The sequence below is a fragment of the Pelecanus crispus genome, chromosome 1 (genome assembly GCF_030463565.1).
Source record: "Pelecanus crispus isolate bPelCri1 chromosome 1, bPelCri1.pri, whole genome shotgun sequence".
NCBI lineage: Eukaryota > Metazoa > Chordata > Aves > Pelecaniformes > Pelecanidae > Pelecanus > Pelecanus crispus.
In genome coordinates, this window is record NC_134643.1 from 208,602,329 (window position 1) to 208,869,209 (window position 266,881).

A 266,881-nucleotide genomic window follows, 5' to 3' on the forward strand; every position below is an offset into this window, starting at 1 on the left:
AGTCACTGGGGGACATCCTAGAAACAGTGAGGTGGAATTTTAAATTAGGTTTTTGGTTTTTTTTTTTTGTTGTTTTACCGCAATCTCTGTCTCTACATAAGCTGATACAGGCAGTAACAATTAATAAGCTTTAGAGAAATATGATTTTTTTCCTCTTTAAATTCCAGACCAGCTGTTCAGCTGCCGGCTGAATTCTACCCTAAAACCCAGGTAACCTGTTGGGTGGGTGAGGGGGGGAAGCGCACAGATCATCTGCTCTTCAGTTCGGCCTGCACAGTGCCCGCGGAGAAGGGAAGGAAAACCTCTTAGGACACGAAAACGCTGGGCTCGGCGCAGCCTGCCCGCAGGCAAGCGGCTCTGCGGCTCATTCCCCAGCTGTACCGTGTTTTTCCCCGACCCTCGTAAGCGCACGGCCTCCGAACCGGGCACCGCGCTCGGCGCCCGCGGATGGCTGCAGCCTCCCCTCCCCTCCGCCGCCTCCGCTCCACGGCCCCGGCCCAGCGGGGAGGCCGGGGCCGGGGCCGGGCCCGTTACGCTGCAGCACAGCCGAGGGGCCGAAGGGCCGCCGGGCCCCCACAGCCGGCCGCTCGCCTTCCCTGCGGCGTCTGGGAGCTCCGCGGCGCTTCCGTGCGCGGCCCCCGCTCCGGCACGGTCAGGCGCCCACGGGTGGTGCAGGGCAGGTTCCCGCCCCCCGGCCCCCCCGGCCCCCAGGCGGGACGGCCCCTGCCCGCCTCCTGCGGCGCGGCTCGGCCCGGGCCGAGGGGGGAGGCGGCGAGGGGGGGAGGCAGCGCCGGACTCAGGCGCCCGGGGCCAGCCCGGCCCTTCCGCGCCTCCCTCCGGCACTGCCCGGCCCCGGCCCCGGCGGGCCGCCCCGCGGGGCGGGGAGCAGGCGGCGGCCGGACGCGGGGAGCGGGCGCGGAGCCGCGCAGGCCCGGAGGCGGCCCCGGGCCCCCCGCTCCGAGCGGGCGCGGCGGGGCGATGGGGAGCGGCGGGGCGATGGGGAGCGGCGGGCTGCTGCCGCTGCTGCTGCTGCTGGGCGCCGCGGGGCCGCCGCTGCTGCGGGCAGCGGAGCCGGCGGAGCCCCTTAGCGCCGAGCGGAGCCTGGCGTGGGGCCCCGGGCTGGCGGCGGGGCTCGCCCTGCCCGTGCGGTACTTCTACATCCAGGCGGTCAGCGCGGCCGGACGCAACTTCTCCCGCTCCCCGCCAGGTACCGTGCATGTGCCCCTGGGCGGGCAGGGGCGCGGGGTGGAGGCCCTGCCCGGGGCTGCGGCTTCCTCGCAGGAGCTGGTCGGAGCTCCCACCCCTTCCCCTCTTCCTTCCTGCCCCCCTCCCGAGCGCTTGCCGCGCCGTCCCGCTGCCTGCCTGACCCCCGGCCCGGGCCGGCGGCGAGCGGAGCGCACGGGCAAACCCGTGTTCTGGTCCGGCCCGGGGCCTCCTTCCGCGGAGCTCGGCCTCTCACCCGGAGCCTCCTCTGAACAGTGTGTGATTTACGGCAACGAACCGGCAACCTCCAAATAAACCGGTGCTCCTGGATGTAGAGCGGTCCCGGTACCCTGCTCAGAAGTGCTAATGTAATTATCCTCAGTGCTGCACACGCACCAGTTGCTTGAAATTCCCGGCTCGGTAAGCGCGGCTCGGTTGCCGCTACCCTGCTGCTGCTCCGTTAAGGAGTGATTTTCATCTCCTGTGTACTCGGCGCAAGCACAGACCGGCCCGTGACACTTCTCCTGGGGCTGGGAATTGGGGTTTGGTCGCACAGGTCAGCAGAATGCTGCCAGTCAGCTCTTTTCTGCTGCAGGTTAATTCTCCGCGCTCTGTATTAAAGGTTTTAATTTAGAATAAAAATAACTTTTGCATCACAGATTTCATAAATGAAGATAACCCTGCGATAGCCACCCAGTGGAAATCCTGTGTTGCTAGTTTATATAGGGTAGAGCTAGTTATTTTGCTCTGTATTATTTACTATTTGTGTAGACAGCACTGAGAGGATATCTACCAAGTATGCACGGCCTCTTCGTGTCTTGTAGTTAGAAGGCTGCTGCTTGTGAAATTAAAGAACAGACATCTATTATACAGGTTATGTCTTCACTCTGACAGAACCCCAGATACTTCAGGTCTGGACTTTCTCCAGCTGCTGTTGCAACGTGGTGCTGGATTGCAGCGCAGTTTTGTAATTGCGCTGAAGAATGCAACTGCGCGCTCGCTGCCAGTGAAGTGGAGGCTGATTTCAGCCGTGCAGGGAGAGCCCTGGGTTCAAACAACAGGTTGCTAAAGGTAAAAAGGTGTGAAGTTCAATTGGATTCTCATGCTCATTTAAGTTCTCCAAGATAAACTGGTAGGACATGGAACTGTTGGAGCGGGTCCAGAGGAGGATCACAAAGATGATCCAAGGGCTGGAGCACCTCTCCTGCGAGGCCAGGCTGAGAGAGTTGGGGTTGTTCAGCCTGGAGAAGAGAAGGCTGCGAGGAGACCTTATTGCGGCCTTTCAGTACTTAGAGGGGGGCCTACAGGAAGGATGGGGGCAATCTTTTTAGCAAGGCCTGTTGTGACAGGACAAGGAGTAATGGTTTTAAACTAAAGGAGGGTAGGTTTAGACTGGATATAAGAAAGAAATTTTTTGCACTGAGGGTGGTGAAGCCCTGGAACAGGTTGCCCAGAGAGGCAGTGGAGGCCCCATCCCTGGAAACATTCAAGGTGAGGTTGGATGGGGCTCTGAGCAACCTGATCTGGTTAAAGCTGTCCCTGCTCACTGCAGGGGGGTTGGGCTAGATGACCTCTAAAGGTCCTTTCCATCCCAAAGCATTCTGTGATTCTATGGTTCTATGACATGGGCACTGAGAACCTAGTGTGGACCTCAGCGTGTTCATGTATGTTAGTATTTATATTAATAAATTCAGTGTCTTGGGAATGTTTCCAGGTCCTGATGCCGTCTGGCATGGAGTGGTCTCCATTCACACCATGACATTCTGTAGCCTCCAAACCAAGGCCATGCATGTGTGCTGCCGCCAGGGAAGAGCTGTTGGCTCGGCCTGTGCTAACTGCTGAGCCGTGCCAAGAATTATTTAGGGGAGTGCCAAGGATCCTTTAACAATTTAGCGGTACAGTTGATCATATTCCAGTGCATGAGCATGGTTTAATGTACTCATATAGACATGGGCTATAACTTTCAGTTCTCAAATGATTTTAAATGTTCAAATTCTATTTGTAAAATGTCAGTAAGAATTGCAATTAATAGTATTTATTAAGGCATTGCTTTCCAATAAAAAATAAATACATCTCAAAATATCCCTGCAGGGATAGCTAAATAAATTTGCATTGCACAAACAAGAATACTGTGATCAGAGCAGGAGAGCTGCAGTTAAGGCTCTCCATTTGTAAAATTTGTCCAAATCTATTAAATGGTGTTTTGTGTGGATTAGAATTTCAGTCAAGTAGGTCAGTACTTACTGGTATCCAATATGAAACTTACATAGGATAATTAGTAGATTTTAAATCCAGATGAGTTTTCTGAGTGTCAAGTCTAATCACCAGAATTGATGTGCACCATTGCACATCACACAGTAATTTCGACCTACAGGCTCTAACTCTTTGACCCGTCTTTTTAGGAAGATGTCAAATGATGCAGAATTCACTCTTTCCCTCACTGCTGAAAATACAGAACTTAGGTTTAACAGAAAATGCATAGATCTTTCCTTTGGATACTTGGATCACCTTACCCTTCTTTTCTGCTAGGTTTTCCCCTAGGTTTAACAACTGCCCGCCATGTCTTTATGTACGATTGACTATGACAAAGTCAGCTGTTAACTATTCTTCAGATGATCTACGTACTCTGCTAACAAATATTTTCAAGGCCTCCCAAGTATTCTTGCAGGTTTTACCAAATACTTTCAAAGAGAAGTGGCACACTTCTTCCAGCACTCATTTCAGTGTAGCTAAATAGAGTCCATCTCGGTTACGCTCACCTGCCTGCAGCACTGCAGGAGCTCCCTTCAGGTCTTCTGTTGACCACGATGCCTGGGCTGTTGTGATGGTCACGCACAACTTCCTACCATGACCTGTATTTCTTCGTTCTTGGATATAGGCCCTCACGTCCGACTCTTGTTAAAATATATGCTATTCAGAGGAGTCCATTTTGCTAAGTGAACCTGGTTTGGTCAGCAGCTTCTTTATTGACTCTGTTGATTTTGCAATTTCCATCTGCAAAAGTAGCCAGCAATTATTTCAGGAAAACAGTTGAGGAAAAAGCCCTTCTTTTTGGGTCTTTTAATTTCTCTTCTGCATACATGTCAGAAATAGGGTGACTGGGTTTTTTGCTCTTCTCTAATAATTTGCATAAATCAATACGCTGTTACCTTTTCTCTCTGACAACCCCTGCATTTCTTCACTTGTTCATCCATGCATGGAATATCACTTTTGCAAGCTACACAAGAGAAAAAAAATGCATAGAGTAGGTTTCGTCATCTGGATTTCTTAAAGTATCCCATTTTGACTGTGTCTCTATTTTAGTCTCTCTTCAGGACTGGAAAATTATTTTGTACTTAAAATGCTGTCCCAGACAGGTTTTCAGGGTAACACAGAAGTACTACTGCTGACAATTCAACAAGGACACATTTTTCTTTTGTAATTTCTTTGGACTGAGAGAAACAGAAAAACGTGAGTGAAAGTACCATGGTAACCTTCCTCCAATTTTAAAAAAAAAAATCAGCAAAAAGCTGTTATAATTAAATACTGCAGTAGTACTTACAGGCCTTGGCCCCATTATGCAATGAATGTTGTAAATCATAAACAAAAATCCTGTTGCCTCCAGTGAATAATTTGTACTTACTTTAAATATTCAATCTCCCTTTTCTTCCCCTTCCCTTTCAGTGGGGCTAGCTTTTTTCCCAGAGGGCTTTGTTATCAGGTCACTCTTCCCTTATCAAATGCTTCCTGCATTTGACCACCAAACCGCCACCAACTAAAACTAAGGTATCCTTTGGGTAGATCCGGAGCTCCTCTTATCTCTAGAGCGGTGAGTACATAACTAGCTGGGAACAAAGACCCACTTAGTTATTTCCTGTAGGATGAGGACAAGGAGATCAAATTCAGTAGTATTTGACTTGTGATTTCTCAATATTCACTCATTTTTATCATAACCGAAACCTTTGTTTTGTCTGGTGGGAAACCTCTATACCCGGTTAAAATACTGTTTTATAACACAGCTAGAAAGAGACAAAGGCATAATACCAACAGAAAACTATTTTCTCTGTGATCCTACCTCATGACATGCTCTGGATTTGAAGGCTTCTTCATCCAAATAATGCTAGGTGATAGTCATAGGGAGAGGATACTTGGCTTGTCAGCTGCTTTTAAGCAAGTTGAAAAAGGTGGTTGTGACTGGCAGTGACATTTATCATAGAATCTCAGAATGGTTTGGGTTGGAAGGGACCTTAAAGATCAGCTAGTTCCAATCCCTCTGCCATGGGCAGGGACACCTTGCACTAGACCAGGCTGCTCAAAGCCCATCCAACCTGGCCTTGAAAACTTCCACGGGTGGGGCATCCACAACTTCTCTGGGCAACCTGTTCCTCACCACCATCATAGTGAAGAATTTCTTCCTTATAGCTAATCTACCCTCTTTCAGTTTAAAGCCATTACCCCTTGTCCTATCACTACATGCCCTTGTAAAAAGTTCCTCTCCAGCTTTCTTGTAGGCCCCCTTCAGGTACTGGAAGGCTGCTATAAAGTCTCCCTGCAGCCTTCTCTTCTCCAGGCTGAACAACCCCAACTCTCTCAGCCTGTCCTCGTAGGAGAGGTGCTCCAGCCCTCGGATCATCTTCATGGCCCTCTTCTAGACCCGCTCCAACAGGTCCACATCCTTCTTATGTTGGGGGCCCCAGAGCTGAACACAGTACTGCAGGTGGGATCTCACAAGAGCGGAGTAGAGGGGCAGAATCACCTCCTTCGACCTGCTGGCCACAATTCTTTTGATGCAGCCCAGGATACGGCTGGCTTTCTGGGCTGCAAGCACACATTGCCAGGTCACGTTGAGCTTCTCGTCAACCAACATCCCCAAGTCCTTCTCCTCAGGGCTGCTCTCAGTCCATTCTCTGCCCAGCCTGTATCTGCGCTTGGGATTGCCCCGACCCAGGTGCAGGACCTTGCACTTGGCCTTGTTGAACTTCATGAAGTTTGCACGGGCCCAACTCTCAAGCCTGTCAAGGACCCTCTGGATGACATCCCTTCCCTCCAGCGTGTTGACTGCACCACACAGGTCGGTGTCATCGGCAAACTTGCTGAGGGTGTGCTCAATCCCAGTGTCCATGTCACCAACAAAGGTGTTGAGCAGCAGCGGTCCCAATACCGACCCCTGGGGAAAGCCAGTTGTCACTGGTCTCCACTTGGACATTGAGCTGTTGACCACAACTCTTTGAGTGTAACCATCCAGCCAATTTCTTATCCACTGAGTGGTCCATGCAACAAGTCCATGTCTCCACTTTAGAAACAAGGATGTCGTGTGGGACAGTGTCAAATGCTTTGCACAAGTCCAGGTAGATGACATCAGTTGTTCTTCCCTTATCCACCAATGCTGTAACCCCATTGTAGAAGGCCACCAAATTTGTCAGGCACAATTTACCCTTAGTGAAGCCATGTTGGCTGTCACCAATCATCTCGGTATTTTCCATGTACCTTAGCATAGTTTCCAGGAGGATCTGCTCCAGGATCTTGCTGTGCAAAGACTGACTGGCCTGTAGTTCCCTGGGTCTTCCTTTTTTCCCTTTTTAAAAATGGGATTATGTTTTCCCCTTTCCACTCAGTGGGAACTTCACTGGACTGCCACAATTTCTCAAATATGACGGATAGTGGCTTAGCAACTTCATCTGCCAGTGCCCTCAGGATGCATCTCATCAGGTCCCATGGATTTGTGCACCTTCAGGTTCCTTAGATGGTCTTGAATGTGATTCTCCTACAGTGGGCGGTTCCTCATTCTCCCAGTCCCTGCCTTTGCCTTCTGTGACTTGGATGGTGTGGCTTGAGCACTTTCTGGTGAAGACTGAGGCAAAAAAGTCATTGAGTACGTCAGCCTTCTCCACATCCCGGGTAACCACATCTCCCATTTCCTTCTGGAGAGGGCCCACATTTTCCCCAGTCTTCCTTTTATCACCAAAGTACCAATAGAAGCTTTTCTTGTTGCCCTTGATGTGCCTGGCCAGATTTAATTCTATCACGGCTTTAGCTTTCCTAAGCTGATCCCTGGCTGCTTGGACATATTCTCTGTATTCCTCCCAGGCTATCTGTCCTTGCTTCCACTCTCTGTAAGCTTCCTTTTTGTGTTTGAGTTTGTCCAGGAGCTCCTTGTTCATCCATGCAGGCCTCCTGGCATTTTTGCCTGACTTCCTCTTTGTTGGGATGCATTGCTCCTGAGCTTGGAGGAGGCAATTCTTGAATATTAACCAGCTTTCTTGGGCCCCTCTTCCCTCCAGGGCTTTATCCCATGGTACTCTACTAAGCAGATCCCTTAAGAGGCCAGAATCTGCTCTCCTGAAGTCCAGGGTCATGAGCTTGCTGTGCACCCTCCTCGGTGCCCTAAGGATCTTGAACTCCACCATTTCATGGTCACTGCAGCCAATGCTGCCCTTGAGCTTCACATTCCCCACCAGCTCCTCCTTGTTGGTGAGAAAAAGGTCCAGCATAGCACCTCTCCTTGTTGGCTGCTCTATCACTTGGAGAAGGAAGTTATCAACCGTGCATCTGAGGAACCTCCCGGATTGCTTATGCCCTGCTGTGTTGTCCCTCCAACAGATATCAGGGTGGCTGAAGTCCCCCATGAGGACCAAGCCTTGTGAAGGTGAGGCAGCTCCTATCTGTCTATAGAGGGCCTCATCTGCTGGTCGGGTGGCCTTTAGCAGACCCCGACTATAATGTCACCTGTCCCTGCCCTCACTTTAATCCTGACCCATGAGCTCTCGGTCAGCTCCTCATCCATCCCCATGCAGAGCTCCATGCACTCCATCTGATCATTGACATTGAGGGCAACACCCCCTCCTCATCGCCCCTGCCTGTCCTTCCTAAAGAGCCTGTGTCCTTCCATTCCAACACTCCAGTCATAGGAGCCATCCCACCACATCTCCATGATGCCATTAAGATCATAGCCCTTGCAGGTGTGCGCACGTCTGTAATTCCTCTTGTTTGTTCCCCATGCTATGTGTATTTGCATAGAGGCATTTAAGTTGGGCCCTCGATGAAGCTGACGTACTGGCTGGAGTGGCTGGAATTCCTCTGGGCTGCTTTTCAGGTGCTCTCCTGCTGCCCTGTAATCCTTCTCCAGGCTCTGGGCATCTATTGCTGGCACTGGCATCAAACTGGTAGGAGTGGGATGTATTGAGGTTCCCTTCCCCCCACAACTTTAGAGGCAGAGATGTCCATTCCTCTGGGAGAGTCATTCATGGAATCTGTTGCCAAATTCAAAATGGGGTGGGGAGGACTCTTGCATTAAGACCTCTGGCAGTATTTAGCTGAATGAGGAACAGAAATTGTTACTCATCTTTGGAGAAATGTGTCTTTCCTCTTATTTGGACTACAGCTCCACGCTGTCCTCATGCATAATACCATTCATGAGGAAACCATGTCCCTGATACTTTCTTCTCAAGCCTTTCAAAAGACTTACTATAGTCTTAGTGTTTGTGCTGGCACTAGAGTCAGAGTCTTCAGAGTCTCTGAAGTCTCTGAAGCCTCTTCACTCTGGTGGAGTGAAAAGCAGATACTTTGGTCATAAAAATATGGATCACACAAGAGTAAATTAATAAAATTCTGTCCCAGCTGGTTTAGACCTGGGCATGTTGTCCTTCTCATTTAATAAAACTGTTCCCAAGTCTTAACCACAGGGGCTCAAGCATTTGCAGTGTCATCCTAGTTGGCATTTATTTATTCTCTCTGTAGTCCAGATCCAAGAGAAGTCTCATTCCATCAGAATCATTGCGAAGAACGAAAATTAAAATAGTCTTTCCCTGTTGCCTTCTCAGCTGCCTGATACTCAAGTGTTGCCTCTCCTAGCTCAAGAATAGTCCATCCCTACCAGCAGGAAATCGAACGAAGATGGCAGGAGGCCGGTAGAGATGAACAGGGAGCTTCTGACTAAATACAGACAGAAGAAGGAAGCATACAGGAAGTGGAAGCAGGGGCAGATGACCCTGGAGGAATATAGACATGCTGTCTGATTGTGCAGGGATAGAGTTAGGAAAGCCAAAGCTGATTGGAGTTGAATCTGGTGAGGGATGTGAAGGGCAACAAGAAAGGATTCTACAAGTACATCAACAGCAACAGGAGTCTAGGGAAAATGTGAGCCTGCTGCTGAATGGGGCAGGGAACCTGGTGACAAATGACACAGAAAATGTCAAGGTACTGAAATGCCTTCTTTGCCTTAGTCTTTACTGGTAAGACCAGCCTTCAGGAATCCCAGGCCCCTGAGACCACAGGGAAAGACTGGCACAAGGAAGACAAGTAAGTACTCTTGGTGGAGGAGGATTGGGTTAGGGAACACTTAAAGATCTGGACATACCTAAGTCTCTGGTGCCTGATGGCATGTACCCATGAGCACTCAGGGAGCTGGCTGACATCATTGCAAGGCCACTTTTGATCATCTTTGAAAGATCACGGCAAATGGGACAGGTTCCTGAAGACTGGAAGAAGTCACATGAAATTCAGTCTGAACACAAGAAAACTTTTTTTTTACTGTGAAGGTGGTCAAACACTGGAGCGGATTACCCAGAGAGATTGTGGAGTCTCCATTTGTGGAGGTTTTCAAAACTCAACAGGACACAGTCCTGGACAGCCTGCTCTGGCTGGCCTGAGCAATGGGGGTTGGAGTAGATGATCTCGAGGTCACTTCCAAACACAACAGTTCTGTGATTCTTGTTATTCTGTGTTTCTCCATTACGTTTCTATTATCAGGTGTTGCATGGTACAACATAATCTTGCACAGAGCAAAGAAGAGCTGAAGGATATATTTAGAAAAGACCTTACTACTCTCTGAATAGTTCTGGGTATCTGACTCGTGGTCAGTTTTGAAACTGGCTACAGAATTCATGCTAGCGCAAGGAGAAAATGTGGGGAACTAAAATTCATTGTTTTTCAGAACTTCCTTTGATGCCTATAATTCTTGTGTTACCAGACAGAAGTTTTTTAAACAAACATCTCTGTAATATGTAATCACATTTTGGAAAAAGAACTGCCTTAGGATGCTTTTGATGCAACAAATACCAGAATGTTTGTGTCGTGGTTTAGCCCCAGCCAGCAACTAAGCACCACGCAGCCGCTCGCTCACTCCCCCTGCCCCAGTGGGATGGGGGAGAGAATCAGAGGAGTAAGAGTGAGAAACACTCCTGGGTTGAGATAAGAACAGTTTAATAATAGAAATAAAGTAAAATGGTAATGATGATGATGATACTACTACTACTACTAATAATAATAATAATAATATACAAAGCAAGTGATGCACAATGCAATTGCTCACCACCCGCCGACCGATACCCAGACAGTTCCCGAGCAGCAATTGCTGCTCCCCGGCCAACCCCCCCCCCCAGTTTATATACTGAGCATGACGTCATATGGTATGGAATAGCCCTTTGGTCAGTTTGGATCAACTATTCTGGCTGTGCCCCCTCCCAGCTTCTTGTGCACCTGGCAGAGCATGGGAAGCTGAAAAGTCCTTGAGTAGCATAAGCAGTACTCAGCAACAACTAAAAACATCAGTGTGTTATCAACATTCTTCTCCTACTAAATCCAAAACACAGCACTATGCCTGCTACTAGGAAGAAAATTAACTCTATCCCAGCCGAAACCAGGACAATGCTTAAATGAGGATTAAGCAGTCATGGAAAACCTTCACTGAAGGCTATTGAAATTATGTGTATACAAGTTGTGATTTTTCAAGTCCTTTTGTTGGAGATTTCTAGAAGGGGAAGACAGTAATTTGAAAATTATTCCTCTGTAATTTCTTTGTTCTTACTATCTTGCACATCTTTGCCAGTGATAGTGAGGTGCAAGATACTGAGCGGACCTTTGGTTTAAAGGTCAATTTATGGCCTATGATAATACAACCATTCTTACATTATCATTTTATTTCTACTTAGAATCATAGAATCATTTAGGTTGGAAAAGACCTTGAAGATCAAGTCCAACCATAAACCTAATACTGCCAAGTCCACCACTAAACACTTTAAGGGTAGAGTAATAATTAATTTCATGTTTCCTGGCTTGGTGGCTAGGTTATTTTTTAATGAAGGTAAGACTAGGAATCACTAAGGTTGGAAAGGACCTCTGAGATCATCAGTCCAACCATCAACCCAACACCACCATGCCTACTAAACCATGTCCCAAAGCGCCACATCTACCCATTTTTTGAACACCTCCAGGGATGGCAACTCCACCACCTCTCTGGGCAACCTGTTCCAATGAATACTTTATGCTATCTTGAAAGGTAATCAGTAGCTAGATGTCAAAAATATATGAAGGGGGCAAAACTATACTTCTGCCTCTTCTCTGATGATGACTCAGCTTGCATATACACCAAAACAAGTTGAGGAGCTCCCAAATTGCAAGCCAATCTGAATTGATTCTACTCACATAGATCCAAGCTGTAGAGATCCCAAGCTGTGACAGTCTTAGATCTAAACCAATATACCATCCATAGAAATTGTTCTGGAGTTTAGGTCTGTTAGCATTGCTTGAGCTACACTTGTACTTGCCCAAGAAAATGTCACACTGCATAACTGTACTGCTAATGTGTCTTCAGCCTACCACCTAAGCAAGCAGGGAGGTGTCCACTCATTGTTCCTCTGAAAAGGAAGTACCATGTATCTGGAGCAACCTCAACATTCCTCTGCTTCTCAGGAGTCAGAAGTGCACGTCTGGAAATCATTCTGGGCTGATACTTAATAAAATGAGGGCTTCTTGTGATAGATCTGCTAGCTATTGACAACAATATTCTGCATTCCTTAGTTGGTGGGAGTGCTGCTTGCCACACTGGCATTCCAAGAAGGAAGGAATGCTTGCTTCATTTTATTTCTTCAATATGTTGTCCAATGAAGATATTCTGACTTGCTTCTTGGTATTTTTAGCTAGCATGGACTTTGAATAGTAAGAAAACTGAGGGATGATTACATATAAAGACGTTTTATATTCTTACATTGGAACACAAAGCAGAAGAGGGGGTGTGTTCAGCCATGAGAGATTCTTCTGCTCACAGACACTGACCATATGCTTATTGAGGGATTGATGCTGACAACAGTATCTGGAAGAACCTGAGTTACTCAGGGTAACTGTTCTCTCTGTGAAGAGGCCTGACATATCAGGAAATACACGTCTGAAATCATAAGGATTCTGCCTTATTTAATCTGGAGGCTCTTGCAGAGCAGTTGACTTGAATCCAATTTCAAGATCCAGTGCTCTAAGGAAGACATGATTGATCGTGAAATGACTGTTGTACTTAACCACATCAGTGTATTTATTTGTGATGCAAAGTATGTTAAAATATGGATTGTATAGACTTAACTGTAACAGCTCAATTATTTAGTGCTGTTGGGACACATTTGAATTTTAGTAACATCTTGATTTTACCTGGATTTTTTCAGTTTCATTTCTTTCTGTGTACTACTTTGTGGTAACATTCATTACATTTGTTTGGTTTGCAATGCTTAGACTGTAACATTTTGTGAATAATCTGTCCCCCTCTTTTTTGAAGAGTAAAGTTGACGATGGCCATTAGTGACAGAAATAAGGGAATATAACAGATTTATGTTTATGCATACTCGTGCTCTCCACAAAATATTCTGTGCCCAGTTAAAAAGTCACAGTGCATTAATGATGAAATATGGGTGATCTTTAAGCACAGGACAGACAGATGTCCAGGAAACATCTCTACTATCATTCTCTTTTTCCTGCTTTTGAGTAGCTGGGACTTTAAATTTGCAAGACAGTGAGCTGCAGCCCAAAGGTGAACAATTTGTTTCTGACTCCTGCATGCTGCAACTACCTTTCCACAAGCTGGCAAGTATTCTTTTCTCCTGTTATTTTAACTTGGTTTCCTATCTTTCTTACTCTAGAGGCAATGATTGTTCCTCAGAGCACTAACTTGAAAACTTAGTATTAAACCTATCCTTTGCTTCAAAATACTGTTAGCCTTTCCTTCTATCTTGTAATCATTATTTAAGTTTTTATCTCCATCTACAGGTTTTCCATTTATTAGGTATGTGATGATCAAGAAAATGTGGTAGGATGATATTCCATCACTGGAAATTAATTTTACCAACTTGGTATAATAAAAAAATTTCTAGTGCAAAGTTAAATTAAATTCTGTGGACTTAATCCAGTAGAGTTTGCTCTCACCTTTATTTCATATATGTGATTCTAATAGCTTTAAGTGCTTTTATCTGTTTTTTATTTTCCTCTTTTCAGGAAGAACACAGTTTAAAGTGGTAATTAAAGCACTTTCTCCAAAAGAAGTCACCAGAATTTACACCCCTCGCCCTTTGGACAGAAATGATGGCACATTTCTTATGCGGTATCGGATGTATGGGAGTGTCAGAAAAGGGTTAAAAATTGAGATACTTTATGGTGATCAGCATGTAGCTCAATCTCCTTATATTTTGAAAGGTAAGGGTTTTTCTTTGATTTAATGTAATGTATGATGGTAGGTACAGAAATGCTATGGACTAATTTACTGCTAGAGGAAGAGGTGGGCAATTAGAGGTTTGTTTGCCCTTGTTCATGTAGTCTCCTCACAAACGTTCTCCTTATACAGAGAAATAAGCAGTGACAATCTCTATACATTGCCAAGTTACAGGACCTAGATGCATAAGCGTGTAGATTATGGCCTCTGATGTTAAGGTGATGTGTCTGGACATCTCTTCCCTCTTGCGTAAGGAAATGGCTCTCTTCAGATTTGGTAGGGAATAAGAGAGCAATGCTTGTATTTTTACTGTTTTCAAGCAGGTATTCACTTAAATATTGTTTATTTTTATCTAAAGTAGAAAATATTACCTGCAAAAGCAAGGAGTTTGTGTTGTTCCCAACACTTCATAATTCAAATGTCTGTGATTTCTAAAATGTGTGATCCTTCATAACAACAAAGACAATATTTCTTTAACCAGACAATATTTAACTTTCTTTCCATTAGCCCAGTTTAATTCAGTGCAGGTCTATACTGTGGAAGAACTATTTAAAAGCAGGGAAAACAAAGCAAATTATTCTTTCATTCCAGATCTGCTTCAACTTCCTTCTCTTGCTCTCAAATGGACAGCTGTTTAGCAAAGAAAAAGATAAGATAAAGTTACTTCTCTGGAGAGTCTTGTTCCAGTTCACAACTACTTCTTCTAACCAGAATTTGGTCATGGTTTTTTTTTAATAACATTTCCTAAATACAAACTTAGAAATGTCTTCAAACTGAAATGAAACTGTCCTGAGTCCTCAAGGTAGTAGTACGCCTTGTTTTTGCTGGTGCACATTTGGCAGCAGCCATGAAACTATGACACAGGACAGAACCTGTTTTGATTAGAATTCCATGAAATAAGGGCTTTTTTCTCATACTCTGCGAGGCTTTTGCTTATACCTAAGCTCTCTGCTTCAAAAGGACAGAAAGAATAGTTGATTATACCTTATGCCAGAGGTAAAGACTGCTGTATCAAAGTTCTGAATTAGGCTAAAACTGAAACTGTAGTACCTGAGCTTTGGTAGTTATGGACAGTTAGAACAATTCTGAATACCCTATGTGGTTGGCAGGTAGCACGATAATGGAGCTTCATTTTGCAGATGAATTTTACCCTGATAACAAAAAATCTAGTATTTTGATTTCTGAAAGGAGAAGAATGTTGCTGTTGTCTCAGTTACACTGCTAAAACCCAGAAATGTTATAGGGAGGATGATTTCCCAGGAAAACTTTAAAAAACTTGGAATAAAAAATGTCAAGCCACTGTAACGTCTACATTTATATGCCCGTGTGTTTGGGGAATTATGATTAACGTAGAATCACAAATAGAGACTCTCAGTGCTTTCTTTTCTGCAGGACCAGTTTATCATGAATATTGTGACTGTCCTGAAGAAGACCCCGAGATCTGGCAGAACGTTATGTCTTGTCCATCCGAAGAACCTCAGATTACAAAGGACTTCATTTCTTTTCCCACCATTGACCTTCAGCGAATGCTTAAGGAAATCCCGACAAAGTTCAGTCAAACAAGAGGTGCTATTGTTCATTACACTATTCTCAATAATCACATCTACCGTCGCTCCTTAGGGAAGTATACAGACTTCAAAATGTTCTCCGATGAAATGTTCCTGTCACTGGCAAGAAAGGTATCAGTTTCGATCATTTAAGACTATTAAGTCATGTTCTAATTTGGGAATGCTGCATTTGTTGTTGTATCTTCAGATTTAGAATTCCTGAAGTAAGATTTGACTTTTTTCAAGATGACAGTGTATCTTAGGGATAATGTGTGGGGGCTGAGCTTTGACAGTAATGAAATTGCTAGGAAAGCTGCAGGGGCTAAGGCCTGACTCTGCTAGCCTTTTCCTGGCCTCTGTGAGTGTTCCTTTCACGCTTGCTTGCGGGGCAGAAACTTGAAATTCATACCTTAAGCTCAGCTAAATCTATTAACTATCTAGTAGGTTTATTGATTCTGAGGAATTGAGTTTATTGAACTGAGGAATATACGTAAGGGTGACAAACAGCTTCCATCTTTGTGTTCTTATCCTTTCTTGGGTATACATTTAGGTTCGTCTTCCTGATGTGGAGTTTTATCTTAATGTTGGAGATTGGCCAGTTGAGTATCGGAAAGCTAATGATACACCTGGTCCTATACCTGTCATTTCATGGTGTGGCTCTGTGGATTCAAGAGATATAGTCCTTCCAACGTATGATGTAACTCACTCGACTCTTGAAACCCTGCGTGGAGTCACAAATGATCTCCTTTCTATTCAAGGAAATACAGGTAAATTAGAGATCATGGATTTAAAAAAAGAATTTGTAAATTCCATCAAAGCAGCAAGTTGCATTCAAATAATGTGTTAAAGTCTTCAGTTCACAAGTGCCTTAGGAGGTCTGTTAATACAAGTAGGTTAGTCTTTACAGATTGTAAACACTTTCAACAGTGCTACTAAGCAGGTGTTTAATATGGATTTAGAGCCAAAATTTAAGAAGTCCAGTTCACAATAATGGTGAATTTTAACTTAAAGGTATCCAGAAGATAGCTACTGTGACCTGTCAGAAGAAAAGCAGGTATCATTAAATGGCCTTTCTCCTCAGTGAAGGACTTTAATGTGTTCCTTCTAATCAAATAGTAATCCTTTTCCTGACAGTGATGTGGCCCAGGATTCTGTTTATATAAAAATGAATTTGAATCCTGAGAGAAGTAAACTAGTACTATGCTGCAGCCTCTTTCAAAAAAGAAAATATTGTCTGTATTAAAAAAATACCTCAGAGTGGGATCTTCTGAATTGTTTTTCTAGCTTTGAAGGGTCAGTTTTACTGATAGCTGTCTTCCTCCCCGCCAGGAAATTCATGAATACTTAGGGATCAGACAAATGGCATGAACAATACCTAAGGAGTAAAACTTGAATGAGGAGGTATTTCTTTTTATTTGATTAGTTCACAGTTTCCCTTTTATTAGTTTTTAAATTAAATATTTTAATTAAATTATCAGTTTGAAGCACTCTGTGTTTACTGATTTAGTACAGCTGCTTTCCCAATTAGGAGGTGATAAGAGCCTACTCCACTTTAGTAGGTCCTTTAAGGAAATTTCCAGCAGAAGGATGAGGAAGGGTGTATTTAATGTTTTTAAAAGAAGGCAGTAAGCAGAGATGAAGTCTTTCACGCTCTTGCTAAGTATCTTGAGGACACACTGTAGCCATTTTTTTTTTTCATTTTTAAGTCATCATTAAGTGATTCCTCAAAGACCTACCTAAATTGCTGGGTAACAGAAGTGGATTTTACTAAAGAAATTTTGGTTATTGTGGCAGGCTTTATGGATGGAGAATTTCTTTAATTATGAGTATTTTACTTACATAATTTGATTATAATCCCTTACGTAGCTTTCAAGACATTTCAGGTTATTTCAATATAAAAGTGTTGAGTGGAAAAACAATTCTCTGATTTTCTTTTTATAAGTGGCTGTTTCTCATCTGAAAATTCAAGCCAGAACTGGGAGTCTAAAACCTGTGATTAGTAAGTGATTATGGATTCACTATGAGAAATCATGCCTGTTTTACCATGTCTCTGAGTGTAATGCCACTGTCATAGCAAGTTCTTTATTTGCACTAAACATATCATGAACATTTCATTACTGTTTGCTTTTACCTCATCACTCAATGCTTGTAGGCCCGTTCTGGGAAAACAAAACTGAGCGAGCTTTATTTAGAGGTCGAGACAGCCGAGAAGAACGTCTCCATCTTGTCAAGTTATCCAAGGAAAATCCAGAACTACTAGATGCTGGAATAACAGGATATTTCTTCTTCAGAGAAAAAGAAAAAGAGCTGGGAAAGGTTCAGCTGATGGGCTTCTTTGACTTCTTTAAGGTAGCAAGCAAATTACAGTCTTGGATTAATTTTGCTGACAAGTTCTTACGAACTGAAAAGACAAGGCTTACTTTTGCTAATTCCATTCTGTAAACAAAACAATTATGCTACACTGGGAACAGTGGTCCATGGGGTGCTAGACAGACCACCTGTAATCAAAGTCATAGTGCGACACACTTCTAAAGAAAGCCACTATACTTTTTTTGTGGAGTCCCTTAGAGTTCTTGGAGATTTGGGGTTTTTTTAAATTTGATTTCTCACCATCAGGGTTTCTTTTATTTGGGGTAAATATGAAAACAATGGACACAACTTGCGTCCATTGCAAGTACATTATGGATGTCAGAAAGAGTCCTTGTAGTAACAAGTTAGAAAAATAGATGGGTGTTTTTGTTGCACTTTAACACACAAATTACACTGCAACAGCAGTATAAAAAGTAAAGGGGACAGAGTCCTCTAAAAAGCAATTATAATATATGGCAATTGAAGTTCTTTTCCAGAGATTAATATATCAGAAATGCTGTAACAGCCAAGAGCATCTGCCAGAGCAGTACATTCATGGTTACTTTTAGGATAATGTTTCAGATCGTTCTCAATAATAATACAATTTTAAGTCAGAATAAATTTACTTTTTTTCAATTTAAGTATAGATTAGTTTTATTTCCTTCCCAGCTCTACCCCTTGCTCTATCCCAGGACACTTTAATAGAATACTCATCAGGCAGTTCATGTGACACAAAGGTTCTTGACTGTCAGTCTTTGGTTGAAAACAAATCCTTTTTCCATTATGTTATCCAGAACACCATGAAACTACACCTGCTTAACACGAAAACAGGTTTGAAGATGAGAATAAATAAACACAATTACATCTTGCCTGTGAAAATACTCTTTTATACAGTCAGTGTTCCTATTCCAATTCAAAACGTTTCACTTTTTTTTTCCTCTATCTGCATATTGTAGTACAAATACCAAGTGAACGTAGACGGGACCGTAGCAGCTTACAGGTTTCCATACCTCTTGCTGGGTGACAGCCTAGTATTGAAGCAAGATTCGCAGTACTATGAACACTTTTATACTGGATTAAAACCTTGGAAACATTATGTTCCAGTTAAGAGAAACTTAGAGGACTTGCTAGAGAAAATAAAATGGGCTAAGGTAAGTTCCATTACTAATTCAAGGTCAAAGTGATAAACAAACGTGAACAATTTAATACTCTCTTATTGTTTTTATTTCCACATACATATTTTGCATGAACTCTATTGAGATCCTGGGATAAAGGAAGTACATTTTGTTGTTAGTATAAAATGGGAAGTCCTTAATTCAAGTAACCATCTCTATTCAGGCAAATACTTAAGAATTCGTTTTAGGTATGTGCTGAAGTGTTTCATGAGTCAGAGCCTTAGTATACTGACTAATGCTGGTAATTTTCAAATAAACAAAAAAAATACTACTTAATTAATTCTATCGGGTTTTTTAGGTCCTGACTAGAACAGAAGTCATTGCACATTCTGTTTGAATGTACAAAAAATTGCTGCTCTGTAATATGCTCAGAATGAGGGGATGGCATTCTGTAACCAAACAAACTGATATAATCATGTGATTGAAAACACCATTTGTGCTTTAAGTTTAGCTATTAGGTTAAAAAGCATAGGAAAAGTTTCTGTTCTGAGAGTACTGCAGTTCTTCATAAAGAATCAGATGAGAATACTAAAAGCTTTGAAATATAGACCTAACAAACTTGAGAGTAAGTACATGAATTCAAGCAGAGTTATTTTAAAAAGGAAGACATTAAATTGCATTGCATAGGAGAGGACAACAGCTGTGGCTTTGTCTTCTGTAAAACTAAGTATGTCTGGGAGATGTCAGGCTTGATTTCTGAAGAGGCTTTTGGCTTGGAGAAAACTGTACAGCAGTAATCAACTGAGTTTTCAAAATTGTACAATTATCCATGAAAGTTGTTATTGATAGCCCTAAGGTACCAGTTGTGACTATAAAAGCAATCCAGTATTTTTAAAAAATCTGCAATTCAAAGTGTGCCTTTGCAGTCTACCAGTAATTGCTGGTAAAGCTACAGATTTGAATAGCCCTTTTAATAAAAGTTCTAATGCCAGCCAGGCTTTGAGTAACTCACTGATTGCTCTATTATTCATTTGTTTCGTCTCAATTTTCCAGGAAAATGATGAAGAAGCAAGAAAAATTGCTAAAGAAGGACAATTAATGGCACGAGAATTACTTCAGCCTCGCAGGCTTTACTGCTACTATTATAAAGTGCTCCAGGTTAGTACAATAGATCACTTTATTACTTTCCCCCAGCTGCTACTGCTACCGATGCTACAAATTTCATATTCAGTCCTTACTTATATCAATAGCAGACATGGTTCATATTATTCACAGGAGATCAGTGTGAAGAGCTTTGCTAAAACTTGCTTCATCATTAAAGAGGCAACCTGACTTAATAATTGTTTTACAGAATCAGGGATATTTTTTTTTTTTTGCCCCCCTCCCCAGTCAGACCCATTTTCAGTGTCGCTTGGTATGTGGTTTCTAATAGAAGAAGATAGGATAGGAGATAATCTGTACACAACTTACTTCCTTTTTCCTTTCATACTTACCCCTCATGAGCTACTCTGCTGTATTACAAAACAATGAATACACAGAAAAGAAATTCCAGAAGTATGGCTGGTAGAGTGGTAAGGGGTGAAGCAGGCCAAATAGTCATTGCTTCCCTAGGAAATGCAAATCTCTGGTGAAAGAAGTTTCTGTCCCCCAAAAGTACTAATTTCTTTTTCCTGTTTTGCTGTGCAGTTAGATCTCAGCTTCAGCAGCCAGAGGCTGACACAAAGTTTGGAACTGTTCAGTGTAAAAAAATGACAAGTGTTATCTGCATAAAGTGGTTAGAGGCACAAATAATGACAATATTCAAATTGCCATTAATAATAGGACAGGGGAAAACATTAAAGGAGGCTTTCAGAGGCAATGTAGCCTATTAGTAGGTGTACTACCTGTAAACAGGTTGTAAACAATGACATAAGGAGCCTGGATAAAGGCAAGCTTCTGAGTGGAAGGGAGGAGGAAAATTCTGTTTCATGCATTATACGTCGGTGCTTATAGCATTCTTAAATGTTGTTTACATATTTCAGAAATATGCCAAACGCCAAGCCAGCAAACCTGAAATACGGGATGGAATGGAACTTGTACCTCAGCCTGATGACAGAGACTCAGTATGCAGTTGCCACAGGAAAAAACCTCCAAGGGAAGATCTATAACTGTACCGGATGGAGAAAATCACCCACTTACAATGCAAGAATTTAAATAGGAATTAAGCTGTGAAATCTAAAACACTTATGCACTAGCAAACATTCTTAGTTATGTATTCTTCTTGTATTTACATATCCTTTTTCACACTGACTCTGATCTACAACGTTGGTTCCCACAAGTTTTGTCTCCATGACCACCACCAGACAGATACTGAGCCTGTAATGGGGAGCGTCTAGGGGATTTGTTTGATGTACTGCATCATCAGGAAGAAGAGTGCAGTGCTGCTCGTGTTCCAGCTGGGACCTAGTTACCAAAGTTTTATGAGGAACCAGTCATCCACAAAAGATACTCCATGAGTCAGTGCAAGTTATTCTAAAGGAGCATTTGCAACATACTAAAACAGTGTTATGATTTCTTCATAAAGTTTACCTCAGTGTTAAGATTGTTTCTTGTATACAAAACAGTTTTCTAACTAGACAAAGAAAATGAGTATTTGAGATTTACAGATACCAAATCTGGTGTTGCTTTGGGATTATTTTGTGGTCTATGACAGATAACAGAATAGAGTACATGATACAATATTTATCAATTTCAGAGGAAAATGGAGAGGAGGGGGAGAGATCAGAATAATATTTTTATAAGCACCATGGCTGTGAATCACCAAAATTAAATGCTGTTTTAAAGCAGACTGTGTAGCTATCACAATCACAGTGCTTTGAGTGCCAAGACACCACTCTGAAGACCTGTTTCCTGCCAGTGACCATGTCTGTGAATGTAGGCACAGATCCACAAAAGGACTTAGGAACTTAAGGTGAGGCCAGGTGAAATACTGGTGTCTTAGTTCAACAATACAGTCTACAGTATTCTAGACTACTTGAGTATTCACACATCTGAAATTTGTTAGTAGAGTTTTAGACCACCTAGGTTTAACTTCTGTGTAGAGCTAAGGTGCAACCATCTTCTTCACTTGGGTTCATGAACTCCTTTTTCCTGTCCCCAAAGGGATCTTAGCCATTTTCTGAATTTAGATACCTAACCTTATACTGAGGTAAGACAGCAGATCACACTTCATTGTTTTCGTTCAAATATATCACAGAAAAACCTATGCTGCTCTTTCTATGTAATAGCCTAGGGGTTAGAGACCATACTAAACAATTGGGCAGCCAATTGTTCTCCTTGGTTTGATTCAAAGCCATTTTTTTCAGAGTGCCTTAGCTCCAGACTGGAGAAGAGGTCCTCAGGTCTTCCACTGAAGTTGCGCAGCCATGAAGCTAACAATACAAAATTCACAGGGCCAGAAGGAGCTGGTCATACCATTGCAATAAAGTGTGCCATTGGGTGGGGTGGAGGAAAAATCCTAGTACTGGATGTGGCTCCCAATACCTCTGTTGATTTTTACCCAAGTCTGTCTACTTCAAAATGCATAAACAGTCCCAGAAGGAGACATCAATGCCAAGACCAATGCCCACAAGCACCCGTTTCTGTCCTCTGCATTTTTGTCTTGGCTAATGTACCCTGCCTGAGCAGCTTCCTACTCAGCTACACTCCGATAATGTCTTTCATGGATACCAAATCTCCCTACGCAAAAAGGAATGAAAACATCTTAACATTGTGGACTTGTCTAATTGCTTAAGTGTCCAAAGTTTAGTGCTCTACACCTCATGCAGGCTTCGTTCTTGGTTCTACACTGCAAGTTATTCTCATAAAATACTAAAACAAAATTTCTGCCCTAAAACAGGAAGAAAGACTAGATTTTTCAGTATGCTAAATATGGAAAGAACTTCAGGTTTGTGAAGAGGTTAATGCAACTGTCCCTCGGTCATTACATTACGCCAGTTAAGAAAAAACCTGGAACATGTTGCTCTACCCATCATTGTCTTTGTTCTGGTTCTAACACTAGTATATATAGTGGTTGTATTTTTATTTAGCACGACAGTCAGTCCTAGAACTTCAGACTGTATGTTCAGGTCATCTGACAAAATTTCCTACATCAAAATTCAGGAACAGGGTTCCATTGCTGAAGCTGACACTTAAAACTGAGCATGTGCTCCTCTTTCCTTCTCTGCGTAGTCATTTTTACTGTATGATATGATCTTATTTTGTGATATTATCCATTATACCATGTACATTTTGTGTTCACCAGTATTTATGGAAGTGGTCTACTCAGCAAAGGCAATTAAGCAACAAAATTGAAGCAACAAAGTTTTCCACTTCTTACACACATATTTCAAACCAAAAGTCCAAAAATGATCTGTTTCTATTGTAAAAAAATGGGAGAGAACAGGGGGAGTCATGACGCATACTTTAGGGTTCTCTGGAAATATCTGCGTAGGAAAACTTGCCTGCCTTGAAACAGAAGTCTTTCAAACTAGAAGAATCAGATAAAATTTAAATGGTCATGAATATAAATAAATGTGCGTATTTCATCCCTCCTTTCTTCCCTCATAAAAAGTGAAAAAAACTATTCTAAATTCTTCTCTGCCAAGAAAAACCTCCTTGCTTTTGTAATAAGCATCCCTTCAAAGCAAAGACTAGTTTGTCACAGAATGCTTTACAGATGCTTTTCTAGCTTAGAGGCAAGAAATATCCTGAAAAATACGAATACATTCATCTTCCTGCCAAAAATAAAAAACAGTAGAGACATGGTAGAACTTTCATTAAAAGTGCTTAGTCATTTGAGAAAATCTGGTTCCATTTATAACTACAGATCTTCCAAAGATAAAAGAAGGTAAGGCAAAGCCTCTCTTCTCTCCATTGGTGGTACCATATGCAATTTAAATTGTAATGAAGAACAATCGTAACAATTGCCCCTCCAGGCCAGAAAATATGTCAGATCTATTTTAGTTTGATGACAGGATGATACTCATTCGCCTGGTGTTACAGGAATTGCTAAATATTCAGAAAAACCTGTTTGTACAAGTAAAGTGTAATATATACATTACACAGTATTTTTAAGCGACACACATACACTAGAGTTTCTATTACTCTAGTAGTTCTTGAACAGCATCTGAGTAAATCTCTTGTACACCTAACAGTTGGTGGCAACTTTAAAAAAATAGTTACCATACCACCGTACTGAATTTTGCTACAGTAATTTCAGCTTTTAATGCACAACTTGGGATTTAATACAGAGAGTAAAATCTGTCCTGTTTTCATCAATGGTAGTAATTTTTAACACACTATAGAACTTATCACTGATGACGGAGACAGGTTTATTTGTTTGAAATAGTATGTCCTAAAGTCCAGGGTCAGTATTTTCAAACATAGGAATCTATGTAGAAGTGGTCTTGCTTCCAAAAATGTTGGTCATGCAGAGCTTTTACTTAAGGTTCCTTATTTTCAGATCCCTTTAACCTTAACAGTAGTTTCATACAGTGAACAGTCCAGAAAATTAGTCCTTTTATGTTATGTCATATATATGTCCTAATTTATTTAGGCACCCACATTTGGAAATAGTCACCCAACCTCAATTTCATCTTGAAATGAGAACTAGTAAATCATGATCTGTTGAACATAAAGGAGATATAAATTCAGTACATTTTTAGACTGTATATTTTGAGATTTACCTCAAGATAACTAATACACTAGTTTCATGACAGTATTGTGCCAGGTCCGCCTTGTAGATTCCTAATTAAAAAAAACCCTATAATCAAAGCTTGCCTGATGGAATGTTAGATTCAAGCATCCATCCTGGGAAGCATACGCCCAACATTTATTACATTAGAAAGTAAATTATTTAGTTAGGGAGGAGAGCTGACAGGGAAAACATACATCACCTGTTTGAGCACGTTTGAGAAGTTTGCAAGAAATGATAATAAGGAAAAGCATTACATAAACCTAGGATATTATCAGCTCCTTTACCGCTTCAGTTTTTCAAGTGTTCTCTATAAGGGCAGTGATGACGTGCAAGATTTTATATAAATACATTTTTGTTTAAGTTCACAGGATTTAACCACTAGAATCTTCTTGTCTGTGAATACTTTTACAGCATTTTAATGAGGCTATGTGAGTACTAATGCTTGGCTTTTGTTCCAAGTTGTTAATAATGTAAGCAAATCTATACTGTGGAGGCTTGTGGCACTAATTTTATATTTTGCTGTAAGAATAAGGGGAAAGGGATTATTTTGCTTGTCTGTTTGAAGATATTTGAGACACCTGTAGCACATACCTTAATCAAGTCCCATCATGTGAATGGTGATAAGCAAGAGGTGTATTAGCAAGAGTGTGGCCAGCAGGTCAAAGGATATGTTTCTTCCCTTCTGTTTGGCAGTTGTGAGACTGCAGCTGGAGTACTGTATTCAATTTTGGACTGCCCTATACAAGAAATGCATTGACATAGCAGACCAGATCCAGCCAAGGACCACCAAGGTGATAAAGGGGTTGGGGCACGTGAAGTACAAGGAGAAGCTGGGTGAGCAGGGTTAGGTCAGCCTTAAAAAGAGAAGTCAGGGGAAAGACTACCTTGCTGAACTCTAAAGGGAGGGTGTAGAAAAGATGAAGCCAAACTTCTCAGAGGTACACAGCAGAAGGCCTACAAACAACAGACACAAGCTGCAACATGGGAAATTCCAATTACATACAGGAAAAAAAATGTTTACACTGGTATCCCCAAGGAGATGAAGCTTGGCCTACATGACCTCCAGATGTTCATTATTCTACGAACTACATTTCGGTCATACAACAAGCATTTATCTAGTCATATAGGAGGAGGATAAAAACGTCCAGCTCTTGAGTGTCTCCAAGAGGCAACGTAGCCTTTCTGTGCTGACACTTTTGACACTATTCATGTTTATGTCTCCCTTGATAACATTGACTAAGTTCTGCAGATATTTTAATGTTGTCTTACAAGGCTATAAAATTATATATTAATATTTTATATTATTAATATATATTATCACAATATACCATAGTCATGCAGTACACAGAGGATTTGACAGAAATAGGATACATTGATTTGGCATTACATGCTTGGACTGATTGAAAGTGCAAGACCTGCTCTTTCAAGAAGCCGAATATACACTTTACATGTATAAGACAATTACGAAAGATTTTGAGTGCAGTTATGAACCATCAAAGTAAAAAATGTTAAGCAGTCAATGGGAATATTAATGTACTTTATAAGTTATACATATACTTAAATGCCAGCATACTCTGTTAGGCCACTGGTGAGTGAGCATGACATATTCCCATCCCACTCTCAATGCTAAAAAAATCAGTCAGGATCCATCTGTACCACAGATTTGCAATGTAGCATAGAGAAACTCAGACAGCTCAGCAGAATACCAGAAGGGCCTACCTGAAATAGGACAGAACTTCTCATGGTTACCTTCCTGCTGAAAACCCATGGAACACATTAATCCGGATGGAACCTGTCTAAAAGCCGATCAATTCAAGCTATACTTGTGAGACTGCAATTTCCAGTATAGTTTATGCGACTCAGAGAGGTTGTTTAGCATTAGCAGATGTTGTTGCTTACCTTTGGGTCAACCGTAACCACACTTCCAGCTACTCTTTTTCTCCCAAAATGTTCAGCCAAGGTGTTATACCACTCCAACTGTAGAGATATGCCACCTTATGACTGATAGCCAGGATAAACCAAAATGGGCGCTACCAAGTTAGCATCATGCAGGTCCGACACCTGATTTCATCTTGCATGTTACTCTCTCCAAATTTTTCACTGTTGCAACAGAAAGAGATTTGACTATTTTATTAATTTTAACATGGAAATCTGCTGACAGAGTGAAAATGGTTTAGAGCGAAAATTGGGTTTGCTTCCAAGTGATGATGGTTTTGCTCCTATGCTCAAAACCATCAGCTGTTACCTCAGGAAGAAGGTAATTTTGTCAGTACAGTTCATTTCATTTAATGAATTTTAAAAAAATGCAAACAATAATATCCCAAACCAAACCAAAAAACATTGCTGGTAAAAGTTGTTACTCTTTTAAAGAAAGATGGCTGTTACAGATACTTTGGTATATTCTTTGTACTGAAGGCAAAGGATGAAGTGAACTTTATAAGCAAAATAAATTTAAAGGGATACTTCAGGAATAGTTTATACTATATTACTGTACACTAATAGTGAACTCCAAGATTAGATAATTCACAACAGTGACATTAAGAGTCAGCGTTATACAATAAGATTTTATCTGCTAAAATGTAAGATACAGAAGAATCAAGAAAACATCATATCTCTGACATAACCACTCAAGCAAAATCCTATACAGAGGTTCAACTCATTCTGGCAGGTGTCCTTAAGATAGTTTACTTGTGCTGTTTGGCAAGGTGAGTTATTTAAAAAACATCAGGAATGTATGTTGCTGATAGAAGCTGCCTCTGCCAATAAATTCTGCTTTCTTCTGCCCTATAAACAAAACTACTTTAATGTGGACGAACCCCTGCTGACCAACTCCAGCATGCCTTTTCACACTACAACCATTCCACCTTATTGACAGACTTTGGCACTTACTCTATTCCGTGAAAGATTCACTTGTGTCTGTAAGGTCATCAACAGTCACACTGATCCAAAACTTCCTGTAACTGAACCTGAAAAGTAGGTATAAATTTGAAATACCTGATTTGTACTTAATGATAATTATCTTTTCACTCTTTTAAAAAATCAGGCATTTAAAGGTGGTACAGATCATGTAGATATGACTTCATAACATAGTGTAAATATTTGGCAGTAGTTAAATGCAAGTAGTACATATATAAGATGTAGAATAATTCTGAGCATTTCTTATGAAATAGTTTCTAAATTCTGATTAGAATCATAGAATCATAGAATCATTTAGGTTGGAAAAGACCTTTAAGATCATCCAGTCCAACCATTAACCCACACTACCAAGTCTACTCTAAGCCAATCAAGGGTAGACTAGACTAAACCATGTCCCAAAGTGCCACATCCACCCGTTTTTTGAACACTTCCAGGGATGGGCACTCCACCACCTCTCTGGGCAGCCTGTTCCAATGCTTAATAACCCTTTCTGTGAAGAAATTTTTCCTAATATCCAATCTAAACCTCCCCTGGCGCAGCTTGAGCCCATTTCCTCTTGTCCTATCGCTAACTACGTGGGAGAACAGACCAACACCCACCTCACTTCAACCTCCTTTCAGGTAGTTGTAGAGAGCGATAAGGTCTCCCCTCAGCCTCCTCTTCTCCAGGCTAAACAACCCCAGTTCCCTCAGCCACTCCTCATAAGGCCTGTGCTCCAGACCCTTCACCAGCTTCGTTGCCCTTCTCTGGACACGCTCCAGCACCTCAATGTCTTTCTTGTAGTGAGGGGCCCAAAACTGGACACAGTATTCCAGGTGCGGCCTCACCAGTGCCGAGTACAGGGGCACAATCACCTCCCTGCTCCTGCTGGCCACACTATTCCTGATACAGGCCAGGATGCTGTTGGCCTTCTTGGCCACCTGGGCACACTGCTGGCTCATGTTCAGCCAGCTGTCAACCAACACCCCCGGGTCCTTTTCAGCCAGGCAGCTTTCCAGCCACTCTTCCCCAAGCCTGTAGCATTGCATGGGGTTGTTGTGACCCAAGTGCAGGACCCGGCACTTGGCCTTGTTGAACCTCGGCCCATCAGTCCAGCCTGTCCAGGTCCCTCTGCAGGGCCATCCTACCCTCCAGCAGATCAACACTCCCACCCAGTTTGGTGTCATCTGCAAACTTACTGAGGGCGCACTCAATCCCCTCATCCAGATCATCGATAAAGATATTAAACAAGGCTGGCCCCAAAACGGAGCCCTGGGGAACACCGCTCATGACCAGCTGCCAACTGGACTTAACTCCATTCACCACAACTCTGGGCTCGGCCAGCCAGCCAGTTTTTTACCCAGCAAAGAGTACGCCCATCCAAGCCATGAGCTGCCAGCTTCCCTAAGGAGAATGCTATGGGAGACTGTGTCAAAGGCTTTGCTAAAGTCTAGGTAAATGACATCCACAGCCTTTCCTTCATCCACCAGGCGGGTCACCAGGTCATAAAAGGAGATCAGGTTGGTCAAGCAGGACCTGCTTTCATGAACCCATGCTGGCTGGGCCTGATCCCCTGGTTGATCTGCACTTGCCTGTTGAGTTCACTCAATATGAACCGCTCCATAATCTTTCCCGGCACCGAGGTCAGGCTGACAGGCCTGTAGTTCCCCAGGTCCTCCTTCCGGCCCTTCTTGTAGATGGGCGTCACACTGATGTAGATGGGCGCCTCCAGTCATCAGGGACCTCCCCTGTTAACCAGGACTGCTGATTACCTTCAGGAAAAGAAATTTTTCTGTGATAAAATGTTGTATCAAATAAAAATTATTCCCCAGGATCCAGAAAAACTGCAACTTTTTCCTGACTATTAATAATGCTATATGTATAGTGAATCATTCACTGGAATTAAGACCATGACTATTACTATTTACTCTTTTGCAAGATAATACATATCACTCATCACAGTTCCATTCCAATCACAGAAACACACACTAGCAGTTGGATCTTTTATTTCAAAATGAACAGAAACATAGGAAAATTGGCTATTCCCTGTAAAACTTGAACTGATAAACTTGAAACAGTGCACTCTGTGCACTGGAAGATGCCAATTTGAATGAGGTCTCCTCTAGGAACAGTTACTATCATATGCCTGTTCATGAACCAAATGAAACGAAATCTTGGGGAAGTCCTTCATGAACACACAGCTCTAAGTACCATTAGCAAACAAATTCAAGCATTTACTTGAATCTGATGATCAAACTACCCTCATAAGCAGTAGGTGTTTTCTCCATTCCAGTCACAAGACAGTATTACTCCAAAGCCAAAATAATTCTTCTGCTCGTAAGTTATCACCTTCAACCTTCTCAAGCAACTATGGTCCACTATCAAATGTGTTTGCTATATTAATTTAATATAAGTTACACCCTGCTTTGATGACATGCACTAATGAGTAATAGTTGTCAAACTGGATCTGTTAAGTAGGTTACTAGGTGCAGTTGTCATCAGTTCCTTGATGGATTATCTTGTTAAGGAAGCCATTATAAAGTTACTTCTGATGAGGAATACAAATGATGTTCACCCAGAAAGGCCAGATTCTGGTCCCATTAGAGTAAATGGCATAGGATTTCTGCTGTGTGCATTCATATTTGTAATAAAAAATAAGGTCTAGAAGTTACCTGATCCAATGAAAAAAATTGTGAGGGAAAAGCACCTACTGTTCATAGGCAAATGAAAAATTAGCTTGAATATCTTTGGATTTGAGACACAGGACATCTTCTGAGACTAGCTAAGCAGTTTCCTATTTCCAAGGATTTAACACCTTGACAAGTTGTCCCCTAAATCAGTTCCCTTGAATAACTCCATCGTTTGTCAAGACTAGCCAAAAACCTACAGCAAGTAAGAAATGATATGCAAAACTGGTGAAGTTATGGAGAAGAAACTTTTATTGCTTGCCAATTAGGTTGATTACTTATTGTTATACCATCAAGTACAATTTTTACACTCTATGCCCAGATATGAAGAGCCTAATGAATGTGGCTGATAAACTATGTAATTTTCAGGGCAATAGGAGCAACATTAACTCTCACGGAAGTCATAAAATTGGCCCTTGAAAATTACATCATATCAGATTGTAGTCTCCTACATGTTTCTGAGAACAAAATGGTCTGTTCTTAAGGAATTCTCAATTTTATAGAAAAAGAGAAAATTTGTAACGATACTAGTCACTTAAGTAACCCAATCTAATAAGTAAGCGAATGAATTCAGACATTTTCTGGGGCTTCTCACTTAAAATGGTTTGGCTTTTACGGCAAAACTATGTTAAATAACCATTTTATTGATTTTGGACTTTTTGAAGTGGATGACTGTGCTACATTGTCCCATGTTAATAAATGGTTAAAATCCCTTTCCAATAACTCAGCAATTTCCTAGGAAATAAATATTTTCTGATTAAATAAATAGATTCTGATAGTGCCCAAAGACTTAAAGTGGGTTGCCTGAAAAAGAAGACAGAAAGAACTAAGCTAAGGCTCTCTCTCACACAAGAGTATTGTATATTGGATTGAATCAAAACCTATGAAGTTTCTCCTCTTTCCCTTCTTGAAAAATCATCAATTCATGAAGCATCAATTGTTCATTGACTGCCGAGACAGACTTTCCTTTGGGAAAGAAAATAAGCAAAGAAAACAAATCCTGAGTGGCAAAATTAGCGCTCTGACTTCACAGGAACACCTGCTCCTGGCATGGAGCTGGCAGATACTCCCTTGGTTAATGTCTCAAGATCTGAGAGCCATGACACCTCTCCTGGTCTCCCTGTTACCAAACAGAATTTGCTCACAGAAGAGACACTAGCCCCTGTATTTTCAGTTAGGTTAGCGCTTATTACAGGGTCCTCTCCCTTCTTCCAATAAACAATGTCATGTATTTATCTTTATAGCTACCTATTTATATAATAATGTACATACATTTGTATTCTTCCTATATTGTCAAACTAATACTTGTCTGGATTTAGCTTTGCATTTTAATTTAGTATGAAATTACATGTAATTACTTTCTGTAATAAATTTTAATTTGGAGTACTACTGATGAAGATGAAGGCCTCCAGCAAGATCCAGCTCTTAAAACTGGCCTGAGCACCTTTCGAAAGCTATCTCATGAGTTAGCACAGTTGGGCCTACTTTTAAACAGAATTCATATTACTTACACAGCTTTTTGAGTGCTGTTTCAAAGTCTTTGTCTTTGAAACCAAGTTGATTACAGAGTAATCAAAAGCCCTAAATACTGTCATCTCACTTTGGTACATCCTTAAAAAATAGCAAGGGAGAGGGAATTGTCTGGTTTGCCCCCTGTAGTACCTAGTCGTGTTCAGCAGTACATTTATTTCTTTGTAGTCTGTCTTTTCAAGGGCTATAAACACACAGCAGTTGCATTTCACAGTGATTCGTTTTCAGAAATAGCTGTCTTCACGCCCTCATAGCTCTCTTGGGCGAAGAAATTTCTCGAGTCTGTGTTCATTTTCCTCCTCTCCTGGAGTCCGCCGCGGCCTTGATCCCAGGTTGGGGCAGCTTGGGAGGGCCGAGCTCCCCCCAGCCACTCTGGCATCCCCCGTCAGGGAGCGTGCTGCTGCAGGACGCTGCCCACTGCGCCCACCCACTTGGGTCACAACAACCCCATGCAGCGCTACAGGCTTGGGGAAGAGTGGCTGGAAAGCTGCCTGGCCGAAAAGGACCTGGGGGTGTTGGTAGACAGCCGGCTGAACATGAGCCAGCAGTGTGCCCAGGTGGCCAAGAAGGCCAACAGCATCCTGGCTTGTGTCAGGAATGCTGTGGCCAGCAGGAGCAGGGAGGTGATAGTCCCCCTGTACTCAGCACTGGTGAGGCCGCACCTGGAATACTGTGTCCAGTTTTGGGCCCCTCACTACAAGAAGGACATTGAGGTGCTGGAGCATGTCCAGAGAAGGGCAACAAAGCTGGTGAAGGGTCTGGAGCACAGGTCTTATGAGGAGCGGCTGAGGGAACTGGGGTTGTTTAGCCTGGAGAAGAGGAGGCTGAGGGGAGACCTTATCGCTCTCTACAACTACCTGAAAGGAGGTTGTAGTGAGGTGGGTGTTGGTCTCTTCTCCCAAGTAGTTAGCGATAGGACAAGAGGAAATGGGCTCAAGCTGCGCCAGGGGAGGCTTAGGTTGGAAATTAGGAAAAATTTCTTTATGGAAAGGGTGGTCAAGAATTGGAACAGGCTGCCCAGAGAGGTGGTGGAGTCACCATCCCTGGAAGTGTTCAAAAAACGGGTAGATGTGGCACTTTGGGACATGGTTTAGTCTAGTCTACCCTTGATTGGCTTAGAGTAGACTTGGTAGTGTGGGTTAATGGTTGGACTGGATGATCTTAAAGGTCTTTTCCAACCTAAATGATTCCATGATTCTCCCCGAGAAGCTCCCACTCCGGCAGCCATTAAACCCTTCCCTGCCTGCAGCAGGCCGGGTTTGCTGTGGGAGTGCCAGCTCCCAGTGAGTCACCCCCTCCTCCTTTCTTGCACCTCAAGGAAAAAGGCAGATGGCTCCTCTCATTCCCTCCATGTTGCTGCTGGGACACCGCTCTTAGCGGTGCTTCCTTACCACAAGCTCGACCTTAACTTTGGAGCAGACTAACAACGCTCTTACCTCCCCTGCGGGAAACCGCTGCTCCCACAGCTGCCCGTCAGGGGCGGGAGCAGCGACACGGGCATGCCGTGTTGCCCGTGCGTTTGAACACTTATTTAAACCACCCCTTCCCCGGAGAGGCTGCCAGCGTTCCTCTCACCAGCGGAGCCCCGCCGCCCCTGCCCAGCCGGCTCCCGGGCACCGCGGCGGGCCCTCAGGGAGCGCTTCCCCGCCGCAGGAGAAGGCCCGGCCCGCCGTGCTTGGCGGCGGCTGCAGGCCCCTCCGCCCGCGGGGAGCCCTCGCCCTCTCCCCCGCTCTCCCGCTGCCGCCCGGCCCTGCCCCGCCGGCCGTGTTGCCGTGAGGGGAGGGCGGCGGGCCCGGCCCGGCCTGCCCGCCCCGCCGAGGCGCCCGAGGCGGGCAGAGGCCGCCGAGCCCCTAGCCGAGCCGGCCTGGCGGGAAGCGCGCCTGACACCCAGCGACAGGGGCTTCAGCTGGTCTGCCCGGGTGAGGCGGGCGAGTAAGCGCCGTGGAAAGATAAATCCATCCAGAAATGTAAAATGGAGGTGGTTTCCTCGTTGAGGCATTGGGATAGCTCTCTGGGGTCTTCATGAAAGCTGTTAAGGTTTTTGAAGGTTTATGTTTGATAAACAAGGGTGAGTGGATAACCCTGGCATTTTTCAGTAACTTTTGAGCTTTTAACACAGTACAAACATTTTGAAAAGCACCATCGTTTGTAGGAGCTGTGGATCTTAAATAATCAGTTTTCCCCTCAGGGTATTCTTCAACCAATATACTCAGGAAAGTAAGCTGTTTTATAGATGAACTGGTTTTATTTTTGTGTATGGTAGAGTTCCAATCACATTTGTCCTGGTTTCAGCTGGGATAGAGTTAATTTTCTTCCTAGTAGCAGGCATAGTGCTGTGTTTTGGATTTAGTAGGAGAAGAATGTTGATAACATGCTGATGTTTTTAGTTGTTGCTGAGTACAGCTTATGCTAGTCAAGGACTTTTCAGCTTCCCACGCTCTGCCAGGTGCACAAGAAACTGGGAGGGGGCACAGCCAGAATAGTTGATCCAAACTGACCAAAGGGCTATTCCATACCATATGGTGTCATGCTCAGTATATGAACTGGGGGGAGTTGGCTGGGGGACAGTGACCACTGCTCAGGAACTGGCCCACTACTCAGGAACTGGCTGGGCATTGTTTGGTGGGTGGTGAGCAATTGCATTGTGCATCGCTTACTTTGTATATTCTTTTATCATCATTATTATTATTACTTTCTCTTCCTCTGCTGTCCTGTTAAACTGCCTTTACCTCAACCCTTTTTTCCCTATTCTCTCCCCTATCCCACCAGGGAGGGGGGAGGGTGAGTGAGTGGCTCTGTGTTGCCGACTGGGGTTAAACCATGACAACATTTTAACAAAGAAAGAAGAAAAGTGAGTATGAAGATAAAATAAATTTGTTAGCTAGAAATATTCCCCGAAGCTGGATACTTGGATGGATGGTAACAGGCAATGTCTTTAGCCAGAAGGTCTCAGCATAGGTAATTAGCAACAAGAAACACTGACTCAGCGTGCGTGCCGTCTCGTTAGCATTTGGCATAATTTTCTACATTTAATTTTCTGATGTTTTGTTGCAGAGATGTTTACACATAGTAGGAAATCTTGTGTCTTCCCTCACATAAACCCTTGTTCTCTCTTTCTCCCTCTAATAATGAGGTTTGTGTAGGTATCATCAGACAAGACTGTTCTCTGCTCGCTGAAAATGTGTAATCTCATTAGCAATAATGGAAATTCAGTTTATGCATCAAAAAGAAAAGATCATTAGTAGTTTAATCACTGCCTGTGATTAATCCTGCTGAAGCAGGAACCATTGATAGCTTTTTATTTTAACCAGAGGGTGTATCTTTTGTATTGCTCCAGAGATAATAGAACATACTTTCTATTTTATGAGGATCAGAATCATAGTATTTAGACATCTAAATGACCCTTTAGCTCATGCTTTTTATACCGCTGATAATGCAGATTTGTTCATTACTAGATACTTTTCCCAGTCTAGTGCTTAAGTCTTCCAGGAACTATTCTTGATTTTCAGTTTAAGCAGGTTTTGGTTTTGGTTCTTAGCTTTATTTCTGGTTTTAGCAATATTTTTTTTATTTCTTTTAAGTAGTCCTTTTCCTCCCTGTACAAAGAAATGTGTGTCCCATTTATCTTTTCATGAATTCAAGATTTTATTCTGTAAATCTTTCTGTCATTTTGAATCCTTTCTGCTGCTTTTGGGGAAAGATGCACTCCTGCTCTGATTAGGTTCTGTGATACAAGCCTCGGTCACCAAACGCGGCTGTAGGTAGGAAGAGCACTATGTCCAGCTCTGTTATTCCCAAGTCAGATTTGGTGAAAACTTGTGATAGGATTTTGTATTCCTTTAGTCATGTTATTTTCCTTGGTTTTTATTTGTAGGATTCTTCAATGCCGGCTTGATCCCTGAAAAAGGTTCATAAGAGTGGTTTGTAAAGACACTTAAAACTGCAAGTCATGTGCACGGCCAAACTAGTTTAATTGGACATGTAGTCATGGTGAGTGACTGTGGGAATGATCTGCTTGCAGTTACAAATGACCTTTGAAAATTAGGTCTTTTATCTCACCTTGTATCACCTTCTAACAGTTACAAGTATAGGAGGCACTAGAACAACATAGGTATATGCTACATTTATAGATGACGAGGGGTTTGTGCAGAAATTAAAAAAAAAAAAGGTCTGTAAAATGTAATTAAAGACCATGTCATTGTATTCAGGATAAAATAGGTTGAATTAACATTGGATAAGAAATCATGTGTATTCTAACCTTAAGGATGATCACAGAATTATTCCCAACTCCCACTTGTATCCTATTCAGCCTCAGGTCCACCTCTTGTCTCCTTTCTGCTGTCTAATGATACCTGAGTCTGTGTTCTGGATCAGCTCTAGTGAGAGGCCGCTCACAGACCTGCTCCCTCCTGCTTTGCCTTCCATTATCCCTGCTTGTTTCCTTCCACGCGCTTCTGTGCATATCCTGTTTTTTTTCTTCAGGGTCAGGTGCTTACAGGGGTCATTCTTCCACAAGTAAGGACCTGTCCTACATGCTTGCTTGTCCAACAGATGACTGTAATGCATCAGTTATACATGTATCCTCTGTTCTTACTTAGAAAGCTGCATTCTCTGTCCACTGTGTCAGTCTCACTTTGTTGTCTTTCGATTATTGGTTGTTATGAGACAGAATACATGGAGCAGATGTCCTATTGAAAACTGTCTGGAATCATCTACCTTTTACTTAGCGTCTTTGAGTGTGATGTCAGTTTTTAATCTACTTTCCCTCCCATGGCAGATCTCAAAGTCCTTACAGAATTGCAAAATACTGTTGTTTTTTTTGCATTATATCCATTGCTAAGAACTCACTGACAAGCATCAAGGAGGAGAATAAAATAATGTGGAAGCTCAGGTCAGTTACCCTAACATGCTCACTGCAGTGTTTCAGAACATCCCTGCTCTTCTAGCAGTAGACACAGATCAACCCATGGATCAGTGGAGTTTATGGTGTTACATACCCTCCTTTTTGTCATGGTCCATAGCATGTGGTAAAGGACCCATTATGGGGACTTCAGGTACAGAGGGACAGCCCTCATCAGGAGGACAGCTCTGTATTGCTGGAGGAAAGTGTTCAGAGTCAGGAGTAGTTACTGATGGCTAGAAAAGAATTCAAGGAAGGTTCTGGATACGATAACCTGATTTATAAAAAAAAAAAATATTGGGTAGGATTAAAACATTATTTTTAGGAGTAGCTCTGTAAATCTAAGCTGGAGAAGAACAACTGAGTTTTACTCAGTGATTTTTTTCAGGACAAATAAATTGAGGGATCTAGATGCTCTGTTGCAACATCCTTTCCAAGTAATGAATGTGGGGCCGTACTTTATACCAATATGTATTTCCCTCTAAAAACTCTTTCACTATTAGCTTATTCTAACATCAAAATCAACTATTTCTTCTAAGAATATGTTCAATTCCTCTTACATGAATACAATGCAGTAGGCCATTTCAAAGACTGATTCTTAAATTCTGTAAGGTTGAACATGGGAAAATCTGTTCGCAGCTTTTTTTTTCCAAAACTGTAAAATACAAAGACTATGGCTTTTTTGGTGTATTTGCACTTCTCTACAGGATGTGCATATATTTCAATACAACAACGAACTCAGAAGTTTTAGAGGAACAGATCCTCCTCTTCTGGTGAAGAGCATTTACCCTCAGGAGATAAGGGCTGTACAAGTTACACGGCACAGTGCAAAGTCAGATATTTACATTCTACTAGTGGCTTGTCTCACTGTTTTCTATTTGTGGTGTAGTGTTGTAAAACAAGGCTCATTACAGTAATATAAATCAAAGAGGATTTTTGGTTGCCCCCAGTCTTTTCTGGGTCCCACAGTTATGGATGCACTGTGAGGTTGAAAGCAACTGAAACTATGATCCAAGGGAAAACAAAGCTGAACATCAAAGTAAAGACAAACAAAACAACCATGAAGAAAGAAAGGAACTAAGCACACAGAAGGCAGCTGTCTCTTAGAATTAATTATAATGGACTGAAACTCATTTCTTACAAGCCACTTGAAAGCTGTTTGATAATTATAAAAATATTTATAGGCCAAGTTGACTTCCTTTGCTTATTCCTGGGAGACTGTAGAGGGTGTATTCTTTAAGCAGCTTTGTCTGCTTGCTAGAAACCTCATTATGTTACGCGTGTTTTCTAGTTTCTCTAGTAAAGGACCTAAACCTGATCAAGAGCCTGTTTCTGCAAGTAGTACCAAGTAATTGAAGTAGAATAGTCACAGTAATACACTGTTTCTGACTTAATTTCTCAGTAGGATGGAAGCATTGTAGTTTATTTTTTCTTCTTGCAGGCGGAGTTGCTTGGTGTTGCAGCAGGTGCTTTCATCAGATTCAGACTACATGCTGAAAGTATCATTTTACAGGATGTGATATTCACTGTGGTATTCATTCTAGATGCACAGAATAGCTGCTGCATCAAAGTATAAAGTATATTTGCATACATTAAATGTATTCAACTAAGCAAGTCAAGGTGGATAAAACTAGATTCCTAAATCCACAATCTCTGCAGTCCTAAGAACTTGTCAGTCTTACTGACCTGGAGATTTGTGGGTGGTCTGCTCCTACTAAGAGCACAGCTTTTTTTTATCTCAATCATAGTTTTTCTGTTGATTTCAGTTGAACCTGCTTTTTGTGGCAGATTTTAATGGCCAGATTTATTCCACCTGTCTTTGGTCACTTAGCAGAGATACATCAGCAAGGAGCATAGTTGTTCAAGGTCCCTGTGTAGTCAACAGGAAGAAATTACCTCTGTATGGCAATTAATATCTTAGCTGTTGTAAAATTGCTCTGGAGAAGTGCTTTTCTAGCGCTGGTAGGTCCAGAGTGAGCCTATGGTGCATAGGCTTCTGGCTTAGATACTACAGCGAGATTTGAAACATAGTGTGAAATGCTTAAATATTCTTTTACTGGAAATGTCTTGGTACATGCATCTGCTTCAATTTAGGCATAAAATACTTCCCTCTTGATTTTTGATATTTAAATAACTTGACATATCATAGTCCTATGTAAATGTCTCATGCTTTTAAGGTATTTACTTAAGAACTAAGAATTATGGCTACAACACATGAAATTGCTGGAAGGAAGCTAATTTATTGCCAAAATTATTGCCCAGCTGTCTGGCATTTTTACCAAATTTCTGCTTTTCTTCCATAATTATTTGGTTTCTGTTCCAAACCACCTCCTCCTCCTTACTTAATTTTGCCTTATGAACAAAACATCATTAGTGTACCTCACATCAATTATACATGAGGCTAACGAAGCATTAGACGCTACTGTTCTGTTCAAGTTAACTAGTTTCATTGTCTTTTATTGTTGGCATATGTTTTTGTTCATCAAGGTTGTAATACAACTGCATGTGTACTTAATGTATTTTAGAATTAAGTTTATTTTGTTCTATTTTGTTTTATTTCTGTCTGTATTTAGGACTTCCAGTATTAGGAAATGTGTATCTTCTTGCATGTAACAAAAAATGTCAGAAAAGCCAGATGTCAATATGTGGGAGTGATCTCATTAATCTTTCAGGAAAAAAAGCTGGTTCATATTATTCCACAAGGATAAATCACTCTCGGACCATAAAAAAAATCGAGCGCTCTACAAACGGAAGCCCTAATTTTCTTCTTAGTGGACAATAAAGCATTTTCCAGTAAATTCTAATTAGTTCATAGAGAGACTTGGAAGACCAATAAAATAATGAGTTATCATAAATTGGTTATGTTAAATGCATTGTGACAGCCAGCATTTAAAGTAAATGACTCACTGCAGGGGGGTTGGGCTAGATGACCTCTAAAGGTCCATTCCAACCCAAAGCATTCTATGATTCTATGATTCTATGATTCTATGAGACACCCCTCAGCTACATCTTTAATGCGGATCCTGTAATGAAAACAGGAAACAATAAGTGAAGTATTGGAGAGACAGGCTGAAAACCGTATGCAGAAAGGGCTTTTGGAATAAAAAAAAAAAGGATACTTCAAGCCCATTAGAACCAAGACTCAAAAAATAGTGTAGGAATGAGAAGGAAAGCAATTGAGAAGGGCAGTGCAAAGAGGAAGACCAGAAGCTTACTTCTGTGTTTCACATAAAATAAAGCTGGTAATTTGGAACTAAATGATGACAGAACACTTTTGCTTTAAGTATTCATCATATATCCTAAGGAGAACCACAGTCGCAAAGGTCTGTGTTTATCTTTCCGTATGTAATGTCTACCTTAACACAATACCTCATGTATTGTCATTGCTTCATGAGACCTTGTGGATAAATGACAGAATTAAGATAAACAGATAAGAGATAATTATAAACAGATGCGTGTCACATGGGGGTTTGTACCCACAGTGGTTTTCACAGACCTAAATAAATTGATTTAAAACTGGTTTTAATTACACTGGTAGGACTGCTGTGTGCTGATAGGGCATCAGTCAGGCCTCAGTTTCTGTGTTTTGACATAGCCAAGGGGCGCTTAGTGTGTATGATCTACTAACATATTATGCAATGTATAGGTGTGTTAACACACATTATCGACTAATTAAGGTAGTGAGGCAAGTCAAAAAACCAAACCAAAATCAAATAAGGAGCCAGATTCTCTTCTCATTTAGGGAGTTCGAGAGACAGACAGACTACTGGAATCGCACCCTACGTTCCCTGAGACAGGCCCAACAGGCAGACAGGACACGTGACACGGAGGAGTCCCTATCCTTCTCTGCCTGGCTGAACACGGTGACTTAAGGGACAGGGGGCAAAGGTGACAAGTTCCTGCCCGGCACAGCAGGCACATCTCTTCTGTGACTACCCCACCTTCCCAGGTGTCTTTGTGTAATAGGTATGAGGCTCTGCAAGTGGAACCAAATAACGACGAGGCCAATGGTTCATCTAGTTTGGAGGTGTTGCTGAGGTTAGGTTGGCCTATGCCCTGCGTCAAGACTGCCTCCATAAAGAAAAAAAGTCAGGTCACTGTCATAGGAGACTCCCTTCTGAGGGGAACAGAAGGCCCAGTCTGCAGACCGGACCCACTTCTTAGGGAAGTCTGCTGCCTCCCTGGGGATCAGGTTAAAGATGTGAAGGGAAAGCTTCCTACCTGGTACGGCCCTCAGACTATTATCTGTTATTGATTTTTCAGGTAGGTAGCAATAAAGTTGCAACTAGAAGTCTGAGGGCAATCAAGAGAGACTTCAGGGCCTTGAGACAACTGGGTAAGGCATCAGGAGCACAAGTAGCGTTCTCCTCTATCCTTCCAGTTGCAGGGAATGATGAGGGAAGAAACAGGAAGAGCCAGCAGATAAATACCTGGCTCTGAGCCTGGTGCCACCAGCAGAATTTTGGGTTTTTTGATCATGGGTTGGTCTACATGACACCAGACCTGCTGGTGACAGACAGGGTACACCTGTCTCAAAGGGAGAAAAGGATCTTTGCACAGGAGTTAGCAGGGCTCACTTTAAAGAAGATTTGAAGGGGGAAGGGCATAAAATCAGGGTCACTAGAGATAAGCCTGAGGGCGGCAAGCCAATGTTTGAGGGACGGTGTGCTGGCGAGGTCCTTCGTCTGCTGTCTCAGTGGAGGTAGGGGATGGAGATCATGTGGCAGCAAAGATTCAAGGATTACTGATGTATTAAAAACCATAGAGGCGCCTGAGAATGGTCATATAAGAATTAGGGCTTCTTCCCCCAAAAAGGTGGCAGCATCAATAGCCCAACTGAGGTACACCTATACCAGTGCACGCAGCATGGACAACAAACTGGAGGGGCTGGAAGCCCTTGTGCAGCAGGAAAACTATAACATAGTTGCCATCACATAAACATGGTGGGATGGCTCGTACAACTGGAGTGCTGCAATGGATGGCTATGAACTCTTCAGAAGGGATAGGCAAGGAAGGAGAGGCTGTGGGGAGCCCTGTATATTAGGGAGTGTTTTGACTGTCTAGAGCTTAATGATGGTGACGATGGGGTTGAGTGTTTATGGGTAAGAATCAGGGGGACAGCCAACAAGGCAGATACCATGGTGGGGGTCTGTTACAGTCCACCCAACCAGGATGAAGAGGCAGATGAAATATTCTATAAGCAGTTGAGAGAAGTCTCACAATTGCTAGCCCTTGTTCTCATGGGGGACTTCGACTTACCAGATGTCAGATGGAAATACAATACAGCAGAGAGAAAACAGCCTAGGAGGTTCCTGGAGTGTGTGGAAGATAACTTCCTGACACAGCTGGTCAGTGAGCCAACTAGGGCAGGTGCCCTGCTGGACCTGTTGTTTGTGAACAGAGAAGGACTTGTGGGTGATGTGAGGGTTGGAGGCCATCTTGGGCATAGTGATCACGAAATGATAAGAGTTTTCGATTCTTGGAGAAGTAAGGAGTGGAGTCAGCAGAACTGCCACCTTGGACTTCCAGAGACTTTGGCCTATGTAGGAGCCTGGTTGACAGAGTCCCCTGGGAGGCGGTCCTGAAGGGCAAAGGAGTCCAGGAAGGCTGGACATTCTTCAAGAAGGAAATCTTAAAGGCACAGGAGCAGGTCTTCCCCATGTGCCGAAAGATGAGCTGGTGGGGGAGAAGACCATCCTGGCTGAACAGAGAGCTTTGGCTGGAACTCAGGAAAAAGAAGAGAGTTTGTGATCTTTGGGAGAAGGGGCAGGCAACTCAGGAGGACTGCAAGGATGTTGTGAAGTTATGCAGGGAGAAAATTAGAAGTGCCAATTCCCAACTAGAACTTAATCTGGCTACTGCCATAAAAGAATATATAAAAAGGTTCTGGAAATACATTAGCAATGAAAGGAGGGCTGAGGGAGGGAAACATAGTGACAAAGGATGAGGAAAAGGCTGAGGTACTCAATGCTTTCTTTGTCTCAGTCTTTAATGGTAAGACCAGCTGTTCTCCGGGTACCCAGCCCCCTGAGCTGGAAGACAGGGATGGGGAGCAGAATGAAGCCCCCCTAATCCAAGGGGAAATGGTTAGTGACCTGCTACACCACTTAGGCACACACAAGCCTATGGGGCTGGATGGGATCCCCCCAAGGGTACTGAGGGAGCTGGCAGGAGTGCTCACCAGGCCACTCTCCATCAGCAGTCCTGGCTAACCAGGGAGGTCCCAGCTGACTGGAGGTTAGCAAATGTGATGGCCATCTACAAGAAGGGCTGGAAGGAGGACCCAGGGAACTACAGGCCTGTCAGCCTGACCTTGGTGCTGGGGAAAGTTATGGAGCAGATCATCTTGCGTGTCATCACATGGCACGTACAGGACAACCAGGTGATTGGGCCCAGCCAGCATGGGTTCATGAAAGGCCGGTCCTGCTTAACTAACCTGATCTCCTTCTATGACAAGGTGACCCGCTTAGTGCATGAGTGAAAGGCTGTGGATGTTTACCTAGAATTCAGTAAAGCCTTTGACACCGTTTCCCACAGCATTCTCCTGGAGAAACTGGCTGCTCATGGCTTGGATGGGCGTAGTCTTCGCTGGGTAAAAAACTGGCTGGCTGGCTGGGCCCAAAGAGTTGTGGTGAATGGAGTTAAATCCAGTTGGTGGTGGGTCACAAGTGGTGTTCCCCAGGGCTCAGTGTTGGGGCCAGTTCTGTTTAATATCTTTATCAACAATCTGGATGAGGGGATTGAGTGCGCCCTCAGTAAGTTTGCAGATGACACCAAACTGGGTGGGAGTGTCGATCTGCTGGAGGGTAGGATGGCCCTGCAGAGGGACCTGGACAGGCTGGATCAATGGGCGGAGGAGGCCAACTGTATGAGGTTCAACAAGGCCAAGTGCTGGGTCCTGCACTTGGGTCACAATAACCCCATGCAACGCTACAGGCTTGGGGAAGAGTGGCTGGAAAGCTGCCTGGCCGAAAAGGACCTGGGGGTATTGGTAGACAGCCGGCTGAACATGAGCCAGCAGTGTGCCCAGGTGGCCAAGAAGGCCAACAGCATCCTGGCTTGTATCAGGAATAGTGTGGCCAGCAGGGCAGGGATCATCCCACTGTACTTGGCACTGGTGAGGCCGCACCTGGAATACTGTGTCCAGTTCTGGGCCCCTCACTACAAGAAAGACATTGAGGTGCTGGAGCGTGTTCAGAGAAGGGCAACGAAGCTGGTGAAGGGTCTGGAGCACAGGCCTTATGAGGAGCGGCTGAGGGAACTGGGGTTGTTTAGCCTGGAGAAGAGGAGGCTGAGGGGAGACCTTATCGCTCTCTACAACTACCTGAAAGGAGGTTGTAGTGAGGTGGGTGTTGGTCTCTTTTTCCAAGTAACAAGTGATAGGACAAGAGGAAACGGCCTCAAGTTGTGCCCGGGGTTTAGATTAGATATTAGGAAAAATTTCTTCACCGAAAGGGTTATTAAGCATTGGAACAGGCTGCCCAGAGATGTGGTTGAGTCCCCATCCCTGGAGGTATTCAAAGACGTGTAGATGTGGTGCTTAGGGACATGATTTAGTGATGGACTTGGTAGTGTTAGGTTAACGGTTGGACTGGATGATCTTAAAGGTCTTTTCCAACATAGATGATTCTATGATTCCATGATTTCCACTTACATAATTGAAATTGTTTGATGTAATGTAGGATTTACACTGCTGTCTGGAAAAAAATTGGCCAACAAACTGATTTGGTGAGAAATACTTAACAATACAGTAATATTCAGTAGAAATTATTAAGTAAAAAAACGCAGAGCATTGATCTCAGATTATGTCTCATAATTACCGAAACTAGCTTGTTAGATGTGCAGTCGTAGTGAAAGTTAATTCTCTTCTATCTCCATTTCTGTAAGGCAAATAGAACTGTCTCTAGCTTTGATTTTTTTTTTTTTTCCTAGTTTTAAGTTAGTGTTATAAGGATTTGTAGCAGGTATAAGTAAAGATAGTGTAATTTTAAAGATCTGAATTGTATCTTAACTTTTATTTCCACTCTTTTGTTTAGGCTTCCAGTTTCTTAAGGCACACCATGATCCATATGAATTATCTCAGATTCTACACCATAACTTAGAAAGAACAGAAACTTTTCCTCCCTTTCATGTAAGAGAAGCAGACTTCATATCAGGACTGGGTGTAACACCAGCCAGTTCACCTTTTCTCTGAGGAAGGTATTTTTCCAGTGGATACAAATCCTAAATGATAATTTTGCTAATATTTGTTTATATTTTGCTCTGCTCCATTGTGATGTGAAGTAGAGTTGTAATTTCAGCAATAGAAGTTGACTAAACAAGCACTGCCTGACTGAAAGAGCAGATGCCAGCTGCTTTAGAGTGGACTCTGCTGTTCATAAACACAAATGGTGATGTAATCCAGTTCTGCTTTAAATCACATTTGCAATGATTTCCCTTTTCAGAATGCATTTCTTCAGAGCACAGCATAAGGCTTCTGCACAGTAGATGGCTGAATTAATGCACAAACTTTATACTGAAAGCTGAAAATGTTATTACAAATTGATACTTAGTTTTAGCACTTATCGCCAGGAATTTTAATCTTTATCCTTTAATCCTCCTTTAATCTTTATTCAAAAACATTTACTTAAAGACCTTTTGCAGTCCACCTGTAAACTGTGATTATTCTCTCTCTCTGTCCAAGGCCATTTGCTTTACTTCTGGCAGTTGGCTGAACACAGAAGCACTCCTCAGGAAAGGATATTAAGGTGTTATTTTGTTGCAGTCAGTATTGGTTTTAGGGAAGATGAAGCCTCACCACACAGGGCCTGTCTGAAGCATTAGCTCTAAGCCCTAAAGAACCATCTAATTCATCTTGGATTTTGCTTAACTGAAATCTTTGGCTATACTTCTAAATAATAAAGGGGCTAGGCAGCATGCTTGAGGGCTGTGGGTCAAGCAAGCTGGATCCCTGATTCTCCCCACCGCTTAATAATTATCTCATTTCTGGGCTCTGTTTTGGACAGCACCAGTTGGCTCTTTTCGTGCAATACTTGGCTTTCGTTTGGGAGACAGTTCATTCCAGGAACAGGGTCCAGAAGGGACGGTAGATAGCACTGCATGAGCTTTGGCTGCTCCCAACTACACACTGTCCCAACAGGCTTTATATCCTCGAACACTCCCAGATAACCTCAGTTACACCCCATTCACAGAACACAGGATTCAGCGTCATCCGAAACCAACTGCAGATCGGTCTGAAACAGAGAGGTATTACAGAAACTGACCAAAAACCTCCTACAAAGCAACTGTGACCTCAGGTGAAAAATGTACATGGTACCCAGAAGAACCCCAGACATGGATCCGTCCTTGGACTTGATCTGTAAGCATAGTCAGATAGTCTGCTAGACAAAAAGGAAATACAAAGCAATGTGAAGACAAATGGAATGACAGATACTAATGAAGTTGGTGAGATATTGCTTCATTTTTTATGTCTGATTAGAGTAACTGACATATTTTAAATATTAATTGGATAAGCTGATGTTATTTTCATATTAAAGATTTGCATAATGCAAGAGTTATTTCAGCTATCTTGGCAAACTTAATGGAATGAAAATGTTAAAAAAGGACTACTGTTTTAGTCCTGAAGTGTCAAACACTTGAACACAGGTCAGAAGCACTCCCAAGAGTCTCTCCTCCACAAAAGCATTTGGTTTGGAAATTGCCCACAGGAAGTACTCATTTGAGCAAAGACTCTCCTGTTGAGAAGTGTTATCTACAACTTCATGGCATGTTAGGGGGCTGGAAGCAGGGCTGGAGACTTGAGGACTAAAATGGTAACTCTATCGAACAGTAAGTTTGTTGATAGAATTTATTGAACTACCTTGCTGGTAAGAAGGTAAATTCCCCCAAAGAACAGGACAGTGAGGGTGGAAGATACATTGTGGAACGTGCATACCGCAACCTTCAGCTCTTGTACAACTATGTAATTTCAGACTGTCCTTTGGCTGACTGACTGTATGCACATTGAATTATTGATGGGCCAAAATCCAACAGTAGTGTTCAGTCAAAGGTAAGCTCAGGGGTACAATGAGTGCAAGGTTTCTGGAAATTCCAGGTAAGTCATGAGAGATGAAGTACAACTACCGTATTAACTGTTTCTTTTAATATAGTCTGAACTCTGTATGGAGCACTTCTGGGTAGGGTTTCCGAAGCCATCATTCCCTCTGGAGGGGCCACAGAGACCTGAGAAACACCTACAGCTAAATGTTTTGTCTCCTAGAAATAAAGATCTATCTATATGAGAAATGTGAAGAACTCTCTATCACAGATATAGGTTGTTTGGGGAAAGTATATGTAGAGGCAAAGCTGTTTTTCATGTAGAAGTCTTAACATCTTTGGTGACAATCTAACAGATCCTTATCTAGATGGAAAAAAAAATCACATAAAAGCAGGTATCTACTCTCCCTTTATTGAGGTTATATACTGTACAAAAATACTATAATAATTAATAAAAATTGGGAAGCATAATGCTATGGGTTCATATGGGGGACCAGTGAGAACTGAAAAGATTAGTTTCTTGGTGGAATTAGATCTTTTTTTTTCCAGATGGAAATATTTTAAGTAGATACTTCAATAGTATATATATGCTTATATAATGGGTGTAGATAAACTACTTAACCATCCCTTGTTAAATGGTGCACCAAAATCACAACTGTATGGACTTCACTCAGCTTAAGGAACTGTGATTTTGGCACTTCAGGTGCTGACATCTCACATGGCATAAAGGAATTTTTCCAAATACTAAGAAATTAATCCTGCCCACCAGAAAGAAAATATTCCATAATGCTGATCAAGTCATCACAGGCTGAAGAACTTTCTATGTGTGATAGCTGTCTAACTTCCTATAAATCAAGTTCTAGCTGTGGTGCAGAACTACATCTTAGGAAATGGCTTCATTCCTACTACACCACTTGTTTAATTTCCAGAACACAAAACTGCCAATCCATAAGAGTTCTTCCCCACAGAAAAGCCAGGATGCGCTTTTGGTTCCAAGGAGCAACAGAAATTTATGTCACCTTCATGAAAACATAATACAAAAGACTCGTCATGTTGACATTAACGTATAAAACAAAGATACAGCATAAAAATAGCAGCAACACTGTACATATAAAAATCAGTGAAATGTCAGTTAGAACAGAAATTCTCTACTTACACTGCTGTAAAAATGCATAAAGAGTAAATTAAGATAATGTGAGAGTACACCAAATTTTATTAATATTTTTAAATGTAAAGATGATTCAGGAAGATTTATTAAATATACCAGTGAGTGTTATTTGAGTGGATTCTCCTATTATCCATATTCATTGACTATCCAATTACAGTAGGTCTTTATTTAAGAAGGAGCAATGTCTTCTGTAAAACTGTGTGCTATCAGCATGAGATTTTTGTGTTCAAAATACAACTTCAGTGTTTCCAACAGATGTTTATTCCAGATACAGAATGACTGCTTGCTTTAGAGGCATAGCTGGTATGCTAAGCTTCATTGTATAGTCAGTTTATTGTATCAAGGAAATCTGACCTACAAAAGCTAAATTTTTTTTTTGTTTTATACTATTAAAGTAATGTTATAAAAATAAAGTACCAACATAATTTCATTTACAACAGGAAAAAAAGCAGCCATACTATACTTGGCTCAAAGTCCATATCTATAAAAAAAAATGCCCACTTAACTAAGCAAAATAATAAAACCCACCCAAAGAAACCTCAGCTCATTAAACATGAGGTTCTCTGGTTTTCTTTTATATTCACTGTAGCACTATCTTTAAAGTATAAGCCCTCCTTTTGAAATGCGCTTTATCTGGTTATTTCATGACTTCTGGTTTTTAGATCATCCATTCTACACAGTCATGTTACCATACAGAATTATTACATACAAGACTCCAGCTATTTAACATACACAAAAAAGTGATAAATCTCAGGCTTTAAGAATATAACACATTCAGTATGCCCAAGCAAAGTCATTGCAGGTCACAAGGAACATCAAAGCACTGGCTGGTGTTTTATACTCTATGGTGAACATAAGTGGACAAAAAATGTTTCCTTGGTAACAGGTTATTGGACAAAAACCCCAAAACATGTACTGAATACTGATATGTATAATGCTTCATGGTTGCACCTGATGTAAGTTTTAATTGTGAAATACCAATTTGAAATGTTAAGACACTTGCAGCATAAAAATAGGTTTCTTCTAAAAACATGCTGGATCCTTCCAAGTCACACCCAGGGTTTCCATCCAGGAAAGAGTTGGCTCAGATTTTTAGGGTCCATGGCCCGCTGTATGAGGAGGTTCACCTGCCCTCCCACACTGAGCACTGTTCCATCCTCGACACCTTTCAGCTTCTCCTGAAGTCTCATCAGGACACGCTCAGCCACTTTGTTAAAACTCTGGTCATCACTGCTGGAAGAATAAAAAAAGAAAACCAGGTGCACTAGGTATGGATCCTGAACGACATGAGCAACATTCAGTAAGAAAACCGTAAAGCAAGGCAACAGTGCAGTAGGCAGACAGTAAGAAAAAAATCTTGCACCTGGCTTTTCTTTTACGTTCTTGTGGATCGCTACTGAGTGTAGAGTTCATGTCAGCCTCATCCTCCGGTCTCTGCTGCAAATACAAAGCTTTCAAGGGGTTCATGGTCCAGTCGAAAAGAGGATCATAGAGCAGCACCTACACAGTAAGTAAAGCTCTATTTAATTTAAACTGTTAATCACAGCTAGTCCAGTGCCCTAGCAAGAAGAGAAACACTCAGCTGCTAATGCTCATGCTAACCACAATAGTAGGACACCCCCCTCCCCTTTTTTTTAATCCAATAGAATTGGTTTTTAATGCATAGTATAAGCTGCTTTTAAAAGTCAGTTTAAGTCTCATCTTTGTGATTTACGCAAAGAGGATTTAATTCAATTGGCACTACTCATGCTAGAATGTTGCACTACGGCTAGAAGCTTTTAGATACTAAAGAGAGAAAACTGCATACACCTGAAACGAATAGTTCCCGTACAAAATGCAAACTGGTCTTGATTTTATTGAAGATTACATGAATTGACAAATCTGATCAATACTACTAAATTAAAATTGAACAAAAACCCACTACATGAGTATTTGGTATAGTAATGCATATGAAGACAAAGACAAGAAACTGAAGGTATTCTGGCAGGTTACTATCAGAAAGAATGCAAAAATGCTTACCTCTACAATAGTCAGCAAAGCTTCTTGAGAATTTCTCATAACAGTCATTGTTTTCTCACAGCATCTAGAAAATATTTTACTGTATTTTTACGTTCTTTTCAGTAAAATGGAATGGTATTTTCATCATTTAAATAATGGATATTTGTACCCTTCTTAAAGGTTAATTGCTAAAAAAATAAGTAACCTCTCTGATGTTTCCATTTTGGAAAAAAAAAAAGGGAGAAATTTAGAAATGTAAGGAGACTGGGTAGTTCACTGATTATATTCCCTATGGGAAAGAGATTACCTGTTTCACTGTCTGAAATGTTTCTATACATAGAATTAACCACTGAGTTAGCACTGGTTGTTGAGCTTTGCCATGATGGCAGAACTGCTTCGCTAGATGGAAACGTGTGCCAGACGTGCTCGGCAGCATGTCAGAGAGTCTTGGTAGGGTTCCTGAACATGAAATAAGCAGATCCAGTAGCCAGAGACACTAAACTATTTCTGAAATCTCTCCAATGAGTTTAGATGCAGAAATGGCTACCTACATTCATTCCCAAGTAAACTACGCTTGTGGAAGGAATACAAAACTGTCCTTATGGAACAGGTACTCCAGCAAGCGAGGGATTAGGCCTCCTGTCTACTTCAGGATGAGAACATGCACAACAAAGTTAACGGACTATGTTCACACCCAATCCTAAAATGACTTGTTTATGCACTCACACCTATACTGTTAATTACAAGTCAGCCTGAGGCAGAAACAGTATCTGCACCAGTGCCTTTTATACTGTATTTACTTCAGCTGGAGCCAAACAATTCATGTTTTTCTGTATCACAGAATCATAGAATCATCTAGGTTGGAAAAGACCTTTAAGATCATCGAGTCCAACTGTTAACCCAGCACTCCCACGTCCACCACTAAACCATGTCCCTAAGCGCCACATCTACATGTCTTTTGAATACCTCCGGGGATGGGGACTCAGCCACTTCCCTGGGCAGCCTGTTCCAATGCTTGACAACACTTTCAGTGAAGAAATTTTTCCTAATATCCAATCTAAACCTCCCCTGGTGCAACTACGAAATATTATAACATAGAAGATCCAATTGTGAGTACCAATGCAAACAGAGATCTTCCTTTGCTGTTTGCCCCTCTGTTTCAGAGCTTGAAGAGATACACATATCAGTTCCTTTCCCTCATAAATCAGAGATACCAAATTCACGGGATAAAAGTTTCAGAAGTAACATGAAACTGTGAATTTGACAGCATCATGTTTAGAATAGAAGTGGCAGTGACTGTTCCTTCACAGGACCAAGGTATATTAGGAACTACTTATTAACATTAATTGCTATTTTACAGAGACAACACTTATGCTATGGGGTTTGCAAGCACTACATTCATGAACGTCACAAAATTTCTGAATTAGAGAAATGTCCTACTTTTTAGGGCTCTCTTGGGTCATTCACAGGAAATAGGATCGAGGTTGACAGAAACTCAGCCCTTTTGGGATTTTTCTGTTTTGCAGCTCAAATCTATTGTGGGATTTATATTTTGCACTTGCAAAGTGATATGAAGTATATGATCCAAAAGAGGAAAAAGACTGCAAATTACTTGCATAAAACTGAAGAGAAATAAGAGACAGAACAAAATGGTTCAAAGAAACTCAATAGCTCTGAATATATAGTATAGCTCTGAAAGAAATACATAGTTCTGAAGGAAAAAAATCCAGCAGTCTAAATCAAGGGATGAAATTCAGCTGTGGAGCCTTTGGAAGTACTGAGCCATCCCTGAATTCCACAAGAGGGTGACAATAACCCATTAGTTAATGAAGAATACAAAAAGCTGAGCAACAGTAACAAACTTGTAACTGGTTATATAAATAAGAGCATCTGAGTTAGAGGACAGCATTTAGGTTTGGATATTATCAGCAGAAAACTGAGTCTCCTCTCAAGCATCGGAACTATTTAACATGTAACAATCACAATGCCAAAAGTACTCTGCTGCCTCCTTACCCCTATGCAATATAGGAGCGCTTACCTTCTGAAGACTCCTTCCACACCAGTAATACCCATTCCGTCCACAATGTCCCTGGTTAATCTAAATGGAACAGTCTCTGGTGTGGGAAGGATTTTGCCTTGCTCAAAAGCAACCCCTAAATGAAAGGATAATAAATGTTTTAAAGAATGTTAAAGTAAAGAAAAACGAAGGTTCTCTTGCCTGTTCCACTTACCCAGATCTATATGCACTAGTTCTGCCGTTTGTTGATCTATCAAGATATTCTGAACATGTCTGTCTCCAAGTCCAAGAATGTAGCCAACTAAAAGAAAAAGTAACTGCTGAAACCATATTTACATGCCATAAAAACCAGGGAAATTTTAACAAAGAGAAGTTTATTAGAATCGGCTAACATGTGCAAACGAGTTAATAGTGAGAATATTTCTTCCCCCATGTATACATCTTACTCCAGTAAAGAGCAAATGCCATTCCACAAATCCAAAAAGAAAAGGTTAACTGAATACAATTGCAAAAGGTTATACTCATACAGATACGTATTGTTTTATCTACTCCACAGACTTCTTGCCCGTTTCTCTCTGTAGGTAGGTTACCCAAACAATTTCACAGCTTTCAAAAAAAAAAAAAAGATAAAAAGCAAGAGCACAATGAAATTAGGGTTTGTTATTATTACTATTTTTAAGAAGATCTTTTACCTCACAGTATCATATAATCCAGAAAACAGGACTGGGCATAATTCAGTCCATAATTCAGCTGGGGCAGCTCAACTATACCTAAATAGTTCCTGAGTGATTCTTGTCTAAGTCAGTTTTAAAAATCTCCAGCAATACAAATTATAAGATCTTTCATGAAAGCCTATTTCAGTGCTTTACTGTCCTTAAATGTAGAAATCCTCCAAACAAAATCTTCCTTGCTGCAATTTACACCTGTTACTGTTCTTTTATTAGCTGATGGACACGAATAGCAGTACTATTTCCTACAAAAATCTTTCATCTGAATTCGGCTAAACTGTAGAGTTACTTCATTTTTTTTCAGCAAAAAAGGGGGTGTATAAACAATATGCTAACATCTAAAATAGGATCTACTGCAATGTATACATTACTATCAAATATCTTCCAGAGACTCAATACAGAACTGAGTCATCCAAAGGAAATCCACAATCCAAGTACATATGTTTCCTTATTAAGACAGAAAGATCAAAGGCAAAATGCCAAAGCTTAAAAAATCATTTCAGCCATGGCTAATGATGCCAGTACAAAGAAAGTAAAAGATTAAGCTTTTCAACTCAGTTAAAACATTTGAGGCTACAGATGAAATGAATAAATGTTAAATCGAAACAACAGAATTAGTCAGGTAGAAACTTTAAAAAAACTAGCAGAACCTGAAGATACAAACAACTATATAAAACAAAGAAACACAGAACTTATCTTTCTACTGCACAAAGGGGCAGGGAGGGGATGAATCAGAAATCTTAATTACAAGAATAATGCTGGTGTTCTTGCTGGCATTTTTTGCCCCCTGCTCCCCCTTTTCTGACATGTAACAAAACCAGAATAGCCATTACCTCTGAAATGGTATAAACTCTTTGTTTACATAATCTAAAAAGTCAATGTTAATAATCCAATATAATACCTATAGAAGATGTAGCCACGCTGCGAGTGTACGCCAATCGTTTTTCAAACCACACAGCTGGATCCAGGAACTTTTCCATGCAGAAATAACGAAACACAGGCTGAAAGTTCTCGCAGACTTTCATGAAGATGTTGTATTTGTCTTCGGGAATTTTCTTTTGTGCATCCTTTAAACAAGAAATGTTTTCCCCATGACTGACTACTTTGAAAGGAAATTACCTTCTCCTTTGAAAGAAATACATTCCTCCTTTCTACCCCCCTTCCCTCCATCAAATGCTGTTCTCACTCCTTTCTCTCTCTGAGCTATGAATTAATGTCTTTTTTACAGCAATCATTAAAGCACCTACCTATCTGTTTTACTAAACAATTATATTTTCATACACAACTAATGGGCTACATGTAAAAAACACACTCCCATTTCTTTGGCTCAGCAAGTGTATTTATTTTATATGCATGTACAGGTAAATGCATCTTGTTGGGAGATAATTCCCCTTGCACTCTGGTATCTTTGCTTATCTGATGGCTCATGTCACTGTGAGAAAGTCATTCTCACCGATTCACATGCAAAAGCTGCACAAAGCCAAAATTAGATATAACTTCATCCTGATAGTACTATACAGATTTAAAAGGAAATAATTTCTTCCATAGTCATGGTGGTACAAATTAAATTTTTAATTTTCTAAACATATGGTGATGTGGTTTGTGGAACTAAACTAAACCAGCTGAATCCATCTAGCAGCTAGCTACTATCAGAAGAACGAACGTTCCCCTACTTGTATCTATCGAACCAGGTATTTTTCTGTCAGTTTACGTAAGGTTAGTCGTCTTCTGGCTTAGCTCCCTGAACTGACTCACTGCGGGGCAGAGGGTACGTGGCTGTCAGTGGAGGAGAAGCCAGACCCCTTCACACTGTCTAACAGCTGCATTCAGAGTCTGAAGAACTGTTAATTCCATGCCACTGGTCATATCCATTATTACATACTAAAAGCATAGTATATAATTCTCCACAAATACGTAAAAAACCCCAACCCTCTGTGTAAAAGAATGTAAGCCAGGTATTTTTCTTTAATTATTTTGACTCACCATCATTATTTTCTGACACTGGTAATTGGAGTAATCTTTTGGCCTGTATCTCTTGTGAGCTCCCTCTTCGGTATTCACAAGAAATTCCCCAATGGGAGTTGTTCCCGAGCACCACTCAAGAACACCACTTCTCTGAGAAAGGGGAACCACCTGTAAAAACAAAACCACTGCTGCACGGGGGACTGTTATACACACACAACTATGAATGTGCATGCTGCAGAGCATGGGTGCGTACTTGTGTCTGTTTAAAAAGAAAAAAGAACAAACCATACAGCTGACTGCAATATATGTTCTAAATACACATGCATACTTATATAAAATACACTCAAGTTTTTTCTATCAAATACTTGCAAATTTCTTCCTAGCCCAGAGAATCTTCCTCTAGGTACTTCAGTACAACTTAATGATTATACTCAATCTGCAGGTTTGTGTCGGTATTCTGGATGACCTGTGATTGCCAACAGCTTGCTATGCTTGAATGGAATAAGATAAGCATTGTGCAAATTGCACATAAAAAGTAAAATCTGGAACAAACACATGGTAGCTGCGTGAACATATTAGGCTTGCTTCCCTAGGTGCAAATGAAACATAAAAAGTAAAATCTGGAACAAACACATGGTAGCTGCGTGAACATATTAGGCTTGCTTCCCATCCTAGGGAATAGTTTCTCACTTCACAACTGGCTGTAATAGTTACCTCAATTGCTGTAGCAGACAGAACTGGCCAGAATGAACGCTCTCCTGTCCTCAGACAAATAGCTACTGCCTGTTTCCTTCAATTTTCTTTTCTTATGAAAGTCTCTTTATCTCATAATGCACCCCCCACTCTCTTCTTCCCTGCTCTCATTCATTTTTACACACAAAAAAACCTGAGTCTTCACTGAAAATTATTCAAAAAATGTGACTCTAATTCCACCTGTGAACTCTTAAAACTATGCTAACAATTCAGATATGGTCCTTTAGAGATTCTGGAGTACACATTTCTCATTTGTCAGACAAGAACTTTTACTTAGAAAGTACTTATTCAGAGGTCACCTTCATAGCTATTATTATAAACCCAAGCACATAAAAAGGAACGAGTAGGGGAAAGTTCCTGTTCAAATACATTTTCGGCATTCACAGTAAGAATTTATTCCTGCATTCCCAATTCCAACAAAACCAGTTCTGCAATTTGAATTCTGCATGAACAGACCCTAGATGGGACTTCTGCATTCAATTGTAAGGAATACTGCAAGACTAAAATTAATTATTAATTAATTAAGGAATATTGCAAGACTAAAATTAATGAGAATTCATAAACTCGTATGCTGAAGTTTAATGACTAGCAACTTACAATTCAAGGACAGCGTGTGACTTAATTTCTATTAAATTGTAAGTTCACATAAAGAAAGTTTTGAAGAGTATTTAAATATATATTTGACATCAGAATCTTTAAGGATTTGGAAAAAAAAATTGTAATAATTGTTGTAATTGTAATAATTAAATTGTATTAATTGTTTATTCCATACCTTAAGGAGCAGCAACTATTTTAATAACACATAAATAAATACACTTTTATATTGTCTTTGAGTTAAGAAGAGAAGAGTGGGGAAATATGCTTTATTGGTAGCATTTATTCCTCTGCTACAGCAGCTGTTCAGGGTTACCTTGTATCTTCGGATAGTTAATTTTCTCTTTCTTGTTTCAGTGTTTTGCTGGAGCAATGTATTGCACATCTGGAAAACCTGTTGCATAACAGCATCTTGTCTCAGGTCATCACGCCCCTTTAGCATAAACAGAAAAAGCAGTTAACACTTTTCACCATCTGACTTCTTGTTCAGCAACTTTAAAAAATTATTTTAAAAAATTCCACAAAACACAAGTTACTTTTCCACAATAATCACCTGTAATAAAATGTAATTAACAATTGTTTTTTCTCTATATTTGGTTTTCTAATAGTGCTCAGCTATTATTAACCATCATTAACTTAAATCATCACCTTTTCCTTCTTTTTTTTAGCAAATGTTACTTGATTAAGGTTTCAATCAACCTACATGCCTTAGGTACCCTTTTAAAAAAATTGCAGCATCAGTTGGCACTGCAGTTCTGATTATTGGATGCAGACCTAGTGATTCATGCTTCTCTAAAACTTTCAAAACTACCCCATACTTAACAGCAAAAATGAATTCTCCCAGCAGCTGCTGAATGTTTACATTCAAAGACAGACAGAATGAAAGAAATTTAAAGAGACACATTTTTTTAGAGATATGTGTTTCTATGTGCATGGTTTTGATTGTTTCTGAATTACAATTCTTTTTATACTGAGCAGAAAGAAAAAAGGAGGTATTTAACACAAAATGTTGATGGCTTTTATTTGCAGTACGCTCCAGGTCACTAGCTGAGACATGACCACGCAAGTCACAGGTCTGGTTTTGTCAGGTAAGCTACTGTAGATTACATGCATTGTTGAAAAATAATTACAAAAATATTTAATATTATTACTTATTATTATATTATTAATCATATTATTTTATATTATTATTATTATTATTATTATTATTATTAGACTATTACTTTGTAATTTCCTTTACGAAAGCATTCCTAAACTGAGAAAACTGACACTGAACTGTGAAAAGTCTGCTCATGGTACAGAAGTGATGAAAAAACTAACATGAGAACTTAAAAAAATTCCAACATGCCAAGACTCTGAGGTGTCAATACAACTGACAGAACCTACCTTAACCAGCTGCCTCCTTTCTTTACCATCTGATCCTACACAATCTATTATTTTAGGCAGATTCATGCCTCCTGCTAACCGAAATTCTGGCTTAAAAGACCTTATTGTCACCAAATTTTCATATTGTCCTGTGGGATCCACCTGAAATTATAAATTAGTTTAAAATTAATATAAATATTACCTCCATTTCGCTCAGAGAAAATGGTAATGAGTTGTTTGCAAACCTTAACAGACTATATGCTAAATATTAATACGAGCATTCAATCATCTACAAGGATAAAACCCACACAAAGGCTACAAAAACATGCTGAGTAAAGGAGTGAGCCTGATTCCTTCTTGTTCACCTCATGGGTAGAAGGGACCTGGTGCTGCAGACTTCCACTAAACAAGCTCTGACACAATTTTAGCCTGTCCCAACTAGCATTCTCTCAAGAAAATGTTCATGCACATGTTGGGGGGCATAAGGCTGCAAATGGACCCAATCTACAATGTTAAAACTGTTGCAATCTACAGGATGTGTATCTTCAGCCATCCTCCATATCCTCATGCCACAAAGCAACCCTACTCAGTTAGCTGTAAGGAAATATTGCTCCATCTGTTTACATCACAGACCTCCAACTGTTTCAGATAGTTTGTACTGGAGAAGAAGGGCCTTGAAGGAGGATCTGGGGAACAACAGGCCTGTCAGCCGGATCTCAGTGCCGGGGAAGATTATGGAGCGGATCATCTTGAGTGCACTCAACACACATATGCAGATCAACCAGGGGATTGGGCCCAGCCAGCATGGGTTCATGAAAGGCAGGTCCTGCTTGACCAACCTGATCTCCTTCTACGACAAGGTGACCTGCCTAGTGGATGAAGGAAAGGCTGCAGATGTCATCTACCTGGACTTCAGTAAAGCCTTTGACACAGTCTCCCACAGGATTCTCCTTAGGAAGCTGGCAGCTCATGGCTTGGACGGGTGTACTCTTCGCTGCATAAAAAACTGGTTGGGTGGCCGAGCCCAGAGAGTAGTGGTAAATGGAGTTAAGTCCAGTTGGCAGCCGGTCACGAGTGGTGTTCCCCAGGGCTCTGTTTTGGGGCCAGTCTTGTTTAGTATCTTTATCAACGATCTGGATGAGGGGATTGAGTGCACCCTCAGTAAGTTTGCAGATGACACCAAACTGGGTGGGAGTGTCGATCTGCTGGAGGGTAGGATGGCCCTGCAGAGGGACCTGGACAGGCTGGATCAATGGGCGGAGGAGGCCAACTGTATGAGGTTCAACAAGGCCAAGTGCTGGGTCCTGCACTTGGGTCACAATAACCCCATGCAATGCTACAGGCTTGGGGAAGAGTGGCTGGAAAGCTGCCTGGCCGAAAAGGACCTGGGGGTATTGGTCGACAGCCGGCTGAACATGAGCCAGCAGTGTGCCCAGGTGGCCAAGAAGACCAACAGCATCCTGGCTTGTATCAGGAATAGTGTGGCCAGCAGGAGCAGGGGAGTGATCGTCCCCCTGTACTCGGCGCTGGTGAGGCCACACCTGGAATACTGTGTCCAGTTTTGGGCCCCTCAATACAAGAAGGACATTGAGTTGTGGGAGCATGTCCAGAGAAGGGCAACGAAGCTGGTGAAGGATCTGGAGCACAGGCCTTATGAGGAGCGGCTGAGGGAAGTGGGGTTGTTTAGCCTGGAGAAGAGGAGGCTGAGGGGCGACCTTATTGCTCTCTACAACTACCTGAAAGGAGGTTGTAGTGAGGTGGGTGTTGGTCTCTTTTTCCAAGTAACAAGTGATAGGACAAGAGGAAATGGCCTCAGGCTGCGCCAGGGGAGGTTTAGATTGGATATTAGGAGAAGCTTCTTCATGGAAAGAGTGGTCAAGCATTGGAACAGACTGCCCAGAGAGGTGGTGGAGTCACCATCCCTGGAGGTGTTCGAAAAACGGGTAGATGTGGCACTTCGGGACATGGTTTAGTAGGCATGGTGGTGTTGGGTTGATGGTTGGACTGATGATCTTAGAGATCCTTTCCAACCTTAATGATTCCTAGTTTTTACTTTCATTAAAAAAGAATCCAGCCACCAAGCCAGGAAACATGAAATTGCTACTCTCCCCTTAATTGGTTTAGTGGTGGACTTGGTAGTGTTAGGTTAATGGTTGGACTGGATGATCTTAAAGGTCTTTTCCAACCTGAATGATTCTATAATTCTACGATAAGAAAGGCAAAGAAATGGACAATTGAGTCATACAAAGGAGCAACACCTGGGGCCAACAGGAGCCCTACAAACAAATGCTATTTAGCATGGCTGGCAATTTCTGGCCTCTGAAGTCAAACGGCATAGTGTCCCTTGGCTTGTTTTATTTAGCTTTATAGACATAGCCTGAGGGACTTCAACATAGGGAAGTTTGGCTTCATAACATGTAAATTTTAGGTGGCTGGCCCAAAAAGCAACTCTACACTCCTGAAAACGGTCATTTTCCTAGGTAGAGCGTGAGGCATCTAAGAATGAGTGCCCACACACCCAACTAACCAATCACTTATGCTAATGGTAATGGATCATTCACCATTACCAAATGGTAAAAACATAGAAGCTGGTGGTTTAGGAACAGCCAAAGAGGCATGTCTATTAATTCTCACAACTTTCTGGACATTAAATGCCCTTCTGAAACTCTGAGCTAGCACCTACAAAATAAGATCCTCTCTGTGATTTAGGTAGCTCATCACCCTTTCGATAATGAAAGACTAGTCAGTGGTAACAGTGGCAGTGGCAAAGGCATCTTCATACCATACGCCACTATTCAGGAAACGTAAGACTTGGGGCCAAGGTCTTCTAAAGACTAAGGAAAGCATGTCATGCTGCATCTCCCACCTGACAGGAAAGTACCCTTGGCAGGCTGACCTGTAAAGCACATGGGAATTTGATGAAGAGAGATATGCCCTGACTGCCATTATAAAAACTTGAAGCTGATTCTAAGATTTGATATTATAGTGTATACTTATTTCCACTTCAGTCACCTTAATTTCCATGGTAGGAACAACAACATCCTCCAAGTTCTTCAGTTTAATAATTGGCTGGTCAGCTGGAATGCTTATTCCTTCTGTAACTGCTAATTCTGTAAAAGGAATTCACATTTTTAAATTAAGAACTATAAAAATACATCAAAGGTCACAAAAAACAGCTTACATTGCTTTTGGGACCCAAAACCTCACTGCATGCTTCTGTCAAGCTGATGAAGATGACCACAGGACAACTGGAGTTTTCTGGAGTTTCATACTCTCCTGGTTTCAGCTGGGAGAGTTAATTTTCTTCCTAGTAGCAGGCATAGTGCTGTGTTTTGGATTTAGTAGGAGAACAACGTTGATAACACACTGATGGTTTAGTTGTTGCTAAGTACTGCTTATGCTAGTCAAGGACTTTTCAGCTTCCCATGCTCTGCCAGGTGCACAAGAAACTGGGAGGGGGCACAGCCAGGACAGCTGACCCCAACTGCCCAAAGGGCTATTCCATACCATATGGCATCATGCTCAGTATATAAACTGGGGGGGGTTGGCAGGGGGGCAGTGACCGCTACTTGGGAACTGGCTGGGCATTGTTTGGTGGGTGGTGAGCAATTGCATTGTGCATCACTTACTTTGTATATTATTCTTATTATTATTATTATAATATTGTTATTCTTATCATTACTATTTTACTTATTTCAATTATTAAACTGTTCTTATCTCAACCCAGGAGTTTTTCTCACTCTCACTCCTCTGATTCTCTCCCCATCCCATCGGGGTAGGGGGAGTGAGCAAGCGGCTGCGTGGTGCTTAGTTGCTGGCTGGGGCTAAACTATGACACATACTCAGAAAGTCTGAACCTTACAGTGCAAGTAATTACTACAACTTTTAATCCAGACTAAGTTCTACATTTATCAAAAATAGGACACAGCACTAGCACAGTATCTCCTTTAACTAAATATCAGTATTTAGAAACATACTTTTTAATCCAAGAAAATAAAATACACCCTCATATTAAAAATAAAATAATAATTAATACAATCCATTACCAATATAATTATTAATAATTAATAAAAATAATTTTTCCAAGACTTACTTCTTTGAGATTTCCATGCAGTAGCATCTACATTTGCTAATGTGATATAAGCATCACAAAGTGCTTCAACGCCTCTAACCATATGAGCTCTCCTTTGTCTTACAATATTGATTATATTGCTAGCAGCCTCCATTCTGTCCTAAAAAACCCCAATGGAATACAAATATCAGATCTTGCAAACTACACCTTGTAAGATTAAAGATCCATCATAACATGCAGTCAAGTAAGTACAACTGAGATACATCCTATGAAAACAGAGAAAACTGCAATAATGGACAGCCCTTTGTGATATGAACACAAATAATTTGAAGAAAAGTTCAGTGCTGTCTAATCTGAGATAATGAATAAAGTAAAATACTATTGGGGATGGAGAGGGAGCAAATCTGTCCAGGCAAAGTGCAAAAAACCTGCAAAAATTCTTCAGAAAAAGCAACAGACAGTTTTGGATGGTCTTCCACCACCTTCCTGCTTCCATTATTTCCTCCCAACTGAAGAAAAAGCCAGTATGCAAAAGGCAAAAATCTGACCATGCGTCCCTTCTGTGCCTAACTCTGAGAGACTTAGAGTTTAGCATAATCCTACTCCTAATGGTGGGACCACAAAAGAACTACAAATCTGAGAGAAAGGGGAAAAAAAGCCACATAAAAATGCGGTGAAAAATTGTGTCAGTGTTGGGGCTAAGAGGGTAATGACAAACAACCGTGCCCGGTCTGTAGTGATAGGGGAAAGAAGGGGCATTAATCGAAATATGAGATAATTCCAAAGACAGGTTCCAGCAAAACTTAAGCAATAACTACATTCACATGAAGCCACAGTTCAGTATTACCCATCATCATGGCTTCGAACATATAAAGGTCATATAAAAGAACAAAAGATATACTGCACAAGGCTAAATACTTAGAACAGATGTTATCACTCAAAGCAGAAAAATACTCAATTCAGTATGTACTTTTAACAATAAACCCACTCAAGTCTTTGTTGCATCTAAATGCCTTTTACAGAATCACACATCAAGGACATTTATAACAAAACTCGTTCCATAACTGGAGCTATTTCTTGCAGAAAATGTTAACCATGTTTTGTACAACCCCATAATTACTTCTTTCAATAATAATTACCAACGTATGCACAAAAGGAGGTTGTTTTATTATTAAAAGTACTTTTTTCCTCCTACTCTTTCTTAACAAAAGTCAGCTGATGAGCTCTACACTAAAATACCCTTTGACATACTTTTTTTTTTCATTTTTTAACAAAAGTAAAGGACTCAATGTGATTAATAGAATTTTTTGTAGTCACCACATCAAGCTGGGAGATTTCTTTCGGTGCATTTTTAATTAACTTATTTCTTCTTATTGCATCTGGTGATGCATTTCTGAGAAGTTCATCTTTGTCAGCATTTGCCAAAGCTAATATTACAAACAAAGAATGATGTGGATGATCCAGTGAAATTCTAGACATTAGCTGTCAAGAAAAACAAAAAGATCTCATTACTGAAAACTGTACAGAAGAAAAAAATTACTTCGTTAACATTATTAATTCTTTTGAACTTCTAAGGTTCCTAATAAGAAATAAAAAGGAATACTTAGGTGGTATTTCCACAACTAAAATACATTCAAAGTATATTCCTATACCTGCATAAGACTATTCTTATCCAACAAGAAAATCAATTAAGTAGCAAGGAAAAATGTCCCCAATCCTCTTCCCCTCTCCCCCCACTATATTGATTTTGCATCACTCATTTTTAATACACCTTTATCACCTACAAAACTCATTTAGCTACAACTGCACAAAGGAAGATACATATTGTTTAGAAGCATGCACTACTAAGCCAATCAAGATATCTTTAGACATGAAAAGCATAAATTACATTATTCAGAACTTCATGAAATCCTAAACCACCCATCATCTTGGTTCCCATCCGAGCAGCCAGCTGGTACATCAGAGGCAAAAACTTGTATGAAGGGATCTTCTCTGCATTTTTCTGTAGTAGAGAAAATTCAAGTAGAAAGCTGTACTAAACACCTCAAAAAATTGTAATCATAAAACACCAGGTAAGGCCTAGCATTTTGGTTTTGCATTTTTTTTTAAACTGAGAGTAATCATTGCTGTGTGATCAAATGGCAAACCAGTTGAGTATCACATCATCTTGGTCCACGCTTCCTGAACACTACAAGTGCTTCATAAGAAAACTACTATTTTCTATTCTACTAGAGCAGAGCTTAGATATATTGATTTAGAATTCATTTCTTGATTCTTTGTGGCAAGACACAATCCTAATTAAAAAAAAAAATCTAGTTTAAGACAAGAAACAATTGTGTGTTAAAAACATGAGTAAAGGAGCACTTTCTATTTTTCAAAGTTAATTATAACACAAAGCGAAGAATTAAATTATACAGATCTCTGTTATAAACAGATCATTCAGGTAAAAATTATCGGATTTCCCGCATGATCCTGGAAATGATAGAACCAGCCTGAGAATGAGAACTTTCACTAGCCCTTGGCTACTGTGTTATAGAGACAGTCTAAAAGCACATCCTTTCACCTAAAAGTATATATGATATAAACTAGAATAATGTACTTAAGGATGTTGAAGCTCTTAGTATCCAAGGTATATAAAGAACAAGGTCACAACAGTGAAAGATCATGAGATATGCTTAATCATATAGACTTGTCAAATTAAAATGCTAAATTAAATTAAATTAAAATGCATTGAGAATTACAGCTCTCACCAATGAAAAACTAACTGATGAGCAATGATGACTGAGAAAAGCGAGTTTTGAGGGAAAAGTTAAGGAGATACACAGGAAAGCATACTGCACAGCACTACAATTCATCTTCTAGAAACAAAGCAGGAGGAGAAGAAAGATGGATAATTTAATGTCAAAGCATAATAAGGAAAAGCAACAGCAGACATATACCTTCATCATTTCATTGACTCTATCAACTCCAGAATTTTCAAGCCACAGGGAACAGAGTCGGAAGATCCACATATCATGTTCTTCTCCACTTAGTAAACAGCTGATGTAGTTCTCCACTGCTTTACACAAGAAACGTTTACGATCCTCAGTTAGGTCATGTATGGCACATTCATCCAGTTCAAGTTCTCGCTGAACCTTCACTGTATACCTATGTGAAAAGACATTTTTTTTTAAAAAAGTATCTCTTAATGTAGAATCATAGAATGATTTGGGTTGGAAGGAGAGGTCATCTAGCCCAACCCCCCTGCAGTGAGCAGGGACAGCTTTAACCAGATCAGGTTGCTCAGAGCCCCATCCAACCTCACCATGAATCTTTCTAGGGCCTCCACTGCCTCTCTGGGCAACCCATTCCAGTGTTTCACCACCCTCATTGCAAAAAATGTCTTCCTCATATCCAGTCTAAATCTACCCTCCTTTAGTTTAAAACCATTACTCCTTGTCCTGTCACAACAGGCCCTGCTAAAAAGATTCTCCCCATCTTTCCTATAGGACCCCTTTAAGTACTGAAAGGCTGCAATAAGGTCTCTGCACAGCCTTCTCTTCTCCAGGCTGAACAACCCCAACTCTCTCAAACTTACAAGTAAGGCTGTCCCTACTTCTCTTGCTTACTAATTTAAACATTTTTTTACCTGTTTTGTATGTACAAGCACAGTAAAATAAACAACTGAGAAACGAAATTGTGGGAGCTATTTCTTTAGTGTATGTCCACACAGACCCACCACTCTTAGTAAATTTTCAGTCAGTGTCTTTTTTCTTATGATTTAATCTCAATACTGGTGTAAATATGAATACCCAGTACAGATCATTATGTAAGGAATTCAGTTTCCAACTGCTGAAGTTCAAAATTTTCTGCTCACTTGCAATTGCTCTTACTAAATCTTTAAGAGTTCTCTATTAAGATGAATTCTACACTTTCACCAAATGCGTGATGGAGAAAAATCTCGAACATTTAATTTTACCCTGTAACATTTTCTCTGTCAAATAAACTAAACAGATCCAGGGAATAAATGTGAAACCTGGCCCCTGATCATCCATACTGTTTAACTGTTGTAACACTCCTAGGCTTAGTTTTGGCCTATGCTATGTAGCACTCTCCTAGACCATGTTCAGGCACTGTTCAGAAACTATTTGCAACAAGCACTACAGATTTGGCCACTGTTTTGTGAAGAGGAGGAAAAATTCAGCTGCAGAGATGTGACCTATGCTGTACCACTTGCCCAGAGAGACAAAGAATTGGTAAAGATGGAGCTCTTGATGGCTCCATAGTAACCACCTCTCCATTTGAATGCTCACCTATTTGTCTGAACTCTGCGCTCCCTTAGGAGGCCAACCTCCTCCTTGGCCTTCTTCAGTAATGCCTGCTTATTTTCAAACTCTGAGGATTTCATGTAATTCTCAATTCGCTGGTACTGATTATCTGAGAAACGAGCCAAAGACAGGAAAGCCTTCATCTTTCCTTTCTTCAGCTCATCACTGCTGTCTCCACTGTGGCTTGCAGCAATTTCCACAGCCTGAAAGGGAAGTTACAATAATAAGATGACTGATAATCAGATTAACAGCGCTGCCTAATACTTGATTAAACTCTATTATCACAGAAAAACAGAATGGTTGAGGTTGGAAGGGACCTCTGCAGGTCATCTTGTCCAACCCCCCCTGCTCAAGCAGGGTCATCTGCTTGAACAAGTTATTTAATGTTGCCTATGACTGAATGTATATGCATACAAAATAAAACCTACCAGGCTGAGTATTTTTCTCCTAAATGAATTCAATCTTTGAGGAGTGTTTCAGTGCAAACAGTCAAAAAGATTATCCTGTATGAAACGGCTTTAATAACCATACAGGAGTCTCCTACAGCTATCTATCTCTTAGATTAACTAAGCATGAAGCCAAAAAGTGCCAAAAAGAAAGAAATTATATGTGAAAGTTTAATCATCAGAGTGAAGAAACCATGTAGAGAGTAACAGAGAAAAACAACTATGCAGAGTTTCACAGATCAGCATGAAATAAAGAAATGCAGAGTAGGCAAATATTAATAAAAACGTTTCTACTACTGACTAAGAGTTTAAAAAAAATTACAGTACTTTGAAATACTAGTACAAGACTTCCCAGCACTTGGAAAGAGACTGTTGCAAATACAATACCCATACTGAAAACATGTTAAGTGAATGATCTGTCCTGAAAAGGAGAGGATGGGACAGAATAGGAAAGGGAAACAGGACTAGCAGTCATTATCACTTAACTTCTAAGCCAATATTACACAGAAGTTTCACTATGAATTCCGTAAAACCATATTCTGAATATTTTAGAAGATTACAATGTTATACAATACTATGTGAAACTATACTATTTTTATAAAAATCCGTATTTTCAATCCAGAAAAATAAAGGTTGCACTGTAAAATTTACTTGATATTTTAACAACATATTTTAGCACAGCATTATCTCAAAGACTCCACATTTCAAAGACTGGATGCACCTTTTCTAAGTATTTCTGCATGATGACTGTAGGGTTTTCCAAGCATGTTTCTGCTAACCAGGTTCCGCACAGCCGCAGACACTCTGTATACATCAATTTCAGATGAGGATCATTCTCAACCTTGAAGAAACCAAGTTTTGGGAAAAAAAAGAAAAAAGAGGGAGGCATGAAATAAAAATAGGTTTTACATATGAGGTTGGAAATTTAAAAAGCTTTTAAACCCTGAATATAATTCAATCACTCGAGCCTATTACACGTAATGTATCTACAGAGTCATTTACCATCCACATCTACAGTAGTCAATAACCTTAAATCACATTCTCATTCCATGTTAGACTAAAGGAGAGCACGTATTTTTAAATACCTGACAGTTTGAACAATGAAAAACTTAATAAAACAATGACAAAATGTAATAAAAATTAAATAAATTCACAGCATGTTTCCAGAATTGTATTTTCTAATATCCCCATTTAGTCTGAAGTACCACAGTACACTCTGTAGCAAACATTCAGGAATTGTGATAACTTTGTGTGATCATTAAATTTTTTCAGACTTCTAGATAGAAACTTGGTTAAAAATGCTCTGAGAAGATGATGGAGCAGGTTTCCAAAGGACTTGCCTCCAGCTTGGAAGCTCACCTTTAACTGTATAGTAGGGCAAGTTTCCAAAATACTTTTAGTATAGGGTACATATTAAAGACCACCTGATCAAGATGGCAATGCTGACTGTGAAATACCAAAGGATATCATAGGCTGTGAAAACACAAAACCTCCTTATGTGGACGGGGTAAACATAACAATGGAAGGTGAGAGAAGGACTAAATTTTTGGAAGCCCTCATCAACTGATTCATGGAGCATTCATGAAAATCAAAAGAGGAGCAGCAACTCTTGATTTTGCCCTGATATATATGGAGAACTCAGCCCCAAATTCTCCAACTTTTCTGAAGTGTGATACTCCTTAACAATGTATATGGATTCAAAGCAAATGTTTACTACCCTCCAAAAAATACCCTAAGCAAGCCATCATAGCTAAACACAAAGGTAAGGATGATGAAGAAATTTTTACTACATCAGTACACAAAATGACATTTTGAACAAGTGAAAAATAAAAAAATACTAAAAAAATCATAAAATATCCTGTCAAATGAAAAAATAAAACCTCACTACCAGGCTGTCCAAAAACTCCAAACAACTTGAAGATAACTCAATAAATAATAACCCCCCTTTTCTTTAAAAACATATTAGGAGCAGCTAGCCACCAGACAGTCCACTTGATAAAAAGATAATAGAGTTATAAAACAAATAGCAGTCTGAGAAGGTAAAGCAGAAAAAAAATTAAATTATTTGCATTTGTGTTCACTGTGGAGGAGCTTAAAGAGTCCCACTGCAAAGCCTTTCTTTATGAGGGATTCAAAGGTCTGTCTCCTATTGAAGTGTCAACAGCAAAGGCTACTGAACAAATGGACAAAATGAAAACTATCAACTCACCAGGATGAGAATGTATTTTTCCAAAAGGTCTACAGCAATTCACAGATGAAATAACTGAATTATAAAAGAGGTATAAAAGCTTTTGCTTAAAACTGCCTTAATTAATATGAGTGGCAGGTGGCAGATGTGACATCAATATTTTAACAAGTTCCAGGGAAGCACAGGTCACTAAGACTCTTATCAGAAGTGGACAAATTAGCAAAAAAAATCCACAAAGAGAACAGATAGATTAATATGAAGAAAAAACAGAACAGCTTTTGTAAAAGGACATCACAGAATGATGGAAAAGTCAAGGCTAGAACCTCTGGAGACCACCTGGCCCAACCTTCTGTTGAAAGCAGTGCTTTAGATTAAGTTTTTCAGGACTCTCCTAAACTGAGTCTTGACTATTCATTTCCAGCAAGGGAGATTCCATCACTTCTCTGGGCACGCTGTTCACAGTGTTTAGTGGTGAAGAATTTTCTTCCTGTACCCAGATGGCATTTCCCTTGAAACAGCTTGTGCCATTGCCTCTTGCCCTTTCACTGTGCATCTCTGTGAGCAGAGTTACCTCCATCTTCACTACAACTACCTTTCAGGTATTGGAAGACCATGACTAGATCCCCCTAAGGCTTCACTTCTTAAGGCTGAAAAAACTCAACCCCTACAACCTTTATTCCTTTGCCAAGTTCTCCAGCGCTCATTGTGGTGGCCCTCTGCTGGACCCTCTCCAATTTTTCAATGTCTCTCCTGAATGGTGGACCAAAACCGGACACATTATTTCAGGTGTGGGCTAAGAAGTGCCAAATAAAGTAGAATAATCACACTTCTTAATCTACTGACTACACTCTTGGTGATGCAGCCCACCACATGGTTCACCTTCACTGCTATACGGGCACACTGTTGAATCATTTTAGCTTGCCTTTCACTGGGACCCCCAGATCCTTTTTGGCAAAGCTACACCCCAGCCAGTCAGTCCCCTCCCTGTAATGCTGCTTGAGATTATTCTATCTCAGGTGAAGGAATTCCCACTGATCTCATGGAATTCCTATTGGCACAATCTTCCAAACTACTGAGGTCTCTGTGACTGGTGGCTCTTCCTTCCCGAATATCTCTCTCTCTTTCCAGTTTTCTGTTATCTGCAAATTTCGTGAGGAAATTCAGTCCTGTCATACATATCTCAGTCATAAAAATAGTATCAGACCCCATAACAAACCCTAAGGAACTCTGCTTCTGACTGGCTACCAGGCTGCCTTTGAATCATCAACCAGCCCCCTCTGAGCTCAGCTGTTTAGCCAGTTTTCCACCTATCTTGTTGTCTTATCTATCCAGTCTGTATCTTACCAGCTTGTCAGTAGGATATTATGGGACACTGTGTCAAATGCCTTGCTAAAATCAAGGTAGATGACATCCACAGCTCATCCCATGTCTACTGGGCAAACTGTTTCATCACAGAAGACAATCAGGTTGGTCAAGCATGACCATATATTTCTGTTGGCTTTTCCCAGCCACCTTCTTTTCCTTCATGTGCATGGCAACAGCTTCCCTGAAGATCTGTTCTGTAATTTTCCCAAGGACTGAAATGAGTCTGACTGCTCTGTAGTTTCTGATCTTGCTTTCTGCCCTCTTTGTAAATGGGTGTGATTGTACTCCTCCAGTCATCAGGACTTCCTCTGATCTCCATGACCTTTCAGAGATGATATGAAAGTGGCTTTGATACGATGTCAGCCAACTCTCTCAACATCCTCAGATATATCCCATTTCCCAACTCAACTGAACTTCTTGAAGAACTCAACAAGCAAAGGGAAGATCTGTCTGATTCAGCCTACTCCAAAAGATTCCAACAGTCACGTGACATGGGTCTTCTACAGAAGGCTCTTGAAGAAACTACGTTGCAAGAAATAAAATGCATGATTCTTGGAGGGATAAAGAACTAAGGCAATAGAAAGAGAAATAAATGGGCCACTTTTTTACAGTGGAATTAGGTCACCAGTGAAAAACCTCCAAAGAACCAGTCATCTGCGCTGTTCAAAAGATACTAATCTTGAGAAAGCGATAAGCAGTGAACACAAAATCTGGTGATGATATTGAGTTATTCCAGGTGATAAAAACAAGGACAGACTGAAGAACTGCAGACAAACAATACAGGACAATAAACGGAATTAAAAAAATGTGATTAAATTACCAGCAAAATATAAATGTTAAGTGATGCAAGAATGGGGGAAAAAATACTTCTTGTATACAATGATGGACTGTGAAACAGTTACTCCTGTTTGGAAATGTAACTATAAAATGTTACCTCACTATGGAGAATGGAGACAGGGAACGTGTTCAGTGTTTTTTCCAAGATCAGAACTAACATCAAATGAAGATGAGGGGTTCAAAACGAACAAAAGGAAGTGGCTCTTAAAACAGTGGGAATTAAGCTGTGAACTGCTTGTTGCAGGGTTTTCTTGGATATTAAAAGTTTACACACGCTCACAAAGTGACTGCACAGATTTATGGTATAAAAAATATTGGAAGGAATTACCTACAAAGAAACTACCTCTCGTTCAGGAAGTTCTTGTGCTACAAATCAGTCTGGGGGAGTGCTCTGGCTATACAGCCCAACTATTCTTTACACTTTTTCTTAGGAACTTTGTATAGCCCATTACTGAGATAGAAGAGAGGGATTTTTGTTTCAGTTCTTGCATTCTGGAGATGGGAATATAGTATTTGCTTCACATCAAGTGACCTAATTTTTCAGAAAGCTTACAAAAAGATCTAAGATAACTAAGATTCAGAGGCACTTGCTGAAGTCAAATTTGATGAGAAAACGTTCCCGTTTGAGGTAAGATTCCATCTTCAGAAGTACAACATAAAACTCACACAGTTCAGTGTACTTGTAACTGGGGGAGGATTCAAAGACGTGAAACAGCACCTCAAGTCCTATCTGTGTTCATTGATAATGGCTTAGTTCAAGGGACAAAGAAGTCTGAGGTACAGCAGTGAATCTTTAGCAGTCAAAACCTTGCCTGGAATTTCTGTACACTTTGTGATACAGCTTCAGCCCCACTGAAATAGAAGCCTCAACTCATGCCCCCACCTTTGCACAAAGATTCCCTACTGACATCAGGGAAATGCCTACAACAGAGGTAAGTTGCCTTAGCATAAAATATATTATTAGTGCCTCCCTGTATTAGTCTTTTTTTACACAATAAGGACCAGAGATAAAATCTTTATTATTACACTTCTTCTGACAAGAACATGTACATTGTTACAGTTCCCAACATAATATGTATCAGAAATAGTGTGGCCAGCAGGACTAGAGATGTGATTGTCCCCCTGTACTCAGCACTGGTGAGGCCGCACCTGGAATACTGTGTCCAGTTTTGGGCCCCTCACTACAAGAAAGACATTGGGGTGCTGGAGCGTGTCCAGAGAAGGGCAACAAAGCTGGTGAAGGGTCTGGAGCACAGGCCTTATGAGGAGCGGCTGAGGGAACTGGGGTTGTTTAGCCTGGAGAAGAGGAGGCTGAGGGGAGACCTTATCGCTCTCTACAGCTACCTGAAAGGAGGTTGTAGTGAGGTGGGTGTTGGTCTCTTCTCCCAAGTAACCAGCAACAGGAGGAGAGGAAATGGCCTCAAGTTGTGCCAGGGGAGGTTTAGATTGGATATTAGGAAAAGTTTCTTCACCAAAAGGGTTATTAAGCATTGGAAGAGGCTGCCCAGGGAAGTGGCTGAGTCACCATCCCTGGAGATATTCAAAAGACATGCAGATGTGGCACTTAGGGACATGGTTTAGTGGCGGACTTGGCAGTGCTGGGTTGACGGTTGGACTCGATGATCTTAGAAGCCTTTTCCAACCTAAATAATTCTATGCCTAAACAATCCTGCTTGGCCATTAGTTTCTTTAACTATTGGTACAGAACAAGATGATACACCTCTATGCAACAGTTTTGTTTAAAATAAGTTAATTTTTTATCAAGGAAAATAGTCTCTGATTTAAAAAAAATATATATTTCACAGTGATGGCACTGGAGGCAAAATAATGAATAATGAATTCTAACATTTGCCACTCTTACAGGCTCGCTTTGAAAACCCCGATAAGATTTGCTAATACAGATTTTTTTTGCTTTCAGACATTCTGAGAGTAGAAAACAGATTTAGTAATACTGCAGCCAGCCTTTTAATTTTCTTCCAAGGGAAAACCTCGGAAAGTGGAAATAGCATCTTAAATAATTTAATTCACATAAGTTTATACATTATATAACACATACCTGAAACCAATCTGCATCTAATTTTTTTATCATCCTTTTAAGAATATTCAGTGCAAGACTCTCTTCCTTTTTAGCCCAGAAAACCTGAGCTTCTTCTAGCTGCCATTCAGAAACTCCATATCCCGTTGGATTGTATTGTTTGATCTGAAACATAGCTCTTTCTGGAAGCTGAAATTGAAAAACCATTATGAACAATTCTTCAAGTGAAATACATGTATCTCACAGCAAGTTTTGTTTTGAAACTCCATCTTCATTTGCTCTACTTGTGCAGCATAATCTGCCTATCCAATGCTAAGAATTTATCTGCAGCAAAGAGATGAAGTTATTTTTCTACATAGATGCAGAAAATCCTGATTTGCAACAAAAAAAAGACTATGGAATTAAACTTCACAAACCCCAAAATAAAGTATCAATGATTAACATTTTAAATTACTTGGAGGTATAAAGCATACAAATTCTACAATCAGTACCTACTGAAATAATGGATTTATAGTTTTAGCTTAGTGATTATCATTACATCCTAAGAGACCACAGAAAAATAGTAAGAAAAATGGCACCACCATACACTAATTCTTTTGTATGCCTACCTCTTCACTCGTATCACTGGTGAAGTAACATCCTCATTATTTAGTAATCTAATATCACTATGATAGCACAAAGAGCAAACTATCTTTTTAACAATGTCCAAGATCAAGACTGGAGTGTATTTTCAGAAGCTGTCCAACCAATAACCAAATCAATCAAACTTTTAAATAAGCAAGGTAAACACTTGAAATGTAAAAATGCCTGCAAATGACAATGTGCGTTTGGGTACTTCAGCTAGTGGTTAGTGTATGATTCTGTATGGAGCACTATTCCTTCTCCTGACAGATGGTAGTGGCACCAAAGAGGAAGAAAAGCCATTAGTTGCAAAGAGTGCTTCCTCAAAAAATTTCCTACATCCAGACACTTAGTATTGTCAACTACTAGTGTGCCAAAAGGAAAGGCTTATCATCCCATGGTCTGAAAGACTGATAAGGCCCAAAAGTATGACCCAAAGGTTGCACATGACCTACAACACTGAAGAGGCTGGAATGACAGTTTTCAGAAACACAGTATCTCAATCTTTCAGAATCTTCTAATCCTCCCAAAATATGGTGCCCCAATTTTAATCTTCTTCTGTAACTAAAAATCAAAGTGAAAAAAAATTTACTTCTGTTGAGGATCTTACAGGACACTTATCACCACAGTGTTAATGGCCGGGCAGGCATGAGACAAAAATATTTCTGTAGAAGTCATTTTCCCAAACAATTCCAGAGGCACTGAGTAAACCTTGCAAATTTATGAAATCGAAGACAGCTGTCCTACTGATTTCATCATTATTCACAAAAAGAGTTAGAAACTTCCTGAAATCAAAGTTTAATATAGTTTCACATATGTGAAGCGTAAAACATCTTTCCAGGTTATATATTTAGCTGGAACTACTTTCTGCAGAGGTTCTTGGAGGATATTGTTGCTCTATAAATTCTTGTTGAGCTATGCTTCCAGATGCACTACCTAGAACAAGCCAAGGCTGACTCTGGACCTTAACACATTAGCAGATGCAGAAACCACTGATACTGCAAATCCCATTAAGTCATTCAAAGAGAGAGATTTACCACAGTGCAATAGTGCTTTGAGAGCATAAAACCTTGAAGACAACACTAAATATACAGATGCAATGGAGTCCCTTCTGCAGCTGTACTCTGAAATACCACAACAATATGATGCAAGTGAAAGCTGGATATCTAAAACTGCACCAAAATAAAGTAACAGATCTATAAGAGAATTTTCCACTAAAAATTTCATTTTTACATTATCTACCTCATAGAGCAGCTTACTGTTATGAATAAAATTCAGAAAAAACGTGCCCATAAATACAATTTATTAATAAGTTCTACATAGGTTAAGTCTCCAACTAATTGATTCATTGAATAAACTCAGAATACAGTTACTCTTTAGTACTGTTAAAAAATGAAGTTCTTTTATAAACTAAAAAACTAAACATCCATCACTGATCTTTCCTGGAATTTGTTACCTGTGTATTTTTAGCAATTCTTGCCAATCTAGAGAGCTCCACTAGATGTTTGGTCAGGATGTCTTTAATACATTCTCTTTTGGTATTGTCATTCTCCTTTTCAAGCAAGATCTCCAAAATTACAGTGCGCAGAGCCATGATAGGTTCCTGGAAACGGAAGTCACTGTCCTTGAGAAGCTGGGACTGTCTCTGCCATTTCAAATAAATCTCATTCAGTTGTTGAGTGGTAACAGATCTGCAATTGTTACCAAAAGAAAAAAGACATGTTATTAATTCTCGCTAAACATTAGTGAAATGCAAGATGAGTAACAAAAGTAAATTACCGAGGTAGTTCACAATCTACAGTTCAAAACGAAGAAACAGTCCATAAACCCCTACAGTGATTAATATGCAGAATAAACTGGCAGGCTTCCAGTTTTAACAAACAGGAAGATCAAGAGATCAACATTAGTAAGGTGAACAACTCCACTGTAAACAATCTTGATAAAGCATCAAAACCTGTTGTGTTAAAGGTCCATCAGCAAAAGGAATCGCATTCAAATACAGGGCTACTTAAAAGATTAGAGACCAGGATTCCTACTTTATTATCTAGGTCGTATATGGATTAATATAAGAATAAATTCCAAACTGTGACATTGTAGCTGTGTAGGTTGTCGTTACATGTTATTATATGTCGTTACATTATTTTCTTAGACAATTCATTAAATGCAAATAGCAATGGTTCATAAGGTCCTGGACATGCTAAATGACTGTAGGATGACTGTAAGCTACCAAACTGATAAAACTGTAGCAGAAAAAATTCAATGTTAATAGTACTACAGAGATAAATACCTTCCTATGATTAAAAAGCAGTGTTGAGAATTCAGGTAGAATACTGATGGTAACAGTGGTCCATGAAGAAAGTAATTCAAACAGAAACAACATTCAATAGATTGACAGGTATCATCAAGGAAATGGAAAACATTTTTAGAAAGGAAACTAGAAGAGGATGACTCAGTTACTTTAGTAAACCAAAGGCTAGGAGATATGACTGCTACCTTGGAGTACACCAGGGAACTCAAAACAAATGACAGAAAACGATTATTTAAAATACAATATTGGCATAAAATCAAATAATTAAAACTAGACCACAAATAAATCCAGTCTGGAAATAAAGAGAATCTAGATTTGTCTTCACATAGTAAAGCTAAAATCCATGTTTTTTAGATGAAGTTTGAGATGTTCATGAATAAAATTTGTTGAGGTAATTTCATTTTTGTAGACTTGATTACCAAAAATCCTGAAAACTGAGAAAGGAATATGAAACAAGCTTAAAAAAATACCTGGAGAACAGCAGACCTATGTTTTCCAACTCTCCAATTAGTTGTAGTCTGCAAAGAGTTGGATATAATGAATAAACAGACTCAAGACTGCCTTTGCACAGCTCTTCTACTTCATTCACCCTATGGATTTAACAGAGAAATGGTAAATTCATTGTTTAAATATCCACAAGTAATTCCAAATATCCGTAACATAATTTCCATGCAGTGAACAGAACTTAAACAGCATTCAAATCCACTTGAGAGGACTGCAAAGTAAGGGATGTATACTACAGGAAATGTATCTTCAATTAGCACACAAATCGTATATGCACAAAAGAGAAATTTAAGTTAAAAAACATAGAAATGAAGTTGCAGTCCAGAAGTATTAATTTTATTCTATGCATGAGTCTTTATTTAAGCCCATAAAAACCCATAATAGTCTTTTATACATAACTTGTGACTACAAACTGCCCTGGTTTCGGCTGGGATGGAGTTAATTTTCTTCCTAGCAGCAGGCATAGTGCTGTGTTTTGGATTTAGTAGGAGAACAATGTTGATAACACACTGATGTTTTTAGTTGTTGCTCAGTACTGCTTATGCCAGTCAAGGACTTTTCAGCTTCCCATGCTCTGCCAGGTGCACAAGAAGCTGGGAGGGGGCACAGCCAGAATAGTTGATCCCAACTGACCAAAGGGCTATTCCATACCATATGATGTCATGCTCAGTATATAAACTGGGGGGAGTTGGCTGGGGAGCAGCGATCGCTGCTCGGGAACTGTCTGGGTATCGGTCGGCGGGTGGTGAGCAATTGCATTGTGCATCACTTGCTTCGTATATCATTATTATTATTATCATTATGTTATTATTATTATCATCATTTTACCTTATTTCAATTATTAAACTGTTCTTATCTCAACCCAGGAGCGGTTTTTTTCACTCTTACTCCTCCGATTCTCTCCCCCATCCGATGGGGGTAGGGGGAGTGAGCGAGCAGGTGCATGGTGCTTAGTTGCTGGCTGGGGTTAAACCACAACAGTCCTTTTTGGTGCCCAACGTGGGGCTCGAAGGGTTTGAGATAATAACAGATTAACCAGAGTGTATTAAGGAATCTGTTAACAGTTGCCAGTCATGATATTAGTTCATCTGATCTGTACCATGTTCTTTTCTTGGCTGTGCATGTTAAAGCTTGGTGTTGGTCTGTGCACTGCGCTATGCTCTGCAGTGATTAAGGATGTTTTGATTGGGAGGTTCCTTATCAAAATCCTGACCTTGAGCATTGTTTTGTATCTGGGTTTTATACACAAGTCATTACTGTACTTCGGGTACCACCTCATGGAGAGAGTTAGCAATTATACCTTTCCCTCAGAGACGTTTGTTGTGGAGGAAATACAGAATGGCACCTTCACTACCTTCTTCTATAATGCTTCCTCCCTCATTACAAAAAGTTTTCAGTATTTTGAACATCCCTGGGCAGTTAAGATACTTCTATTGATACTTCTTGGGAATATTGTTTCCGTTTTCACAAAGGTTAGTAAGCAATTTGAGAATATCATCCAGAGATCTGCCCCAAGGCTGGAGAGTTATGAGTGGCAGGGTGCGTGGGATTGTATGGGCAAGTACCTAGGGCAGTGGGCACCTCCAGTGTTTTGGAACTTCACCCCTGAACAAGTGCAGAATCCTGAAGAACTAGTAAAGTATTTGGAAAAAGTATGTTGTCACCCTGGCAACTCCAAAGAGATACAAATCATTGCAACATGCTGGGGACTGGCCCATGCTTATAGAGCCCTGTTCAACACTATTCAGAACCCTCAAGGGAAAGAGAGGGTCTCTGGATCGGATGATAAAACAACAGGCACTGTGGCTACTCCAACCACAGCCATGAGCACTGTGGCTACTCCAACCACAGCCACGGGCACTGCGGCTACTCAAACCACAGCTACAGGCACTGCGGCTACTCCAACACCCACCACAGGTACTGCAGCCACTCCAACCCCAGTGACAGGCACCGTGGCTAAAACAGAGAATCAGCCCACGCTGGTATCAGTTCCCCCTATACAGAAGAAAAAATACATAAGAAAATCAGCTCGTTTAGTAAGGGATGAAGATGAACCAGGGCCATCACGAGAACCAGAGGAGGAAGAACCCATAAATGAGATGGTAACCACCCGATCCCTATCCCTGAGTGAGCTGCGAGATATGCAAAAAGATTTCAGTCGTCATCCAGGCGAGCACATCATCACTTGGTTGCTCCGATGCTGGGATAACGGGGCCAGTAGCCTGGATTTAGAGGGTAAGGAAGCCAAGCAGCTGGGATCCCTTTCCAGGGAAGGGGGCATTGACAAAGCAATTGGAAAAGGGGCAAAAACGCTCAGCCTCTGGAGGCGACTTCTGTCAAGCGTGAAGGAAAGGTATCCCTTCAAGGAGGATGTTTTATACCGCCCAAGCAAATGGACCAGCGTAGAGAAGGGTGTCCAGTACTTGAGGGAATTAGGCATGCTGGAGGTGATTTATAGTGACCTGAATGATGAGCAGTTACCCAAAGACCCAGATGAAGTCAGGTGCACACAACCCATGTGGCGGAAGGTGGTACGGAGCGCACCAGCATCGTATTCCAACTCGTTGGCAATACTAGCCTGGAAAGATGACGAGGCACCAACGGTGGATGAAGTGGCTAGACGACTCCGGGAATATCAAGAAAGTCTCTCTTCCTCCCTGCGGGCCTGTGTCTCGGCTGTGGAAAAACTGTCTGAAAACACAGGCCGAGAGTTCCAACAACTCAGAGAGGATCTGTCCTACTCCCCACCTGCACGGACCAGTGTCTCAGCCATTAGGAGTCAACGTCCTTATGCTCAAGAGAGAGGATATAGAGGATACACACCACGGGGCACCCTGTGGTTTTACCTGCGTGACCACGGAGAGGGCATGAGGAAGTGGGATGGAAAACCCACCTCGACCCTAGAGGCACGGGTGCATGAGTTGCAAGGAAAAACTTTTACAAAAGGCGGTTCTCCCAGGAAAATTGCAGCTCCAATTTCCAGTGAGCAGTTCCCCAGACAGAGGAAGAGGGCTAATTCTACTCCCGATCTTAATCAAGGGACTTTTGATTCACATTTACAAGGAGTGAACAACGAATACTATGACCAGTGTTAGAGGGGCCCTGCCTCCAGCCAGGTGGAGGAAAGGGACAATCGGGTTTACTGGACTGTGTGGATTCGATGGCCTGGAACGTCAGACCCACAGGAGTATGAGGCTCTAGTGGACACTGGTGCACAGTGCACGCTAATGCCATCAAACTATAGAGGGGCAGAACCCATTTGTATTTCTGGAGTGACAGAGGGATCCCAACAGCTAACTGTACTGGAAGCTGAAGTGAGCCTAACCAGGAATGAGTGGCAAAAGCACCCCATTGTGACTGGCCCAGATGCTCCGTGCATCCTTGGCATAGACTACCTCAGGAGACGGGTATTTCAAGGACCCAAAAGGGTACCGGTGGGCTTTTGGTATGGCTGCTTTGGAGACAGAGGAAATTAAACAGTTGTCCACCTTGGCCAGTCTCTTGGAGGACCCTTCGATTGTAGGGTTGCTGAAGGTTGAGGAACAACAGGTGCCGATCGCTACCACAACTGTGCACAGGCGGCAATATCGCACCAACTGAGACTCCCTGATTCCCATCCATAACCTGATTCGTCGACTGGAGAGCCAGGGAGTGATCAGCAAGACTCGCTCACCCTTTAACAGTCCCATATGGCCAGTGCGAAAGACTAACGGGGAGTGGAGACTAACAGTGGACTATCGTGGCCTGAACGAAGTTACGCCGCCGCTGAGTGCTGCCGTGCCAGACATGCTAGAACTTCAATACGAACTGGAGTCAAAGACAGCCAAGTGGTATGCCACAATTCACATCACTAATGCATTTTTCTCCATCCCTTTGGCAGCAGAGTGCAGGCCCCAGTTTGCTTTTACCTGGAGGGGTGTTCAGTACACCTGGAACCGACTGCCCCAGGGGTGGAAGCACAGCCCCACCATTTGCCATGGACTGATCCAGACGGCACTGGAACAGGGTGAAGCTCCAGAACATCTGCAGTACAGTGATGACATCATCGTGTGGGGCAACACAGCAGAAGAAGTTTTTGAGAAGGGAAAGAAAATAGTCCAAATCCTTCTGAAGGCTGGTTTTGCCATAAAACAAAGTAAGGTCAAGGGACCTGCACAGGAGATCCAATTTTTAGGAATAAAATGGCAAGATATTGCTGCCCGGGTAGAGAACCTGGTTGTAAAAGTACATCATGTAGATGCTCATGTACCCAAGAGCTGGGCTACTGAAGAACATCAAAACAACCAGCAGGTGGATCAGGCTGCTAAGACTGAAGTGGCTCAGGTGGATCTGGACTGGCAACATAAGGGTGAATTATTTATAGCTCAGTGGGCCCATGACACCTCAGGCCATCAAGGAAGGGATGCAACATATAGATGGGCTCGTGATCGAGGGGTGGACTTAACTATGGACAGTATTGCACAGGTTATTCATGAGTGTGAAACATGCGCTGTAATCAAGCAAGCCAAGCAGTTCAAGCCCCTTGGGTATAGTGAACGATGGCTAAAATATAAATATGGGGAGGCCTGGCAGATTGATTACATCACACTCCCACAAACCCGCCAAGGCAAGCGCTATGTGCTCACCATGGTGGAAGCAACCACTGGATGGCTGGAAACATATCCTGTGCCCCATGCCACCGCCCGGAACACCATCCTGGGCCTTGAAAAGCAAGTCCTATGGCGACATGGCACCCCAGAAAGAATTGAGTCAGACAACGGGACTCATTTCCGAAACAACCTCATAGACACCTGGGCCAAAGAGCACCGCATTGAGTGGGTGTATCACATCCCTTACCATGCACCAGCCTCTGGGAAAATCGAGCAATACAATGGATTGTTAAAGACTACCCTGAGAGCAATGGATGCTGGGACATTCAAACATTGGGATACACATTTAGCAAAAGCCACCTGGTTAGTCAACACCAGGGGATCTGCCAATCGAGCTGGCCCTGCCCAATCAAAACTTTTACGTACTGTAGAAGGAGATAAAGTTCCTGTAGTGCACATAAAAAATATGCTGGGGAAGACAGTCTGGGTGACCTCCCCCTCTGGCAAAGGCAAACCCATTCGTGGGATTGCTTTTTCTCAAGGACCTGGGTGCACTTGGTGGGTGATGCGAAAGGATCGGCAAGTCCAATGTGTACCTCAAAGGAATTTGATTTTGGGTGAAAATAGTCAATGAACTAAATTGTATGATATTAATTGCTATATAATACTGTATGTTATCTCTTATTGTATGTTATCTCTTAACTGTATGTTAATGTAATAATATAGTATGTTAATGTTATAATATAGTATGTTAATGTTAAGTATATAGTACTGTATGTTATAGTTGCTATATGCCACATCAATGGTATTACAGTGACAATTGCCCAGTTTAATGAAAATGAACTTTGATGAAACCGTGTTGGAACGAGAACTGGCTTCAGCATGCAACAATCCAACACTGCACACCACCTCTCCTGCTCTGAAAGACAGATGAAACCCAAAGTCATGGGCTAAATGAACTCAACGGACATTTTAGAGGGATGGGCCATAGACGAAGGGAATGATATCTGTGTGTATATATCAAGACAGGATAGGGAAAGCGGTGGTGATTAATTAGAACACATTGGAGAGGGGAGGGCCTGTGCATGACGTAGATGGTATAGAATAAGGGGTGGATACTGTCCTGGTTTTGGCTGGGATAGAGTTAATTTTCTTCCTAGTAGCAGGCATAGTACTCTGTTTTGGATTTAGTAGGAGAAGAATGTTGATAACACACTGATGTTTTTAGTTGTTGCTAAGTACTGCTTACGCTACTCAAGGACTTTTCAGCTTCCCATGCTCTGCCAGGTACACAAGAAACTGGGAGTGGGCACAGCCAGAATAGTTGATCCAAACTGACCAAAGGGCTATTCCATACCATATGACGTCATGCTCAGTATATAAACTGGGGGGGTTGGCTGGGGAGCAGCGATCGCTGCTCGGGAACTGTCTGGGTATCGGTCGGCGGGTGGTGAGCAATTGCATTGTGCATCACTTGCTTTGTATATTGTTATTATTATTATCATTATTATACTATTATTATTATTATTATCATTTTACCTTATTTCAATTATTAAACTGTTCTTATCTCAACCCAGGAGCGGTTTTTTTCACTCTTACTCCTCCGATTCTCTCCCCCATCCGATGGGGGTAGGGGGAGTGAGCGAGCGGCTGCGTGGTGCTGAGTTGCTGTCTGAGGCTAAACCACGACACAAACACACACACACACTCTCCATCTCTCTCTCTCTAACAGCAGAATATTTGCATATAGTTACCTGGCATCTTTGAGACTCTCATAGAAAGCAGGGAACTCCTTATCTCGTAAAGACTGAAGAGCATCATACAATGACTCATGGTACCCTGGTCTTCCTGTCTCATCTCTTAAGAATAAAACAAAAGTAACATAAAATAAAAGGAAAATTATATTTCTCTACAAAGAAGTCAATTTTACCTTTATAACAAATATTTTTACATTTTCTGCAGTTGGATGGATTGCTGTTTTGCATGATAAAAAATAATAATACAAGCCTTTACATTTTAAATTAATTTAGTATTTTATAAATTCAAGCTGTTCTTTTAAAACAAAGAAAAGCTGTAATTGTCAAAATGTTTGGAATACAGATAATATGTTTAAGGTTGTATCAAAAATACAACACAAAACCATATTTAATCATAACACAATTCTCACAGAATTATGCTGAAAAGATATATATCATGGTATGTGTGCAACTTCAGTTCAGAATCAACGATTTTTTACATTTAACTTCAGAAATATATTTTAAAAGGAAAAAATAAAGAAAATTGGAAGGCTGAAAAACCCCAGTGTTCAATTTAATTTTCTCTTCTTCACCCTTTTCACTTTTGTTTCTTCTCCTCCTTGACCCTTCTCTTTCCTGCCATCTCATTCTCTCTCTTTTCATCTTACATGTTGTTTTTCTGCTCCCATATTAAAGTTGAAGATTCAATTTGTCTAAGAGGTTTATAACCAAAGAGGTTTATACAGACCCTAAAGCAGGGACAAAGAGAGCCCACCTATATGAAGTTTGTTCTGATTGTGGCATGACACATGCCCTTCAACAGCATATATCTGTCAAGACCCCCAGGTGCTTCTAAACAATAATCTTAAGACAGTGCAGGAGAAGAGAATGAGCACACCAAGAGTATGCTCCCCAGACCTATCTCTCTGTAAGTCTTAGGAGAAAAAAATCCTCTGTTTTCCTGACTACTAAAAGTTAATGTAGAAGGAATTACTGAACACCCCATCATGTAACTTCTGCTTTTGTCAAAATCTAGTCAATGTATTCTGTATTCCTCCCACAATGTGAGATGATGTATTTGTACTAGGAAGGGACAGAGTTCACACTATATCCTAGCCAGTCATATGAGATAACTAATGCCAGGCATCCAACACAATACAAGGGAGGAGATTACTCCTTATGAGGGAGTAGCCATGAATCAACACTGGTGTTTGTTTATCCTCTTGTGGCTCTTGTGTCTTAGCAAGTAATATTTTCCCCATTTGCTTGTAAATTAAACATTACAAACTATCTATCCCTCATATGTACTTAAGACATATCTAGTACGTGAGTGAAAAATGGACAATTTCAGTTTATATTTATGAACAATCAAAAAGAAGAATCAACTGCATACAGTTTCCCAGGAAAATGGAAAGTGATGTGCATACACAACAGACAGGTCTAAGTGAAAAAGACTGCTTTTCAATTCAATAATTAAGATAAATTAGGTGACCTGCTTCATAGATATTACATTCTAATGTCTTTTTTCTTGGAACTGAAACCATTGTCTTTCACTTAAAGAACTAGCAAAAAAGTAAGTTGGTTTACTTGACAGAAGAGATGTGGCCCCACTGCATATTCCTCCATGCTGCCTGGTAACGTATTTCCTGTAGTTCCACACACCAGTCAGTGTTTTCATGTTCCAGTCCTTTTAAATACATGGAAAGAGTGTGGCAAAGCCCAAAATTCTGCAAAGCCTGGAATTCACAAAATTGCTGAAAGTTAGTTTTCCTTCTTTAATAAACTGAACTGGTTTTTTAAAGGCTTTGTTTTACCTTTGGAAGCAAAGACCTCTGCAGGTAAGGCAGAACTGTAAGTATTTCCCAACTCTGTAAGATGAAACGATTCTATGATTCTATGAAAACTTTTTAATAAGACTACTAATCACACTATTGATACCTGCGACCCTGGGAAAACCACTTCATTACTACTGTGGCTGGCATTCTTTGAAATAAATTTCTGTGTTGTGTTTCAAATGAGCTATTTGCTCACATTTCTCCATTCCATCATTCCTGGGTATGTTGTGTTTCAAATGAACTATCTGCTCACATTTCTCCATTCCATCATTCCTGGGTAGTAAGCCCAAACTGGTTTTACTTCTTAATGAACTGTTTCTCCTCATGGGAATTTGAAAAAGTTTCCTACAATTCCTAAACTCCTATCTATTTGAAGACCATAATGACTTTATAATTGTGACCACTTATCCAGGTTATGTGTGCAGCTATTATGAAGGAGAAACATGATGGAATTTTAACAATACTAAATACTATGTAATTTGTGGTAGAAAAAGAAAAGTACCATAGGAAAATGAAATGAGGGGAAACACAGATATACTTGCGCTATGTTATTACAGAACTGGTGTAAATATTTTTAGGCTAAAAAAGCAACATATTTTTAAGGGATCAAAATAAGACAGCATCAAATCTATTTATTTATTTTATCAGAAATACCACAGTTTCAGTAGGATAGTTGCTGTAATGGAGAGGCTTAAAGAATGAGATGGCAAAAACAACCAATTACATTACTTTTTATATCCTGTCATTTTAGGAGCTGGCCAAATTCTGTATAAAATTAAATATATTTATTTTGAAATATTTCACAAAATTCATTACCCAAGATAGGGATTACAGGTGAGTGACAAGAGGACTAGAAGCCTTAATGTTTTCAGGACAAATGCTGAGTTGCCTTATATTATACAGTTTGGATGCCTATGACAGTGGCTGGACTTGATGACCAAAGAGATCTCTTCTAGTCCTAAAACAATTTTGCTTTACTACAAATGACTCTCAGTATGATGGATATCACTTCCTACATTAATTTCCTATTATAAAATAAAATTACCTCTATTATTCCTGCCTGGCGAGTAGATGGAGAGAGACTTGTCTCAAGGTCATATGTTACAAGGGCTTTCTCCCATACTGCTTCATGCTCATATGTTCTTATCCTGTTGTAAGTTAACAAGAAGTTTTCAATTTAAGTTCCTTACTAACAAATGAAAGCAATGACTTTAAAGAACATAAAAACATTAATAAATTATACCGTGCTAATGGCTGTAACATTCTTCCTCCACCGCAGCCATAGAGACTGTCAGGTTCGCCAATGCTTCTATATATGTCCATGAGAAGGTCCTAGAACATGTGCCATAAAACGAAGAATTACATCTTTTGGAACCAGTTCCAGTGAGTTTTATACATATCATGCAAGTTTATAAATACAAGTCCCTCCATGTAGCATGTTGTTATCATTGCTTAATTTTCCTTTATGCAGTATCTGAGCCTGCTGTTGTCACAGGAAGAAGAGTTTTGTAGTCTAGCAAAAGTCTTCAGGACTACCTAACTTCTCTGCTAAGTTACTAAAAAAACAGTGCTGGGCCTTAGGTGGGCTGGCTGAAAAGCAGAAGGCAGTAGTACTGAATGAGCATCAGACCTACCAGCTAAGCAATGCATTTTAAAGATACGCAAGCGCAGTTCTGGAATTATGAACTATGGAAAGAAGTAACTTAGACAAAGTTACTGAATCAGACTTTATGTACCAAATAAACTTGCAGGAGATACTACTACTTTGGTTTGATTATTACAACTTGCTACACCACTTGCTGATTTTTAATGAACATATCTCTCTGACAAAACAAACTGAAAAATACTTGGCTGGTAACCACCATAATGTCAGTTTTTTCAGGGAACAAAGTCTGCTTTGCTGCAATTTAAAATTTGCCAGTTAATTAGTGTTTCAGGTGAACGAATACTCTATTTAACTTGTCCAGCAAGGCCACTGAGTTCACTTTGAATTAGAGCATGAGGAGAACTTTCAAATACAGTTTTTGAAGTTCAACTAGATCTGCCTTCAGCTCAGATGAAACTGTTAATTGTAATTATATGAGAACGTTTGCTTTCAGATTATGAAGCACACATTATGTACCTGTAAACTTATGCCAGTTTCTTCTTTACTTTTTTCATTCAAAATAGTAATAGTTGTTCTTTGACTTTCTTCTTCAAATGACAAACTCTTAGCTGCTTTAAAAGATGACCTAAAAGAAATGTTTCAACTGGTAAAGTTAAATGAAATTTCACGCAAAGAATGAAAGAAATTCTGAAACAACACTTATGAAGTAAGAGGCACAAACACCAAATGCAAGATCGGCCTGTAATATCCCCACGTTATTCAAACTGGCTCTCCACCAGAATGACAAAGTGATCAGCTGAACTGACAATATCAACATCAAGGGATTTCAACATCAAGGTGGTTTTTCAGAGGAAAAAAACCCCACCTTGTAATGTCTAATCTTTTATTAAATCAAATTGCTTTTGTGAATGCCTGAAGCATGAATGCTCTCTTCTAGGAAAGAATAAAACCAACTACATCATATATATGCTTACAACCATACTTTTGTTATACATTCACTGTCTTACAGTTATTTGCTGCCAAAATGAAGCTAGTAAACTAGCTCCATATTTTGATCTTGCTAGACCAGAAGACAAAGATAATTGTCCATCACAGAAGGAAACTCTTCTACAAGGATCATTCAGCTCTATCCACAGAATTCTGGTCATTCTGGTCATGTTTCGGGGGTTTCTTTCTCCCCTTGATTCACTTCTGGCCATAATTTAACCACTAGGACACTATTAATAATGAGGAATAGAATCTGAAAAGCATTCAATTTAGAAAGCGAGATTAAATACATTTTAGTATTCAGAAGCATTAGCTTTATTGGATTTTCTCCGGAACACACACTACTAAGAAAACTTTCTGGTTAGAAGTCAGAATGACAGTATTTTGAGTGCGTCACAGCTAGCAAACTATCAAGGTTGGGATCCCATTCAAGGACCGGTAGAAATATTTTCCAGGTTAATACACACACCTAAGGAGTTTTTTTTAAAGTTTCCTTGACTTTTCACGTAACAAAACACTACTGTGACACATTAAAATATGATCCGTTTTACCAGAAATGTCAAGAAACTGCATTAGTCAAGCCTTGTACCTTTCTTGCTGTTTGTCTCTATTTATCTTGTCTGCGTAGATTTCTGTGTAGAGCAAGGCTGTGAAGTGAGCAGCACAAGACTGTGCTGCTATAGCAACCTCAAGATAATTCAGATCTAGCCAGAAGCTGTCATCAAAAACTGTACCTGAAACAGATCTGATTAAATAAAGACTTTAATATTGCTGTAACAGACCTTCTCTCTAACATTAAACAAAATAAATTCAGTCTAACTATAAAGCCTTCCAAAGGCTAATTTTATCTTAGCCCCATCCCCAAACCCATACCACCAAAAGTTTATCAGACAAAAAGTTTTTAGAAAACTCCTTCAGCATAGTTAGAACCCTTTAAGGCTAGCCATATCACTTCTGTAGCAAATGCAAGGTCACTACTATATCTTTGTTCTTTTAACTGACGTGTTCTCTACCACATCCTTCTTCCTTAATCTAGAGTGTCAACAGATCTTAGGACAGTCATCGTTAAATTAAAGCAACATTTTGGAAAGCTATAATTCACCTCTTTTGTCTTCTTAAGTAATCAACAACAGCAAGCATGGCTCGTCGAGATACTTTATCCAAACTTCTAAAACCATGGGTTTCTTGCTCTGGGATGTATATTTCAAACGAAAGAATATAATGAACTTTTGTCATAACATATCCATTTACAAAATAAAAAGATGCACTCAAGAACACCTCAAGAAGAAAAAGTTCTTTTGTACTCAAGAAAGTAACTAAAAACTTCCTTGGATGGCATTTCCAAAATTAAATTAATAGTTTGTCACAAAATGTATATCCCCTCCTTATATGGTATTAGTGACATTACAGTAGTTTACACCACAATTTTCTTTATGAAATTATCTTTGCATTAATAATTTGTGCGTTCCGTTTCTTCTTATAGAATTCAGAGATGATCATACACCACTGCACAAAGCTCCATAACAGACCTCTTCCCTTAGGCTTGAGACATAGTTATTCCAAAGCCACAGAAATACTTATTAGTAGCTTTACTGTAGGTTTTATACAGTGTGTATGCTTATACAAAAAAACACTATCTCCCCCACACAGACACATACTTTTAAAGAATTTGTATTTCCATGCCTTGCTTCTGGATTAAAAAAAAAAAATCAGATGGCTACAGGTTGTGTGCTGGTCATTGGGTTAATAATTTTTTTCATTTTTCTGGACATTTTTAATTTATAAATTACAAGAAGCAAGAAACAGGGAAAGCATAAGCAAGGGTTTGATTACTACTACACTACAGTAAGATGCAGAACTAGAAATTTCCCCTAAAGAAAGCAAAAGCCACATAAAAAAAGAAGTATCTGGGCATTTTGTGTGTTCCAACAAACAGAAATGAACAAAGCTTACTTTCCACCTCTACCAAAGACCTTACAGAAGGAACACCAACTTCTTCTTTATAAGTCATCTCCCACATGCTTAACTTTCAAAAGACATACAGTGGTGACATCTGATTCTCAGTTTCTAATGCACCATGACATTTTGCTGTCCAGATCCATTCCCATATGCTGCACTACTTGCAAATGTAGACATATCATCTCACAGGCAGGGTCCATTCTGTTAGCATTGTACAGTCAACGCCCCAAAGAGATTGCTACTTCCTCTTTCATAATTTGATCAGATAAATAACTGAAAATTTCTGAATGAATTATATTTGGGTACCAGAAAGTATTAACGAGTTAGGGCAAGGAAAAGGCACTGGCCAAGAAAACCGGAAGAAAAAAGTTATTCTTCAGCATTTGTTGCACAACAGACCAAATGAATATAATGGTAACTATAACCTGTCAGCATGGTGTTCACACTCACTTGCTAACATGATGCCTACAGACCGAAAATGAAAATCATGTCTTTTCTTTCATGTCATCAGACAGAAATCGTAAATTCTAAGGAGAAATAACTGAACAAGTAGTTTGAAAGATTCATTGAACAAAAAAAATACATAGATTCAACTGACATATGATTCTGGCCAGACTGACATGCACTAAGTCCAAAATATTCTTAATTTTTAGTTTGGTGGGTCTGACTCTTGTCAAGCAATTGGCAATTTACGATTAGGTTTGGTTTCTCAGGCAGAGCAGTGATTGGCATGATGTTCACACTATTTATGCTTTAAATTGCCAAGATTAACAGCCAATTCCTAGAACTTGCACGTCAAAATGGATCAACAGGAAGACTCTTGTTCAGAAGCACTCAACTCTCTCATGTCTAATTGCTTGTCTTTGCTACAGGTTGGATCCTGATGGATTGGAATGAAATTTATCTAGGTTTTCTAGGAAGATTTTTCTCCTTGTTTTGATAGGGTAACAGTTTCCCCTCGAAGAAACTGGTAGTCACCAAATGTTTAAAAATTTTGTTTTCAGTACTGCTGGTGTTCTATTACTCCAACTTTGGAATCAACATACCTTTGCTCTGTTGGCTAGTGCACCTCCAGTTTATCTGTAAACAACTACATAGACAATGAGCTGTCTGCTACTTCATGTATTTTTTTTGGTACCAGAACAGTTTTTCATCTGAAGAACCCCATTTAAAGCCTTTACATGTCCTTTATTTTGCTCTTATTGCCTTCGTAGGATCCCTTGCATAGAATCACAATGTTTGAAGAGGCCTCTATCATTTGCTCATTGGTATCACTCAAGTAACTGCAAGTTTATAAAACTTAGAAAAATACCTTCTTATTTTTCATAGAACATTTTGGGTTATTCTGTACATCTGAGATAAATTTATGCAGTAGTTTCCCTGGCTGCTTACAGGAAAGAAATAGGAAATTGTTAATCCTTTTCTATCTTACAAAGTGGGACAATAATAAAAATATCTGGATTGTGGGAAAAGCTTGTTACCTGACTTCAAAAATGTGAAAGAATACTGCTCTAGTCTTTCCGGCCATGCAAGCATCTATAAAAAGTACATTAAAGTACATCTTGCATCATTAGGCTTATTTACAGCACTCTTAGCAAAAACTGCAATACTAAGGGTTCCTCTACCTCTCTGGCAACCTGAAGCTTGCATGGCTTGCCTGTAAAGAGACTGCAAGACATTGTACAGACTCATTCCTTTGGTGATTTGTCACTGAAGAGGGAAGTTGGAAGATACAGCAGAGTAGCTACTGCACAAAAAAGTATTAACCTGAAGATACTGTATTTGTGTTAAGCAAGGGACATGCACAAATAAAAGAAATACATTATTTCAGCTCCTGAAAATAAGCGCATGTACCATTCCCATATCCTAATAACAATGATCTTATTTTTTACACAGATTTCTACTAACTTCAACCACAATCTAATTGGAAAGGACACCAGCCAGCTTGATTAGAAGGTGCTTTGTTTTTAATGGAACTTACTGCATTGCTCATACTCAGCTGCAGTTCTTTTGGTTACAACTTCCTTTCATTCTGCTGCAATGGAACAGGTCTTTTGAATGTGTAGGGAGACCATTATCAACATTAGGCAGAAGCTAACGCAAGAGTTAGTCTTTTTTCCGAGGGGAAAATCCAGGTGAAAACTGCCTTTAATTGTTCTTGTTTGAGTAACATAGAAATTTAACTGCCAATTAGTCATTTTAAGAGACAGTCCAAGACTCCACCTTGCAGCACACAACATTGGATCACATTTAAATTCAGCAAGTAATAAACATTATGCAGTTGTGAATAAGGAAAGAAGCTATACAGAAGAAACTACTTGGGTGCTGCCAACAAACAGCTTCAAAATTACTGGTACCCCCACTGAAAAAGATCAAACAGTTGGACAGAAGCTTCTAAAAGTCTCCCTGCCTACAAGGGCACATCATACATTTGATATCAGACGATAATTTTTTCACAGCCAGAATCCCTCTTTCAGCTGAAACAAAAATATTATGCCATTACCTGAATCAGAATTTGGAGGTGTAGTAGATCTACTAGATGAGGCAAATCTGCAACAGGCTGTAAAAAACTTCTGGATATGAACTGACAAAAGATTTCTCCAAGATTCATCTGAGTCATGAAGAAGGATATCATGAATCAGGTATGGAAGCAAAGTTTGACACAAGTCTGTTTTCACCTAGAAGATAATCATGCACAGCAGCTGCTAAGAAAACAACCAAAAGCCTTTCTTTCTCAGACTATAACCAAACTGACAACTACTCAAACACGTAATGCTTGAGAAAGAATATGTAATATCAAAAATGTAAACCACTCAACAGGACTACCCTGGCATTTAGTTAAAGTAGTCATATAAAGTTCATCTTTGTTTACAATTATCTCTTAAATCTTGTATTTCAAGAGTGTATTTTACAGGTATCTGCAATATCTGACTACGAAGGTCTGATTCACTGTTAAGAAAAAGTAGTAACTTAACAGCAGAAATTACTATTTGCTATCAAGATGAGTAATTGTATTTTTTGTGCATCATAGCGCACACACACACACATATATACACATGCATATAATTTAACCCACCTCACATAGCGGCTTCATTAACTGGAGAACTTCATTTTGCACACCTCCACTGTCCAGTATTGAACTAGTTAGGTGCTTAATCCAGGTCTCATGACTTTCTCCCAGAGGAATCCAGAGGTTTGCGTTATCCAAAGTTTCTAAAGGAGCCTCCGTAACATTAGCAGGTACTACAAAAAACTGGAAGGAAAATATATATATTGCAAATATAAACAAATTCTATTGCATTTAAAAAAACATACTGCAATCTGAACAGATCAAAACATATTAAATATTAACTGTGCTTTAATTGATTGACAATATCAATTTTGTTCAGGTAAATGTAAAGTTTTCCGAGGACATCTGAAAGTATTAAAAATAAAATTTTACTGGTAACATCAACAAGGCCACATTAGACATGACATTTAGGTTGCAAATCAAAAGTTTGAAAATTAGGAAATATCCGATTTATGGTTAATTATGCACCCTTTTTTCAGGCCTATTTTCCACTAAGCTTTTGCATCAAATGATACTGAGAAAGAATGTATTACATTACCGCGTAGGTAATCAAAAATTGTCTGTCTAATAATGAAAGTACACAGCTTTCTAATGTCAAATTGGTAATTTCCTATGTGAAGAAGCCACAAATGCTGAAACAGAAAGGAGAAACAGATGTACAAAAGCAATCACATTTGCAATCAGGCTGATAAAAAGTCCAAATTTTGCATTCATCAAAGCCTACCTCAAACATATTTTCAAATTTACTTTTTTTAAAAAATATATATTTTTATGTTTTCTCTACCCCATATGCCATATAAATAAGGTATATCAGAAGAAGTACCTTTTTCCTAGACATTCTGAAAGGCGTTAGATAGATTAACATGGGATCAGCTTTATTTTTATAAACTTCCCAAAATTCACTGCCAGACTCGGTGGCTAATATGTTTTTCAAACAGGAAACAGCAGCAGCTCTAACATCAATACTGAAAGAATAACATACACGGCATCATCTTTATTAATTTCATTCAGATATTTTATTTTCAAAATCACCTTTATAAACACACAAGACAAATAATTCTACAATCTGACGTGCATCAAATCAGAAAATTCTGGGCTAGGATATGCCATTGTATATTTTGCTACAAAGCAAAGCCTCAGTATTTACTCCACAGCACTGTTATCCTCTACAGCACAGAAGACACCCTCTGGCTCAAGTCCAACTGGAGAGTTTCCAGGACTGGGTAAGTAATCTGAGCCTTGAAGAAGCACACAGTTAGACATTAAAAGGTGTTAACAACACTTTCAGAGTGTTACTCTGAGGTGATTTGAACAACGTGCAACTTAATGTCTCCTATTAAGCTCTGAACTAAATAAATTACATAAGTATACTCACCATTTATCTGTTAAAGCAATATTTATTTGTGTTAACATTATGAAGACCCACTGAAGTTTTCTATCTTCAAGTAAGTCCACTGATTTAGAATCCAGTGCATTTTCAGCACGCTGAAGAGCTATGGTGGAGAAATCCATGGGACCTATTTCTCCCAAGCAACTTCCAACAGCCTCTGCAAATGCAGGTAATTTTATAGTCTTATGCACACTATAACAAGATCTCACCCTAAAAAATTGCAATTAGTATAAACGACTTTTAGAACTGAGATTATTAAGGGGTAAAAAGCTGCAAACATTTATAAATAATCACTTGAGGAGCTTTATGATTAAAATTACATGTATACAAATTTTGCAGCTTAAGACTTGTAAATAATAGAGTTATACCTTCTAACTCAATTTTCTAGGAGTGCTTATGGCTCTGGATTTTGCAGTTTAAATCAGATACAGATTTTATTTTTGCTTGTGTCAGAAACAGGTAAGTGCAAAAGGTCAGAATCACAGCCACTATAAGACACTCAATTTTCATTCCCTAAGGGTATGATAAATACAAAGAGTAGCCTGTGAACACAAACAGTAGCCTGTAAACTCAGTAAGAATTAACCTGCATTTTACATAAAATGATGTATTAATGTGATACATCATTTGCTTTCCAGACAAAATATTTTATAAAAACACATGACTACATATAAGAAAAAATAAAACAAAATTGACCTTGAAAATAGTTTTAAAAAAGGGATGTTAATGTTCATCAGGAAGAAACCAAAATCTATTTCCCTGCTCTTTCCTTCACACGTGGCATGTGTCTTGAAAATGTTTCCATTTTCTACAACATTGTTTTAACCACCAGAGCAAATAAAGAACAGACTGAAGGTACACAGGTTGTGTTTTGAACTAAATTTAACAAATCATCTAAGAAAACACAATGCAGAAAAGGCTGAACCCTACAACTTGCAGAGGTGCTGAAGAATGTATCATACTGAAGTCAATGTGAGCTTCAATTGCTCAGCATTTTTAATTATCAGTTATTTTGTCTTTTAGACAAAAAATATATTAAGGCAAATGTTCTCATTACTTGTGTTTCTGTCTAGTTTAGACATCTAATTTCAGTAAATATCACCTTCATGGAGGTACTCCCCACTTGGGGAAGAGGGGATTTGGATTTTAGCTTTGGTGGTTTGGGTCAAACATTAATCAGGTGCTCAATGTAAACAGTGAGAATAATTTTAATAACACAGAAGAGGCTTTAAGATGGAAAACAACTATTTTAATTTCCACTAAGACATGCCTTTTAAATTTTAAGATCAGTTCTCTCCAATTTTTCTTACTATTTTTCAACCTAAAGTGACCAATTTAACAGCGGTTGACTCTTTATTGAGTATAGAAGAGACCAGGGTCTAAACTGATGACAAGTTGTTAGTCAAAGCTGTAAAATACAGTGACTGAAAAGAAGACACATCGCCCATTTTAACATTTCTGATGGCTACCTCTGGCAGCAAATGCAAAATAGCAGTGGGAAGTACCATTGAGAACGGCCACAGTTTCAACCTGGGGTTTCCAGTGACAGCCCTAGGATGCCTGTGGGACTAATTAACTTACCCAGCACTGCTTTTTCACCTGTATGGTTAACTGCCATCTTGGACAGCTGCAGTAAGCTCACCACCAATTTGACTACTACAGAATCTTCTGGCTTTTCTATCATTCAGAAAGAAAAATAAACCCCAAAAATGTCATTGTATATTTGTAATGTGAACATATGAGAAGAAAACACTGCTTTAGTATCTTTTATCTATAAATGTCAATGTGCATTATTAATGTTGAAGCAAGCTGGTATTAAACAGTACATTAAAAAAATATTAATTTCTCTTAATCATCATGTCTTCAAAACACTTCTATGGATTTGACTATGCCAAAGAATCCCCAAAACTAGAATACACAAATGCTAGTATTTTCAGTGTTTTGATGTAGAAATGATAATACATGAAATATTAGCATAAGTTAGTGTAAGAATGCTATTTGAAACAGTGAAGTCATACTATGTAACTCCACTGACAGCACTTAAGCTAGTATCATCATTCTGTTCTAAATCTGAATCTAAGGAATATCCCCAAATAGGGCTTTCTGCCAGGATTTTCACAGAATTTGACTAGCTTTCAGCTGCCTAATTAACTTTGCCAAATTATAAACTCTTGAGATGGATATTTCCTTACATATTTGCTGCCTGCCTGAGGTCTTTTTTTTTTTTTAAATAAACATTCCAGACAAAATGGTTTTCCTGTTTCCCAGAACAAGGTCTAGAAAAAAATATGATGATTTGCCAATATAAAAAAAATAAAAGCAGTATTTTCTTTTAAAAAACTCCTGCTGCCCTGGGGATTGGAATGGAAACCTGGAATCAGGCTTTATGCTTGTTGACGTTTTTATAAAAATGAATACATATGTGGCCAAGCTGCATTTCTTAAATGTTATCTTTCAGCATACAGTTTTATAGCCTTTATCAATAACTGGGTTTTTTACTTCTTTTTAGTGCTAATAATAAAAACAATAATAATGTTATTTGTAAGTGCTTACTAGACTTCTAGTATAAGGCAAAATCAAGGCAACAGGCCCATCAAGCCTGCTAGCCTGCCTCCCAACAGAGCGCGAGTATTTCTTGCCAGATTTTGCCAGTCAGCAGATTGGGTATTTCTGAGCAGATCTTCATACCTAATCACCTCTACAAGACATGTCTATCTCCTTTTAAGGTCCATTATGCTTCTGATCTCCACAATAAGTGGCAGTAAGTTCCATGCTGTATATATTTTGTTTGAAAAAAACTATGTGGTTTCTCTTGTGTAACTGTTGCCAGATAATTTAACCTGTTCTTGTACTGTGATAAAAGTGGTAACTGCTCCCTACTCAGCTTCATCATATCATTCACCAGTTTATACACCTCTCTATATTCCTATTCCTTTTCCAAGCTCACAAGGCTCTCCTCTGATGGAAGTTGTTCCACGCAAGCTAGCTGCCCTTTTACTAACTCTCTTTTCAAGCAGAATTTTGAGACTAAAATTGTAAACAATATTCAAGATGTGGGGACATAATGCACTTACACCATAGCCTTATGACAGACTACTATTCTTTCCCAAATTTTACTCTGCACTCATTTACAATGAATTACATCAGCTCTTTTTATCTTTCTGTCACACACACAAGGTGAGGAAGACTTGATGTAGAGGAGAAAAGTGAAATGGTGTGGCACAAGCATCTGAAAACCAAAATAGGAAGGAACTGGGTCTGGACTGAGGGCTGAAACAGAATACTGAGATGTGGCAAGGTTCAATTGAACTAAATCCTACCATTTTAAAACTTCTGTGAGCTTTACTTTCTAACACACTACGCCTTTAATAAAATCTAGCTTCATTACGTTTAGAAGAGTAGTGAGATTCATATACAAGAAAACTCACTAAGCAGCCCTAAAGCAATATACTCATACGTTATCCTGGTCGTTCACAATCACAAGTGCCCCATGCCAAAAGCTGGAAGGGCATATTATTCTCTCTGCCATATAACACCTCATATAATATTTATAATACACTCTACTAAAGATACTTCAGATTTTGCATGAATAATAAATGCCATTCTATTCTGCATGTGAAATTGTAAGGTTACATTGTTAAACATGCAAAAACCAAGACACAAAATAAAACATTCAATGTCAAATTAGAATAGGTTACATTGGTACACACCTAAAACCAGAAACAAAAGAAATAAAATACATAATCAGATGTCAGTACCCTGGAAATGTTTCAGGAGATCCTTCATCTGATCTTTATATTGTTCCAATTGTTTGCGTAAATCATACAGTCCTTCAAGTCGTGTTAAGGGCAGTGAATCACAAACACCAACTGAGAGAAAGTGATTAATTTCCTGCAAAACAACATTTTGTATTAAGCACATATAGCATACAAATAAAGGCTTCAAGCAAAGAAGTGGCTCTCAGCAGTCCACAATGTGGGTATTAATAGATGCAAAATAAGAATGGAGACCTACAAATACCTCAAGTGTCTGAAACTGGCAATAAAAAGAACCCACATGTCTAATTTAAATCTTTCTCAGCTACACCTATAGCTAGAAAATTGTTTTTCTTTTGAAAGTTTTCATTACAAAAAACACTATGCCATGAGATGTATTTTTAAATGTAATTACCTCCAAAAGAGAATATGGTCCTTTACTGTATTTTATCATCTGTTGAGTTGCTCTCAAATCTTTAAAAGCAGGATATTCAGGAAAAGGATCTAAGCATTTGATTGCTTGGTACAGACTTTCATTATCCTTATTTTCCATCACCAGATACTTCAACAAGCCTAGGACCTGAACATAAACAGCAAATGAAAAACAAAAAAGACAGAGAAACATTTTTGAGCTGTATTTCTTATTCAGGTTATAAAGTTTGTATTTCTCCAAGTTCCATTAAACTGAGAACTCTAAAAATGCTAAGATAATTTATTTACACTGTTAAAAATTATGAAATGTTTAGAGGCTTGGGGAAATCACAGATATATTCTAAAACGATGAGATGTTTTTGCTACTCCGCCTCCCAAACAGACATCAAAGCTTTTATTATCACAGCCTGCAGTTTTATCCTGCCTTTTGATGAAGCTGATTTCAAATACTGGCCAATACAATCATTACAATATTGGCAATGATTTAGCAACACACTGCACCCAAGCAGTCCTTCTGATGTTATTAGGACTTCATTATTCTTATTAACTGAAGTGCTTGTAATTTGAAATCTGGACAAATGCCTAAATCACTGAACTCTGGCAGAATTTTTGTAACTGATCTACAACTTGAATAAATGCTTGCTAAAGGGGCATCATACTTTCTTTGCAAAAATGCTGCTTTTATGCTTTACTTAGAAATCAATGCAATTGAATATTCAATCCAGACAGCTTTGAGGAATCTACGATCTAAATGATGAGGTTTTTATTTGGAGACTTGTATTTACCTGAAAATGATTAACTAGCCTCCATTCAATGCTAAAAGAAAAATAAAGAGAAGAAACTGAAAAGTGATCACTAGAGGAAGGACTTCCCTGCAGGAGTATGATATGAGAAGGTTTCATATTTGATAGAAGGTTTCATATTTGATATCAGTTCCAATTCAGAGAAACTTCTGCCCTCCCCACTTTGTTTCTGCCCAGAGATGGCCTGATACGTTGTCTTTGCAGCTGTGCATGTACAGCTGTTTGCCATAGACATATTATAAATCCGACCCTGATCATTAAGCTGGGAAAAAGATTGCCAGGTTATTTTCAGCTGGATCAGCATAGCTCTCCAGCTGAACTGGAAGTACAAGGAGGAGAACAATGCAGGGCTACACTGCAGCCACGAAGGTGCATATGGTACCATGGGATCAGATTAAGCCAGAAGGCAACCATGAGGACTTAAGTGCAATAGGCTTACTCTTCTCACCTTCAGCTACTAATTACAAGTCTCTAAATCTATTTCCACCCCCAGCAGAATGCACATACAGATCATCACCAGAAGGAAAACAAGGCTTGTCACACAACAGAAACTGCTTCATTTCCCTTTTAAGGTCCATGTGCTACATTCATTTTTAATGATAATTTGTTAAATAAACAGCTGAACTACAGAAATCTGTTCTTTGCACATAATTCCTCTTTGTTTTCTAGACACCTTCCCCTTCCAAAGGTTTTCATCATACTTCCCGTGAAATCATCCACAGATCTTTGCAGGTAACTGCTTGGCTACTCGATGTGCTTGTACTGATTAGCTTGCCATCACCAGCAGTTCATCAATGCCTATGTTTGCTCTGTCTTTTCCTTAGTGGTACCACTGATTTGGTGTCTCTACTCAACTAAGCTAACAATTTTTCTGAAACTTACCCTGAAGGTTTTAGATCTCTCTCAGATTTGGCAGGAAAAGGCGCACAGATTCAAAGCAGACATAAAAGACATTACAACACCATTAAAGCTCTTTTAAGAAATCTTATTTTTTATAGACTAAGTAAATAGAGAATTAGACAGTGATACAGTAATCTCAGCAATTATGATACAAATACTTCTCAATCACTGTTTAAAGCCATAGGAATTAAATATGGAACACAATATTTGTCAAAATAAACGTACCAAATGTAAAGACACTTTTATTTAAAAAATTAAAAGGTCTAGCGTTACATACCAAATAGTATTTTTTATATAAATCTACAAAGCATAGAAAAAATGAATTAAAATTGAACATGAGTATAGATATAGCTTTTACAACGGTGAACATGAACTAAAAAGCTAACAGATAAGGAACAAGCAGCAACTCAAAACTACCTGTTCCTGAATCTCAGGCTGGTCCATGGCAAGACGTATTAGGGTTCCTACAATAACATGAAGGTGGCTCTCTAGAGCATCATTGCAACACGTAACCGCTGTGTGGCAAACATGATAAAGAAGATCACAACAGAGTGAAAAGCTGCGCATGGATATATCTCTGATAACAACAGGTCTGTCACAGGAAACAAAAAAGTGAAATTAAAGAAATAGAAATTGTCATCATCTCAAGTGTTAACCTATTATACAACAAGAATAGGGGAAAAATAAATCATCTTTATAGGAGGAACTGATTCTAAACTTTAAAATTACCAACTCAATCAGCTCTAAGGATTTAGCTCAGGAGACATGGGAGAAATGAAACACACAGAATTTGACTGATCACTATAAAAAATGGAGTAAAAAACTTAAAGAAAATATATTCCAAAGAGGAAAAAAACCCAACCCAAAAAGGCTTTTAAATTATTATTTGCCAGAACAATGTTGACAGAAACAGAGCAAAGTGGAAAACATGCTCTCTGAACTCTCCTCTCGCTCACATAACCATTAGTTTAAAAAAAAAAAAAAAATTAGGTTACAAAGGACAGCTGGGGACTATCTAGTCCAGCCTCCTGCCTGAAGCAGGGTCAGCTTCAAAGTCAGATCAGGTTCTCAGGGTTTTGTTGAGCTGAATTCTGACACATTCCTTGGATGGAAAACAATAGCCTCCCTGAGCAACCTGCTCCAGTATTTGACTATTCTCACTGTGAAAATCTCTTCCCTTGTGTCCAACCAGAATTTCCCATATTGCAACTTGGTGGGTGCTACCTCTCATTCTTTCACTGTGCACCTCTAGGAAAAGTCCAGCTCTACTTTCTCTACAAGATACCTTCCCCTCCAGAAACTGGAGAACAGAAATTAGATCAACTCCACCTACCCTCTTGGGGGTCGTCTTCTATCTACTATCTATCCCAGTTTGTCATTATATCTGATGTCCTGGCCGGAGCAGCCCCACACTGGACACAGTAGTCCTATTGCAGCTTCCTAAGACTCAGAAGGGAATGACTACTTCCCTCAAATTGCCGGCTACCCTCTCGCCAGCACAGTCCAGTACACAGTCAGCCTTCAGTGATGACAGGTACTCTGTTCACTCATCCAGCTTGCCCTCCAATACTCCTGGGTCCTCTTCTGCAAAGCTACTTTCTAGACAGTCAGCTCCCAAGCCTGCACTCACGCATGGGGTTATTCCATCCCAGGTGAAAGACTTAGGGGTTGCCTTTGTTCAACTTCACAGTGTACCTGTTGTCCCACTCCTACAGCTAGATGAGGTCCTTCCGAATGGCAGCCTTGCCCTCCAGTGCATCAACTGCCCCTGCCCCAGTTTGGTGGTGATTGCAATAGTAAGTCTTATAATAATGGCATTTACCATAAAATCCACACGTCTCTTCAATATTTCAGGGTACGAAATGTACAAGCAAAGCAATCAACCTGCACTTAAACTCAATGACATTTAGGTGAATAACTGTCTTGGAAATCCAAAGCTAAACCTCAAGTAAGAAAATATCTGTAGTCCTTATGAAAGATAAGAATTTCTATTTAAATCTTAAGGCTGATGAAGTACCAGTTTTCTCAACCTGATGATAAGCTAAGCTAACATGTACCAATTCTCACTCATTTTGTTAGCTACTTATTGGTGAGAATGTAAACTCTTTATTAACTCAATAAGCACATTTTATTTGACATGTGCTTACCTTGCATTTAACTCCACAATCTGAATTTTTCTCCCATATCCTTTACATTCCCACACTGTCATCAAAATTTCACAACACTTCTTATTTCTACAATTTGATAGCCTATTATAGATACAAAATTCTGCAGTATAGCAAACATTTAAATACAAGGATAGCACAAAACATTCCACATTTTAGTAAGTTGTAAATTTAAACTCCGAAATTATCAAAGAAAGGCAATTTAATTTTTTCTTTCAGCAAATTTCATTTATTTCTACAAATGAATTAACATCTACTAGCAATACTGAAATGTAAGGTTACAAGAACAAGGGAGCACAGACAGGAAGAACAAGATATAATTACCGTATTTACCTGTTATTGATGTGGTGAATCAGGGTGTAAATTACATCTCGGAGGACAAAAGCCCATGCTCCTCCTAAACCATCTTTTATCTCTTTAAGTAACAGACTAACAAACAAGTGATAAATTATAAGAACTCTGTGTTTCTTGTAAATGTTGTTTGTATCTGATGCATGCTTACAAAGGGCTAGAAGAATCTTCTGGAATGAATCCTAAAAATGAATAAACTATGAGTAAAAATTAATTCATAATGCCAATACAGATACACTTTCTATCAAGAAAAAACTTAAGCGATAGAAATATATCTATTTTTTTAAAGGACATGGACGAAAAGGCTTTACTATTTTTACTGCTTTAAACAAACAAGAGACCTACATAGAAAACAATTCTCCAAGCAGGACTATAAGCCCCATACCTCCTAATTTTCTTTTTTCTTTTTCCCCCACAAGAAAGGTATGCACATTTTTCATAAAAACAAACAGTTATGGCAGTTTTCACCAACAGGAGAAACATTAAATAAAAACCATTAAAACATCGGGTAGTGCTTCAATCCATATTATTTCACACATAACATTCATATGTACAAAAGGCATGATTTCATAGAATATATCAATACAAATTGTAACTGTTAAAACTGTAAACTTAAAAAAGTAACTATCTTAATGTACTAGGCAGGCTGTGTTACATTTTAAAGAACTTATTCCACTGGCTGGCAATATTAACTTTTACATTCAAAAGATTTAGACAAGCATGGTCAAGAAAAAGGTTTTTTTCTTATTTTTAGATTGTTTATGGATAGACAAAGTAAGTTGTTGACAACATATGCAATAAAATAGCATAAACTTTGAAAAGATACGTTTCTAAGGAATGATGTTACAAGACAGTAATGTATTTATGATTTATTGCAAGGGCTGCATAGTTTTATAGGCCTTCGTATTTGCCTTTAACAACTGAAAATCAAATGTCTAAAAATATCACAGAATATAAAGTTTCACACTGTCAGTAAGGGGGGTAAAATTTAGTATCTTAATTGTAGGTAGTATTTAGATAAAATTGTCCAAATGTAATTATTTTAGAATTTTCTTCAGACATGCCAAACCCATAAATTGCATCTAAATTGTGTCTGGTACACACAGAGTTCCCTAACCTTTAAAATAATCCTTTCTATTTTTGCATTATTTTATATGTATTATATAATGCCTGTAATATTTCAAGCATGTAGTTTTTATAAGGTTATCGTGTCCCTGAACTTAGGACTTCTTCCATTTTAGAAGGCAAACAAAAGAACAGAAAGGTTTCTAAGGTTGTGTTTTTGCCTCATATATACATGACGAAAATATCTAATTAAACCAAAATGTACCCATAAAAGAAATTTTATATCGTACAGAGAAAGAAAATCATTGTTACATACTTACAGGGCTTTTAGAAAGAACTGCTACAAGACTTGTTAATTTGCTTTTATGACAGTTGCTAATATAGTCCAAAGTTGCCTTAATCACATAAGATGGAAAATGAGGAGGATTAGGAGCAGGATCCAGTTCCCTAAATGAATAAAAAAGAGATTTATTTCTTTTTCTTCCCCAAATCAAACCCCATGTATTAAATAAAACAAGTCTCATTGAATAAACACGTAACTCCTAATTGAAAGCAGAAAAGATTTCTTAAGTAAGAAACACCAAAAGCATCCAGCAGAGTGACATACACCTTATTTTTAGCTGTCTGTTGTCCCTCTATGGCAGCTTTCTAAGTTGTACTTTCTTAACATTCTTTTATTGTTTTTTGAAAGCTCGTATTGCTAAAACCCCACACATTTGTCTCATCTAAGGTACTTTGTAAGAAAATCTAATTGCAAGTCATGGATAAAGCTGCATTTTGTAATTACAGGAACAATTTGGTTGAGAAAAAGGTAATCATGATTCTCCCCCCATTATAAAAAAAGGCTAGTCAATTTTTCTGGGACATCAAAAAGAAAAGAAATGCATCATGATAGTAACAAAACAGCAAAATCTAAGTTTCATCACTCTTATTCCTACCACTCCCTTCTTAGAAAGAAAAACTTTAGTTACCAGCAGACACCACAGTCTGTTAATAAACTCACTGAAACAAATTTCTTTTATAAAGTTCTGAAATCCTCAGCCTTTTAACTTTTGGTAGAGTTTCACAGAAATGCTTTGGTTTCTTTCAACTTTATATTGCTACAATAAAAATACCTTCTTCAATTACTTCAGAAAGCGTCATGTTTTTCCAAATAGTTTGCATCTAAACACAAAAACCTGGAAAATTACTTCCAGGTATAATTATGCAAATAATGATATTTTTAGGACACCAATAAAGACCGAAAAGCTCATAAAAATTAAGATATTTATGGCATTAGAATATTTCTATTAATTAGGAATACGTTTATTTGGCATTGCTTAAGCAATCTCCTTACCAAAGCCAAGAGCTGCCACTACAAGAACTGTGAAGAAACAAATCACTTCACTTCTCAGTGACTTCTAAATATTTAAAGACCCTTAAAAGAATCACTTTAATTTAGACATTAAAACCTGGCCAACTTTACAGAGAGGGCAGTCCATCCAAATTTGAACTAATCTAAATTGGCATTGCCATAGTCCAGCTCACCAACATATAATGGCATTCTCTTGCCCACCCATTCATTCTCTCCACTAACCAAAGTATTGTAGAGGTCCTCCTTACTGATACTGGGGAATAACTCTGTGACAAAGCATGCCTATGATACCTCATTACTAATGACGATACAAACACACTCAGCATTTAGAAAATCTGCAAAGACGTACCTTATGTATTTACTCAGATGAGCTCCTTCTCCTACCATGGTATCAGGTGGTTCATGTAAGGTCATCAACAGTTCAACCACAATCTCTGGTAAGTTATTATGAGATAAACTGTCAATCTGCTAGAAGGAGAAAAACAGTGTTTTAATAAGAAAAAAAATATTTCAGCTAAAATAATTTAACATTTCTTCTCCTTCTGAGAAAACCCATTTTTTTCCTGTCTGGATTCTCTCTCTTTTTGTTCAATTATCCATGACATACAATTCATTCAGAAATTAAGCCTGGTTAAGCCTTATCTATGGCAGTCACAAGTAGAAGAATTTACTTTCCTACAGTATCTGGAAAAAAAAAATTATATTTAATTTTACTACTAGTTCTGAATATATAGTCTGCCTCTGGGGAAGACAACTCCTCATAAAGCATTAACAAAATATTTTAAGAGGAAAACATGACTGACTTAGATATATGACAGGGAAACTCATTGTATAATGAATGGTAAAAAAAATTTTTATTACATTCTGAAAAAAATTATACCTCAAGTCAACTGTCTGCCTGAAAGTTTCTACTGAATAGCTACTTGAAAACCTTGGGTTAAAAATTTGGCTAGTGTGGCTTTATTAAAATAGTAATTTTATATCTATAAACTTGAAATATATAAATATTTACATTTTTACAGAATATATAAAAGTTTCTTTCTCATTTACACATTTAAAACAGATACCTGTTTTCCTAAGCAGTTTTCATCCTTAAGCTTGTCGTAGACTTTAGAAGCCGTATCTCTCTGTTCTGCTAGTTCGCTCTCTCCATGGCTTTGATAGGCAAAATACGGGATGATATTCACAAGTATCTTTGGAAAACAGTCTGCTAGAACCTGCCTCCAGTCTTTTTCAATCTTGTTGGCAACTGATTTCACATCTTCAAATTGACTTCTAATCACCAGGTGTGGAACCAAAACTTTATAACAAGACCTACAGGTAGTAAATACATTTCCAAAATGTCCTTGAATTGGATTTTTTAAAAAATCTCAAGCATAATATAGCAAATACCATTCCTCTACTGTATAACTAAACTTGTAATTATTGTTTACCTACTGCTATACAAAAAAATCTTACCAGCATAAATCTAATATAAAAGATACTGGGAATACATTTTTAAAGCTCTCAATATGTTATCTTACAACAAAATCCTGATGCATTACTACACTTAGAAACCCTGTGTCATAATTCTAAATAAACTGCTTCCATACAGCAAACTTACCTGTAGAATTCCTCAAGGCTAGTATAGTTCAGAAGAACATAAGGAAAAGCAGACAGGCTATATCCACTGTCATTTATTTTCAGCCACTCCATCAGCAAATAGTCTAAATGTGATGTCATGAAGTCTTCTATACTTTTATAGCCAAAAATGTCAGATACTTTTTTCAAAACCTGTGCATGAAATAAGATTGCACAAATAGCATGCAGAGTACATGATACTATGGCAAACTGACAGTACTACACCTTCGTGTGTGTGTCCCCAGCCTTTTAATGAATATTTGCATAACTCAGTTCCTATTTAGCATAAGCAATTTTTTTATTATTTCTATTGCTGTATCTTGAAAGAGTGCAATTGAGGAACTACAACTCCCCTGTATGAGGTGGTATGCAAAGAAAGGACAGCCAGTACACATTTTGCAGGGTAGAGACTGTGTGTAAAAACAAGAGGCAACGAATAGAAAGAAAGGAGAAAAAGGAGAGAACACACACACTAAGAAAAGGACAGGGATGAAAGACTGCAGTATAAACAGCATTTATTTCAGTACACCCTTGTGAACTTCAAAATAAAAGTCCATAAGACACATACCATCTTCCAATACTTTGCATTTATTTTACATATTTTCCACATTGGAAAACTCACTTTACTTCCACTGGATAGAAAGATTTTTTTAACTGGGATCTGCAATCTTCAATGTATAAGAATCTATTTGTATTTCAGATCTGTGCTTTTAACATACAGGATTTACCATTAAAATTGCCTTTTATGATTTCATTACTTCTAAGTAGGTCATTAAATATAATTACAAATTCATTCTGATATTTAAGCCCCACATTAGTCATGCTTTTACAAAATCTAACAACTTTCAATATTGGCAAAAGCATTTTGTACCGTTCCAATTTTAACCTAACCTGAATTTATAACCTAAATATAAAGTGGAATTTTATACTTGCCTTTTTCACAACATGAGGTTCTAATCCATTCTCTTTCACAGACTGGCAAATAGCAAACAAAGCTTGCTTTTCACAGACCGGACTGCAGCACAGAACCATGGTTATAAGCATCAGCAAAACCGCTTTTCCATTGCACTGTTTGTCCAAAAGATATTCAGGACTTGCATCACTCCTGACCTTTAACAAGAAATAATGAAGAACTTGTACAAATACTCTGTTAAAGCAATCTCCTAATTAATAAATGAGCATAAATAATTTAAAATTAAGGACATTGACATAAATAGTGCTGAAAACCTTGCTTTGGTTGCTTAAAAATTAATTCCCTCAGCTGTCTGCTCCACCCCTCAACCAGAAGTTACTGCCTCCAGCATGCCAGCAGCGCACATGCCGATACCTCATACACTCCAGTCCACGTTATAGTATCAGCAGTTTAAACAAGCCAACACACTTAACAGAGAAATGATGGAGGCATTGACAAGACAAGTCGTCTTTTTGCTCCTCCTTGATGCATATAGGAAAGAACTGCCTTGTAATGCAAACACAGTTCTTTGCCTATTAAGGCATGGTGTTGACAAGTGATGAATATTGAATAAAAGTAATAAGAAACCGCAATGACAGGGCAGAAGCTAATACACAACAGCAAGCTGAGGTGACAGAACAGAGAGCCAAGGCAACAGAGAAATGAGACGACACAACAAAGAGCTGGAGGCGACAGTACAGAGAGATGAAATGAGGTGACAGAGATGAGGCCTCAGCAGTGAGCCCAAGCTACAAGACAGCAGGCAAATGGAACAGAGAGAAAACACGGCAGAGATGACATGCAGACAGATGATAGTGTGACAGAAAAAAGTGGAAAATGTAGATGATGTAGATGACTTAGCATGGTAGCAAGGAAGGAGGAAAAGTGAAAGATACTAATAGAAAAATTAATCGTTAAAGAAATTCCACAGTGATATACACCATTGCATTTCCAGTCACTGCACTGAAGTAAAACTTTTTACTTCACTTGAAGTTTCTTCTGAATAGTTTAATTTTTTAAGCAGATTTTGGTTTTGTGAAAACCACTGCTCTAATACCACTGGAAACATGCTCTTACTGCAATTTACAAATCTGTTTTTATACTATGTAAACACATAATTTGAATTTACATTGCCTCTTATTCACTATTTAAATGTTGTCTAGAATATTGAGGCTCCATTTTTCTTTGATTCTTAAGTGTTACAGTACTGAAACCTGCAACAACAAATAGCATGATACAGAAGAGCAGTCTGGAACACACAGTGAAAGAGTTTACAAACTTCTAATGTGGGCAAAACAGTGGCTGACTAAATGTGTAAGGAATTTCCTGACTACCATCTTGTTCCACCATCCCAGATTATCAGAAGTCCAGAAGAATTAATGTTCTCAGAAACCGAAACACGATCATTTTAAAAGTCATCTTATTCGTAAGAGGAAAACTAGGCAAAACTAATGACTAATGTCGGTACCACATTTCTCATTCCTTCCTGAACTCTGAGATATGCATTCTCAAAAGCCTTTTGCTGGAGCTTCAAGGGAAGAGGTTTTGACATTCCAGAAGAATCTCTCTGTTTCACATCTTGAAACAAACTTCAAAAAAAGAACAATAATTATTAGCATAATATTTAGTCTACAGAATTACTGCATATTGTGCGTATCAAATAAGAAGATTCTGATTTTCTGAATATCATTATTTTCTTCTTAACTTTCTTATATAGCAGTCTTTCCTTCCTCTCCCTCAAACATTATCAATAACACTAAGAATAACTGTTGGGGTAAAATGGTGGAGAATAGCCTAAAAACATATAAAAGTTTCCCAATCTCTGCCCGTGCAGGAAGCCAAACTTCAGCTGTCCGCCATAATGGAACATTTCATGTCATGAAGTACTTTGGGAATGTATTTATTGACCAGATGTATATGTAAAAAGAGTTTCTCAAAGATTTTTTTTTTTTTGTAGATGAAGGCCCAACCCACTTTGCTCTTTGTAACAAAAATGGGAACACCACAGTGGATCAGGCCAAATGTTACTCTAGCCATTTCTAAGTCACTATTAGCAGATACATAAGAAATATGTTTGCATGTGTGTGCAGAATAATTCCTTGAATATAACATTTGACCACAGCTGACCTAGGCAGATCATGAGTTAGAAGTGGTGACTGTATTTAGTATCCTTCAATGATTTCCTCTTTTGTGAATTTGTTGCTTTTTGAACCCCTGTAAACATCCAGACAGTTGAAGGCAGTAGGATAACACTCAGGATAAATGAATGTTGTACAAAGAAGTAAACTATATTTTCTCAGTATCTTGAACCTGTTAGCTTCACTTGATGTCCCCTAGTCTTTAAACTGGAAAAGACTGCCAATCTTCACTTTGTTCCACTCCCAATTTTGTAGACTTATGTTATATCTCCTCCAATTCAACTCTTTTTGTGCTGAAGGGCTCCAGTTTATGCAACCAATGGCTGTGCATGAAGTGTTTCATACTTTTGAACATCCCTCCTCTGCTCCTATCCCAGTTGAATTACATCCTTTTTGATGTATGGAGAAAGAACTATATGCAGTATTCAAAACACGAGATCCTTTGAAAAAGTTTTTATGTTACACAATGTACCTAATTTATTTCTAGAGGACAAACAGCTATTTCCTATTCAAGTTTTGCACAATAAATTTACGGCAAAATTTGCTGTATGTAGGTTTATTTATATATGCATTGTTTATTTCTCTCTCTATATATATCTCTCACATCACAGAATAATTGAAATGTAAAGTTTGAACACCTTAACCAAAGTAACTTGGTAGGCTTTTATATTCTGTCAAGATTAAAACCCCAGAAGTACTGAAAAGAGCGGCTATACAGTAGCTGAACACCCAGTTAAGTGAAATTAAGCATTATAAACAGAAGAAAGATCTACATTATCACCTGGTAATCGACTTTGCAGCAAGAATGCGAACTTGATGGTGACTATCTGCGAGAAAATGTGGGAAAGCATCACTCACAGGTAGATCTTTATTTATCACATTAAGGATCGCCCACTTGCAATGAGGGTCAGCCTGAAGAAAATTAATATAGTGGCTTTAAACATACAGAAGACATACAATGGAATATACACTGATGTTTGCAAAAGATCTTTAGATACTGCTTTTAAGTACACCTAAAGTATATACTTAACATGCTAATGAATGTCAGAAAATCCGGGATTACCTCAAGCAGGGCTTTCATGCAGTTTAAAAGGGCCACTCTTACTGGTGCTGTGCATTTCCCTTCTTGAGCTAAATGCCTAAAATAAGGAAGATTTAAGTTAGTTTCTGCTGCTCACAGTTCATTGTTTTGTGCTCAACAGGCATGTCTGGGAGGATTTGATGTTTTTATTGATAATCTACAATTGTAAACAATGTTCATTTTTGGTTGCTGAAGTTATCACTTGTTATTACTGATGCAATTCAGAGTACAATCACTCTTTGTTAATATAGAACAGTGTAGCATTTACTGTTCTAATACTATCTTAAGGACGATATGATTCTTTGTTACAAATATAACATGATACAGAAAATCTGGGAAGTTAAATGCTGCATAAAGATACCATAGGATACCAACAGCAAGACACGCAATAGCACTTACAGTGCTCACACTGATAGCAAAGTCAAAAATTTTATGCCCAACCGACTTCTGCATTAAATAGATAAAACATACCAAAAGGCTCCAACAACTGTCAAAAATTGTCCTTGGGCATCCCCTGTCTCTTCAGCATGTGTGTTGGACTGGGCCAACCCTGCTGCTATAGGAAGCAAATTATTTAGAATTACTTTACAAACTTCTTGATCTCGACGGTACAAAGAACACACATCACTGAAAGAAAGAAAGAAAAAATATCTTGAAACATTAAACAGCTCCCAAATCCTCTAGCTGTTGAACTAAAATAGCTTTAATACATGCTGAATAGTTTCTCTCTTACGAAAGACGCTTAAGAAGCTTAAGAACATCGTCTTCAGGCAAGAGGTGTTCTTCAGTAGGGAGCTCCTTCAAAAGAACCAAGTACTGGGGAATAAGAAAAAAAGAACCGAAATGGAAAATAATATTTAGGAAAATAAGTAGACAAAAACTATAAAACATTTTCAGCAGCTCTTACATGAAATCATGCAGCAAGGATGCCTATTGTCAGCTCTTACATATCAGACTGACCATCTTTTCATGCAAAGACTGTCACACAGTAATATAGCTCATGAAATTTTTAGTTCTGGCAGTCAAAAATATTTCCTTTGTAAACTAAAACACAGATCCTATACTACTACAGAGACAATTTCTAGCTATTTAACAAATAATTAATGATAAAGGCAAGATGTTTATACTTCTCAACTCTTTATTTTCTGGCTTACAAATTCTAACTGCTCTTTCTTTCCCCAAGCATAGCACACTTCAAAACATGAAAAGTAGCCATTTTAATGTCTTCTCGGGGGACTGATTACAAGAGAAAGACAAGAATATACAATTGACAAGAATATACAAATTTAAAAATAGTACAAATATAGAGGTGGATCTGCTGTAAAAAAAGCTCACACTCACCACTTGCAGATGCAATGGCTTAGCACTATCAAAGACACTGCCATCAGTAAGCATTAACAGCTTCCTCCGTATATCAGAGGCTCGGAAGCTCACTGTCTGAATTTGGACTGTAGTTACGGAAATACATAAGAACCTCAGAATTTCAAGGAGAAGTAAATCCTGCTTTGTCAAATGTTCTTCAGCTAATGGGCTCAAAGCACCTGAAAATAAGATTTTCATGTAAGAAATGCTTCTCCAAGGACAATAAATTTTATAACATTTTAGGTCTTTACAAAACTAATTGAAGTTCTCAGAATAGACAGAGTACTGGCAAACTTTATTTGTCATTGAGCAGTTACTGCATCAGTAACACCTTTTTGAGTGTGTTTCCCACTTCTACAAAGGCCCTCTCTAAAACAGAGGCTTTTAATTTTATGTGCCCATGCATATGGCTGATTTTCTCCATCAAGGTTACAGTGGACTCAGCAGAACCATCTGCAGCTGTGTTCTTTTGTGTTGCTAGCTTTAACATAGGATATATTTTAAACCACGGATTCAAAGCTTCCCCAGAATTGAAAAGATGACAGTTACTACTATGTTAATATCCTCATTGAACTTTCAATTATAACCTAAACAAAATACTTACAAATGCCATTTTCCTGTCACATTTAGAACTCCTATAAGTTTCTGCAATTGCAAACTTTATGTATTAAAATTATTTATCGGACGGTTGGAGAAGATACTTCTAAAGACACTTATTCAACATGATGGGAAAAACAGACCAGCTGCTCTTTGTAGCATTAATAGAACACCCTGATTTCCTTCTCATTCAATAATAAACAGAAGACATAGTCCTGATTAAAAACTAAGATACACACCATTTTAAGAAAGAATTTAAAATAAAAGACAACATTAGTACTTGTAGCTCCTAACAGGAATAGATAGATTCATGCTCCTGTCCCTCTGTATGTCCAGAGAAATAAGAAAGCTGACCTTGTCAAGAGTTACTGATCAGGAAAAGGAGAAAAGTTAAATTGGACTACTTTTCAGAAAATGAAGCACAGTCTAATGACAGAGACAGGTATCCTACAGACACACTTCCTAGACTCTGCCAAAATTTCTGCCTGACTTTGAACAAGTCAGCTGGTAAGCATCTCTGCTTGCATTTTACTATTTATAAAATAAAAAATAAACGCCTCCTTTCCAAATGAGCTAGAACACTTCATTAACATCTTTAAAACACTAATGAGGTAGAAAAGAGTTATTAAAATTTATGAAGTACCTGGTTCAACTATTACCTGCTTCAACTATTAATAAAGCAGCACTATTTTGTATCTCACTGTCATTCAAGCAAAGAGCAATTTGTAAAAACAAGCTTTTGCAGATAGTTCTAGACACAGAGAAGACTTACCTGTTACATTTTGCATATCACCAGATTCATTTGTATCACTGACGTCAGTCGCTGAATGATCATCAAATAGATCATCAGATATCTGGTTATCTACTTCCATTATACTCTCCTCAGGATCATTCCCCACTAGATCCACTTCTCCCAGTTCACTTGGTTTTCCAGTAAATGTCATCTGACAAAAACACCACATCCTTTTAAAGCTGGCTTTTAAGGACAGGAGAAACACCACAGGCATAACACAAGGAAAGACACTACAGTTTCCCAGTGAACTAGAATGGGTGAAGACAAGGGCTACACTGAATCAATGAATTTCATCCTTTGTGATAAACCTGTCCTCTGCACACACGAATTGTTTGATTTGAACTATTATTTTAGGACACAAGCTTCCTAAGGCAGACAGTAGTCTCTGTGTTTTAGATGGTGCCAAGGACATTGTTAGTATTTGAAAAACAATTCTCTCTACCAGACTCACAAAGTTCTCACTATACTTCATAATTACAGAGAAATAAAAGGAAGGCATACGACCTTTTTTAGGTTGACGCTAATTACTACTTTCCCTACCAGATGACAAGTTAACAGCAAGTAAGACTCTCAGCTTCTCCTCACGTGAAAAACCAAAGGATTTTGCCTACCTAGACCTGACTACGGGACAATGTGCCAAAAAGAGAAGTTTTGAGAGTTGTGCTAAACACAGTGATGTGCCACCCTCTTACTTTTCTCAGTGGGAGAGTCATTTATAGTTAGAAGATTTAGTATCTATATAATAAACACTTTTAAAGTGTTTTAAGGCACGTAAGTCTATGAACCTACAAAATAAAAAGAGTCTTTTAAAACTTTGCAAGTGCATTAAAGTTAAATGTAATGTGTTATAGAAATTCTTGCTGTGGCATAAAATCTGTATATACTTTTACTCTAACGCAATATTAAAAAAAAATCCCAAAATAACATAATTTGAATGTGAGCTGACATGATAACCTTGATCAAATGTTATCCATCTGCTCTCATTTTTCCCCTACGCCTGTGTTCAAATGCTAAACAGAAATGTTTCCAGTTAGGAATTCTCTATAAAACTCAATGTATTTTGATTTTTTATTTTTTCAGTAATAAGTATCTCGTTTGGTTTGCCTCCAAGTTATTATATTATATTAACATAGAAGAGCCCTGCATTTAGAAACAGACAGAACGTACTTACCAGATTTTTGCAAATATCTACGAGATCATTCATAAATTTTGATGTTAACAAACGGAGGAATATATTAGACAGCATCTTATTAGCACTGTTCTGTAAGAAAGCAAGATGTACAGATAGGTCAATTTATTTTCTTCAGGTACCATATGTATGATATTCAACTTTGTGATCTCATTAACAAAGAAAGAAACATAAATTCCTTTATAAACTTTACCTTGGTACAATTGCATAAACATTTTGTACACTGCATTATCAAAGTCCTCAGTGAGTTGATCTGGGAGTCTTCATTTAGTTTGTTTTTAGACTGAGAAATGCTTTCTCCAGCATAATGAATGAGAGACTAGTAAAAATACAACACAGTTAAAATACTTCAGTTAAATTCCTTTATATGTTGGCACATACACAGCACATGCACAGAGACAAAAGGACATGATTCTCATTCATACTCATTCATACATTCTCATTCATACAGCTTTGATACTTATAGTGTGCATCAATGAGTTTGGACTTCTTTTTTTTTCCTTTGATTTTTGTTTCACTCACTGTGCTCCAGAAGTGACAAAAAGATGGCCTAGACCTGCCCGAAACAATATTTTCATCACCAAAGAAAAATACAGCATCTCTCCATAATGTGTACGGTTTGGGTTTCCATATTTGAGCAAGAAGCCACCTCAGATAGTAGTAGTAGTAGTAACAATAATAGTAGCTGTCTTCATACTGGTTTAAACCATCAAATGATCTTAAAAAATTCCTGCATAAAAGACCTATAAATGAAAGGACTTGTTATCATCTAAGTAGTCCTTTGTCCACATGTCCGTGATTATTTTATTTTTTTAAAAGGGATGACTCAGGAATGTATCAATATTTAGAATACTCTCCACTGCAAAACTGATGCATTGGTGCACTGACAGAATTTCAGTGACTCCTCTCCTTCATCAGCAGTAACACACTTAAACCTCTCTCAACTGCCTTTTTTAAAGCGGAAACCACTGGAAATACTCATGCTCTGAAAAATCATAGAATCATTTAGGTTGGAAAAGACCTTTAAGATCATCCAGTCCAACCATTAACCTACACTACCAAGTCCACTCTAAACTAATCAAGGGTAGACTAGACTAAACCATGTCCCAAAGTGCCACATCTACCCGTTTTTCGAACACCTCCAGGGATGGGGACTCCACCACCTCTCTGGGCAGCCTGTTCCAATTCTCGAACACCCTTTCTGTAAAGAAATTTTTCCTAATTTCCAGCCTAAACCTCCCCTGGCGCAGCTTGAGCCCATTTCCTCTTGTCCTATCACTAACTACATGGGAGAAGAGACCAACACCCACCTCACTACAACCTCCTTTCAGGTAGTTGTAGAGAGCTATAAGGTCTCCCCTCAGCCTCCTCTTCTCCAGGATAAACAACCCCAGTTCCCTCAGCCACTCCTCATAAGGCCTGTGCTCCACACCCTTCACCAGCTTCATTGCCCTTCTCTGGACATGCTCCAGCACCTCAATGTCTTTCTTGTAGTGAGGGGCCCAAAACTGGACACAGTATTCCAGGTGCAGCCTCACCAGTGCCGAGTACAGAGGGACAATCACCTCCCTGCTCCTGCTGGCCACAGTATTCCTGATACAAGCCAGGATGCTGTTGGCCTTCTTGGCCACCTGAGCACACTGCTGGCTCACGTTCAGCCAGCTGTCTACCAACACCCCCAGGTCCTTTTCAGCCAGGCAGCTTTCCAGCCACTCTTCCCCAAGCCTGTAGCGTTGCATGGGGTTGTTGTGACCCAAGTGCAGGACCCGGCACTTGGCCTTGTTGAACCTCATACAGTTGGCCTCGGCCCATTGATCCAGCCTGTCCAGGTCCCTCTGCAGGGCCATCCTACCCTCCAGCAGATTGACACTCCCACCCAGTTTGGTGTCATCTGCAAACTTACTGAGGGTGCACTCAATCCCCTCATCCAGATTGTTGATAAAGATATTGAACAAGGCTGGCCCCAAAACAGAGCCCTGGGGAACACCACTCGTGACCGGCTGCCAACTGGACTTAACTCCATTTACCACAACTCTCTGGGCTCGGCCACCCAACCAGTTTTTTACCCAGCGAAGAAATGTGTCAATATGAGTAGAATTTTAAAGATTATTTTATATTTAATGGTTTATTTCATTTTTAATAGCTCCCAAACACACTGCTGCTTACCTTAGCTTTCTGGAACAAGTCTGATTTACAGACATCCTCTTCTTTAAATATACCAGTGTAGCAATAGCAACCAAGAATACCAATGAAGAGACTGACACATCGGACAAGGTGTTCTGCAGCAACAACCTTAGACTAAATCAAATACACAGTGTACATATGAGTGGTTTATCATTAAATCTTTTCACCAAAGTACAGAATTCTTTAGTCTTTTTTAAACACTTTTGTATACAGATTTCACCAAAATCAAGGAAGATTTGCATCCTAGTGTTTTGCCTTGCAGTTGCCTCAGCTCCCTAACATGTCCTTTTGGCTCTCCATGTTATAATATTCTCTGTACATCCCACAGCCCCTATGCTTCCTTCCTTCACAAAACTTTAAAATCTCCCTCTCCTTTAGATTCCATCATAGCAATACTTAGAGCTCTTCCCACGTGCTCTGTTTATCTATTTTACCTCCTGCCAGGACGAGACAGTATGAGCTAGTCAGGAACTGTATCACATTCCTACTGCTGTCTCTTCCCATCTTAGTAAATTCCTAAGTTGCTTCTTAGTAGCTACTGTGTCAACAAACAAATGGCACACGTGGTTATAAATGCATGCAAGCTTACTGCAGGAGTATTCTAGAGATCCCTTTTTACCTGCCTAAATTATTTGGATCAAAAGAAGAGAAAGAGGACACAAATAATTATTTGTCTTACTTTCTCAGGAAGGGAGACCAAAAAGGATTGCCATCACATTCTTGAAAAGCAGGTATTTATAAAAAAAGATGGGAAAACTTATGCATACATACGTACATGTAACCATTGTTACACATGCAAACCCAGGGATAAGTTTATAGCTCCTAGTTGCCAGTACCTTGTTTCAAACTTGGGTACTGCCTCTTTCGGCTCACCAACTATTACAGGACCTTAGCAGTGAATTGCAAGGAAGGCACACCACTATATAAAAACCAAAGCTAGCCTGTGAAAGGAAACAGAAGTTTAAAAAGCCTATTGCTTTTGTTTTCACAAACTTTTTACCATTATGTGGTGGCTCTTCCTCTACAAGTTGAAGATTTTTTCCAAAGGAGAGAATCTGTGGTGTTTCAACAAGTGGAAGATACAAATAGGATCACACGACAATTCAGGCTGGAAGGGACCTCAGCAGGTCTCTGGTCCAACCTCCTGCTCACAGCAGGGTCAGCTCTGAGGTCAGAACAGGTTACTCAAGGCTTGATCCAGTCAGGGCTTGAAAACCTCCAAGGATGAAGACTGCACAACCTCTCAGGCAGGGCAACCTGTGCCACTGCCTGACTGTCCTCATATAGATAAAATTCTCCTTGTATCCAGCATGAACTTCTCCTGACTCTGCCTGCTGTCTCTCATCTTCCTGCAATACACCACTGTGAAGAGCCTGGCTCTGTCTTATAGACAATCTTATAGGCACTGGCAGGCTCCCACAAATCCTGTTAGGTCGCCCCAAAGCCACCTCTGCTCCAGGCTGAACAGGCCCAGTTTCCTCTGTGCCTCCTCACAGGTCAAGTGCTGGAGCCCCTGCCATCTCAGTGGCCTCCACTGAATGCACTAAATGTCTGTCTTGTACTGAGAGGCCCAAAAGTGGATGCAGTATTTCAGATGCTGTCTAAAGGCACTGAGTAGAGGGGGATAACCAGTTCCCTTGAGCACGGGCTGTGCTCTTGTTAACACAGCCTGTATTTGCAGCTTTCTTTACAATTACTCCTTTACACAGATGCCTCTTTTTACAAAACCTAACTATTTGACACCTCTGTGCCTCAGGCTATCTTGGCTGAAAACTGGTAAGAGCCTAAAGCGTTACAGGGGCACAGAAGTTGAAAGTAACATCACAAAAAGCAGGGTAACAGTGGTTTATGTGGCAACTTTGCACACACTTCCACTTCTATACAGCTTCCGCGTATTCCCACATACTCATGAAAACTATGGATACTTTGCAAATGACGTAAAGAAACACAGACTTCTCTGTTTCGTATTATTTGATATAGTTTTTAAAATGCTTGCAGTTCATTTTTAGTGGCAAAAGGAATGAAAATCTATACAAGGCGTACTTTGCCTTGAAAATATATTGTTTGGGAGCACAAATATAAGGACATAACAGTAATTTCTAACCTACCTTAGGAGCATAGCTGCTTAAAAGCTTTTCTGACATTGCTAAAAGACAGTACTCCAGTGCTTCCCTAAGATTTTGGTCGATGGCAAATCTTGAACCAGTCACATTTTTATCTGCAACATTTACTGCAAAGTTAGTGAAAATATCCATTTCATCAAATGTTGTCTGCAGATACAGCTCTTCAACATCAGAAAAATTGTTTTCTTCTTTCCCTTGCAAGTGCTGCACACTTGAAGAAGAGACATAATTTTTACTTTAGCAGCCAGTATACAACTTACAAGTCTTTAAAACAACTATTTAAATGCAAGAAATAAACAAAAGCAAAATAAAATATTTTATCCTTTTGTGTTTCCAAACTCTTCAATTTCTGAGGTAACTTCCATTGTGGAATGGATACCATCATTTTAACTCTGTCTGAAGAAACTGCAAGGAAAAATGAAGCCTGAACACACACCATATGTTCTACTGTAGTTCATATAGCAGCATCTGTTTTCTGTAAGATGGCTGACCTCAACCAACTTTACACAATTGGAGCAGAAATTCACAAAACCCCTGAAACAAGTATTTTTAACTTCTAGTAGGAAAGTCTTGTCTTCCATCAGAAGTTACAGACATTTTAGTTTCATTAAGAGGAAACTGGACATAGTTCAAGAGCTTGAACATATGCATCAGTGAAAGATGCAACAGCCTTCGCAGAGTGACTTCAACAGACTCAATTAACGTGGCTGGGGCCACAAATACAGGTGGAGTGGCATGAGGACATATGGACATATGGACAGTAAGCATCTAGCCAACTTTCTACTTAGCATCTATCTTCAAGAAAACTCTTAAGACATTTGCTCGCTTTAGAATGGAAGGTAATGTTAAAAAGCATGAATACATATATAAAGTTACAAATTATTAAAAAAAAAAGTAATTGTAATGAGTTAAAAATACCTAATGTACTAATGGATAAAGACCCAAATATTCAGCTGTATTGCTGAAGAGATGATACGCATATTCCTTATAAGGCATTTTGTTCAGTACCTGAGGCTTTGTTCAGTACACTGTCAGCAAGAGACTATTTTAACCTCTCCTTAAAGCATCCTAACAAATTGCAAAAGCACTATTATTTTTATGGGGTCTGAAAGATGTACAGAAAGATGCGAAAGAGCTTGAGGAATTATGCATTTCATTATCTCTGCTTGCTAAAATGACAAATATAAGAAGCTTCAGTATCTATGATTGATTTAAAAACATACCATTTAACGTCATTTTGGAAAAAAATCATGGCAGCTCTACAGTTCTTCATTGTAAGGCTCACAAGAATTTTTTGTAATGTAAGATGAGGAAAATCACTGTAAAAAAAAAAATTGTTTTGTATTTTCTTGCAGTCAGACAAGCTCTTGGGATTCCTGCAGCGCACCCAAACATTAAACAGATTAACAGTGTATCTTCAAAGAAGCTTAATTTTTCATTTAAGATTTCTAACACGTAGTTCATGTATCTGCTGTGCTACGGACAGATAACTAAATTATGTCCCCAGAATGACATTCTACAGTAAGCTTAAAACCCCTATAAACTCTACCAAAGCATTAACATGATACAAATCTGAAAATCCACTCTCCTCTTTGCAACTGTGTTACACTGTGAGCTTACACATAAAATTATGCCACAAACACTTTACCTGCAGAGTACAGGAGGCAACTCTGCACACTCCTCCATTTCTTCCTCCAAATGGCAGGACAGTGCCCATTTCATTATTGCCTCCTTTAACACAGAATCCAGATTTCTTTCACAATTATTCTGTTCCATTCCTACATCCAAATTTTCTGGCACTGAATAGGCAGACATCACTAATGATAAACAACATACAGCAGAACTGTAACAAAAATGGAACACAGGGTATTTGTGAGAAAAAATGTGTTATTTGTTGATCAGCGCTCTAAAGCAGTCAGTATTTCTGCATGCTCAGGGAGCATCAAGTACCTAAGCAAGTTAATAAGCACACATACTGGAAAACTGCTTTATTAGAATCTTTGCCTTTTCAAATGCCACATTTTGGCTATCACAGACATTTCCCATCTATTTTAAAGACTGTTTCAGAATACTCATTTCAGAATCAAAATATATTTAGAAGAAAACATACTTTTTAGCTTCAAAAAAATCAACATCTCTTTCAGTCAGATTTTAAATTTTTAGTCCATTTCATATTTTTAGTGAATTTTAAATTTGAAGATGCTTGCCTCTCCTCTTCTGCCTCTGCTTTCAGACTTATGTATGTATTCATACCCATTTCAAATGCTTAAAACACAAACGTGGGCAGTTCTTAACTAGAAATATGGCCACAACAACAATAATATTATTTTGAATAATACAGTGGTTTTGGTTGCACGGTAAGGAGCAATGTGAATCAGACACAAAATATTACCCTTGCTTTCCATTTTACCTTGAAGGCTTGCATGCAGTTCCTGAAAATATCTTCCAGAGTTCTTTATCTGTTACAACAAGGTTTCCTTGAATCATAGCTCCAAGTAGCCCAAAGCTCTCCACTTCAATTTGCTGAAAACTTACACTACGAATGGTAAGAGACCAAATCTTTGCCCAGGTTCTCTGGAGCTCCAACTTCTGGGTGCTTTTCAAATCATTTTTCTGGTTTTGACACAAAGCTACCTCTGTAAGACACTTCAGCACATACGGGGTCCTTTCGCCTCGGCGCTGCTGAGGCAGTAACTGGTGAAGTACATTGAGTAAGGGAGGTAGCTCACTGTTAGGAAGACTCATGGGATACTTTGATATTAATTGAGCTGTAATCTGTAACCTTGAAAACACAAAGTGAAGCAATTCATATAAAATATAAATTTGTGTCTTCAAAAGTAAATGAACAAACAAAGCGTTCTCTAATTGTCATTTCACATTTATACTTCCCAGTACTGAGCTGATTTGTTTACTATCAAAGGTTAAAGATTCAGTATTTCTACTGTTTTTACTTGTAAAGTCTGCTCATCTAGCCTTACTATCACTAATAATTTCTTACAAGCTGACTTCACTGATTTCTGATCACAAGGGAAGAAAATTTCAGGAAAAAAATTATTTTTCTTCTTCTTCTGGACCAGCCTGTTACACACTCTAACCCAGAGACTGACCTCAAGGGTGAAATTACATAAGCAGGAAACATTACAACATCATCTCTGCAGGTAAGAAAAATAAAATTTAGCAAATGAACAAAATGTTAAGCTGGGGATGGTAAGTTGGAAGGGTTTTGCTTATAGCAATGGCCGCAACTCTACTCAAATTAGTAAATTACAGTACTCGCAGTATTTCTTGGAGATTGCTACCTCCACACAGAATGGCCTGTTAACTTCTCTAACCGGATCCTAAATAGCCACTTTGCCTCAATACTGCAAGCAATAAATACACGCGCACACACACACACACAAACGTGTCGCCCCAGCTCAGGACCCAATTCACAAGCAGCTACACAGTTATGGTATCTTGTACAGCAGTTTCCAAGAAAAGTCAGAAATACAGAGAGGAAGAGTAACAACAAAAAACATCCAGTGTAATCGCTTTTAGCTAAAAAGTCAACATTCTTGGGTTTAGGACTACAACTGGTAAGTTCTGGAAAAGTCTATCTGTAGTCTTTTAACAACAACTTGGCTTCCTGCTATGCTCTCTGCTACTCAGTCCTTCTCCTGTTGCAGTCAGTAGAAGACAATGTGTAGCTATACCTCCAGCTGAGAAGTCTTTCATGTCAAACAAAATAACTCTCAATCAAGGTCCAAGCTAAGATGCTAGGCCTTGCACTTCAATGGTTTTCAGGCCAGGTATTACTGCAAACTGTGTGAACTAGTCCAAAATGGCCAAACTGTTAATGGTTGCTGTCCTATGACACAGCCAGCTTAAGACAGCAGTAAATCTTGCATTAATTTCCTAATACTCACAAGCCAGATCGCACACACACCACTTACATAAAGACTGGTAATATCTAGCACAAAAGACAAGTGAAAATTAGAGGCAGTAATATCTCATACGCTACAACACAGTTTACCAGACCTCCTCTGTTATTTCTTAGGAAACCAAAGATATAAAGTTTTTAAAGCAAGAATGCCAAGAACACTACTCACTACTTTCCAAATGCTGTGACAATCTAAGCTTAGTGCTTAGTATATAATTACAGCAAGTGCAGACACCTAATTTGAAAGCACAACATATTCAGGAGAACACTTAAATGTAAAAAGATGTCTGTAGTGGTATTTGTTTCATGTGAAGATGTTATTACCAAGGTATGACATCAAAATCCTTCTGGGATCTTTGCAGGTTGTCTCGAATTACCTCCCAGCCTAATTCAATCCTCCTGCGCTTGCTTGGTACTGTTTCATCACTGGACTCTCTTTGTGAAACAGCATATGATTGGGTAATTTCCAGAACTTTGGTATCCTCTGTAAAAATCTTTTATAAAAAGAAATTAAAAAGTACATAAATAAAAAAAAGTAGTATTTACAGGAAAACTGAAATGTCAAACTAAACTGGCCTGTATTTTACTGTGTATAAAGCATCCTAAGAGGCAACCAGAATTATTGTTTATTCTTCACTATAACAGAACCTCTGCTTATAGTCTAATAAGCAACACTAGTGAAACCTAGCATAATTTAGGAGTCCACACATTTCTAAACTGCACAAAAATGACAACTAAACACAACAGAACACAGACAAAAGGTACTAATAGTTCAGTAAATGATTTTGTGGAAATGCGGAAGCCATACTACTTTAAAAAGCAAAACACAGAACACAGTAAATATATAGTCAACTTTATATTCAAATAAAAACGTTACCTGATGACAAATATCAGCCATTAACTCAATCAAATTTTCCCTTACAACAATATTACGTGAGCCTGAAGAATACTTTCCTCTACTACCGATGAGATTTATTTCATTCACCAGCAGATCATATAGGTTATGTAAGATACTTTGCCATTTTGTTGAGTCATATGCACCTGTACATGCAAAACCAATTAAAAGATAACATGTACCACTCAGTTGTTACAATATGTAAACCTACCTAGACAATGCAAAATACAGCCAAAATCAGAGTAAAGAATGCAAAACTTAACAAATGCAGGCCTGCAAAACAAATCTTATAATGGAGAATGAATAAAGGAAAAAAGTGAAAGAAGTTAAGAGAGAATTTAATCAGCATATACAAGTAATCAGGGTAGGAAATAAGTTTCTAATAATTCTTTATCTGACTGTGTCCTGGTTTCGGCTGAGATAGAGTTAATTTTCTTCCTAGTAGCAGGCATAGTGATGTGGTTTGGATTTAGTAGGAGAATGTTGATAACACACTGATGTTTTTAGATGTTGCTAAGTACTGCTTATGCCAGTCAAGGACTTTTCAGCTTCCCATGCTCTGCCAGGTGCACAAGAAACTGGGAGGGGGCACAGCCAGGACAGCTGACCCAAACTGGCCAAAGGGCTATTCCATACCATATGATGTCATGCTCAGTATATAAACTGGGGGGGGTTGGCTGGGGAGCAGCGATCGCTGCTCGGGAACTGTCTGGGTATCGGTCGGCAGGTGGTGAGCAATCACACTGTGCATCACTTGCTTTGTATATTGTTATTATTATTATCATTATTATATTGTTATTATTATTTTACTTTCTTCCAATTATTAAACTGTTCTTATCTCAACCCAGGAGTGTTTTTTTCACTCTTACTCCTCCGATTCTCTCCCCCATCCCATCGGGGTAGGGAGAGTGAGCGAGCAGCTGCATGGTGCTTAGTTGCTGGCTGAGGCTAAACCACAACAAACTGGAAAACTACGATGAAATGCAATGGATAAATTTGGACTAATTATAAACTCTTAGCCATTTGTAGACAAAGTGAAAAAAAAAAATTTAAAAAAAGGATGCTATAACTGAAATAGGCCATGACAGACAAACACAATTACTGAGTGATGTTCTCTGACCAGTTTTATACAGTAAGACAGATGTGGACCATAGTAGTAATGTCTGGGCTTACATCAACCTAAGATATGAATATGTGTGGCAATCTAAACTATTATTTCCCTTCTCCAACGACTTTGTGTTTTGATTTAATTAAAATCACCTTTTGATTAAAAAAACAATCAACCTTTACAGGACCTAATACAATTAATGTTCTCTTAGCACACAAAATTTGAAAACTTATTTTCACTTTCACTCAATATTAACCTATAGCATAAAACTACTGACAAGTAATCATCACTCCCATTAACATTTCAAGACTGAGTATCAAAATTTATAAAGTTGGCACAATAATTTGAATAATCACATACAGTGATAGAAAAAAAAAAAAAAACCAGGGAGCTTTTTATCATACCTTTTCCCGGAGTTTTTGCACCCTTTGGATGATGAATATGAACTTGGAGACGAAATAACTCAATTATTGATTCCTTCAGGGAATCCTTTGGTCTGTACTGAGTCCATATATAAAGCACTGTAGGCAAAATTTCTTCCCCTACTTTACAAATCTGTATGCGACAGTTGACAGCAAACTTATTGCAGAAGATATTAATTGCTCCAACAATGTGATCCAGGCCTGCAGTATTCTTCTCCTGCCTGCAACATAAACCAAACACTCAAACTTCCAGAACAAATAATCCTACTTCTTTTTACAGGAATTGTTTAAATGTAAATACTAGCAAGTAAGTATATTCAGAATATTATTTGTCTAACAAATGCAGACATTATTATTTTAAAGAATGTATTAAATTTGTGTTCAAAGACAGAACAAAATATGTCTAAAGAAGTATTACCTGCTATTACTCAAGTCTAACCCCAAATACTTAAAATGAGTTATTCACTAAAAGTAAGTATTAGCATACAAAAGGAGCACTTGCAACATACCTTGCACACTGCATTGCTTTTGAAAAGAAGACAAACATATCAGAACTCAACCCATCAGTTTGGAAGCAGTACCCCCTCGTAAGTGTGTGAATTATCCTAGCCACCAAGACTCTATTAATCTTCCCAGAAGGTCTGAGGTATAATTGGCCATACAGGATCAGCAACTCTGCAAATGTATTAAAAAAAAGTATGTATGATATAGTGTGTATAGATGTTGTAAATATACAAATATACATAAAACCAGATATATTACAGAGGATTACATTAAAAATGCTTGAAGCAAAATATTGCATTAAGTATACAGAAACCACCATTCTGAATTCAGCTTATTAACAAAAGTTAACTGGGGAAAAGAATAAAACGTGGTCTTGTCTACACTGGCAGTAAAGTTACATTAATTCTGAGCTGGGATTCAATCTGCTTTGTGTTACACTGAGCAAAGTAGCTAAAGCCACACGATCAACTTTCACAACTACTTCCACACTCATCTTGATTCCACACTCAACTTCCATACTCTACATTGACTGCTCAGCACAGTGAGCATTGTTGCAGAATACACAATAAAAGGACTCAGAAACAATTTACAGCCACACATACATGAACAAAGAATGTGGTGCAGGAGAAATGGGTAAACAGATCAGAACAGTTGGTACTGAGGTTGCCCGTATTTCCATTACATGCAGTTCAGCTAGTTCACTCCAGCTCGCAGACCAACACATCCATACTTTGCACTCACTCACAAGTTTTTTGAATGAAAGGCCCCTTCCTCAGATTTTTGCTTTCTTATCTCAAGGCCCATTTAGGAATCATCACACTGTCCTTTCACCAGCCTCATACAAATCACGGTAGCACATTACTGATCCAACCATCACCATCAGTTTAATACGACACATACAAAAGCCTTGCTGCTCTTTCATTTATGCCACCTACAAGTGACATGATACTGTCCCTCCATCCACCAATGGACAATATCCACTCCAAAGAACCACAGCAGGAAGAAATACTGATTCAGTTCTATGACCTCGGCACCAATTCTAGGACAACACTTTGAATGAATGGACATCCACCTCTCAGGCCTCCTTTTCTCTAAGGAAAAATATAGGTAGAATGATCTTCTGGGAATCCCAGCCGCTATGACTACTTTGTTCACAGTCAACCAGACGTGAGCTCAGAGCAGCTGTATCATACAGTCCCTGGGATGCAGAATGACCAGTTACTGCACTTTTGCTCTGTAGAGTAACTATGACCTAGAAGAGCCTGACAACCCTCCACTCTGCTGGTCAGTAGCTCATCAGTTTGGGGTGTGTAAGCTCTCCACAGTCAGGATCAAGGCCTCTGAGGCACTCTCGCAGAATCTCTTCTTTTGAATACTCTGCATGAGTGACTTTGATGGCACCACCCAGGGCCTTGAGCTCTGGATTCCTATATCATGGAAAAGCCAGCTTGGGACAACTAGAAATAAGTAAAATTGCAGTGCCACTGCTTCATTGTTGTGCAGGCCTTGGTAGATTTATGGACATCTTGGAGTCCAGCAGGACTCATAATGCGACCTTCACCAAGTCTTTCGTAACTCTGGCCTCAGACTCAGTAGAGATACCAGCACCTTCTTTACAAGCAGGCATAGGGTCATTTGCAGAACTCAGGTAATTCTCTGAATCATGGGAATCAGAAACAGTTCATACCCTACACTACTGGGTCACAAAGCTTTAACCTGGTGACAACAGCGCCCAAGCCTGGTTTAACTGTGTCCCTTCTGCATAAAGGGTGGAAGTGCAATGTGCATCAGTGACCTCCCAGCACCCTCAGAACAGTGGGCCCTACACAACTGCAAGTATGCTGCAGCCCAGGGTCACAACAGCCCACAGCCAATGCTCCCTGTCCCTGCAGGGGATTCTTATTCTGGGATCTCCTCAGGTTGGGAAACCACTCCTGCTCACACCTGCAGAGCACTTACTGGCTGAACTCTTTTCACATCTACTCTCCAAGCCCTCTGCTGACCTCCCATCAAAGAACACACATGCAAGGAAAGCACGCAGCTTTACACAAAGCCTAGAATCTGCATGGGAGCAAAACATGCAGCAGAACAAGCACGTGAACAAAAAGCATTCAACAAATAAGAAACTTGATCTCACAAGACCAGCTGATCTCTTCTCATAGCTGACCCTGCTTCAAGCAGGGGATTGGACTAGAAATCTCCCGAGATTCCTTCCAATGTGAATTATTCTCTAATTCCCTGAGACAGCCAATACAGCTATAATATCATAAAATCATAGAATCATTTAGGTTGGAAAGGACCTTTAAGATAATCCAGTCCAACTATTAACCTAACACTACCAAGTCCAACACTAAACCAATTAAGGGTAGAGTAATAATTAATTTCATGTTTCCTGGCTTTGTGGCTGGATTTTTTTTAATGAAAGAAAAACTAGAAATCATTAAGGTTGGAAAGGATCTCTAAGATCATCAGTCCAACCATCAACCCAATACCACCATACCTACTAAACCATGTCCCAGAGTGTCACGTCTACACATTTTTTGAACACCCCCAAGGATGGTGACTCCACCACCTCTCTGGGCAGCCCGTTCCAATGCTTAACCACTCTTTCCATAAAGAAATTTTTCCTAATTTCCAATCTAAACCTCCCCTGACGCAGCTTGAGCCCATTTCCTCTCGTCCTATCACTTGTTACTTGGAAAAAGAGACCAACACCCACCTCACTACAACCTCCTTTCAGGGAGTTGTAGAGAGCTATAAGGTCTCCCCTCAGCCTCCTCTTCTCCAGGCTAAACAACCCCAGTTCCCTCAGCCACTCCCCATAAGGCCTGTGCTCCACACCCTTCACCAGCTTCGTTGCCCTTCTCTGGACATGCTCCAGCACCTCAATGTCTTTCTTGTAGTGAGGGGCCCAAAACTGGACACAGTATTCCAGGTGCGGCCTCACCAGCACCGAGTACAGGGGCACAATCACCTCCCTGCTCCTGCTGGCCACACTATTCCTGATACAAGCCAGGATGCTGTTGGCCTTCTTGGCCACCTGAGCACACTGCTGGCTCACGTTCAGCCAGCTGTCTACCAACACCCCCAGGTCCTTTTCAGCCAGGCAGCTTTCCAGCCACTCTTCCCCAAGCCTGTAGCGTTGCATGGGGTTGTTGTGACCCAAGTGCAGGACCCGGCACTTGGCCTTGTTAAACCTCATACAGTTGGCCTCGGCCCATCGGTCCAGCCTGTCCAGGTCCCTCTGCAGGGCCATCCTACCCTCCAGCAGATCGACACTCCCACCCAGTTTGGTGTCATCTGCAAACTTACTGAGGGTGCACTCAATCCCCTCATCCAGATCGTTGATAAAGATATTAAACAAGGCTGGCCCCAAAACAGAGCCCTGGGGAACACCACTCGTGACCGGCTGCCAACTGGACTTAACTCCATTTACCACTACTCTCTGGGCTCGGCCACCCAACCAGTTTTTTATGCAGCGAAGAGTACACCCGTCCAAGCCATGAGCTGCCAGCTTCCTAAGGAGAATCCTGTGGGAGACTGGCTTTACTGAAGTCCAGGTAGATGACATCTGCAGCCTTTCCTTCATCCACTAGGCAGGTCACCTTGTCGTAGAAGGAGATCAGGTTGGTCAAGCAGGACCTGCCTTTCATGAACCCATGCTGGCTGGGCCCAATCCCCTGGTTGATCTGCACATGCGTGTTGAGTGCACTCAAGATGATCCGCTCCATAATCTTTCCCAGCACCGAGGTCAGGCTGACAGGCCTGTAGTTCCCTGGGTCCTCCTTCCAGCCCTTCTTGTAGATGGGTGTCACATTGGCAAGCCTCCAGTTGTCTAGGACCTCCCCTGTTAACCAGGGCTGCTGATAGATGATGGAGAGTGGCTTGGCAAGCTCCTCTGCCAGCTCCCTCAGTACTTTCAGGTGGATCCCATCTGGCCCCACAGACTTGTGAGCATCCAGGTGGTGTACTAGGTCATTAACTGCTTCCTCCTGGATTATGGGGGCTTCATTCTGCTCTCCATCCCTGTCTTCCAGCTCAGGGGGCTGAATACCCTGGGGATAACTGGTCTGGCTATTAAACACAGAGGCAAAGGCAGCATTAAGTACCTCAGCCTTTTCCTCATCCTTGGTGGCAATGTTCTCCCCCACATCCAATAAAGGATGGAGATTCTCCTTGGCTCTCTTTATGTTGTTAATGTATTTGTAAAAACTTTTTTTATTATCTCTTACAACAGTGGCCAGATTGAGTTCTAGCTGGGCTTTTGCCTTTCTAATTTTCTCCCTGCACGACCTAACAAGATCCCTGTACTGTTCTTGAGTTGCCCACCCCTTCTTCCAAAGGTGATAAACTCTCCTTTTTTCCCTGAGTCCCAGCAAAAGCTCCCTGTTCAGCCAGACCAGTTTCTTCCCTGCCGGTTCGTCTTACAGCACATGGGAACAGCCTGCTCCTGCGCCTTTAAGACTTCCTTCTTGAAGAATGCCCAGCTTTCCTGGACCCCTCTGCCCATCAGGACTGCCTCCCAAGGGACTTTCCCAACCAGTGTCCTGAACAGGCCAAAGTCTGCCCTCCAGAAGTCCACGGTAGTGGTTTTGCTGGCCCTCCTCCTTACTTCGCCAAGAATTGAAAACTCTAACATATCATGGTCGCTAAGTCCAAAATGGCCTCCAACCACGACATCTCCCACAAGTCCTTCTCTGTTTGTAAACAGCAGGTCAAGTGAGGCACCTCCCCTGGTAGGCTCAATTCCTGCCACCCCTCCAGTGCTTCATGTTGCCAAGCCTCTGTCAAGCCTCATCTAAGTGAGCCAAGACCTACTGTCAGTCCTGCTTACAAAGCCTCATGATCCTCTCAAACACAGCTTTCACGCTGTCCTCCATCTCCTTCCCACTTCAGCACTGTGCTGTTGCAGCATCCTCTCTGGGATGCCTGCAACAACATGAGGACCAGATTGAGGGTGAAGAAGTAGGGGAAAGAAGCTGCTGTAGCATCCTCCTCTTCAGAAGAATATGCAGAAGAAAGAAAAAAAAAAAGTCTTTTGGTCCTTGAATATACGGGACAGTGCATGGCTCTGTTGTTTATTGCCATCCGTCCCACAGTTCTTAGGGTATCAAGGACACAGTTTTCTGCATGTGACAGTAAAACTGGGATAGATCCAGTTCTGCCTTAATTCCTACAGCAGACAGGTGAAATCAAGCTCTGAAAACCCTAAGACATGCTAACTTCAGTACCGCGGGGTGGCGCAGCAAATAGAGCATCTGGACATTTAGATTACAGAAGACGCAATGTAATTTGATAAGCAGCAAGGGTGGAAAGAGGCCTCCTTGGCAGTATCAATTCCTCCTTGTTTTGGTGGCTGGCATTTACTGGAAGATGGATCAAGAATCTGCTGCTGCTTTGAGTGCCTGAGGGGATACTGCAAGAGTTCTTTGAGCACTGATGGACTATCTCATCCATTTTTGCTGTGAATGTGGTCTGAACAAAGCAACTACCTTCTTAGCTTAAGGAACAGTTTAGGCTTGCATCCTATGGAGATCACACAAACTGCCCACATCAGTAATCAGCTACCTGGAATTTCAGCTGATGCAAAAGTTTGCTTACATGTCTTAACTCATCCTGGATGACGATTTGGCATGCCATGATCTTAGCGTACCCTCAGAAACAGCAGTGTTATCAGTAAGTGGAACAGAACATACTTTTCATCCTCTCCCCTGTTGGTGACCCCCTAGTTACAGACTACACAATGAATAAGAGTGCTTCTCAACTCTATGTACTATATTCATATGAACTGCCAGTGCTGAGAAATAAGTGTCACTGTTTAGCACCACACAGAGTCTCTGCATTGGAACATTCATGACCGGCAGAGGTTTAAGGAGCAAGGCTGCTCAATAACAGACATGGTGAATAAATTGAAACCTTTCAACCTACTGTCATGGTATAGGTCAGGGCAGACTAAACGCGCACATTAATTACTGAACAGTAATTTGCGTATTTATTGCCGCCAAGAAACTACAAACAGAACGCTATAAAATTGCAGAAAAATGGTTCTCTCTCCCTCCCCTCTCCTTGCTGATAAGAGTTGTCAGTGGTCAGAAGCAGCAGTGTTAAGCATGTTGGTTCTGGCTATGCAAGCTTGGTCCCAGGCATCCCTAGAGCTCCCCCACAGTCTAAAGGTAAAACCATGCTGACACACCACCACTCCTTTGCCCCTTCAAGCTGAGGTATATATATGAGCTTTATGAGGTGGAGAACATCTTCCAGGTTGTTTTGTGTTTACCAGTCAGTGGAGTGCTCTGAGCTGTTGTTCACTGATTGGTGTAGGAAGTCACTGGATCATTTAAGCAGGCTCAGCTATGAGATCAGACCAGTTGGTGTTGTCAGATCACTCATTCTTGTATAAGTTTGGTTCTGCTATTTCTGCCAGTTACATCATTTTTTCCCTGTGACACCTGCCTAACCGTACTTTATCTGACAAAAAGTTACATCCCTATCACCTGCACAGCAGCATACCAAAGGTCAGACTGTAGGCTCTCGGACATTTGCCTCATTATTCACGTTATAGCAGCTCAGCAGGCTGTGACACTTTCCGCCCCTTGCTCTACACCTCCCTAACACTCACTTGTTCAATGGTATATAGTGGGAGGTTACTTGCATCACAAATGACATCCTTTGCAACAGTTTCCAGACTCAAGGCTTGGAGATAATACAAGGTATGGTGTATCTAGTCGATCCCATGTTCAATTGTCCATAATTTCATCATTTTGTTTTTGGAGTGAGATCCATTACCAGACTCAATTATTTCTGGTGTACCATATCTCCATAAAATTTATTTTTCAAGACCTACTACAGTGCTTTTAGCAGTGGCATAAGCTACTGGGCAAGCCTCCAGCCAGCTTGCAGTCATTTCTTTAAAATAGCTAGGACATACTGATTTACCCTTACCAGACCTGTACACAGCTCCAGTGTAGTCCACTTATCACACATCTCCAATCTGGTAGTTTAAATGACAGCTTTCACACATCAATACGTTTTGCGGTTTAGCTTTTTTCACTAATGAACAAATTTCAAATACCTTTATTACTTGTAGAATGGCATCTTTAGACAAATCACTCCTCGGTCTCTTGCCCAGAGACAGGTGGAATCTCAGATGTTTCATGAGTCCATCAAGTTACAAATAGGTCCACTCTACATTCCCAGTCCAGGACTTCATTGACTGCAGCAACTTGAATAGTTTTGTCTGATGGATAGGTATTGATTTGTTCTCTGGTGACTCTTCCTTTTGGGACATAGCTAATGACGTGTCACACCCATACACTGAGTTTTTTTCAAATCCTGTGTGAAGTTTTTCCACAATGTAGCTATCCAAGTAGGCCTCCTTCGTCTCTGCCAATTCATGTTTCCACTGTGTAAGCCAGTTCCAGAGGGCTCTGGCCACCATCCAAGAGTCAGGCAAAATCTGCGCTGTTTCCTTTGTAATACCGCATCAATGGCCAGTCTTATGGCTTGGACTTCTGCATATTGACTTGGCTGTCCTTCACTTTCATCAACTTCTATCACCTGTTGCTCAGGATTCCAAATGACAGCTTTCTATCTTTGCCAATGGCCAACAATTAGGCAAGAACCATTAGCAAACATGGCATATTGCTAATTTCTGGAAAGCCTGTCATATTCCAGGGCTTCTTGAGCATGTGATAATATGTTGGGTGACACCCCAAAAGTCACCATGTTTGGACCAATCCATGAACATCTCCAGTAGGCTGTTTCCCCTTGTAAGTCCATTTATTCCAGATCACAGTTGCTGTGTGGAAAGTCAAAGGCATTTCTCCTTTCAGCGAACAATGAAGTACCAGCAAGTGAGGAGCCAGCAGCATTTCTGATTCCATTGCCACTACTGCAAATGCTGCCCAGATTCCTTTATAGATGGCCAATATTTCTTCTTCTGTCCGGGTATAGTTGGTAGCCTATAGTCAGACCTTATCATTGCTCAGGCTGCCACTCAAATGAGCCCATTTTCCTGGTGATTTGGTACAGTGGGTTCATGAGCAGACTGCATCCAGGGATGTGCATTTGCCAAAATCTCACCATTACAAGAAAAAGTTGTGTTTTCGTTTTATTGATCAGTGGTGCCATTGCTGCTATGCTGTAAATCACACCAGTAGGAATGCAACAGCACCCACCTTGCCATTTGACACCAGGAAACTATTTCTTGCACAGGTCTTTTCACCTTATCTCTTTTGAGCACAAATCTTGCATTTAGTAAAATTCTGATTATCTCTTTGTTTTTGTTATACACCTCATGGGCAGTGTTTCCCCATACTACAATGTCATCAATGTACTGTAAGTGTTCTGGGGCACTGCCCTCTTCCAAAACCTTTTGTACAAGTCCACAACAGATGGGCTATGCTTCCATCCTTGTGGCAGAAGGTTCTAGGCATACTGTACTCCTCTCCAGGTAAAGACAAACCATGGTTTACACTCAGGGGCCAGGGAAACAGAAAAAAACCGCATCAGCTGCATCCATGGTCACATACTGGGTAGCACTCTTTGCTCTGAGTTCCTACTGTAGTTCTAGTATACCTGGTACTGCAGTGTTCAAGGGTTCAAGGGTTACCGCATTCAAGCATCAATTACCTCTAGTTAATCTCAAATCCCCATTGGATTTTCACACAAGCCTGATGGAATCGTCAAACAGTAAATGGGTTTGAGCAACTACCCCTCAACTTTCCAGTCCTTTGATAAGACCACGTAGAGGACTGAGTAATTCTCTGTTGGTCCAACACTGTCACCAGTGCACTGAGTTGCAACCAGCACAAATTGAGGTGATGTCTGCTGCAGCCCTGACTCCTCCTCCTTCTGAGAGTCAGGCAGTTGAGCCAAGAGGTGTTCTCATTCATTACTACAGTGGCGAGATCAAATACCCACTGACATCCTCACGGGTCCCTAAAATATCTATTCATTAAAATGCCAATGCCCAAGATGCAAGAGGCACATGGTCCCAATACCAATTCACAGGGCTTCCACTTTCCTTTAGTAAGACTGAGTTCAGCTTCTACTACATACAGCTTCCACTGGCCTCATGTGACTCCTTTGATGATGCAGCCAGTATATACCAATATGACAGCTCCTCATAATTTTTAAGGGTATGACTATCAACATGCAGAAGCTCAGAGCTTCCAGCAGATGAGAGTGCCTCGTGAAGTTGGTATTTGCTTATCAAATCTAATTGCTTTGGGGCAACAGCTGGAATCCATGTTCTTACTTTCAACTCCTGCACCAGATCACTGATTTTATAAATAGAAAACAGACTTCTCCATTGTACTCCAAGAATTATAAACAAGCATTAAGGTGGAATCACTAAAAAATGTTATGATAACCTTTACAAAGCTCATATATCCCTCCTTTAATAAAAGCAACTTGTTTCCTTTAATGGATTTAAGTCTGACTTCCTCTAGATTTATGGCCTTCAGTCCTGCCTCATTTCAGTAACTAAACTCCACTGTGCCCCTTACGATCTAACATCACAATGTCTTATGTCATACTTCCAGCTTCAGCCCACACACAAAGAGACTCAGCTCACTTCCACGTTCCTAAACTAGCTAACTACCACACAACAACTCCCATTGGCTCCTCATGTAACCTGTATGTACCTTTCCAGTGACACTCAGTCTCAGTTTTCCTTCTCCATCTTCTTGAGTTATCTCTCTTCAACATCCCTGGCTTCTTGTCCCATTCCCTACCTGCCTACCCTCAGTTCTACCTGAGTATCTGGTTCTTCTTCAGAGGCCTTTCCCAATTATTGCTCTGAACTCCAGCTTCCAGCCTCCTTACATGATTAGTCCCTGCTTTTGCATTCTGCTCCAACCTGCAGATTGACAGCCCTTTGTGTTCTCCCCTGATCACTGGCTCCTAGTCTCAGGCATCTTCCCCATGCACTTCCAGCTTCCCTTTCAATCTTCAACTTCCAGTTCTACCTCCGTGGCCATATGGTACCAACTTCTTTAACTTCTGAGATCCCACCCTCAGGCTCTCCAATCACATCTCCCATCCTGAACCATTCTAGTTCGGTCACTTCGCTTTGCCAGTCTTCTGCAGTTTTTTTTGCCTCCCCTTTCACTCCTAGTATCACCAGACCCCTCTTCTGAGTTCTTTGCAGGTTTGTTTCCATTCTGTAGTTAAGAAACTCTCTTCAAGCTACAGAGCAGAGTATTTTCTCATAAAATGCTTTCCAGAAATCCAAACTTAGACTTCAAAGCACTACACTATGCAAATAAAGACAGTATTTCTACGCTTTCTCCAGAATTGCATATGCAATGTTCAATGAACTACACTGTAAAACTCCTAATACCTTTTTATTTTTCCCCAAATTATGGTACTATCACATCAACAAATGAAAACAGATGGGTTGAGAGCTTACTTCATGTCAGTTAAATGATTCAAAACACACACATTCTTCTCATGCTAATTAAGTTAGCTGTCTTGGAGTCAAATCCAATCATCTGAAAAGTGAAAAATTATGTTTGCATTTCCACTCAGTTCAGGTTGCATGCTATACTATTACCCAACTTTTTAATCTGTTTTTTTTTTATTTAAATCTTAAGTTTTCTATTTTTTCTTTATATGCAGTATGTCCATATAACAAGAGTGAATCAATGCTTTTTTAGGACCTTCATGAGCCAACAAAACTCAGATAATAAAATTTAATAGTAATACCTTAACTATATCAAAACTATACAAGCCAATACCTAATAACTTGTAAACAACTGCATGCCAACACCAGTTTTACTGAGGCTATTTCCAGCACACACACTGCATGGATTTGTTATATGTGTTAAGCTCTGTGGAGACCTGATTGTATGTAAGTACCTATCTTTCAGTAAGCAATAGACCAACAGTATGCAGAAAGAAAAAAAATCAATTCCTAATCTTTGTTGCTTGCTTTATTTCAACTGTAAGTCTTCAAGGCTGAAACTATTTTACTCCATGGTTTGTGTAGTACCTCACACAACAGGCCATCAAACAAATTTAAATGCACCTAAAACATGCTTCTGTAATAGGAAAATACATTTGTAAGTAGGCTTAAAAATGTTACCTGACCACTGCTGCTGGGATATCTCACACCAATATTTCCTTACTGAGAGGATATCTTTTAGGAGTATACTACTACAGTCAGATCCATAAGCTGCACAACTTGTTGGATCTCTTATAATTCCCATGACATAAATCAGAAGTTCCTGACATTTCAGTCTGGGTCCTCCTACATGAAGAAATAACATGCAATTGTAATTAATCCAAAGTGTGTCAAATAAATCTGGAATTAATTGTTCATAAATGCTTACTTAAAAATAACCCCCCCACCATACAGTTCAGAAACAGTTGTGTTAGGAATCATCTTCTTAAACAAATTGTTTCCAAGAAAGAAATTACTTATGAGAGGACACATCAGTTATATATATATTGAACAATACGAAAAAGGCACTGTGAGCATCAACAAGGACAGAGAAGGAGCACAAAGGACTGATTCACATGAAGATATTTAAATTGTGAACACCTGGAAGCGAGCAAGATGAACCCCACCCTGGCAACTTCAGAGTAAAAATTCAAAGTTGACAGCAAAGCACCAAAACAAAACAGTGATTCTATATGAATATATATTACTGACTTTTATTAGCACATCTGATGAAATATTTGACCAAACTTCCAACTTCTTGCATCTTTTTCTGTCTGGTAGTTTGGGTTGAAGCAGATGCATTTGGCTTTGTCAGTTGGAGGTTTTTCATTTCTTTCTGGAAATATTTCTGCAGGATACTTCAGACAAAAGAGATATTGATCAAGGATCTGCACATTTATGACTAAAGTAAAATATGTAAATGTTGTTTTAGCCTAGAATGTCAGTGCTTTTTCTTCTCCTCGCAATTCTAATTACCAAAGACTAAAACCAACTGAAATAGATTACAGTCTAGGCACGATGGAAATAGTCTATAAAAGGAGCTATTAGTTTTAAAGATAATCCAGAAGCAACCTGAATAGGAACCAAACTTTCCTTTAAACTTTGCATAATGCTAAACATACAATTTATAACTGGGAAAAAAAGCAATGCTAAGGATTTTTTATTTATGCTGCAACCTTATACAACAAAACAGTAAGAAGTACTCTTCATTGTTTTTACTGGGCAAAACCTTCAAGTCCTATTTCTCCATCATTTAAAATTAACATATAGATTAGATTTTAGATCTACAATAGATTAAGTTTTTCACTGGCTTTGTCACCGGCAGCTACTGGAGTTTTTCTGGCCTGCTATTTGTATCCAGTTTAGAGTCTGTATTTTTTGTTTTCCTCCTATGTTTTTCTAATATATTATTGGACATCTCAAAATCAACGTATAAAATTTATCAAATACTTCTTACAATATTTTTGGTACAGCCATGAAACAAGAACTATTCCAATATAAAAACATCCAATTAAAAAACATAATGGAAAGCTGACCAGCCACCAGCCTATGAAAACTAATACTTCAGATGCACTTTTAACATGAAATTTAACACTGGTCCCAGCTGCTCTAAGAACTCACGCTCAGTCCAATCTTGTAGTACACCTAAAGCAGATTATATTAAAGATGGGCCTCTACAAACCTCAGCACAGCTTCTTTAATTCACAAGCCACAGTCCTTCTACTATGTCTTGAAGAACTCAGTAACACAAAAAGTTCTAATGAGCTATCTATAATCTACATACGAACTATATGTTGAAAATCAGATGCAGAGGATAATTTTCAGTAAAAGAAAGTAACCATTATTTTTGCAAGGAAAAATGACCACCCAATTAATGATCAGTTTCCTAGCAGTTAAGTTTTCTGTATGTGATAAGTGTTGCATTTTTGGCTATTTTAAATTTATTTCCTTTAGAGACTTTTTTTGGTTTTTTACAAGCTGACAAGAAGTCTAAATCAATCTGCAGAAAGATAAGCATTAAAATAGGCCCAATAAACAAAAGAATGATGTTCCATGTAAGAAGATTGCGACCATTCACAAAGAAAAAGAAAGAGATTACCTAAATACAGCATCCCAGTTGAGTTGCTTTACTTGTTTAGAATCAGAATTCCGGTCCAGCTGGAGAACTATTTCAGAATCACAGAGAAGTCGCTTGAAATTTTCAATTTCCTTCTGAAAATATATTTCAAGAAACAGAATTATTAATGATTCTCTTCATTGCTAATTGAGGCACACACACCAAAAGAAAACTTGTTACCCTTCGCTCCACAGCCTTCTCATTTTCAAGGCGACGACAACAAATGAGCAGATCATGTAATGCAAGACTCATGGTTCAGTTTAACAGAAGAGTCATTTGTATCTGCAAACAGAAGAAAAGGATAAAAGTTATTATTTCAACTTAACACAGAGCCAAGTCAACCAGCCCAAAACCTGGGAATGCAATATATTGAAAATACAGTATCAAACACAACCACAATGTTATTTCACCGAAAAGCTTGTCTCTGGGTTAGTCTTATTGGTCACAAGACTGAAGCAGTGACTCACGCCAAAAATGTAATCCATTCCCACAGGCAACAGTTGTAAAGAATAACAGCAGAGACCCCCTTCACATGACTCCGATTCCCTCACCTTTTATGAGTGATAATAGAGCTGGTCAGACAATATGGAGCGAAATTATAAGACTAGAATGACACAGAGCTGAATACATTTAGGCAAACAGCACTAACTTTCAGCAGCTTGCTGTTATCAGTAGCTGTCTCAACCTTATGCTGGCAGGAGAAGGTAGCACTTTGAAAACTCTCTTCCTCTCTCACATCCTACATTTTCATAGGTACGCACTATCATATTGACAAATCCCTCTGGACAAAACATGTCAAAGGATGCTCGAGTATAAGAGCACAAGACAGGTAAGCTGGAAGTAACTCCAAGCATATGCTGCTGAGGCTGCAATAGGCAATTGAGAACGGGTGTTCATGATGCATAGCACTGCATCTTGAGCACTTAAGTGAGACTATAAAAAATAAAATAATAATAATAAGATATAAATATAATATTTGTTTATATATTAAATAATATACAACTAATGTATTATTTAATAAATATAATAAAATAAAAATATAAATAATAAAAATAAAATTAAAAAATAATAAAAATATCCATTCAGACAAGTAAAACTTTAAATATCTACTGTCTCATTCATGTCCTTTGGCTTCAACCAAGATCAGGCTGGGACTAACTATGATCAGAGCTATGGTGCCTGATCAGCTGTGTACAAAAAGGCAAATGTCAGAAGCATGAAGGCCGGCTGTACTGTACAACTGAACTCATTTAGATGATGAGCTGTTCCCCTATTAACTGGCTGCTTTTGCTGAAAAAAGAAACAGAAAGGAAGGAGCAACTTTTTAAACACTAATGACTTCCAAAATGGTGACAGGCTGAAAAATGGTTGACAGAACTGCGGCAACACGGGCTGTACGCTGCAGGGACTGGGCATCCAAGGGGAAAAAGTCGGTCCTCTCGTTTGCATTTAGTGGTATTTCAACTGCCATAACAACAACAGTGAAGAATGCCTAACACTGAATCCATCTACTGTTTCTCTTACTGGTTACGTAGTTCTCTAACCATCATATTACGACCACGTTCATCCCCATTACACAGAGGAAGGAAGGAACACACCCAAAAAAAAAAAAAAAAAAAAAGCCGCGTGGAAAGGTGTTTACCAACAGGCGTGCGGGGCAGCTACAACTAACGGGCGCCACCCAGCCGCTCCTCCACGGGCAGCTCTGGCTCCCCCGGCACCCCACGCCGCCGCCGCCGCCCCCCGGCACGCGTGAGGACCCTCAGGGTTCCGCGGCCGCGGCCGCCGCCCGCCCACGCCGCAACCGCGGCGGGCCCGCCCCGCCCCGCCGGGCCCGGGCCCGGGCCCCTCACCTCAGCCGCCCACGGGCGGAGGGGCTAAGGGCCGGGCTCGCCACCCTCCCACCAGGACTCGAGCCCGCGGAACGGAACGGAAGGCAAGGGAAGGCAAGGGAAGGCAAGGGAAGGCAAGGGAAGGCAAGGGAAGGCAAGGGAAGGCAAGGGAAGGCAAGGGAAGGCCACGCAGCCCCTCAGGGCCACGCAGCCCCTCAGGGCCACGCAGCCCCTCAGGGCCACGCAGCCCCTCAGGGCCACGCAGCCCCTCAGGGCCACGCAGCCCCTCAGGGCCACGCAGCCTCGGGCGGAGGGAGACCGCGTCGCCGGCGCGGGTCGGGCGGGGAGGGCAGGAGCGGGCCCACCTCCGAGCGGCCTGGCGGGCGGCGGGCGCAGGCCGAGCAGAACGGCCGCCCGCGGCTGCGGCGCGCACCCTGCCCTGCTCCCGGCGGCTGCGGGTGGACCTGGAAGCGGATGCGCGGCGGCGGCGGGTTCCGGCGGAAGGGAAGGGGCCGGGCGCGGCGCTGGCTGGCGGAGTTTCCGCGCCTTCCCCTCGGTGGCGGGGCGGCCGCGCTGCGCCTCCAGGAGCTGCGTCCCGCTGCCTGCCCCCGCTCCTCTCGCCGCCTCGGGCCATGCTGCTGCCGTCCGACGTGGCCCGGCTGGTGCTGGGTGAGTGACCGAGTGCGGGCGGGGCCGGCTCGCCCCTGAGGCGCGGGGGGCGGCGGGGCAGGCGGCGGCCGCGCCAGCGGGGCTCCGCTGGGGGCTGTCAGCCGCCGGCAGCGCCCTCGGCGCGGCGGGAGGACGGAGCGGCTGCGCCCTTGACCCTCGGCCGCGTCGCGCTCGTCCCCCCCCGGGCCGGGGTTGTCGTTGCCTCTGCCGCCGGAGCGTAGCCCCGGGCCCGGCGGCCTCCGGGCTGGCCCTCACCCCGCTCCGGCCCGGTCTCTAGCGGGAAGCCGGCACAGCTCGCCCTGGAGGGACTTTGGGGGCCTCTGGAGCCGCCGCGGGCGCAGGGGAGCCCGGCGGGCCAGGCGGTGCTGCTCCCCGGCCGCGTCTTGGACTCGGGCCCTTCACGAGTTCAAGAAAATGTGGTGGTCTCTGGCGTCCACCTACAGGCAGATGCCTGGCGAGCGGGGTTTGGTAAACTATCTGATCGCAGGAGGAATACAGGGGTGGTCCAAAACACCAGAGGAGGCTAGGTTAAGGTTCAGCTGGTTTTTCTTTCCCTCCCCGTTTCTGTCACCTGCGAGGCTGCACTGAGAGTTTGGGTTTGCTCAGTGTCCGCGGAAGGCGCAGGGTGAGTGTGTTCAGGACGTCGGCAGCAGACAGTGAATTTTTAAAATGACTTTATGCTTTGGATTATTTGGATGCTGCCAAAGATAAGAACGAATGGATGGTAATCAAAAATATGACCCATATATTGAAGTCCCACGCGTAAGCACCTGTTGGCACAGGTTGCCAAGGTTTCCTGGCAGCTTGCATTGTGAGATTCAGTTTTCAGTTGTCCGCAATTTTTTTGAGCCCAAAGCCGTTGAGGCTGGATCTTTTCTTCAGTGTTCCTCCAGCACAATTTATTTTTAAATGCTACCTGAAATGTTTCTTGCTACTGTCTTGAGAAACACAGCTAGTAAGAGATGGAGTGTTTTTATCATTGTGAAATAATAGAGGATTGTAAAAGAAGATTTAAAATCATGCAAGGGAGATATCTCACTGTACTTGTCTATAAAAAATGGGTTAAGTTACAAGTTTCTGGGTAGAAAGCTTATCTTTTGTGCTTACCAGAGACTTGCAGACACAGTATACAATCTTCGCAACATCATGTGTACTAAGGATGATCCATCTTGTGTTGTGTCTGTTGTGGCATGGTGCATGCATCGTGTCTAGAAAACTTCTGAGCAACCTAAGGTTGTAGAACAGGATATTCCTTGTAGCTATTTCTGTCTTCTAATAGGGATTCCTCTTCCATGAGGCATCTCTGAATTTGGGCGGATGAACAGACTTCATAATGCAGCTCTTCTTCCATCTTTTTTTTTTTTTTTTCATTATTTTTTCCTCTCTAGATAAGTCTTTCTGGTGCTGTGATGAATATTGGTTTAAGAAACAAAACTAAAATTGTAAGATGAACTCACCTGTAGAACAATACATAAGAAAATTATCTTTTCCTAATTAATGGAAGAGTCAATGCGTACTATGAGTTAGATGTGTGTCTTTACATTTCTTAAGATAGAACAAAATATTGAATCATTCCTAGTTCAGAAGGTACTGGATCTTTTTGCCTTTAATTTGATTTTGGCGACGTTAAAGACTCTGTACTGTTATGTCATTATACAGCGTGTGCACAAGCAGTCCAGCTCAGTTGCATAGAAGATCTTACTTCAGGCATTTTTAAACTTTGGCGTGCCTAATTCTGCAGAAAATTGGCATATGTGCCAAATGTGCCTGTATGCAAGCATTTGTTCATCCCTTGCAATACTGTTAGTAGTAGGCTCAAGAAAGAAAATTTGCAGCCTTTTACATAAATGTCCAGATGAGTTTTATTGTAAGAACATCCATGCAAGCACAGATCAAAGCTCCGCCTAGCCTAATGCCCCATCTTCCATCCTGGCCAACACTGAGTGGCATAGTGGATAGGAATAAGACTGGCATATAATTGCGCTTCCCCAAAATACACTTTCAGCTTCCAGGTGTTTGTGGCTTGAGAGTTTTCTAGCAAAATGTATTTGAAAAATTAAATAAGATAGCCTTTTCCTCAGGTACCACTAATGTTTTCTGTCTGATAGGCCAGCTGATTAAACTCACAGTGGTTATTCCCAAACTGTATTTAACTTTCAAGTTTGCTTATTTGTTGAAGACCTGAACAAGGGCTTATGTGTCTGAAATATGATCTGTATTTTCCAGCTATACTTGGATCTGCTGAAGGATGTTTGTCTTCATGCAAACTTAAAGGCCGCATTTTTCTGTAGGCATTCCTGAACTGAGGTGGAGCATTTTGGGAGTCTATTGAAATACGCTGATGTATATATCCTGCATTGTATAATTAGGCACATATTTTATCCTTCCTTTAAAACATTGCATGTTCAGTTCTGCTACAAGCAAGAAAGAATCAGAAGAAGAGACATTTTCTTTTGTGGTTCTTTGTTCTAGAATCCTTCATTCAGATTGGTCTATTCCTATCTTTTAATGTTTAGAGTATTTGAAGATTAAAGTAGGTCTTAAAAAGTTTGATTAAAGCAGAACATATTTGCTGAGGAATGGAATTTTTGAAAACTAAACTTTTTCAGTATATTTCCTGTTAAGGTAACTACTGAGTCTTGGGGTGTGTTCAGGGAGCAAGTTGCAGCTAGTTCATCTATTCAAAATGAAAATTACAGTAAGTGGGGGGAAAAAAATTTTTCTGTTATTAATTTTTGTACAATGCCAATTTTTTTAATGAATCTTATACACTGCTGTAACAGCTGCACAGGTTTTGCCTGTTTGGAAACAGGAGGATGCAGGGAGAGTTATTGTTACATAGCAATGCATTTTATTAACAAAGTATTATAGAATTTCATTTAATTATCAAACTGGGTTGTTCAGCCCATGTGAGAGTTAGTTTGTCAGCCTCCTGAGCCGAGAACTTTTATTTTCTTGACTGTGTGGTACTGCCTGTACTAAAGCGCAATCAGAAATTGTTCGTATTGCCTCACTTCCAGTCTTGAATAGTTTGTAAATACAGTGTAGTATCAATAATATTTTGTGCTCTTTCTGGTTTTAACTATTAAAGAAATACTTTGCAAGATATATGTTCTTTCAAAATAATTTCACTTTCCTTAACTAACATACAGATCTTTACCTGATTATTTCAACACTGTATGCAGCTGGTTATGTTAATATTTTGGTACCTATTGAGCAGAAGTAATGAATGAAATAGGAAAATTTTCCATCTGATTTGTTGCAGGATATTTACAACAGGAAAAACTTCTAGCTACCTGCCGTGAATTTATTTTGGAAAGCTCAGATCTGAAAGAATATGCAGAGCACTGTACAGAGGATGGGTTTATTCCAGCCTGCTTGCTGGTGAGTTTGTATTTGCAAAGCAGAAAGTTAAATTGTCTTGCATCCATGGAAAAGAAAATTGAGATTTCTCAGTGTAAGAATTACTTCTCAAATGCTGCTTAAAATGTTTAGTTAGATCATCCCCTCTGGTTTTGGGGGTATTTTTGCATCCTGTGGTATTAGCAGTTATTCACTGGAACAGGTTGGCCAGAGAGGTGGTAGAGGCCCCATCCCTGGCAACATTCAAGGTCAGGTTGAACGGGGCTCTGAGCAACCTGATCTGGTTAAAGCTGTCCCTGCTCACTGCAGGGGGGTTGGGCTAGAAGACCTCTAAAGGTCCCTTCCAACCCAAAGCATTCTATGATTTGGTTTCTAGTATTTAATCTTACTAAGAAACATTTAAGAGTAAAGTATGCATATTGGTTTCAGCATATTATGTTTAGTCTGCTTTATAGCTTTGAGGTTGGTTTATGGAAGGGTGTTGCAAGAGTTTTATTGATTTCAGTACTACTCTCGTAATTCAGTGGAGATCGCTTTCCTATCCTAGACACAGTAATGTTCCATTTTGAGTACATATTAACTATTTAGGTAAGGTGCCTCAGCTTTATCTAAGGCTACCAAGTTTTGTTGACAAAAACTGTGTTTCAGTTCAGCTTCCTCTTTGATCCGTATCATCTGCTTTGTCCCAGGTGAAATGCGGATCTTTGGGTATGCATAAATACAGTGTGTAATTACATATGTAGGTATGTGCATATAGTTACAGGATAATTCAATACTTTGCATTTTTAACACATACAAAATGGGATTTTTAATATAGTATGCAAATCACAGGGTTTAGATATTGCTATGTATCAACCTTTTAATCACTACATGTGCATCTTCTGCCTGTTTTCCATTTCATTCTTCTAATATATCAGTTAATTATGTGGTCTGGGATTTTGTCCACAGTATTCAAAATTTGTGGAAATCTTTTCTGAGATACAAGGTCTTGATGCAGCTATTCAAAACAGACCATTGAACTTATTTCATTTACAAGTGTTTAGTCATCTGTACTTTGGGCGTAGGGAATTGAGAACCAAGCTATGGCCAGCAAAAATTAGAAAAAACAAATGTAAATTATTCAGATTCTTAAAGCTTTCAATTATCTTCCTTTTCTCAGTAGAAACATTATTCCTGTTTTTCATAGAAAAGTGCTGATATGATAGTGTCTAAGAAAAAATTCTTACTGCAGCTCAAAATACTTGCAATAACGGGCTGTATTTGTCATACCCTGTAGAGCTCCCACTGGCAAACAAGACAAGAAGGTACAACAAATGATAGTGGTAACCTTAAAATCTTAATTCTTTTTGTTTCACCTAAAATAACAGAACAAGTAAATATGATAGGAAAGTTAATTCTGTGTGACTGTTAAGAATTTTACTTTAGACAGACATTCTCTTCACGTTTGCATCTCAACACATGTTGTGTTCCAGGATGATACGTACTCTACTCTGTTACAGCTGTTTTTTTGTTACAACTTATTTTTGTGTTTTTATTCCATAATAACAAAGTTGAGTGGAGGTCATGCAGCTCTAACTGCTAGACCAGTGTAGTGCAATGAGATCAAGCACTAGAGATTTTGTGTTCGTAATGGCATTTTGTTCCATAGATTGCTCTCTACCTAGTTTGAGACAACTCAGCACCAGCAACGTAAAGTACAGTTCCTTGTATTGAGGGTCAGCATGGTGTAGTCTTCTAAAGAACTGCTTAAATATAATGCGATACAGCAGATGAAGTATAAGTTATTAGGTGAAGATTCTAAGATCAGTATTTTTTTTCCAGTCCCTGTGTGGAAAAAACTTGACAACTATTCTTAATGAATACGTAGCCATGAAAACAAAAGGTAAGCCTTGAGAATGAGATTTTATTTTATTTTTCTTACTCATCTGTTGTGAACTCCTTGAGGAAGAGGTAATATCTCCACCTATATATGGACTTAGAGCAATCCCCCATCTATGCTAGAAGATGAAGGTTTCCATATTATGCAGACAATGGCCAATTAGATCAGCATCTTGTGAGCAAAATTAATTGATTGTCTTAGTTTGGATTTGCCAGCATATATTTTCACTGCAAATTTGAGCAGAACTTCTAATGTAGTGAAGCACAAAGATATAAGTGTGCAAAATGTATGGCTTTATGCTTGTAAAATTATACTGTTTGTTGTTTATACTATAAATAGGAGGGGGAGGTGCTGATCTCTCTCTGGTGACCAGCTATAGGACACGCAGAAATGGAATGAAGCTGTGCCAGGGGAAGTTCAGACTGGACATTAGGAAAAGGTTTTTCACTGAGAGGGTGGTCAGTCCCTGGAACAGGCTCCCCAGGGTCACGGCACCAAGCCTGACACAGTTCAAGGAGCATCTGGATGACACTCGTAGTCATATGGTTTAGTTTTAGGTTGTCCTGCGAGAAGCAGGCAGTTGGACTTAATTATCCTTATGGATCACTTCCAACTTGAGGTATTCTATGATTCTATGAAAAAACCAGGAAGAGTCCTATGGTGTGAATGTTTTTTGTCTTGTTTTTAAAACTAATTAAAATAATTTCAGAGTAACTTAATATTTTGTGTTAGAGACAGAGTTAGAGTGTTTCCTGTTTTTAAAAGCAGTTATTGAGCTTCTGAATGTTGCGAAGTCTTAAAATTTTTTGATACGTGTTGTATGATCACATTTTAGTGGTGCTTGGTTCTAAGACTTGCAATTTAAGACATATCATGTTTGCAACATTTCTGAATGTGTTTTTCCTTTCACACTAGGTTTAATAGAAATGGTAACTAAGATACAAACATACTTTCTTCAAAATACTTTGCACTTGGCACCTTGAAAAGCTTTATAAATTGATCTGCTTACATCTTTCCATTTATACTTTAATGTTCTATGCTTCAGAAATACCAAGTGTTTTTACCTGTTTGGGTGACATCTTAAAATGAACCATTACTTTTAAAGGCCTGTCTGCCAGGTTACAATTTTCAAAAGCACACAAATGACTTGGGAATATGAATACCATTTCCAGGAGTGAGTTAGGTTAGGTTAGCATGTGTTCGCCCCGGAGTCAACACCATGTGCAGATTCCATTGAAAATTATCATCATGAATGTCTTTGCCTCAGTTTCATTTAGGCTTCTGAAACTGAGAACTGTATCCATGAGGAGTGTGTGTCCATATCAGTCAAAGTTCTTAAATTAAGAGTTAGGGCTTTATAATTAACAGAATATTAAGAGGGCGACTAGAGACCTAAAGTTACATGATGTCTGAAACAGCCCATAATAACTATTTTGCTTGTGATTTTACTTTTTTCTCAGCATGTATCTGTTTTAGTCATCTAAATTTTATTTTTTTATTGTCTATTTTAGAAACAACAAATGAAGTTCCAGCAATGATGTCATCTCTGTGGAAAAAATTAGACTATACACTTTCTCAGATCAGGTAATATAGTTTTGAAATCAAGAAAGTAAAATTTCACTCTAAAAGTGAGTCCCTGTGTTGATCAACTCCCCTTATCATTGTATGAGAATTGTTTTGCTCTCTATTGTCTCTGAGAGATGGTGAAAAAGATAGGTATGTGAAAGCTGATAGTTGAATAGACATTTCAAGATTTTAAGGCAGGACGAGCAGATAAGGAGGGCATTAGTGTGAGTATGCGGCCTTCCTGTAAGAAAACAATATACTATGACGCATTTAGAATTTGGTATCATTGTGGTTACTTGATCAAAAATGTAACAGTAAGCTTCATTTGAAGGCTCTGTGACCATTGTTTGAAAGAATAAAGGTAACCATCGGTGGATTGAAGCTTTCTGAAGTAATGTGTGGTTGGGACCAGACTGACGTGAACCATATGATAGATACTGTCACGCTGTGTAGCTGAGTGTTTCCGTTGTGCTCCTTTTATTTATGTCACCTGCTTTATTTTTTAGGAGCATGCAGAATTCCACAGGATTTTCTGCTAATCAAAGGAGTAAGTAACTGAGCCAGTGCCATGGGATCAATAGGCTTTATGTTCAAATTATCTGTTTTGTAAAAAAATGGGGGAATGCTGCAGCAATCAGTAATGCATCCTTACTCTTAAAATGTTGTCAGATCTCTTCTGCAGTGGTTTTTCCAGCATGTATGTTGTCTTCAGTGCAGGCTGTGGATTACTGTAATGATGAAGAAAGGAAAATAAGAAAAACTGAGCTTTTTGCAGGGGGCTTAAATTCTCTGCATAGCATTTTCTTCTCTGCTGAAAACTGTTTACAATTTTACACAGTTAAAAGGTTTAAAAACTGCTGCTTCAGTCCTGAAGCTGTTGGCTTAATTTGTGATTCCTAGAGGAACTGAAACAGAAGTGCAGAAACCTGTTTTGCCTCCTGTTGAGTCTTCTGTATCTGCTGAAACAAAGGAGGATGATCAGGCAACTGAAGAATTTTTTTTTTTTTAATGTAAATTTATTTTTTAATGGTTGGACTGGATGATCTTAAAGGTCTTTTCCAACCTAAACGATTCTATGATTCTATAACTAGTCTAATTATGATGCAGTTTCATTTCTGTAGGAGGGGAATATAACAACGTATTACAATCTTGAAACAATTATTTTTTTATGCATATGAACATAGATCTAAGCAAAATATGAGAAGATACTTGTTCTGTCTAGAATTGTTTCTTTCACTACAAAAACTGCCAAATAAACTCTCCCTCAAAAAAAGTTATTTTACTTAAAAATAAATCTCTATCTCTGTAGTACCTCTGCTGACTAACCTGTGTGAGGAAAGAGAATGTGAATTATAGGTAGTGATTGTTCTTAGATCTGAGATTCACTGGATCGGGTGGTGTTCTGTTGTTTAAATCTGTCAGATTTAGTCTAAATAAATAAATGCAAACTTACATTGTTTTAGCTATTTCAGTTAAAGTCAATTATATGAGTGGTATATTATGTAATGAGCTATCATTTTTGGTATGATTTATTCCGTAAATATTTAAGCAGTGATACAAGCATGGTTACAATGTCTGTGTAAGTTGTCTGTACTACTTGAATTATTTTGGCTCAAACCTGTAACACAGAAAACAAAGATGGGTGTTGCTTACTTTTTGAGTTTCGTGAATTAGTTGCTGAAGCACAAAAAAGTTGCAGCGGAGCATCCTTAATTAGGTCTTGGAAAATCAGCAACCTTTTTAAATTCCTTTATCATGTATTTTCATCTTGTCTTTATTATCTCCAGCACGTACAAGAAGTGGAATTGTAGAAATGAAAAGACAGAGAATGCTTCAGCAATCAGCTTCTGCCAACTCAGGATTGTTGTCAGTAGCCCATCAGTCAGGGCCACAGAATTCCTCTTCTGTTGTATCTTCTCAAGTTATTCACAGGCCAACAATAAATCAAAGCATGTCACAGACAAGACTGAATACGTTGTTTGTGCACCAGTCACAAACCCAAGAAAACAAGATCAGCAGTAAGTTGCACACTTTTTTAAACCTTGTTTTTTCTGAGAAAAATCTACAGATATAGATGGAAGTTTTCTAAAATCAGGGCTAGTCATCTTCCACCAAAAAAGTTTCAGAAAATTCATGCTTTGTTCCCCTAGCTCTCCATACTGTTTCAGGTGATTAAAATAAAAGGAGTGCCCAAAAGAGAAATGGCTTTTGCATACTTGCTTGGTAATGTAAGTTCAGAGATCAGAAGTGCATTAATTCATCATTATTCTATCCTGTGTTCTCACCCTCACCCAAAATACTTGTTTTAGCAGATACAGATGATCCACATCAAGTGGATGTTTTTTTCAGGATATATTTAAAAGGAATGGTTCTCATTTTCATGATAATACCAAACTACTTTGTATGAATTCCCAGGAATTGGTTGGAATATAATAAGTGATGTGTAGATTTCTGTAGTGCTTTAACAGTGTCACTGGAAAAGGTACTGGCATTGTGATTTTTTTTTTTTTTTTTTTTTTTGTCCTTTATAAAGCAGGAGATTTCATACACATCCAAGTTCCAGCATCACAAGAACGAAAGCTTCATTCAAACTTGCTTTCTCCAGGAAGACGAAAAAGGTAAAACACCCTGGCGGGGAGAGGGGAGGGTGTTGGGTCTTTTTTTTAAGATCATTTAGAGCTTATGTGGTGTTCTAACCTCTAGTGCAGATTTTCTTAGATGGTGGAGTGTTTCACGTATAAGATCCACTGAGAGTGGCCAGTGTGTGATGTTTCACAAAGGAAAGGAAAGTCAAAGAACTTAACATTAGACTGAGAAGAGGCTACTTGTGCTTCTTTATTGCATATAGCAGGTCTTTATTTGCCTATGTCTGATACTGGAATAATGTAATCTTGGAGCCTGAGATTTAGTATTCCTTCCAAAATAGCCTTATCAATTATGAAAATTCTCAATATTGATATAAATGTGCATTTTGTTTGTTTTTAACTTAGAAAAACTATTGGCTTCAATAAACTTTGTTAGCAAAATTTTTCATATTTGCGCTACAAGTGGTGCAAAAGACTGTTCTTATACTCATTTTGCATTTTTTATTCTCTGATTCCAGTGTCCTTTTGTTTTTAATGAGTTGACTGGTCTCTCTGTGTTCCATTTGTTTTCTTTACCCTGACTAAATCCCAGTCGGTGGTTTTGCTTTTCGTTTTTCCAGATCCTTATTTATTTACACCTTTTCCAAGTCCTCTCTATTCCTGTATGGTTTTTTTGTATGTAAATGATTTTAGTGCCATTGCTGATTGGCTTCAGAAGAGTCTACACCGTGATTTCATATAAAAGCATTTCATTTCCTATTCATCAGCTAAATTCTTACGCAACCTAACATTTGTTTGCCTCTCTGACAACAGCTGCTGCTTGGGAGATCTTTATTTTCAGTGGTGATGCCCTAATCTTTTTCTTGAGCGGCAGTTAATTAGAACCTGTACCACCAGTTAAAGTAATGCATACTGGAGAGGGAAAAAATACTGAGTAGTGGGCATGGAATTAAATGTGCCATTGTGCTCTTTACCCACGGTCTGTATATTTTGTTTGTAACTTGAAGTCAGACACAATATATGCATACAACATATGTATGTAACCGGTATCAGCTTGTATTGTATTTCCAGTATGTAGTTAATTTTCTGTTGATTAAAATCTTTTGTTTGCTAAGAAGGAAGACAAACACTTGATTTACTGACCATTAGGTCTATTGTTCGCTATGCTCTCACAAAATACATCATACATTTCCTGGAATGTTTCAGTGAATCTCAGAAGAGGAAAAGCGTTTCAACATCTGGACCTCTTTCAGCAACTAGAAGTTCTCAAGACCCTGATGAAGTAATAATAGAAAAAGAAAGTGAGACACTTGAAGAATTCATAGATGGTAACTTCCCAGTGAGTATATACTTACAGAAGGTATTTACATTTAAGAAACAAATTCAGACTAAGGAGAACTAGTCTATTACATGTTGTTTGTCTTGGGTATTACAGAAACTAACTTTAGAAAAGAAATTTATTGTTTTGTATTTGAACTAGCTCTTCTGTATACTAAACTAGTGAGCGTGGCATGGCTGTGTACTAGTTTTATTTTCCTTGATTTATTGGCTTTGCTAAGATACCTGTCAGCTGTCAGAATACAGTAATTTGTTAGAGAATGGAAACGAGAAAGCACAATAAGCCTTGCTGTACTTCAGGAGAGTAGAAGTACAGGAATGTTTTGGGGTGATTTTCATAACAATGTCACGCAGTCACAGATTGGCTGTGTCTGTGTCACAAAGAATGTTTTCTATGTTGAATTAATTTTTTTTTAACCAGTAAGTTGGAAATTCATGCTTCTTTCCTAGTGATGATAAAAATAGAAACCTGACTGCTTTAAAACTGTGTTTTCCAGCAACTGGTTATTGAAAATGCCAGAGAAAAAATCTTGAGCAACAAATCTCTTCAGGAGAAGCTTGCTGAGAACATTAACAAAATCCTGGGCAGGTAATAAAAGGAACCTCTAAACTTCCTACATATTCTTATTTAATTTATTTTTGAGTTCTGAACTAATGACTGATGTGTTCCAGTGACGGCAATGTTGCTCAGGCCCCTAAACAGACAGATAGTGCTCCCACAGAACAGGAGACTTCAATTGATGAAATCCTTGGGCTTCAGGTAGGTGTGGATTACCTTGTTTACATTTTTTGAAGACGAGGCACATGAGAATGATCAGTTATGGGAACTATGCTGAACTTCTGTCTACTGTCTGATATCTGAGATTGTTCTCCTCTTTCTCTTCTTTCTTTTTATTTGTTTGTTTTACAATACAGCTGTGCCTGCCTAATGGCTGGCTTCTGTCCAGGGGCAGTTCCACAACTTGCCTTGCATAGGCATTAGCTCTTATCTTGTTGTATGGTGGTGGGCAAGTTTGAGGAGCTGAACTGACAGGATACTAGTATTTTGCTGGGGTTAATTTTGAGCCAGTTTAGCACTCTGAATTCATTCCCAGTACCTGTACAAGGCAGCATAAGCATGCAGCACAGTCAAAAGCCGAGGGAGTAGGACCACTTCTGGCAGTGGTTACCTGTTAACATTACCCACAGACTGAGTTCTAAGTACACTGTCCCAGTCACCAGCTGCCTGCTTGTCACTGGATCTTTGATACGAGTAATTGGGTACCAGCTTCTGACTGGGGATCTGATCAATAGCTTTGTAAAAGAAAAAGGAATTTAAAATATCTCATGGTCTCCAAACATGTTTAGTCTGATCTGATTTGCTGTAAGATAAACGTGGATTGTCTATACGTAGCATGTATAGCAAGAGAAATTGCCCTTGGAGCCTAAATAAGGATGCTTTTTCTTCAAATTTAATTTTCTTGCTTTTGGAGGAAATGTACATTCTACTTCTACAAACTAAACTTCTAGTGTTCTCCCTTCATTCTCCTACAACCTCGAGCTGGCAATCACAGAGTTTTTATAACTTAATGAGGCTCTTAATGAGGGAATTATAATCTTCACAGCCCTCATGAAAAGGGCCAGAGAGTAGAGGCAGTTGCCTGTTTATGAAGTATAGGTGTCTGTGTTTTAAAAGGTATTCTTCTGTTACTTGGTGATTTTTAGGTCAATTTTTGTCAAAATATGGAGCTGAAAAGCTGTATTCCATTCTTCTGAGCAGAACAAAATCAAAGCAGCTTCTTGGTGTAGTTAGAGTAGTTGAGACAAAATAATCAAGCATATCACATGGGATATCCACCCTTACAACCACTGTATCAAAAGTTGTAGAGTACTTAGAGGATCTCGGGGAAGTCAGGAGAAACTTTTATTTGAACACTTCAATTTGTACTGAGTGCCCTGCTCGTTTTCTTCCTGGGCTGCTACCAAACAAGTCAGCTTGAAACAAGAACCTTAAAGCAATGTCCCATGTAGCTGTGCCTTCTTGATATATGCAAAACCAAGAAATTAGGGGTAATTTGGGGATTTTGTTTTACCGGTGGCTGGCTAGTGCAGGCTCACGGCATTCATACCATCTGCATAAACTTCCAGTGTGGCCTGAGAGTCCTTCTTAAACAATGCTGGTCATTATGTGGAGAATACTCCAATATGCGTGTGCATGTCTGACAGATGTTTGGGTTTTGGGGGACTTTATTTCTTAAACTTCACTAATATTTTTTTAAACAGACATCAAACTTGTAGCAGAAATGTTTCCAGCATTAGTCTTTACGTTTCTTGCTGAGCAGAAGTAATAGAACTAAAAACAGTCTGAAAAGAAAACCAATTCTTCTCTGTTTTTCTTTAAGTTATTCAGGTAACTGTCTAACAGTTCTGTATGTCTTGTCTTTTCTCAGGGTGAAATTCATATGTCAGAAGAGGCTATACAGGACATTCTAGAACAGACAGAATCAGATCCAGCTTTTCAGGCACTCTTTGACTTGTTTGATTATGGTAGGGTGTATTATTCTCAATTGTACCATTACTATAAAGCACCATGAATGATGAGTTTTCCTAAGTATTGCTTGAAGAAGCAAAGGTAATTCATCTGGCCTCTTTTGCAAGAGAAATGGACTGTATGGCATCTGTGTCCCTCAATTCAGAATTAGGTTTTTATATACGTCTATATGTGACTATAAAGTACAGCATTTTCTTGTGGCTGAAATTCTGGTTTTGTGCTGGCTCAGTGCTCGTTTTGTTGCTGTTATTTCAGACTCTTGCGATCTAAAGGATGATATTTGTTTTTCTCTTCTGTTGTAAAATTTTTCTATTTGTCTGATCGCGGATATCCTCACATAAAATCCAAGGACCTTTTTATGCTATTTCTGGATTTGTAATGAATATAGAAAAATAATTCTTTGAATTTAGGATGGCATTTCTTGAATTTGAAATCTCCATGCTTCATTTAAAATGTAGTAATCATACTTGTGTGTAAAATGACATATTTAATGATTCTTCATGCTTTATTTTGAAAATAGGAAAGAGCAAGGTAAACAAGAACTTACCTGCTGGTATTTCTGGTCAGAGTGGAGTAGAAAATGCAATCCTGGCGGATGAGGATAACCTGGAAACACTTGAAAGTTCTTTAGGAACAGAAGAAACTAGTAGATGTAGGTGTTTTTGTTTTGGTTTTTTTTTTTCTCTAGGGTCTCTTCTAGTCTGTTCACTTTTCACTATGAAAGTGTTTTCAGACAATTTGTACGTTTCAAAATCATTCTGTTTTCAGTGATAATGTCCAATTTGACATTGACATTCCATGAACATAAGGATACACCTAATCCGTTAGAAAGATTCAGTCTATTAAATTTAACAGTAGTCCATCAGTGTACTTAGAAGTTGCACTTGATAAGCTCCTAAATGAAATCAGAATATCCGCAGAACTGTTTTCTCATTCAGAACAGGGATACTTTGCAATTTTCACTGTGGAGCATATAAATATAATATTTTTACCTCTAACCATACTAATCTTTTCTCTCTATTCTGTAATGTATTGGTTAATTAATACGCAAAAAAAGTCTTACTCTGGACAAAAGGTATGTTTAGTCTGTCTACCCCATTCTTAACAATAGTTAGTCAGTAGCAGATATTTAGAGAAAGTATATGAGAAATAGAGCTGAGAAGTCGTTATCCTAGATGCTTTTTGTGCTTCTGGAAATATGATTTAGTGACTTGAGCCATTTGCTTATTATGTGTATACTTATTTATGTACAAACTGATTTGCCAGATTGCCTAATCTATGTAATCTAACCATATGTTTCATATGCTTTCCGCTCAGCTTGAAAGGAAGGATGAGTAGCATTGCTCCCACTTAGTTTCATGTGAAACAGTTTTTCATTGAACTGATAAGTTGCTTCTAAAACACTGTGAAAGGATCATCTGTTCTAATTATTATGGAACTTACTTATTCTCTGTTTTACAGGTGTTAATTCTAGAGAATCACTATCCTGTAAAGGCTTTCAGTTAGGAGAAGCATCATGTGCCTTGAAGAGCAGCATTAATGATGATGATACGGCTAAGAAAAATACAACCAATGAACAGTTGCATGGAAACTGTAGACCAAGGAAGCAGACTGAAGTACTTAAAACCATTACCCCTGAACATATTGGAGAGCTTGAAATCGCTTTTGACTCTGTGCCTGGGTTGACTGAACCTAACAAGAGACAGACTTCTGATAGTGAATGTAATGAACGCTGTGGAGATTCTTACGATAAAAAAGAGTTGTCTGTATTAGTATCTGAAAGTGAAAGAGCTATGGAAATTGAAAAAGGCCCACTAAGTCATAGTGCTCAAAGTAGTCCTAATTTAGAATATGTTCATTCTGATAGTCCGCAGGTTTCTTTGATTTCGTTGGCAGAAGGTACTACAGCCAGTGAAAACAAAACGCGTTCTGGAAGTAAATGTCACTTATCACCAGATACATCACTATCTGAAAAAACACTTACTAAAAGCCCTTCTGATGGGAGCCCCGGCCACAGTGTACTGCTGAGAAAAAACAATTCATCAGTTCCTAGCCCATCAGCAGATGCAGGAAAAGAACAGGCTGTAACAAATGATACAGCTGCCTTACCTGGTATTTTACAGGAGAACGCTAGCCACCACTCTAGCCATCAGGAACAGAGTACACAGTCAGACTGTGCTGCAGGATCTGCAGTGAAGATTTCGGATCTTGACAAAACAGAGTTGCAGCTTGAAGTTGTTGATACTTCTAACAAACCTTATTCAAATGATCAGCATACGCTTGATAAGCCTTGTAAGAAAGATTTTAATCTCCCTTCAGGACTGTCAACTTCAGAGGGAACGCAAGGGGAAATGCAAGAACCTTCATCTTCTACAAAAGTAGATGCTGATAATGTATATTTCTCTTCTGGTGATGATGCATGTACAGAAATTTCTGTAGTATCCACTGAAAATAATCTTTCTACATCTGAAATATGCCACTCTCCTCTCCCAGAAACTGCATCCTCAACGGATGAGTCGGGTACCGAGGCCAAAAGTATAAGTGGTGTATCTTCTAGTAGTCAACCAATGGATGTTGATGCTTCTAACATAATGTCCCTCAAGATCATCATCAGCGATGATCCATTTATTTCATCAGACACAGAATTAAATAACGCTGTTTCCAGCATCACAGGAGAAAATTTGCCGACTATAATACTGTCTTCTCCAGCCAAATCCCCAACCAAAACTGCAGGCCTGTCCAAATGTCTATCTTCAGAAGACACAGAAAAAAATGTGGATTCAGCTTTGGCAGAGCAGAATCTTCTTGTGCTTAGACCTAAGGATCCTGCGGTCACCTCAGTTAACACTCAGAATGAAGACTGCACTGTTTTTCCAGTTGCAGGTACAACTAATCTTTCCAAGGAAGGGGGATTTATACAGTTGATGCCAGCAACAAGCACAGCTTTTGGGAATTCAAACAACCTTTACATAGCCACCTGTGTGACTGATCCAGCTACCTTGGGCACAGCTGTAACACCATCAAATGTAGTTGTATTGCCTGGCAATTCTATGCCGCTTGCTGCCCAGGCTCCAGCTGTACAACAGTTACGGACTCCTCCTAGATCCAGCAATACGTTTGCAGCAAACCAGACTGTCTCCCCAAATTTCCCACAAGGTAATCTCATTGCTAGAAAATGACTGAAAAAGTGGTGTCTATATAGCATTTTTATTCTTTTTCTTTTGTAAGTGCATTAAAAGTAAACTGAATTTTTAAACACTGCTATATCTGCCCCTTGAAACTAGCCAGGGGTTATGTATTTTTTGAGTATATTAGTTGCTACTAAAAATGAAATAAAAATTATGAAGAGTCATTGACTAGGCTGCTTTGAAAAAAATAGCCTCATATTTCAGAAGCTTAAATTATATAATTTTAGCAGTGATAAATTTAGGCAGCATATTTTGTCTTACACTAGAAAAGATTCCATGTTTTTTGGCTAAATAAAGCAGTTCTTTTGTTTCTGTTTTAATACGATTCCTGTTGTAAATAGAATGTAAGATTCCTGTTATAAATAGAATGCTACCTGTTATAAGTATCCATGTTTAGTTTAGATAATTGGCTAGATGTAGAGAGGCCTCCAAAAATTACTTCCTTGTTTTGCTTAGTTTCATTTTCCAAAAACCTGTTCTACACTAGAAGTTATACTTTTATATTTGTCTGTACGTACATTATTTCTCTCCATAATATAAAATCTCTTCTGGTAACAAGGACTTTATTACTACAGCAATAAAAAATGTAAGTGCTTTTCAAAATGTTAACCCTAACTATAAACCACCTGTAATCAACACATTTAGATTTCTTTCCAAAACTAAAAACTTGTTGCAGTTATCCTTGGATTTTTGTGTGCAGTCATTTTGTTGTGGTCAGAGGCCAGTGCAGCAGTATGTGCAAGATCTTAGAGTGCTGGCCTTTTCTGTCATTAGGATTTCTTTATTCAACTGTTATCTTCTTTTTTTTTTTTTTTTTTTTTTTACTTCATAGAGAGAGAAATGGAAGTTTGCCCATTCTTCTGCGTTTGATACTTTTCCTGGTAGTGCTCATGTAACTGAAGAACTGTGTGGAATAATTTTTTCTTTCACTTTTGAAATTTTTCTTCCACTTTTCAATTAATGTGCTATAATAGTTTCCCTATTTTATAATTCCTGTATGTCTGGCAGCCAGCCACTCTTACGAGCTGTTAAAATAACTGTTTTAAAACAACTGTTTTAACAATGATTTAAATAGGAAACTTTGGCTTAAATATTCCAAATTAATTATTTAAAAAAAAAAAAACAAAAAAAAGCACAGTAAGACTAATCTCAAACCCACTAATTGACTAGAATCTTTGTGTACTACGTTTAACACCTCCTGCCAGCCAGGAATATACATCAGATATCTACATACAAACAGAGCTAGCCTTTCCCAGCTTGTTGTGTGCTTGTAAGGGGAAGGTGTTATGGGTGCACTGGACGAAAAAAACCTAATTCTGCTAATGACTTTTGAGCATGGTAATTGTAGAGAATAGGATACAAATAATGGTTTGTTTTTCCTAAGCAGCAAAATGAGCTATTTGATGTTACTTTTGCTGGTTTCTATAAATCACTTTTAATTCAAAGTGCAAGCCTTAACATAGGCTTGTCATACTTCAAGCTTAATTTTGAACCATCTTTTAAAAAGGAAAACAGACTTTAACTGAAGAATTCTATATAAACAAAAAACAATACTGGTACTTACCCTGTTTTCTAGTAGTGGTGTATAACAAGGACAGTGAAGTTTTTCTTAAAAAGCCAGAGCTTTTCTTGCCACAGGTTTGACCATGCATAATTTTAAGAAATCCTGTCTTGAAGCTTTTCTTTTCATTGAAGTATTTTTAGTTTCTGTACAGTCTTAACACTTTGATATTTTGTAGGTTCTGCCATTATAATTGCATCTCCGGTGCAACCTGTTTTGCAAGGAATGGTGGGAATGATACCTCTCTCAGTAGTAGGACAAAATGGAAATGCTTTCTCAGCACCTGCCCGCCAGGTAGCACACCACAAATAAATCTTTTCAGAATTAAAGCTGAAGTGATAAGGAGTCTTTTGGTAAATTGTAATGGAATATTTGATTCTTTTGAGGTTCTACATATGCCTGTGGCTAATCCAGTGTGCAACAGAAGTGTCCCAAAACTTCCCATCCCTCCCAAATCGCAAAAGATTCCTGGAGCAAGAAACAAGACTAATACAGGTACCCACCTTGCATTCTTGAGAAGGGCAGAAGAAAAGTGGGGGTTCTAAAGACATGTCAGTTCTGAGTAATAAAGTTTTAATACATACCAGTGCTCTTCTGCCAGGTAGCTGCTGGGATGGCTTTGAGAGAGGCCTGTACCTGCAGTTAGTAACTGTTATTTGCTCAGTTTACAAAGAAGAACTCCCAGCATATAAAATAATTCCAGATTTGGGATCAAGCTTATTTCCAAAATTCAGTGTTTCAAGGCTCTAATGCAGTTTTAAAAGTCTACTTTTCTTTATATTTCTGATTATTTTTCATCTCGTTGCTTGTAAGTACAGTGTACTGCTGCCATTGAAACCAAGCCACATGGTAACAATGAAGTTATTTGAAGAGTCAGCAATTCTAAACATTTATTAGGAGAAGTATTTAATAGAAGTGTTGCATATTCATACAAAAAATGCACTCTGCTCTCTGTTTTCTCTTTGCCATTTCAGGTATATGCTTCTGTGTATTCATTTCATCGAGACCTTGCTGCTTTAGATAGTAAATTGAAACAAGACTGGAGTTACATTCATTTCTCAGTGTTGGGAGGGGATAAAGAAAAATAATTGAAAATAGAAAATAAATTGAATTCTAAGGACAACTTGTGCTTTAGCCTGTCTACCTTTTTTAAAAAGACTAGGCTTACACATAAAAATGAAAGTAGAGTGAAGTTGCAAATTAAGAAAAAAAGCTAGGATTATGTAGTTAATCTGCATTCTGGTTTGCTAATGGATAACCGAGAGTTCCCTGTCGTTATTTCCCTTCTACTTGGAAATCCCTGCCGTGCATTTGTAAGTCCAGCATAGCTGGGTTTGTCTTGCCAGGCTTACGTGTTATCTAAGTGTAGACAGCGAGCTTCTTGTTTATACTTAGTTGGTGACCTTTGCTAATCTATTAAGCTGTAAACTTCAAAATGATGAAAAAATTGCAGTTTTGTTGTTGGGTTTTTCTTTATTGATTCTGTGTCAGGTGAAATGTCATTGGGCTAACTGTGATATGGTTTATTTGGAATATTGTAGTTTATTAATACTTCATCTGTTGTTCCAGGAAAACTGGTACCAAGTGTAGCTGAGCCTTTGAACCATACAAATTCTCGAACACAAAGGTCAGTAGTGCTAGGTATTCAAACTTGCTTTCTTTTTCCTGCCATGAATTTCTTCATAGAGTATTGGTGGAGAGGAGGGCAGCTGCTTTTAACAATGGCATAAGCAGTACCCACTTTATTTCCTCCTGTCTGTCTGCTGTTGACACAGATGTGTGCTAGTACTGTTGCTGTTCCTACGTTAATTTTGTGTGGCTTTGTGTTTATTTTCTCCTGTCTCAATTATCAAATAAAAATTGTTTGAGCTGTGTCCAAGCTAGGAGAAATTGCCTGTTAGGTTTACTGGGAGATTTTAATAACTAAAACCCCTTTTTGTTTTTTTTCCCCTCTTTTCAGATGAGTGGTACCCATAGTTTTGTAGTGCAGCCTCATTGCCTTTACCACTCTCTGACCCAAATTTAGTAGAGCTTGTTAGATTGGGTTCTGCATTTGTGTTTCAGCTGTGCAGATTAGAACACTGCTTGGTCATTTATAAAGTGAAAAGTCAAAGGAAAGATGGTGAGAACAGTTTGCTAACTTTATATTGATGAATGTTAACTTAATTGCTAATTGGGATAGGTACTAGTTTTCTATTGGGCAAGTGAGAGAGAAGCAAGGCTTCAGTAGTAACTCTCCTTATCATTAATGGATTTAAGGAACAAAAGGATGTTGGAATGAGCAAAAGAGTATAGGAGGAGATAAGTTCAGTTTAAATATTAGAGGTGAAACATTCTTTTATTGCAAAAATAAAACATACTTAAAAAAATCTACCTATTCATAACTCAGTTAAAATGTTGGAAAAGTGGAGGAAAACAGGAACAATAAAGTAAACTTATTAAAAAAAAAAAAAAACAAACCAACAAACCCACCTATACCAAGCTATAGAGTATACATGCATGCAAAAATTAGTGATTTTTAAAAAGGCACAGAAGCAAGATTTTGGATAATACCACTTTGATAATTCAGCTTTCTGTTAATCGATCTCTAGGCGTACGTTTTGCATAGCAAAGAGAGCAAAACATTCCCTGTAAAGAGATGTAATTTCTCATTTCTACTGTCTACCCTCTGTCTCATCTCAAATGTCACAGAAATAAACCAAACTGCTACCACTCACACCTTCTTTGCCATCCCAAAGGTACCGAAGTTACGATCCCAAAGTTAATTTGACTTTTCCTCTTACAAACCATAAAGGCCTATCTGCATGGGGAGAGTCTTACTAGCATAGATGAATATGCAGAAGCTTCTCTTGGAAATGCAGCGCAAGTCAGGAAGAGGGCCCAGACATAACAATGGTATGAGCTGACAGAGCAGAAGCATTTTTCTTTTGACATTGCTGCAGTGCAGTGGTGGCTTTTTCACACTAACATGGCTGGTTGTCAGGTGGAGACCAAGCCCTGGGGAGTTTGTATGTTCCATCCCGATCCCCACTGAAAACCTTCTGTCTTGCTCTGTATCCCGTCACCTACAGCAAATGCATAGGGGAGGGTGCAAGGCACATGCGTGATGATACTGCCCAGAATATTCTGGCAGCCTCTTAGCAGTTTCAGCTCCAATGACTTTCAGAGCCACAACCGGCATTCTGGGGTGGACTGTCCTGTCATGAATGCCCTCGGTTTCTTTTTGAACTCAAGCAAGCTACCAGCATCCACAAATATCCCAGGGTAAAAAAGTTCCCAGGCTTAATTACATGCAGTGTGCAAACCTCCTTGTTTTGTTTTGAACCTGATACTAGTTTTACTTGATGCTTGTAGTTCTTCCGCTGGAAGATCAGCAAATAGTTTCCTTTCTGTTGGCTTTTTTCCCCAGAGCTCTGTTGCATTTCCCCTCGGTCATCTCTCTTTTCAGGCTGAAGAGCGCCAGTCTACCTAATTGTTCTTTGTACAGACTCTGTTTCGTACCTTTTTGTCATCCATTTTGGCCTTCTCTGAGCTTTTTGCAGTTGTCATCCCTTACTCTTGGTCTTTGTGTGTTGATAAAGTACTTAGATTTAGAACATGGAGAGAGCTTTAAACAGCTGTTTTGAGGGGTGGGTGGGGACTTCCAGCCAGCTGAATTGAACTTGCCTAGTAAGAACATGCATGTTGCTGAAGGGTTTTCATCTCATTTTCAGGACTGGAAATTTGGACAAGCTTATCCCTGCAGAACTAGGCAGGAAAGTGGAGGAGAACGTACCTGTTGCACCAGTAGAGAGCACAAGCTCAAATTCAAGACAAAGTGAAAGTCACAGGAGAGTGCTTTGCTTTGATAATGTCCTACCTACTCCAGGAGGAAACACCCAAATTCAGACTACTAAGAGTTTATCCCAGAAAGAAAGAAATGAAAATACTTTATCTACTGTTGACCCTGCATCATCCTCTGCTAAGGCACAGGTAGCAAAGAGAGAGAAGGATAAAACGTTGCCTAGAATTCTGTGTAAGCCGGAAGGTGGTAGCAACAGAAGTGCATCTGCAAAGGAGCCACAGCCTGAGCGGAAGGTGGCAACTGCAGGGCTTCCATTAGATCCCTTCCACAAGACGACAGCAAATAAAGAAAATGAATTACAAAGGGATACTGATGAAAAACAGAAGAACCAGGACACTGCCAAACTCTCAAATGGCCAACAAAGCGTTAGCTTGTGGAGTGAGAAGACAGTTGCTTCGGTGCAAGAGCTGAACAAAAAGCAAGGGTCACTGTCGAATGGGAACGGCAAATCTTCAGTGTCCGTTTCTTTGTCTTCAAAGGAGCCCAAGCGAGAACCAGCTAAAGTTTCCAGCCAAGGCCTTTGCCTGTCAAGTCCGTTCACTAAACAATGTGTGGAAATGTTGCAAGACATTCAGTGGCATAGCCCGACTACTAAAACAGTTGAAAACGGAGAATTGCCAGTACCCCGTACGCCGTCTGGAGTTGGGGACAGGCACACAGATGATACGACAGACAGTGTACGGACACCGACCTGTCGGCGCTTCAGTGAGGATAGCACGACCCCTAGAATAATGGTACCCCCTGCTACGCCAGACTTGCCTGCCTGCAGCCCAGCTAGCGAAACCGGTAGCGAAAACAGCGTCAGCATGGCTGCTCACACGCTGATGATACTGTCACGGGCGGCTATTGCAAGGACTAGCGCTGCAACCCCCCTGAAGGACAATACTCAACAGTTCAGATCTTTAAGGAGCGCAGTAAAGAAAAGGAAACTAGAGGACTTGAATGAGGGTGAGAGAAATTCTCGTTCTGCAAATAGAAAAGACCTTCAGAGCTCTCCAACACCATCAAAAAAGAAGAAAATAAAGGCAAGTACAGGCATTTACTTTTTAATTTAAAATTCTAAATGTATATTAGAGATCTGTATATCTCTATGTATTATTTATAACAACAGTAACAGTATATATATTTTATTTATAATGGGATGGTTCAGAGGTGCTAGTCCAAATCCCCAACATCCTATTTATATTTGTCCGTTTTACTAACTGCCTCTTGAGCCTACTCTGAACTAACAGTTTTCTTAAGATTAGGATAGTCTTCAGATACACACAAGTAACTCCTACTGACTCTCTGCACATACCTATGAAAATCAAATTATTTCTCTTAAACAGGAATGAGTTTCCAAATTCTAACTTCAGACTAAGTTTCTAGGTGGAATGTAGGAATTAGGCCAAAGTCAAACTAGGCCTTACTAGAATCCAAACTATTCTTGCATCCTCATTTACCACCAGGACCAGGAATCCACATTTTGTGTATTCCCAGTCTCTGTAGTCTACAGCACTGTGCCTTTAACTTGGGGATTTAATGGCAAACAGCAATGGTGTGAGATATGAAAAGCTGATGTACATAAATAATCAAAAAGGAGATGCAGTAGAACTTCATAATTCACCATACTTAGTTACAGCGTACTCCTGAAATACTGTAACTGCAGAATGCTCACTCACTCGTACTGCGTATGTGGGAGGGCTGGGAGGCCGTGCCTGCCTGAAGCGCGGGTGGGCTACTCCTGGCCTGTAACCGTGCCGTTTGTACCCTGGGGGGCACACGTAAGTGTATGTGCGTTTCCGTCTCTGATTGCTGGGCGAGCTTTGTGCAGTTACGTCATGTCTGCAAGGCAGACAGAAGGATGAAGAAAAAAGCAATGCGTACAGACTCTTCAGTATCTTAGCATTTAACAGGTTCTTAGCATTTAACGCAACTGTTCCTTTCCTCTCCTACAGAAAAAGAAGCTACCAAATTCTTTTCCAGCAGGAATGGACGTGGACAAGTTCTTGTTGTCTTTGCATTATGACGAATGACAAAAAATAAGCTGAACTGTGACTGTCTAAAGCTAGGTGGTGTTATGCTGAGGTTTTGCATGGGAAGAGAAGTTAATTCTAAAGGGTGAGTTGCACTTTCAGTGCACTGAAGTTTCACTTTATAGCAAAATCATGCTGTTTCTGAAGCAGGTTGCTACGTGTAAATACCATTGAGTTGGTGTACGTTTATTTTTGAAAAAGCACTTGCGTAATTATAGAGCCATTTAATTTGCAAAATTGTAAATTTGTATAAATGTAATGTAAGAAAAGTTGTATGTTTCCTTTTACACCATGTTGTCTGTGTTCTGCTGCATTCTCTACTTACCCATCTGAGCCGCTTAGCCAGTTTGTGGAAAGGTTGTGAATTTGAAGGCGGTGTTTGTAGTTCACCGTTCCAAGACACGGGCAGCTAACCTGGCCACTTCCCGGTGTCTTGCTGAGCCCGAGAGGGACTTAATCTTCAGACGTTACTGGCTTGTACTAACACTCTCTTCTCTGGTAACTGCCAAACCCACATTGTAAGGCTTTGAACGAGTGAACAAAAAATACCAGTAACTAAACGTAAGGCCAACACAACCTCCAAAAGTATTTCTCGTCTAATGAAGCTTTTCCCAATCAGTCATTCAGATAAGAACTTTAATTTGGATAGGCCTCATCTGTTTCCAGTTTGAATTGCAGAAGCTGTTTTCAAACAGCGTACTTCGTTGTGGGTTGAGCCCCGTATTCATTCCCTGGTATGAACACCTAAACTGTAGCAATAGCCAGCAAGAATTTCAGCGTGTTCTATTGCAAAAGTCAATTCTTTTAACTGTCATTTGTACTGTTGAGAAAGCGTTTGTTAATATCACTTATGCTTTTAGCCAGACATGGAAAAATTTGCATCTGATCTTTCTGTTTAATGTAGAATTTGTCATAGCTATTATACAAACTCTCTGCAAAACAGGCACAGGAGAATCTCGGCCTACATTTTAGTAATAATTAGCATGGGTGAAAATTACCACACTAAGCCTTGCTCCAATACTGCAGAATTTTCTCTACTGGTATTTCCTCCTTTGTTCTCAAATTGTTGAGGTCTTAAAAAAAAAAATGCAAGTTTTCTTGTAAGAGAGCTGTACAGCAACAGGGCAATGTTTCAGATAGTATACAAGGATTCCTAAGGAACCCATATTATGCAGTAGATGTTTATATTAAACCTATCCAATAACTAAATACTGCATAGCATTTACAGCTTGAATAAATATTTTTGGTTTAATAAAAAGTTCTGTGTCTTGTTTAAGGTTTTCTAAGTCCGCTAAGCAGCTTTGCAGATGTTGTATAGAAAAGTCATGTTGATCGGTCATTTTTGAAGACGAGGAGTTCAGTATTAAACACTAAGTTGTAATAGCAGCAATTACTAAACAATTGTCTCTTTGCTACATAGTGGCATTTTATGTATTCTGACAGTTGATATGTGGTATTTTTAAATACACTTGCTATTTACTTGAGACATAGTGTAGCTCTTCCATGGGACAGCCAGTATCCACCATAGTCTTTCTTTTTCAGTTGAGGTGATCTGGTAATACTAAAGACGTGAATTATCAGTTCACTTACACTTTCAAAGGAAGAAGTGTCTTCAGTTCCAAGCTGCTGCCATATGGCAAATATTTTTTAGAAGAACAGGTGCCAGAGCATGAATGAAGGTTGATTTTCTTTGTGTGCAGCATTTAAACCACACTGTTCATTTGCTACCTCTACAAGTACATTCCTTCACAGAAAAACCAGATCCCACTACATCCCAACCAAAGTATTTATTCCCCCTACTTTACGGGGGAAAATGCAAGGATAATCTGTGGGTAAAGATGACTTCCTGTTGAAGTTAATACCAAAATAAGAAAGCAATTGTCCTAAATCCCAGCTATGAACACTTTTAAGTTTCTATGTTTGTCGCTCGTGACAAGGATGAGGGGGGAATAGGCTTTGTACTGGTGAAAGAGCCAGGTTTTGCCCTCTGGTAAAAAGCCTGCTGAAGAAACTGCATGAACTTCTCCCTGAAGTCGTGACCAAGATTCATTCCAGGCAAGTACTTTCCCGTCTCCCCCTGCTTGCAGTAGGAATGCTTAACCCTGTACTCCTGAAGCCTGAACGGTGCCTTCAAGAGCACAGCCAGGTATTGGGCAGCTCTTAGCGAAGAAGCAGTATCGGGAACGGGTCCTGAAGCCGCCTCTGCTTAGAAGCATATTGACAAAACTGTACATTACAGAGGTCTAAATGAACAAAAAGGGAGCAGTAGGATTCTGAGGCCACATTAGTACTTGCATGTGTAAGTTACAACACCATCTCCTCAAGGGTGCTTTGATACTACACCCCAAGCCAGGGTGAGTGCATGCTACAGCAGACCCCGTTTTTGCATTTGACCTGGCTTCGAGGTATACAACAGTAGAAAACAGACCTTTGAGTAAAGTTATTTTTTTCATGAAAATCACTTAGTAGTAAGGAAAGTTAAGCAACAAAACTGTAAAACTAGCTGCTTCTAGTAGCAGCACTGTGCAAGTTACCAAGAGAATTCATATGTCAGTGACAGAGGAGCCACAGTTAACAAACATTCTTTATTGTCAGTCTCAAGACATTATCATAATTTGACATTTTTTATTTGTACTGTATAAAAACTTGCACTAACTCAAAGTAATAAAAGCCCAGTTAGCTCTATCAATAATCAACGATGTTTTGAGAAATTATAGAATAGCAACTAATGAATTCATCCACTTACTGATAAATAAGGTGTAACAGGTACCATTCATCATTTTGATCAGAGAGCATTTAAGGCTTTGCTTCCAACACCATTTGGGCCTACAACTTCTCAATCAATATTGCAGAAGCACCTCCTCCCCCGTTGCAAATTCCTGCCAGACCATATTGTCCTTGTTTCAACGCATGGGCCATGTGAACAACAATTCTTGCTCCAGACATGCTAAATAAAAGAAGAAAAATGTATATAGCTTAGTTTAAAGGAAATTCTTAATTTGACCCACACAGGATAGTTGGCAGAATGTAGTACTGATTCACTGGAGGGGAAAAAAAAAACCCAACAAAAAGACCAAACAAACCCTTTCATCTACATTTAGATGCAATACAGGTTATTTTTCTCTAGCTACAGTACTTGACAAGCAGCAAGCTTCTTATACATACACAAACAAAACCCCCACCTTTATGCAAAGCTTCTTCCGGAAAAGGAAACTGACTCTAAGTCAGTCTGTATATGAAAAGTATCTCTACATGTAGCAAAGGTCTTTCAAACAAGGTAGCAGATCTACCACAGAAACCAAATCCATAGTCATGATGAATTTCAAACCATTTCTTATTTGCTTACAACTTGACATACTGCAGTATGCTACTTTGGTCCACCTAATGTGCAAAATCAGACATTTAAGTTCTGTCATCAGACTGTCAAAATTAACTTTTAAGACCAAAAAAACCCCATATTCCCTTATCAGAAGCAGCTGATACTGCAACAGAGATGTCAGCACGTATTGCAGGATTATGCCTTGAGTAGTGCTTTTTATGAACCGTGAAGTACTTGTTCCTGATGTACAACACAGTTACTTCATGTCTGCATTTACTTAGATGTTTTGAAATGGGTTTTTCCTCATAGACCTGGACCTTGCAAGACTATCACCCTTAGGGAGGATTAATGGGATATACTTAAGTCATGAGTAAGTTACAGCTGTCGGGGAGCACAGCAGGTGGTCCGAGTCCTCTAACCAGAGGACAGAACTTCAAACAAAAGACCCACCACCATCCCCCAGACAATCCCTGGCTGCTGCGTTGGGTGCTTGGAGACTTTTGGATTCACCACCAAAAATGCTTTGACAAGACCTGGAATTTCACTTTGCTTATGTAAGAAAAATAAAAGTCCCTGTACCATGCCCTTCACTATTTTCGGAAGTTTACCTGTAAATTTTATTAGCTTAACTACTTGATTAATTATTACTGTTTATTCAGTCATGTTAACAGTGATTTGGTTTTAATACTTCATAGATGCATACAGCTATGGTAACAAGCAAGCTCTTTATAAAAGTAGGTGGTAACTAACTGTGAAGAGAAAAATGTGATCAGGCTCTTTTCAAGGTACCCTGAAATTTAACACCTGAACTGAGTCATTATGTACTTGACAGCAAATTTCTATCACCCTTCCTACTTGCATTAAATTTGAGAATAAAGGTAAATTGTTAGCAGCATGTCTAGAAAACAATGCCATTGTGCAAAACGACAACCAGTGCTTATTTTACTTACCCTATTGGATGTCCAAGAGAGACGGCACCTCCGTTAATATTTACTTTTTGTGGATCGATACCCAGCATTTTAATATTGGCCAGCACCACAACACTGAACGCTTCATTGATTTCCCACATTGCAATATCTTCTTTTTTCAGGCCTGTCTCACTTAGTATCTAGAAATAATAATAAGAAAAAATTAGAAAGCTAATTATAGAAGTAATTAGGTCTATTTTGAAGTCGGTGACTCAGGCTGCCCACAGTCTGATTCAGGTTCACATTTCGGAACCTCTTTGTCAGATGGGAAAAAAGCAAAATCGAGGCAATGAAGCACAAACTTGAGTTTTCACAAAAGAAGAAGTGGAGAGTACCCTATGCCAAGAATACGTTTTCATCACACTTACAGTAAGACTGCTACTACAGTAAGTACATTTAAACCGATACGTATTGCCTCACACCATACACTTGTCTCCAGCTCCTTTTTGAACTAGTCTATACTTGTATAACCGTATTTATTTTGCTTTTTAGCCATACTAGCTGCAAAGCTTCAAAAATGTAAACAAGCCCAAAGGTGGTGAAAGCAGTATAAAACAATATTCTCTTTCAAAATAGGTGTGAGAACTCTTGTTACTCTGAAGATCTGCATTCTAGCCTTGATCCTCTGAAAAACATGCGTTCTTTGTATTTATGATGTGAGTATAATTTTGATCTTAATTACAGGAAGATCCATTGAGGGTGAACCAACGATCCAACGCTAGGGAAGTTGGGGTTTTTTTCAAAAAATCACTGTTTTATTCCTACCTTGGGAACAGCATGTGCAGGTGCAATTGGGAAGTCAATGGGATCAACAGCAGCATCTGCAAACGCTGTAAAATCACAAAAGCTGTTTAAAGACCTTTTGTTTTTACCATACCTGTTTTTTATTCACGCAAGCAGCAAACCCAGCCAAGATAGAAAAATTCTGAATGTAACGGTCCATGAAATAGATACATCTAAAGTTTAGTGCCTTAAGTGAGCCACATAACAACGTTTTTGTATTTTTAATATTAGTCCATATAGAAAACTCTGTTTAGGATCAAAAGCCTGCTGGTATGACACTTGAAATTTCAAGGACTGTACTGAGAAGATGCAGCCATGATGCCTAAGGGCTCACCTTTTCTGTCCCATGAACGTCAGATAACTGGCCAAAGTCTTAGTCTGAGAGCATACTATGGGAGTATTTTCCAGGACTGTACTCAAGGATAAGCAAAGAAAAATCTTACCTACTATCCGTGCCAATGGTTTGACGTTCAGTCTTTTGGCTGCCTCTGTAGTCATCAGAACCAAAGCAGCTGCTCCATCATTCAGAGTACTGGCATTAGCAGCTGTAACAGTTCCTAGAAAAGGTAAAGCATTGTTTAAAAAGAGGGGAAAGCGTGATATAGCTCAGGTATATCCTGTTAATGGGTTTTTTTACCTTAGGCCCTTGAACATAAGGTCTCAACAATACGGTGGTATCTGTGACGCTCAGTTAACTAAAAATGAGTTGTTTTTTTAAATCAGTTTGATTGAACAAGTACAACCACACGTATTCGGATCTTTATCCAAGTGGCGGTTTAGATCATGCTTCCACGTCAGCCGCATTGCTGGCATTAACACAGAATTCCAAAGGGTTGTGAATGGGCGGCAACTTTGATTTAGCAAGAAGTATGTATCAATTACAGATTCAGGGAGGTAACAGGTAACTACGTAAAGGCACTCCAGCTCCCCCTGAAAGAAGAGCGTATGCTTGGTGGAGACCAAGGCAATAGCTAAATTGAACCCAGTCTGTTTCATTCTTTTTAAAGTAAATGTCCAAAACGGAGGTTTTCACTGGCTTAAGGTTCTTGGACCATCTTTTAATCCAAGCCAGTTCATGCTGTCGTGAAGCATGTTTCTTTATCTCAGCAGACATTTAAAAGTTAATGGACTATTGTTGGGCATTCAAGCTCTTGTGAACAGTACTCTTCACTATAACAAAGTATAATAGAATCGTTTAGGTTGGAAAAGATCTTTAAGATCATCAAGTCCAACCGTTAACCTAGCACTGCCAAGTCCACCACTAGACCGTGTCCCTAAGCACCACATCATCCTTGCACTTGGTAGAAAATTAAGCAGTTAATTTAACAATATTTACCATTTTCTTTTTGGAAAACAGCTTTCAACTTTGGAACTTTACTAAAATCAACACGTTTGTATTCTTCGTCTTCTTTCACTTCTGTATCTGGCTTTCCTGAAATTCAGATTTGGTTTAGTATTTTATAGTACAGTCCATTTTTAAGACATTCTAACACAGCACTTGGATTAAATGCTGCCTTATTTAAACAACTTACTTCCATTAAAAAAAAATGCAGATGTATGTAAAATGCATGTTAAGAACTGTGCTTACAAAAACTGGAAAAAAAAAAAATTCCTTAATCCAACTTAGAGCAAATCCATTTATACTTCCTGGTGGCTGAATGAAAAGGACAGAGAACATATATTTAAGGTAATTAATAGGGAAATTAAAACACAGACGTCCTCAAGCCATACTAGCTAAATTCAATAGCTAGTCTTCCATTTACGTAAAAAAGGAAGATATGGTATGTAACATTAAAGAAAAATCAAGAAAACAAAAGCAGATCATAGGTCGCTGACTGCTGTTCACCAGAAAGTGCGTAGCAGAAAATTCTTAGCTAATCTAAAATAAGTGTTCCTGATGTCTGCGTGTTCAAACAACACAATTTGCACTGAACACAGGCAATGTTACAGCTTTCAATGAGAAATGCCATTCATTTTATCACACCTTTCCATAATACCTTTTGGTGAAACAGTGACAGGAACTATTTCATTTTTCAATACTCCTGAATCCCAGGCTGTTTTGCTCTTAGTGTAAGAGCCTATGGCGTAAGTGTCTTGTTCCTCTCGTGAAATAGTAAACTTCTTTGCAGTATTCTCAGCACAGTTGCCCTGGGAGAAAACCAGGCACGTTAGGTTTGGTATTTCTGGAGATGTGGAGATTTTCATAGAGATATTTATGGAGATTTCTACAAATGTAGCTGAAAAAACTCAACCAGCAGATTTCCAATCAATTGTGACTAATATTTGGTGTCCATTTCTAATTTACACAGTCACGATCAAATAGTAACTTCTGGTTTTGGAATATGAATTTTGGATTTAGCAAACGTTTTCTGGATCCAGATTATTAAAGCCATGAAGGAACATTTATTACGAGGCTTTTTTTTTTTTATGTTAAAAAACTGCATGCAAAAGTTTTAAAGTGCTTAGGGTTGATGTCTTCAGAGACTGAAGATCATTGTTCAGCCACAGAACAGTACATTCACATCATCTTACTAGTGTTCATTCCACTGTTAGCTTGTCTATTCGAAAGGATACAAGGACAGGTCAACACACAGAGCTTATTTAGCCTTCAGGAGGGATCTGATACTCTAGAAACTGTACAAATAAAAGTATTTATACCTTTTGTCTAATAACTGGAATGAAAGAAGTAGAATGAAACAAATCATTTTATATATAGGTCAATCATAATCATACAATCATAATTCATTACCAATACTGTCTAAACATCTGGTGACCAGAAAAAAAAAAAAGGTATATTCATTTAGTCAACCTGAAAGATTTGTTTTTAAACAGGTTTTGTTCCACCTCTCATTTCTGTAGAAAACTCAACAAATCAACACAAAACTCCTTAGTACTGTGTTCCTCCAGTTCTTCAGACAAGCAAGTTCACTTCTATGCAGTTAAAGAATTTAAAAAAGAAAAAAAAGAATAAATCACACACAGAAGCAGTGAGGTCCGTGTCAAATATATAGATCACATACAGTAGAATACTCTTCATGCCATTTTCCTGTCCACCAGCAAGAACACTAACTGATCAATCAATAACGCCCTGCAACTGTGGATTACCGTAGGCAAAGGTCAGAAATATTTGTAAACTGAAAGTAGTCATTCTCTTTTCAAACTGTTTTTCCCTGATGCTTGTTCTTCACTATCTTCATATCAGTTGTTTTCCAAACCCATCCTAGGTTTGCAGTTGTTTGTCCAATTTAAGTTACCATGCTGATGAGTAAGCATATCAACTGACTCAAACCTTCCAACAGAAGATAGGAGATATGTACATTGGGGGAGGGAAAATAAACATGAGAGCCTGCTGAACCGTACAGAGCATGTGCCCTCAGAGACATCAAGAACTTGATTACTCCCTCCCACAGACAGAGCAAAGGCAATCTAGCAGTACCAGAATTGGTTTGGGTTTGTTTTTTTTTTTTTTTTTCAATCCCTGCTCTAGGCTATTCAGACTTCAATCAGAGACAGATAAATATTAACACACAATTTGCTATTCTGTTTTGGTCTTCTGCCTAGCCCCTCGATTACATTTACTACAGGAAGCCTGGAAATGGAAGACTTTTTCCTCCTCCATTAATGTTATTCCTCATTTCTAGGTTTGCTAGATGAAGCAGTTTCATAATAATTATAAGTGAGCTCTTCAAAGCTGCATCAGCTGCATTTAGTCTGGAGAAGAGGAGGCTGAGGGGAGACCTTATCGCTCTCTACAACTACCTGAAAGGAGGTTGTAGTGAGGTGGGTGTTGGGCTCTTCTCCCACGTAGTTAGCGATAGGACAAGAGGAAATGGGCTCAAGCTGCGCCAGGGGAGGTTTAGGTTGGAAATTAGGAAAAATTTCTTTATGGAAAGGGTGGTCAAGAATTGGAACAGGCTGCCCAGAGCAGTGGTGGAGTCCCCATCCCTGGAAGTGTTCAAAAAACGGGTAGATGTGGCACTTGGGGACATGGTTTAGTCTAGTCTAGCCTTGATTGGCTTAGAGTAGACTTGGTAGTGTAGGTTAATGGTTGGACTGGATGATCTTAAAGGTCTTTTCCAACCTAAACAATTCTATGATTCTATGATCAGGTCTACGGTTGATACTTTAGTACTGCACAGGAATATTTACCATATGGATATGGTTATAAACATCTGTCAGCCCATCTTTTACTATCAGGTCTTCCAGCTTTACGCCTCCGTAAGGCGTTGATCCTCTGCTCATCGTATAGGGAACATTAGACATGCTCTCCATTCCGCCAGCAACCATTACATCCTGCTCAAAGGAAACAAGTTAAAATTATTAATAACGCAGTGTGTTCTCTATAACTTCTTGTAGGAACAAATATTAGCAAAAGCTTAAGCATGGACACTTTCTATTTCTGAGCAGGCTTAGAAAAAGAGGGAAAAAAATCTTTATGCATTCAAAAAGCAAACAGCAGGAACAACAGCTGAAGACAGTTAATCCATCCTGATAGAACAACTGGACTTTTGTCTTGTATGCAGTTTTAGAAAGCTCCAAGAGCCATGTCAGTCTCTTGCACTTTTACTACAAAAGCTTCCGAGATCAAATTAGAAATTTTACTTTAAACAGCTTCTTTTTCTATAAATTTCTCATTTTTGTTCTTCACTTGCAGCTCCATATCCCTATGGAACAAGCAACAGTCAGCATCTAGGAGGCCAATAAGAAGAGACAGAGATTTACAAGTACCTGCAGTTTTACATAATATTGTTTCATCTTACTATGTAAAGAGAGATGACTTATAATATGGTTTTATCATCTGAAAAGGCCCAAAAAAAAGAGACATGTTAATAATTAATGATTACTGAACTTGAATTAAGCTGAATCATTATAGGCATTTCTAAATTAGTATACTTTTGAAGCTGAGACAAAGCAAATAAACCGAAAACCTTCAAACAGCAAAGCTCTAAGGAGCATAAGTATACCTACTGTTCATCAGGCTACACCCCCAAAATCCCTAGGATCTCAGGATGTGAACAGCAGACACAGTTATGTTTAATGGCATACTTGAAATATGGATAAATATAAGAAATATACACAGCAGCATGAGTCTTCGAGAGTTCAATAGTGCTGTTAATACATTAATTCAAAAAGTTTTTACATCAAAACAGCAATAAAAAAAAAAGATGAAAGCTTTTTTGGTTTCTTTAAAGACTCAGAGAAATAATGGTTTGGTTCAGAACAGATTATGAACTAGATCCAGGAACAGTGACGTGAAGTAACAATGGAAAGAAAGAAGGCTGGAGACAAACTAGGAAGGCAGATAAATCAGAAAGGCAGTTGAGATATGGAAGCAGCAAGACATCAGAGGAACAAGAGTCCCTGGCATTTCGATTCCATAAAGTAAAAGACGTGGAGACAGAGTTAATACAATTGTTTATACAATGAGGTACACTGACTCAAGCCACTGGGAACCATCCATGAGTTTCATACCACAGATACCTCACAGTCTGCAGCCAGGAAAAACAAAAAAACCCAAAATTTATAGCTCTAAGAGACTAATAACTGGCTGAGTCTGGGCTTTTGCTGAGACTGGCAGCACAGCATGTACCATTAGCTCAGTTGAAAACCCCAGTTCTCTTCAGAGCTCATGGCCTGCATCTGTCAAACCAGCCAAATGCACAACCACTCTCATGAGGTCATTGCATGTAAATTACTAAATCCAAATGTAGCTGTTTACACAGACACGCTGGGCCTGGTTCAAAGTCCAGTTACAAGACTTCCACTGACTTCAGCAGGCACTGGACAAAGTGCCATCCTCTGCAGAGCAAGGCCAAAGCAATAAGTAGTTGCTTAACTCAGCTATACTGTTATTTTCACAGAAGAGACAACAAAACTTAAATATTTTACTTTTGTTCTAAAAAAAAAAAAAAAAAGGAAGAATAGTAAGTATATTTCTCACTAATGAGCCACTTACTTTGTAAACCAGAAATATATATTGAACTGACAATATTTTCACTCCAGAGAAGGGGAGATGTTGCCAAAATGCTTTGAGTATGGAATTAAAAATAAACTTGAAATGTCTTTCTTCGCATTCACACTTCTCCCATATTCTTTGCTGCATAACATTTAACAGCTTGCTGAAGATGGTGTATTCTCCCATCCTCCCATTCAGTAATACTATTTTCCCCATTGTACAGAGAATCTTAGAACACAGCTGACAGAGATGAGCAATTCCCCTCCATCAAGCTCTCTTCAATGAAAACGCTTATTCAGCAACAATAGATTCCGCTTTTTCTAAAACAGTAAAAAAAGCCTGAAACATCTTCAATGTGCTTGGAAAAGAACATTGATTTAACATGTGTATTTAATTCATTTAAGTGTTTAAAGTGTCTGAAAGTCAAGATTAAATGTGTTTCAGTAAAAACTAAGTCTATAAAAATTTCTTCAATTTTTCAAACCAGAAAGCTTGAAAATTCCCTTAATTATTTTTTGGGGGTGGGGTGGGGGAAGAGCAGTAGGAACAGGATGTAAACACCCCCAAAAAACCAATCCACCTTATTTGCTCAGTTCTAAAAACACATCTGACAATTTCTGAACTATAATACTTACTTTTTTTCCTGTTTTAAACCAAAACACACTTAAGTGACTATAAAATTAAGGTTGCATAAGCAAAGCAAAACCTCACTAATCAGCTTTATTATCCCAAGTCAAAACACAGTTCCAAATCAAAGAGCACAGTCAGTGGTAGGACAGGATCTACAACATTTGTTGTGTGTTTTTTCCATAAAACAGCACTAAAATTCACATACCTGACTCCCACACATCAGGCTTTGTGCTGCCATCATGATCGATTTCATTCCTGAAGCACAGACTTTATTGACAGTTGTAGTGGGAGTGCAGACTGGCAGACCTGAGTCAAAGAAGTTGTACAAACAACTCTATTACTTAAAGGGTAGACTAACACTTTACTTGTGTTTCAGCAATATTTCATATGGGACTAATTTTTATCTAAGCCCAGGATGTCCAGCTTGCACTGTTTAGCCTGCCAGGGCAATTTATCCACCCTCACTCCTAGCTGCTATCCTTCTTGGAAACTCTTCTTGTCCCTCCAGACAACAGACCTGTGATAAGGGAGCAAGCAAACGAGGAATCAGAGACAGAAGATCAGAGAAGCGACTCCAGAACTATTCCCCCTCCTGACAACCCAGTGCCTGCCTCTAAGAAACATTCAAGGTTGAAAATGCATAAACAAGCTGTAGAATTCAGCAGCCAGCAACAAGACAAACCCCAGAAGTACAGGGACTCTAAACACAAGCAATACTGAACAAGACCAGAAGTGCTAGGTGTCAGTGTCATTCACGTGGTTATTACTGAGTTATTATTGAGTGTTTCATGGCAATAGCTTTGAGCTCTGCTGCGTGCAGTTTGGCTCAACACCACTGCATCACTGCCTCTACCCTGGGCTTGCTCTCTAGCATTGTGGCTCAGCTACCAGCACATCACCTCCACACCAGCAGTGAGATGGGGAAACAAGCCAGGGGAAAGAAGAGAGCCACATTCATCCCTTTGCCTCACATGGAAGCAAAAAAGTACAGGGACAGAGCCAAGAACGTATCCAGTTCTTCCCTGACCCACAGACTTTCCTAGCATCATGCTAAGGTATGGAATCCCATCCCTACAGCAAAAGGGAGAAGAAAATAATTCCTGCACCCCAATAACATTTGTGCTGCAGTTAATGTTATAGAGTGAATCCTTCCAGTGACAGCTCCAGACTCCATGGGAAGATGAGTGTAATGACATATCTGCAGTTCATGGAAACTCACTGATCCCTTAATCCAGTAAGGCTTAAGAGTAATGATACATAGAAGAAAAAAAAGTCTGTTTCATGAAAGATTCAAAGAGCAGCATCCATCGTTAGTGTGAAGTGCTCTGGAAGTAGCAGCCTGGTCTCCAATATCGTCTTCTCCAGGTGTGCAAAGACCGTAGGCAGTAGTATCCATTGTGCAGATGAAAACTGATTCCTGAGGACGCAGTTAGGCCCAGTTACATGGGTACAACATACACCCTTCGCCCACCATGGGGAAAAAAAAGCACACGCAGACTGTCTTGACAAAAGGCTGGGCACCACTCTGCTTTAACTCCTAGCTCAATAATCTACACTGTCTGCATAAAGAGAGAAAACCTTTAACCTCAGAATCAAGAGAATTAATACCTGCACCCAGGACTGCTTGTCTTGCTGGAGCTTGTCCTTGTCCAGCCTGCAAGACATTACCCATATACGCTTCTTTCACTTCTTCTGCAGGGATACCTATAAAACAAAATTGGTTTGATTCAGTATTCTTTGCACAGAAGATGTAACTTTTATGAACCTTCCCACTGAAGTTTCCTATCAGAGACTGATGAAACATGCCATGTCCAACCTGTGTGCCAAAAGCAGCACACAGGCCGCTGCTGGGTGCATCCCAGACTTCTACTCTCACACTCATGGAACATGACGACCCCCACAGAACAGAATTCCCTTGTTACCCTGCAGAACAAGCTGGTTAGCTACCTAAAGCAAACATTTCCAAGTCTCACTAGTCACCGCGAAGCTCAATTTCCATGGATGGTTAAATGCACAAAACTTTCTACCTGCCACAATTATGTCTAAAGAAACAGTTTTGTTTGTTTGTTTAACAGGGGTGAGCCAAGGCCACAGCTAGCTACCACCAGAGGGAAGAGGCCTGCTCTCCCGCTGCATCGCTTGCAACAGCCCTGCTGATCAAGTTCTTGTAATATGCTGTTTCAAGAAGCAAAATTTGTAGCAAGTTAACCCCCCTCCCCCCCCCCAAAAGACTTTTTTGCTAATTTGAATCCATCAATAGACTCACAAGGGTGTCCTACAAGCATAAGTACCCATGTAAGAAATGGGCAAGGAAAGGAAGGGCCACTGGTTTCAGCAACAAGTAGCCTTTGCATCAGCTTAGGTGTGTCATAAAACCTCACCCCAGAAAAACAATTAGCATGTTCAATTGGATTTGGATTAGCACAGATATCCCCAAGTAATATTCTGCTCATAGAAGCAGGACTTAACTTAATTCGGATTGAAACAAAGCCCAACAGTCAACTTTACTTAAATACTGTTTGTGGATAAAGACTTAAGAGTGCCACAGCAGCAAAAAACACACGGGATCTTTTGTTTACCAGGCAACTTAAAAGACAAAGACTAATACTGTTCTGAGCCAATTGATGTTTTCTTTGTCACAGAAAAAATATTTACATATACCTGCTCTGTCAATTGCTCCCTTAATTGCAATGGAACCAAGTTTAGTGGCTGGCAATGATGAAAGAGATCCTTGAAAAGATCCAATCGGTGTCCTTACAGCACTTGCTATCACCACCTCCTAAGAGGAGAAGCACGGAGTAAAAGTCACAGTCTCACACATGCACACATATACCAGCATTTTTAAAATTTATCCACTTCTTCATTCATGTCACAGCTTCCTTTTTACCGTGCAAGTGTTTCGGAGCACTATATTAATGTATGCAGCATGGGGAATAAACATGAAGAATTAGAGATCAGTGTGCAGTTGCAGGACTACAATCTTGTTGGGATCACAAAGCTGTGGTGGGATGGCTCCCATGGCTGGAGTGCTGCCATGGATGGATACGGGCTCTTCAGAAGGACAGCCCAAGGAGACAAGGAGGGGGGTACCCTTCATGTGAGTGCACTGAGCTCAGCCTTGGGATGGATGATGCTTGAAAGAGTCCCAAGGCTCTGGAGGGAGGATGAGTCAAAGCAAGCTGGTTAGTGTCTGAGGATTACCCGCTCCAAGCTCAAAAGCAGTCCATTCCAACAAGCAGGAAGACAGGTAAAAATGCCAGGAGATCTGCATGGATGACCAGAATTCATACATGAAAAGGAAGCATACAGAAGGTTGAACTAGGGACAGGGAACCTGGGAGACACTGTCTGAGCATGCAGTGACAAGGTTACGAAAGCCAAAGCCCAAGTGGAACTGAATCTGGCAAGGAATGTCAAAGGCAACAAGAAGGACTTCCAAAAACACCTAGGAGGCAAAAGGAAGTCTAGGGAAAATGGGAGCCTGCTGCTGAACAGGGCAGGGAACTTGGTGACACAGGACATGGAAAAGGCTGAGGTACTAAATGCTCTCTTTGCCTCAGTCTTCAGTAGTAAGACTGGCCTTCAGGAATCCCAGGCCCCAGAGGGGAAGTTTAGAGCAAGGAAGATGTACAAGAGGATCAGGTCAGGGAATACTTAAGCAAACTAGACATACATAAATCCATACACCCTGCTGCGATGCACCCACGAGTGCTGAGGGAGCTGGCAGATGTCTTTGTAAGGTCACTCTCAATAATCTTGGAACAGTCACAGCAATTGTGAGAGGTGCCTGAGGACTGGAGGAAAGCAAACGTCACTCCGAACAATGAGAAAATCATCAGGAGTCATCAGCATGGATTCACCAAGGGGAAGTCATGCTCAACCAACCTGATAACCTTCTACAGTGAAATGATTGGCTTGGTAGATGCAAGGAGAGCAGCAGACAATGTCTGACTAGACTTTGATAAGGCTTTCAACACTGCCTCCTGTAAGATCTTCACAGAGAAGCTGTTGATGTATGGGCTGAATGAACAGTGAGGTGGACTGAAAACCGGCTGAATGGCCAGGCCCAGAGGGTGGTGATCAGTGGCAGGCAGTCTGGTTGGAGGCCACTAACTAGTGGTGTACCCCAGGAGTCAATACTGGGTCCAGTCCTGTTTAACATCATTCAGTGATCTGGATGATGGGGCAGAGTGTACCCTCAGCAAGTTTGCTGGTGACACCAAACTGGGAGGAGTGGCTGATGTGCCAGGGGGTCATGCTGCCATCCAGAGGGACCTTGACAGGCTGGAGAAGTGGGCTGACAGGAACCTCATGAAGTTCAACAAGTGCAAGTCCTGCATCTGGGGAGGAACAACCCCAGCCACCATGACATGCTGGGGGACACACAGCTGGAAAGCAGCTTTGCAGGACAGGCACTGGGGGTCCTGGTGGACACCAGGTTGAACATGAGCCAGCAACATGCCCTTGGGGCAAAGAAGGCAAGTGGAATCCCGGGCTGCATTAGATAGTATTGGCAGCAGGTCAAGGGAGGTGATCCTTCCCCTTTACTCAGCACTGGTGAGGCCACACCTGGAGTGCTGTATCCAGTTCTGGGCTCCCCAGTACAAGAGAGACATGGACATGCTGGAGAGAGTCCAGCGAAGGGCCATAAAGATGATTAAGGGACTGGAGCATCTCACATACAAAGGAACACTGAGAAAGCTGGGACTGCCCAGCCTGGAGAAGAGAAGGTTCAGGGGGACCTCATCCTAATAACTGAAGGGAGAGAGCAAAAGGGACAGATCCAGGCTCTCTTCAGTGGTGCCCAGGCACAGGACCAGGGGCAATGGGCACAAACAGACACACAGGAGGTTCCCTCTGAACATGAGGAAACACTTCTTCACTGTGAGGGTTACCGAGCACTGGAACAGGTTGCACACAAAGGTTGTGGAGTCTCCATCCCTGGAGATATTCAAAAGCACCCAGGTCCCAGCACAATGCATAAGCAGTAGTTTAAGACATGGTGTGACATTCAGCTCTATATCTAGTAGCCCCTCAAAACAGACTTACTCTTCTTTTGCCTCTTAGTTTTAGTACTACATCAACATGTCTACCTGCTAACCTTGTGAGAGTAGCATGAGGACCTGGCACCAAAAAGATGCACATTTCAGACCTCTGGCTGCCCCCAGAAGCAATGAATACCTCCACCTGTGATGGTTTCAGTGGAAGTTAGACACAAAGCTTTACAAGGTCTCACCACAAGTTCTTTATTTAGAGAGACAAGCAAAGAAACAAAACACTAGAAAATATCTAAACAAAAAAAAAAAGACAAATTACACTTGTTTAAAACTCAAGTCTGTCTGTTTCTGTAAGCCCTTCTTCATCATGATTGACTTCAGTGACTGTAACATACTTGTCCTCATCTTTTACGTTGTAACAGCAAGGTGCAGGATAACATCCAAATAACCTCAGAGGGATTAGCTGGCATCTGTATTTTCCAATAAGGGGTAGATACTTGCATTAAGTTAGCTGACACATTTCTAACCCATTTTGTCCCACACTACCTAACAACTAGCAAAACAAAATAAAAAAGGAAATCTGACTTTTATGCCAGATTTTGCAGTAAGGTGTGACTTGGGCACAAGTCACATTGCCTACAACACAGATTTTTTGTGGTAACTTTTTAAAAAACTTCAGTGATTAAGAAACAGATTTAAAACAGTGATTTACTGCAGTCCGATGGTGCTTTGTACTTACATTTAAAGTACGCTGTGATGCATAGCCACGGCTTCTATACTTCAAAGCCTGAAAATAAGAAACTTCTCAGAATTTCATATCGAGAAAGCCAATACCATGATGTTTCAGTAATGTACTGTTTTCATTTAAGTCATTATTTTAAAAAATAGTATCTCAGAAACACTGGAAAAATATTAAATTAAAAACCATAAAATGCCTTTTAAAAAAAGTGTAGTCTAGTACACAGTCTCACCATAACATCTGTGATAAAGTATTTTCTGAAAAATAAACAGCTACTTCTCTAAAAACAAAGCCCAATTCATTTTGGCCAAGTCTGTTACGTACATGTATAACATATGTCTAAACCAGGGAGCGAGTGGTGCTATCTTGAAAAAGTTTACTAGTCCCTCTGTCTGCTTCTCTGGACTTCGGTTCATTCATTGCTATCATTAACTTCACTGCCTCTTAAACAGTGGCAGTTTGTATCTACAGCTTCATTTCATTGGCATTGCATGAACCAAAATGAGGATAATGAATTCAGAATGCTAAAACAACATACTAAAAAAAAAAAACCCTCAAGAAAGAAAAAGAGGTAAAAAACGGTATCACCTGAGCAGGCTAATTCACCAGCTACTAGCTTAATCTAATTAATCAGTGTAAAGATACATCTGTAGGTATTATTTCATATATTAACAGAATTATCTTTCAATTAGTGGTTTAAAATATGAAAAGTTTAAGCCATTTCCTTAGACAACATTTCAGTATACTGGAGACTTCTGGTCATTACTGAGCAAGAGCTAAATAAATACTGATTAAAAATAATAACTACTTAGGGACACTGCAAAAACACCATCAATTTTATATAGCAACGAATGCCTTCTGGTATTGTGTCCACAATATGAGAATTTAGTCTCTCTTTGACAACCTTCAACTAACAAAAGACAGATTTTTTTCCGACTGCTTTTCAATTAGTTTGGTTTTTTTTTTTCCTAGCTCAGGTTGTAATACCCAGTGGAAAGTTTAAGTTAAACTCCTCTCTGAAAATGAATTCTGTCCCTACAGGGCTTTAGTAAGAGGGCTTTTGACACTAAGGGTTAGTGTCAAAAAGAACCCCAGCAAAGTAACAAGCCCTTACTGCGCCACACCTGAAGATTACCTTTGTAGTAAATTGGACAAACCAGACGATACTCTTCTACATGTAACTGGCATCTGCCAGTAGTGGTCATGCTCTGTGTCAATTATAGGGATTTAAAAAAAAAAAAAAACCCCACAACAAAACAAAAAAACACTTTCTGCAGCTGGTAAGACACAACCTTCAGCTTTGCGTATGACAATACGGCCAATCCACATACGATCCGGCGCAGCGTGGATGCTTCACCTGCCCTTTTCTTCCCAGCCCAGCTCTCTACAAGCCCAGTGAGAGGATCCCCAGCGCCCCAGGCAAAGCAGGCACCCCCACCCGTCAGGTCAGGTCAGGTCAGGTCAGCAGTGCCTCACAGCAGTCACCCACTGTGGCTCTTCGGGCGGGAGCACTCCATCTCAGCGCCCAGCCCTCCGTCTCTCATGAAGCTACCTTGTGCACATCGAGGCAGCACATTTGCTACCTGCTTCCCCTCCCAGCCCCGGCTGGAGAAGGCCCTCGACAGCGGCGGCGCATCCTTATCGCCGAGGCGGGTAACAGGCGCAGGGCCTTCGCAGGGCAGCGAATGACGAAGGAAGGCGCTGAGGAGCCGGGCGAGGGCCCTGGCCAGCCCGCGGCGCTCCCAGGCCCTGATGAGGCAGCGGAAAAAGCCGCTCTCAAGATCGCGGCTAAAGGTCCCGCCGGGCTTAGCGCCGTGCCCGGCCCGGGGCTGTCGAGGCGGGGGAGCCGCCCCTCACCACCCAGTCAGCCCTGCAGGCCGCGGCGGACACCGGCCCCCGCACCCCGCGCCGAGGGCCCCGCCGCAGGAGCCGGCCCGGGCCCTGCTCCCTCCCCTCAGCTCCCTCCCGGGCCGGGGGCTCCCCAGGGGTGAGGTGAGGCGGGCGCCGCCTTCCCGGCCGCAGGCGCGGGTGTGACCTTGGCCAAGTCCTTCCGGGCGCCGCGGCGGAGCCGGGGCCGCACAGGGAGGGAGGGGAAGGGACGGGACGGGCCGGGGCCCGCCCCACGCGCCGCCCGCCTCACCCGCAGCAGCTCCGCAGCCGGGCGCCGCCAGCCCAGCACCACCACCGCAGCCGCCATGTTCCCGCCGGCCGCCCCCGTCACCTTCACTCCCGCCCCCGCCTCGGCCTATAGACGGCGACGCCCCGCCCCTCCCAGCTCCCATTGGGCCTAGGGCCGAGGGCGGTGGCAAACCCGTCCCTGCCATTGGCTGGGCTGGAAGGCGGGCCGCAGCGTCCGCGGGGCAGAGCGGCGCCCGCCCTGCGCTTGCGTGGCCCCTGGGGCGGGTGGGTTTGCGGCGGGGGCGTGGCCTGGCCTGGCCCGGCCCGGCCCGGCTCGCCGCCGCCCTCTCGGGGCGGCCTCTCCGCAGCCATGGGCGCAGTTCTTCCATCGCCGCCGCTCGGGGACCGGGAGGGGTGGGGCGGCGGCGCAGCCCGCCCTGAGGAGAGGGAAGGGGGCTGCGGAGGAGCAGGGCCGGGCGCGGGAGGGACAGCCTTGGTCTCCGTGCAGAGCGGAGCAACGACTGCTAACGGACGGTGTGAAGGCGGCGGGGAGGACCCTTGCAGGGCGAGAGCCAGCTCCCCGGGCTGTCTCCTCTTCCCCCCGGCGAGGGGAAGCACGGCCCAAGCCGCTCTGCCGCTCCTCCGCCCGGCCCCGCTTCAGAGCCCAGCTAAAGTAAGCAAAATCGGCAGAAATTCATCCCCACGGGGAACCCCTATCACAAACACACCTGCGCAGGTACAAGGCCCGCGGGGAGGCAGGTGCTGGAGTATTTCCGAGGCTGGGGCACCGTGAGTCTGGCGTGCCCTTGTGCTGTAGCTGCATGCTGTTTTCACAAAAGCCGGCAACTTAATTCCCCTTAAACTCTTTCCTGTCTAGCCCTGGGCATAAACATCTAAAACTGTTACCCTCAGAATTCAAACCTGGCCAGGAACTGCCTCGGCAGCTGCCTTTACGGAAAGGTTGGTACCTGCTCGACCCCAGCTCAATCTCTGGACACCCATACTGGTTCCACAGTCTTCCCTGCATTTTGCTTTTCCCCTTCAAAATGATCCGAGGGCTGGAGCACCTCTCCTACGAGGCCAGGCTGAGAGAGTTGGGATTGTTCAGCCTGGAGAAGAGAAGGCTGCGAGGAGACCTTATTGCGGCCTTCCAATACTTAAAGGGAGCCTATAGGAAAGATGGGGAGAATCTTTTTAATAAGGCCTGTTGTGACAGGACAAGGAATAACATTTAAACTAAAGAAGAATAGATTTAGACTAAACATTAGAAGTTTCTTACAATGAGGGTGGTGAAGCACTGGAACAGGTTGCCCAGAGAGGTGGCAGAGGCCCCATCCCTGGCAACATTCAAGGTGAGGTTGGATGGGGCTCTGAGCAACCTGATCTGGTTAAAGCTGTCCCTGCTCATTGCAGGGGGGTTGGGCTAGATGACCTCTAAAGGTCCCTTCCAACCCAAAGCATTCTATGATTCTGCCTCCAAATCCAGATTTCTAAATGAAGGCCAGTATTAAATCTCTACAGCTGGCTGGCTGGCTGGCAGTGCCTCTTTCCACTCTGTCTACCCAACATGCGTGCAGCTAGGCTAGGAAAAGCCTGGTCCTTCCTGGTCTTGAGCTTTGTATCTCAAAAGAGGCTCAAAAGACAAGGTGACATTCTCTGTGAATTGTGCTGCTGCACACTGTCTAGGAGAAGCAGTTCCATATTTGTTTCTGATTAGCCTTGCTCACCTTCTCCTCAGCCACTTTTTTTTAATTCCTGAAGGAGTTAGCATACCATCTGTTACAATAACCCAATGATTGACTGCTACATTCCCTGGAGTCGATGCCTACAACTCAGGTAAGGCATTTACTTGCAGCCTTCCTTCCCTCCCCTTAGGACCACAAACTGGAACAAATACCAGGAGGCATCCTTTCAATGCACCATCTGGAAAGCAAGAGTATCTCAACAACTTGTTACCATCCACTTGCTATCTTGACTAATTTTTTTATTATTTTTTAAATCATGTTGTGAAACTAACATTCATCAACATTGCTCCAGTTCATTTTCTGTTGTACATCTTCCTTCCCATATATGTCTAAAGATTCTCCAGACACACGGTGAGAGGCTGATTGGGACTGGCACAGATGAGGGAAGCATTTGTACTCTTTTGCTTCCTTGACTGTCGGTAGCTGATGTTTTGAGAGTTTGACCAATCTAGTCTAGACCTTTGATTTAGAGCCAAAGTTTTCAGGTACAAATCAGAGATAACACAGGAACTGACAAATATTGACTCAGGAAGAACTGAAGATTTTACCCCGAAAATACATAGGTAGCATATAGAAAAGACTTCCAACTTGGTTGGATGAGAATGTTTTTTCAGAAACGAGTAATGCCAAAAACATACAGAACAAAAAAAGGGAAAACTCTTATTTAACTTCACCTTCACTCCTGTAGTATAAGGCCCTTTTTCCGGGATGCACTAGGAATAGTGTTCATATCATCCCAGCCAGAAAGGCACTGGGACTCCCAGACATACTGATTACTGGGCCCTTTATTAGAGTTCACAAGAGGAGGAAAAAGAGGACAGTAAAGAAAATCTTACCTCCCTTCAGACACTGGGAACCCCGAGCTGTGCAGCATCATGCACACCTCCAGTGGGGGCAGGGCCCGTGGTGCAGATTGCGTCTGTGGAGAGGTTCCCCAACGTTTTGGTCTTTAGAGGTCTTGTAGGATCTTCTGAGAAGAAAACAATTCTGGTCATGGTTCCTACCACGGATGAACAAAAGGATGTTCACACGAGAACGTGCTGCTTCGCTTTGAGATGAACACAGCACGCAGATGATGTCATTGCGAATGGCAGGAGGGAGCTCCTATAGGTTCCTTCGTTACAATTAGCTGCCCAAGTATTTTATGTGGCTGGGGGAAACCTGGAGCACAGGATAGGACAGAAGGCCAAGCTGCACCCACGCCATAGCACAGCATAGCCTGTGCTGTAACGTACCCTGTGTCTTCTCAGGTTAACTGGTATGTGGGTCATCAACTCGATGTACGATGGTCTTCTGGTTAGGACATTGCTGAAATGCGACTGTTGTAACATACAGAGCATCGTGTCCCTGGCCTAAGGGGTAAGCGAGGTTATGGGGTAGTTTACCAGTTTTCAGCAACATAAGTATTAACTCTATGGGAATTCAGAAGATAGAACAAAGCACTATAATAAAATTATTTAACTGTTATGCAACTTCAAGGCTCCAACAAGATGACAGATATTGTTGAAATAACACTAGTTTAAAAGTCAGTCTGCAGCTGCGTAAGAATTCCAGTGCATAGAGAAGCTACGTGAAGAAAAAAGCAGCATCTCCTCCCGAGAGTTAATAAATCTATTTCAGGATACAAACCTAATGCAGAAGGAAAAAAAACACAGAACGAACTCCTTTAACAGGTAAACCAAATATCCATCGCAGGCAGCGTTCCCTCGTGCGCACGCGGGTGCCCGGGGCCGCACTATGGCACAGTCCCTCTCCTGGCGGTTTGGGCTGCACTTTCCCCCACATCGCCTTATTTACGCCCTCCCGGTCCCGACCCCCCGCCGCTGGCGGGATGCCCTCAACAGCCGCCGCCTCGCCCTGGCCCAATGGCCGTTCACACCACCGGTGGGAGGAAGCTGGAGGGGGAGGAGGGAAGAAACCCTTTTGCCTGTGGGATCTGTGGGGTCCCCCCCCCAGGAGGCAGCGGCCCGGGGCTGCTCGGACGCCTTCAGGAGATGGTGGGCGCTGACAAGGGTGCTCTGCAGGGTGCTCCCCTACGTTTTACGTCTTTGGTCCTGGTCGGTGATCTTCATACATCTTCCTCCTCCCTCCCTGCATGTGTTGCCGCCTCTAGTCAATTAGTTGCACTCCCCCCGCCTCTTTAGCCCTTCTTTTCTGGGAGGGCTTTAAGATTTTTCAGGGTAATTCGTATTTAGGAGAATTCAAGAGTTCTATAAGGACTGTAGCACAGTATCACCCCCTACAGCCACTGCTTGAGGCTAAGAAGAGCCAAGGCACTTTCTCCAGACCTCCCCAGCATCCACCTTCACTTTTCGGTGATGTTAGGGGGTATATACTTGCCTTCCTTATCTGTTACCAGGAATTTGTCTCACCCTTTTTGAACCTGCTGATACCTGCGATCTGCATCCCCAGCATCCCCTGGAAACAAGTCCTCTTCTGGCGTTTTAAACCAATCTGCTGGTTTTATCAAGTAGGCCTAATGCTGATGTTACAGGATTCTGTGAAAATAGTTCTGCCTTACTCTCCGCCTTTCTGCTTTTGTAAAGCTCAGTCACATCCACGTTTGAATGCTCCTCTCCCAGCTGAAGCCGCAGCTTCCCCAGCTCCATGGCGATGTGGTTTCCTTCACACCATTTGTTGTGGAACCTAGTCAGACGCTGCTGGCAACCTGCGAGTCCCCTGGCACCAAAGCTGGTTGTAGTGACAGGTGACGCACCTTGGCCAGCAGTTCCGTTTCACACCTCCGTTCCTTCAGAAGCAATGGCTGAATGTCTTCTGGGCCAGGGGGGCTTACTGACATCTAGATTACCTGTCTGGTGCAATAAATCCTCCATATTTACCTCAGCGTGAGCTAAGTTCCAACTCCCTGCTACAAAAAATGCAGGAGGTGTGGTAATTTCCTTGATGTCTTCAGTAGTACAAATCACTGACTGCAAGTGATGGCAAATCCCGAGCCATGCATACATAATATTAGGCCGTGGTCTTAAAACAGGAACTGCACACAGAAAGAAAACCATAGTGCATTCCCTTCTTTAATTCTTTCAGCATCTCTTCACACCAAGAACAACTATAATGCACTAATTTAAAAGTCGCTGATTTTCAGTGTTCAGCCTTTTAGACTATTAAAAACCACGACACTGTGCTGCTCTTCCTTCACTTGGGAGATAAGATTTGCTTTGACCGTGCCCCAGATCAGCAGATTGAAGCAGCAGCTACATGCTCCCAGCCGTTCTCTCTTACAGGTGTTTCAGATCGCATGCAGGACTTGGAGCACAGTGTCCGACTGCAGGTACCTAGTGCATCTCCACCACTAGAATAAAGATGAAATGCAAGGCACCATGCCTACACCTAGAGAGAGATGTTTACACATAAAACAAAGCAAGCAAGCCAAGTTCTTGATTTATCAGACGAATGAAACAGGTTTAGAGCCCTTCATATTTAGGTCAATGATTCTACCTGAACTGTGATCAATTTAACCTGGTAGGAGTTGATTCAGCTAAGCAACTCCTGTGATAACTGGCTTATTTCTAGAGAACAACTCCACCTGGAACACCACTGTTGGGAAAGACTACACCTTGCCTTAACAGAGGAAAAAAAAAGGTTGGAAATAATGGCACCATGCTTTCAAAGTTCTGCCTGTAAGAACTGCCAGTTTGAAAATTGCCACGCGCAGTGAGCAGTCACTCAAAAATAGTTATTTATTCCATACAAATAGTTTTAACCTTTGCACATACCAGAAAGCACAAAACACTCTTTAAGTGCACCAGCTCACAGAGTCGAAATGTAAAAAGAGATTCACATTAAAAGGCAAGGACAATCAGAGAAGAAAAGCCATTACAGTAAAAGCACTCCTTGGGGCCATCGACTGTTCCCACATCACTGTTTGTTTACTGCAGAATCAGGTACCTGAAGGTCCCAACAATCTGGTGGCAACACCAGTAACTTTCAGTGACGCTCATTGTAACTAATTTCAGAGACAAATCAACCAAAACACTTGGCAATCCAAGTACATCCCAGTAAGTTACACAGAAATATAACCCTTTTCAAAAATGCCATAAAGTCAGGCACCCCCAGCCACTTTTGGCATGGCAGGCTTTGACAAATTCAAACTGAAAGACTACAGCTCATCTTTAAATAGAATTCGGAAGACTAAATAGCTCTATGTAAAACCTTAAGTACTTTGAAATTGTAACAAGAAAAGAACTGGAAGTCTCTTTTTTTTTTTTTTTTTTTAGTACTCTGATCATAACAGACTTTGGGACTTGGAATCAGGCAAATTTCATACAGTGATGTTTTTCAGTACCTGAATTAGTCTTAAAAATTTTGCAGGGGAAGACATCAAAATACCTTGCTAAATGAGTAGTCTTTTATATTACATTTTTATTTTGCAAGAAAATAAATTATACAACTTAAAAAATAAAATTCAAAAATTAAGCAGTACATCAAAATAGTTCAGCTGGACTGCCATACAGAAACTACCACCATTCAAAATTGTACAGCATTATTATCTTGGTAGTGGCACACATTCAAAATTGTAAATACCATACGTAGATAGATATTACAACTCAGGAACTCAAGTTTGCTCAACACTCCAGACTACATATAGTGTATATGACAGGAAAGCTTTCATGTATTGTTTATTTCACAAATATGACCTCAAAGGATTACAAAGATAGCATCCCAGTCATTTAGATGAAAATAGAAAACAGTTTGAGTTTAAGATAGCAAATCTTTCTGTAAAACTATCAAATCTTTTTGCCAATTGTATTTTTAAAATTTGCACTTTACAGGACAATGGCATCCCAATGCAAATAAATGCAACATGTGAACATTCAGAACATTTATATTAAGTTTAAAAAGGTGAAAACGAGAAAAGTCACATTGTCTTTTGGAAATGTAATTGCATTACAGTTGTAACAAATGAAAGGTAGATGAGTAAAAATAGAAGCTAGGGACACCAACTGTGGAAAGAGGAAAATGGAAGACTTCAGAATTGAAACCGAGATCCTCATCAAGTTGTTGGGACAGAGAAAGATTTAACAGTATTTCTTAATTAAACCCATTAAGAGTGATTTTTTCCCCCCCCTCTTCTACATCAGATTTCATTCCATAGCTATTCACCGTGGCAGTGTGTGTGGCAACATGTTTTTCAGATGCAGCACCTCTTTAAGCTAGGTCTTTGGACATATATATTCATAGCTAAAAATTGCAGCCTTCAAAGTGCGTTGTTGCCATATTGCAAGTGAAGAACAGTTCATTTTCATTTAGATCTGAACTCTACCCTCCCCAAAAGAACAGTGTACCCCAGGTATCTCCCTGTGCCCCAGGTGATACTAGTTTTAAGTGCATACTGGTGAAAGTGACCTGATGAAGGATGCTAAACGTGATTCTGCATCTTGAACAAATTTGCTGGTGTGAGTCTCAGATTTAATAAAAAACCCGACATCCATTTCTGGTATATATTTAAAGAAAAATGACCATGTCATAGGCACATTACCAATTATATTTCTGCATCCCAGGTGTTGAGAAATATAGATAACATTTAGGGTGTATTATTTTATATTTATTAGTTGACGGAACGTGCAGCTCCTTATCTTTTAGCAACCTGTTGCTTTCTGCATACACCCCAGCTTCCTAAACAGTTTTATCTGAGATGCCGCCTCTTAAACTTCTCTCTCAAATCTAAGTCAATGGCTTCAAAATCAGCATTACCCCCCTTTGCAGCTCCTTCTCCGTGACAATTTCACACTTGTTCTTCGCTGGTTAAGGGCTGGAATTTTTTGTGTTGAAAAGAGTGTGCTCAGACTGTCATGTCTTCTCCCAATTATCCCAAGTGAGCATTTATTACTTTTAAGTTACAAAGACCTTGTCTTGCAGGGACAAAGTTTTTTATTAGAATTTTGTTTTCTAATGTTCAAGTCGTTTTACTGATTAACTACACAGAGCACCACTTGCTTTTGATTCTGAATCGCAACAGCACAGGGCCAACATAAAAGATGCAATATTTTTAAACAGCATCTACTGTTGAGTATCAATAAAAGCATGTAAGATAAGCTGTGGGATTTCAATCAACCATAATTGGCCAGGTCTCCATTTGTCCCCATCTCTTGTTCATGAAACCCTCACTACTGAAAATTTCTTAACTCAAATAGATGTCCAAGTACACACTGTTCTCAGGCAGTCACATTGGCATTTACATCAGTAATAGAGCATGCAGCCTGTTCAAGGGTGCAAACAGCCATTCCTGTAGTTTGCTTTTAAACCACGCCTACTTTATGCTTTACTGCAACCATGTGAAAGCAAAACTCCTCCTCCTACTTACTGGAAGGTTTTCCTTTTTGACTAAAGTTAATTGTACCCTCTTCCCCCTTTCAATCATCAAAGAAGATGAGACCTTTAGATGTTGTACTTGAACTGGTTAATTAAAAAAAAAAAAAAATCGCACACTTGCAATTTATAGAAGAATATTTATACAGAACTGAGTAAAGCACTACTTACCTTTTGTCCCAAGACAGGCACTCTGCTCCAGTGATTCATGTTATCAGTCCAGTACATGCTGGGACATTTCAGAGTAGCAGAGAGGCAGGCAGTGCCAAATGACTACTTAAGATGATTGAAAACAGAAGAGGTAACATTAAAAAGTTGAAATTCCTGATGTGTATTTGGCACTCTCTCTGCATACACTAAACAAGGTATTCCTCCTTAGCTTTTTACCATTTTCATTAGAATTGTATTTCCTACCCTGCCAGTTTAAAAATAAAAAGCAGAGGGTTTGTTTTCGTATAAAGATGTTGACTTCTAAGCAACAAACCAGTCCAATTGGATTAGCCTTGCATGTATGTATAAAGTTACCAATAAGCAACTAGTACAGGGATCTTCAAGTGTTATTTTCTTTCTGGGCGAGTTGTGCATCACTTAACTCTTTAATGCATTCAGATATATGTAGTCATATTTAAATATCTGGAATACAAATATTAAATGTACAAGGAAATACACTTAATATTCTGTTCAGTATAACAGACCCACGCATGAAAACTGCTTTTAGAGTAAACTATCATTCAAGAAAGCTTCACCTTCTCAAAAAGGATTGTAGCAAATCATCCCTCCAAATAAGGTAACAAATAACATATATCCACTTGTTTACAGCAAACAATTTAAAAACAATCATCTCTTGCTTAAGGAAAAATATCATCCATGACTTGGAATTATTTTATGTCACTTATGTGTCAATTATTAAAATCCAGTTACTAGATTGAAGCACTGCTCTAGCCAACAGGTTTTAACTGTAACAAATACATATCAGTTGTGATGCGTGTGTTTGTGTGTCTCAAATGTTATTACATAAAAAGGATCAAAGGTGGACAGTACATTACTCTGTTGATCCAAAACACAAAAGTGAAAGTGCTACTTCTAGACCTAATTGCATTTAAGAAAACAAACAAACAAAACCCTCCCCCCAAAAAACCCCAAACCCAAAACAAAACTAATAGCAGTTCCTCAGTGCATGAATATTTGAATATTTTTTCCTTGTGCAAGTACTGGTCATCTAAAAACCCAAACCTGTATTCTTCCTGGTGGGTGTAAATCAAATCTACTTTAAAAAGTTCACAATGGGCTCTTCATGAATGTAAGTCTGCCACAAAACAGCATGCTGTTAAAAGTGTGCAACATGAAGGGAATGCCATCATGCTAGCTGAATGAGATTGGCAAAATATAGTCCTCTGTAAGGTAAGGCAGGGATTTTAATACGTAACGAAAGTCAAAACAAGTCCTTCTGCAGCACAAACTGTTGCAGCTGTCTGTCCAAGCACCCTTCCATTTACGTTCTCAGCATCCTGCAGAGTCCTCCACTATGCCATATATATGAAGGTGTTGATATCGGACTCATCTCTTCTGATATATTTGTGCTCTATAAGCCATTCAATTTGCTCTTTTATCATTTTCTTTTGTGGCAAGAACATGTTTTTCAGTATTTCTACCAGTTCAGTCTGAAGCTGGGCATTAGTAATTTTCTTCCTCATTTTCATTATTTGGATGATAGCCTCCTGGTGGGGAACAAGAGAAAAAAAAATTTTTTTTAAATGGTTGGTTGAAGTGACAAAGTGAACACAGCATTAATAGGGGCTCCTGGTAAGGCAAGACAGCAAGGAAATCTGTATTTTTCCTTAAAAATCAGATATATGCTGCATTTCTTAGCCTAAGTAGATACTGAACTGCTTTTACAAAGAAGCTGATAAATAAAAAGAATGAAGCACTGGCAAGATGCAAAAGATGTAAGACAAGTCCAGCCAAAGGAGAATCTATATTTAAATCTTGTATCTAGAGTGTCAATTACTCACTAAAACCTAATGTTCATTCACTCTCTGAGCAGAAGTCACCATTTCCAGGGTGACTTGTGATATGCCTTGTGAATAGCTCATGAAATGCAAGCTTTGTGTCAAATTGGAACTCACAAGGAGTTCTCATTTCATAAATACAACCAGGCATTAATCCTTCTGCTGGAAGTATGGCCAAGATGTTAAGTCAGGTGGTACAATTCACACTGTGCATGGCCTTGAATCTAATCTGACTGACAGAAGAGACCTGCAATTTGAAGGTAAACATGGGATTTTTGAGACTCCATTATAGGTACTGATCTCTGATGCCCCCAAAAAATCAGTTTTTTTTAGAACTGTCAGCTCAAAAGATTTGACATGACTGAAGGACAACCAACCACAAAGCAGGAAGCTGTAGTTTGTACATCTAAGATGTACTTACAAACTTTCCCTCTAAAGAGGAGGCCTCTCAAACAGTCATACTGCTGTTACTAAAGCATCATTCCATCTCTGAGATTTACTCTACTCTCTTCATAGAGAGCAGTCAAAGACGTCTTAAGATCAACAACACTGTTCATGTTGGTGGCTCAAGTCAGCCAACTTTACCATCTGCTGCCCCACCACTACACAGTTATGCCTTCACCACTTGCTTAGTATCTGCTTTGTCCTCTTTAAAAACGATCACCTGGTACATCAGAACAGGAGGCTGATAAGGACAAGTGCACAAACACATGTGCAAAATCCTGTATTGATGAAGGATCTAAGCCAAACAGCAAAAGGAAGTTCCATGGGATTCAAAATACTCATTTCATACATCAACATCCAAATGTGGACAACATGCAGTAGTGATAATACAACAAAAGAAATAGGGTAATTTTCTATTCCTCTGGCAGTTTACTTGCCTGGGTTCGTAATATTCTTAGCTGGACTATTCCTTCATTTTCCTCTTCCCGCATTCGCTCTGTAGTCAGTTGCAATCGACCAATCAAATTTATCTTGCCCCTTTTCTGAACTTTAGCGTTTTTTCTGAAAAAGTTGTATTGTATGAAAATAAGCAAAAAACACATTTTCAGTGAAGGAATTCCTGTTAAACTTAAATTACAGCAGCAAGGAGTACCATCACATATCAGATATTTATAGGCTATTAGCATTGCAGCAGTGAGATAGCTGGCTGACAAATCAAAACTCAATGCCAATGTCTCCGCACAATAAAACCCGAATACACTAGCATTACAAAAAAATCCATTAGCTGAAACCAACAGTGTCCGAAGTTGAAAAGTTACCGGTACTATTTTAAAGAATAATGTTTCAGAGAAATATATTTCAGTTTAATTATATAAAATTAGGGTTCTTTAGAGGAATTTTTTACAACAAAGTTCAGGAAATTGCACTAGTTCATTTTCCATCAAAAGAAATGTCTGCCTAGCAGAAAAAAAGGACGAATAACAGCTATTGTAACAAAGCAAGCTGATGGCATTCTTCAGTGGTCACCCACAAACTTTCTGTACAGCCTGTCTCTTCTGTCATGCCCTCTCATAATTTCCCAGAGCTCACGATCCTGATGACAAGAACAAACACCATGGCCCTGGGCAAGAAGCTAAGCCCCAGGAAAGCAGATTCATCACATCCCTCCCTCTCCACAGATCCATATGTCCAGCTGCTACTGAGAATGAGGCCCAGAATCTGAGGTTACTAGCAAGGAGCCGGTTCGAATCATAGTGATTGATAATAGAGAGAGACAAAAACCAAAGTAAACCATGCTGAATGTAGTATATACCATTTAGATAGTCTCTCTTTATACTATCTTATGCTCTGAAGGATTTCAAAGCACCAGTAAAAGAACACTGCAGTTCTCACTGAAATAAAGACACTCCTCTCTGGTGAAAGCCACACCAAAAATCCCAGCTTTTGACAGCATACCATATGATTAAGCAGTTTCACTTCCTTTCTTATCACTCTGCTTTTGAAACTGTGTGTGTGTAATAATCAATACAGCACTAGTGCTCTGCTTACACACTGTTCTTCCCATAAGAAATTTCATGGGCTCATTAGTAACAGGAAGACAGCAAAGCCTCCAATTTTGCACCTCATCCCTAGGTGTTTAAAAAATTCTATTTCACAGAAATCAGAATTATAGAAACATTTGTCTGAAGGGGCTGCTGGAGGTCATATAGTCCAACCACCTACTCGAAGCATGACTATTGCCAAAACTAAGTGAGGATAGGGCAGCAAAGCATGCGTCTAGCTGAATCTTGAAAACTTCCAAGGAGAAAGGTTAACTTAAAAGTGAATTCCTTTAATTATAAAATAGTACATTGTTATTTTACTTTTCAAACATCATCTTACATTAAACTGAACTCCTGGTTCACCGAGAAGAGGGTTCCTTCTGTAAAGTCTTTGGGTGAATTGACTTGAGGTTCATACAATAAAACCTGACGTTTCAGCTTTGGAAATGCTACAAGAGACTACAGAGAAAAGGGGGGGGAAAGAATGAAAATAAAACACCAGACTTTCTAAATGAAAACAATTACTTTAAGAACATAGTTCACTGCTGTGCAGACTGTAGTGAGGGAACCACATAGCTTTGTTCGAAGCTGCTAGAGGGCAACACAAAGACACCAATAAAACCAGAGAGGGGCCACAGTTTACCAAATCTCCTTCTGAAATGGGTTAGCATAAGTAAAATCATACAAAGTAGTAAACTCCACGAACTCATGGCTACAGAAGTGGTGTTAAGTCTGATTTACGTGATTTCTCTCTTTATTCTTGAGTTAAATAATTAAAAGTCTGATAGAGCAAACACTGAAGTTATTTTTAAGCAACGTATAATTAACAGGCGCCACTGATTTCCTAAATTAGACCAGTCCCACTCCAAAAACCACAATCATAACTGTGTGCTTTAGGCAGTATATGGTCAAAAAGATACTGCTGTTTCCAAAAGCTTATGGTAGATAACATTGGGTGGAGAGAATGTGGTAATGTAAAGGCTGTGCATGCTCAACAGTAGTGCAAGGAGCCAGCATTACAACTGATTAATTAGCAAGAAAGGTGTTCACACTTCAGTTTCAAAGTGTTCTGACAGCACTTTAAAAATACTAATTCAGTACTTCTGAGTTTTTTTAAAAAAAAGAAGTCAAGAAGAACTCTCTTTCAAGAGAAAGGGAAATACCCATAAAGTCCTCCTAAGTTCTGCATCAGGGAGTTCAGTTGCCAGTTTAAGGTTTTCAAAGCTGATCTTCTCTCTGGGTCTTTGGTTCCACGCAAACAACACAGCTAGCTGAAATGTTGTTACCTCCAAGTCATACTGGCCAACCTCGTTCTTAAACGTTATCTGTGAATAGAATGACAATTTTACTTATAAGCCTTTCTGGATCACAGGCCTTCTTACTATTATAAACACACAGAAAGTACAGCCATTGAGATTGATACACCAAAACCCATACACTTACAATTCCATTGGACATGAGGTGGTGCCAGTGCAGTTTTCTACCACTGTGATTCTTTTTATAAAATTCTTCAACTTCTGGGATGAGATCTTCTAATTCCGTGGGCAGCGAGACAAACACTTTTTCAGAACTTCGGGACCAGGCACCAGCATTTAAAATTTTAATATTCACAGAGTCAGCTGTAAGACAATATTGGATTATACAAATCTCCACATATAACAGATAGATAAACAAAATGTGCTTTTTTTTCCCTGCTCGAAATACAATTATGGAGGACTGAATTTTCAGAAAGTAGCAGGGTGTCTACCTATTTAAACATTAAGGTACTCTATGCACCACTGGCTTTCTGCCAGCAACATTGATTGAAACCTCTGGTTTTTTGGCTTGCCTCTGCAGAGCTCCTTAAGCCCTGATGCAGCTTTATAGCTGATGCCTGTAAGCACTACTCAAGGGTTTTCAGCAACAGCAGGTCCAAAACTGGATGTTTCTCAGCCTCTCTCATCAGTGAAATTTAATCTCAGAAATGTGATTTGAGCTCTTCATAGCATGCATCCAGCTCTCCTGCTGGCAGGTGAAGGAGGAGCACAGCATGAAGCACTCATGAAGAATGATGAGGGCATAAAAGAAGGGGGTAGTTCAGGCATTCACCTGGTTGACACTGACTCGAGCCCCTGCTTGGAATTTAACTACAAGAGTAGGGAGTCTGTATCTACAAGATTGCTCATAATGAAAACCCACAATAACTTACAAAATAATATAGCTCCAGTGTCAACTGTAAGAGAAAGCAGAGTCTACAGACACTTCCAACCTAGGGGTAACAATGCCCTGAAGACTATGTTCAACATGAAGTTGACATAATTTTTAACTCAAGATTCAAAAGAATTATTTTTCACTAAGAGAAATGAAAACCAGCAAATAATTCAAAAACAATACCTGGTAAAGCAAGTTTATTATTTTTGTGCATTTCTTTGAAGGCCTGGTTCAAGTCTTCAGACACTTTGATATCCTGGAACATTCTAGCCAGCTTGTTTACATAGTCTGCTGGCATGCCTACTTCCTGTATAAATACACAGAACACTAAACTATGACATAGACAACTATGAACAAAAAGCTTTATTTTTAAAATAATACACTAAAAAAAATGAAGACCATTAAAGTACACAGGTATCATCACTTCATGATAACAGTTAATCTGCAATGCAATATAAAGTTTTTTTGCATGGATCATAAATAGTTACCCCTTAAGGGCATATGATGATTCTTTTAAAGAAATCTAAGTGCTGAAGAACACATGCATGCATTAAGGAATCGATGAATTCTGAGATTTGAAGGAATGTTTAAGGCATGCAAATAATATACTAATCTACATAAAATTTCACAATTAGAACACATCTCAAGTTACTTACATACCTAAACAACAAGTACACTGCGTTTTGCTCATTTGCACATGGAATATATGAAACCTTCGGGTAATCATGTGTGGAATATTTTAAAATCTATCACTACCACCAGCAGGATCAACACTTCTCTTAGAAAAGAGCTAAACTGTTTTACTTGCACAAAGTACTGCAATAAAACAGAAGTATAAGATGTCCGAGTGGCCTGCAATTTAAGAGAGAATTCACCTAAGCAAGAAGGATATCTAAATTCAAGAGTGGGAATTAATACCACAAGCAAGAGGCACAACCAAAGAAAGAAAGATGTCAGGCTACTTACTCTGAGCCATTCCACCATATTCTCCTCAATTTCACTATCAGCTGAGATATCTAATATCAGGCGTCTTGTTAAGTGAGCTTTGTGGTATCGCATGAAAACATCTTTATTCTGTACATATTTAAGTACCAAAAGCTGTCAAAAAAGTAGATTTTAATGTATTTATTTGTATTGTCAATCATACAAGTCTTTGAACGCTGATCTAATGCCACTGTAGACTATGAAGCAGAAAAAGGCTACTTGACGTTGCCTTAAGAGCAACTGTGTTAATACTATCACAGGCATCAGCTATACATCTTTCATAGTATCACACCTCCAATTTCTTAATTTGTAAACCATCAAGAACCTTCTCATAAGTCAGAAAAGACATCGACACCAGTATGTAAAAGTCTCCTGTATTATTTTCTAGACTAACATTAGTTACTGTAATACCTTACAACCCAATACAGGCATTGATTTGCATACTAATCTTGTGAACTGACAGAGACATGAAACACTGCATGGTTTACAAGACATAAACACACATCATACACTTGATGACATAACAAACCCTTTTCCCTGTTATTACACCTTGCATAACTGTTTTTGAAGATCAAGGCCTTGACCCACATAAGGAAATAAAACAAACAAATTCATTCTTCAGAATAATTGAGAAGTAGAAAGCAAAAACATACCACTTCTTTAAGCTTTGCTTCAATTTCTTCAGAGGTTAGTTTTTTGCTTAGTGGTGTTTTTCTCAGCAACATGTCACAGTAATTAGCAAGAAGCTCAGGGCATTTGGATTCAGGCTGTGTTTTCAATCCAACACTAAATAAAAAAAGAACAACGTATCTTCAAACCGTATAGAATCCTGCTATTCTGGAGTAGTCACACTGTTAACAGGACAGACCACTCTTTCCTGATCCCCTTGGCAAGGATCCTGGTGGTGAATTCATATCCTTGTTAAACTAATGAAAAATTAGGGATAACTCCCTTTTCTTCTTGTAAGTATAAATACTACCAAACATTTTCAGACAGCTCCTACAGCTTGATCACTCCAACTGCTTTTAATTTTAGAACTCTTAACAATGAAGGATTACGTTCAAACTACAGTTTGAAACAACTAAATATTGCACAGCAATAAGTATTCCAGTAAAGAATTAACAACTGCTGCAGTGAAACATTTCACTCATCTTGTCAGTATACTCTAATGAAAGCCTCAAGAACAGCCTCCTGCACTGCATTTCATAGACTGCAAAACCTGACACATCTACCACATAGTAACAGGATAAAATTTTTTTCTAACAGGTATAAACAGCAGACTAACAGCTTGGAATTAAAAGCAGATTAAAGTTGAACAAGATGATGCTACAGTAGTTTTTGGAATTAATAACCCAGGAAGGTATTACTAAATTCAGCTAACAAATTGACTCATTACTCTACTATAAAAGAATAGATCCCCAATTACTACAAATAATTTGAGTTTGAACAGGCTGCTATTCACTGATCCACTGCCATGTGAAGAGTGTCTTATCAGAGGTTGATAAGCAATCTGAAATTCCATAATGCAAAGAATACAAAGCACTTTTAAACACAGCGTTACTTTTTGAAGATATTTTAAAAGAGAAGCTCAATCTTCAACAATTTAAAAACCTTGATTCACATAAAGTTTATATGGCTTACCCCTTTTGCTTCAATGGCAATTCAAGTTTAAATATTGTAGCATCATTCACAACTGCTTTGTATGCCTGAAAAATAATTACAGATTTTTAGTGTTTCACTCAGTTTCTCTCTTTAATGTATGAATGACAAAGGTTTTATATCTCTCTTAGATTACTGTAACATGAAATTAATCCGGTTTTTTTTTATTAGCCCAAAGTTTGCGGATTTGATTTTCAATATGAGAGTTCAAATCCTATGACTCAGTTTCCCATTAACTGATGTTTTGAGTTTTCCTCTTTTCCATTAACATACTACTTTCCTTTAAGCAACAACTTAGGAAGGGGTTGCATTGAGCAGCGCATCATGAGACTGCACCCAAATATGTAGTAAATTCTAAACATAAATATATTGCGGAATCAGACATTAAGGTGCTCAACAGAAAGATCATCATCTGACGTGCTCTACAACATTAAAAAGCTGAACACAAATGCAACTTTATGCATGACTACACAAATTAAAAGCTAATCAGCTGGTATTAAGTTTCATCAGTATTTTAGTCTGCATTATTTACTAGAGTATGAGCAGCTTCTAGATTTAACAGTGAATGGGCACAAAGATTTCAGAGACATAATACGAATTACAACAATTCTTAAACTGAAAACAAATGATCAGCAGAAACACATACCTTATCTCTTGCAGTAAGAAATCTTGGATCATCTTGAAAAGCTTCTTTAACCAACTTACTAAATCGATTAAATAGTGTGAGCAATTGCTCTACGTATTTCTCAGAATCCTAAAGTTAAAGAGGAAAAAAAAAATCAAATAAAAAACCAAGGCTACACAGAATTCAGTGTGAGCGTACATGTAATTCTCTAATCTGTAATAATGTAGCATCCTCAAGCCTGCATACTATGAATGAGCACTTTATTCTCTGTACTGAAGGCTTACAGTATATAAGCCTCAACACAGACTTTCAGGATAGTATTTCCAATATGCAAACATATATATACACACAGAGGAAAAAGTATGTAACCTTCAAATACTGCATAATACTCCGGCACCCTAGACCCAGAGAAAAAGATGATAAAAAAATGAAAAAGAACAGTGGGAAAAAAACCTTTTGATTTCCACACTGGACAACCACTCCTAGATTGAAAGCAAATTTCAAATTTCATCAGGAAGCCACAATTCTGAAGAAATTGATTATGCCTTTTTAATTAAGATGCTAACACAATCCTATCGTATAAGTATTCCATGCACTTCATTTATAACCTTTTCTCTACTGCAAATTGGATTCACGTTTTAAAGCTACAACTGAAAACATAAGGAATAAAAAATTATTCTAAAGACATTTAAAATTTTCAGTGGATTAAATTTTATGTTTAAACATAAAATCTTCAAAAATTATTTCCATTCACATGTATGTCCCACAATTAGAGAGTATTTAACCTCTGCAAAGTTGTTTTTTCATTGCTATTTTATTAAAAAACAATACACTTACAGTAGTAATAGTTTCAGCAGCTGCTACCATATCTGCAAGTCCAGCACTAACAATATGTTCTTCCAAGTCTTTTAGCATAGGCTCTATGCCATTTGGAACCTTATCCATCAGTGAAAACATTAAATGCAACTCTGAAAGATACAAACACTGATAAAGCCACCAGTCAAAGACCTGTATAAAAACCAAATATACTGCATTTCTGCTAGGTATGTCTCAATGGAACACTGAATATGTAAAGAACAGATAATCCAATTCATCCCTTAAACGGAGAGATGTTTTGAGTACTGTTCTAATTCTGGTCCCACAAGAAGATTCTTCTGAAGGCATAAGAGATATTTATTGCAACGTAATACGTGCTTACGGCATATAATATCACAAGCTTGAATAAAACACCCTAAAATCAATGGAAATTTGGATTAAGTCCAGGTTCCCAGTATAACTGCCTTACAATTCCTGGCAAAAATGTGATTCCCATTTCAGTTGGAAGCCTACAGGAGTTTATGCAGGAAACTGTATGGATTCAAGATTTTTTTTTTTTTTTTAAATTAAAGCCAAACAGAGCTGTCTTTGTGTATCTTCCAATAGCATCCACAATGTTTTGTTTTAATTAAAAGCATGCCAAATTCTAAAGTAACCAAAACTGACTAAAGTAAACAGCATTTTCTCCTTTCTCTCTCCCTCCTTTTTCCTAAAGAGTTTATTTAGTTTTTCTGAAAGTCATGAGTTCAAAAACTTTAAAAACTGATATGGTTTATTTGTCTACTTTTCTGTGAAAGCATTTCAACACTGCTTTTAAAAAAAAAGAAAAGAAAAAAAAAAAGGTACTGAAACATAGATAATCACCTTGACAAAGCTGTCCACAAAGGAACACCTGGATTAAGGCCACCAGATTGTTTTAGAGACACCACAGAGATTTGAACTAAACACAGCAAAAGACTCTGCTTAACGAAGTAGAACAAACTGATCATGGACTCTGATTCTTTTTTTGATAGAAAAAAAAATTCATACATTGGCTTAGTTCCTCAATGCTGTATCTACTGTGAAAGGGGACATAAACCAGAGGCCCTGTCTTTGTTTTCTCCTCTGCAATACTTTCGTCAGCAACATCAAGATTCTATCACCGCTGAGAGTGAAATGTTATCAACTTCTGTATACCAACAACTGCTGCAGAACTAAATACAAAAGCAATGCACAGAGAAGAAAAAAATCCTTTTAGAACATAACAATGCAAATCAAAGAATGGAAACTACCAAAAACCTTCAACAAGAACTTGCAATGCTAAATGATGGGATTTCAGGAACCAGAAAAAAATGGAGTCAGAGGTATTCTCAGGGCAATTTAGATGTACTGTAAGTGATGGCAGTGCTGTTTTACACAGGGTAAGTCCAAAAAGCTCACTCAACTTTTACTGGATCTTTTTAATTTCTACTTTAAAAAAGGGTGAGAGGGAGGAAGAGATGGTGGAAAAAAGGAAACAAAAAGATATATTAAAGGGTTCTACAGATGTTTCTGTAAACTAGTGATGGCATGAATAATTCAAGAAAAAATTCATTGGCTTCTCCTAATAAACAGTGTCAAAGGACGACTTCAGGTGCATCCCTAAAACTGTAGGAACCTGAAAAAAACAGATTCTTCAAAGACAGATTTCAAAGTAACAAAACCAAAAGGAACATTTCACTGGAATTTCTCTCAGAACACATTATGACACTGAAAGGTAAAGAAATCCTTATCGTAGTTGTTGGGGCACTTAAAAAAGTTCTGTTTTCATTCTGTATACACAAAAGCCAAGTTAACTTTTTATTCCTGTTACTTCAGAAATAGAATTTAGGCCTCCCAACCCCAATATTGTAAGCAAACCAAAACGCACTAAGCCAATTCTGAAGAGTGTTTGCAATTTATGACATCTTTGATAGTTTTTAATTGGAAAACATTATGACTTCCTTGCTTTGTACTGCATGTAAATATTAAGTACTTAATATAACAGAGTATTTTACAGTAGTACCCAGCTCATAGCCAAAAAACCCAGCCCTTTTTTGTCAGATGCTGCTTAATAAAGCAAACATCATTAAATTCTTTGGGGTGAATAGTATCAGAAAGAGACATGCTAAACGAAGTACAGCAGAGGATACTATCAGATATATATATTACAACGTGTAGCTCCAGTCTTTAAATAAATTTTTAATCATCTGCACCTGCATCCTTCATTAAAACATTTTAAACAGTATAGATACAATTCGGGGGGTGGGGTGGGGGTGGGGGGGAGCAGCCAGAAGATTTGAAAGAGATACTTGAGTTCTCATATACTAAATGGAAGTATTTTGCAACCAAGCAGTATCATGGGGCAGACGTAGCCACAAGGAAAGAGGACGGTGTGAATACTTCAACAAGTTTCTAAAGAAAGATGCTTTGGATGCGATAGATGAAGCCTTCTGAAGCTCTGCATTTAAATAAGCCTCCTGTATTCTCCCAAAGGCTGTAACATATACTCATAAGAAGTCTGGTGGCTTTCTAGATTTAGCTCTGGACTACTGCCAGAAATCATGCTGCTAGATGAACAGATCAGTATGACATAGTTTTGAGGTCAAATATTTTCTGAAATGCTAGCTTTGGAAGTATTTCTACACTGTTCTAAGTCATAAAACAGTTTTCACATTTGCATAGACATGAAAACTTCATATAGACATTAGTAAATATCCCCTGGCTTCAGGGGAAAAAAGAAAAAATTAACCTGTGATTTCAGCTTTTATTTTTTTCAAATTCCCTACTTGAATGATGACATTTTAATGACTGACTTAGTTTGGTTATCATGCAGGACCAACACAAGACTTTTCAGTCACACTAACCTCTCAATTTATGGCAGCAGAGTTAAAAAAAACTTCTGAAAACTTTAAAAAGGCATGCAGAGCTCAATACTCACGGTGATATACTGGCTATGAAGCCAGATGAAAAAACTTGCAGAGATTTTGTTCATTGACCTATTGGTCCTGCACTAACAGAATAAGAAATATTTCTCCCTGCTTTTCAGAAAAACAGCTTTGTAAAGAGGTGCTTCACTTTTTTTCCAGGGGGAAGGAGGTAGTGGGGGTGGAGTGAATGGGGAGTGTCTGTATCTGAACTATTCAAATAGAAAATAAGACCCATGCAATATTTACCAGAGTTGGTGAACATGACGAAAATAAGTTGTAGGAAAATAAAGAAAATAGAGCACAAAATAGTCTTTTCTTTCAAGTAAGATGAGAGCTATCCAGTCATTCAAATTAGGGTATTGCACATACAGATTTCAGAAGCGATATAAAAAAAAAACCCACTAACCAATGATGGTCATTTTTTGTGGGATAAAATTGCCCACATGCAGTAATATTTTATCTACAAAACACTGCCACCATCTATTAAAAACAGTAATTTGATATATCTACTAACAAATCTATTTTTATGCAGTTGATGCTGAGTTCATCCTGCACTATTCTTGAAGCTTCACTTACTTTCTGTTTCATTTCGTTTGATCATGCCTTGGCATTCAGCTAAAATAGTCTCTTTAAAAGATGTCACCAGGGCATTGACGCAGCACTCCATTAGCTGAAATATATTAAACACAGAATTAGCTCATTTAGTGGTCTTAACACCAAAGTCTGATCTGTCTCAAGTTTGCCATAACACAAAATCCAGCCTGTTCCAAACAACTGTGCTCTATAAAATAATTAATTCATCCACTGATTCATATAAGTATGTGTAGTTTGAATAAAATCTGTACAGGAAACCATATTTCTTCAAAATGTGTAGGTTATAGTAAATGTGGTAAACTCTCTTCCAAACCAGTAACGAGCTTAGTATCTCTGTCACCTCTTTTCTCTCAAGGGAGCCATCACTTTTGGAACACCAACTACCCTACTTAGTTTCCAAGTATACATCCAAGAGCTAAGAATAGTTCTCATTCCAGCATACCCTATTTGGACCAGGCTGGTTGGCTTGAACAAGACACTATGGCTAGATCTAGAACAGAAACTGCTTGTACATGTCAGGACCATCTCTCTTTTGTCAGCCTCTTTATATGGGTTACAATTTATAGCTGTGCAAAATGAATGACTTGCTACTTAACAAAAGACATAAAATGCATTTTGATCCACTGCAGAAAATTCAGATTTAAAGGGTATTTATTTAAAATAACCTGTTTCCTGAACTAATTTCAATACAGACAATTATGAACTATTCATTGCAGTTACATCTTCCTCCAGAATTTGAACTGTGTAAAATATTGCTCAAGGGAGGGAAGGGGAAGGAAAAAAAAAAGAAAAAAAATCCTTTACATTAAGCGTCCATATTTCAGCCTAAGAGGAAGTCTAGAACAGTTTCAATGAAAATTCTATTGCTCCTTTTGATTGCAAGGAACAATAACTCTCTCAGGTATTCTAAATGAGCACTGAGAAACCCTTTACCTACTAGACTGGCGAGCTTATTTTCAAACATCATTCTCATCCACTGTTAAACGGCGGGGGGTGGGGGGGGGGGGGGGGGAAGGTCATACCTGACTCAAAATGAAAATAAAAATTGACTTGAATAAACACCTGCCCTTCAATCTGAACTTTCGATCTACATTTACTATTAAAACATCTGTAGAAATTGTAAATTACCAGACTGGAAAGTAATACAGATTTTTGCAATGTACAAACTGCAATGTAATATTACTATATAAATATAAAATACATCTATTTTTGTACACATTATACTTACTGCTTCTACAGAGTTACATTCACGCCTTGTTTCTAAATATCGTAGTGCTCTTTTCTCTTCTTCTTTTAGTTTAGCATCTGCCTGTGCAGAAGTAGAACAGCAATCATTTTAAGTACTAACACTTTCAGAACAAAGTTACAACAGAATTTTTACTTACATATTTCATATAATTCTGTACACCATTTTGTTGTAAATACGAAGGAGCCTGTGTTCTATAAAACCTCTCTGTTGAATCCAAATACGCCTTTTCAAAGTTATCCCGGTATATCTGAAGCTTATCTTCAGGATTAGAACAAAGGTTAACTGCAAAGAGAAAGTCCAAACTTACTCTCAAGTCTTGGAAACTTACGTGGCTAATAACAAGCAAATTTCTCTCATTAAAGCGAGTCTTGTATTAAAAGGTTGCATTGAACAATTTGAAGTATCCTATAAACGCACCGTGACCCCTACAAAATTGTCCAGTCTTTGCCCCAAAAACATTTAGATTAACTATAGGGAACTGGAAAGAACTGGATACTTATCTGCAGCATTTTAGACATTCAAACATGGTAACCGGAAATACACATACAACTGCAAAATTGGAAAGGAAAAAAAGAGGCAAAAAAAGCAGCTCAGCATAATGCCTAATAAAGTGAAAACTTCTCCACCTGACTGAGCAAACAGCTTTTCTTAGACACTGTTCTTAGAATCCCAATGTCTTCATTTTAGACTTTTTTTTTTTTTTTTTGCATTGTTTTTTTTCTGTTTTACAAGAATGGAGACAGTGAGCTTACTGCTACCCAGCAGTGCTTTGCACTATTTGGAGAAAAGTTTCCACCCTTCTCTCAACTGTTACAGAGAAATAAAAAAAAATAAAAGTCCTTAAATGGAATACACTTTAAAAAAAAAAAAAAAACCAAACAAAACAGAATCAGACATCTATAAAGTCATCTGAAAGAGTATTAGCCACAAGTTTAATTCAACAGGCTGCAGAGCTTTGAAGAAGAGGCAGGCAATGGTGAAATGTTATAGAAGATTCAGATACACTGATCTGTTTTTCAAAGATGACAATGACAGAGAGTCTTAGATGCAGCCTGTTTAGCATTTCTTCTTCAAACTGTCTGAAGAATCAGAAACAGTATGGAAAGGAGCACAGACATAAGGTTATATCTGCAACCCTTAAAGGTCAGAAAGTAGTCTGCTCTTTGAAAACACTGATTTTGCAGTAACTGATACGTAGCTAAATCACTTAGAAGTTAAAGATTTTAAACAGAATTTAATTGGTATCACAAATCAACAACAAAATAATCAATAAAAAATGCTGAGATAATCATTCCAATCCTACCACCACAATTGTCAACTTTGTATGATGAAAATTCATTTACTAAAGTGAGGAGGCAACAGAGATCAGTCCTTGCAAGACATACCATATGATTCTCGAACTCCAATAACAAGCTGAGAGTCGAAAGCTTCTCCTAGTCTTTCAGCATGAACTAGCTTCATTGCACTATCCTGAAGTCTATTTTTTATATTTGAAAATATGGATTCATTCCATGTATCTAGCATGAGCTGTGTATCGGGAGGGAAAAAAAAAAATCCTGTCAGAAAGGTACACAGACCTAAGTTTGTGCAAAAGAAATACAAGAGATCAGAAACAGAAATCAAGCAAGTTACAATGTAATTTTCAGGTTATATACAGCAGTTCAACTACCTTAGAACTTGATCTCCCTCTGAACTTGTTATAGAAACAATATTCAGCTTACATTCTAAGTTTACTTTATGTAACTGGATAGCTAGGGGAAGCAGTGTTTGATTCAGGTATTAATTCCGTAAGTCTGTATTATTTCTACAGTTCTCAGTAATCAGTCAAGTAACTTTTCCAGCAATGCAATGTGTCAGGAGTTGCAATATCAGGGGGTACTTTTGAGCCAAACATCCAAATACAGTTCACTATTTGGCAGGCTCAGTCTTAAACAAAACCAAAAACTCAACACCATAATTATGTAAAGAAAAAAACCTGATGGTTTCAGATTTATCTAACATGACAGTTAAATATGCAAGTAGTGCATATATAATTTACAAAAAACTCCAAACCCCATCTAAGCACTACTAAGTTTTAAAATTATGGAAGCTCCTAACAAAATCCTCATCACTCAAAAGGGTCCCTTCATATTCCACTGTGTGATTTTTTTTTTCTTTTGCAATCACTATTGACACTGTTGCAAATGTATTGTGTTACACCTGATCACCAGACCCAATGTGCTGCAGCTGAGCAACACAAAAAGCTTACTGGCAGGCCAGGCTGTACGACATCCACCTAAGCTCCACCAGCTGTTCAGTAGTAAATACTCAAAGCATGCTAAATGTTTGTGTAAAAAAAAAAAAAAAAAATCTTAATTTGCTTTAGAATTCAAATTACTGTCATCATTTCTTTTGCCCTTAGACACTGGGTCTAGCTCTTTCTATATGCCACTGAATACCTAACAAAATTATGCCAAAGCTTAAAAGATAATTTTTGTTTTTTCTATCCAACTCATGCCATTTCATTATTTCAGAAGAAAGCTCAAACTTAAGAGTATCTTCAAGCTTGACAGTAACTGCTATGAATGTAATTTAAGCATGCCAATTGTCAGTCTACACTGGCAGTGGAAACCAGGTTGGAATCATAAAAATTACCAGTTCAAACATTACCTCGTGATTGTGAATAAGCTTACTAAAAATGAGCTTAGGATGACTTGACACAGCTGTATGGCAAAGTTAATAGTAAAGATTAGATGGCCTTATTCCATTCTTACTTTGTAAATTTTATATTTTAACACAGCAAGCACCTAACAGAAGTCAGATATCCTTTCAAGAGAGTTGAGTTTACCACCCTTTATTCTTAACTTCTCCATAACTCTCAATTTCAACCAAATTTCAATTTCTGACACTGAGGTCCTGTGTGTTGGAAGGGAAATATTGTTCAAAACATTAGAAGATTCTTAGAAGCAAAGCTTTGTTTGATTACAGTTCCGCAATGACTTTTTAAATTATTTTAACATTACTGATATGCACATTATGGTTGCACTGTACAATTATAGAACTGGTTTACAAGAGCTCAAACGAGTGAAAAATGGAGAAGAAAACAGTGAGATAATGACAAGCAACCTGGCAGGCACATTAACAGCTTTGTCACGGTCAAACTGCTTTTAAACATTATGGATAAGGAAGTTTTATGGAAATATTTGAAGGAAAACACAGGTATCATTTTGGGTGACTATATGAAGAACTTCTCAAGCATGGAAAAGTTTTCACAAGACTCTTTTCAGAAAATTACAGAGAATGATGCCGGAAACAGGAAGTGACCTTCAGCAGCGAATATGAAATAATAAGACAGACTGGGGACTCTGGGTTTTGATGGTCCTACTGGGCTGCATATGAGAGGTAAGACACATCTCCATCAGCTTCAGTCCTGAACAAAATCTGAATTGTTAGACACCAGTTCTTTCTCCCAGTTTCTCCTTACTACTTTCTCCACTCCACCTTGCTTTTTCTTTCATTTCTTAGTTCTCCTGCCTTCTGCATACAGCAGAGTTAAGAGTTCAAGTTTGCCAGATCTTGGAGAGCCTGATAAGATCATGTGCTTTCTCCAAGAAACAATGAAAACAAAAAAAGTAACTTGAGGTGGTGATTTCTCTCTTTGCTGCTGTTCTCTCTTCCTTTTCTTCAACAGGTACAGAGGATCACATGTCAAAATAGGAGGGTGAAGAAAAAAACCTTGCCTAAAGTAATGCATTTGAACTATTTTGTTCTTCCCATGCTGGAGACAGGGGAACAGTTAAAATGATCTTCAGTACCAAATGAAAGACTGCTACATTTCATCTCCCTACAGATACTTTCTGCAGTGAAAAGGGATAATGATTTATGTTAAACTAAAGGACTTAACACTTTACAACTGGTATGCTCTGTTTTTCTTATAATAAAAGACTAAAGCAATTTCAAGGACCATTATTCACGGGACTCAGTGCACTGAGCAACCCATACTCAAAACCCTGGACTTTCTTTAGGTATTTGGTATGAAATAGTAAAAAAATCATATTCACAAGATTCTACATGTCTAATCTTTTCATTGATATGACTGACAGTTTGGAGGAAAAAAGGGAACTTAGGAGATCAATAGCCATATTTAACTTGAGATGACAGCATTTAATTGGTCATTTATGAAATGCAGAGATGTGCCCCAGTTAAGATCTTGGCCTAGGGAAATACACTAGGAGTAGAAAAACTACAAGTACACTTGCTACTCACAAGTATAGAAACAGTAGGTAATTTACAACTGCCTCCCACCCCAAGATTCAAGTCATAATTAAAAAAAACCCCAAAACCAAAACCCAAACAACAAAAAAACCTCCCAAACAAACCCATCAAAGAAGTGCTTTAATCACCTGAACAAAACTGTTAATAGCCAAAGCAAAACTGGAGAAACAGAGTGAAATTATTATGGAGAGAAAAAAAAAATTGCAGGTTTGTTCTGACCCTCACACGGAAGCGAAGCGATGCGTCGTATTACATGACTGGTGCAATTTCATCTTCAGCTACAGAATCTCTTCTGTACCGTTACTGTACGCAGAACAGCGTGCAACAAAATTCTTCATACCTATCACTTACCTTTCGAACAATGCTGTCTTCTACATTAGACTTCTTGTTGCTGCCCTGCTTGCCCATTAAAGTAATCTCTAATTGACAAAAGGGCTTGGGCAAAATATCACACTGTGTGAAGAACTTGCGCCACTCCACTATATACGCTTTTAGTAAAGCTGTATCATCTTGATGACTCAGCACTCTCTGGAGGAGGGAGGGAGAAGAGGCGCTAATTTATAAACAACTTTCTGCACAAAATACAGATTGACTTTGCTTATACTGAAAATAACTCTCCATATAAAATTCAACAGACATATCAGATTTAGAAAGTCTACATATTTAAGTGCCATTTAGTTTAGCACAGTAGTTATCAAACCATGGCATATGGACCATTTCTAAATGGTAAAGAAAGGTAACAGCACACAAGTAGTCAGTACATTTAAATTTTCCAAATGAACCATTTTTTTTTCTTTTAACCCATCTACAAGTCAAAAAGATTAAAATCTTTGGTCCAAAGGCATGTACTGGTACAACCTTATCTCAAAAAAAAAAAAAAACCAAAACCAAAAACCGTAAACCTGTAAGGACTATGTTATATTCTATACACTGAAAAATTTAATTCAATGGCATCAACTAACCTTTCATTAGACCCAGACAGACAGTTAACATGTATTTTTATTAATGCCTGGAAACTACAACTACATTGTACAATGACTATCACAATGCCTAAAAAGATGCCCCTCAAACAACATCCAACACAGACCATATCGAAGGCCCCAGTTCAGCATAGCATTTATGCATGTAAGCAAGCAAGTTGATGGAACTTAAAAATCAACATTTATATGCCTGGTTATACAAAGGCCTGTATAAGAAACTATTTTCCTTTAAGCAAAGCCTTAGTGGTGTAAATCCCTTCACTAACGAAAGATTTTATAGACTTTCATTTTCTCCTTTCCAAACCTCTGTCATGGGATTTTTTTTTTTAAAACTCACAACCACCCTCTCTTTTAAACCCCTTATTACAGAAAACATCTTTTGCTATACATTTTAAAAACAAAAAAAATTTCTTTGAGTCTACTCCTGATTTCAATCATTTGGGGGGAAGCCCATAAAACTGGACAGCTAAGCTTACTGAGTCAGTAGCATGGATATTCCTAGTATGCCATATATGTGGCTTATTTTAAAGCCATCCATGAACATGTCAGCATAGCACTGAAGATAGACAATTTTTTTTTTTCAGACAGTAATTTCTCATAGAAAATTTTGCCTCAAGAAGTTTTCAAGTGGAAGAAGATTCCATAAGTACTATTGGATAAACAAAAATAATGCTGTGTTTCAGGTTTTTTTAATACAACAGAAAAATCATTGCCCACCCCAGTTTCAGGACTGTGAGAAAACAATGAGCCCAGGCAAATGCTCAAGACTAAGTCCTCTTTTTGTCAATAGAAGTTCGCAGGGTAATTATGATCTCCAGAACATCACAGAATTTCAAACACAAAAGCAATCCACTTAGATCCAATGAAAGTCAGAACTATTTAGTTATTTTCCTAACGATAAGAATAGAAGTTATGAAATGTTAAAAACTTACTGCTTGTGCCTGTTTAATAAAATCAAGGATGTCTTCCTTCAGAGCCTGATGGATTTTTGCTGGACCTTTATCATCCCACAAGCAAACTGCATGTACATCTCTAGAAAACAATTTATCCATCTTTTAGTGACAGCTACTCAAAGTTTAATGCTGTAATGTATGAGGATTAAACAGTCATAATTTAAGTATGTCTAAGAAATTAATACACTTTTTATCTATCATTGTCAAACAGTACATGGCGAGATCCCAGTGACACATGCAAGAAAACATGTTTGGAGAAGAGACTGAAGGTCTAAAAGTCTTGGAAGCAAGTAACAGCAACCTATCTAGCATTAAGGACAATTTCTAAGGCTTTTCTTTGACAAAGACAGAAATCACTTGCCAGTAGAAGCATTACTACTCAGACCATATTATTCTAAAATAGTCTCATTAACATGCAGCCTTCACTCACAGTTTCACAATCCAAGCACTACAACATCCTTGTGCTACAAAGGAAACAGACCTTTCCTTGTGAGAAATGTGAGCTTAGGGGCATTAGGTAATTTAAAACACATTTAATTAGTTTAATAATATCACTTAAACGTTTCATGACAGTGGTAGCATTTTAAGGTGAAAATCTAATGCAGAAAAGCTACCAAACAGCATCACAAAGCAAAATTGTATAAATGAGTTTTAATCAACATTCAAATAAATTCCTTTATTTCCTAGCTGACAGACCAGCAAGTGTAACTTAATTCCTATTTTCTTTCCATACTAAAGACTAAATAAAGCAAGTTACACTCCTAACCATACATCATGTATGGGGCCTAGCAAGCTTTTTTTCGACTCATTACCTTCCTTTGGTGGTTCTTCCTCCTTTCAATGATAAGGCCACATCTTTGCAGGAAAGCAACTATATAATCTAAAGGTATGACTTTGTTCCTATTAAATCAATACAGTTATTTCAACACAAAAGCATCTTTTTTAGTTTAACTGAAAACACAAAACTTACAAGGTAAAAAGTTCCTTTGACACAGATCAAAGGTGCTGGCCCAGGATTCAGAGGTCTCCCTAACTTGTGAGACTTACGCAACTTTCACATGCAGAAAAGGTGTTACTGTATTTAGAATGCCACTGTTTCCTGACAGCAGTGAAGAAAGCAATACTGGATAACTATATTCAAAGGGCAGGTAGAAGACACCTACAGAGTTTAAATTTTTATTAAAAAGCTTAACAAAGAGCACCATCCAAAAATAGGAACCTAGGAGAGTGGGATCCTTTCCTTCAGTATCCTTAATTTAGCCATAAAGTTACTTAAGTTCTATTCAATAATTCAGCTACAAGAAAAATAATACATGGATAATTTCAGTACCAATGCAGAATTATTGAACTAGTTATTAAAAATGAAAGCAGTGACTCAGAACTGAATTTGTACCTTAACTACACCATGTTTCTGGCAACTACTACAGCTGTGACATCATAAGATATTAAAACTCATTACATGATAAACTACCTTGCCTTTCGGTTGGCAGAAAAGTGTGACAGGTGCAGTAAGATGGGTGTAAAAAGAATCACTGCACCATCCTCATCAAAAAGAGCCATAAAGATACAGACTGCAACAAGACTGTTTAAAAAAAACCACTTTTGTGACAGATCTTAAAAAGCAGGAGGAGAGACTACAGATTAAGGTACAACTGTATCTGAGGGAAAATAACTATGTTGAGACAAAGATTATTTTAGATATGCTTTCAATATGTGTGTTGTAACTCACTTCCATATTATGTTGACAAAGGTCACACAATACATTTTAAGAAAAAAATCATCACCTAACAGGAAGCAACTTCTGGCTTTTTGGAAGGAGGAAAATGGTAGAGTTTTTAAAAAGTACAATAATGCAAACACTGTCTGAAAAATATTATATATATTATTCTTAGGTTATAACACTATTCAAATTATACCAGTTAAACTGCATCACCCTGTTACTTCAGTAGCATTCTTAAGTTATTTTAGAAGAAAGCCATTCAAATCAGAATAACGTAACATTCAGCAAACTGCCTTGAAACGAACTTACTGCCAAAGCAGTAAACAACATTTTCTCTCCGATTCTAACAACTTTGTGGGCAGGTACAAAACTTGTTTACTATGATCAACTGAAGTCAAAAGCTCTGTTCTTTCTCCACCCTATTTGATGTAAGGATGCAAGATACTAAGAAATTACTTACGAAAACAGATCAAACCATTGCTGTTTTGTGACAGACTCCTGACGAAGAAGTTTCAGAACGATAGGGCGCATGAAATCCCATTTGTCTTCAAACTGAAGTGAACCTTTATTCTAAAAGGAACAAAAAAATTACTGTTAATAAAACAGTTTCTTATTTAAAGTTATCTTCAAGGATTGCAGTTTCTATGGTTAACGTAAAAATATCTTCTTCTCAGAGTTGCCTTCTAAGCTAGCATTTGAGCTACACCACCATAGCTGAACAACACTTTGCACAGTATTATTTTAAAAAGTGACAGAGCTATTATCTGTTTCTCAGAGAAGCAGACTGCCAACTTCTTCCTCTATTCACTACCTGAGCTACAATGCAACAAGCTCTAGCAAGTGTTCTTCACCTGTTAATTGAGTTACACATGGACAACACGAACGATACTCGGTCAGCTTCACCACCGCAGCCAAGATACATGCAATGAAAGTCATAAGGCAGAGTTGCAAACCTGTCTTCAATAAATTACCATTACCAAAATGGCAGCCAGGAGTCAGTAATCGTACCTGTGGATGCTGCCACGTACCTTTTTTCCTCCCCCGTGCATTTGCATCAGCAGCAAAAACAGAGGAAGGAAGCAGAGTAACATAGGAGCTGTTGTATCACAGACTCCCTTCCTGTGGGTTAACTGGCCACAGGCAGTTTGATGGCCAAGACTACAGTTGGTGCAGATAAAAATGATTTACACCGTGCTGAAAAACCTAACGCAAGGTGAATGTTTCCAAACTTATGATCCAAATTAAGAGGAAAGCTAAAGAAATTAAGTGCTCCCATATCATTCTGATTATTCTGAAAAATCTCACTGTAGTATACAGGCTGACTTCCATCATTTAAAAAAAATAACTTTAAGAGAAAAGTAACAGTTCTATTACATATGTTGTAATCCTATTTACTCACAGCTCCACATTTTAAAAAGAAAAACCTGCAACTGAAAAAAAACATTGATTGAGAGTTCTGTGGCAGAAAGGCTACTGGTTGAGTTATCTGCAGTGCTATGTTCCAATGCACTGTTTACTTTTGAACAGATCATTGTCTTGGCTAGTAATACTACACTTGACACAATTCACTTCAAATACAGCAAATAGTACAGTCTAACTACTTGGAATTCTGACAAATACACTGTTCTGCCACTAACATCTCTTCAGATAAACAAACACAAGCAGCATACCACGTTCTCTCAACTATCTCCTTCTGATTAATTTCTACATGGAAATTCAGAATTAAATCTGTTTTTTAATATTCAGAATAAGGACAGTTTGGAAACTGTATCCCCTGCTGCTCTTAAGTGGAAAGATGTCTCATCTTCAAGTTCTAAAGATGCAACAGGCATCACAGTAACTATTTTTACAGCAACAGCACCTGGAGGCCTCACAGCATTATCAAACCACTGCGGTTCATGCTGAATATGGGTTTCACAGAAGCAGCCCCTGTTTGTTAAAGTTCAGAATTCTTTCAAAATTTAAAAAAAAAAAAATAGAAAAAGAAAATGTTTTCCAATTCAGACAATTTTGCCTGTTCTCGTCCACTGTAAAGAAAAAAATAAATAAAAATTTGAACACAACATCTTTGAAAATCAATAACTACATGCTTACACAGAGGTCCCACATAGAGCTGGCTTTATAATTATTCCCTAAACTTTGATGAGTTGCTCTAATGTTTCCTATTCCTGTGAAAATGATTAGTTTCTACTTGCAGATATGTCTGTTCCCAGTCCCTCTTTGCAGAAAAATGAACTTGAAAGACGAGCTGCTGAACAGTTAGAAGTTCCAGAAAAGGCATTATAAAATAAGTAAAACCAACTTCCTCAAAAGTTTTCCTTTGGAGTGAAACTTCAGAGTAGATCCCATAAGTTTTCTGGAAGAGGTAAAAAGCCTGTTCCGCAATTCTGGAGAAATGCAATTCAGTCCTTCACTGAAAACAGCTGAAGAAAAAAAAAACAGAACGCTCCATCTTTGTGAATAAGACTAGTTTCACTGTAAAAGACAGGGCGGGGAGGGGTGTGGAAATTGCAGACACTAGTGTTCATATGATTTAGATTGTGACTACCTAGTTCATGCTAAGACGCACACATAAAAACCTCTATTTCAGTTGTAAAAACTGCATGTCCACTTGTAATGAACGTACCTATTTAACAAAAATTCTCCAAAAAAGCTTGGCTGAAAATGTCATTAGGGAAGTTTAGAACTTCTTTAGAACTCCTATACATAGGAGTAAAACTTGTTGGTTGGTGGGGGGTTTTTTGTTGGGTTTTTTTTTTTTTTTACACTTCCTCCTTTATTCCTAAGTTAAGCACAAGAGGAAATAAAATTAATGAATTCAAAATCCCACTCAACTAAACTATTCTTTATTTTCAATAAACAATTCAACATCTTCAGGCTTCCATGACCATTAATCTTACACTCTTGTACTGAAATTGCAAGAAGAAAGGGTGCATAATACCACCTACTGGGTGTCATTCACATTCATTAATTCTACCCCTATTAGTGCACGAGAAAACCAAATTTTATAGTAGAAGAGGAGGTCAAGCAGTGGTAGTTCTTAGTTGTTACCAAAGTCACACATACACCAGTGACCCAGACAACACAAGGAACCCATTTCCCACTTCGCTGAGCCACCACAAACCTATGCAATTTCTGAGCAATATTTCCCGGGTAACTTTTCTTTCTGAGTTTGTTGCCTCGAACCACAGTTCCCAAGGGAAGGTAAGTAGGAAGGTAAGTCATACCTTTGACGAAATAAAATTACTCTGCTTATCAAATCTTCTCTGAAAACATGGATTACGATTGATAGCCATACCCTAAGTAACCATTCTAGGAGTTTAAAATTTAATGTTTTGAAAAATAACTCCACTTATGAAATATTTTGTTTCAAAAGTCACTTCACTGAATTTGTCCACAGAGATTTAAAGTTCCATTTTAACACTAAACTTTACTTGAAATATATACTACTTCACACACTATATTGGAATATATACTACAACTTTACTCTTCAAACTTACTTTTTTCTGTTCTTCACTTCTATGCATAAGCACCTAAACGCAATATTTTAGGATAGCATGTAAAAAACCTCCCAGACTATGTTGGTGGATATTATGTAGAATTAGTACAATGATGCAAGTGGAATTGTTCCACTAACCAGTTTTCCTGATTTGGGTATTATCACTTAACACAAAATTCCTCTCCTTAACTGTAAGCAAGTTTAAGAAAAGCACAGCAGAAGCAGGCACAGAACATGGCATAAGAGCCTAAATAAATGTGGAATATAACAAGGCAAGACAATATAACAAGACATCCACACTACTGTCCCTCTGAACCTTGAAATGTCTATTTGGACATTCAGCTTTCCTTACTGTGTACTCTATATTTCAGGCCACATACAAATTCAGCCTTGATCTCTGACATGCTCTAAACAGTACTGTAAAAAAGCAACATCCTCTACATCTTATTTACATATGAGTAACATCTTCATCTTTAATACTTCACCATTGTCAGACACTGTATATATTAAGGCTAGTTCACAGAGGCATGAAGTACAAAATACAAGATCCTAGACTGAAACAAGCATGAAAATTCACTGTCTGATTAATCTCTGCTACCAGCAGCTCTAAAAAAAAAAAAAAAAAAAGAGTGTAATGACTGTAGCAAAGTTACTATACAAAGCAGAAACATAGCCACAGGGAAAGCTCTGCCATGTAACTAACTAGTGTGCAACATTCCCTAGCTTCTTCAGGATACCCTAATTGGAAATAGCCAGGAAGAAACAGACAAACTTAAAATACAGATCTGGAAATATGTATTTTAAGTTGAAGAATTCAAAAACTTCAGATATGCTTCCAGTTGTCAGTGACAGAGGTGTGAGATCAAAAAAAAAAAAAAAACAAAAAAAACCTTGAAACCAATGCAAAGGTAAATGTCACTTAAGTCTACAGAAAATCTACTGCTTTCTTTGCTTCTTCCCTCCTAACACCAGGCTCAAGCTGCAATTCATCTTGCAAGGATGGATTCTTGCATTTGCTGGCAGCTCCAGTAAAGCTCTACAGAAGTGTCAAGATCTGCTAGCATGGATACAGCTACAGGTTTTCGTTGTGCTGCAATAAGCTGAGGTGCTTTCTGTTGCAGAAACTCCAGAAAAACTCATGTATCTTCATGTCACGAGTGAATTGGTTTAGACCATCTTGTCACTGCAAAGGGAACAGGTTACAAGTCCAACACACCCCCTGAAAAAAAGCACCCCACTTTAAAAGTGTCAGAGTTACATGCACATTAAGAGAAAAAAACTCTAGGGAGCCCACCTAGTAATGGCTCAGTCACCTACAGGAAAGCCACAGCGTCAACGTGGGAGAGCAGTTCTGCTACAGGTAGGGTATGCACTAGCTTACCACCTAACGGCTGTCTCCTTAGTAAGTACTTCAGTATTTTCATCACATTACAATTTGTTGTATCTCATCAGGGTTCAACATATGATTGATCATTCTAATTTTGCATTTAAAGAAGGCTCTCTGAGAATATGCTTCTCACTAAAAAAATAATTTACAGTTAGGAAAATTATGCACTAGTGGAGTTTAAATGATGCCCTTTAAAATTATGACAGTCAGTCAGATTTGGATTCAGCTAGTATCCGTTACTAGAATAAGAAAAGAATATTTCACTTCATTTTCTCAACTATGTAGAAAGTCAAACAAGGATGAGGGAAAACCAGAGAAAACTCTTAGTTCCTGTTTATCCTAGCAAAAACAAGACCTGCCTAAACCTCTCCTTTCTTATCCAGGGATTTTTACTGTGCTGAGACACTGCATTTTTCTTTTTCCCCTAAACATTAAAGCAGAAGTACATTTCACAGCCTCAAACAGGATGAGGCACTGCCAATCAACACTAACCTGGAATCAACAGTTTGTTTCTCTGAGAGCCCTCTGATGAGCAGAACTGGGACACAAAAGACCTTATCTAGCTCCAGTTCTTGCATTGGTTTATTGTGTCATTATCAACAAAGTCAAATCACTGAATCATCTTTCCTTTTGTAACGCAGGACTCATACTTTATTGTCTTTAGAAAACTCACTAATAGTAAATTATAGTGCTTAAAAACACTCCAAGTCACCAGAAAGGCCTATTTTAGAATAGGTATCTCTGTAGCGTTTTTCCTGAAACATGCTGTGCGGATGTATCTTCTTGTCAATCTAAAATATTAACAATTCAAAGGCCAGTTGCAAAAACATCACTAGTGAACACAAAGGCTTCAGTTCAGCAAGAGCCATCTCGCAGAATCAAGGCCTTTTGACTCTATTTTCACTTACTGTACACCTATTATTCTTTCAAAACAGCTGAAGTGGAACGCTGACAAATCTCACAGGCCTATGTTTCTTCTATCTACTATGGGCTATGCAACCACGTCTCGTCACAGCACACATTGGTCTTTCCAGAGATCCTTAAATATACAGCAAGGAGATGGACTAAAACATTAACAAGTAGATAAACTGTCTGAGCCCTGCTCTAAAACGACGCTCTTCCATAAAAAGCACATTTGTTCTTATGGGACGTTATTTTTTCCACCAGTGTTTTTCGATTCTTCGATTTTAGATTTTCATTTAAGTCTTATCTGCTTAAAAATCTAACTACCCACTTATGCATAAAAAATACAGAGAAATGAACTAAAATTCATTTCAATTACATTTCAACTTCAAGAAAGATTAAAAAAACCAAAAATATTTATCTTTTTAATACTAAAACCTTTTTTTGGGTACCAGGAAGAACCAAGTCTATCAATTATTTGTCATTTCTTCACACTGAGTGTCTCAGAGTAATACAACCAGAAGTTTCAGGCCAAATCTATACATGCAAAACAGGTCAGACTGCTAAAATGCAAGCAGCACTTCTTCAGAACCACACTTAACTATAATACGTAGTGCTGAACACATGTATACTTCTATATTTATCTATATTTTAAATTGCTGGCTGATAAAGTTAAGCAGATACCCTTCCCAAGGCCTTTCACCCTAACTACACTGATGCACACTTACTGGAGGCATTAGTAACAGTTGTTTAAAGTAGGCCCGTCTTCCATGTGCTGGCATGGCCTCAAAGGCCACATACAGACTTCTCCACACACATGCCGCAAATATCAGGACAGACAGTCCTGCGCTCAAATACCGGACCGTCACACTGAAAACTTCTGTTCAAATCTGCAGCAGCTTGGGGTGACTGACATCTGTCATCAAACACCGCGAAAGTGCTTGAAAACATCTGACTACAAAGGCAAAGCTGCTTAACATATGCGAAAGGCCTCCAGGAGTTTTTCTTTGCAGAAAACCTGTAGTTAATGACAAAGCTGGAATACGGTGGCAAGCCGAAGAACGACAGCTGCCCAACGCGAAGACATTTTTCAACTCTTTGTTTAACTTAAAACTCATTTTCCGTACCCCTAGATCTTCTTAAATAAACAAAGGGAGGACACCGTGCCCTGTCTAACGGCACGACGCAACGCTGTTTCCCAACGACGCCTGTTTGGGAAGGGAGAGCCGGGGGGGTGCTGGCAGCCAAGAGGCCACCGGCCGGGCCGGGCCGGGCCGAGGCCAGCGGTCCCGCACCGAGGGCGGGCGCGGCGCCAAGGCCGCTCACCTGAGGGAGGGCCGCCGGGCCCCCCCCGCCGCCCGGGGAACGACAACTTCGGGGAGCGGCGCCCGCGGCCTGCCCCCGCCGGCCGCCCCAGCCGCCCGCAGGGCCCAGCCGGCGGCGGGGCAGCCCCGGCCGCCCGGCCCCCGCCGCCTCTCTCCTCCCGCAGAGGGCCCGGCCAGGCCCCGCTCTCACCTTTAAGAGATTAGACGTCGCCATGATCGCCCCCGCGGGGCCTCCCCGGCCGGCGGCGGCTCCTCTCCCCGAGCTCGGCTCGGCTCCCCCCGGCCGCTGCCGCTTTACATGGCCCCGGGCCGCCCGCCCGCCCGGCCGGACCCGCGGCGGCGGCAGTAGCAGCGGCCGCAGCGCTGGGCTCCTCTGCCCGGGGGCGAGGCCGGCGCCAGGTTCGGGGCGCTCCGCAGCGCGACCGGCTGGGTCCTCCGCACGCAGCCGCCCCTCAGAGCCTCATGGCGGCGTCCGCCCAGGAGGCGCTCGGCAGCAACCCCGGCTCCATGGAAGGGGCCGGCCCACATGATGCGGCTCTGAGGAGCCGGCCCCGCCGCCAAGCGCGGCCGCTGGGGCTGCGGGCTCCGCCGGCAGCGCCCCCTGGCGGCCCGCCGCCGCCGCTGCGCCGCGCGGGGGAGCCCCCGCCGCCCCGTCTCGCCGCCCGCTGCCGAGCTCCCCGCCGCCGCCCGGCCGCCCCGCCGCGGGCAGGCCTCTGCCGCCGCGGCCCCGAGGGCTCGGGCCCTGCCAGGAAGCCCCTTCGGCAGGGGGCGGCCGCCGGGCAGCTCCCGGGCGGCGGCTGTGCGCGGCTGCTCTCCCCCGCGGCTGTCCACGCCTCAGAGACGCCCCCCGCCCAGACCCCCTCCCGCCCTTCCCAAGCCCCCGTACCTTCGCCCCGGCAAAGCCCCGGGAAGCGCAGCCACATAAGCAGAGGAGCAAATTCAACGCGGCTTAACAATGTGGTTTATGAGCAGGGAAATACATCTCTTTCTTACTTTGGCGGAGGTTGGCGAGCGTGGGCCTGCAGCCCGGCTCACCGTCCCTCTGGGCCCACGGGTGACGCCGCCGCGGCCTCCGGCACGCCTGGCCCGCGGGAGCGCTTGCGGCGGAACGCACCGCGCGCTTACCCGCACGAACCCCTATTCTGCAAAACCGGGTCGCTTCCCTGCGCCCAGATCTCCGGCTAAGCGGTCACTGTTCCCGCCAAACTGTTTTCACTTCACAAGTTTTCTGTTTAGTAACAACTGTTTGGGTTTCATAGAACCATAGAATTGTTTAGGTTGGAAAAGACCTTTAAGATCATCCAGTCCAACCATTAACCTACACTACCAAGTCCACACTAAACCAATCAAGGGTAGACTAGACTAAACCATGTCCCAAAGTGCCACGTCTACCCGTTTTTTGAACACTTCCAGGGATGGTGACTCCACCACCTCTCTGGGCAGCCTGTTCCAATGCTTGACCACCCTTTCCATGAAGAAATTTTTCCTAATTTCCAACCTAACCCTCCCCTGGCGCAGCTTGAGCCCATTTCCTCTCATCCTATCGCTAACTACTTGGGAGAAGAGACCAACACCCACCTCGCTACAACCTCCTTTCAGGTAGTTGTAGACAGCGATAAGGTCTCCCCTCAGCCTCCTCTTCTCCAGGCTAAACAACCCCAGTTCCCTCAGCCGCTCCTCATAAGGCCTGTGCTCCAGACCCTTCACCAGCTTCGTTGCCCTTCTCTGAACACGCTCCAGCACCTCAATGTCTTTCTTGTAGTGAGGGGCCCAAAACTGGACACAGTATTCCAGGTGCGGCCTCACCAGTGCCGAGTACAGGGGGACAATCACCTCCCTGCTCCTGCTGGCCACACGATTCCTGATACAGGCCAGGATGCTGTTGGCCTTCTTGGCCACCTGGGCACACTGCTGGCTCATGTTCAGCCAGCTGTCGACCAACACCCCCAGGTCCTTTTCAGCCAGGCAGCTTTCCAGCCACTCTTCCCCAAGCCTGTAGCGTTGCATGGGGTTGTTGTGACCCAAGTGCAGGACCCGGCACTTGGCCTTGTTAAACCTCATACAGTTGGCCTCACCCCATCGGTCCAGCCTGTCCAGGTCCCTCTGCAGGGCCATCCTACCCTCCAGCAGATCGACACTCCCACCCAGTTTGGTGTCATCTGCAAACTTACTGAGGGTGCACTCAATCCCCTCATCCAGATCATCAATAAAGATATTATAACAAGGCTGGCCCCAAAACAGAGCCCTGGGGAACACCACTCGTGACCGGCTGCCAACTGGACTTAACTCCATTTACCACTACTCTCTGGGCTCGGCCACCCAGCCAGTTTTTTACCCAGTGAAGAGTACACCCGTCCAAGCCATGAGCTGCCAGCTTCCCAAGGAGAATATTTCAGGAGGGATTTGGAACCTTTCAGGTTGTATTTATAGAAAGCAGAACTCTTCTGTTGAAACATTTAGCCTTCATCTAAAATGTGTCTTGAAGAAAATTTCAACGAGCTTTTCTTACAGGTTGGGAAACCTGCGAGCTGACACCACGCGTTCAGCCTGGCCTGCTGCACGTCCCCGGCGTGGACGGCCGCACCACCCACCGCCGGGGACAACGGCGCGCCCTTCATCTTCCCTGGGGAGCAGGGCGAGAGGTGCGAGCGGAAGCTAAATTCATGTCATAGAGCATGGGGAGCCTGACGTGTTGGAAAAGGCGTAATAAAATACTCAACAAATCCGTACACTATGGAAGTTTTGCTAATGCTGACTAAATATGGCCTGCAGCCTTATTAGCTTAATAAATTAAGATGGTCGTATTAAGGCCTTCTCTTAATTGGGAAGTAAAAAGGAGGTACTGAATAATTTCCTATTTTGACAAAGTTTCCAGCTCCCGACCGCTTCAATTAGTGTATAATTTTTTTCTTTGCTGTTATTAGATATTGTATATTCTGTACTATGAATACTTAAGTGTACAGTATTCATTGCACATATAATGCATGCTATACAGTTTTATATATAGTATATAATTATGCTATGTAGATCAAATTGTATTGCATACTGTCCATTGCATCTATATTCTACAACAGCGCTGAAGTTATGAGGTCTCCAGCAGGGTCAGTAAAATGTGTCCATTGTGTATTTGCCCATTGGCCACTCCGCTCCACAGTCTGCATATTATGTGACAGGTATGTAAGTACCAGAGAAGCTGAGATACAGGCAAATATTCTATGGACTGTGACATGGAGGCAGTCATTTCTGGGAGCCACGACTCCAGGAACCAATTTTCCTGTTTTCCCCAAAGAATCCTCTTTTCCCCAAACCCTTTTAAAGTGTGATTATTTCCAATTATTTGAGATTTTTTGTTCCTTTCAATTTCTATTGCATGTATTTTTTTTTAATATATGCTTGTATTAATTCAGTGATGTTTTTAAACTGCTTTTGACAATGAATGTAGGCATAATTCAGCCAGAAAATAAACTAACTATAGACAACTTCATCTGTTTCCTTTTGCTACCTTTAGAGTACAAAATCACAATGCAAATCGTTAGAATGTTATAATTGCAAATTTCGCTTAGCCAGCATTTAAGCTAAATGAGTTGGGCTGTCTTTTAAAATGCTATGTTTTGAAATGGTGGCTTTCTCTGTATGTGCACTTTTCATTGAAACCTACCAAATGTTGCCACAAAAATGTAAGAGTACACAGGATGCAGCAGTATCTGAGTACATCCATGGTCTTGTCTGTTCTGAGTATCCTTAGGTACCCAGTAGCCACTGCTGTAACGTTTATGGGGTGGGCCTGGAAGGGTCAGCAATGAAAGTACTGAGTCTAAGAGTTCTTGCATTGTGCCCAAATCTGCTCTTGTGCAGTAGTTGCTAGATAAGGAACAAAGAGAACTTGAACAACTGAGAAGCAGTGAGACAAGGAAACAGTGGTACTTTTTACTGGTATTAAAAATACTGTGCATCTAATTTTGAACGGCGTACATAATGACTAATTTTTTTTCTAAAGATCTGTGCATTAATTTTCTTGGAATTAAAGACATCTATGAGCCTCAAGGTTTTGTGGTATTTCAGTACCACTTCAGGGTGCTTTCAAAGTACACACTGTTACATAATCTTGTTTTATTTGCTTTATTTCTGTTGCAAATGGATTATTACTAAATTTTGATGGTAATGAAGATATTATTGATTAGTATATGGTACTACATTGGCCTACAGTTTTATATCCTTTGCATGGATTGTAAGAGACAGTGAATGACACCTAATCCCAGAGCTGTCCATAGGTTCAAAGTGATTTGCAAGCAACAGCTCATTAAGATTTGGATGATCAGTGAAATTAACGCTGTGCATAATATCCTAGATGTCTCAGAGTGAATTGATTCCAGGCACAATCTGTTGGCTTTGAGTGAGTTGCACCAGAGACAACTATGCGCTGCTACGTTCTCTTCTAATGCCCTGAAACACACGGTACAAATAAGGTGTACATAGTTTCTTCTAATCTTCATTTAGTCCATGATGGAAAAAAGCATTTGATGTTGATTAGTCAGTTTTAGACTCCTCTCCAATCAAACTAGATATATTCAGTAGGGATACTAAAACTTATGTTTTTCCTTCAGTGGGAAAGGCTCATTTATCACTGCCGTGGACAGTCACGATGACCCTATGCACAAACTGTGCCATCAGAGTCACTGAAGACAATCCTTTTACAAGGGCAAGGGCACACAGACACCTACCTGTAGCTGAAAACGGAAGCACCATCAGTGACCAAACTTTTCACATGAAACAACTTCTTCTATGTTTGTTTCTATTTCAGCAAGAAACCAAACACTTTTCTCTCTGGTGTTTACTATCTGAGCTTCACGTCACCCTTTCAATTAGTAACAACAGCGTTCTGGAGAAATTGCCTGTGTGTGGGAGTAAAGATCACTGTTGCTTTCACTTAAAGTTGTTTAAGATTTTGGTATCTTTCGCCAGAAACGCCTATCCTGTGGATCTCAGGGTGACCTGTTTGTTCTTAGGCCAACATTGTCCTTTAGCTTAAATAACTTCTCTCTCCCTGATGTTTATTCTCCTCTGATGTATTTTTAGACAACAGTGCTATTCTCTCACAGTTTCCTTGCTGGAAAACTCCACCGCTGAGGATGACGTGAGGTGGTGCAGAGCGACTGTTTGTAGGCAGAACCTGCAGGAAGGTTTTTGCTGAGGCCAAATTCCTCCCAGGACACGGAGAAGCACGTGGCGTACGTTAGGCAAAATGTGGCCATTGTTCCATGCCCAGGCACAGAGTTGCAGAGAACCACTATGGGGAATTACATCTGATCTAATTTTTCCTCTCCTAGCCTTTTTTGAACAGCTAGAAATTTACTGTTCCATTCACCCTATGTACTCAGGGAGTTATAGTTGGTCTGTGAGGCATGGTAGAGTGAAAGAGGATACAACATGAAAAATTACAATTTCATGTTCTTTTCTGACACTTGTTCTCATACGCAGCTCTTTTTCAGTGCTCAGTAAGCTTTGTCTCCCTTTTGTTTTAAAAGTTTCTCTGGGAATCAGACTCTGTTTTCCACAGAGTACTGGGCAGAGAAAAATCCCAATAAAATGAACAGTGTTACTGTGAATTTCAATGGTCTGACTGTCCGGAATTGAGACTTAAGTCTTCTAAACTTATGTCCTGCTATAGCTTGCTCTCTTAATGCATATAACACTGACTCTATGTCAGGGAAATGAGAAAAATGATCTGCACAGAGGAGGCTTTTTCCCCTGAATAATAAGCAGTAATTATTTTAAAATAGCAAATTAATATAAATTGTGACTAAATAGCTAAACTATTTGCTTGGCATTGAAAACTTAACCAAAATGGACAATTCTCAGAAGTGCTGCAGAGCAGTGCCAGCCCTGCAAGGTTTTTATTACTAAGATTATGACTCAAATATTTTCCACAATTCCTTCCTTCAGTGTTAGTACCTTAATACTTAGCAACTACCACTAACATTTTAAACTATCACCCTACTCGCTGTCAGACCTTGGTGCCAAATACAGCTGCTGGCAGTCCCTTCCTGCAAAGAAACCACGCAGGGGAGAAGGTGAAAGGGGAAGAAGCCTGCAACATAGATGTAGTGCCGGCATAGTTATACCCAACCGTTCCTCTCGGGCAGCAGTCCCACAGAATTAACCGATCCTTCGGGAGCCGCTGGAGCTGGGGAGTCAATAGCCTGCGTCTCTGTGCCGACTCTGGGTCTTTGGCGCTTTCCTTCATCCCACAAGTCCCATATAACAGTGATGGAAATTTCTGTAGGGTCTTAAGAGCTCTGGCAGTGGTTAGTCTCTCTGCTCCCCTGGGGCTGTGCAGGGATGGAAGAAATGATCTATGTCTTCCTTGCCATCCTTATCTTGTGCATTCATTTCCCTGGTGACTGAGTTTATTGCTACAGGAGGCTCAGTTTGTCCTTCCACAATTTTCACGGAGCAGGAAAAATCAGTTTGCACACAAGCAGATTTGAAGCTGCAGCAATGAGGAATCACAGCAATTGAACTATAGCTGAAACTTCAGCTTGTTTACCTAAGCATTGATTTTATTTGCAATGCATAGAATTTCTTTTTGTTACTTCTACTCTTAAGTTTCTGTAGAAGCTCTTTAGCTGCAAGGTGGGCCTTTAGCAGCCAGTGAAGGTAATCAGGGTTATTCTTGGTTTGAGCTGCCCTTGTAGCCTGTGAGGCTGCTGAAGGTTGGTGTCAGCTGGTTTACAGCACTGCTCCCACGGAGTAATAGTCTCTCAGCAGATTACACACTGAGTGTCCATCCCCGAGTAGCTCAGGCCTAGCCTAAAACGTGACTTTCTCTGAGAAATGTGTGAATGAAATACTTTTGAAGACGGTGATCCATTCTAGCAGCTCAGGGTTGGGATTTTGGACTCCTCAGTTTGACTTTAAATCAAGATTTACCTACCCCTACATACAGCGCCTGCTACTCTCCATTCCTGTCCAGCCTCTGTGGGCGCTGGGCAGTCGTGGGAGGAGATGCCATGCAAGTGCTGTGGTGGCGTTGGCTGCCGAACAACTGTTCCCTGTCTCCCCAGGGGTAAAAAGCCCACAGCATGTATATTATATTTTGGGGGGTTTGTGCTATCAAGTTCTTTTCCTGGAAGCATTTTAGCCATGTGTTTGTTGTTAAACTGGTTGCTTGTGGGAGCAGCAACTCTATGAAGAAAAATGATTGCTCTGTAGAGTCCTGTGCCTATAGAGCCGGCTCTTTCACATCGAAGTGTTGCTTAGCAAAATATTTTTGGGTTCACAAAACCAACTTTGTTTTCTTCACACGTATGCTGCACTCCCACTAATTAAGTATTATGCAAGGCAAATTGTCTGCAGAAACCTGTACAACTTCATAGTCATTATATGATGCTCAACTGGCACGTCTTCAGTCGCATTACTTTCATCAGATTTGCACATGCATTGAAACATGATAAAGAATTCTGCCATATTCAGAAGTAAAATTCAGCTTTTCCACAGCTGTATTCGCTTTGCAGAGGAGAAAATACTGCTGAGTAAAATGACAGCATATGTAGGTAGTCCGTTTTCAGAGGGGACCCTCAGACAACGTAGCACTAAACCCAGACAAATTACTATGAGAATTGAGCTGGGAAGTAAGTATACATGCATTCATGAGATACAGTAACTTTTTTCCTCTGAGGATCAGGCAGATGAATTTTGGTTGAATTCTTCTAGTTTTAAATACATTCAGTGATGTTATCATCATTATCCTTAAGAAACCTAGACATTGCAGGTGCTACCACATACAATTAAGTGCTAGAGCAAAGGTGCTCTAGCAACACAAGTGCTTGGACTTTTTTTTTTTTTTTAAGAATCTGTGTATTTTGTTGTGCAGTCCTATCCATTAGGCTTTTTAGAGAGATTTATATTTTACAGATTCCTCTTTTAATTTCATTCACTTATTTAAAATATTGCCTTTGGACTGAGAAACGAGCAATGTTTGTTATTGACAATTGTGTTTTGATATTTAATGATTTTTTGAACAGTCCACCATGCCCATGTAGAAAATAAACTCTCAGCCCTCCTTTTTTCTTTCCAAGGCTGAATAAAGGCTGCAGAGATTGCTGTGCCAGCTCCGGGCAAAAAGCAAGGTGGAGACTTGGAGGAGTTGATGTCATGTGCGGGGGTCTACAGTTGTGGGGGAGCGCTGTCCCTGGATGTTAATTATGTAAAAAGAGGGCAATGAAGCAGGTATTCTATAAGGGAGCTGAAACACTGAGACTGACGTATCTGTGAGCACGGTGCATCCACCTATATTTGCTTTAGGTTAGGCAGCTTGGGTACCAGTAACCGTTTGGCTGTGGCAGAAGCGATCTCAGCACAGAGCAACTGCAGTGTACGTGGGTGCTCAATCAAGCCTGCATTATTTTCTGAGGGCAGGGGACAGTCACCAGGAATTGAGTCATCTAGCTTGAAGTTAGATTGATAAGTCTATTCCATACCGAAGGCATAAATGAGTAGTGCGAACATATGCTACCTCAAAATTTTTTCCTTGGTTGATTCCTAGGGTGTGCGGCTAGATTCTGCTTCTTACACAGGACAAATGCAATTATAAGCAAGCAAAAATATCTGAAGAATTCATGTGTAAAATAATTTAAATGAGTAGAGGAAGGGTTTTATTCTTCTTTATCAAACTTAAAAGCAATGAAAATGAAAACATTTTAGGAGTCAAAAATATTTTATATCCATTCATTTGCCAGGCCTATGAATCCAAATAGCAATACAAACCGTTTACTGTTTCAACAGCTTTTCCTTTTCCTAACTGGGATTTACCAAACTTTAATTTGCAAAAGTTGTGGGGTTTTCTTAATAAATAATTTCTACTTATTAATTTGGCTGCCAAATGAGATTTCTCTAATTTCTGTAATTTCTGGAAATTTCATTCTGGTATCAATAGTAAGCATTTTATTTGCCCTTCCTTGGGAGAAAAAAGAATATACATGCACTGAACTGTAATCCATTCTACAGCCTATTCAAGCTGTTACTTATATACTGTGCTGCAAAGCATCTGAAAACAAAATTATGTATTTCAGCAAATCATGTATTTATCAGACATTTCTATTAACTGCAAGTGTGTAGTGAGAAGGTACAGTAGTGGTTTAATATATCATCAAGACAAACAGTGTTTGAATGTACATGTTCATCTACATTTTTAGGAATTACAAATAAGACAACTATGTGCACAGTACTTTAAAATGCAGTGAACTTCTCTTCTAGTCGCATTGACAGTACCGGTGCTTTACACAGTTGAATCTGGTTAAAAGCTCTATTCCCAGTGTAATAAATGTGAGACTACAGGTACAACACTGACAGCAGAGATCATTAAGGTGCTGTTCTGATTGTTTATTACTCTGTTCATCTCTCCTCCGCTCCCCTCTTCTCCCCGTCCCCTCCCCTCCAACACACCCGAATTTTTTCATACAGAATGAAAAGCTCATTGGCTCCAGAGTATTCAGGAAGAAAAGTTTAAGATAGAAGATTTTAACCTGAAAGTAATGAAACATATAATGAGATTCATAGTAATAGGAATACATAAAGCTGCTTTAACAGTTTTAATTTTTTTTTTTTTTGGTATGGCAGAAGAAACCAGTATCCACATCCCATGGTGCTAAACGCTCTACAACACAGAGTAGCACACAGAGAAAAGAGTCCAGACTGAAGATTGTAACAGTCAGATTGGGTCTCAGCAGTCTTTGTGAATTCGAGGAAGAACAATCATCTCTATTTTTGAGATACAGAAGGCGAGGCACAGAAAACGTAAATGCCTTGCTCAGAAACACACAGTGAACCAGTGGTAGACTTTGGGTCTGTTTACTCCCCAGCCACCAATTTATTCGTTGGCCCATTCTGTCCTCTTAAACAACTAAGAGAAGATCTTCTGAGATATACAACATGGGCCTAGTATCATAGGGGAATCGGTGTCAAATGCACGCAGCCTGGTTCTGCACTACCTGTTTGGCATCTGTAGTCACTTATGTTTACATAAAGAGGGCCTAAAATGCCCTCAGATCAAAACTGATTTGGTGTAAATGACTCATATATGTAGTTTAATAGCGAATCAGGCTCACATCAATTACTTTGTGGCATGCTGAGACTAGAATTAACTAACTGTTTTAATTGCTAATGAATTAAGGCTGATTCCTGTTTCTATTAAGGCCTCTGTATCCTTCTATGACAGTGTAACTGTGCCTCAGTGCAAGTGAGACTCAGGCTATTGAAAAAATTAACCTTTCAGTTCCCTTTGAAGTCAGTCATTTTAGTGACCCTAAATGAATAAAATAACCGGAACCAAACAACCTTTCTCCACACTATGGAATATTTACAAAAGGATTTACAAAAGTAAAAGGACCTAAAAGTAACCTGAGGGAAAACCAATTATATGTTTGCTGAAGAAAAAAGTTAGATTAGATAGACTTGTTGCCTGGTCTTGAAAATGGAGAATTGTAACACGATAACACACCTTTATATGAAGATAACCGGCTTGATGTTCAGTGGTAATGAGTATGCCCAGATAAATTGTAGATGCTTATCAACTCTGGAGATGCAGTCATCTTGTTATACTACTACAATAAAATAGAAATAGACTTATTTGGTATTTAAATGCTAGACATATAGGGCATAGTTTGCATAAAGCTAGTGTGTGTTGTATTCAGAGGAGTAGGAAGATGATCTCAAGCTCAGTAAAATGCTACATGATCACAGATTTCTCCTATTATTATTATTATTAAAAGCTATTATGTGTTGCTTTCTTAGAATGGGGGTTCTCCAAGTTTGCTCTCTGTAGCCAAGCATTATTTTAGAAATTCTCTCCCCTCCAAACACTCTATTCATAACAGTTTTGGTTTTAAAATCTTAATTTTTTAGACAACAGTTTAACATTTGCTGGCTGAGAATAAAACAATCCTTGCTCTATTCAAATTTAAGGCCTGGGTCCCCATGGGTTGCAGCACTTTTTAACTTATTTTTACTTCTAACTAGAAGTGATTTAATTTTTAAAGCTAATATGGAAGTTGTTTGTGTAAATTAACATAATTCCCTAGGCATCAGTGTGGCTATGATAATTACCCAGCTGAGGATCCAGCCTCCGAAATGTAACTCCAGTGGTTGGGAAATCTGTTTTGTATACAAGTCAAATAACAGCTGGATCACATGTGATGTTACATTTAGTTTCATCGGCAATTCAGAAAATATTTAATAATAAATTTCATTGCTTCTATTCCCTGTTTTTGTATACAAATAAATCATCTTTTCTAAAACATTCTTTTTCTTTAGTAAGGCTTGTATTCATAGTCATATCAAAAGAGTTTGCTATTGGAGCAATCTTTCAGCTTGCTTTCTTTAGTTATCTTTATTATGAAATTCTACAGCATTCTAAACTTTAATGGTCATTAGCAACCCTGCACTTGAGTAAAGAATCACATTAAAAAAGTATAAGGTATAATATTTTCTTGTCCAAAACTAAGGCAGAATGAACAAAAGTAATGAGCTCATCTGATCCTCTCCTAGCAAGCCTTGATTTTAAACAGTATTCAAAATACAAAGCCTAAGAGAGGATGTTGTCACGATGATTATTGCGCTTTCTCAGTGTCTTGCTATAGGATTAGTTTTTCCTTTAGCAATATATAATTTCTTTTCCTGAAGACCACACAAAGTTATCATTCTCTGAAAAGAAAAAAAAGCACTTAAAGTTTTATGAAGTTATGACCTAGACAGAAGGATACAAAACCAAATTACGGTTCTACGATTCAGCTATGTCATGATCTAATATTGTTTCAAAATTATTCTGTTATTTAGGATGGCATCATCTTCTGAACACCCGATGTGCTCTTTGGCATGCTACAAATTCAGCAGATGCACTGTCTTCTGGGCTTTACAGCTTCTTCTGACGAATGTACAACATTTGGAACAAAGCCACTCTTGACACCTTCCCATCCATCTTGTATTGAGATTTCTCCTTTTTTTACAAGTTCATAGATGTCTCGTGTAAGAATTGTAAAGGACTCTTCAACATTCGTGGCATCTTTTGCTGAAGTTTCTATATATTTCATACCACAGTCAGATGACAGTTTTTCAGCTTCTTCTCTTGTAACCTCACGCTGTGACACTAAGTCACATTTATGTCCTACTAACAGGAACACAATCTGAAAGGGCTGCACATGCATTTTTGCTTCTTCTAGCCAGTCTTTCACATGTTCAAAAGATCGTCGATTTGTGATGTCAAACACTAGTAAGCCACCCACAGAATTGCGATAATAAGAGCGTGTTATTGATCTGTGAAGGAAAAAAAAAACCAAAATTAAAATACATTTTCACCTTATTCATAAATAGATTACTTTTCCATGTGGCAATGTGTTTTCATCCACTACAAGTTTTATGAAATATCTTTGCTTTTTTAAAACTAATTGGAATTTATTAATTTACCTTCTACACACAAAAATGTTGCTTTTTCATTTTTTCCTTAAATTCAAAATTCGCTTTCTAAACATTTTTGAAGCCAACATCTCTAGTGCAAATTTTAAGTGCTGAATTATTCTGCAAAGTACTCTTTATAAGCAAACTGTGGCACATGTTCACAGAATTAAATATATATATTTATTTGTCAAATACTTGTTGGTGTTAAAGTCTGAGTCCTTCAGTTTTATACAAACATGCACTTCGCTTTGTTCTAATGAATTATTTCAAACTGAAATATGTAGGCAGACATCAAGAAACCTGGAGCCTAAGCTTGCCAATGTACAAGTGTATCCATTTTTATTCCTTGCAGAAAAATTCTTTGATAGAAAAGTTTGTAGGGATAATCATAATTCTTTGTGCTTGCAGAAGTCAACAGGTAACAGACTAAGAAAGGAAACTTCCAAAACAAAACTGTCCAAAAGTAACTGAGCTGGGCAAACACACTTGTTACAGCATTGGCAAGGAACACTTTTACCTCCAGCACCTCTCTCACACAGAGGTTCAAAAGCTCTTTATAATTGCATTTACTCTTTTTTAGCATGAGACTTCCAGGACTAGCAACAGGTATTTTCTACTATTGAGTCCTCTACGTTCCAGAGCATTCACTGGAAGGAATTCTGGAAGAACGAAACCCTTCCTCTGCTTGAAAAGATATTTAATATGCTCTAGAAGAAGAAAAAATGTTTGTTAGAATGTAGAGAGAGAGAAAGACACAGGGACTAAACAATTATTGTAAGTCTCTAATCATGAGCAATACAGGAGGATGGAGAAGGTGAGAAGAGACATTTTAGAGGAAGTGACAGCCTACCAAGGAGTGGACGCAAGCACTTGTTACTAGCATAAATATATAGCTAGTGTATATATAAGTATTCTCCAGCTGAAATGAGATGCACAATCTCTATTAACAGTCATTATTTGAAATTACAATTTAGCCAAGAATTAATTCCATTTTATCTTACGATTATGAAGAGGATGCAGCCTCAAAACTTTTGGAATCAGGATGAACAGTACACAGTAACATATCTTTCCATAACAGTAGCTCCCTCTGATTTTCAGTGCATCGCATTTCATACAGTGTTTTATGACAATTTGAACATAAGGTATAATTAGTAGCAGTAGTCATATTACACATAGGTTAAGTGCACAGCTAGATAAGGCTTAGGTTTCTTGGCATATCTAAATTTATTTAGCCACAGCAAATGGCATTTGAAATGGTTTTATTTAGATAACAGGGAGGCATTGTTTGTCCTAATGTTTATAAAGATTTTTCTATATTCTCAGCAATAGAGTCAATGGAGTGTCTCTCTGAACAGTTCAAATGTGAAGACAATAGGATCTTACCCTCAGATTAATTGAAATAGCCTGGATACGAAAAATGACACGTGGTTTCACAAAATTATTTAAGACTGTAAATGAGGGGTGTCACATTTTGTGAAGTATTAAATAAAGGTGCCATAAAGATCTGTTTCAGGTTTTCTTAAGCATTTTTTGCTGTAAAGCAGTTGCAAACACAAATGAGTACATTAAAATAATTCAAGTGGTTCTAGCAAGAGTGGAAGTGGGTAACAAAAATGGGATTCGACCTGGAGACGTAGCAGCTAATACAACCTATTTTCATTAAAAAAAAAAAAATCTTGAAAACAGTTATGCCAAAGAAATGCATTAGCCAGGGAAGAAAGTAGGTTAGTATTGAAAATGCAGTGCGTCATTTACCAAGCATTTCTATACAGAATGATGTTATATCATGTATCTATGAACTGGAGTACTGAAAAACAGCCCTCCATGTGTTACTGGGTGCTTATACACAGCAGTCACTACCCTCATCTGTTGTAACTCACTTCTGCAGGGATATGCTAATTTACACTAGCTGATGATCTAAGCCATTATCATTAATTATGTGTATGTATTGCCTGTAACGGAGATGATTAAAAAGCATCTGTAACTTTGGGCTGTACATCACAAAGACTGGGTGAAACTGTGGGAGAGACAGCAGTCATTTTTTCTATATTTTTGGTATGTATAATTTGAAATTAGTTTTCTCATTACCAAAAAAAGGTTGATATACTAGAGAGGCTTTGGAAAACAGTAACGAAAGAAAAAAGTAACACAAAGAGTTTTAAAGATACGTATGATACATATATCATGTTATGTGATTGTCTAACTGAGAAAAGGATGATGTTTGTAAAATACGGTCTACAAATATTTGAATAGCTTTACTATTCAATAGTTTTACTACTAGTAGTTATTATTTGCAGTTACATCTTAAAAGAAAGTATTCCTGACAGTAAGACAAAATTTTGAAGCAGAAAGTTTAGGCCATCAACATCAACATCATCCATTTAGGAAAATGTCTGGGCACATGAATGTGGTAGGATGTTCAACAGTATCTGAAACATCTTACAGATACAAAATATTTGACTTAAATATGACAATCAGAGTAGATTAAGTATTAGGCATATTTTTAGTAGACAGCTTAGAGTTATTTTGGAAAATGAACTGTGTGAAGTGGATGTACTTCTACTCACTTATACCCTGTATCACACCTAGAAAGAATGAAAGAGCATTGACTTAGGTGGTCTGGTAGGTGTCTCTGCTTTTGTTTTGGTTTGTTTTTTTCTCTATAAAATGAAATACAAAGGCAATTTTTGCCTCTTATTAATATTATCGCTACAGATTATGGGACTTCTAAGTGCCTTCACCAAGGGTTAGGCAGAACTATAACACGGACATCTAAAGTTGTGCTCCACTCAGCTTGTGTATCTAACCGTGGTGCCTGAACGAGTTCCCCAGGGACCCCAGAGCTCTGCCTCTACGCCGGCTGCGAGCCCCTCAGCGGGGACAGCCCTGCCTTCCCTCTTAGCTCAGATCCGAGCTGAAAACAAACCATTGCTCCAGGGGAGTGCCCGGAAGGGTTCTGCGTGGGAGGGCTTCCCAAGAACACACCAACACCCTCAGATGGGTTCAAGCTCCTCACAAAATGCAGAGGAACTTTCTTTTAGCACAGTGGAGGTACCCGTCTTTCTTACAGATTCCTCATGCGCTACTTCACAAGGCACAGGTCAGCGTTCATGGAGCCCATGGTACAGAGGCTGCTTGAGGGGTTTTGCTCAGAAGACGTACAGCTTTATAGACTTTACAGGCCATGTCAGTGCACTGCATGTCTTCACCAAAAAGCTTGATGATGAGAGTGCGTGGTAGCCAACAAAAGATAAGGAGGGCTGACAGTAAAAGGCTCTTCACGCAACAGCTGGTAGACTTGTAGATCTCCTTGGGAAAGATGTTATGAATGCAAAGAGTTTATCTGTGTTCCATGGAAGACTGAACAAGTACTGAACAAGAGACTCAGTGAGGTTTAGTAAGTAGACAAACTGCATCAGCCTCCCGAAGTCCCTCAAGTTGAAAGTACAGGATAGCAGAGTACTCAGGAGAATTCAAAGACTCTATCAGAGACAAGATACCTGAGTATGGACCATAGACAAAACCAGACTGGCCTTTATTGTATTCTTTCACAAGTAGGGAGTCTGCTTACATGATTATACACACTTTGGTAAGTGCTGCAAGATGAGACTCTAAAAACAAAATGATGTTTTTAACTCCCCTATTGTCACTTTTTGAACAGAAGGAAAAAAAACTAGGGTCCTGCAAGTTTTTGAAGTCAGAATGAGGAACTGGTGACAGGTCAGGTTTGATGTAGTCCAAGTTATTCATAAAGGATGTTCAAATTTCTGTTTCTTGAATTATCCCCATGCAGATCCTAAATTCTTGTTGAAATGATGGCTTATCTTACACAGTAAACTTTGGTTCAGCTATTTTGTGTCATTAAACTAGCACTATGCAAGGGAATGTGTTACTTGCAGCACCACGATTAATTTTCTGTGGGGAAGGAGGGAGAGGGGAGTACTTCCTTTAGTAGGGGGAAAGCCTTAAGTTAGGGACAGGGTGTGATTAGGATGAAAAGGTAACGGCCAAAGAGCAGCCTTTCTTCTAAAATTGGGGAGACAGCAATGAAGCCTGCCATCTCCTTCCAGGAAACCGTTCAGAGGAGGTGCTGGTTGGAAGTGGGAAGCAGAACTTTGTTCAGATTTAGAATCTGACAAATCTGCCCGTGACTTTGAATGAAATGGGGACTGAACTCCTATCCATCCCTGCATTTGTCTTTATTCATATGTTTTAACACTTTGTTTTTCTTCTGTTCCTTTGTGCCCGGTACTTCCCTGCTGCCTCCTCTCTCAGCTTCTCTTTCACAGAAGACTCTGAACCCGTCTCAAAGCGATAGCTAATGGAAGTGCCCAAACCAATGTGTCTGCCTGAGCCTTGGTTCAAGGTGCAAGCTGGTATTTCAGGAGGGAGTTTCCCTTCTTCCTATGGCTACACTAAAAGAAAGGAAACAACCCTCCTACTTAGCAGAGGTGACTGTAACCCCTTGGTGACCAGAGGCCTACATGGCTGTGCAGCTTCTCCTCTTTCAGGCTGGAGTATGAACGTCACGCCAGCCGCTGATGATGGGTGTGCTACAGCCTCCAGTCAGTCCACACTAAATATGTGAACTATTATATCATCTTTTCTTGAGAGTTACAAAAATTGACATAAGCATTATTGAAAGGTAATTTTTATTTTGTCCTCCATTCCATATAAATAAAATAGGGATTACAAAGCTCCTTGTCTATGCTGTTGTTAAATATGGACTGTCCTAGCATCCTCAAGATCATCCTAAGTTTTTATTTTCAGCAAGAATACTTGTATGCATAATATTTTTGCTCATTTCATATAATGCTTGGCATCTGTAATAAATGAAAGATAAATACAGATAAAGGGTTGGAGAAAATAAGTTTTTCCCTATTAGAACATGCTAAAAAGTAAGACTGCACTAAGTATTAAAAGGGAGCCACAACACTTTGATATTGAATGCTGGAAGGTTCCTCCAGATGGTTCTGTATTTGAAATTGCTGGAGGTGGGACTGCTCCTCAAGAAGTTGTATGTTGTGATGTACAATAATGATACATTAGAATGTTTTTCCGAAGGCTAACTTTGAAGTCTTTAGTTTTAATTGGGCATATTTGTTAAATGCACATCCTAAATTCTTTTTGAAATTATGACTTCCCATGTAGAATACATGTTGGTTTTGCTAATTAATTCTGCCTAAACTAGCATTATGGAAGGGGAAAATACTGTCTAGAGCCGAAGTCATCCTCTTAGCTTAATCTAAATATTAGGTTAAAGATGTAAGACCCTAATTAATACTCTCAAGAAAAGCCTTGGTAATATGATAGCCACTGAAAAATTGTTTCTGAAAATGAATTAGAAGATGTATTAATCACATCAGACTGTGGCTTTAGAGTGACTTTAAATCAGTCACAGTGTTTCTTCCTCACCATGATGTTACTGATCTTTACCAGATAAACCAAACTTTCACTAGAAGTTTTATCTAATTTCGAAGACTTATTTTTATACTATGACTAAAGACTACATTGCAATGGTATTAGTTTTGAAAATACATATTGCTTACTCAAAAAGATGAACAAGGATAGTGTTTTATTTTCAAGCCCCGTGTTAGAATGTATCTAATATCATAGTCTACTAACAAGTGGGTTAATGTAGTTGAGGCATCCCCACAATATTTTGCCTCTGAGTTCTTGAAATGAACTCTCAGTCTTAGCACCACTACCAAGCACTTTATAGCCTTGGAAGTTTCATGATTTAAATATATTGTTGGATTTAAATACAGGAAAATTAAATAAACAAAAAAAATGACAGCAAAGTAGGCGATGTGAAACACAGCCAAACCAGCAGATTGCTCTAAATGACAATTAATGTCAAGATAGAAAGATAGAAAGAAACCTAGGGTGTACCCCTCATTTAGCTTAGTCTGCATTATGGACCTGAGTCTATACTAAGCAAGTCTGTAGGTTCTTGTTCTACTAAAGTGTTAAAGTTATTGATTATGTTGTTGTTGTCCGTATGGCACCTAGCACAAAGGGAGATTCTGCTTAGTGATGACTTAATGATGTCAAAGTACATATAGTCTGCCCTGTGTGAGCTCAAAACAAGTAAACTGTCCAGCATCGGTGTTAGCAGCTTGCTCACCCTTCTTGTGGAAGGGGTAAGAATTACTTTATTTGAGACGTAATGCGAACAGTGCATGTTAAAGATGATTTCTAAGACCATGCATGAAATCCAGTTCAAATACAGCACCATCAATGAACTAGACACATGTAAGAACTTTTCCAAAACAATTTCTCCAAGAAAATAAGTACTCTCTTTCAAGAGGGTGTGATGGCAGGTGTGTCACACCTTATGTTTCCCCTGGGAAGGTCCTTTTTGCCTGGGACCAAAAGAAGGGGGTTATTACGCAGCCAGTAGTTTGCCCTGCATGCAGGGAACTCCCTGGGGAGCTTTAAAGCCAGATTTTACCTCCTCTAAAGTAACCAATGCAAGTGAACCAGAGCAGAATTGGGAATCAGAACTGCAAACTGCTTGGCGTTCCACAAAATTAGATTACTTCTTGGAGTAATTAGTTCTTTCCCAAGACCATCTTTGCTTGTGATCTGTAGTCTTCTCCATTAGCAGAGAACAGAATGTGCAAGATTTCAACCTGTGGTGTATAACTTCCTGAAATATTTATAATTTACTTGAGTAAGTGTAAAACAGACTATACAATAAACACTATGCTATTTGGTATACCAACTGACAAGAGACTCTTAGCAGAAAACCAAACACAAATGTTTAAAACTACTTCCTTCACTTTGTTTCTTCTGGGTATCAGAAAAAACACAGATGTATACTAATGGTAAATTTAAAAGCAACTGAATGCATGACTCATCACTGTATATCCCCTGAGCATTCCTGGGTTAAAGGACGGCTATCATTTGATTTAAAATGTATGCAAAACTCTCTGCATTTGCATTCCTTTCAGTCAAGTGCCTTGTCATTGGCTGTCCCTGCTATTTGTCAGCAGATTCAAAATAAAGAGATTATACAATCTTAGTCACTTGTTTACAAGTATTTTACATTCTTTGCTGGAAAGCACAAGGAGGATAAAAAATGTTAAGAGCTTGCCATTATCACTGTTAATTTCTTTGCTAACCCTTCAGAGGCCTGCCTGCAAAAATACGTATAAAGTTGTGACTCATGCAAGCCCAGGAAAGTTTTTTGTTGTTTCTCTGTAATACTTGTTATTGAAAAAAAAGGGTTGGTGCCCCCTGGTCAGGCAGTGAAATCCCACCTCTTCAGCTGAGTGCGAGAATCTGCACAACTGTTGCAGCAGAAGACAGGGGACATAAAGGAATCTATTCCGGACAGTGAAGAGACCCTTTTCAACCCCACTGCTAGCATCCCAGTAACAAGAAGTGTGGGGGTCTGGCACCACGCAGAGGGGCTATGCATCAGCCTCCCACCTGAGTTCATACCTGCTGAACCCCAAGTCCAAACTAAAATCCATACACAGCTTGCCTGAAGTGGCAAGCACCACAGGCACAACACAGCCACAAGAGTGAGTGAACGATAGTACCGGTTTGTATGTTGGGGAACGACCGTGACTCTTTTGGGGCAGGAAAAGAGGGTAGTTCTGCTACCTGTTTGTGACAGCGAGGAGAAAGGAGAGGATTTAATAGTGCGGCATTTGAGCAGGTTTAGCTACACTGTAAATGATAGAGGTGTTAGTGAAGGCTCCTGGCAACCATCGGTGCAGAGCAGGTGCAGAAGGCAGATAAAACACTAATAGGGGACTGCAGTTGGCTGCCCGGTGGCTTCCACGCTGCCAAGGCTGCACTGGTGCTCGTAGTGCTGCTGTGCTGGAAGGAGGAAGAGCAGGGAGGTGGCCTGGTCTCTCCGGATTGCACAGGAGGGAGAGTTATGGCAGAGGGAAATACTGCAGGGGAGGATGAGTTCTGAGGTGATGACAAAGTAAGAAATGCGGAGTGAAGCAGGGGCCTCCTGCGCAAAGAAGGGGAAAAAAAAAAAAAATGCAGCGGATGGGTTGCTACCCTAGGTCCAGGGCTTCAGGGCAAAGATGAGGGAGGGATGGAGAAACGAGAAGGCCACTTGTTACCCCCTAGAGTGAGCTGGGAGGGGAAGGGTAGGCGCTCCCCGGGGGGTGTGAAGGGAAAGGCTGGGCAAGGAGGAAGATCCTGGGGGGAACTGGTGGGCAGTGGGGCGAGAGGGATGGTGGGCCACGGGGCTGGGGGGCACCGGCAGGCAACGGGGTGGTGAGGCTGGATGGCAGTGGGGCGGAGGGCTCTTTGGGGCACAGCAGCCGGGCGGGTGCAGAGCGAGATGTGCTGGGGGGCAAGGCAAACTCCCTGGGGCAGCAGATGCGTCGGACGATGAGGGTACGGTGCGGGGAGGGCGGCGGGGGCCGGGGCTGCGGGGCAGGGCGTGCTCGGGGCCCGGCAGGTTTGGGGGGCCGGGGGAGGGGGGGGTGGCGGGGGGAGATCCCGGGTGCTGTACCTGAACCGCTCCTGCCCCGCCGTGTCCCAGAGCTGCAGCTTGACCCTCTTGCCGGGCTCGATCTCCACCAGCCGGGAGAAGAAGTCCACCCCCACGGTGGGGTCGGAGTGCAGCGGCCCCGGGAAGCGGCCCTCGGTGAAGCGGTGCAAGAGGCAGGACTTGCCCACGGTGGAGTCGCCCAGCACGATCAGCCGGAACTGGTAGATCCAAATCGCCGCGTCCATGGCGGCCCCGGCCTGGCCCGGCTCCGCCTTGGGGCTCTTCCTGGGGCTCCTGCGCGGCCGGTGCCTGCACCGCGCTCCGATCGCCCCAACGCCCGGCATCGGCGCAGCGGGCGGGCGGCGGCGGGGGGTGCGGCGGGGCCCGGGGAGCCGCTCCCGCCGCTGCAGGACGGGGCCCCCGTGCCGGCCGCGCCGGGCGGGGCGGGCGGAGGCCGGGTCCCCCGCCCCGCTCCCGGGGCGCCGCGCCGGGCTCCCGGCGGCCGCCCGGGCGGGGCGGGGCGGGGCGGGGCGGGCGGCGCCCGCGGGCGCTGTCCCTTCAGCACCGCGCGGCCCCGCTCCCGCCGCCGGCCCCGGCCCTCGGGGCCCGGCTCGGCGCCGCCGCCGCCGCCCCGGCTGCCCCTGGCCCTCCCGCCGCGGGCTGCGCGCCGGGGCCCGCCTCTCCCGCCCGCGCTGCGGTGGCGCGGCCGAGCCGCCCGCCGGGGCCTCCCACCATGCCGTCATGTGCGCGGCCAGACGGGCCCTCCCCCGCGGCGCGGCGCGGCGCGGCGGGCGGGGCGGGGCGGCCCTGCGCCCGCAGCACGGCGGGCTCTGCGGAGGGCACCGCCGGCCGGCCGCCCTCCGGCTGCGGCGGGGACGCTGTCTGGCGGCCGCAGCCCCTGGGCCGGGTCCGGCTCCGCCAGCGGAGCCGCCCCTCCGGCGGGCAACAAGTGCAGGGGTGGGCCGGGGGAAGGGGGATGCTAGCGGGAGGGGGAACCCGGCCGGCCTGGAAAATCCGGTGAGAGGGAAGCGGGCTGTCAAAGCGTGAGATTTGCAACGCAAAGCGGGAGCAGAAAGGAAGGAGCGGGGGAACCGGGTCGGCGGGTGAAAAAGGGGCAGGGAGCTGAAAGGATGCTCTCCGGTGTGGGGGAGCTGGGCAGGGGCTGGCCGGAGGAGTGCGAGCTGGGAAAGAGGCAGAACAGCACGCAGAGGGACGAGTGCCAGGGGGGCAGGATGGGCAAGTGGCGGAAGGGAGAAGGAGAGTTAGCGGTCTGCATCCTCCCGGAGAGAGCCGTGCAAACCGTCTTGAGACAAGGCGCAATACTGGAAACGACAGGGACATGCACTCTTCATCTCCCGGCGGAACAAACTGCGTATATCGCGCCTCTGTGAAAGTACCTTTAGCTACAGTAATAGAACAATTCTGTCAGTAGAGGTGCCCGCCGGAGAAATTTCTTTGCCCCCCTGGGATCTTCAGCCAAGTATCGTGTTATGACAAATCTGCTGAGCAACAGATTCCTCAGATGTCTTCTAAAGTCTCAGAACCACATGGGATAACAAACACTAACAGGCCTCAGATGGCTGGTAAGGGCATTAGAGCCAAAGAAGCAGAAACCCTAGGACTTCTGGTAAACAGAACTGCAGCAGCCTCTTCTGCAGACTGGGCTGGGGTGAGGGAGCCGGGGCAGAGAGCCTGAGAACCGAGCAGCGCGGGCTGGGTGAGCTGGGAAGCAGGTTGCTGCTGGCAGAAGGTCAGCAGCGAGTGGGTACTCATATGAATGGGCACTTTGATAGTGAAAAGGACAGGGAGAGGAGACGGGTGACATTTTTTTCCCACAGCCTGCTGTTTTCCTCTGTTAAAGTCAGGCACAGATGCAGCTAATACCATAACTGCCTGTGGCTGGTTAGGGGCATATCTGAAACCACATTTCTTTTGTAACTCTGCGGGGCAGTTTGTTATGACAAGTGTTGTCATTGCCTGGGTCTGGTTTTGTTATTCCAGTGTGTTCTGTAGTCACCACTGTGAGAGCAGTATGTTTCCTCCGTAGGCTTGGGTAGACCTTGCAGCTCCACAGCCTGGATGAGTGAGACCAAGGGCACCTTGGCCCTTCACCTGCCCAAGGGCAGGGTGAAATCAGAAGAGGGGTTTGCATGCACCGCTCAGGAGATCACATCCCGCAGCCCCAAAATGAGTCTGGCTGGGATATGCATGCATGGCTGGCCCTGGGAGACTTGTCTGGGCGACCCCAGAAGCTTCCAGCAGAGACTTGGCCTGGCAGCCCAGACTCTATAAAAGGCACAGCCAGGAGCTGCCAGAGGGATTTACCTTGCTGTGCACACTGAGCTGAAGCTGCAGGATGCTGCCAGCTCTAAGAATCCGGACTCTCCAGGGACCTTTTGCGCTGGCCAGTCAGTCCGCAGGGCTTAGTGATTGTGTGTCTGTGTGTCTCTGAGTGTGTTTCCTCCTGAACCCTGCACATTTTTCCCCTCTACCTTCACCAGCTTATAAAAAATAAATTGAATGTAGCTTGTACTTGACTAGTTGCTCCTCTGAGTAACAATTAAAATAATGCAGTGTTAACTCAGATAAATGAACCTTCAGAAGGGTAAAATCAGTCCAGTTCTTGCAGTTCTACATGGGACATGATTACAGGGGATTCCTGGGGATCTTTTCTAAGTGTTCTGACAAAAGTGGCACTTAGATACAAGAAGCATTTGCATGTGAAACAGAGATGTGAGGTATGTGATATCAGTAGCTCTGATACTTGCCGAATGTGAACAGGGCAAAATTTTAAGTGGACTTTGCTCATTATATAATACCTAGATCCTGCATGGATCACCACCCTGGCTAACACCCACAGGTCTTCAGAGCCTAAGGTACGTGCTCACTAGCTTAGACACACAGCAGATTGCTGCCCTTTGCACATCTGGGCTGGAAGAACCTCACACTAATGAGTTACACAGCTCATTTCATTCCTAACAGGTGAGCAACGTCAATTTGCCTGCGGCATTTACAGTTGAGCTAAATATGTTTGCAAATACTTTCAGGCCTCCAGAGTCTGGTCTGTCTAGCTAAGCTTGTCATGGTAGAAAGACAGTGGTATATAAATTCACATATATCCAAAGCACAACCCTTATACTTTCATCTGGGACCTTTTGAGTGTCATATGTTAAATGCTACCCAGGGAACCTGCATTTGTCGCATCTGCTGTGGAGTGGACAAGGTGGGTGAATTTCATCTCCAAGTCATTCAGTTTTTGTTAGTTTACCCGTGAGTACAGAGGCCCTGACAGCATGCAGCCCATCACAAAGATCTCTGACCAGCAGCCGGAAGAAGCTATCAAAAATGGGTATGCTTTGAGAAGCTGGAATGGCTACAGCAGAGACGTTAAAGCAGCAACATGAACCTGACTTTCCCTCAGACAGTTGCTACCACTTGGGCATTGGCAGCTTGAATCTGCTCTTCCCGGGAAGGGTGAATCAAAACTAAATTCTGGGAAATAATAAAAAAGCCAAACAAACCCAAACTTCCAAATCTATTGCATTATTAGCTAGATGACTGCACTAAGCCATAAATCTAAGACCTTGCAGTCTAAAACTTCTTCATTTCTTCTCACATTTTTGTCCTGACATGGATTTTTCTCAACCTTTGGTAAGTGGGTAGGTCACCAGGGATTACATAGATCACAGTGCTCCTGAATAATGTGCACATGTGATTACATGGAAGTTTAGAGAAGCACGGATGAAAGTAAGTGATTCTCAACCCCAGTCAACCTGAGACTGAGAAACTATGCTTTCTGCTGCCACCCAAGAACCTAAGAGAACTGAGGGACCAGTCTGGAAGCAAGATGCCATCCATGCCTGTTTTAATTGCCTAGGCTAATGGTCTGGAGGCTGATACAGCTGCTTATTTTATCACAGAGAAAGTTTCAACAGATGTAAGCTGTTGGAAGATGCTGGCAGCTTTTTTTTTTTTTTTTTTCTTTTGATAGAGTAGTACCAGAGGTGGGATACTCCCTGCTAATGAGCAATGACTCTCCCTTCTCTGAGATGTCATCAAGACAGGAAGGTTTCACCTGATGGCAGGAAGGACACTTCTTAAACGACAACATTCTGGTAATGTTTCTTCCACAGACTTCTTTGATGCACATATAATGAATTTAGTATCCAAGTAGCAGAACAGCACTATCGTGAAATGATCACTCTGCCCCAAAATCTCGTAAGTGGTATGAGAACAAATCCACTGCCCTTCTTACTTTTTGCAGTTCATAATATTTGATGGGTTTCACACTTCCTCCTATGGTTTTAATTACGGAGTCGCTGCAACTCTTGCTGAAGCTAATACTCCCGGCTGCCGGCTGGGAGCGCCAAGGAGGGTCGGCAGGAGCGGTAGGTTGAGGCCGAGATTTTAATGCCAGCCTTGGTGTAAGCCTTCCCTTCTGAAAGTTTCCAAGAGTGCTCATATCTCCTCAGACACCAAAGGCAATTGGGTAGGACAGGAAACCTGCAGGACACCAGGACTGCCAACCCTGTGGTCCACAGAAATCCTCACCAGTACCGACAGGAGCAATGGGATGTCCCAGCTGCCCAGGTTCACCTTCTTGATCTCGCACCCAGGTGCCAGGGTTCACCTCTGAGCTCACTGTGGTTAACAGCTCCACGTTATGCTGGGGCTCATCTCACGATGCCAGTTTTACAGTGGTAAGAAGTGATGGGATAGCGAAAAAGTGCAGAGAGAACATCCACCTGGCAAGATGGTGAAAAAAACCCTGAGTAGAGGGGAGTGTGTTGTAAAGTTTTGTGTTTATTACTTAGCATCATCTTATTGCATTTGTTATTTGTTGCTGGAAGTTTATTTCTGATACTGTGTCTGGAACACCTGGAGCTCTTCACAGGTGAAGGAGAAAGGAATATTCTAGGAAAATATGGCAGGAGTTGTGAGCTTCTTTCAGTTTATGGTATTATTAATGATTTCCTGTAAAGTTTTCAACCAATAAATGGTTGGTGAGGGTATTTTTATAGCATCCTAAGTCTCTGTGTGGTAATGTGGTCCTTCATTCAAAGGTGCACTCTGACATCTCAGAAGATGTCCTTGTTTGATGAGGGTGTTCCTTATGTTGTTGAGATAGATATGTGCATGGTAGAACATCAGTATAAACATTGGGAAAAAACAGCTGCACAACTGAGTCATCAGAATCCATGCATGGATTTATAGATAAAATCTACATAATATAGATAAATATCTACATAAATAAATAAATAAATATCTGCACACAGATCCACTTTGTTCATGAGACATTAAAATGGCTCTGTGGAGATGATGCAAATGAAACTACTCCACAGCAGAATGAACTCACAGAGGCAGTCAGTGAAGAACAGAAACACCCAGCTGGGACATGGAAAACTTCTCCTAACTCCTCAGACCTGATCTTCCAGAAGGATCTACAACATAACTTCAAAGACAAGCCTGGGAACTAAAAGTAGTAACTTTTCAGAATATTAAAAACCAAGGACTGAGTATTTACTCAATAAACATTTTATAGCCATTAAATATTTTTATGCTTTTCCTCACATCTGACCAACTGCTAAACCATCCCTGTTCCACACAAGTAAACAATGTCTATCTGATCTATAGGCCCATCATTGTCTCACCCTTCTTTGCCAACTATCGCCTCCCTAAAAATGTTAGTAATATTATGTTAGAGCAATCACTCCCAGCTTGATGTTTGCTGTGTCTAGATCAGACGTACAACAAGAATTGTATTTCCCTCCCAAAAGTCTGTTTACTCCAAGGGTAATAGATGCAAATCTTGCCATCTTAGACATCTAAGATGGCATCTTGAGATAGCCCCAGTTAAAGAAGCACATCTAACTCAGTAAAGTGTCAGGAAAATACAGGAACATGCAACCTGCTCCACTAAAATACTGAACTGAATTCGTGCACATTGACATTTCAAAGCAAATGCCTAAACTTCGTAAGAATCTGTCTTTAGGCAGGATTAAGATTGCCTTTAGGTGAGATTAAGGACCAAACCCAAAATGGCAATTTATTCTACTATGTAAAATAAGTGAAGTATTTCTTCTCATGCCTTCCTTTTTGTTACTCGTTAATCTTACACCTCACTCTTCCATTTATTATTTGGAATGCTCCTTCTAGGATTCTATGCATTCTTTGCTCTGATGAAGTCTACCTCCTACATCTCTTTTCTGTTTGGGAAATGCTGGTGTGTGAAACAATATAGATTTCCACTAGCAAAGAATGCTCTTTGTCTGAGCTTTGCGCCATGGACCCTTTGGGTATGTTGATCAAAGAGTGTTGTGGTTTAACCCCACCTGGCAACTAAGCCCCACACAGCCACTCACTCACTCGCCGCTGGTGGGATGGGGCAGAGAGTCGGAAGAGTAAAAGTGAGAAAACTCATGGGTTGAGATAAAGAGGGCTTAATAGGTAAAGCAGAAGCCGCATACGTAAGCAAAGCAAACCAAGGAATTCATCCACTACTTCACATCGGCAGGCAGGTGTTCAGCCATCTCCAGGAAAGCGGGGCTCCATCACACGTAATGATTACTTGGGAAGACAAACACCATCACTCCCAATGTCCCCCCATTCCTTCTTCTTCCCCCAGCTTTATATGCTGAGCATGACATCATATGATATGGAATATCCCTTTGGTCAGTTGGGGTCAGCTGTCCTGGCTGTGTCCCCTCCCAGCTTCTTGTGCACCCCCAGCCTACTCACTGGTGGGGTGGTGTGAGAAGCAGAAAAAGCCTTGACTCCGTGTAAGCACTGCTCAGCAGTAACTAAAACATCTCTGTATGATCAACACTGTTGCCAGCACAAATCCAAAAGATAGCCCCATACTAGCTGCTATGAAGAAAATTAACTCTATCCCAGCCAAAACCAGCACAAAGAGGTACTTTTTTCTGTAAGTGTTGCATCTTTGAAGGAACCCTACACTTCATTGCCCGCTGCATGGTCATCTGTTTTTTCCCAGATTCCCACTTTTGCTCCAGATGCATTCTCTGATAATTTCTTAAGAGGAGGATTATTTCTAATTGCCTTCCCAATGTCTCTCTCCTGTCCAGTGCCTGCAAGTCTTCTCATGCTTTATGCCATTGCAGGCCTCACAAAGGACATAGAAGACACTGATACATAAATGTAATTGCTGAGCTAATTCAGGATGGGCAGACAAGTCTCCCTGCACTGTTTGCAAAAATTAAATGAAGAACTTCCGTGTATGGTAGGTGCCAATGAGTTTAGCCTACCTGGAAGAATTGCCCAGACAAATGAGCTGTGATTACATCTGCCAAGCTTGAACTAACTAGATTAATCCAGTATGAGCTTGTAACACAGGTAATGTAATTTGTAAAACTGCATACATCTTTGTATTGAGCATAACTGGCAGGGGCAGGGGTTTTTTTGGGGGGTGGGAGGGGCTGCAGGGGTGACCTCTGTGGGAAGGTCACAGCTGCACCAGACACAGCTGTGTCCAGACACAGCCACTTCCAGCTGGCTCCAGTAGACCCACCGCAGGGCACAGCTGAGGACATCAGCCAAGCTGGCGGTGCCTCTGAGCGAGCCCATCAGAGGAGTTTATAGTGCCTCTGGAGAAGATGTATTTAAGAAAGGGTAGAAAGTGCCAGCACAAAAGAAAAAAGCAACCAGGCTGGAGAAGAAGGAAAGAGAATACCATGCCTGAGCACGGGCCAGAGCCATCTAGCTGCGCGAGCAGGGCTCAGAAGGCATGACTCTACAGGGACTGCTACTGATGGAGGAACCACCACTGACCCCAGTCTCCTGTGCTGCCCATTGCCTCACCAAAGGGACTGAGTGCAATGTGTGGTGACGGGATGGGAGAACAAAAAGAGGGGGAGAGGTGTGCAGAGGGAAGAAGGGGTGCTTTTTCTGAGGGTTTGTTTGCACTCCATTACAGAACCAGCTCTCTGAACCCCCTCCCAGGAAGGGAGAGTTTCACTTCCACTACACCTTCTGAGTCATTCTGTGTTACTGTCAGGAACACTACTGTCCTTCCAAACTAGACAGTTCTGGTTCAGGAAGAAATACAGACAAGCCTTACACCAGTGAAGTCCTGCTCCTGGTACCAGCTAAAATCTACTTTGACTTGAAACAGAATTCGGCAGATCTTCTGATCCTGGGACCAAAAATGAGAACTATTATCAACAGGTCAAATCCTCACCCAAACACCTGTCTGAGATATCTCAAAGACCATTTGAGCATCTTTGCTCTCGGCTCTTCAGTTCTTACACCCCAGAAGGTGTCTAGGTTCAAAAGGAAAGCTCTCTGATTTTGTAGCAATCAAAGATGTTTAGGGATTTTCAGTGTTCAAATCCTGCAATGCTGCTACTCACATGCCGTACCTGGTTCGAGCCAACATATTGACGCTAACAGGTATGTTGCTCTTTTTTTATCTGCTGAAGGATAGAGTGTTGCAGGAAAGGAAGCTCCTTAAATCTGCCTGGTGTGCCATAGTAGACAAAGCTGACAAGCAGCACTAGCCACTGGAGGGCAGCGAGAGGCCAGGGGAAATTTGGCCAGTGGAGCTGCTGAGGTGAGACTGAAAATGCTTCTGCCTAAATATGACCCCTAACTAGAAAGATCCTGGGTTGCCCAAGACTGAAAGAAACTGGTATATTGGGCATAACTGGCAGAGTTTTGGTAGTGGGGGTCTACAGGGGTGACCTGTGTAGGAGAAGGTCATGGACTGGCCTTCAGTCACAGCTGGTTCCAGCTGGCTTGGCAACAGACGCCAACCCACCATGTGCCAAAACTGGAACCAGAGAAGCATATAGCACCTCTGTGAAAACATATTTAATAACGAAGAGCAGCTGCTGGGAGGACAGGTGTGAGGATACACGTGACAACACACAGAAGACGACACAGGAGCAGGCACTTACCGAGGGGACTGCAGCCCATGAAGGAATCCCTGCAGAAGCAGGTACTACCCTGAGGGGGACTGCAGTCTGGGGACGAATCCACACTGGGGAAGTTGAAAAGCCTAAGAAACGTGGAGTGGCAAGAAAGGAAACCACTACATGCTGATGCCAACCTCCTGCGCTGCCTGGTGCCTCGCTGAAGGGACTGAGTGTAACATTTGGCAAAAGCAAGGGGAGTGGAGACTAGAAGTGGGGAGAAGAGGTGTCTGGATTGAAGTTGAGGTGTTTTCCCTAGGTGTTTAATTTTTATCCTGTTTCTCAGTACCCCTGAATCAGTAATTAAAAAATATGTAGTTGGCAATAAACTAAAAATCTGTGAAATTTACCAACATGAGACTGCTTTGTCCACAACAACTACACAGACTAGAAAAGACAAGTGCTGGTCTTTCTTAAGATCATGCTCTATTTAGGAGCCAGCCTGGCTGCAAAGGTGTAATTTGGTGCAGAATGTGGATCCTTGAGCTAAGATCTGCTCCAGAATGGTTCCTAGCAAATTCAGCCCTTAGAAGAAATGATAGAGAACAAATGTTAAAGGCAGTCAGAGTGAGAAACTCTTGTGTTTTGTTCTTGCAGATAAGAAGGTGTAAGAGACCTGTTCTGGTGTGAGGTCCATCTAGGCCATTATCTTTTCTGAGATTGTAGATCAAAGTATGTTAGCACTGGCAAATGTGGTGGATGACACTGGATCCACCTTCAGAGACACTGCACTGAGACCTTATTTGATATTGTAAGTGAAAGGTAACTCCTGTTCCAGTAGTCTTTGAAAAGTTCACCTGAGAGGTATGATTTGAGCAAGTACAGGTTAAATAATTTTGGATTAACGGAAGATGCTGCTTCTTTGGAGGAGACTGTGTACCGTGCAGGGGTGTATGTCAGTGTGTGCACACCTGAAAATATCAAGTTGGATTAGCCAGTAAGTAGGATAAGAGGCTGGGGAGCCACGTGTTTGAGCTGCCATAGGTCTGGGCTGGATGCTGGTCACACCAGAGTGGTCTGACAGTTGGCTACTGGAGGGACCAGGAGGCCAATTACTGAAGAGACCATGAGGTCAGGTGTCGACTGAGACCCATCTGCGTGTATATGTCTCTGTGCATGAGTCAAGGGGAGAGCAGGGGCTCCAGGGAGTTACTGGGGAGATCCATAGTGCGTATGTGTAGATGTTGGTCTGTGTGGGGGCATGCAAAATAAACTGGAAGGCCGAGGGCCCAGGGTCAGTTACTGGACAGACTGTCTAAGGCCAACTACTGGAGGATCCGTATTGTATATATGTACACATTTCACACTAACAAACCTTTAACTGCCAAAGAGGGGGACAGGATTAGGCTGTTTGTGCCACCTGTGTTTGTGTGGTCAGCTGTGTGTGCGTGTGTATATATATATGAACACATACATACAGTGTACAGCATCTGTGGGCCTATTGGGAATACGTGCAATAGGCCAGCTCACTACTGACTGTGTGTGGCAACACGGAGCTGCGGCAGCCTTGCCTCTGTTGGGCTACCAGATTCGGCAAACCTCAATCCAATGAGTTTCTCTCACAATATAGAAGACGCTCCAGCATTTGCAGATGAGTGACTCTCCAGAAAGTAAGCCATTCTCACCACACCTTTCCCAAACCCTCCAAGGCCCAAGCCCAACAGAGGTCTTCAAGCTTTCTCAGGTGACGTGCTGCCCAGTGAGACAGGGAAGAGATGACCATTCCTTCCTGGGATTTGATGCACGAGTTACAGAAGGCAGATGAGCACCTCGTTGCGTGGCAGGCAGCAGGAGCTCACGTCCTCTGTGACAACTGGCCAAACCTATCAACTGCTTACAATAATCAGAGGTCATCAAAGAGCACTTCTCCCTGAAACATGGGGAATCAAAAAGTCAAATGGGCAAGAAAATGGCAACCAGTTCTGGGCAGTGGGCCACCTGCATTACCACTGGGCCAGTGCAGTAAACAAGTCGGATTATAATGCATTGCCAGTACAGGAGATGGCTGAGGTAGGGACGCTGTGCTGGTAGGGAACAGGCTGTTCCTGTAATGCATTTGAGCTACACCTCTCTGGGGACAGGAGAGATACAGGGGACTGTTTATCTTAATGATGTAACACCACAAGGTGGGCAGATGATTCCAGAGTGTTGTTTCTCTACAGTGCTTCTGTTTGCTATTGCAAATTTTTCTTAAGTTCACAATAGCAGCCTCAGGTCATTGCTGCCAAGTCAGGGCGACCTGACTCTGGCTTCTGGCCTGCCTGGCTGTCGGTGGGGGCTTGCTCTAGCAAAGCCTGAGGAAGAACTAGAGTGGAAGGAAAGCACCTTTTAATTTCCAAACCCCAGAGAGGCTGCAGTGGACAACAGCAGCCCTATTGTGTTCTCTGCAAAACCTGTTCCCCTGCCAAGTCTAGAAGGGGACGAGGAGCTGCTTGCCCCCTGTGGGGAAACAGCACTGACCACACATAAGCTAGGATTGACTAGGAAGATCTCAAGAGTTGCCTTCTCAGCCATACGAAAAGTACAGTGTGAGTCTGAAGAGACATATGTAGGGAGGCACAGAAATGGATAAAACAGGCAGAATTGGAACAAAGCCGTACATAACTTTCTAGAGTACTAATGCTAGAAGTGGATGCACCGAAGCCTCTAATCAGATGACTATTTGCCTGTATTGCATGTGCAACAGCCATTTAATCCACCAACAAAAGGTCACTATGAATGCAATGCAGCAGAATAGTGCTGAAACTTCAACTCACAAAATTTATTTATACTGTGGAAGTGCAGAGACAGAACTTTAGCTAACTTGAGAAATTATAGAAAGATCTCTGGAGTATGTCCAACATCCTCACACTTCTTAAAATATACCTACTCCATAAAACAAAGGCGTAACATCTGTATATCTGTAATGTTTCCATGTGTGTATATTACTGATTTGGCAGAATTCACTTTTTAACATCTAGAGTATGACGATAAATGTTAAAAGATTTTCCTGGATAAGCAAACGATGAAACTACTTTTCCTTCCTCAAGACATATGCTATGGTCTGGCATGCTGAACAAGCGTGATATATGCTGAGGAAATTGCTCTTTACTCTTAAAAAAAACCCAAACAAAAACCATTACCAATGAAATAGTTATTTGCTCATAATATCAGAGAGAGATTTTTAACAGAACAGCATTTGCCTCCCCCCCTTCCCAGTGATTGTTATAGGAACTTTGGGGCTTTTATAGTCTTAATTATCACTTAAGTTGCCATGCATATCATCTTTCTATCTTGGAAAGAAAGGTGGGTTCTCTGAAACTGTTAAGGACCTTTGTAATTTCATAGTTTGGTCAGTGCTGATTTCACTGCTGCCTCAAAGTTGTCTTATTGCCAGAGAAAAAGAATTCAAAATACAAGCAGTTAAAATACCCAGCTAACAACATTTTTCCTCTCTTTGAATGAGTGACCTTCTCTATACAGACCATAGTCCAATAGGGCTGCTAGTGTAGCCAAAGCAGAGAAATGTGGCATTGTCTAGAAATTCAAACACCCAAAGATCCCAAATTTGCTGGGAGGTGGGAAAATGAAGTCCACTTTGTTTTCAGCATTTCTCATTAGAGAGCTCTTGAATCTAATCACTTCCACCTTGGTGGCTGAGGCCATCAATGACAGTGGTCATCAGTGCTTACAATATAGTATCAGTTTCACAATATTGTATACTGATATCTAATTTTGGGTACGCTGCTGAAGATAGTTTTGACTATTTAGTGATAATAAGAAGAACGACTAACCATTAGTGAGGAATGTATTAACAAATGTTAATTGGATAAAGTTTTGAAGTTTAAAACTTGCCTATCAACTTTCTAAACACTCTTCGTGAACCCTAGTACACACAAATATGCATATAAATATATATACACGCATTCAGCTGTGAAGTTTTCGTATGTTCAGTATTCGTATTTCAGTGACTGCAGGCAGTACATCCCCAAAAGCAGCTCACCAACCCTTGCACGCATATGCGCACCTGGAATGGCGCATTGGTGAAGGCAGCATTCTGCCTCGTACCTAGAGGTGCACTGGCACAGCAAGCCACTCAACATCAAACAGGCTTGCCTGTATTTCCTGCACAGGAGCCTGGCTCCGCTTCTAAAGTTGCTTTTATCTCCTCCCTACCCAGCACAGGCCCCTCTGAATCTGCAGGAAGACACGCTCCCACTACCTCAGTGCAGGGCTCGGGCGCAGGCCCTGCACCCGCACCCCGCTGCGCAAACCTAGGGGCTGTGGACAGCAAGGCCAGGCGCACAGGCGTGCCCCCGCTGCAGCAAGCCCTCCTCAGGCACCGACGCGGAGGACTGGCGGCTCTAGGGAGCGCAGGGAGGCAGGCAGGCCGGGCGGGCAGGCCGGGCAGACGGGCAGGGCGCACAGGCCTCCCGCCCCTCACCCACAGCCGCTCCCTTCCAGCGACAGTCCGGGCCAGGCAGCGCCGCCAGGCGGCGCCACGCTTCCAGCGGCGCGAGGAGCGCGCATGCGCCCACCTGCGGCGGGCAGCCGCGCGCGAAGGGCGGGCCGCGCCCGAGCCCGCGCCCGCGCGCTGCCGCCCCGCCCCCAGCCGTTGGGAGGCGCCATTTTAGCGCGAGGGGGCGCCCGCCGCCGCCGTGAGAGGAGCCCTCGGCCTCAGCCCGCAGCGGGGAGGGTGGGCGTGGGGTTTTGGAGGTGCAGTTCTGAAAACGCGCGGTAAAGTTCAAGTAGAGCTTTTTAGAAACAAACATTTTAACACAGAATCGTAGAACAAGTCCGTGTTTTACCTGCCAAAACCTATACGTTGCCTTAAAAGCATCTTGTGTGTTTAGCCTGTTGTGTCTTACAGAACACGTTGGGTTTATGTGGATGCATTAGCAACAATTAAACTTGGTAAGAACGTTGCAATGATGCGTTGTGCTGGTGGTGTGCTACGTCAGATATCTGTCCGCATGTTGGTCACCAATGGCATTTTAAGATGGAAAAACCACTTTGACAAAGTATTTTTTGCTGAAGCCAATGGGAAAACCCTTGGTGCTGAGGAGATTCTGAGTGGTTTTCAAGATCAGACTCACAGACAGGTTTATAGATGAACCATTTTTATAAAAAACACTTTTTCCAGAAATAAATTCCAGTTGCTCTGGTTAAGATGCATTATCCCCACTGTCTTCTCTGAAGTCTCCTCAAATGACAGCATCATGTTCACTGCCCTAACAGAAAGACCATAACGAGTGTTTTTTAGTACAAGCAGTTGTCCATACGAGACTATCAAGCAGTTTGGAAGATAATTACCCAGCTGCTTTTAAGAGGGTTATTTTTATGAACACTGGCCCCCTTTCTGGGATGTGCTAACCATGCACAGCTCTCAGCTCTTTGCAGGTCAATCACCAGTTCTCTTCGAGCCAGACCTGAAGGTAAGAAATAGCTTACCTTGGTCAACGCTTATTAAGCCTCATCAGTCTTATCAAACATTCTGGTTTTCATATTCCATTCAAAGAGACGCGTTTATGTCAAACACTTGTAGAGACATTTTTTGTTATATCTTTTTTTTGCCTAGATCCACTAGTTACAGCTAGCCAAAACCAGCTGGCAAGCTCAGCTACCTGGTCCTTTGATTTAGGTAATTTTTCTATGCAAGCCTTCGTGATGATCCTGAAGTGTGACTAGATCAAAGCTTGAGTTCAGATGTATATGTACAGTCTTGACAGTCACTCTGAATTTATTGCAGTGTTAGTGTAATCAAAACCTGGCTCGTGATTTTCAAGTAGCAGAATGCCTTGTTCTTTCTTTTGGTAAAGTTCTGACTTACTTGTAAGGAAATGGGAAAAGGTCTGACAGTTCCAGGTGGGTCAAAATACAAGTAAATACATATTTGACAGCAAATTTAGAAAGTTCTTTTTCTCGAGTATGCATTGTCTAATACATCGTGCTGCTTACAACTCCAGGAAGCACGATGGTCTTTTCACAATGCAAAAGTAATTAGAGCTCTTTGAAAAAGTTTTAACTCGCCATTAACGCACTGCAGATAACAGGAGAGCATACCTTAGCATGCTGAGAGAATTGAACAACCATTGATTTCTACTTGCTGCTTACAGAAATAGAAGGTGTCTTGGAAGTGATCACTGTAAGACTGAGGTGTCATGATGTGACTGCTGAAGTCGTGGCTGATAATCACTGTCTGGTTGGGTAGGCTGGGTAATGGTGGCGGGGTTTTTTGTGGGGTAAGTGGGCTGAGTGCTAGTGGTGAACTAAGGGATACTGGTGGATCAAGTGGTTGTTGGGAGGGGGTACCTGAGAAATTTGTAAGCCAAAGAGACATCGCACAGAAAAAAAACTTGTAAGCAAAAGAAACAGGACACGTGACAAAAATTACAGTTTTCATAATATTGTGACTTTGTAATAAAATCATGCAAGTGATTCCTGTAAATCAGTCTAGCCATTCTTTTTCTTCTTTCACTGATGTAATAATAAGTCATTTTCTTGCATGGGATAGTACATTTATTGTACCCTAACAGAAGGACAAAGCAACAATCATAGTACTCTGTTACATGGTCATTCAGTCTTGGATACCAACTCTTCGCCTGTGTATTTCCTGTAGAAGGACCTAACTTGTAGTTTCTAGGACTGATGGCCAAGAATGTAAGGAAAAGTTGTAAGAAAAAACCCAAACAAAATTCTGGTCAACGTTCTAAGTTGCATATCTTTGGATAAGACTAGCAAATTTCACAGCCTTATTGCTACCTTACACTGTTATAAATGAGATAAAATTCTGAAACATAGAGAACGCTTTACCATGAAATAGCTAAGTTTTCAGATAAGAACATTTTTTTTTTTGTAAACCCTCCCCCAACAAATCTCGAAGAATAATTCCTCTATCATTAATTTATTTTTCAACATAACATTGATTTTACTAAGGTTGCATATATATTAAGACTGTCAGATAAAGAGACCTCTGAGATCACTCTTACTCCTAATGGAATTGTAATAGGAATAGGAAAAGGAATAGGAATGGCTAAAACTATCTGGTTACATTTTGTAGTAAAAATTTTTAGGAAAGCATTTCAGCATATGAAGTTAAGTGGGTACTTGATGTTTTCCTAACCTGGCAACTAAGCTCTGCAAATGCCTGAAAGACTAATCTTTTCTGACACTCATATTAACAAAAAACCCATGAATTAACATCACTTATTTTGTGTTCATTTATGAGAACATCTAATTTTCCTTTGAATGTATATTAAACTGTAGGTTCAAAATGTCTTCCAAGATGTTCCCACATGGTGAAAGTTCAACTAAAGTAATGCTATGTTAAAAGCACAGCTTCCATCATGTAGGCATTAGTGGAATGTCTTGCCAAGATTAAAACAGAGAGTGGAATGCTGTTCCACGAGTCTGGTTGACACCTAACCTCTTTAACTTTTATTCTACTTTTACAAAATATTTTCCTCTCTCTTCTCACTTAAAGAAAGTGTTTGGGAACTGTTCAGAATAAAAATACCAAGACCTAAACTCCAACATAGATAAAAGAACAGACGTATTAAAAAAAAAAAAATAGAATGTTCTTGAGAAAAGGTAATTATTTTTCTAAGAAGGAATTGGTATGAAACATGAGCATGTTATTTAACTAATTTCTTCAAGCAGGAAACTTTAATGAAATGGCTTTTGTATATGTAGGAATTTTAGGAAAAAGAATTTAAAGCTGTTTACCTCTGCATTATTTGTATAACCTTATAGTATCTGTTTTCTAAGTATCTTTTTATATGTAGAATAGTTTTATTTTACACCATTCCAATGTCTGATATTACTCGTGTTTTGTTGATATCGACAAAAACTAAAATGAAGAAAAAATAATTTGATCTTAGTTCCACGTTGAAGTTGATACCCAATTTCTGCTTTTTCTTGTGTAACACCTAATGTGCTTCTACAGAGTGCTTTTCCTCCAAGTATGGTTTAAAATGTCAGAAAGCATGTTTTGATTTTAAGAATAATGTCTTTCCTAAGAATAAGTAACACTTCTTTCAATATAGATATGAACAGCAAAAAGTATGAAGAAACAATAGATAAGTAAGACAATGTAAGACTTCAGAATAGAACTGGCAGAAACCATGCTTCTGAGACATTAAATGTTAAAACCACTGAAATCACCCTGCATGATCACCTTAATAAGCATTGCAGTTGTTCAGGTTTGGGCTCTCCAGTACAAGAAGGAAAGTGGCATACAGCAGGGTGTCCAGCGGAGGCCACCAAGATGGTCAGGGGTCTGCAGCATATGACATCCAAGGAGAAGCCGAGGGAACCTGGAGAAGAGAAGGCGAAGGGGCATCTTGCAGTCTTTGCCTTCCTGATGGAAGGATGTAGAGAAGACAGAGCGTGACTTTCCTTGGAGGCATGCAGCACAAGGACAAAGGCCGACAATCACATTTTGTCGCAAGGGGATTTCTGACTGGATATAAGGATTTTTTCTTTTTTTTTTTTTTTTTTTTTTTCCCCATGAGGGTACTTAAACACTGAAACAGGGACCCAGAGAGTTGTGGAATCTTCAGCCTTGGAGATACTCAAGTTTAACAGGACATGGCCCTGAACAACCTGCTCTAGCTGACACTGCTTTAAGCAGAGGGTTGGGCTAGATGGCCTCCAGAGATCCCTTCCAACTGAAATTATTCTGCTCTTCTATGAATATTTTTTGATAAACCCTAAGAAACACTTTGAAAAGAACATTCATTAGGGTGGAACAGTTGGAGAATTACATCCATGTGCTTACCTTATAACAATTAGGACATTCGTGTGCAAAATAAAAAAAATTCAGAGCATATTTTAATATTTGTAGTACCGATAGTGTTAATACTGGAGACTACAGAGACTCACAGTGTGATTACTGGAAATTTAATGATTTAGCTGGGTTCTTATGAACAATATAAACCCCACAAATACTACACAGACCATTTTAGTTTAGTCAGATTCTTTAAAGGGAACCTGTCATGCCTTAAGTACATGCAATATAGAGATACTGTACTCAATACTTGAAAACAAGAGTATGGCAAAAATGGGCAGGAATGAAAGAACTAGCTTTTCTTCGCTTCTCTCAGATATGACCATTTATCTGTGCATCACAGACTGTACAGCTGCATGATATACTACCTCACATCCGGTCTTTCACTGATGAGGTGAAATATGGTGGTGCAAACTCTTTCAGAAAACCAGTTTCTCAGTTCCCTATCTTAATAATATCGCATTGACGCAGCCCAAGTCTGCAACACTGCAAATCCAATTGGATGAACTGCTTGTGCGTCAGGCTAAACTGTCTTCAAATTATACTAGTTGATCTAATGAAACAATTTCTTCTGCCCGGAAACCACATTTTATTTGTGGTGGACCATCACAACACTGCCTTAGACGTTCTTACCTACAACTCTTCCGTCAAGATGTGAAGGAAATCTGATAGTGCCAGTAAGGTGTAAAAACAACCTTTGAAAGACTGTCCCAACTCTTCTGCTAGGTTGGGAGTAGAGACAGGGCTCTCATCTGCCTGTAAAATACTATCTGACCCTTAAGCCCATTTTTGGCAGGGCCTGATTAGTCTCTGCTCAGCCCTAGTCTGTATACAAGGGGTAAGATTTAGAGATAAACCACACAATGCAAAGTCTGGCATTCACATATGTGGAGGGTGGATCAGTTGTGGATTCTGGCCTTCACCACGGTGAGTTTAGTCTCAATCATTATGACGATATCCCATCACAGACAAGCAAGTAATCTGAAATGAATACTACAGAAACAGGGCAGTTGTAGTTAAGAAAGATCTCAGAATGGCAAGTTTTGCAGTTAAATATACACTGATTCTATTTTTCCTGTAATACCAAGGCTGAGTGCAGTCTCACAGGGTATTTTGATTAAAATAATGGAATCAATGTAGTAAACAAACTGCTTCGTTAGTGTTTTTCTTTTAAAGACTAAAATCCCTAATCTGGTTATATTAAAATTAGGGTGGGAGCACAGCTAAAATGTGCTTCCCCAAGAAGAAACCGATCCTGACAGAAAGGATCTATATCAGAGCTGCTTTTGTCACCCCAACCCCTTACCCGGTACGTCTCTGCCTTTGCACTGGGAATGGAGGTTCTCCCCTTGACAGGAATCTGGTTCAGAGACCTGAGTCAATAAAACACTGATCTTATTTAAGGAAAAAACCCCAACCCCCAAAATCCCAAGATGTTTTCTGGCAGCTGAACCAGCTGCATGGGCTCCCTGCAGGATTAGATGAATATGAGAGAAGGGGCAGGACCACGCAGCCAGAGGTGGAAGGCTCAGCAGAGTGGTTCACCCTAGAAGAGGAAAGCCAGTCAGTCCTCTGGAGGGTACGACTCCCAACATCCCATACCAGAGCAGGGCAGGGATCCCATGCTGAAGGCATGAACTGAACGGTGGACACAACACACACTGGATTATCAGATCCCAGGCCTAAAGTGCAGGACAGAATAACCATTCTGTGTGCTTTGCCCAGTCTGACAGAAATGCAGCCAAGTGCGCCCACTTGATTCCCACCAAATTCGTAGTGCTGGGATTTTCTCCCTGGAAAACAAAATGCAAAGTCTTCCCAAACTTTGGGAATATTCATTGGGCTATAATTCCTAAATAATGTGGAAAGGCTTCAGATAGGGTTGCACCCCAGTCTGTACAGAGGATACCACAGGCAATTTATAGAATCATAGAATCATAGAATTGTTTAGGTTGGAAAAGACCTTTAAGATCATCCAGTCCAACCATTAACCTACACAACCAAATCCACACTAAACCAATCAAGGGTAGACTAGACTAAACCATGTCCCAAAGTGCCACATCTACACGTTTTTTGAACACTTCCAGGGATGGGCACTCCACCACCTCTCTGGGCAGCCTGTTCCAATGCTTGACTAACCTTTCTGTGAAGAAATTTTTCCTAATTTCCAGCCTAAACCTCCCCTGGCGCAGCTTGAGCCCATTTCCTCTCGTCCTATCGCTAACTACTTGGGAGAAGAGACCAACACCTGCCTCACTACAGCCTCCTTTCAGGTAGTTGTAGAGAGCGAGAAGGTTTCCTCTCAGCCTCCTCTTCTCTAGGCTAAACAACCCCAGTTCCCTCAGCCGCTCCTCATAAGGCCTGTGCTCCAGACCCTTCACCAGCTTTGTTGCCCTTCTCTGGACACGCTCCAGCACCTCAATGTCCTTCTTGTATTGAGGGGCCCAAAACTGGACACAGTATTCCAGGTGCAGCCTCACCAGCGCCGAGTACAGGGGCACAATCACCTCCCTGCTGCTGCTGCCCACACTATTCCTGATACAAGCCAGGATGCTGTTGGCCTTCTTGGCCACCTGGGCACACTGCTGGCTCATGTTCAGCCGGCTGTCTACCAATACCCCCAGGTCCTTTTCAGCCAGGCAGCTTTCCAGCCACTCTTCCCCAAGCCTGTAGCGTTGCATGGGGTTGTTGTGACCCAAGTGCAGGACCCGGCACTTGGCCTTGTTAAACCTCATACAGTTGGCCTCACCCCATCGGTCCAGCCTGTCCAGGTCCCTCTGCAGGGCCATCCTACCCTCCAGCAGATCGACACTCCCACCCAGTTTGGTGTCATCTGCAAACTTACTGAGGGTGCACTCAATCCCCTCATCCAGATCATCGATAAAGATATTAAACAAGGCTGGCCCAAAACAGAGCCCTGGGGATCACCGCTCGTGACCAGCCACCAACTGGACTTAACTCCATTTACCACTACTCTCTGGGCTCGGCCACCCAACCAGTTCTTTACCCAGCGAAGACTACGCCTGTCCAAGCCATGAGCTGCCAGCTTCCCAAGGAGAATATTATGGGAGACGGTGTCAAAAGTTTTGCTAAAGTCCAGGTAAATGACATCCACAGCATTTCCATCATCTACCAGGCGGGTCACCAGGTCATAAAAGGAGATTAGGTTGGTCAAGCAGGACCTGCCTTTCATAAACCCATGCTGGCTGGGCCTGATCCCCTGGTTGACCTGCACTTGCCTGTTGAGTTCACTCAATATGAACCTCTCCATAATCTTCCCCGGCACTGAGGTCAGGCTGACAGGCCTGTAGTTCCCCAGGTCCTCCTTCCAGCCCTTCTTGTAGATGGGCGTCACATTGGCAAGCCTCCAGTCATCAGGGACCTCCCCTGTTAACCAGGGCTGCTGGGTCTTTTCAAATATTTTCATAGTCATCAGAGTGATCAACTAAAAAAAAGCAAAACTATTCTGTGTGGTCCAAAGAACAGAAGATGCCTGTGGAAGAGGTCTTATTGTAGGCTGTGGCTGCACAGTCAGAGCTGTGAAATGCTATTCCATGAAACCACTAGGAGAATACGATTCTCTTAAGAGAAAGAAATCTGTCTGAGGATTGAGGAGCAATTTCCTTCATTCCAAGGATGAGTGTTTGGAAAAAAAAAAAATCATGCTATCAATGTGTGCTAAGTACATTCTAATTTTGATGGTCCTTGGGCTTTATTATGTCTGCCATCCTGAGACATAGCTGATGGTTTGAAGCTGTAATCTCCAGTTTTCCCATTAGCTCTTTCAATATCATCTATGTTGGAGTCAGTGCTGGAAGACTAAAGATTTGAGGGAGCTATGTTTGGACTGGGTGTGAAGCTAGTGTCATTTGCGATTTTACTAGTTGTTACTGAAATTAGCACCCACATCACTTTACTTAGGCCTCAGGAGCACGAAGTTTACAACAAACCCCCAATTTTTTTCCTGGGTACCGTTCCAAGCAGGGGGACACAACTCAGATGAATGGGAGGTGGTGTGTGAGACCAGAACTAGTGATGCATAAAGACTCGTGTGACCTCGTATTACTCACCCCCCTAATGCCACCCTCTGTCTTACCATTTCTGTTGGCTCTGGTGATTTTCAACAACAATCAAGTACCTAAATTCCATTCTTGATCTTTTATCTTAAATAAAACTCTCTGTATATTGACATCCATACCCTTCCTTGTTCGGTTGCTTTTGCTTAGTTAATACCTTTTTTGACATTGCGATGTGGAAATGCATTCTGCTTCATATTCCTTCTTGGTAGAGACAGCAGACCCGCCCCTGCACCGCAGTGCAGCCATAAGGCACGTTACGTTGGTGCAGCCATAAGGCATGTTTGTGCACTGAGTAGCTCACTGTGATGTTTCTGAGATTAATTTTTTTTGGCCAATTTTGGAGAACGTTAGAATATTTTAATTTTAAAATTGTGATTTCCTTTGTCTGCAATCCTTTATTTCTACAAACAGAGAGTGGGAAGGAATCTCTTGGCTGTCAGGGCTAATGCCCTGCTGCCAGGTAGTTATTTTCTTGTTTCTGCTACTCCTGTGGAAAATCTGTTCCAGGGCCTGATGATCCTAATAGAGACAGCTCTATTGCAAATATTAGTAAGGAACTGTCTTCTCATTTTCAGCTAACACTATTTCATGTATACATGTTTGTTCTTGTACTAACATTGTCTTTTATTTTAAAAAGTTTATTTCCTTTTCTAAGGTTTGCCCTCAGTGCGTTTTTTGACAGCAGTCCCATCCTGTCTCAGTGTCCTTTGCTAGACTAACAAGCCAAGCTCCCGTGGTCTTCTACAGATTCTTTTGCATCTTTCTGCACATTTTTCTTGAATGTGAGTAACCAGCACATACACCATATTTCAGAAAACCCATCTCTGTCTTGATTCCAGCTGCTGCATCCTAGGATTACATTTGCCCTTTGTGCAGCCATTAGGCCTTTTCAGCTCACGGCCATCCTGGGAACAGCGAGTGTTTCTTTGCCTTAGTTCCTAATCATTTCCAAATGATGAGCTTTTGCTACAAATCTTTGTTACTAGTTTCCCGATAAATGACATTGTGTTCTGCAGTGATAAGTTTAATCTCAGTCCTATCATTCAAGTTCCCAATGCTGCACAGTTCTTCCAAGTAGTTTTCAAACATTTTTAACCATCTTCTAAGTAGGAAAAATAAGAAGAAAATAATGAAGCAGCAGAATAAAACTACTTTACATATTATTTTATTGTTCCAGTTATTTATCCTAATTTCACTTATTAGTTTGACCTTTGCTTCCTTTCTTTATTTTTCTGAGAGAAAAGTGGTTATGTTGGAGAGGTGGTATAAGATGATGAAAAACTGGAAATGTGAAAATGTGCAATTGTTGAATTAAAAAATAAATAACATTTTATTTCATAATAAAACAGGAGCTTTTATTAAAGAAATTCTATTTGAAAAAATCCTTATATTGATATTGTCCTTGAAAAAGCTCAATCAAGGAAAAATCACTATTATTCTAAGAATGTTACATTAAACAAAATAAATTTCTTCAGAGACAGTAATTCTTGTATGTAGCATGGATAAAGAAACAGGAAAAAAAAACCACTGTGGAGCAAATCATTATCTGACCATGAAGGACCTCTAGTGGCATTACAAAACCCCTAAAATTATCTTGCTTATCATTTTACAACAAATGACTTCTGCAGTTTCAGATTTTAAGTTAAATTTGTGTGATTTTTTTGGTTTTCCTTTTGTCAATAAGGTAAATGCAGAAAATATAATTTTTGTCATAGTAATATACAGTAAAGCGTCTAGGCATACAATGGATTGCACTCTAAGTTCCCTGAAATTTGAAGCAGATGCTGTCAACTTAAAAACTATGTTTTGTATTTTTACTTCATTGTTATCTACTTTTATCACCTACTCAAACTTATGATTTTCTTAGCAGGAGGAACAGCCTGATAGGACACACTGAAATAAAACTGTTTAACAAAAGGAGCTGAAAGAAGATGAAGACACGCGAGCTATGTCTGTGTCTCATTTGTTATGGCTGTGATAATCCTTTTATTTGTTCGCAGCTCAAAAGTAATTTTTTATTGAAAAGCAGCAAAAAAAGCTATGCTGTTACTTTTGGGTTATCTGTCAACCATTCTAGATGATAACCGACTATAAGAAATATTTAGATTCTTAGTTCCCTTCAATCACACTTTGCAATAGTTTGAAATTTGGATACAAATTCTGAATAGAAAGAATTCCTTTTTAAAGAATCCTACAAGTGTATTGCAAATAGTTCTTTGTCAACAGTTTTTCTAAGTCAAAAAAGAGGTATACGCCTACTAGTCTGGAGGCCCATTAAGCATCCAAATACATCCTGCATGCAGATAAACTACAGCCACTCCCGGGGATTTCACTCACCCTGGAAAAGACACAGTAAACCACGTTACAGTGAAACTAGTTGCTGTTGTAGAGCACGATGAACAGAGTTTCTCTATGTGAAAGGGGATGCACAGCCTTAGACGCACACACTCCCGTTTCCACTGGTGAGACAGCACAGGGGAGCGTTAACACCAGTCCTGGGCGGAATGGAGGGTGTCTCCGGAGCCAGGCCGCCTGGCC

The 266,881-nt window shown here is 40.4% G+C and overlaps 6 protein-coding genes across 9 annotated transcripts; 2 read left to right on the forward strand and 4 right to left on the reverse strand.

The window, feature by feature from the left end:
* Positions 1 to 996: 996 nt before the first annotated feature.
* On the forward strand, positions 997 to 20,806 carry POGLUT3 (protein O-glucosyltransferase 3). The gene is made up of 8 exons (XM_075722447.1): positions 997 to 1,207; positions 13,435 to 13,632; positions 15,041 to 15,327; positions 15,746 to 15,962; positions 17,348 to 17,544; positions 18,501 to 18,695; positions 19,713 to 19,817; positions 20,681 to 20,806. The coding sequence occupies exons 1-8, from the start codon at positions 997 to 999 to the stop codon at positions 20,804 to 20,806; spliced, it is 1,536 nt and encodes a 511-aa protein (XP_075578562.1).
* Positions 20,807 to 47,455: 26,649 nt separating this feature from the next.
* Positions 47,456 to 139,875, reverse strand: ATM (ATM serine/threonine kinase). Its single transcript, XM_075723913.1, has 64 exons — positions 139,838 to 139,875; positions 137,821 to 137,922; positions 137,623 to 137,735; positions 136,236 to 136,381; positions 135,666 to 135,830; positions 124,582 to 124,747; positions 124,055 to 124,293; positions 122,525 to 122,688; positions 121,972 to 122,141; positions 120,139 to 120,510; positions 119,377 to 119,571; positions 118,952 to 119,047; positions 117,714 to 117,939; positions 115,588 to 115,713; positions 113,615 to 113,740; positions 113,404 to 113,493; positions 112,212 to 112,383; positions 110,822 to 111,021; positions 110,214 to 110,296; positions 109,952 to 110,107; positions 109,463 to 109,538; positions 109,181 to 109,311; positions 107,730 to 107,850; positions 106,243 to 106,419; positions 105,293 to 105,462; positions 104,757 to 105,003; positions 104,039 to 104,154; positions 102,656 to 102,782; positions 101,253 to 101,452; positions 99,172 to 99,346; positions 97,035 to 97,199; positions 96,623 to 96,755; positions 94,446 to 94,541; positions 92,851 to 93,022; positions 92,299 to 92,440; positions 91,482 to 91,658; positions 90,909 to 91,083; positions 87,549 to 87,636; positions 87,036 to 87,191; position 86,563; positions 85,976 to 86,062; positions 85,097 to 85,185; positions 84,899 to 85,001; positions 83,606 to 83,754; positions 82,037 to 82,141; positions 75,660 to 75,779; positions 74,338 to 74,572; positions 72,282 to 72,449; positions 66,557 to 66,676; positions 65,375 to 65,592; positions 64,022 to 64,229; positions 62,971 to 63,084; positions 62,400 to 62,564; positions 61,104 to 61,242; positions 60,023 to 60,105; positions 57,032 to 57,172; positions 55,962 to 56,078; positions 54,317 to 54,466; positions 53,235 to 53,400; positions 51,820 to 51,906; positions 51,627 to 51,741; positions 49,610 to 49,673; positions 48,954 to 49,090; positions 47,456 to 48,823 (listed from the first exon to the last, which is right to left on the reverse strand). The coding sequence occupies exons 2-64, from the start codon at positions 137,890 to 137,892 to the stop codon at positions 48,640 to 48,642; spliced, it is 9,186 nt and encodes a 3,061-aa protein (XP_075580028.1). The 5' UTR covers positions 137,893 to 137,922; positions 139,838 to 139,875; the 3' UTR covers positions 47,456 to 48,639.
* A 229-nt stretch (positions 139,876 to 140,104) lies between these two features.
* On the forward strand, positions 140,105 to 164,297 carry NPAT (nuclear protein, coactivator of histone transcription). 3 transcript variants are annotated; one of them, XM_075723924.1, is made up of 18 exons: positions 140,105 to 140,141; positions 143,407 to 143,525; positions 145,326 to 145,386; positions 146,895 to 146,967; positions 147,456 to 147,496; positions 148,737 to 148,967; positions 149,483 to 149,567; positions 150,741 to 150,873; positions 151,370 to 151,461; positions 151,545 to 151,632; positions 153,302 to 153,398; positions 153,923 to 154,054; positions 154,864 to 156,558; positions 158,330 to 158,445; positions 158,538 to 158,646; positions 159,721 to 159,778; positions 161,865 to 163,020; positions 163,933 to 164,297. In XM_075723924.1, the coding sequence occupies exons 1-18, from the start codon at positions 140,105 to 140,107 to the stop codon at positions 164,008 to 164,010; spliced, it is 4,401 nt and encodes a 1,466-aa protein (XP_075580039.1). In that variant the 3' UTR covers positions 164,011 to 164,297. The 3 variants fall into 3 exon arrangements, with proteins under 3 accessions (XP_075580039.1, XP_075580048.1, XP_075580056.1); XM_075723933.1 differs by having other exon boundaries at positions 149,486 to 149,567; XM_075723941.1 differs by lacking the exon at positions 140,105 to 140,141 and adding an exon at positions 140,826 to 140,865.
* A 2,332-nt stretch (positions 164,298 to 166,629) lies between these two features.
* ACAT1 (acetyl-CoA acetyltransferase 1) lies at positions 166,630 to 182,569 on the reverse strand. 2 transcript variants are annotated; one of them, XM_009478153.2, is made up of 12 exons: positions 182,537 to 182,569; positions 181,402 to 181,449; positions 178,328 to 178,445; positions 177,275 to 177,370; positions 175,872 to 175,972; positions 173,230 to 173,373; positions 171,078 to 171,228; positions 170,417 to 170,512; positions 169,524 to 169,637; positions 169,063 to 169,127; positions 168,280 to 168,437; positions 166,630 to 166,957 (listed from the first exon to the last, which is right to left on the reverse strand). In XM_009478153.2, the coding sequence occupies exons 4-12, from the start codon at positions 177,336 to 177,338 to the stop codon at positions 166,837 to 166,839; spliced, it is 1,014 nt and encodes a 337-aa protein (XP_009476428.2). In that variant the 5' UTR covers positions 177,339 to 177,370; positions 178,328 to 178,445; positions 181,402 to 181,449; positions 182,537 to 182,569; the 3' UTR covers positions 166,630 to 166,836. The 2 variants fall into 2 exon arrangements, with proteins under 2 accessions (XP_009476428.2, XP_075573930.1); XM_075717815.1 differs by lacking the exons at positions 175,872 to 175,972; positions 178,328 to 178,445; positions 181,402 to 181,449; positions 182,537 to 182,569 and having other exon boundaries at positions 177,275 to 177,364.
* A 7,065-nt stretch (positions 182,570 to 189,634) lies between these two features.
* On the reverse strand, positions 189,635 to 221,893 carry CUL5 (cullin 5). The gene is made up of 19 exons (XM_075715613.1): positions 221,841 to 221,893; positions 214,997 to 215,106; positions 212,796 to 212,895; positions 211,235 to 211,411; positions 208,015 to 208,156; positions 206,766 to 206,911; positions 206,609 to 206,689; positions 205,363 to 205,456; positions 201,881 to 202,011; positions 201,065 to 201,172; positions 200,401 to 200,465; positions 199,413 to 199,545; positions 198,742 to 198,873; positions 197,959 to 198,082; positions 197,029 to 197,204; positions 196,749 to 196,910; positions 195,926 to 196,044; positions 194,482 to 194,605; positions 189,635 to 193,309 (listed from the first exon to the last, which is right to left on the reverse strand). The coding sequence occupies exons 1-19, from the start codon at positions 221,862 to 221,864 to the stop codon at positions 193,115 to 193,117; spliced, it is 2,343 nt and encodes a 780-aa protein (XP_075571728.1). The 5' UTR covers positions 221,865 to 221,893; the 3' UTR covers positions 189,635 to 193,114.
* Positions 221,894 to 233,532: 11,639 nt separating this feature from the next.
* RAB39A (RAB39A, member RAS oncogene family) lies at positions 233,533 to 242,911 on the reverse strand. Its single transcript, XM_075720275.1, has 2 exons — positions 242,589 to 242,911; positions 233,533 to 233,959 (listed from the first exon to the last, which is right to left on the reverse strand). Exons 1-2 carry the CDS (start codon positions 242,909 to 242,911, stop codon positions 233,533 to 233,535), a joined length of 750 nt encoding a protein of 249 aa, XP_075576390.1.
* Positions 242,912 to 266,881: the final 23,970 nt, after the last annotated feature.

Coding starts and splice junctions, on each gene's coding strand:
- ACAT1 (XM_009478153.2), bottom strand. CDS start 177,338: ATGGGTAATGTCTTGCAGGCTGGACAAGGACAAGCTCCAGCAAGACAA. Junction 175,973..177,274: donor ACAAGCAGTCCTGGGTGCAG/GTATTAATTCTC, acceptor TCTTTGACTCAG/GTCTGCCAGTCTGCACTCCC. Junction 169,638..170,416: donor TGTTTTCCAAAAAGAAAATG/GTAAATATTGTT, acceptor TACCTTTTCTAG/GAACTGTTACAGCTGCTAAT.
- POGLUT3 (XM_075722447.1), top strand. CDS start 997: ATGGGGAGCGGCGGGCTGCTGCCGCTGCTGCTGCTGCTGGGCGCCGCG. Junction 17,545..18,500: donor GCTTCTTTGACTTCTTTAAG/GTAGCAAGCAAA, acceptor TGCATATTGTAG/TACAAATACCAAGTGAACGT. Junction 18,696..19,712: donor AGAAAATAAAATGGGCTAAG/GTAAGTTCCATT, acceptor TCAATTTTCCAG/GAAAATGATGAAGAAGCAAG.
- NPAT (XM_075723924.1), top strand. CDS start 140,105: ATGCTGCTGCCGTCCGACGTGGCCCGGCTGGTGCTGG. Junction 151,633..153,301: donor ATGAAATCCTTGGGCTTCAG/GTAGGTGTGGAT, acceptor GTCTTTTCTCAG/GGTGAAATTCATATGTCAGA. Junction 154,055..154,863: donor AACAGAAGAAACTAGTAGAT/GTAGGTGTTTTT, acceptor TCTGTTTTACAG/GTGTTAATTCTAGAGAATCA.
- CUL5 (XM_075715613.1), bottom strand. CDS start 221,864: ATGGCGACGTCTAATCTCTTAAAG. Junction 208,157..211,234: donor AAGACAGCATTGTTCGAAAG/GTAAGTGATAGG, acceptor CCCGATACACAG/CTCATGCTAGATACATGGAA. Junction 196,911..197,028: donor ACCTCATGTCCAATGGAATT/GTAAGTGTATGG, acceptor TTCTATTCACAG/ATAACGTTTAAGAACGAGGT.
- ATM (XM_075723913.1), bottom strand. CDS start 137,892: ATGAGTCTTGCATTACATGATCTGCTCATTTGTTGTCGTCGCCTTGAA. Junction 113,741..115,587: donor ACTTGTTCCAGAAAGCTAAG/GTAAGCAGCAGT, acceptor TATTTTTACTAG/TCTCTCATTCATTATGCTGG. Junction 110,108..110,213: donor AAGCTTCTTAAGCGTCTTTC/GTAAGAGAGAAA, acceptor TCTTTCTTTCAG/TGATGTGTGTTCTTTGTACC.
- RAB39A (XM_075720275.1), bottom strand. CDS start 242,911: ATGCCGGGCGTTGGGGCGATCGGAGCGCGGTGCAGGCACCGGCCGCGC. Junction 233,960..242,588: donor GCGGGGCAGGAGCGGTTCAG/GTACAGCACCCG, acceptor TTTCCTTCACAG/ATCAATAACACGCTCTTATT.